Source organism: Drosophila grimshawi, unplaced genomic scaffold (genome assembly GCF_018153295.1).
Source record: "Drosophila grimshawi isolate 15287-2541.00 unplaced genomic scaffold, ASM1815329v1 contig_1369, whole genome shotgun sequence".
Classification (NCBI taxonomy): Eukaryota; Metazoa; Arthropoda; class Insecta; order Diptera; family Drosophilidae; genus Drosophila; species Drosophila grimshawi.
In genome coordinates, this window is record NW_025062891.1 from 3,481,332 (window position 1) to 3,745,025 (window position 263,694).

Below are 263,694 nucleotides of genomic sequence, written 5' to 3' on the forward strand. Positions count from 1 at the left end.
TTGTGTCCGACTTTTACCTAATAGAACACGTCTCGCCATGCACATTAAAGAAATAAACAAAAAAAATAAAAACTCTTTGTGATATCATCGCAAACAATTCACAATTCGTTTCATTTGCTTTTGATGACGATAGATCGCTGGAGTACAACACACACTAGCACACACACTAACACACACACTCCCACACACATTTTTCTACGGGTCTGGGATCTTTGGCGAGGTTGTCATTATCACGAAAGCAATTTGCAGTTTCGATTCTTTGCCGACAAGTTACGATCAATCATTATCAGCTGGCGGTAGCAAATGTCAAGGCACGTCCTTTTCCATTCATTCATTCATTAATCCCATGCAGTTACCTTTTACTTCATAGAATGCTACAATCTCATACATCATACACAGCATAATGATCTAGCAAATATTGAAAGTCCAAATTGTTGTCGTTTTAGACAAGCAAAAAACACACACTCAAAACACCAAAAAAAAAGTGCTGCTGGGCAATGTTTTGAGTTAAAAATGTGTGTTTATACGATCAGATAATGTTGTTGAGCTCGAGATCATAAACTGTTTGCATTTGTTCATTTTTTTTCTATCTATCACTTGAGGTACATTTTTTTAGACCAGATAATATATGCTAATGTTTTTTCGAATGTAGGAAATATTCATCGTTTCAACTCATATAAAATGTCTAAGCAATTAGCATTAAAATTCGGCTGTATAAACTTGAAAATGGAATAAAAATCTTGCATGAAAAATGTTCTCTTTCCTTGTTTGTTGCCGTATTGTGTGCTTTATTATGGCACAATAAGGATCTATTCCTATTCTGCCCCAATTCTTGCCTGCTCCACGAACCTATCTTTCAGCAAGCCTGTTCTGTTAACTGGCTTGGTTTGTATCTTCCGGACTACTTTTGCGTAGTAGCCTCATTTAAATTTAATATTTAAGTTTTTCTATTTCGTTGATGAAGTTAACTTAGATTAAAGTATATATTTTTCATCACCCATCCTGTATATCCTCAGCAATATCTCAACTGACACAGCAAATAAATTAAATATTCTTTAAATGACACATTTTCTCTATAATACATATCTTGTGCAAGCTTAATCTTTAAGTATTTCTTTTTATTTTGCATATTTAAATTTCGATTTAAGCATTTAATATATGATTTTCATTACCTATCCTGTACATCTTAAGCAATATGCCTTTCGCGCCGAGACTATAAAATAAAATAAGATAATCTAACAATAAAAATAACAAAAGATTTGTTGTAAATTTTGTGTCTGGTTGCTGGATTAACGCTCCTTGGTTCTTTATTACCTACTTCAGCATTACCAATTTAACAGTTTTGTCTACGCATAAACTCTTTTCAGATTGTTTGCAACTTGCTTTTCTTTTGTTTATTTTTGTGGTTTTTTGTTTTTATTGTTGTTTAGTGGAGCAATAAGATGAAGTCAATTTAAAACGAATTGTTTGCACCGTCGGAGATCGTTCGCCCTCATAACAATTCAGCACATTGATGGCAATTGTTGTCGAACGTCAAATTAATTGTTTGACCTTAAGAGTCAAGCGCCAACTTATTGGCAACTATTGGTACGGTCAAGTCAAATGTATCTGTCAGATACTTTAAACCGATTAGTTGTGGCTCTAATTTCATTTCATTTTCTCGCCAGCAATTCGCGATAACGGTTTACAGCTGCCGTTAACCTTGAAATCAGATTTGCATTTGCATTACCCAATAATGTTACTACTATGTAGTATTTGCTTGTAATATATTTTAATGTGCATTCCCTGGCTTTGCCAATAATGAAGGTCCAATTCGATATGTCATCACAAAATGACGATACCTTGCAGCCAGCTTAAGAGACCCGAAGAGAGTGACAGCATAATGAGTACAGCAATTTCATGTTACAGGCCAACTTCTTTAACTTGAACCAAAACACTAACTTCTCGTCAACGGTATTATATTAGATGCATGCCAATAAAACTGAACTGAACTACTTTTTCCCTTTGTTTTACCTTTATTTATTTCTTCTCTTTTCATTTTACTTTTTCATTTTTATTTTCAAATAATCCTGGCTATAAACTAGCTGTTCCCCTTTATTAAATTGAAACGTATTTTTGGCCATTTGCAATATATTTGAATCATGGCAACAAAATATTAATTTCTTCGAGATGCATACGCAAATTGAATACAGAGAAGTTCTACTGTATCTGGATGTGAAAATGCACAATTTGGTGCAGATATTTTATTTGGGATTTTTTATAATATTTCTTATCGAAAATGAGATAGACTTTTGTGCCATAAATCAAACACATGCTTCCTTGAAGATGTCTTGAAAAGTGGGAGTTTGGGATTAAATATGTTGTAACGCACTGTTTGTTGTTGTTTTTGTTGTTGTTGCTGTTTTAGCTTTTGTTGTTTGTTGTTGTTGGTGTTTTTGGTCGCATCACGATTCGCCAAATTTATGTTGTTTCTTCTGATGTAATAATAATCATGTGCTCAGGCTCTGGGTTTAGAGCTGCAAGAGGTGACAGGTGAAAAATTGTTACAATTTGATGGCAACGTTACTGCTGCAATGGCATGCAACGTGATGGCTACGGCGTTGCAGCAGTTGCAAGGTGGCTTGCTTGACTCTGTGGGCTGTCTTACGAGTTATTTTTATGTGACACTAAACTGTGTTTTATTATTGTTCGACTGTGCTCTTTTAGAATGTGTTTCTTCCAAATAATTATAGAGTATGCTCGCATTAGCTGAATGAAGCATGATTTACAATCGTGTTGTTGTTGCTCCGGACATTATTAGATTACATAGCTGTAAATCTAGTTCAAGGATTTCAATTAGGTTAGTTGGAGTTGGATGAGTTTAAAGTGTTTTTTAGCTCAATACGTTTTCTCGTTTCAAGATGAGAATGGCCAGACAGACTACATTGTAGTCAAATTTATTAAAATTGTGGTTTTCTTGCTGCTCCGCTTTTTTTCCCCCCATTTTATGTTAATTTTCATGAGTTATTCGTGAGCTTCGTGCAGTTATCTGTAACTAGAATTTGGATTTTAATACTGATATATATCTAAAATTAAACTTCCCTGGTGTTAAAAGAATTTGCTCCAGTTGAACTGTTGTAAGTGATTTAGGTTTATATCTTGGCTATAAGCTAAAAATTTGATGGTCAAATTAAATTCACATGACAAACAAGATGCTTCCAATTCCCCACAATATCCAATTCACTAAAGCAAATTAGAATAATAAATTTAAAATTAGAGTGTATTACCTCGATGCTTACACCCAGAAATCTTAAAAATATATCTTATTTATTTTATTTAAATTAAAATATTAAATTTTATTTTTAATTTATTATGTAATTTTTGTATTTTTTCAGTCAACATTAAATATAATAATGCGGACTGTAGATTATTCGATTTGTTTCTCAGATGTTGCTATATATGCAAATATGACAATCTGTTTGTGTATTATTTCTCTCGCCTCTCAACTGAAAGAGCTGCTACTACCGCAAATTCTAGAGTCGAGGTTCAGGTTCGATTACTGCTTTTGAAGGTTTCGCGTTTCTGGTGTGAAAAAGTCCATTAGAGCGGGACATTTAAACAGCATGTTTTGTATGCATGGCAAATGCAAATACAAATACCCATCAGCAACTATGACGACCCTCACGAAAGCCTTAACTTGAGACCCTAAACTTGTTAGCTACTGTGTGCGAATATCTAACAATATTAAACATTGTTTTGTCTGAGAGAGATATTGAATTCAAAAACGCGACTGGCAGAGCTCTCATTCTTGGCTAGCTGTTGGCCTCTGGACACCCCACTTCCCACTTCCCACTTCCACTCTATACAACCTCTCTGAGCTGCAGTAGTGCCAAAAATCATGTCCAAGTGTGTAGCCATAAGATGCCAAATGTAACCCAAATTTGTGGCATCTATTTTGTTGTTGCCTCAAAATACTTGCGACTCAGCCATTTGAAAGTATCTATCAAAAGGCACCAAAAATTGACTGCAACAGCAACAGCATCGGCTTTGGGCTTTGGGCTTTGTCTTGCAGTTCGCCTAGTAATCAAAAGGAGTGGGGTGGGCGGACGGGGAGACTCCACTTTAAATTGCTGCAACACGCAAAATACAACAAAAAAAAAAAAAAACATATATAAATAAAACGCCGAAGCAGATTAATTATGACTAGGAGTTTGAGTTTGAGTTTAAGTTTGAGGAGGAGGAAGCTTTGGAAGCCTAACATCTGAATGTGAACGTGTTGATGGCTTTTGGACTGAGTTGAAGTTTTTGTTTTATTGGAGGGGCGGTTGGCGGCGCCATTTATTTATTTTATTTTTATTTTTTTTCCTCAAGTGTTTGACATATGATTTTTCGGCTTAAAACAGTTTTCGCGTTGCCAGTTTGAGTTGTGCAGAATTTTCGTAATAATGAGCGCATTAAAATTATATGATTTTTGTTTTTCTCGACTAGAGTTGCGATTGCGAAAAACATTTTTGCGACTTAGTTATTTGCGAATTCTTTCACAACTGTGGCAACAAGTGGCAGCTTTGAAGTTTCTTCCACATATGTATTGCTGCCGTCAACAACAAAACTGACAATAAAAGCCGCAAAGCTCAATGAGCATAAATAAGATTAGTACCGATCTTCTAGTGGGATCTCGGTTAATATTCGACACTAAATAGCAGTTTAATTGGCACCCCTTCACCACCCGTCAAAGCCATGCCAACGTTTGCAACAATAGAAGAAGACAATTCTCTCAAATTGGCACATCGCATAATTGTGAAGGTGATGCGGCAAAATTGAGCAACTGCATCCAACTAACAAAGTGCTGGGTTTGTCTGATGTCTAACTAAATCTCGATGCAAGTCTCACTTGTCCCGCCATTAATTTAATTCGCACATAATACGAATAACAACGACTATATTCAATAATATTGCTTATCATGATTGGATTTTTATTTTTATTTTGTACATGATTTGATTTACTTTATTTTATTTATACTTTATTTATAAATTCATTTATTATTATTATTATTCAGGTGGACTAAAAATAGGTCACAAATTAAAAAAAAATATGGTTAACATAAATTTAAATTTAATTTAAAATAAAAAATGCGGTTATAATTTATGTAATATAAAATGAAAAGATAAAATAAAATAAAAGTTGTAATAAATCTGGATATATTAAAATTTAAAATGATTTAAAATAGTCAAATAATGTTTGACAATGTTTATTAAATTATACAAAATGAATGCTGAATCATTAAATTGAATTAAATTCAATAAAGAATATAATAAATCGGATTACAAGAATTTTGTAAGCCCAGAAGGGAGAGGGAATCAGTAAGATAAACAATTGAGAAAGGTTACAGAAATTAACTCAATTCGCACTTGTTTTTTCGCACCTTATTTTTTAATTAATGCGTCTAATGACGTCTAATTATACTGCCTCCGGCATGGGTACGTCAGTTAATCTTACTGTTGACATTTTAATCAGATAAATCCCATCAATGACAACCAACAATTATAGTACTCAAATAAAAACGCAACACACAACAATTGGGTATACTGAAATAGTTGTATTACATAACAGACACAGTTACTTAATTACACACATAATTAAAGTATCTAAGTCACTTGAGACTTGTTGTTGTTGTTGCTGTTTCTGTTGCTTTTCTGTTAGTGGGAGTCCAAAAGGGTCTTCGTCTTTTGCCGCCTTCGGATCTTCCAGTCATCCAGTCGAGTCTATTTATGACATCCGTCAGCCGTTGACTTTCTAACACAGTTTCAGTGTACTGTATTCGATTTTAGCTTTTTCAGTTGATTGTTTTTTATTTTTTTTTTCGTTTTCGTTTTCGATTTGGATTTATTTTCGATGCTCTCCCAGTTTGCTCGAGTACTTGCGCTGCGTAATCGGGGCCATCTGCCAGACCGAAGAGCGATGATATTTTTTTTTTTTGGGAATTTGGCTTGCCACAATGACTCGCAACTGAAGTATCATAAACATTCACTTTTATCTCTGTATATCGACTTACCCGAGTGTGTGTGTGTGTGTGTGTGTGTGTAAGTGTGTGAGTATCTACCAATGCAGTCGTCAACCAATTTCCTGCTACTTGATACAGTTTTTTTGTGTCAGTACCGCAAGGTCGTCGGATAGCTGCTTTCTGAGCTGGTCTTGTCTTGTAGCTTATGTGTCTATCTGCACTCCGAGAAATTTATATGACTTTCAAATTGGAAAATTGATCCCAAATAAAATAACCTTAACATGAATTGCTCTTTTACATTTACTCTTGCCTCGTGCAAAATAAATATCTCAAAAGTAGTTAGCTTCTTTAAATTGAAAAATCGATTTAAAACAAATGCCTAAAATAAAACGCCACTAAATAAAATCGCTCTTCAAATCAGAAGTAATTTTCGACTCTTGCTCAATGAATTTGTCAAAAGTATTAAATTGCTTCAAATAGAAACTTTTAAATTGCTTACAATCGTTGTTTAGCAAAACTAAATTCTGATAAATAAGTTACACAATAAGTGAAATCAAAATGATAGATATCAAAATCGACGACTTGTGTAGTTTTTTTGCTGAGTGTACATATTTGTTTTGCTTGTTTGTTTGCTGATTTATGCAATAAACAAATAAGTAACATGAAAATGGGCACAACGATGATTGAAGTTGTTCCCTCGTCTCGACATGTGCTCCCAGATGCCGAATCAATTGCCACTGCAACTCAGCTGCTGTTGGCAACCAGATGATTGCTTTGTGGATCAATGCAGCGTCTATTTGTGGGGGGCTGTCAACCTGAAGCCTGGACAAGTTATCAATATGTCTCACCTTCGCGTCGACACTTTTACATTTATTGTTTTGGCCAAGAAATATGACACGCAATGGTACCGTTGCAGATAAGCACTTCAAATGTGGCCACAACGCCTCAAGTTTTGTGTGTGTGTGTGTGTGTGTGTGAGTGGAACTCCACACACAGTGTGTAAATACTTACGATTAATTACATTGGAGCCCATTTTTGACAAGCTCAATGGCTTCGATGAGAAATTTCTATGGTCATTATATTATATATATATATACAAATATTTTTTTTTCTTACCTGTGCGGCCTTTGTGCGTGATAATCGAGCGTAAAATGGACCAGATACCACATCAAAGCAAACCACAGCAACAAAAACAACACCAACAACAACAACAGCAACAATTGAAGTACAATGGCCCAAAGGCAACAAAATGATGCGAATTTGTTGGCCGTGTTTTGATTTCTTTTACAAGTCGCCGCTTAGCCCACCAAACATAAATAAAACCGAAGATCACTTCAAGGGTTCGCTGGCGCTGAGGCGTCAATATGCAAATTTGGCTAAAATAAGTAAAGCCAAAAACAATAAGCTCAAAAGAAGAGAAAAAACACAGTAGAGTTGACCAAGTGTTACTTGTTGATTAATTGACTCTAATAAATAATTAAGTATTATAATTAATGCAAATTTAATGTGCGACTCTCATTTAATATTTACTAATGGGATAGCAAGGCGTATGCGTAACGTACACTTGTCAAAAATTATGCACTACAACTAAAACAAACAAGTGAACTAGAACAAATTTCTGTTTCCTAGAAATCATTTGGCAGTCTATGAAATGAATACAACAATGGGAAAGTGCCACTGCCTTAAGTAAATAAATACAATAAATATCTAATAGATAATTTAGTTTTTATAAAGTTTACTTACATATTTCTAACAATTTAAATGAATTATTTAAATTAAATTTTATAAAACTTTCCAGCAAATTAAATGCAAATATGGAAATAAAATATTAATGTCATATGACAAGCTTAGTGTGGTAAGGAAATAATTTGTTAGATTGCATTTCTTAATCTGCTGCTGCTATAATTTAGTAATTGAATTAAAACACAATATCTTAGAATAACAAGTAGAATAAGTTGTAGACCGCAACTATAAGTGAGAGCTATATGATATATGGATCTGTTGCTGATAATTTATTCCAAAATGTTAAGAGCATATTTGAAGAGTTTGGTTTATTAGGCGGAAAAGTTGCTCGTACAAGAATACATCTTTCGACCGATTTTCCCTATGGATATTTCTTAATAATCGAAAATATTAAAAAAGGAAAACTTTAATGGAAGTTTTGTCAAACTAAGTTACAAGAATTTATAAACTAGCTGAAATGTGTGATATCTTAAAATACTAATTTTTACTAAATAATAATAAGTAGCAATAAGTCTAATGTCAGCCAGTTTTTTGCGAGTGTATTGATGGTGATCAAGAATACACATACTTCATGGTAAAATTAAAATACATACGTGTTTTTTTTTTAATGTCATTTTAAAATAATAGCGGTCATCTATAAAATAAGCATAAATCACTTGTATTCTTTGCAGTACCCTCTTGAAGGGTATTAAAATACAGTTAGCTCCCGATATCGATTCAATTAAATTAGTTAACCTCTGCAATGCAAAACATTCACATTCCTTAAGTATTTAATTTTGATGAGTCTTTGAAGTTGACTGCAGGAATTCTTAACGGCTGCCTGGCTTATCGGCTCAAAGCGTGGCAGTTACTGCTGCCACAATCCAATTAACCTTTAGACATTTGCAACGGCTACTTTTGGCTAATGACTGCGCGTAAATCACACACACACACACACACACAGTCACAGATACAGTCATAAAATTATCTGTAAGATACAACCACTGAGCTTGTCATTTGGTCACTTGTAATGCACACTTGTTTGTTGTGTCTCGTTGCGGATGTGTCTCTCTAATGCGGATGCGGCTGTTATTAAAACACTCAACACAACTTAACTCAACTCAACTCACACAACCAACAACTGGTCGCATCTTGTTAAGCTTTTTTTTTCTGGGCGCCAGCAACGAAGTTTAATAAACTCATCATCAAAAAAAACATAAAAAAAAATGACTGTAACTGCAACTGCCACTGCTACAGCAGGCACAAGGTGCAACATGTGTCAGAGTTGTTAACATCGAATGTTCACTTAGTAGACTTCTTGCTTACATCTTGCTGACCATGTGCCTTTTACACCTGTCTGTCTTGCAAAACGGAACTGGTCCGAGAAAGCTATAAAATACTCACACCTATGAAATATTCACAGCATAAATATAACTTCAGTCTTAACACAGAATAACTGATACACATTGAAATCAAAGTTGTTTGAGAAACCAAAGAGTTGCTATAAAATTTTCAAATTGTTTTTGGGAAATAAATTAATATCGACAGACGGTATACAATTTGGTAATTTAGTAGTAAGAAATGTTTTACAATCAGAAAAAACCTTTACTATAAAAAATAGACAATATAATAATTTAAAAATACTCTATCAAATTCCACCTTTTGGACACAGAAAAGTGGATAACTCGGACCAAACAACTCTGATTAATTAAAAAAAAAAACAAAGCTGGAGGCATATATATATATATATATATAAATATTTATATATATATATTTTAAGAAAGGGTAAATAAAATTGATGTAGATTCCAAATTGTATGAAGTCAACTCATAAAGAGTTCTCAAAACGCATAAGTAATAACATAAAAAATCTTCTTAGTGAATAAAAAAATAAATAAATAAAAAAAAACAATCGCTGCTGCTACTTACAGCCAAAAACAGTGAATAAAAGACCTGTCTAAAATACACCCACCAGCTGAAATGAGTTTTCAATTAGGATTGTGTGCAAGAAGCACTCAGCCAAATTGGTTGCCCAATAAATTTAATTTCTACACGCTTCTAATCGTCGGAGCTAACTGTTAACAAGCTGGCAACAATGGACGTGGAGGTATTGGTAGTTGGATGGGGAGTGGGAGTGGGAGTGGGAGTGCATCTTACAAGCCAATAAGGGGAGGCGGATTTGACAACATGCCTCCGCGTTGCAAACACGTGCGCCGAGAGCAGCAGCAGCAGCAGCAGCAGCAACAGTTGTAGAAGCAGCAACAGTTTGTGGCGTGGGCGCTGCGTCGCCATAAATCTTCAGCACATGATTAATGTGGACGCGCTTGGCTAGAAAAAAGCTGAAGAAGCAACAGCTAAAGAAGAAGAAGCCAAAGAAGATGTTGCTGTTGTTGTAGTGGTGGCAAGGCTTTAATTGGAGCAGCAAATTGTTGCAAAGAATTTGCCGCCAGTTAAATGCAACCAAAATTGTTTTGCACACCAAAATTTAAATAAAAAGCACATTAACTGCTAACCGAATGCTAGATGGTCAGGCAGATGGTCAGCTCGGAAAGCTATGTAGAAACTCTGGAGAATTAATGGCACGCTGTGCTCACGAGCAATAGCATCATGTATATGTTTAACTGACGGATTGCTGGATTGCCACATGAATTAACAATTGCTTTTACCAGCGGATGTATGCATCAAAGAATTTTCACCAGCTCAACTCAACAAATGAAAGAAAGGGCATCGAAAATCATCATCAAATCATCATTTAAATACCTCAAATATTTAACATTACTGCGAAAAGAAAACAACTTATTTAAATTAGAGTATCCGCTAGCTAATCTGCTGACAGTTTGACATATTATTATATTATATTTGTACGTTTTAATGTCTGTTTGACGCTTTTGACTCGCTGATTTTTTATCTTTGGCATTTTATGAATAATCTTCAGTTAATCTGTGTATAAATCGATTTATTATCGCACAAGAATATATTTAAGAAGAATTAAGAATTATCGGATAACCATGTTAAAATATTCTCTACAACGGTATACAAATAATGTTCTCAATTTTAAATGCTGTAGTCATTTAAGAGAAGCAACCTTTTGAAAATCTATTTAGTGTTTAGTGGTGTGCAAAGTTTTAACATGAATAGCTGTATTAATCTAATGGTTACTAAAAAGCCAATCTCGTTTCGAAAATTATTTTAAATTATGAAGATGTTGAGACATTGAAAAGTTTTGACCCATTCTCAATTCGTCGCATAATTCCTTGGTTTTTATTTTATTTTCAGGAATGATACACTGCCTTGGCTAACTCTCCTGCTTCTTCTAGATACTCCACTGGATTCGCCAAATTCATTTATTAAATTTCATTGCTCCTAAATTCTTGTCACATTAAAATATCGACATCAAAACGTATTTTCAATCTTGATGATAGCACATAAACATAAATCGTAGCAGTTTTGACAAACTTACAGTTATAATCAATTTTAATTATATCAGCTGTTGCATAGAGCGATGTGCCTCGTTAATTACAACTAAATGCATATCTTGTTGCCCCATTTCTATAATAGACCTATTACTGGCATCCATCAGCTGCCTTAAGCCCAGCAACCCAAATCCAATCAACACTCTTAATGTCCGCCAAACACGCACAGCATTTTAAAAGCCTTCGCCGTGCAGATGACTTCATTTGGGAACCAGCTGACAGACAGCCTGGGAGTCGGAGTCGGAGTCGCACTCGGAGTCTGAATCGTCGCTTCATTCATGACCCGTGTGTGTATGTTTGGGTGTGTGTGTGTTTGCTTTGATTGATGACTGCGCCCACCAACAAAAAAAAAAAAAAAAACACGATGAAAAACAAAAGCAATAAAAACAAAATAATATATTTAACGGCAGCTTTACACATTCGACATTGATCTGGGATAGAAGACGCTTCGATATGCATTTGCTTTGAAGTTCAGCTGCTTCAAGTGACAGCAAAAATCTGAAGTTGTTGTTGTTGTTGGAATTGGAATTGGAATCCACCCATCTGCCCACCTAGCTGGTTACCTGCTTAGTTCTGAGTGCCTGCCTGCCTGCCTGCTTGAGTGCCAGCCTGCCTCTCTCCCAGCTCGCAAGTCGATTAAAATTCCGCCATAAAAGTTGAATGTTAATCGCTCATTGTTGTTTGAGGAGAAGCACAAATTAAATTGTTTGCTTTTTGGCAAATTTGACATATAATAGTGCTTGTTTGTCAACATTGTTGTTTTTGTAGTTGTTGTTATTGTTGCTTTCAAGCTGCCGCCATAAATATCGTAGTGCATTTTGCGTGTTTGCAGTTTCTTTTTTTTTTTGGTTTTTTTTTTTCCTTTTTGCTGCACTTTTAATTGCATTATTTTTTTTGTTTGGGCCTGCTGCTGATGGCAATCAACGCTGACAAGTTAATTAAAATATCGCACAAGCTTTTAACCAAAGATAAAGACATGTATATATATATATATATAAATGTGTGTGTGTGTGCGTGTGTATTATGCGGAAATTCTGAGTAGCATGACACAGTTATTTTGGGGCTTAGACGACAGGAATTCGAGATTGATTTCAAAAGTACATTTTTGAGGCATTAACATGTTATCCGCTCTTAGCCGGCATTAGCTGGCTTTGTTGGAGATATTGCCCAACTCATATCACAAATCCAAATATTTATGCAAATATGTTGGTAAATGTTGAAATTGATTTAAACTATTGCTTGATGCACAATATTATGTTATCTTATCCGGCTTTAGACCGATTTATTCAAGTTTTTTGTATAACTTATACAAAATGCAAAAATTTCACAACTTTATACAAGGGATTCAATCAAGTGTGTGTGTGTGTGTGTGTTATTTGTAATAGATGTATAAGACCATAACAGCTTATTAGAAAAAAACGTTGCACCAGTGTTTTGAGGAATGTTAGAAAAAATCCAATTGATAATTTTGATCGTTTTAGAGAGCGTATTCGCCGTTGCCATACTGTTTGATTTTCAGTAGATCGCAGGAGAACTGGAATAGCTGCTCGCACTTGGCCGGCTTCTTGGCATCGGGGTGGAAGGGACCTCTGCCGCCATTGCTCAGATATGTGCCACCCTGTCCCTCGATCGATGGATCGATGGCTGCAAAGACCACCGTGCGCGAGCCACGCTCTGGCGTCTTAAAGAAAAACTTCTTGAATATTGGAATCGATGTGGTTGCCGAGTGCTCGAACAGATCCGTGTCCACAATGCCGGGATGCACCACATTAACCTGCACATGAGCCTTCTCCGCATCGAGGAGTGATTGTAAATGACGAGTGCCCAGGATCTGTGCCAGTTTTGATTGACTGTATGCCGTGCCGGGATAATAGTTCTTACTAAAAAGACGAAAAAGCAAATAGCATGAGCAACCAGCTTCGATTGTGTATATTCAACACTCACAGTCCATTGATGTCCTTGTAATTGATGCGACCAATGAGATTCACACAGGAGCTCACATTCACGATACGAGCATTTTTCCCTGGCTTTCCAGCCGCCCGCAGCTGGGGCAGCAGCAGATGGGTGAGCAAAAAGTGGCCCAAATAGTTGATGGCAAAATGGGATTCGAATCCATCCGCTGTCTGTTTGAATGGAGCAAACATAATGCCTGCATTGTTGAGCAGCAAATCGATCTTTGCGTATTTCTCCGTTATGCTCTGCGCAAAGGCTCGCACCGACTTCATATCCCCTACATCGAGCTGCTTGCATATCAGTTTGCCCTTCGTCTGGCTCAGATCGACAATTTTGCCAACGGCGGTTTCGGCACTGCTCGGATCTCGAACGCCTTCAAAAATTGAAAGGAACACGTTAGTTTTTTGTTAAATTTCGGAGTCGGAGACTGGCAAATACCTTACTCAATGAAGTAAAATAAATTTATAATATATAGATAAATATATATATATATATATACATATACTAAATATATAAAATCATCTTCGAATGCGTATAGAAACTCATCAAATTGAGATATATTAGATTTTCAACTAAAGTCAAAATCATTTCATATTTGAAATTATTATATTAATTCTATTCTTAAAATGTATGAATTAAACATACACAGTATTTGGTTAAGCTATAAAAACAATTCGAGTTTTATATATATAAAGATACATTCTTAAAGTATAGAAGATAAGCATTCGATTCTGCAATTCAGATTCAGATTCTTTCAGAGTCAAGCTTTATGGGCATAAAATTATATTGGAATTTTATTCTACTTTTTATGGGCACAGGGTATTTAAATGTCTATTGTTATTTCCAGAAACTGGGCTGCTAATTCAGTTAACAGTCAATTTTTATTACCCATAAATGCACCCAAAGTGTTCCTCTTTTTGGCTCTTATTATTCCAAGCCTAAAGGTATGCAATGAATTTTGCCTCACTGGCAACAATGTTGATGCGCAACATGCTGCGCAACATGCTGCGCAACATGCTGCGCAACATGCTGGCAACATGCTGCATGTGCGCGCGGTTTTTAAATGTGAGTGTGATGAGTATTGTAATAAAAAATCAAATAATAAAAAACTACTTATAAATTTAACACATTCTCAATGTGAAAAATGGGTATAATGAAATTGCGAAAACAAAAAGAAGAAATTATCTGCAACCTCATAAAGTTAATACAGGTTTTGATTAGGGTAAACAGTCGATTACAGGTCGAAGCCATTTATATATTTCACAAACTGCTGAACCTAAAGTCTTACATTTTGTAACATAAGTTCTGGCATATGAAGTCTACATTTTATTTGATCGATGACTCACTCCGTTTCGCGATTATCGATATAAATCGCAATAATAACTTGACATATTATTGATTAACTATACAAATGTCAGCAACATCGTAGGATAAGAAACACACAAGATATGCTATGTTTTGGGTCATAACTTTTTTATGATTTATTTATTTATATATATATATATAATAAATAAATCATAAATCTCAATCTGCCTTTGGCTCCCTTAAAACTGGGTACAAATATGTATAAAAAATATAGTTTAAAGAAGTCCACTTAATAGTAGAAAAATAAGAAAAAAATAAATAAAAGTAATAACAATAAATTTGAATTTTTTCGTGTGTCCAAACTCATTGTTGATATGCATTTTAAATTCAGTCTTGTGATGAAAGAGATGTGCCCATTGCATAACTAACTATCCGCTTACATTTGAAAGGGCATAATTAGAATTTGGGTTTTAATCGATTCAGTATATTTAGGAGTAGGGGGAGTAGTGCTTTTGGGCCTTTGGACTCAGTTCAGTTGAGTTTGCTTTGAGCTAATTGCGCAGGCAATGCACGCCGCTAGTTTCTCGCGTACAATCGAGAAAAGTGTTGCTGTTCGAATAACAAATGGAAATCGCTTATTTATACTTTTTTGTAGATAGCAAACACTAATTGTTAAACTCTACACTTAGCACTTGTCACTCGACACTCGTCACTCGACACTGCACACTCTACACACGATACTCACCCATAATTACGGTCATGTCGCAAGCCAATAATTTCTCCACAATGCGCAGCCCTATTCCACGATTACCGCCCGTAATTACAGCAATGCGATCCGGTTGCTTGTAAAGAGCTTCAAAATGCAAAATAAAAAAAAAAAAGCAGCAACAAAGAAAATTAAGATAATCGAAATGATATAACGAGTTATTGAACTATATATTTAAAATTATATTATATATTTAAATGAGCTGAGCTTTATCGACATACCAACGCGGTCCCTTGACGCATACTTCGCATCGTGCACAAGTCCGATGATGCCCAAATACTGATAACGGAACTCCGTCTTCCATTCGAACCAGGATTTGGGCATTTCTTTGGTCGTCTTGCTGAATATGAAGCCGCATAGCATAAGCCCAAAGAGAAGCAGCCCCAGGAACAAAATCATTGTTAATGGATGTGTATATGTGGCTATGGGGTGGGTGTATGTTGTCTCTGTTGATACTGTGGAGAGATAAGGAAACAGTCATTCAACACGTTGGGTGCAAAGATCAAATTTTGATTAGCTAGCGTTCCACTAGCTAAATCGACTTGGCTAGACAAATACTTGAGTAATAAAAATAGGTAATGACATTAAAAATAAACATTAGGGAAACTCATTAAATTGTGAAATAATCAATTAAATTTTATAATTTAATTATATTATTTATTTACAATACCAATTTCGATTTTAAATATATATCTTTGTTTTTAGAAGAACTTTACTTTATTTTAAGTCGATTTAAATTCTATTTAAAACACTTTTAAGGCTTTGGCTTCAGCTTACACAAAATTCGAGTTAATTCGAGTACAGAACTTAATCTTTTCACAAGTATTTACTTGCTATTGTCTGATGCGATTCAGAGACTCAGCTGGCCATCAAAAGTTTGGCCTTAGTCAGCAACTCCCACAAATCAACTGTTAATTCGGCGGTGCACTTTGTGACTGCCTTTGTGGGACAGCTGCAGTTTACCATAATATAATCAAGGTGACGGCACTGAGAACTATGGCCCAGTTTAACAAAAACACTGAGTGGTTTTCTAAAAAGCAAACAAAGACGCTGGCGACACATAAAATGCAAATTAACCGAAACAGAAAAAAGAGCCAAGCATTGGGAATGAAAGTTCGAAGAGAAGTCAAAGAATGGGCCAAAAGCTAAACTCACACACACACACACACACACATAGAGAGTAGGCAAACATGTGTGTAGGAAAAGTAACTAATGGTAGCCAGCAGTCAAGTGCGAAGAGGGCTACCAAAATAACCCACCAAATAAATTCACATATGCTTGCCTGTGTGTGTGGTGTGTGTGTGTTTGATATTTCTGACTCTCGTAAAATGTTTTTTTTTTTTGGCCGTTGTCAACGTTTGCGGCGTCTTCCACTTCCGTCAACAAAAAAAAAAACTTTAAAAACTAACTGCCTTGCATTTTATAAACTTTCTATTTCTATTGTTGTTGCACATACGTGTAAATATATTCAATCATTTAACGTATTTACTTACTGCACAAAAAACACTTCAATCAAGGCTGATGCGTTTTCGATGTGCACTTTGGCGTGGCAAAGCGTTTTCTGTGTCTACGCTAATATTTAACAACCTTTTGTCAGTTCAAATAAAGGTAAATAGTTTTCAAATTCTGTGGCTGATTCGACTTTTACAGACGGCAGCACGTCACGTTTACACTTTGTCAAACCGGTTCCGCACACACATTCAGAAAACACAACCGCACGGCAACAAATTCAAAAGACAACTGAAGCGTTTAAGTTTCGCGCGCTCGTTTTTTTGCAGCTTAGAACCTGATTTTAATATACAATTAAGTTTTTTTGGTTGTTCAACAGGTGTCGAAACGCCGGCAAATGATTTACGACTATATAAACAACTCACCTTTTTACAAAAGCTCACAATTATGTTGTATTGTCAATGTTGGTGTATTTGCAAGTTAACAATATTATTGTGACATGGGAAAATATATAAATAAACAGTTGTTGAGTTGTTAATTTGAGCAAATATCTAATTTGCAATTAGAAACGTCGGCAAACAGCTGATTCGGTAGCCGGCTTTAAGTGTGACCGCGCGCCGCAAGACCAAAAATGCCAGCTACACAAATTGGAAAAAAAAAAACTATCGACAGCCCATTTTAAATGAAATACTAAATTAAATCAATTTTGCGTTGAATTTGAAATTCAACAATTTTTGTTCGTTACTCCATTTTTAAATAAAACTCCTTTTTAAGCTAGCTGATTTTGCATTTATTAAGTAAACAAAAGAAATTGTACGGTGCATATAATAAAATAATTATATCAACTAATGTTGTTCTTGCATAGTTTAAATTGATTATTATAAGTTGAAGAAATCGAAATGAGAGCCAAGCACAAATGAAGATCTAAATATATATTGCTCGTACAAACTCTTTGAATTAAGTTACGAAATTATACGAGGGATTTATAAGTGTATTTTGTGTATAAGTGTATTTGTTTTGTTGTGTTTATATAATGTTTGTATATAGAATTTGTTGTTTAATATGAGTAGGTTATATTACTAAATTGAAATATATTTGTTGTGAGTGCATGTATCTAGTTGCTATACAAATTAATAATTCATTTTTGTTTTGGAAAGGGAAAAGTGTGTGTTGTAAATTTGTTTAAAGTTATTTTGTTATTCATTTTTAACTTTCAAATGTCTAAGGTGCAGCTGCTTCGTTAGATTGCTCCTTGCTGTTGTCCTTGTTGGTGGTTGGCGGCGTTGCTGCAGCGGCATTCTTAGGCTGCTTTAACTGTCAATTCTCCATGGACATGACGTTGATGTCATCATTGATGGCCAACACCTGACCGATGAAATTCTGATCGGAGACAACTTCACACAGCGATTTGCACAGCTCCGTCAGCTCCAGCTGCGACATGTTCATCTGTGGCGCCAACTTCACCAGATGCTGCAACACATAGTCCGGCAATTGCTGCAAAACGAAGACCGATGGAATTAAAACTTATGGCCTCAACTCAATTCGAGTTCGATTTGATGGCTTACCTTGCCCTTTGCCACCTTGAAGACGCTAAACATTAGCTTGGCCTTCACACGCTGCTCGTTGGGCCCGTCATAGAAGAGCGTCAGATGCGCCTCCTGCACATTGGACACCAGCGGGAAATAGAGGCCGGCGTAGACGCGTCCCTTGGCATCGCGCGACAGCAACGATCGGAAATTGTACACCAGATTACGGCGCACAGTCACATCGACAGCCGTCATATATTCCTGCACAATATAAATTAAGGATGTCTTGAAGCTGGCCTCATCTCCACGTATTTCGCGCTCCTTCCACTCGACGAACTTGTCGCTCTGCTGGCTAAAACTGTAGCAGTAGTCACGCTGCAAATGTGGCTCCATCGATTGATTGAACCAGCCTGGCGAGAGAGAGAAAGATTAGCTTCTATATGCATATATATATATATATGTATATGATATTTACCTGTGTGTGGATAGCTCTGATCGTTCATGACGGTGACGGCACGTCCGACATGATAGCCGGGATCAAGTATCATGACACCGCGCCGTTCACCGATGGCGAAACGCATGGCGACCATCACGTGCTCCTTTTCGACGCCCGCATCGGCGGTTTTCATGCCATACTCCTCATCCATGAGCACATAGTCGTTGCAATCGCCCACCTGCTCCTCGCAGGACACCACATACAAATAGTTGCCCAGCTGTGGAAACATTTGCACCAAGCGCGCTATGATCTCAAAGGCGAGGGAGACGCACATGTGATGGCGTCGATTGATGGGCACATCGTAGAACTGGAAGAAGCTGCGCAGATCGGAGCGACGGGTGCGCTTGAAGCTGCGATAGAAATCCACGAACAGATTCACCGTATTATAGTGCGTCTCCTCGAGCATCCGCTGTAGTGCTGTCTCCACAATGCCGTTTAGCTCCTCATATTGCCACACATTCTCAAAGATGAGCACATCCTTGGCCGGCTCCACGGCGCTGTCCCAGTCGGGCAACGGCAGCGGATGACCCAACGGCCAGACGCCATTGATCTGATTGTAGGCGCTCAGATCGTAGCCATCGGCCATGGCCCAATTGCTGCTGCCAAGATCGAGGGAGGTGCGGCTGGTCTTCTGCCTGCTGAGCAGCTGGATGATGTCGGAGTAACGATCCGATGCGTTTGCCACCGATGTCAGATCGGCGATTGGCAACCACGAGTGCTGTTGCTCCTCTTGCTGCTGGTGCTGCTCCTCCTCTTCGTCCTCAGCATCTTCTTCGTCGTCGTCATCCTCACTGGATGTTGAGGGCGTGCGCCTGGACGTTGAGGGGACGCGTTGAGTGCAACTGTTGACTGGCTTCTCAGCATGCTCATGAGTTGTGTTCTTCGACTTGCTGGTTGTCGTTGTCGTCGTCGTAGTCAATCCCAATCCACGCATCGCATCCGCCAGCTGCTGCTGCTGGCCGGCGGCATCTCCTCCAGCAGCAATGCCGACGTCATCATCATCGTTGACGTCGTCGGCTGGCATTGCTGCCACATCGTGGCCGTGACCGGCACCGGCACCGTTGCCAGCGGCGAGTCAGCTTGGCCATTCGGCACCCCATCGGCCCACGGTGGGCACATAGCCACTTTCACAGTCATTGATTGTGGTGGCTTCTAGTTGAATGTTGGACTTGTTGCTTCGACTCAATGTTGCTTCCTGTGTGGTGGCTGCGGCCTCAATGGCTATCGCTGAGCAGGCACCAAGATTCTGCAGACTATTCCGGCTCTGCGCTCCGTTGAACACGAGATCCGGCTCGTCTCCAAATTTCGTCGTTAGTTTAGACTGATCTGTTAATAAACAGCAAGTACAAAATCAAAATTATTAAATAACCAAATTAATACGTGAGATTGTTGTATTTTTGCATTTTTGATACTCCAAATAAGAACGTAATAACTAACTCCAAGCGAGAACTTGTTCTGCGCATTAATGTTTATTTGTGTTAACTCAAAAATATTTAAATCAATCAACGTTCATTGAAATACAAATATATTGTGAAGACAAAAACAATCTTGACATTGACAATTTTTGTACTTGAAATTTAGTATAGAATTCTTAACTTTTGAGCTGAGTTTTGCGAATATTGCCTATCTATTTTCTGCTTTAGTTGCTAATATAAATATTATAGCTAGTATCAACATTTCTTGAATTTTTTAATGTTTACAGTACGTAAAGAGTACGTATAAGGCACAACATTCTGTACATTCTGTACATTCAACATTCGCAGGGTATGTTGCGAATTTTAGAAATTCGCCTCGAGTATTTTGCGTTGATTTATCGAATTTCCCATCGTAAAGTAAAGCAATGTCAAATACAAAATACAATCATAATTCAATGAGCGTAATTGATTTCTTATATTTTAATAAAATTGAGTTGTGATATCAAATTAGAAATGAAATGCTTTTTAATTTTGAAATTTATTTCTTTTTTGTGGAATTAATGAAAGAAAAATGTTAATCGCCAGTTTTATATTTTAACTATCTGCTTCATTATTAATTTTGCAAACTAAATTAATCCGATCAGCTGTTCTAAAGCAAGCAATTTTGCCGTTGACGACACTGAAGAATCACACTGGAATCGCGAAATGTTGATAATGTAAATGTAAGAAATGTTGGACATAGTAGAATTCTGTTATTAGTCTTATATTTTCTACTTTTTGCTCAGTAATTGTCTTCTTTATATTATGATTTAATCGATAATACCAAATACATTTTGTAAATATTTTTCCAATTCTCATTTTTTGTGATTTTAAATAGTATAGAGAAGGATTTCTATAAATTTCGAATTTTTAGTTAACATTTGCCTTAGAATTGATTACTTTTCTATTAGTATTTAGTTTTTCCAGTTCTAGCCCGAATCAACTCATGACATTCTTGGCCAGACAGTCAGCTGAAATTACAGTACCTAAGGTATACTTAAAGGTCATTAGCTGTAATTGCCCTTTGCCCTTAATCCTTAATAATGATTTTTGGCAACGGATTGTTTATATATTGTTTGTACCCTTTAATCAAAATATCTACTCCAAGTGTAATAAGAAATTGTTGTGACTGGTAGACAAACAAAAAAAAAACACTTATCAAGCTTAGCAGGAAAATACGTCAGTAAAGTATAGTCTGTTAAATATTATGATACTTATATATATATATACGAATTTAAGGCCCAAGCTGATTAGGAGTCTTGTTCATAACATACGCCACTTGAAGAATGTTGCGTAGAAGCTACACTTGAATGGGTGACAGATAAGGGGTAATAATAAATGAAATATAAAGAACAATTGTGTGTGGGTGGAAAGGGGATTAGAAGTCACGTGTTTAGCTCATGCCCCATAGAAACTCGCTCAGCCCATTTTTCTGTCCGCGATGTTTTTGAGGCGAATTCAACGGCATATTAATCATTCGAAGGCTTCTCAGGGCTTGGGGTTGAGTATTTGTTGTGCTTTTGATTAGAAACAACTTGCGTCAGCCTTGTTCGCCGTACTTTTTTATGACAGTTACACATTTTATTACAGTAGTGAATCATTGTTTTCCGACTAATTAACTGGTTGCTTATGCGTCTGCATAATATTTGTATATATATATATTAACTGGTTGCTTATGCGACTGCATAACAAATGCGACAAATATTATGCAGACGCATAAGCAACCAGTTATATATATATATATATATATATATATATATGCATTTTTGTGTGATTTTAAGAACTGTGCTAAGGTTCTGCGCCTCTAAAATAATTGTCTAAAAATAAGTGAAAATATTGGGTTCAGCTGTGTGCAGCTAAAATTAAAATTATTCAGCTCAACCTGTTGCTAGGCAAATTATTATTAAGTGCTAATCAGTGATTCATAATTAAACTTTTTTCCAGTATATATGAGGAAAAAAAGAATTCACAATCATTTATTTCATCGAATATTTCTTAAAATGTATATATCAGAAAAATGTCTTCACAATAATTTATTTCATTAAATTTATTCACAAAAATTGTAGTTTAATATTTAAATAAAAATATATTTAAAATAAATATATCGCTTTATTTTCAATTCTTATCCTATCTAAAGAACGCCTTAAAGATAAATGAAAATAAAAGTGAGATTTTACAAAGAATTTTTACACTTTCTGCCCCACTGTATGTACTACACTACAAGGTTTTTTTTTATAACCCTAATACAAGTATTAAATTATTGTAATCAACTTACCCATACAATGGCCTAAGCCCAATTAATAATGTTGCTTCTGTGGTGTGGTGTTTTTTTTTAGCTTTGTTTGATTTTCTTGTGAATATTCCAAACACGCGATTTGCTGCTTTGCGTTTCGTTGAAATTCACGAATAACAAAAATTGAGGGTTTACTTCGATTTACAGTTTGGGGCCAGCAATTGCTCTCAAACTGTTTTGCACTTTGTGTTTTTGTTTTGTATGAAAACCCAAAGAAATTAAAAAAATAACGTAACGTGAACTAAAAAGTAAACAACTTGATTGCTTGCCTGCCGCTCTTGAATGTTTTTCTTTGTTGTTGTATTTGTAAATGTTTTTTTTTTGCTATTTACGCTAGCAATTAATAAGATTTTCTTTGTTTCAATGGTTTTCTTTTGTTTTTTTTTTCTTTATTTGTAGACGCTTTTCCTGTTCAATGCAGGTCACAGTTTTTTAACAATATTGGCGAATTTATCGACATCGAAGTGGATTTTGTTTAACACTTCGTCAGCTTGATGATTTTCAATTACTACATATGGTAATACATATGTAAATAACTGTAAAAAAGATTACACTTGCACTTTGATACGCTTCCTCTTCTTTTCACACTGTTCCGCAATGCTGATCCGTTTCCAACAAGAGGCGAGATACTACTGAAAATTGAGCTCTTCTCTAGCAACGATTGTTTCGATTTCGATGTCGAATGCTGAATGCACACAGCTCGTTGATACGAGCTCGCTTATATACTCTAATAGCCGAGGGAGAGCAACGGGATCGCAATTGTATTGTCTTTGATATCGGCACAGTTTTTGTTGCTTTTGCTCTTTTACTTTTGTGTGTTGTTTTCGCTTTGCCTATTCGCCTCGCATACGCTGTGCGCACAAATATTTCAATTTATGACGCAAAAAAAAAAGCTTGAAAAATATTCCACGTAGGGCTTCACTTACAGAACGAGGGGGAAGCGAACGCGATGATTGCTGTTAACGCGACGTTTGTTTTGCTACGCACAATCGTTTCGATATTATTTTTGCCAGTTCCTTTTCGTTGTTGTTATTTTTGTTGATAACTGGAAATAGGATTTCAGGCAGTAGTTCCGTTATACTGTAAAGAAGGGAATGAAAAGGGATTCAGTCAAAAGATAAAAGTAAGTTAATGATTTATAAAATGGGGGAATTTGAAAACAAAAAAAAACTGAAAGGAATTAAGCATTTTATGCCGAAATCTGTCATATAAAATGACATGAATATTTGTATCACTTATTCAAATATTTGTCTACCGCTAAAGCGGTATATATTTTGCTTTCGCAAAATAATTTGCTGCACATGGTTTATGATAGTTTAGTTTACTTTTGCGATAAGTGAGTGGAAAATTAGTTATATACATTGTTGTTTTGGGCGATTATCTAATCAAAGGCTGACAAACAATGCCTTATGATCTTGTTTAGCTGTTTGTATAATTCCCAGACCCCCTCGTCTTGCCTCGTTTTTATTTCCTCTTTGCTTTTGGCGCTCTTTGTTTAGTTCATCTCTGCAATATATGTTTTTATTATATGGGTGACTTTTTGCGTCGTAGCAAATTGCATTTTGAGATACGTAGGCAAACATTTTGTGTGCAATTAAAAATGAAACAAGCGGCATAAACATAAATGAATGTCCACAGCACACCGTTAAACAACAATTGTGGCAGCAACAACAATTGCTGTAATATATATATATATATATAAATACATACATAAATCATGTATGCATTTTCAAGGTCAGGCATTTAGTATCTTTATACTGTTTGTATTTTTAAGTTATTTATACGGCGAGTGAAATCAAAATCAACATTTGAGGGCATATTTAGCATAGGCCAGACAAATATTGCATAAGCTAATAAATTCATTCAATTAATTAACTAATTAATGCGACGTTGAAATCTCAAGTTTCAGCCAAGATTTACATACAGTGTCTCGCAGTTCAACTGGAACACCGCCTAGCAAAAAAAGTTAATTGCCTGCCATAAACGAATTATTCAATATTTTTCAAAAATTCCAAAGACCGATGGCAGGTACATATATTGACTACCTAAATGACTATATGACCCCCATAAACTGGGGTTTTCCCACCGGCTAGGTCGGGTTATGTAAAAAAGTACCTTAATTTGTGGTCACATATTATGTGGAACAATGGCGTTATGGACACCTGGGTGCCATAAAACCCTGATTTTTTACGTTAGGTTGATTATTTTTGGTATAAATAGACCAATCCTTCGTAGTCAGATTAGTTATATCCTGCATCTCGGGTGCCACCAGCCAACAAGGACTATGGACAAACGGACTACCATTGAGCAACGGAATCTCATCCTGGAACACTTCAAGATTAGATATTCGCATCGTTAAATAGCTAAAATGGTAAATCTAGGCACCACAACTGTATTCAACATCATTCGGCGCTTCGTCGGCGAAAATCGGATAGAGGACAAGGGCAGAAAGGCACCAAACAAGATTTTCACCGAACAGGAGGAGCGGAGGATCATCAGGAAAATAAGGGAAAATGCCAAGCTATCGGCTCCAAAACTGACTCCACAGATGGAGGACGAAATGGGGCAAAAGTGCAGTGTGGAATCTGTGCGCCGGGTTCTGCGCAACCATGACTTTAATGCCCAAGTACCACGGAATAAGCCCTTTATAAGCGCCAAAAATAAAGGGACTAGGATGGCATTCGTCAAAACCCACTTGGACAAGGATTTGGAGTACTGGAACAAATTCATATTTGAAGATTAGCCCAAATTCAACATTTTTGGCTCAGACGGACAAAATTATGTGTGGCGACAGTCCAATACTGAGCTGAGTTCCAAAATCCTAAAGGCAACAGTCAAGCACGACGGAGGAAGTGTCATGGTATGGGCATGTATCTCGGCAGCCGGCGTCGGGAATTTGGTGTTTTTTGAAACAACAATGGACAAGAGTGTGTATTTCAATATATTAAAGGAAAATTTACTCCAAAGTGCCAAGAAGCTAGGAATCCGACGTACTTTCCGGTTCTACCACGACAACGACCAGGACAAAAGCCAAGCATAAGTCCGGATTAGTACAGTCCTGGCATATCTGGAACTGCCCCCACACGATAATTCCACAGGCCCAGTCTCCAGATTTAAATGTTATTTAAAATTTGTGGGCTCTGCTGGAAAATAACATCAGGAATCACAGATCCGATCTCAAAAATGCTCTGCTGGATGAGTGGAGCAAAGTCAGTCCAGAAACCACCCGGAAACTGGTACCTTCCATGAATAATAGGTTAAGGGAGGTTATTAAGGCTAAGGGGTATCATACTAAGTATGAAGATCCTTATTTAAGTTTTTATACGCCTAATAAGTTAATTTTCTAAGACTGTTCCAAAAAAACTTTGACATGTATTTTGGATAAGTTTTAAGTTTTGACTAATTTTAGTTAATTATTTAATATTTTAATAAAAACTGAAGCTTCCTTTTCAAACGTGATATAACATAAAACAAATTGGCATTTAAACATTTTGCGTTTATTGTTTTGTTTAAACCTTATAGCACTTTAAATATTTTGCTAGGCGTTGTTCCAGTTGAACTGCGAGACACTGTAGCTATCAATAATCAGTTATTTTTTTTTGTGTCTAACTAATATCGCAAATCAAAAAACAGTCGGAAGCCAAGTGGAAATTGAAGAACACTTCGATTTCAGGTTGTGGCTGGAGGTTTTTTCTTATTGTTATTTTTGTTGTGTAGGTGTCGGAATTGAATACCAAAAAAAACCTACGGCTTACGTCACGACGAAATACAAGCTTTCCTGAACATTCGTACATATGTATTTACGTGTTAGGTATTTACGTATTACATTTACATATTTACGTACATAGGCAATAAAGTAACTAGTTCAATGTCGCCAAACTAGGAACTTACCACCACTGACGTCATCAATTGATACTAAAGATTGAAGCCGGCCGGCAGCACTCCTTGCGTTAAAAGAGAGCCAACCAATTGCCACAATTCCCCACATACTTCCAATCTCCGTCTCGATGCGTGCCACGTGCCACGTGGCGAGTTATGCGAGCGTATTTGTAAACAATTGCAACCGCATGTTGTTGCCATAGAAAAGCTGTTTTGTATTCGTATTTGTATCCTGTTCCATTTTACTATCAAAACATTGCGTGTTTCCATGCTCTAAGCGCAGGCGCGTGAACTCTGTAGAATTTCCAGGTTGGAAACACTAGAGCGGAAAGCCAAAGAAAATGGAACGTTGACTGGGAGGGCAATGATTTCCATTTACAGTGGCGTTCGAAAAAGATGGTCTGCTTATTGCAATATGTGTTGAAATATTAACGATAAAATATAATTGTTTGTGTGTACCATTGAAATAAAGAAACTGATTAGCACCTTCTTGCAAATATATTTTATCCAACTGTGCACACTATTGTGTGCCATCAGTGTAGTCAAGCCCTCACAGATGCTGTTTTCTTGGGGCCTCTCTCTTTGTTGTCTACTTGTTATTGTCCGTCTTGCAGGTGGGGTGGGGTGGGGTATGGGTATGAGTATTGTTGCCAATGCGATTTTCATGGCAAAAATATAAAATCGATAGACAAATAGCAGTGGGAAATAAAGGTGGCATAATGGGATCATGTTAACTGCGAAACTTACCCGATGCCGTTATTCACACGCACACTATCACGATGCACACGGCACAGCGGTGGCATATGTCACACAAAAGCACACACACACGCGCACGCACGCACACGCACACACTCGCACACACACGCACACAGACAAATGCCGCCTGTGGTGGGTGGGTGGTTGGGTGGGGGGTGAGTCAATTGGGCAATTGGGAATTAGAACTTTTTACTCCAATTGTAGGAACCGTTATAGAAAAATAAAATCAATATAATTATTTTGGTGTGCATATTGGGAACAGTCATCGCACTCTCTCTTTCTATCCAGATTTATCTAAGGCACTAAACTATCGTTGTCGCTTATTATTACGATTGATAATGATTAATTAGTTTAAAGCTGTATTTCAGTTTTTATGCCTTTTGCGTTTGAGTGGCATTTAAAAAATTACGACACGCGAAAACGTCGATTTAACTCAAGGCCAAGTTATTGATTGGACACTAAGTCTAAACGTGGCACAATATAAATATTTTGATGTCTATATAAAAGTTTTGTGCATCGATTCTGTCACTTTTGTGTCCTTTGTCTGCTTCGCTTGAGCTTAAAACTTCGACTGAATGCTAAACAGTCTGCGACTGTCACTGAGTCACCTCAGTACAACGCCACCCCCCCACACCATACCTCTTCCAGGACACTTCCAGTGCGCTTCCAATGGACGGTAAGTTAGTTGGCTTAGCGCATGCAGTTGGCCAATATTTGCGTCATCATAACAAGGCCCTTGGCAATATGCGTGACACATTATGGCCAGTTAGTAATTGCATTTAATAGTTGTTGCCAGTTTCACAAATTACACAGTAAATTTTTACAACGAAAGTAAAACATTTAAAATTATAGTGTTCTGTTCTGTTTTTCACCATCTCAAATTATTATTATTATCTGTTATTAGTATTATCTGTGGATAGAGTAAGAAATAATCTACGTATTTAGCTAGAAAGATCGGAAAGGCAATTTTCTAAGTGATTTTTTAAATATTTGCTTAATTTTCGTAATTGGAATAAAAGGAGTACAAACAGAAACATTTTGTTTTTAGATATATTTTCTATCTGAAACGAAATGTTTTACAATTATGAAGGCTTTTTCTATTTTTCAGAAATTTATTTCATTAGAAAATATTGCTAAAAAGTACAAATGCAATTCTTTATTTTTGAAAATCGGAAAATTTCAGATTTTTAAAATAAAATAAATGATGTTCTAAACTATCCACAATTATTGAATAATAACAATCGAAAAATAGTAATGTTAGTATAATTAACATAAAAGCTAATGTAAAAGTTCTGCGTACACGGATTAAAAAAAAATCAATCTGGAAATTGGATATCTTTATTCTAAATTTTAGAAAAATGTTCAATGGAAATAAGAAAAGAAATCTCTGGTTTTCAATAAGACACAACGCTTCCTTTTAGAAATGTAATTTCTAAATAATTAGTTGAGTTGGCGATTTTGTAAAATCTAATATTCTAAAAAGTGTACAAAGTTATGGCAGTTTAAAGTCTTGTAGGAGCATTTTTAGGGACAAGAATTCTTGGAAATAGAGATAATTTTTTTTCCTCGAAGCTTTTCAGTTTCTGCACTTTCAACAGGAAAATCTTGAGTGAGTTTTGAGATCCAAATTTTTTTATTGTCAAAGTATTGTGAGTTTGAAAACAATGTCAAGTCGGAGGCACAACAACATCGGTATTGATACACTAATGGCAATCGTGGCAATGGTAACCGTGGCTCATCCATTGTCCGGCAGTGAATACAATTATAATTCCTATTCTGGAAAATATCAGACATCTGATCGTCGCAGCGACTACACTAACAAGTATCGCTTAGGTCTGCAAATACAGTCGAATAGATCATTCAATGCAGCTTCTCACAACGTGGACAATGATCCCAGCGAGCTGTTCAAGCAGCTGGACAGAAATATGTGGACTGGTGCCCAAAACAATTACAAACTGGACAAGGATGCCAGAAAGCCAAAGGAGAAACTCCTCAACTGGGTACACAGTACGTACGAACTGCAGAAAGAGTATCCACTTGAGGATCGGGAGCAGCAACTGCGACGCATGGAACATATTCAGAATGAGGCCGCCGATCGCGAATTTCAGCGCATGATGAAGATGAACGCGCAACGGGAACGAGTTGAGGCATCACCTCCACTGCAACGTAGGATAGCTAGTGAGAAAAAGAACCCCTTAGCCAAGATTATGACACTCTGCAAGAGACCCGAGTCCAAAAGAACCACATGTGCTCCCGATTACAGACCAACAGCAATAACAAAAACAACAACAACCTATTCTGCGCCTCATGCCAAGAAGGCCAAGAAACTGCAATTGAAGCCAAATGCCGTTAAGCGCGTACTCCAAATCTCGGCACGAATGAAGAAACGGGCTCTTGTCATCATCAAGAATCTCAACCAACTCGAAACGGAGATCGTCAAGAAATTGCCAGCGAACTGTGGCAAACCTACAACAACTTCCGCTAATCCCGAGCCAACTTGTACAGTTACGGAGCCATTGACAACGATGGTGGAACAAACGACAGCGATGCCCACAGAGCCAACTCCATTGGATAGGTCAAAGAATAAGACGCGTGAAAGATTGGACAAGCCCACATCGACAACATCGATGACGACAACAAAACGGGCTCCATCGAAGCACAATCATGGCTATTACTTTGGCTATGGAGCGCCTGATGAGCTGAATACCGACTCGGATGTGGCAGCAGCGCTGAAGGAGGAGCAGCGGCTGGAGCAGAAGGTGCGCGAGGAGCAGCATATGCAGCGTGAGTCGACGCGAAACGAACGCCAACAGGGGCTGGCAAAACGACGACGCAACTGGTTGCAAGACAAAAAGAAACGTGACCGCTACGAACGAAAATCATCGATTCGAGGGAATTTTATAAATAGGCAGGACCACGTTACGTTTAATCAAGAAAAGCGGGCTCCAATTTGTCTCAATCACAATAATTTGGGTAGATATAAATGAAAGCGAAACAAACAAACAAACAGAGTTGCAAGAGATAAGAGTTAGACATAAATTTCGTTTAAATAATCCCATTCAAGCTAATGTTAGTTTTATAATAATTATATTTTTATAATAAAAATTCAGCAATTTAAATATACGTTTTAATTTAAATATGATGGGCTGCTCACTTTTCGATAAGTTGGAATCACTTGCACAGGGTCTCTCAAAATTATATCGTATGGTAATACGATGTTTTCCTCACAAAAATATCGACTAGCTGGTGGCGGTTATCTGAGGAACTTTTGAAACCATCGATGTTCTCAAAAATGATGATATGAAATGTAAAGTTATAATTTTACATTTCAAAATGTTGTAGCAATCTCCCACTGAAAGCCTAGCTTTCAGATCTTGAAGGTTAAAACCATTTATCATTCATATTTTCTATTTCTATTTTGATGCTCTTGCCGCTTCTATATTGGTTTGCCGATAGCCGCCGTCAAAATATATCAAAGTTAATTATTTTGAAACCACTTGCTGTTTAAATTGTGGATTTAAGTTTTGAGTCCTCTAAACCGGCCGTCAAAACTCCGCCGCGAAATATTTCAGGACCTGTTTGACACCGTTTTGTTTATGAAGTTTTCATTATCGATAACTTTTCTTATCGTAAGCTGTGCTGCAGCGTAGCAATTAACTGTATCATCGATGGTATGTCGAAGTCTATCGATATTGTTACAGTTACTTTGACAGCTGTACGACCGAAAACGATAGGGAGAAAAGATTGCTTGACAATTGTTTGCCAAATTGATAGCTCTCACAATAAGAAAATCATTTTTCTCCATTTTGGAAGTATTCTCAATTTGCACTATTCGAATTATTTTATAGCGCTTCATAATCTTTTACTGGTTTCCAGCTTATTGCCATGTCATTGAAAGCGAAAGAAGAATATGATTATCTAAAGGATGTCACAATTGTGGTGCGCTCGCTAATAAATTCGCTCAAGCCGCCGGTTAGCTTGCAGATGATAGAGCGTGATTATTTTGCAGAGGAGCAAAAACCAATCCCATATTGTCTGTTGGGCTATAAGAATGCACTGGATTTGCTGGAGCATACAAATGAATTCAATTTCCAGAAAGTCGGCAAAGAAGTGAGTAAATGAGTGCGAGAGAGAGGTGACTACATTCTCACCCGCATTTCTTTTTCTTTCGCTATCTCCTCTCACTCTGATATACAGAGCTTTTGGGTGTCTTCATTTTGAGCTTTTACTAGCGCTTGCCCGCTTTTGTGCTCAGTAAGTTTCGGTACGTCAACGCGTGCGGTGCTGTTTCTTTCTCTCTCTATTTCGCTGGCTAGCTCTGTGTCGGTGTGTGCGTGTTGTGTGTTGTGTGTGCTGTGTGTGCTGTACGGGGCTGGGCTTGTCTGCCATCAAAGAGGCAACGTGTCAACTTACGCCGCGCGTTCGTCGCATCCTCATCAAAAGTGTAAACAATGTTTGTTATTTGCTTATTTTACGACCATATGCCGCCTCATATGACAGATATATGTGCTGATTAGCCATTTTAATAAATGCAACAGCAGCCAAAAAGAGAAAAGAAAAAAATTCATAGCGAAAAATGACTGCGCCAATTTAAACATTTTTTTTTTGGCTGTTCGACTTTGCTGCTCTCTTTCTGCGCTCTTCCTCGCCCTGTCTATGTGTGTGTGTGTGTATATATATATTTTCTGCATTTCGCTTTTGCATGCTGGTGAAAGTGAACGAATGTTTTTGTTGTCTGGCAAAGAGAGAGAGAGACGAATGCAGCGTCATATTGCATTTTAATGTTTGCTGTTGTTGCTCGTTCGCTGACTATTGTTTTAATTTATTTTTAAATGGCATGCACTTATGTGCTGTTTTGTGCTTTCTCATTGTATAAATGTCAAGCGTCAATCGTCCCATCCATTTTTGATGTTCTTATCAGAATGCCGCCGTGCATTACTGCATTTACTCTCGGCTTCCAGTTCGATTCTTGTTCTCTCAACTCCCACGCTCCAATTGGCCTCATTTGACATTTACATGCTATATCTCAGTAGTGGGTGGTGTGTTTTTATGTTTAGTCTGTCTGCCAGCCTGTGGGATGCTGGAAAAAATGCTGAGAATGCATTGCTAAATCAATAAATGCATGCATCTAGTACATGTGTATTTTATATATATATTTTTGATATTGAAATATATATATATAATTCCAAACAATGTTTCATTATTGTTATAATATTGTACGAAATTGTTTGGCGAGTATTTAAAAACAATTTCATTTTAAATTTGTTAGTTGCCTCACTTTATAAAGTCAGTTGACCATTTTGTTTATTGCTCTGATAATTGCAACTGTTTCCGCTTCCATTTATGTTGTGCAGCACAACACAAATACAAATATTGCGAATAGAGTGACTAATCAGTTAGTTGTTTATAACAACAGCAACAACAACAACAGTTTTCACAGCTTTCTCTGCAAAAAAGCTAATTACTTAATAACTTTGCAATTTCATTTGTGCGTTCCCCTTATCACGTTCACTGCTCGTCTTTGTAAGCTTGCCCATAAGTGATTAACGCCATACGTTTATCATATATAAATGTATATATTTATTTGTTCCACACCTCATAAAAAATGTCTTATATTTGCACGACCGACCCACATAATGTGAATCACTCTAGAAGCACATGAGAAATGTATTCAGTGCGACAATTGATCGATATTCTGTAACTCAAACAAAGCAGCCAATAAAAAGCTTAAACATTATTTTGTCAATTGGATGATGATGATATAAACAACTTTTTGCTCTGCAAAATGTCTTAAATAAACTCACCAATTTTAAATGAGACCCATCATCATTTTATGTGGAATAAAGGTTTTTTATTTGTGAAGTAAACCTTCTCAATAGAAATTCGTGTTATGTATACAAAGAGTCTAAACAATTGTATCTCTAACGATTTAATAGTCGAAAATGGTTGGTGTCAGTCAAAGAAAATTATAATTAAATGAGTTAGCTTTAGCTCAAGATTCTATTAAGTAAATTTATAAATAATGTCAACTTCAGGTCAAAATTAAATAAAATCATTAATAGGTTCCATTTTAGCTCAAAATTTCATTTAAGAAATTTTAAATAAGGTCTATGCAATTTATAAATAAGTTCAACTTTAGCTTACAATTAAATATAATTATAAATAAGATAAGCTTTAGGTCAAAATGAAAGAAAATCATAAATAGGTTAAATATTAGCTAAAAATTCTATTAAGTAAATTTATAAATATTTTCAACTTAAACTTAACATTTTTGAAAATAATAAATATGTTTAACATCAACTATAATATATATATGGTCAACTTTAGCTCAAAATGAAAAATAATTATAAATAAAAAATTCCATTAAATATATATATATATATAAGGTATATTAAAGATAATTATATAATGTAGAAATAAGGTCAACTTTAGCTGAACATTTAATGAAATAAAATTATAATTGGGGTCAACATTAGCTCAAAACTCTCGTGTGTCCCCCAATTCATTCAACAAAAGACTCTGACTTTCTTTTCAACTAATTAAATAGACCAAAGTTGAACTTAACTCACGTAGTTATTTTTATTGTTTACTCTTGCAGATCTTTGTTAGCGCCAAGCACAACCCCAAATCGGCGCACATTGCATCTATGGTGCTCGGTCAGAAGAGCAGCAGAAGCAAGTCCAAGTCGAAATTAGTGCGGTCACTAGCGGCACCAGTGCGTCACAGCGTGCGTCCAGTTGCCACTTACAACAACAAAAACGACGAAAATAATAACAACTGCTACAACCACAATTACGGACAACAGGAAGTGGAACGTTTACGCAAACAACTTGAGCAGCTGCGTCAGCAACAGGAGCAACAACAGCAACACGAATACAAGTTGCGTGAGCAGGGACGATTGCAGCAATTGCAGATCAGCCAGCTGCAGCAACAACTAAAGCAGACCTCTGAGGCAGCAGCAGCCAGGCAGCAGGAGCAGGAACAGCTAAAGCGTCGTCAGACCAAAGCGGAACTGCTCACCGACCCAGTGCTCAACGAACTAAGTGAGCGAACGAGCAAAGCAGATAAAGCAGTCAAAGCAATCAAAGCTGCCAACCTATCTTTGACACTAAAGCCACCAAGCTCAGCTCCTTCTGACCAGTTGCCAACTGAGATGAATGGGAACGCAGCTGCTGCTGCTGGAGCTGCTACTGCTTCCGCTGCAGCTGCCACACGCCACAAGCCTCAGCTGCGTCCCATATTGGGCAATAGTGCGCCACAGCAGCGTCCGGCAACGATGATGATAAAACCGCATCCGACGACAGATGCAACGACTGGAAATAAACGCCAGCCGCATGCACGTGCTCAATATTCTGGAGCACGTGGTGGCGGCAACGGTGGCGTCTCCGTCAACTATAGACTGAAACAGCAGCAACAGACGCCGGCAGCAGCAGGAGGAGCAGGAGCAATAGGAACAGGAGCAACAGCAGAAGAATCTTCCAATTTAATAACGCCACCCGATTCGCCAGAGGATGCCGTCAGCAACAAGACAACGTTCAAGGCACGAAAACAACAACAGGATGTCAAAGTGCGTCAGCCGACATCGTCTCCCATGCAGGTGAGTAACTTCTATGCCAGATCAGGACATCTGTTCAATATAAAGATATATAGCAGCGAACAAAAATAGCACCATTCTCAAAGGAAATGTCTCTATTACATTTGGAATCTTATGAATTCTTTTCTAGAACTCTTCCATTTGTGAAAATTTAAAATGAAATAAAACTTTCATTACTTCTAGCTAGTTGTGTATTAAAGTTTAGGTTATTTGGTCAATTTAGTATTGCATATATTGAGTAGCAAAGCATCAGAGAATCCAAAATAATAACTCAAAAGTGTTGGTGTCTTATGGCTTTGATCCAATACATCGAACCTAGTCCACAGAAGCTCCTAGCGTAATGCTTGATCCTCGGTGTTTAATCAGTTTTATTCTGAGCAATTTTTTTCTCATTCCTATATTATTGGACTGACCAGTTTTGAAGTTCCTTTGCGAACTTGACTGTATGTTATGCACAAGAGCTAATTATATTTTCTCCCACATATCCAATGTAAAACCTAAACTTAACTTTTTAATTTGTTCGAATCTTTCAGGCCATGAAGCAGCCGTTGCATCTGAGTGCCAAGTTTAAATTTGATCCAGCCTACGATGCGGTCTCCTCGCTGAACCAATACTGCGTCGCCTTCGGCTATGCGCCGCCAGAGTATGAGTTTCATCATGCGAACAAGAGCAACCGGCTGCACTGTAAGGTGCGCATCGGGAAGAGCGTCTACAGCAGCTACCCTGAGGAGCATGCGGACGAGGAGACGGCCAAGCAGCGCACGTCCGAGCTGGCCGTGGACCGGCTCCAGCTGCTCGAATCGCGTAAGCATCTCACGCTGCTCAGCGACAACGAATTTCTCGATGGACTCTATCGTGAGTTGGTCAAGCATCCGAATGGAATACTCAGTCACAAGCTGCCCGAGTGGTACGAGGCGACGGCGAAGCGTCAGGTGCCCAGCAACTGGTGGAGCCTTATCGATCTCTCGCCACAAATGCGAATCGAGAGCAGCGTAAATACGCATATTGTGTTTGCCAATAGCCCCGCGGCGAGTCCGACATTGATTGTGGCACCCACTGCGATGCCAGAGCTGCAGTTGCCCTGGGTGGATGGGCAGCAGGATTGGAGCATGTATATCACACACTGCGATAATACAACGCATGTCTGGGCACGCCTCATCGAGCAGAGTGCCCAATTCGAGAAGCTGACCGCACAGCTGAATGCGTACATGTCGCGACCGCAGAATCGACAACCACTGCAGCAGCAGCAGCATCCTGTCGTGCTGGATATCTATCTGGTGGAGGTCAGTGAGAATTGGAATCGGGTGCGTGTCATGTCCGTGGATGCGGAGCAGCGTCAGTGCAGCTGTCACTTTGTGGACTTTGGCGATGAGGTGATCATCCAGTATGACATTATCTATTTGTGCCCGCCACAATTTCTGGCGCTGCCCGCACAGGCTGTGTGCCTCAGCATGTATGCCTTGGACAAATTCGAGGAGCATCCGCATGCGTTGCCCGTGCTGGCCAAAGAGCTGGCCGCGCACAGCGTTGTCACCCGCATAATAACCAGCGAAACGCAGTTCCTTGCCGCTGGTGGCCTGGCACAGGGTGTGCTTCTACAGCCCGAGGAGCCGGGCGAGGAGCGTGGCAAGCGGCGTGCCTGCATCGTGGGCACGTTCTATGACACCTCGACGGCGGAGGATATACATCTCAATGATCTGGTGGCCAATCAGATAATACGTAACACTCCTTCGCCGATGCTCAAATTGGAACAGAAATCCAATCATGTCCTCGTGTCGCACGTGAACGATGTGGGCGATCTGATGGTGCTGATACCCAACGATGATCTGAGCTTCGTGCAGCGGAGCATAACCAAAATAATGAGCGATGCCAGCGAACAGCATCGTGTCACCTACTCGGATCTCTTGCACGATCAGCTGACCTGCGTCTGCGATGAGGCTGGCGATGGCCTCAAGAAATGGTATCGTGGCATGCTCACCTCGAAGCCCAAGTCACCCGAGGAGGAGGTCTTCGAGGTCTACTATGTGGACGATGGCCGTTTGCGCAAGACTCACATTTCCAACATCTATCGCCTGGAGGCCAACAATCTGGCACTCGCCTCATTTCCAGCTCAAGCGTTGCGCGTCCGTCTCCACGATGTGCCCCCCATCGATAACCAGATGGTTGGACGACTCCGTGGATTGCTCTCCCCACAGACGCCAGTGCTGGTAAGCAATGCACTCTAGTGTTGAATTTGTAGCGCCTACTTCAATTTTGTTGAAAAGTGCGAAGATTTCTGCTCCGAAAGAATGCAATTTAGTCTTGAATTTGGAGAGTTTAGTTTTGAATTGCATTGGAAAGTGTGAAAAAGATGAACAATTATTTATATAAGTATAATCTTGATCAGTCAAATCAATATATCCAAGTCCATCTCACTTTCCATGTCTCTTTTCAGTTCTTCATAATTCAATCTTCAATTTAGTGTTGAATTTGTGAAGCCTAGTTTTAAATTGTATCGAAATTTGTGAAGAAGGAAAAAATCATTTATACATATATATCATCTTGATCAGTCGAGTTGATTTAGTTGTTTTACTTATCAAGAGAGAACAATTAATTTGAATTTGTATAGTCTTATTTTGAATTGTGTAGGGAAGTGTGAAGAAGGAGATATCGACTGTGCATAGATATGATAATTTATATAGGTTCTTGATCAGCCGTGTCTTTGTAGCCAAATCCGTCTACCTTTGTCTCTATGTGTATTTTTAGTCCATCATAATTCCTTCTGCAATTTAGTGTTGAATCCGTAGTCTCCTTGGAGAATTGTGAAGAAGGAGATGTGTACAGCCCAAAGACCCTAGCACTTATAAATTATTTATTTTGGATCAGCCATCCCTCTATGTATATCTTCGTCTATCCTTCACATTTAGTGAGAGCTGATTTTTTGTATTAATATTAATTAGCATGCAATTTTCGGCTTATCGTAGCTAAATTATATTTCTTGTCAATACAAATGATGAGCATCTGTCTTATCTGCTCCCATCTCCCATATATCTCTTATCTGCTCCTCTTCTGTTGCAGCTCAAGATAATGGAGGGCGCCAATGACAAGCTGCCAATGGTGACGATTCATGCACGCGGCCAGGATAGCTTGTATTTGTGCCTGAACAGTGCCATTCGCATGGAGTATGAGGTGCAAAGGTAAGTTGACAACTTCTGTCGTCTGTCACTCACTCATACAGACACACACACACACACCACACACACATATACACTCATCTGCACATACACACACACACGCACATGAAATGTACAAAACAAAATACCCAAAAACATCTTTTGCTCTACTTGTGGTTTAATGATAGTCTCTAATTAGTGCTTTCAATAAACTGGAACTGACATGAAATTATCGCTACAAAATTATCTCAACATTCACGACTCCTTCAACTCACAACATTCTGTAAGCTAACCTTCGTTCGAAATAAGTGCTTAGCTCTAAGGATTCATTTTATCATCATTGTAAATAATACGACAAAGATATAAAAATAATAATAATAATAATATGGGAGTCAGAAATACATACATAAATTATTATTCTGCTAAAAGCCAAGGAAAAAGAAAAACAGTATTTTTGTTGTTGTTCTATCCAATGTGTAACCTGTACCCGATGTAACCTTCACTCCTACCATCCATCATTCACTGCCGTCCTCCTTTTAATTTGCCCACACACCTACACCTACCTTTTGCTGCACCCGCATGTGTGTCTCTAGTACGACGCGGCTGGAACCGTTTGACGACGGCGGCCTGCATTTCAGTGCCAGCGGTCAGTTGATACGACGCAGCAGCTTCAGCTCCACCATATCCAGTCAGAACCAGAGCAGCAGCAGCGATCTGACCCCGTCGATGACGGCAGCAACAACAACAAGCGTTGGCAACGTCGCCTCTCCTCCGAGCACACCAAATAAACCCAAACTCGCCACTCACTCGGTGCTGGCCATGCTCAAGGAGTACGAGGCCATTCCGGCGGTGGGTGTCTATTTTGAGGTGCGTGTCGCGCTCTCCATCAATCCCGGTCGCTTTGCGGTAAGCGTCATTCCCATATAGTTATGCCTATATCTTAATTGATCCCTCTTTCTTGTAGGTGCAACCCTACAAGTACTACAATCAGCTACAGCGTCTGATGAAGGACTTGCAGGCACATTGCAAAGGTCCAAGCGCTCAGCGTGTGGAGCCCAATCAACTGGCTATTGGTCAAGCCTACGCTGCGACAGACAACGATGGCGTCTATCATCGGTGAGTAATCTTACCACTCCCATCCTAAATACATTAAATTTATGTTATTTTTTTTTTAAAATTCATAGCGTAAATATTCGCAAGATTTACGATGAAATGATTCAGGTGCGCTTTGTGGATGCTGGAGACGAGGGCGTTGTGCGCTGCAACCAACTGCTGCAACTAACGCCAGAGTTTCGCGAGTTGCCCATGATGGCGCTGCCAGCCCAGCTACATGGTAATCCGGCCACAAACCAAATCCAATTTAATAGCCCATCACTTAACATGTTATCTTTTTCCAACAGGCATCAAGCTGGAGGGCATCGTTTGGACGCAGGAGAATTGTGTGCGCTTTCGCAAGCTGACGCTGGGCCAGAAATTCATTGGCATAGTGCGACGCGTGGACAAGCTGGAGGATGAGCGACGTGCGCTCAGCTTGGAGCTAATCGATACCTCAACGCCGAAAGATATTAAACTGCACGAGACTCTCATTGAGGAGAAGCATGCGCTGCCTGCTTGAGCCTCGAGCCTTGTGCCACAAGCAAAACGAGGATTACTAAACTAGAAACAACTCATTTTTATACGGCTTAACTTTTATTATTTGTTTTTTTTTTAACTTATGTGGCCTACGTAGCTATTACACGCAAGCATATACATATATACACACACACACACACGCATATTTATGAGCCCCCACATTCCGCGACTAGTACCTAAGATATTGATATTACCATATACATATATATTATATGTTATACACTACTATGTTACGAAACGATGTTGCAAGAGCAAGCGGCAAGCGCAACAATAAATTATGATTGTTTTTCTACCGAGAGAAGGGATGCACCTGATTCGCTGACTTTATGTTGGTCTTCACCGCCGACGGCGCTTTGCCCAACTGCTGTTGCACGTTGCCGGGACTCATAGACGGACCGCCCATCGGTGGTGTTTGTCCCCGTATCGATGGCGGCACCATCATGCCCGGTCCACCAGGGCCGGGACCATACGTCTTAAATTGCAGGCCCTTGCCCATGCCAACGGCAGCCACCAGCAGCTGTGTGTCCGTCATGCTGCTCGTTTGCTGAATGCCTGTGCGAGAGCTGGACTCAATTTCCCACTCTTCGCGGGCCTTGCTCACCATCTCGAGCACATGGGAGACGACCTTGTTGTACTGTGTCACCTGCTTCATAGCCGCATCGTTGGTGAGATTCGCCGCTTTCTGTTCGTTCTGTTGCATCTTCGTTTCCGTTATTGGATCGGGTCGGGTGCGCAGATAGTCGGGCACAATGTCGTGCGAGAAAACAGGCACACGTCCCTCAGTGATGTTGACCAACGTCTCGTCCCGATCCATGGCCACGAGCAGGGGCAGCACGGTGCGATTACGCAGCGGCGGACACTGCTCCTTCGCCAGGATTTTGGTCAAACCGGTTAAATGGCTGGAGATGATGGCAAAGTTATCGAGGAACGTTGGCCAATTGATATCCATGTATTCCATTTCCAGTTTCTGTATCATCGAAAGCACTGCCAATTTTAAATCATTTAGACGCTGCACAACCGCATCCAGCGTCATTTCAAAGTGCTTCTCCTCGCGCTGCATTTTTTTTTGGTAAATTTACTTTGTTTAAATCAGTTTTAACAAATGCCAACTGCATCTCCAGCTGTCTCTGAATAAATATATCGATATTTAAATACTAAATGTGCGATAGTTGTGCACTTTGGCATATCGATAGTTTTGTGCAATTCATTTGCGAGATTTATCCAAGTGAATGGATGATTTATATATTATCGAATTTAGTTTTGATTATTTATTTTTAAAAATTTATTTCTTTAAAAGTGTCGAATAGATTATTTCGAAGTGGCGAACTGATTTATATTTTATTTATTTTCATTTTTATTTTCCACAATTTGTTTAGTTTCGATTATTTAAAAACGCGAGCAGTGAATTATTTTATATATTGGAAATAACAATGCAATGCATATCACAGATTTATTGGAGTGACGGAGTGATTTATATACTGTATTGAAAACAATCTCTTTTGTTTTGATTATTTATTTAAAAAGTGTATTGCTTTAAATTGATTGACTGTTGTATTAGATTATATTTTGGAATAGAACGATTCGTGTACGACCATATTCGATTGAATATCCTTCAGTTTTTGACAGCCGATCAGCGCCATAGTTATTTCAAAATCTTTTCGCAACACACTCAATAGTTCCTCGACGCCTCGCTCTCCATTGTAGGCCAGGCCATAAACAGCCGGACGGCCAATGAAAACAGTTTTGGCGCCCAATGCTAAGGCTTTGAATATATCGTTGCCCTGCATGATGCCGCCATCTAACATGACCAGAAGATCCTTGCCCACTGCTTTGACCACCTCTGGGAGTGCCTCGATGGAGGCGGGCACTGTGTCAATTTGTCGAGCACCATGATTGGACACAATAATGCCAGCGCAGCCAAATTCACGGGCCAGGACAGCATCCTCGGCAGTCAGCACACCCTTCACGATGATCGGTAAGCTGGTTAGTTGCTTTAGCCAATTGATGTCCTTCCAGGTGATGCTAGGATCGAATTGATTGACAACATATTCATTAATGCCAGAGCCACCCATGGTGACCACTCCATTCGCCTGCTCCCCTTGAAAGTTGGCCAAACTCAAATGGGATGGCAAACTGAATTTGTTGCGCACATCCGAACGTCGATGTCCAAAAATGGGAGCATCAATAGTTAGCACCAATGCCTTGAAATTGGCCTTCTCAGCACGGTGAACTAACTTCTTGGTCAGTGAGCTACAAAACGATGAAATGAATACTTTACTTTAAGTTACGTAATTATGGATATTCAAAGTTACCGATCTTTGTATATATAAAGCTGAAACCACTTGTGGGTGTCTGGTGCGCCGGCAGCTAGGTCCTCTAGCGATGTTGTCGATAGCGTGCTCAAAATGAATATGGAGCCCGCTTTGCCAGCGGCGCGAGCGTTGCCAATTTCACCATCCGGATGCGCCATCTTCTGCATTGCTGTGGGTGCAATGCCCACCGGCCACTTTTGTTGCTGTCCCAGAATCTGGCAGCTGATATCTGGCTGGGAGACATCGCGGAGACAACGTGGACGCAGGCGCAATCTACCCAAACCATACAGAAAAGGTAGCAATTTATGAATGCTATTAAAGGTCATAGGTAGCAATCAGCTGCTCACCTTCTGAAGGCCTCTCGATTTAGTTTCAGCGAGAATTGTTCTCCAGCCCCGCTCTTATAATAGTCCAATGTACTTTTCTCCAGCTGACTGGATGCCTTCTCCTCAAAGTCCTCGACACAAACCAGAGCCATCTTCACTAAGACAAATTGAAAGTGTTTGTCGTTGTATGCTAACTTCAAGACTGCGTCTTAATTCGTAGAGGATTAAGTATATATATGTTTATTAACAGACTCACTGATAACCGTCTGGATCCGCAGCTGATAACTACAAATTCAAAATAGACGCAGAACTTACGTCGTGGAACACATCATTCGACTACTTTGACGACTATCTATCTTTGGCTACAAGTGGTGCACTGATAAGCAAATTACTTGCTACTATTCGGTAATAATTTGTTTGAATATCATTTGCTTTAATGGTGTACGATGTTATATGATATTTTTCTATACGATTTTTCTATAAAGATGGGATAATTATTTCAATTACAAGGAAAAACGTTGCAGTCGGGCGTAACCGACTGCGAAATACTTTGATACCATACGTAATAAAAGCTGATAACAGGTTGCAAAGAACAGTGCGGATATAGCCAAGAAATACTGTCCAAATTTTTCTTTCAAATTGCGATATATATAAGCTAGTAACGTTTCATCGAAGTTTGGTAACTGTAGCTCTTAAATTACGGGAGATATGAGATTTTGAAAATGGTACGGGAAAAATATCTTTCAAATTTGGTAACTCTAGCTTTCAAACTGTGTATCGATTTGTATCGATATCTTAGTCGAGTTACCAGTAACATACTTTTAGAATTTAGCGACTCTAGCTTACAAATTGTAGAAGATATGCGCATTTCAGATTTCTAGGGTTGAAGTTCCTGGGGGCGGCGGGTGTGGTCCGAAAATGTATATGCCGATCCTTGGAGATGATTGCCAGCAAGCGACCTTCCAAGCTTGGTCACTCTAACTTCATAATTGTGAGAGATATGCGGATTTATCGATTTACATATTCTGAAATATCGGCTTTGGCGATTATGAGCGCAGGTGTGGGCGTGGTTATACAAAATTTGTTATCGGTTTTTAAAGGCGGCTACCAGTAATATAAATACCAAATTTGACGGCTCGAACTGAAAAACTGAGAGAGACACAGCCATATAAAATTTGTAGGGCAGAGGGCCAGGGGGCGGCGAAGGTGGGCGTGGCATATGCCGATCTTTGAAGGACATCGCCAACAACCTACCAATCAAATTTGGTGACTGCCCTTCAAATTGTAGGATATATGTGGCTTTATCGTTTTGCGAATATCGATTTCTTAGCCCCCCGGTGGATGTAGCACTCCAATTTTTACAATTTTTCTGACGTGTGCACAGACCAGTATATGTTCCAAGTTTCATGTCCCTATCCTTAAGAGTGTCGACAAAAAGTTGCGGACAAACAGCATGACAGACATTCCAGAAAACCAATATACTATAACTCCTTCGGTATCAAAGTATGAAAAGAATGGAGTTAATTGGGTTTTCTTTTTGAACGAACGGACAATTTAAAGTATTATATCATACTTTTACGGATAATATTAAAATCTACAGTAACAAAAATTTCTTAAAATCCAGTTTTAAAGCATACTTTAGGGGTGAATCAAAAGCCACAAAAATGGCTTTCTTCTGAAAAATGTTAATGCAGCATTTCATATTGACTGAAACTACAAATAAAACTCACATTTATCAATAATTTGAATCAATTTATTCATATTTATTTAAAGTAGTTTTTCTTTTTTAATGTAAATGAATTTTAACTTTATTTTTTTCATCCCTTGGGCAAATGAAAAAATCTTATATTGATGTATCCTAAATATTGATGAATAAAAAATTGTTCAAAATGCATCGAAAAGGTTGTTGCAAAATTTAAATGAATTATTCAATACACACTTCAACACAACATAAAAATGCACTCTTCGACACTATTAAAAGCACTGTAAGCTTTTGCCCACAACCTACCTCAATTGAGCTATTTCCGATTCCTATACATATGTCTTTATACAAGTATGCAAGCACTTGTATGCTTATGTTTGTGTTTATATTAAAAGCTTTAAAGCACAAAACACAATTCTGCGACACTCTTCTCGGGCAAAGCACGGAATATATTGACAATGAGTCCCAACATACTATACAATGTTGTTAAATATCAGCGATTTTCAACGAGACCTCAGTCGTGAGCAGCAGCTAGCGCTGAGTGGTTGCAGAAAAAGTATTTGTTGAAAATGTTGTCGAAGAGCATAATTCCCAGCACAGTAAATGCTGATCTGCAAAAGGAACGCGAGGGGGCCAGTTTTAATAGCGAAGAGTTTGCTGCCTGGTGGGCGGGTGGCCCAGAGCAACTGAAGTTTAAGAGAAGCGTCAGTAAGTTAATTAAAATAAGAGTAATTTTCGCTTTTTATCTTCGTACACTGAACTTGTTTTGAACCGTGCAGGTAAAAATGTCATTGTACAAAATGTAATCTTGTTTCTATTATTATTCACAGATTGCAAACATTAAGCTATCTTTATAATTGCACTGATTAACAAATATAATCGCCATTTATAATTCTCATATATGGAGAAAATATGTGACAAATTGCGACTAATGCTGACTCGGCACTTTTCCCTTTTCTTTCTCTGTGTTTTATAGAAGAGTATATGTACAAGGACATCAATTTGGATGAACGCGCCAATTTCCATTATTTATCGCATGAGGATATTTGCGAATTCGCCGTGAAGAACAGCATCAATGTGGCGAAAAAGCTGCGCCAGCTTCAAGCTGAACGTAATCCCGGCGGCAGCGAATACTGGCCGTGAGTAAAAGTAAATATTGAAGAGAAGAGTAATTCTCTCTTACATAGTAATCTCTGTTGACGCCAGCACTCTCTACGAAGAGCCGGACCTAGCGGGCCTGCATTTGGCTGGCAATCCCTTTGGCGTGATGTATGTGATGGTGGTGAAAGCTCTCAAGGCCCAGTGCACAGCCGAGCAGTACGAGGAGTTTGGAAAGCGACTGGAACAATTCGAAGTGTGTGCCGCCTATGCGCAAACCGAACTGGGACATGGCACCTATCTGCGCGGCCTGGAGACCCGTGCCGATTTCGATCGTGACACGGATGAGTTTGTGCTGAATACACCAACCATTTCAGCCTACAAGTGGTGGCCCGGCGGCTGTAAGTAGCATTCATAGTATACACTCAGAGAAAAATCGCCCCAAAAATTGTAGTCAATCTCCATTTAGGCACTTGGCACTGGCTGGTCACCATAGAAAGTGAATTTCTATCTATTTTCTACAACTTCCACAAAATATATCTAATTTCCAGGATATTTCCTGTTTTCTATCTGTGTACTTTGATTAATTATTATATTCTTATATTAGCATTTTGCATTTTATCAATCATTTTATTCATTCAATATATAAGCTGAGCCAGTATACTTCCTTACTTGTTTCTGTATTTTCTAAAATTAACGTTTGCATTTCTACTTTTTAGAAATGTTTTTCTTAAGAACAGAAATTATTTGTAAGGAATCGAAAAGGATCGCGGTTTTTTTTATTGATTGTCGATTTAGAAATTTATTTTCATAATATTTAGAAATGATTTGTAAAACATATTGATATGATTATTGCAGTGGGTCACAGCGCCAACTATAGCCTGGTCATGGCGCAGCTGTACATCGATAACCAGTTGAAGGGACCGCACTTGTTCTACGTGCAGGTGCGCGAGGAGGGAACACACGAACCGAGGCCGGGGGTGCACATTGGCGAGATTGGCAAGAAGATGGGCTTCCTTGGCGTTAACAATGGCTTCCTGGGCATGAAGGATGTCCGCATTCCACGCAATCGCCTGCTGATGCGCCACGTGCAGGTGCATCGTGACGGGACCTACGTGAAGAGCCCGGTGGATGTTCTGACCTACTTTGCCATGGTTTCCACGCGCTGCATCATTGCCCGGATTGCATATGTGGCTCTGGCCGTAACTGCAACCATTGCCACTCGTTATTCCGCTGTGCGGCGTCAGAGTCCCATCGATCCCAAGTAATGCATTCCATAATTCATATGTTGTTCATTTTATATCTAATCTTTTGCGCAGATTACCGGAGGTACAGATCATAGATCATGTGACTCAGCAGCTGAAAGTGTTTCCCGAGATAGCCACCAGCATGGCCCATCGTCTGTGCTTCGACTACCTCTGGGATCTGTTCAATGTCACCTCCAAGGACATAGACCAAGGCAGATATGAGCGTCTGCCCGAGCTGCACGCGCTCTCGTGTGCCTTGAAGGTCATTTCTTCGACTGATGCCACCAGGGGAACCGAGCGGCTGCGTCTGGCATGTGGTGGTCATGGTTATCTCACCTCATCCAATCTGGGCAATATTTATGCCCATATGTCAGCCTCCTGTACCTATGAGGGTGAGAATACGGTGCTCCTGTTGCAGATTGGTCGTTTCCTGATCAAATCTTGGCGCGCTGCTCAAAAAGGAGATCCTCTGCCACCCACCGCCAGATATTTGGCTGAGGTGCAACGAAATCCCGAATTTGGAGCATGGACAGGCAGCTGGGAGAATATGACGAAGGCCATGCAGTTTGCCGCTGCCAAGTGAGTTGCCGAATAGTTTGCCTCTATCCTGAAGGATAACATGTAATGGATATCAATTCTATTTCACAGCAAGACGCGCCTGGCATTCCAGAGCCTTTCCAAGCGTCTGGACAAGGGCGAATCCGAGGAGGTTGCCGCAAGCCACACTGGAATTGAACTTACCCAGGCCGCTGAGGTACTCACCAATACCCAATTCTTAACATGCTCAATTGTTCTAAATATTTGTTCCTCTTATAGCTTCATGGACGTGCCTTTATATTCCACTGCTTCATCACTGAGATAACCGGACCAAAGTCCAAGACACGCTCGCCGTCGCTGAATCGTGTCTTGGAGCAGCTGCTGGAACTGTATCTGGTCAATATGACATTGAACAACATGAGCGACATTCTCCGGGTGAGTCTGCCATGGAATTCAATGCAACACTCTGAAAAACGTCGCCCTTCATTTTAGAAATTCACTCACCTTATTATTCAGAAAGTATATTTCCAAAATTGAATTTTGTATCTTTTGTTTGTGGTACTTAAGAGTATTCTTCTTAAATTACCCTTTTTATTAGATTAATTTCTTACGATTTTTAGAAATTAGAAGAAACACTTTCTAATTTCCATGGCGAATTTCTACATTTCAGAGCGATAATTTTTCTGAGTTTATATTCTGCTTATGTATTTGTATTACATTTTAAAACATTCCTCAGGTTGTCAGTTTGACGGACGGTGATCTGAGCAAGCTGCAGACACGTTTGGAGACTGCGCTGACCAAGCTCCGACCAGATGCGGTGGCGATCGTTGATGGCTTTGATTTCATCGACGGGCAATTGAATTCCACTTTGGGGTCCTTTGATGGCAATGCCCTCGAACGCATTTTCGATGCGGCTCTAAAGGCGCCCATGAACCAGAAATCGGTTCCAAAGAGTTTCCACGAGTACCTGGGACCATTTATGAAATCCAACCTCTGAAACGTACCCTGAACCGTAAATATCGTTGATGGTCATCAAAGTCTAATCTGTTAATTTTTTTATACTAGAGTATATATATATATATATATTGTTGTATATATATATATATATGTGTATGTAAAGTACTGGCAATTTCATAAATATATTCCCCTTTTATAATAAATCTTAAGAGTGATGTTGATCTTAATGTTACTTAAATTGTTATCTAAATTAATCTCGTAAGATAAGCGATTAATAAAAGCGAGAGTAAACCAAACCAGCTGTTAATATTTATGGTCTTTATTTAAAACTCTTCGATTGCTTTCTCTTTGACGTTCGCTCAGCATGGACAAAGAGAGTGAAACTTTATCAGCTTGTTTGGAGTGAGGCGAAAGAGCAATTCAGATGTTTTGCTCTTTGCACCGAAAGCTCTTTACTTCGTGGACGCTCTGTTCGAAATATGCTCAGTTGGTTTGCGTGACTCTGTGTTTTGCAATTATCAAAGTAATTAAAATGGCGGCGAGCAAAAATTGAAAACCAAACGCGAAATAGGTAAGTAAAGTGCGCTCTCTCTCTCTCTCTCTCAGTTTTTCTTGCTCTCAGTTGTTGAGCTACGAAAAGCTTAATACGTGACCGGCTCCCTTTGCTCGTTAAAGAGCTTATTAAGTTTATTAACAGTTTTGATTATCATGGCTTAAATGCCGGCAAAGTCCATTAGATATCAAATAATCTGTCTGTTGATTGCTATATTATTATTATTATTATTATTAGGGGGAAAGCTGCACCGTGACCTATTTGATCTATTGTGCCCCCTTCTGAGCTTATAGCTCTTCCATCAGCCCCAACTCCCGCACGAATGCGAGGATCTTTGTTGGGTTGAGGTCTTCTATGTCTTTGCACTTCAAAACGTGCGCCCCTAGGAGGCTGCTTCTTCTTCTAGCTAAGGCGACACACTCTGCCAGGATGTGCATCGAGGATTCCTCCTCTCTTTCACAAAACCTGCACAGGTCGCTACTATATATACCCAGTTTTGCTATGTGACTCCTTAGTCTACTGTGTCCTGTCAATAGACCGGTAAGTATCCTAAGGTTGTTCTTTCCCATGGTTATAATTTGTTTAAATCGTACAAGATTATAACCACCTAGGAGACATCTGGCTTGTCGGAGTCCCACTGCCTCCGACCAGCTCTCAATATATTACTATATATGCTATAATAACACCTTATAGATGTTTTTGGTTTATAAAAGCAAAAAGAGTCAAATTTTAATTTGTAACAGATATTAACTTAACCTTTGTGTTTATTTGATTTTTGATTAGAGCGCGCTCTGTTCGCCGATCTGGATGATGGCTATGCCATTAACCATGAGTACATGTCCCACGAGGATCTCTACAATTCCGCTGTGAAAAAGATTGCTGAGGCGACACCAAAGCTGAAGGCGCTGCAACACAAAATGAACCCTGGCAAGGACATTTGGCCGTAAGTTGCTTGTTTATTGTGCCGCTGCGTGATGCGGACACGCATATGCCACTGCCGGGCGTAGATGTTGGCGAGGTTGGCAAGAAACTGGCCATGGCCGTTGTCAATCAGGGCTTTCTTGGCCTGAAGAACGTTCGCATTCCACGCACCAACAAGCTGATAAAGTATGCCAAAGTGGATCGTGATGGCATATTCACCGCCAGTCCAGCCTCGAGGGTCAACTATCTGACCATGGTCTACACACGTTGCCTGATTGTCAATTTGAATTCGGCGTTGCTGCTGCAGGCAGCCACAATTGCCACACGCTACTCCGCCGTGCGTCGCCAGAGTCCCATTGAACCCAAGTGAGTATCCTTAAATATACACACACTTGGATCATCATCTCTAATTCTCTCTCTCTCTCTCTCTGAAGGTCCTCTGCACCACTGATGGCTGATGGCATTGAACAACTGCGTCTCTCCACTGGCGGCCATGGCAATCACATTGTCGCCAATCTGAGCAACATCTATGGCAATGCAGTAGCCGCCTACACCTACGAGAGTGAGAATTCGGTTCTTCTGCTCCAGATTGGACGCGCCCTGGTCAAAGCCTGGGCCAGCTACAAGCAAGCTGAAACGCTCTCCTCTTCGTATGCCTATTTTGAGACTTCGATGCGCCTCAAGGAGTTCCCCAAGTGGGACAACTCCTGGCAGTGCATTGTCAGGGCGTTGCAGTACACGGCTGCCCAGTAAGTGGATTGCCCAGATTGTCCAGTGAGAAACTGATTAACATTTGATTACTTTTGACTTTTGAATGCAGCAAGACCCGCATTGCCTTTGAGAATTTGTCGCAGCTCATTGCTGCTGGCCAGTCCCAAGCTGTGGCAGCCAACAACACGGGCATTGAGCTAACGCGGGACGCCGAGGTAAGTTCCAGTTGCAATTACTGCCTTCTGTAGAAAGGGTATAATGGTTTTGTGCAAATGTATGTAACAGGCGAGATGAAGCATCACCGAGCCCATAAAGTATATACAGTCGTGTCGATATAGCCATGTCCATCCGTCCGTCTGAATGAACACGCAGATCTGAGAGACTCAGAACTAGAGACTTCAAATTTGAAATATAGGTTCTCGTATACCAGGCGCAGATCAAGTTTGCTTTAGTTTTATCGATAACTTTTATTATAACTTGGGGTTTATATTTATTGAGAGCTTTGTATTTAATACAGAATACGAGTATATGTCCGCTTCATGCGACTTCTACTACGCGATTCAAGCGACCAAAAGCGACTGACTCTTACTGCATGAAAGTAGCTTAAACATACCATCGAAGAAGGTCTTGATCATAAGGAACTTACAATTACCGTTGCTCGCAGGCAACAACAGATTAAGACTACAAAACGGGAATGCAAGACAAGCTGCGGTGTACATAGGCAAATACAGTTATCTCCAACATTTTTTAATGTAAATGAATTTTAACTTTATTTTTTGCATCCCTAAGGCAAATGAAAAAAATCCTATATTGATGTATCCTAAATATTGATGAATAAAAAATTGTTCAAAATGCATCGAAAAGGTTGTTGCAATATTTAAATGAATTATTCAATACACACTTCAACACAACATTAAAATGCACTCTTCGACACTATTAAAAGCACTGTAAGCTTTTGCCCACAACCTACCTCAATTGAGCTTTTTCCGATTCCTATACATATGTCTTTATACAAGTATGCAAGCACTTGTATGCTTATGTTTGTGTTTATATTAAAAGCTTTAAAGCACAAAACACAATTCTGCGACACTCTTCTCGGGCAAAGCACGGAATATATTGACAATGAGTCCCAACATGCTATACAATGTTGTTAAATATCAGCGATTTTCAACGAGACCTCAGTCGTGAGCAGCAGCTAGCGCTGAGTGGTTGCAGAAAAAGTATCTGTTGAAAATGTTGTCGAAGAGCATAATTCCCAGCACAGTAAATGCTGATCTGCAAAAGGAACGCGATGGGGCCAGTTTTAATAGCGAAGAGTTTGCTGCCTGGTGGGCGGGTGGCCCAGAGCAACTGAAGTTTAAGAGAAGCGTCAGTAAGTTAATTAAAATAAGAGTAATTTTCGCTTTTTATCTTCGTACACTGAACTTGTTTTGAACCGTGCAGGTAAAAACATTGAAAAAAATTTAATCTTGTTTCTATTATTATTCACAGCTGATAACAATTAAGTATAAAACAGCTTAAAAATAATCACCAGGATTATATCAGATATTTGGGCAAAAATGCAAACAAATATTTATAATCGAAAGAAAATATGTGACATACCATTTTATTTCTCTGTGTTTTATAGAAGAGTATATGTACAAGGACATCAATTTGGATGAACGCGCCAATTTCCATTATTTATCGCATGAGGATATTTGCGAATTCGCCATGAAGAGCAGCATCAATGTGGCGAAAAAGCTGCGTCAGCTTCAAGCTGAACGTAATCCCGGCGGCAGCGAATACTGGCCGTGAGTAAAAGTAAATATTGAAGAGAAGAGTAATTCTCTCTTACATAGTAATCTCTGTTGACGCCAGCACTCTCTACGAAGAGCCGGAGCTAGCGGGTCTGCATTTGGCTGGCAATCCCTTTGGCGTGATGTGTTTAATGGTGGTGAAAGCTCTCAAGGCCCAGTGCACAGCCGAGCAGTACGAGGAGTTTGGAAAGCGACTGGAACAATTCGAAGTGTGTGCCGCCTATGCGCAAACCGAACTGGGACATGGCACCTATCTGCGCGGCCTGGAGACCCGTGCCGATTTCGATCGTGACACGGATGAGTTTGTGCTGAATACACCAACCATTTCAGCCTACAAGTGGTGGCCCGGCGGCTGTAAGTAGCAGTTAAATATTATATCATTCACAGTATACACTCAGAGAAAAATCGGCCCAAAAATTGTAGTCAATCACCATTTAGGGACTTGGCACTGGCTGGTCACCATAGAAAGTGAATTTCCAAATTTTTCTACAACTTCCACAAAATATGTATAATTTCCAGGATGTTTCCGGTTTTCTATCTATGTACTTTGATCAATTATTATATTAGCATTTTGCATTTTATCAATCATTTTATTCATTCAATATATAAGCTGAGCCAGTATATTTCCTTACTTGTTTCTGTATTTTCGAAAGTATATTTTCTAAAATTAACGTTTGCATTTCTCCTTTTTAGAAATGTTTTTCTTAAGAACGGAAAATATTTGTAAGGAATCGAAAAGGATCGCGGTTTTTTTCATTGACTGTAGATTTGTACATTTTAGAAATTTATTTTCATAATATTTTGAAATGATTTGTAAAACATATTGATTTGATTATTGCAGTGGGTCACAGCGCCAACTATAGCCTAGTCATGGCGCAGCTGTACATCGATAACCAGTTGAAGGGACCGCACTTGTTCTACGTGCAGGTGCGCGAGGAGGAAACACACGAACCGAGGCCGGGGGTGCACATTGGCGAGATTGGCAAGAAGATGGACTTCCTTGGCGTTAACAATGGCTTCCTGGGCATGAAGGATGTCCGCATTCCACGCAATCGCCTGCTGATGCGCCACGTGCAGGTGCATCGTGACGGGACTTACGTGAAGAGCCCGGTGGATGTTCTGACCTACTTTGCCATGGTCTCCTCGCGCTGTCTCATTGCCCGGATTGCATATGTGGCTCTGGCCGTAACTGCAACCATTGCCACTCGTTATTCCGCTGTGCGGCGTCAGAGTCCCATCGATCCCAAGTAATGCATTCCATAATTCATATGTTGTTCATTTTATATCTAATCTTTTGCGCAGATTACCGGAGGTACAGATCATAGATCATGTGACTCAGCAGCTGAAAGTGTTTCCCGAGATAGCCACCAGCATGGCCCATCGTCTGTGCTTCGACTACCTCTGGGATCTGTTCAATGTCACCTCCAAGGACATAGACCAAGGCAGATATGAGCGTCTGCCCGAGCTGCACGCGCTCTCGTGTGCCTTAAAGGTCCTTTCTTCGACTGATGCCACCAGGGGAACCGAGCGGCTGCGTCTGGCATGTGGCGGTCATGGTTATCTCACCTCATCCAATCTGGGCAATATTTATGCCAATATCTCAGCCTCCAGTACTTATGAGGGTGAGAATACGGTGCTCCTGTTGCAGATTGGTCGTTTCCTGATCAAATCTTGGCGCGCTGCTCAAAAAGGAGATCCTCTACCGCCCACCGCCAGATATTTGGCTGAGGTGCAACGAAATCCCGAATTTGGAGCATGGACAGGCAGTTGGGAGAATATGACGAAGGCCATGCAGTTTGCCGCTGCCAAGTGAGTTGCCGAATAGGTTGCCTCTATCCTAAAGGATAACATGTAATGGATATCAATTCTATTTCACAGCAAGACGCGCCTGGCATTCCAGAGCCTTTCCAAGCGTCTGGACAAGGGCGAATCCGAGGAGGTTGCCGCAAGCCACACTGGAATTGAACTTACCCAAGCCGCTGAGGTACCAACCAATACCCAATTCTTAACATGCTCAATTTTGCTGAATATTTGTTGCTCTTATAGCTTCATGGACGTGCCTTTATATTCCACTGCTTCATCACTGAGATAACCGGACCAAAGTCCAAGACACGCTCGCCGTCGCTGAATCGTGTCTTGGAGCAGCTGCTGGAACTGTATCTGGTCAATGTGACATTGAACAACATGAGCGACATTCTTCGGGTGAGTCTGCCATGGAATTCAATGCAACACTCTGAAAAACGTCGCCCTTCATTTTAGAAATTCACTCACCTTATTATTCAGAAAGTATATTTCCAAAATTGAATTTTGTGTCTTTTGTTTGTGGTACTTAGAAGAATTCTTCTTAAATTACCCTTTTTATTAGATTAATTTCTTACGATTTTTAGAAATTAGAAGAAACACTTTCTAATTTCCATGGCGAATTTCTACATTTCAGAGCGATAATTTTTCTGAGTTTATATTCTGCTTATGTATTTGTATTACATTTTAAAACATTCCTCAGGTTGTCAGTTTGACGGACGGTGATCTGAGCAAGCTGCAGACACGTTTGGAGACTGCGCTGACCAAGCTCCGACCAGATGCGGTGGCGATCGTTGATGGCTTTGATTTCATCGACGGGCAATTGAATTCCACTTTGGGGTCCTTTGATGGCAATGCCCTCGAACGCATTTTCGATGCTGCTCTAAAGGCGCCCATGAACCAGAAATCGGTTCCAAAGAGTTTCCACGAGTACCTGGGACCATTTATGAAATCCAACCTCTGAAACGTACCCTGAACCGTAAATATCGTTGATGGTCATCAAAGTCTAATCTGTTAATTTTTTTATACTAGAGTATATTATATATATATATACTGGGTTTTCATATGTAAAGTAAAGTACTGGCAATTTTATAAATATATTCCCCGTTTATTATAAATCTTAAGAGTGATGTTGATCTTAATGTTACTTCAATTGTTATCTAAATTAATCTCGTAAGTTAAGCGATTAATAAAAGCGAGAGTAAAACAAATCAGCTCTTAATATTTATGGTCTTTATTTAAAACTCTTCGCATGCTTTCTCATGATCTGCAGAAAGGTCGCTTAGCGTCCACTTTCGATGTGGAGGAGTTCGCTGCTTGGTGGCAGGGCGGCGAGCAAAATTGAAAACTAAGCGCGAAATAGGTAAATAAATTGCGCTCTCTCTCTCTCTCTCTCTCTCAGTTTTTCTTGCTCTCAGTTGTTGAGCTACGAAAAGCTTAATACGTGACCGGCTCCCTTTGCTCGTTAAAGAGCTTGTTAAATTTGTTAACAGTTTCGATTATCATGGCTGAAATGCCGGCAAATTCCATTAGATTGCCTACATTATCTAGAGAGAGATTGATTAACATTTGATTTTTTTTTTGTTTTGTGCAAATGTATGTAACAGGCGAGATGAAGCATCACCGAGACCATAAAATATATATATTCTTGATCAGGGTCAACAGCCGAGTCGATGAAAAAATCCTATATTGATGTATCCTAAATGTTGGAAATAACTGTATTTGCCTATGTACACCGCAGCTTGTCTTGCATTCCCGTTTTGTAGTCTTAATCTGTTGTTGCCTGCGAGCAACGGTAATTGTAAGTTCCTTATGATCAAGACCTTCTTCGATGGTATGTTTAAGCTACTTTCATGAAGTAAGAGTCAGTCGCTTTTGGTCGCTTGAATCGCGTAGTAGAAGTCGCATGAAGTGGACATATATTCTCTATTAAATAAAAAGCTCTGAATAAATATAAGTCCCAAGTTATAATAGGTTATGGGCCCAGAACACGGAAAATTCAGCTCGTAGAAAACACAGTGAATTGTTCTGAGGATTTCTTGTAGAAGGTGAATGAGAGCATTCTGGACTTTCTTGGACAAGTGTGACAAGTGTGTGGTTAAAGAAAATGAATACCTCGATGAGTTCGATCGAGAAGTTGGAGGACCAGAATTATAGTGCCTGGGTTGTTCAAATGAAAAGCGTACTCGTGTATTTAGAGCTATGGCAGTATGTGTGCTGAGCAGTGGCACTGCTGAGCAAAAGGCAATATTTGATGCAAGAGACGAAACGGCTTTGGCAAGCATAATGCTTTGCATAAAGGCATCCCAAATAAATAATGTGAAGAATTGCCAAAATCAGCAAGTGCCTGAAAGACCCTGAAAGAAATGCATATGCATATGGGACCTCCGCGTCGTGTAACTTTGCTAAAGCAGTTGTTGCAGCTAAGATTGGTAAAGTCGGGTAGTATGGCAGAGCACATACATAAGTTTGCAGACTTAGTGGAAAGACTAAGCGAGATCGACCATATAATGGTCGAAGAGTGTTTGTCTATATTGTTGTTGTCGAGTTTGTCGGATGGATACGGTAATTTCGTGATCGCCATGGAAACTTGTGACACGTTGCCGTCGCTAAGTGTGATAAAAATCAAGTTACTCGAAGAGAGTGAACGGCGTTGAGCAGACGGAAAGACAGAGTCAAACGGAGAGACAAAAATGTTCTCGACGCATATAGACAATCGAGCAAACAGGAATACAGACGAAAGTAACGGTAAAGTGAATCGTAGAAGTGCGCAGCAGAAAAAGGCACCACAGGCCGGCTGCTGGACATGTGGTCGTCGTGGGCACATTGCTGCGAATTGTCGCGCAAAAGACTGCTCCGAAAAAGAGCAAGGCAAGAAAAATAAGGATAGTAAGAAATCGTACTAAGTGTTTGCAGCGGCAAGAAACCCAAGTATTGGTGGTTTTGCAAAGAACACGTGGTGTCTAGACAGTGGGGCCACAGCGCATTTGATCGTGCTTTATAGAATTAAGAGAGCACAAAGAGAAAATTATTTTAGCTGGAAATAATTATATACAGGCATATGGCCGTGCACGCCTTAAGTGGAAAAATAACACTATTGATTTGACCGATACATTATATGTGAAAGAGCTTCAATGTAACATTGTGTCAGTATCGAAAGTAGTCCAAAAGGGATTCAGTGTTAAATTTGAAGTGCGATGTGATCTCAGTTGCTAAGGAGCAGCAAAACTTATATTTGTTCTACACAGATGAGCAAAAGGTTTTCAGCGCGCAAGCTAATTTAATAGAAATACTGAAGTGGCACAAGCGGCTTGGTCATTTAAATTTTTTCAGCCTGAATAAAATGATAAGTGGACAAACTGCGCTGAGAAGGAGTGTTGCAAATAACTGTATTTGCCTATGTACACCGCAGCTTGTCTTGCATTCCCGTTTTGTTGTTGCCTGCGAGCAACGGTAATTGTAAGTTCCTTATGATCAAGACCTTCTTCGATGGTATGTTTAAGCTACTTTCATGAAGTAAGAGTCAGTCGCTTTTGGTCGCTTGAATCGCGTAGTTGAAGTCGCATGAAGCGGACATATATTCTGTATTAAATACAAAGCTCTCAATAAATATAAGCCCCAAGTTAGAATACTAAATACTGATGCATAAAAAATTGTTCAAAATGCATCGAAAAGGTTGTTGCAAAATTGAAATGAATTATTCAATACACACTTCAACACAACGTTAAAATGCACTCTTTGACACTTTTAAAAGCACTGGGCTTTTGCTACATCTGTCTTTATAAAAAGCTTTAATGCACAAAACACAATTCTGTGACACTGTTCTCGGGCAAAGCACGGATTATATTGACAATGAGTCCCAGCTTACTATATAATATTGTTATATCAGCGATTTTCAACGAGACCTCAGTCGTGAGCAGCAGCTAGCGCTGAGTGGTTGCAGAAAAAGTATCTGTTGAAAATGTTGTCGAAGAGCATAATTCCCAGCACAGTAAATGCTGATCTGCAAAAGGAACGCGATGGGGCCAGTTTTAATAGCGAAGAATTTGCTGCCTGGTGGGCGGGTGGCCCAGAGCAACTGAAGTTTAAGAGAAGCGTCAGTAAGTTGATTAAAATAAGAGTAATTTTTGCTTTTTATCTTCGTACACTAAACTTGCTTTGAACCATGCAGGGAAAAATGTCATTGTAAAAAATGTAATTATTATTCACAGCTGATAGCAATTATGTATAAAACAGCTTACAAATAATCACCAGGATTGTATCAGATATTTTTGTGCAAAAATGCAAACAAATATTTAGCTATCTTTAATTTCTAATTGCACTGATTAACAATTATAATCGAAAGAAAATATATGACAAATTGCGACTAATGCTGACTCGGCACTTTTCCCTTTTCTTTCTCTGTGTTTTATAGAAGAGTATATGTACAAGGACATCAATTTGGATGAACGCGCCAATTTCCATTATTTATCGCATGAGGATATTTGCGAATTCGCCGTGAAGAACAGCATCAATGTGGCGAAAAAGCTGCGCCAGCTTCAAGCTGAACGTAATCCCGGCGGCAGCGAATACTGGCCGTGAGTAAAAGTAAATATTAAAGAGAAGAGTAATTCTCTCTTACATAGTAATCTCTGTTGACGCCAGCACTCTCTACGAAGAGCCGGAGCTAGCGGGTCTGCATTTGGCTGGCAATCCCTTTGGCGTGATGTATTTGGTGGTGGTGAAAGCTCTCAAGGCCCAGTGCACAGCCGAGCAGTACGAGGAGTTTGGAAAGCGACTGGAACAATTCGAAGTGTGTGCCGCCTATGCGCAAACCGAACTGGGACATGGCACCTATCTGCGCGGCCTGGAGACCCGTGCCGATTTCGATCGTGACACGGATGAGTTTGTGCTGAATACACCAACCATTTCAGCCTACAAGTGGTGGCCCGGCGGCTGTAAGTAGTATACACTCAGAGAAAAATCGGCCCAAAATTTGTAGTGAATCTCCATTTAGGCACCTGGCACTGGCTGGTCACCATAGAAAGTGAATTTCTATCTTTTTTCTACAACTTCCACAAAATATATCTAATTTCCAGGATGTTTCCTGTTTTCTATCTGTGTACTTTGATCAATTATTATATTAGCATTTTGCATTTTATCAATCATTTTATTCATTCAATATATAAGCTGAGCCAGCATATTTCCTTACTTGTTTCTGTATTTTCTAAAATTCACGTTTGCATTTCTACTTTTTAGAAATGTTTTTCTTAAGAACAGAAATTATTTGTAAGGAATCGAAAAGGATCGCGGTTTTTTTTATTGATTGTCGATTTATAAATTTATTTTCATAATATTTAGAAATGATTTGTAAAACATATTGATATGATTATTGCAGTGGGTCACAGCGCCAACTATAGCCTGGTCATGGCGCAGCTGTACATCGATAACCAGTTGAAGGGACCGCACTTGTTCTACGTGCAGGTGCGCGAGGAGGGAACACACGAACCGAGGCCGGGGGTGCACATTGGCGAGATTGGCAAGAAGATGGGCTTCCTTGGCGTTAACAATGGCTTCCTGGGCATGAAGGATGTCCGCATTCCACGCAATCGCCTGCTGATGCGTCACGTGCAGGTGCATCGTGACGGGACCTACGTGAAGAGTCCGGTGGATGTTCTGACCTACTTTGCCATGGTCTCCACGCGCTGCCTCATTGTCCGGATTATTTATGTGGCTCTGGCCGCAACTGCCACCATTGCCACTCGTTATTCCGCTGTGCGTCGCCAGAGTCCCATCGATCCCACGTAATGCATTCCATAATTCAAATGTTGTTCATTTTATATCTAATCTTTTGCGCAGATTACCGGAGGTACAGATCATAGATCATGTGACTCAGCAGCTGAAAGTGTTTCCCGAGATAGCCACCAGCATGGCCCATCGTCTGTGCTTCGACTACCTCTGGGATCTGTTCAATGTCACCTCCAAGGACATAGACCAAGGCAGATATGAGCGTCTGCCCGAGCTGCACGCGCTCTCGTGTGCCTTGAAGGTCATTTCTTCGACTGATGCCACCAGGGGAACCGAGCGGCTGCGTCTGGCATGTGGCGGTCATGGTTATCTCACCTCATCCAATCTGGGCAATATTTATGCCCATATGTCAGCCTCCTGTACCTATGAGGGTGAGAATACGGTGCTCCTGTTGCAGATTGGTCGTTTCCTGATCAAATCTTGGCGCGCTGCTCAAAAAGGAGATCCTCTACCGCCCACCGCCAGATATTTGGCTGAGGTGCAACGAAATCCCGAATTTGGAGCATGGACAGGCAGTTGGGAGAATATGACGAAGGCCATGCAGTTTGCCGCTGCCAAGTGAGTTGCCGAATAGGTTGCCTCTATCCTAAAGGATAACATGTAATGGATATCAATTCTATTTCACAGCAAGACGCGCCTGGCATTCCAGAGCCTCTCCAAGCGTCTGGACAAGGGCGAATCCGAGGAGGTTGCCGCAAGCCACACTGGAATTGAACTTACCCAGGCCGCTGAGGTACTAACCAATACCCAATTCTTAACATGCTCAATTGTTCTAAATATTTGTTCCTCTTATAGCTTCATGGACGTGCCTTTATATTCCACTGCTTCATCACTGAGATAACCGGACCAAAGTCCAAGACACGCTCGCCGTCGCTGAATCGTGTCTTGGAGCAGCTGCTGGAACTGTATCTGGTCAATATGACATTGAACAACATGAGCGACATTCTCCGGGTGAGTCTGGCATGGAATTCAATGCAACACTATGAAAAACGTCGCCCTTCATTTTAGAAATTCACTCACCTTATTATTCAGAAAGTATATTTATTTAATTTTGTGTATTTTGTTTGTGGTATTTAAGAGAATTCTTCTTAAATGTCCCTTTTTGTTAGATTAATTTCTTACGATTTTTAGAAATTAGTTCTAAAAAGAAGAAACACTTTCTAATTTCCATGGCGAATTTCTAAATTTCAGAGCGACAATTTTTCTGAGTTTATATTCTGCTTATGTATTTGTATTACATTTTAAAACATTCCTCAGGTTGTCAGTTTGACGGACGGTGATCTGAGCAAGCTGCAGACACGTTTGGAGACTGCGCTGACCAAGCTCCGACCAGATGCGGTGGCCATCGTTGATGGCTTTGATTTCATCGACGGGCAATTGAATTCCACTTTGGGGTCCTTTGATGGCAATGCCCCCGAGCGCATTTTCGATGCAGCCCTAAAGGCGCCCATGAACCAGAAATCGGTTCCAAAGAGTTTCCACGAGTACCTGGGACCATTTATGAAATCCAACCTCTGAAACGTACCCTGAACCGTAAATATCGTTGATAGCCATCAAAGTCTAATCTGTTAATTTTTTTATACTAAAGTATATTATATATATATATATATACTGGGTTTTCATATGTAAAGTAAAGTACTGGCAATTTCATAAATATATTCCCCGTTTATTATACATTTTAAGAGTGATGGTGATCTTAATGTTACTTCAATTATCTTAATCAATCTCGTAAGATAAGCGATTAATAAAAGCGAGAGTAAACCAAACCAGCTGTTAATATTTATGGTCTTTATTTAAAGCTCTTCGATTGCGTTCTCTTTGACGTTCGCTCAGCATGGACAAAGAGAGTGAAACTTTATCAGCTTGTTTGGAGTGAGGCGAGAGAGCAATTCAGATGTTTTGCACTTTGCACCGAAAGCTCTTTACTTCGTGGACGCTCTGTTCGAAATATGCTCAGTTGGCTTGCGTGACTCTGAGTGACAACGTCGATCGGCTTTCACCTGTGTTTTGCAATTATCGAAGTAATTGAAATGTCGATGACTAAGAGTTTTATACCTAAAACTATAAATCATGATCTGCAGAAAGAGCGCTTAGCTTCCACTTTTGATGTGGAGGAGTTTGCTGCTTGGTGGCAGGGCGGCGAGCAAAAATTGAAAACCAAACGCGAAATAGGTAAGTAAATTGCGCTCTCTCTCTCTCTCTCAGTTTTTCTTGCTCTCAGTTGTTGAGCTACGAAAAGCTTAATACGTGACCGGCTCCCTTTGCTGGTTAAAGAGCTTGTTAAGTTTGTTAACAGTTTCGATTATCATGGTTGAAATGCCGGCAAAGTCCATTAGATATCAAATAATCTGTCTGTTGATTGCTATAATAACACCTTATAAATGTCTTTGGTTTATAAAAGTAAAAATAGTCCAGTGCAGGTTGTTTTTTATTATCAGCGTGAATTGTGCTTACTCATTCAACACAATCCAAAGTGTAAAAGGCCAAACTAAATCAAACTTTGCATTATTATTATTTTCTCTTCCATTATTAAAAACAATATTAAATTTGTAACAGATATTAATTTATGTGCGTCTATTTGACTTTTGATTAGAGCGCGCTCTGTTCGCCGATCTGGATGATGGCTATGGCATTAACCATGAGTACATGTCCCACGAGGATCTCTACAATTCCGCTGTGAAAAAGGTTGCTGAGGCGACACCCAAGCTGAAGGCGCTGCAACAGAAAATGAACCCTGGTGGCAAGGACATTTGGCCGTAAGTTGCTCGAGACTTTTAAATACCCTATTCATATTAGAGTTATTGTTATATTCTGCTCTCATCCACAGTGGCGGCCTGCTCTCAGTGCATGCTCATGGCCTGTTTCCCGAGAACCATCCGCTTGCCACGCACATTTCCATGTTTGTGGACGTGGTCAAGGGTCAGGGCACTCCCGAGCAGGTGGAGAAGTGGGGCAAGCTGGCCGAGAACTGCAACATAATTGGCACCTATGCACAGACCGAACTGGCCCACGGCACCAATGTGCGAGGCATCGAAACGCGCGCCGACTACGACATTAGAGCTGGTGAATTTGTCCTCAACACGCCCAACCTGGAAGCCTACAAATGGTGGCCCGGCGGCAGTAAGTGGCTCAACAACAAATGCGTATATATATATATATATATATATTTATAGATAATCCATATTAATGTCACACCACTTTCCACTTTACAGTGGGTCACACGGCCAACCATGCAATGGTCGTCGCCCAGCTCTACATCTCCGGCAAGCACAAGGGCATCCAAATGTTTATTGTGCCGCTGCGTGATGCGGACACGCATATGCCGCTGCCGGGCGTAGATGTTGGCGAGGTTGGCAAGAAACTGGGCATGGCCGCTGTCAATCTGGGCTTTCTTGGCCTGAAGAACGTTCGCATTCCACGCACCAACATGCTGATGAAGTATGCCAAAGTGGATCGTGATGGCACATTCACCGCCAGTCCAGCCTCGAGGGTCAACTATCTGACCATGGTCTACACACGTTGCCTGATTGTCAATTTGAATTCGACGCTGCTGCTGCAGGCAGCCACAATTGCCACACGCTACTCCGCAGTGCGTCGCCAGAGTCCCATTGAACCCAAGTGAGTATCCTTAAATATACACACACTTGGATCATCATATCTAATTCTATCTCTCACTCTCTCGCTCTGTCTCTTATTGACTGCACACAGTGAGCCGGAGCCGCAGATCATTGATCATGTGACGCAGCGCTTGAAGCTGTTCCCGGAGATCGCCACTGGAATGGCCTATCATTTGGCAGCCGAGCACATGTGGGAGCTGTACAATCAGACCGTTCTGGATGCCAATAATGGTAAATTTGATCGGTTGCCCGACATGCATATCCTGTCTTGTGCCTTGAAGGTCCTCTGCACCACTGATGGCTGTGCGGGCATTGAACGACTGCGTCTCTCCACCGGCGGACATGGCTATCACATTGCCGCCAATCTGAGCAACATCTACGGCAATGCAGTCGCCGCCTACACCTACGAGGGTGAGAATACGGTTCTCCTGCTCCAGATTGGACGCGCCCTGGTCAAAGCCTGGGCCAGCTACAAGCAGGCTGAAACGCCCTCCTCTTCGTATGCCTATTTTGAGACTTCGATGCGCCTCAAGGAGTTCCCCAAGTGGGACAACTCCTGGCAGTGCATTGTCAGGGCGTTGCAGTACACGGCTGCCCAGTAAGTGGATTACCCAGATTGTCCAGTGAGAAACTGATTAACATTTGATTACTTTTGACTTTTGAATGCAGCAAGACCCGCATTGCCTTTGAGAATTTGTCGCAGCGCATTGCTGCTGGCCAGTCCCAAGCTGTGGCAGCCAACAACACGGGCATTGAGCTAACGCGGGCCGCCGAGGTAAGTTCCAGTTGCACTTACTGCCTTCTATTTATACCCTGAACCCATTAGAAATGAGCAGAAAGGGTATAATGGTTTTGTGCAAATGTATGTAACAGGCGAAATGAAGCATCACCGAGCCCATAAAGTATATATATTCTTGATCAGGGTCAACAGCCAAGTCGATATAGCCAAGTCCGTCCGTCCGTCTGAATGAACACGCAGATCTCAGAGACTATAAGAACTAGAGACTTCAAATTTTGAATATAGATTCTCGTACACCACGCGCAGATCAAGTTTGCTTTATTTTTTATCGATAACTGCCTCCGTTTCTCGATTATCGATACATCGATCGATACGTTTCTCGATTATACATACATATGTTTGTTGCCAGTCAGGTAGGATCAGTTCGGGCTTGTGAATAAAAACATGCGCTGCTCGTTCTTTTTTACTCTTCAGTGCCTGAGCTTGCTACAAGAAATGAGTGCACTTTGCAGACCTGCTCACATTTGGGCGCAAAACTTGCCAATAGTTTTAGAATATATTTAACAACTGTGTTCATGGTAAATCGTAGTCGAGCTCACTCGACTACAGCACTCTTATTTGTTTTTATCTAAACGTTGATTTACTAACGAGTACCAAGACTGAAGTTTTAATAGAACAAAATTACTACTCATTGTGGGATCATTACAAATGGAGCATATTATTCGAAATCGGGTATGGCTAGGACAGCTCATATTATATATATTTATATATATTTCATTTAGTCCTAATCGGAACTGCAAAACTAACTTGGCTGATTAAGAATAACAGAAATATAAGAAAGATTTATTTTAAAAAGTCAACTACGATAAGTAGATAAGCTTTTATTAGTATTCCAGCTGAAACCCAAAACGGCAGTTAAATATTCTATTTAATTTTCAATTGTAATTGGGATACCATTTACAAGATCCATATTCAGGAACAGAACTCATGTAAGTGGATGAAATCCAGGACACCAAATTAGTTTGCTCAATTGATGGCAGAAGGAATATTGCTTGTCAAACTTAAGCTTAGGATCTAAAAGTAGAATATAGTTTAATAAATAATTTACAACAATAATTCACATTTACCTCAATTAAGATATAAAAAATTACTCAAGATCAGTTTCAAAGCTTTGACCAGAAAGAGAGTTAGTCGACGACAGGCAAATGAGTGCATTAAATAAGTTTAATTCATATGAATCACATTTTCTAGCTGCATGGTCGCCAATTTGTGTGCCAAACGTTCGTGGAGCAAATCACTGGGCCCAAAGCACAACAGCGTTCGGCGGCTTTGAACAGCGCCTTGGAAAATGTGGTGGAACTGTTCTTGGTGCAGACGGTGCTCAATAATTTGAGTGACATCTTGAGAGTAAGGCTTACAAATCATCCCCAATGAAATTTCATTTAAAATGTCATGTTTTTTTTTTGCATTTTTAGTTCATCAATCTGACCGATGCTGATCTCAGATCTCTGCAGCAACGCTTGGAGCTGTCCCTGGAGAAATTCCGTCCAAATGCTGTCGCCATCTGTGATGGCTTCGATTTCCACGATCGTGTTCTCAACTCAGTGCTGGGCAGCTACGATGGCAATGTCTATCCACGACTATTCGATGCGGCCAAGCGCAGCACGATGAACCAGCGACCAGTGCAGAAGTCATTTGAAACCTATCTGAAGCCGCTGATGAAGGCTAGTTTGTAAGGTGTGCAATATTAAAATTTTTGTATACGAAACTGTAAAGTCTTTTTACCATTATTATGCATTGGAACCTGTACTTAATCAAAGTAATAAAAAAGAGCATTTTTTTCTGTATATTAGATTTGATATTGCGTAATTTATGAAAATGTTCCAGACTCGATGGATTATAGCTTCACCCGTTTAACAACGTTTAACAAAGGATTGTTTTTCTATTGCTTTGCCCAGAAATAATCACATTAATCGATTTGTTTAAATTAGTTTTATACCGTTTTTATTTAGCAAATCAAAACCAATTTCTCAGTACATTCAGCGCATTTAAAAAACTAACAAACTAAACGCTTACATAATAGCAATAAAAAAAAAAAACACATCATGTAAACTTTTTGAAAACGAAATGTACTCGATTGAGATAGGGAGTTAAACAAATTTAGTACATCTACGAGTACATACATATATATCAAAAAGTTGCAGTTGCGATTTTTACAGTGTAGAAAAAGTTGGTATTCGTATTCAGAATGCATTCAGTTGTTTGTTTTTGTTTTTCCTTGTTATTTGTTAAGTGTGTGAGTAAGTGCATGTGTGTGTGTGTATGTGTGTGTGTGTGAGTGTAGGTGTTGGTGTATGTGTGTGTGTGTGTGTGTGTGTACATTGATATTGCTTATGACAAGAGTTCGAATTTTTTTGTTGTTTTTGTTTAAACATTTCTATGCTGTGTCTGCTTGTATTATGCATGTATTTTTTTGTTATATATTTTAGTTACATATTAATTAATTATATTTGCATTATACTTTATAATTACACACACAATTGATTTAGTTGGCTTAATTTTATGCTATTATTATTATAATTATTATTATAACTTTCTTTTCATAATGAAAATATGGCATATGAGCGTTAAAAATGAAAGTTTTCTGGTTTTTGATTAACATTTAAACAAATATTGCAAGTAAACTGGTTGCGAATGTGTTTGTGTGTCTGCGTGTGTGTGTGTGTGGGTATTGGGTATAGGTTTTTAACAGTATCTTGTGTGTGTGTGTGTGTTTGATTTATTTCGAGGGTCTGTAAACTTAACAATATTAAACTTTTACTATTGCGTGTTGAGTTTTTAAATATTTGCCGCGGTTTTTGCTGTTGGTTTTGTGTTACTTGTACAAGTTATAAAAACGAGTTGGTCAAAGAGAGACAGAGCGCAATTTGAACGTAAAGCTAAATAAATGCACAATTGTTGCATGCGTTAATTTGCGTTGATTTTGATTCTTAGCCATGGAAGAGGAAGCAGTTAAAGTTACAGTTTAAGAGAAGCGCAATTAAACAATAAATTAATCGGTTAGCTGTTAGCGTAACGAAACTAAATTAAAATTATACAAATTGATTTTCTTTGTATTTCTCTGCTGTTTTAATATTAATAAATATTTCTCGTTACTGTTGTGGTTTGTTTTTATTTTATTTTGTTTTCTTTTTATTTTTGTAGAAAATAGTAGAAATTTCTCGTGGTTTTTGTCTAGTTGTTCTCAGTTTATATTTTCGTTTTGCCAGGAAAATGTTTTTACGCTTCGTTTTAGGTTTGTAGTTGTTTTTAATTTATTTTTTATTTTTTTTTTGCTTTTTTCTTTTTGTTTTTTTGAATTACACTAATAATTACATAGTTATGCTTATGTATAATATGTATATAAACTTAAAAACATTTATGCATCAATTCAAATTGTTCAGATGTGCCACACATTTTATTCGGTTTTTGCTTTTATTTCTTTTATTAACGTTTTTTGTTTTTTTAGTTAAGTTTTGATTGGGCTTTGTGGTAATTGGATCGCATTTCAAATTAACAAAATTTTAATGTGGTCTACAAATTGTCACCGGTTTATTTGCATTTTGTTTTTATTGAGTGACATCCAATTACATAATTGTGTTGTGTATTCAGCTAACATATGTTATAATAATATGCACTAAATATGCACGAAAAGTATTCATTCTCGTTTCTTGTTTTGTTTTGTTCTGTTTTTTTTTTCACATATATTTAGTTGTGTGTGTGTGTGTGTGTATGTATTTTATTGTTATTAATTGTTTCGCTCTACTCATTATATTCATAATTAATTTGCTTAATTTTGCCCGCCCTTATATTGGTTTTTGTTTTACTATTTATATATTTATATATATATATTTTTATATATACTATTAATTTTTGTTTTTGTTTTTTATGTTAAATTTCGCATGATTTACTTTGTTTTATATAGTATTTGATATTTTCTCGGTTTTTGTTTTTGTTTTTGTTTTGATGTTGTTGTTGTTGTTGTTGTATTACACAATTCGCTTAAAACTTACTTAATTAGAAAAGTTGGCACACACAAACACACACACAAACACATACAGTGTGTGTGTGTGTAAGTGTGTGGACACGTTTAACTTACAGGTAAGTTCGAATTTTTTCCCAATTTTTATTTTGTTTTTTTTTTTGTTTCTTTTTCTTTTTGTTTTTGTTTTTGTTTTTTTATTATTTTTGTTTGTTACCCCTCACGAATAAATTGTGTGTTTTCAAGAGTTGTTTGTTGCTGTAGCTGTTTGTGTGTTGTTAGTTGTTGTTGTAGATGTTGTTGTTGTTGTTGTTGTCGCTGTCTCCTACCACAACTGAGCAATTTCGCGCAGTGTATTTAGCTGAGTTTCTCTGTCTCCTCTTCCTTCAACCGAAATCAAACCAGTGCCAATTGCAATTGGCTGCCACGCCCATATTCTGGCTGCTACTCCCTCCCTCCCTGCTCCGGCTCAATATCAGCTTAATACCTGCGCGCTTGGCCATTATCTCAGGCGTAGAACTCACGGTTATTCGCATTTTTCGCATACGAGTTGTTGGCAGGCGAACGCTTCGGCTCGTCGAGCGCATAGGATCCTTCGTCCTTTTTCCGCATGCGATACACGATGAACATGACGACGAGTATGGCGCACAGCAGCCCAACAACGGCGCCACCGATGACAGCTATAAATTTGGGTTAAAACGAACGAATTAATTGTGGCATTTGGCTTGGGTTGGGTTGGCTTGGGTTGGCTATAGTTGCGGTCAAAATAAAATTAAAACTTTAAAATAAAATGTTCATAACTTTTCAAATATATTTTAACTAATTTATTTAACATTTTCCATTTGCTCTACTTTTATTTTGACCGCAGCAGCACATATAAAATAAGCTGATATAACTCAAATGATAAATTGCACAATTATGCCTATAAAGAAAAGTCGCCCAAAAAATTAGAAAATTTACTTATTAGTCAGAAAATAAATTTCTGCATAGGCAAGGCTGTGTTTTAGCTTGAGAAAATATATCTAAAAACCAGTGAAACTTGCTAGTTTTTAGGGCGATTTTTATTTGAAGGCGATTTTCTAAATTCAGGAATTTGATCTTGGTTCTTATTTTTGTGATTGTTGATTAATAAGTAACTCACCAGCCAATATGCCAGGCTGCGCAAAGAAACTTGTCGTGCGATCCTCCTCGCTCATGATGACCACCTCGCCGCTGTTGGCGGGCCTGTGCTCCACAATCTTTGTGTCTGTCGGCTGGCTATTGATATTGGTGTTGGGATCCAATTCGTGGACGTTACTGCTCGTGCCGCTGTTGCCACCCGCTGCAAGTAGTTAATTGTTCACATTTAATACACATACACAATTATATATGCAGGATTTGGTTGGTATCATTGTTATTGTTACGATTATGCGATGACGTGCAAGACACAAAGAGTTACGCAATACATATAACCAGTTTCCAGAGACTTCAGTCATGTGAGTGTGTGTGTGTTGGTTTGGTGTGTAAGTTTAGAGTGTTTAATGATTTGAGTGCGTGTGTGTGTGTGTGTGTGTGTGTGTGAATTATGTGTGTAGATGTGTATTAATTATATATATGCAATATGTACAAGGCTTGTTGTTGTTGCTACATTAGTTTGTTAGTTCAACTGCGCCTAGCTACGACTAAGATCCAATGGAATCAATAACAATAATAATTTCTTTTTGGCTAACTACAACTAGGTCTTGCCATTTGCTTGAATTTGTCAAATAGACAAATTTTGTGTGCCCCCCCTCTCTGAAAACAGACTAAACCTGATTTTTCACACACAACTGCAGCGCTTATGGCCACAATTTGTGGCGACCTGTTGACCCAGTTGGCAGCGTTTTAACTTGAATTTGCATATTTCAATGCAGGCAACGCAGGCCAACTTTCCAACTTTTGCACGCTCGTAAACACCTGACAAAAGAAATTTAATGGCACTTAGCAATGAAAACAAATGATTTTTAATTAATTTAATTGGCATTTGCATAACGGACGAAACAGGCACTATTTGTGTGTGTGTGTGTGTGTGTGTGTGTTTGTTTCCCTGTTGTTGTGCGCTCGTCGAGCAGCAGGTCAAAGTTTGACTGGAAATGAGCTTAAGACAAATACACAGACACACACAATACACACACATACAAACACACACGCACACAACACTCACAACACACACACACACAACACACACACACACACAACACACACACACACAGCAAACGACTAATAAATGTAAGCAAATATGTGTATATTGCTTGTTTATCCCTTGTATTGTGGATCCTTGTACTGCATTGTACACCTAACAACGCAAATACAAACAGAATGTGTATTTGTGTGCAAATATGCGAGGGTTGCCCATTGAGTTGTTTAGTTTGATTCATTGCAAGTCAGTTCAATTTATTCTAAGAAGTTAATGGAACTGCCCTAGTTGAGGTGTTGCGCGCTAATTAAATTATAATTCGCCATATTGTGAAGGATAATCTGGCATTTTCCGCATCTCAGCAGATGACAGAACTGAGTCTGAGCTTCTCTGAATATAAAACACTCTTTTCTTGTGTTGTGTACTTCACTTGAAACTAAGTAAAACTAAAGCTTTAAATATTTGATTTAGAATATGAACTGCAAGCAGCTGCTGCCTGCTGCTGCAGCTGCTGCTGCTGCTGCTGCCTGCCTGCTGTTTGTTATTTGCTGTCAACAGTGTCAATTGCAAGTCAAAGGAGTTTTGCAGGACTGTTTGGCTGTTTTTCTGATTGAAAAATGCACTTTGCACACACAGTGCACAGTGCTCAGTGCTCAGCTCCTCAGCGCATTTCTAGACATCCTTTCTTTCACAAGCTTCGATTTGAAATTGCTGCTATGACAGTTGTGCTGTGTGCTGAGCTGAGTGGGGCTGAGTACGCCAAGCTATATTGATGTGGGCGTGGTGCCCAGAGGCACTATAAAGCGTTGATTGTCAAAGGCAGGCTATAAACACAAACACACACAACGACTAAACGTCAGTGTGTCGTTTGAGCAACAGAACAACTGTGACAACTGCCTCACAACTAAGCGGGTCACACACAGCAGCCAAGGTGCCAGCCAAGGGCGTGGCACATTTTGGTTTGGGACTGTGGGCTGTGGATCGCTGGGTTGCCAGCGGCCCCAAAAAAATTCCTCAGTTTCTGTTTCAGACTCAGTTTGTGATTTTTTCATGTGAAGTGGCGCTGTGAAGTGTTTTCCACTTGATGCCGGCGCGCAGCTTTGTGAGTTGTTCCAGAAGCTCAGAGCTGCAGACTGTAAATCTAATGCTTTTCATTGTGTGTGTGTGTGAGTGGGTGTAGCTGCTGCGTGTGTGTGTGTGTGTGTGTGTGTTAATGGAAGTTTGCCACCTACAATTGCGAGCAGCAGAGTTGTGCGGCTTAAAAAGCCAGCCAAATGGCAGCCGTTGATTGAGTGGCTTTGCTGACTGCCAGACTGACAGACAGACAGACAGCGAGGCAGTCAGCCCTTTAGCCAAATCGATTGTTTGTTTGTTTTTCTTTGTGCCTCGAACTTATCAGCTCAAATGACATAGCTGTAGTCATTAATTAATCCCCAACTTTCAATTTAATGCCCAAGCCCAAAACCAAGCGAAAAGCCTTAACCCTAAAAGTGATTTGCTATACGATTTGAAAACTTAACCCGTGTCGAACACAATTAGAAAGTTTTTGCCCGTCAGCCTTAAGCAGGGATTAAAATTGAATGTTTTAGTTGAAATGAAATTGAGTTAGAAATGATGATTTGTATGATATGTTTTATGCAAATGACACACGGATATTTTGTGGGTATTTAGGGGGGGAAAGTTGTAGTTATGTTTTGAGATGAAGTTCACCCGAGACAAGGACAACGCGTGGATCGAAACGTAGATGGATAGCGAGAGAGAGAGACACACAAAGAGAGAGAGAGAGAGAGAAAGATTGGAGCAGCAGCCGTGAAGACGCCTAAACTAAAACTAAACTTAACTTATATTCGAAGAATAATTCAAACAATCAAATGAAGGCACCATAAATACATGACTTACAAACTGAGAGGTTAACATACAGATACATATATATATATATACATACATATATATATATATATATATATATATATATATATATAGATATTGAAATGTGCACAATAACCAAAAAGTGCCTAAAAAACAAATAAAAATAACGCCACAAAACATAATACAATAAATGAAAAAGGATGTTTAGTATCCAAAAGGAAGGAAAGGAAACGCCACGATAACAAAGCAAATGCAAAAAGCACAATAAACGTAAGACAAAGTACAAAAAATAACAGAATAGAATAGAATAGAATAGAATACAAAATGAATAAAAGAATAAAAAAACTGACGCAAGATGCGGCTGTGAATGTCGTCTTCGTTCTCGGCAATGATCTCCGTATATATCTCGTCCTCGTCCTCATCCTCGCCATGCGGATATTGAATGCCATTGTCCAGATTTGTGCGATTTGTCGGTTTGATTTCGCTCTCGGGATGCGGATCAACCGGATGGCTATCATCATCATCATCATCATTGTCATCATCATCATCATCGACATCATTGTCGTCGTTGTCGTCGTCGCCATCCTCATTATCGCCATCGCCGCTGCCTTGGAACGTATCTTCCGTATCGAAGGCATCGTCCTCATCCTCAGACTCGTGCTGTGGAATCGTGCGTGGTGTTGTGGCTGGATGAGAGGATTGTGGTGTTGAGGAGATTGTGCTGGTGTTGTTGGCATTCGGATTGGAGGCGGATTGAACGGGTGTGCCTGATGGGCTTGTTGATTCGCCTGTGGTGCTCGAGATGATGGTTGGGAGTGTGGCTGGGGTGGAGCTACTGGTGGCTGTTTGTGTTGTGGTTGTTGTTGTTGCTGCTGATGTTGATGTTGTTGTTGGTGTGTGAGCTGCTGGATATAAAGATGTTGTTGTTGTTGTGTGTAAGTTATAATTAATGCTATTTAGATGAAGATGCTTGTTGTTGTTGTTGTTGCTGTTGTTGTTCTCGTTGCTGTTGTTGCTATTGTTGCTATTGTTGCTATTGTTGTAATTGCTAATTATAATTGTTGTATTGATTGGGTCTAAAATGGGCGATATGGTAAATGTGTTTGAATTGGATGTAATGGTATTGGTATTGGTATTGATAGTGGCATTGGTATTGGTATTGGTATTGGTATTGGCAGTGGTTACTGTTGTTGTTGTTGTTGTTGTTTCTGTAGTGTTTGTGGAATTGTAATTGGAAGTGGAAGTTGAAGAAACGTTGGCATTGGCTATAGTAGTTGTAGTTAGTCTAGCTTGATCTTTACCGATTGTACTGATGTCACTACCACTGCTGATGATGCCGTTGTTGTTGTTGTTGTGGTTGTTCTGGTTGTTTTGGTTGTTGTTGGCGTTGGTGCTACTACCAATGATTGTGCCACTATTCGCTTGATGATTATTATTATTGTTATTATTGATGTTGAGATTGTTATTATTATTGTTGCTGTTGTTGATATCGATTTGATTATGATGGTTGACTCTACTCGAGATGAGATCGTTCTTGTTGTTCTTGTTGTTGTTGTTGTTGTTGTCGTTCGAGTTATGCTTACTATTTGTGTTGCCAATGCTCTGAATGCGCGTATTGTGCGAGCTCGAATGATGCTCGATTATGGCGTCCTCGTCATCGGGTCCAAAACCAGAGCCAGAATAGTCCGGATCCTTTTCTAGATCATCGTGTATCTACGGAGAGAGACAAAGAGTGCAATGAAATTTAAAATTCTGCGTAAAGTTGGCATTTAACAAAAAAACATTACTATGAAAAAGACATTTCTTAATCGCAATAAACTGGACCAAATCATACGACTTAAAACAGACCTTAAAATATATATTTTGGCTTGATCGACAAGAGACAGATGTTGATGCTTTGCAAAATCAATATGCATTTTGTATCTCTGAGGAAAAGAGTATAAAGACTTGAGTGCAGCCGCCAACTGTTTTTAAGGTAGGACAATAAAAGTTGCCTGCTTTTGTGCGCAACAAATGGCAACGATTTGCATTGAAAATTATGGCAGTGACAAGCAGCAGCAAAACACAATGGCCCAACTACAGCGAGAGGCGGTGTGGGAGTGGGAGTGGGGGAGGTGTGGCTGTTGGGGGGCGTGGCGCAATGGCCAACGTTGTGACTCGAGGGAGACATTTATATGGCTATTGTCTGACAGCCGTGCCTTAGTGGTTGTTTTGACTGTTGCGAGTGTGGTTATCATGCCTTCAGTGCGGCGCTTGTGCGGTTTATTTGGGTAACGTAACAAAAATACCAAAAACCAAAAACACAAATAGAGATACACAACACACACACACACACACAACACACACACATAAGCACAGCAGCAGCAAACTGTGACCAATGCCAATTGTCATGGGCACATCTGTAGCGAAGGCTGGTGCCCTCAACGCTTGTTTATTTACTTTAATTTTGTCGCCGTTTGCTTTTTGGCACATAAAAACAACAACAGCACAAGCAAAAGGACAAAAAGGACGAACGACGAGCAGCGAGACGAGAAGTCAGAGCAACGAGGCACAAGGCACAAGCAGCCATTGCCACAGGCAGCTTAATTGAATTTGTTCACGCGTTATGAAATGCCAAAATGTTTATGTTTATCTTTATAAGTATGTACAATTTTCGACTTGTTCGACCGACACTTGTTGCCACCAAAACGCCCCATCCACTCCAAGACTCCATGGCAGGTCCATGGCAAAAACAAAGCCAAGAATTAGAAGCAGCCTACACACTTTGACCATTAAGGAAGCCATTATATCAGGGCGTTAGTCGCAGCTGCTTAACCCAGAGATATACTGTAAAGAGGGAGCTCTTTCGCCGCCCAAACATTTAGCAAAGATGCCTTCCTATTCTACAATAAGATAGAGTGAGTCTAGGAGACGACCTTCAGCCCAAAACATTGTGATTATCGTGAACAATTTGCTCACAATTGTGCACAACTCCTCAAATACCTGTCTCTGCATTTCTTTTTGCTTGTTTTCGATATTTGAAAATAAATGTTCTCAGCGTTTCTACTTGATTTTGAAATAAATAAGACTACGTTTATGGTTATGCCTTAATGGCTAAAATAATTTTATAAAAAAGGTGCCCAAAAGCATTATAATTAATAAGGGTCATTTGGAGTATTTAGGTTATCAGCGTGAATATAAATCACTTAGGTGGCCGACTCTTTGGCGTTGATGCTAAGAAAAATATTTTCATTTTAAGGGATGCAAATTAATTTTATTTTTACAACTTTTACAACTAAATGTATAGTGTTAAATTCGTGTGATGGGGAGAGAACCAAGTAAGAATCTAGCTGTTGTAGTATTATTGCCAAATTTACCTTTAAACATTTTTTGCAGACTCAAAAGTAAGCATGCGTGGAAGTGTTCCGATTTCTTGTGGCTGGCACAGATCAATATGAAAATATATTTTCGATTTTAGCCATGTAGTTTGTTATGCGAACCTAATGAAATTTGTTAAGTTGATCAATAATATGTAAATGTATATTATACATCAACTAAAATCCTGTATTGCTATCGAAAATTGATTGGAATTGAAAACGAGGTCAGTTATCGATAAGGTGAAGAGAACTTGGTCTGATAGTCCTTATTTCAAGTCTTTGAGACTCGTCTGTTGATCCTGATCAAGAATATATACACCTTGTGGGATCGGAGATGATTCCTTCTGCGTGCTACACACTTTTGCACACAAAACCATTATATCCTTTTTATCAATTTTTAATGGGTTCAGGGTACAAGAACTTTGGGTAATAAATTCGACTGAAACACAAAAGTTGGCTGCGAATGTGGTCAACTTAATAAATCAGTAAAAAGAAAGACTTTCAAGGAGTGCGTGAGTGTTTTGTGAAGCTAAATTGGCACTGCGCATCTGTATCTCATTAATCAAACATTAGCACAAAGCTACAGCGAAGGCAGAGCAGCGTTTAATTAAATTTACTTTTATTTTTAGGCAGCCGACGAGCCTTTGAAGCTAAGCATGTACGAGTATGTATGTATTGGACACACACTCGAAATGAAGACTCTCACGATGAAGACACCCACACAAACACACGCACTTTTGGCTAAATTGAAAGTACACAAGCCGGCGGCTAAGCGAAAAAACGAAAACAAACAAAACACAAAACACAAAACACAATGCAAAATACAAAATACAAAATGATGATGAACATTTTGTATATCGTTTTTTATTTGTACGTATTTTCGCTGCTCTCATTTTGTTTTGCCCAATTTAATTAAAATATATATGGCGTTTTGCAAAATTTGTAGTATTGTGTATACGCAGTGCGGGCCGCATTTTTATGATGCTCATAAATTTATACACATGTACACACACACACACACACACGCACAGCACAGTTTTGCTGCACTCGCGTACACAAATTATTTGGTCAAAAGTGGCTCATAAAGTATAGCAAAATGTTAGCCACATTTGGTGTTTTGTCTCGTTTCAAATAAAATGCTTAAAAAGGGTCTAAGGAAATGGTGAATTACTAGGCAAGGCACCGAAAACTACACCTCCAATCCCGCGTTAGACGAGTCCAATTTGGAATGTAAATATATCAAGTGCACATTAAGTTAATTCATTTGTATCGATAACTACTACAGTTTCCGAGAGATATACGTGAAAATCGATTATCGATAACAATAAAATCACACAAGTCTTTTTGCATGTTGATCTGAATATCCAAACTGATTCTTAAATGTTTACAGTACATAAAATATGTTGTCTACAACTTGTCCATCTGCTCAAAATGTTGATGCGAATTTTAGACATTCTTGTATCGAATTTAGTATCGATAACTTAAAAAGTTTGGCACAGCAGGTATTCATTTTAAAATACAATAATAATTTAGTTAATAATTGAATACATTTTTATTCTGAAGGCAAATTTTAAAATGAAATCCTTTTTAATTTTAAGATTTGTTTCTCATTTATTGGATTGGTTATAGCCTGCCCATTCTATTATCAATCTAGATATAGGACATACGACTTGAATAACTCCGGGTAACTCCTAGTCGAGCACTCTTGACTGGAGCAATGTGACTTGCTTGCTTTGTGTGTTTTTGTATTTCGCCAACTGTCTGCCCCATTTACTTGGCGCTGGCTGCTTGCTGGTGGCACAGTTAATATAAAGCGTTATTCAAAGACCATTTTTAGCTCCCTTGCCACAGCCCGGCACAACTCGTTGTCGCTTTTGCCACTTGATTTATGCAGCAATTAGCAGAGGAGCGTTGCTTGTGGATGTGTCACGACCTTAGTTTAGCTTTTGGGTGGCTGTTGCAACTATAATTACCTTGTTGCCAGCCAGCCTGTGTTTTGGGCCACATCTGTAGCCTACTTTGCAGCGGCCTTGCCTCTCCTCTAAAATGAGCTCGATAAGCATGCGAGTTTTGCCCAAGTTCCTTCACTTTCATAGTTGTACCTTAAGCTAACTCAAGCGACTGGCTTAGGTCATGGCCCTGGGCTCTGGGCTAATTGCTGGCTTCTGGCCCAATTGTGAGTTTCATGCAATCGATAAAATTGTTGCAAGTGCGGCTGCAACTCGGAATTTTATGCAATAAATTGTTTTGTTAATAAAACATGAGCTGTGTGCTGCGGTGATACGATGTGGCGATGTGGCGATGGGGCAGCTGATGCTGCAATGTGGGTCATGCATGAATTTAAATGATGTCATTGAAACGTTTCATGTTACCAGCTGCTGCCACCTGCAACAGAAGAAGAAGAAGAAGCAGCAGCAGCAGCAGCAGCAGCTGCAGCAGCAGCAGCAGCAGCATCAGCAAAAAGCCATCAGCTGCTGCTGCTCTTAGTCCGCTTAATCGCGCCTGACTTTAATATTTGTCGCATTAAATTTGCATTTGTTGCAGCAGCGACTTCAACTGCAACGGAAACTGTCACAACTGCTGGTTGGGCATATGTGGCATATGCTTGACTTCATTCTACATATACTTCTACATATATATGAATTATGGAATATACTAACCAACCAACCATCCGGCACATATGAAATATGTAAACGCTCATTGCGAAGCATTTCACATAAAAAGTTCACATCAAGCTGAAGAAGTATTTAAGAGGTTTTTTGCCCCTTCGGCTTCATGACTTGGCCAAAAGTTTCATTTCAACTTGCAGGAACTTAAAGTTTTTCAACCCAAGTGCGAAAGTTTGCAAGAAAACAAATATTAATGCAAAAATACAATGTACAAAAAATATAATGAAATTCTTTGCTCAAATGAAAACAACGAAAAAAACAGAAAAACAACAAATAAAAAGTGTGCAAAGAAACCGGCAACAACCTTCAAGCATAATGAGCGCTAAAAAATTGTGTCAGCTCAGTTGAGATGAGGTTCAACTTTGGTGCACTGCGAATGGGGGTGGCTGGGTGGGTGGTGCGATGCTGCGATAGTGGGTTGTGGTGCAAGCCTTATGCATAAACAACAAGTCGCTGTGCAGCCAACAGAGAGAAAATCGAATAAAAAAGTGGTATCATAAAGTTGGGCCAAGGTTTGCTGCCACAGGCAGAAAAATACATTTACGACCCTATAAAAACTGATATATACTAGGCTGAACCCAGAAACTGTAAACTGAAAGAACCATTAGGTTTTCGACAGTCATCATAAAGGCAAGAGCAATAAAATGAAGTAAATATTTAACAAAAAAAAAGATGCAGAGAAATTCATCTTTGATTCTATAGTTTAGAATCTAGTATCAAGTTTAGTTGACAATTATTTACATTTTAATACAACACTCTATTCTCATATGGCATTACTTTTATCTTTAATGAAATTAAATTACATTTTTAACTCAACTTCTCTCAAGATTGTATAAATATCGGAGAAGAAACCACTCACAAATAAGATATAATTAATAAATCGAGAGCTCATTTGGAACTAGTAGAGCAAGTAAAAATAAATAATTCTATTAAGGTGTGTTGAGGTAATAAGATAAAAATGAATTGGCCTAAGCAAAGAAATTAAATAAATAATACAAAAATAATAATGCACTGCATAAAGTAGTATAGCTATATGCGTTGCTCATTTACATATCTAAATAAAGTCTCTGTTCATTCCTACTAGGGGAATACAGAATACAATCATAATTTATATGATAATCACATGAAATTTGGTGCACCTTTAATTAAGTATGCAATCTGTTTGCTGGAACTTAAAGCCAATTTAAAGAGAGTCGTCTTCGTAGTTTACTTCGCTGCCATTCCCTTAAAGAACGTAATTTTTCTTTAGCAAGTCACTTGTCACTTGTGCCCCACATCGCCTCCTCAGCATACCCATCGTCGTTGACTTAGGGGCAAGTTGTTCTCGTGCATAATTAATGCGTGCGAAATTCAATTTTGAGTGTGTGCTATTTTTATACGCAGAGCCCAAAGGGATCTCTTTATATATTTTTGTTTCCTTTTTGTTTCTCGAACTCGCACGGATACAGACACACAGAATAAATGGCCACCCGCCCTTGCTCAACCCTACCACATTTTACTTGCCAAATTCTGGGCCGAAGGCTCACAGAAAGATTTACAAAATAAATTGAGGCTAAGCACAAGGCGATTTCAATTGCGATGAGTTTGTTTCTGTTTCTGTTTCAGTTTCTGCTTCAGTTTCTGGTTTTCGTTTTGGTTCTGTTGTATTCTCTTGTCGAGTTGTTAGGGAAACGCATGAAAATGCTGTGCACAAGTTTTTGTGAAAAGTTTTGGTTGTCAGTTGACAGAGGCAAGTGGCTGGTTGCAAGTGGCCCGAGTTGGCCGAGTTAACAGTAATTTGTCGCTTTGTCCAGTTTTGTTGTTGTGCCAGCTCTTGCTTGCTGCAACAGCGGCCTCAGTTGGTTTGTGCAACACACATGCAACAGCAACTTCCACAATGGACAGCTGAAACAACATACAGAATTTTCACATTTTTTCCTTGCTACACATGGGCAACATTTTTTACTGTTTTTCTTTTTGTTTTTTTGTTTGTTTTTTTTTGTGCAGGAAATGCTTTTTGCAAAAGTTTTGTGCAGTTTTGCAAATGTGGCCCTTTGGCCGAGCAGCAGCAAACCACAAGTGAGCTATGCGTTTGGGCCTTTTGAATTTAGCATTTGCTGCATTTGGCCAGTTCAATTATAGCCAAAGTTCTGAGCCAGTCCAGTGGCCAGCTGCCAGTTGGCCATCAAATTCTAATTTATTTACATGCATTTTCCCAGAGCTCGATTGCTATTGCTACTGCTGCTGCTACTGCTGCTGCTACAGCTGCAACGCATTTTGTGGCAAGGATATCTGAAGGCTTATTTGCCATCTCTCTCTCTCTCTCTCTCTCTCTCTCTCTCTCTCTTTCGGTTTATTTCACCGTTCAGTTCAGTTCAGTGCAGTTGTTGGCCCAGTTGGCATTTGGTCTACTCTGCTGCTAACAGGGAATTGAGAATATTGGTCAGGCTATCTATTTGATACTCATCATTTATCCTTTCATGGGCATCAGAGCATTACGCAGTCGACCAACTTTAACAACTTTGCCTGCGATTTTAGCTTGATTCCATTTTGACCTCTTTATTTTATTTTTTGTTTTGATTCTCCTTTTCTATTTGCCATTTACATTTTGATTAGGGCCTAATGTAATCAAGTGACCAGCATATATGCTTAGATATGTGTATCTTTTGTAAGTATTGCAGCTAACCCATTTCTATTGGGTTTTTGGGTTGCCTCATTTTGCTTACATTCAATTTGCATTATGCGCTTCCCCCTCTCTCTCCCTCTCGCCATGCAAATAATTGCGTTTTCAAATGCGCCCAGTAAATTGAAAAACTTTTCGACAAGTTTTTGTAGTAAGAGATACACCCGAATATCAGTTGCATGTTGAAAGTTCGCGGAATTGTTGTTGCTATTATTTTTTTTTTTTTGGAGGCCAGCTATAGAAAAGTTTTACTGTTCCTGCTCCACTCGCGATAACAATGCATGTTTTGTTGTTGCAACAAGTGCTGTCGCGGCCTTGCAACTACAAAAGTTAGTGGCATAGTTTTAAGCTCACTCTTTGTTGCGTTATGCGCTGTACTTAATTTGAAAGCGGTTATGTGTATGAGAATATAAGTGCTGAATGTGCAGAGAAGTGATTACCATTTAGTAGTGGTTATGAATGATAAAATATATATTAATGGTTTAATTAAATAAATGAAAGAATGGCGAACTCAGGTATGCCTTGCAGATCAGTGTGAAATTGCCGATCTCCAAATTGCACAATAAATGTAAATTTAGAAAAGCGATAGATTGTTCCTATGAAAGATAGTGTATATAGTGGTCAATTGCAGATAGTTTTAACTAATCACTTTGTTAAACAAAAATGTTTTTCATACTAGGGAAATATCGTTTCAATGGCATTTATTTGATACGTCCGGCTCCGACATATATATACTGCCTGCTGCAAGAAGACGGATATATGCATAGATATATACATATACCGACAGATGTAACTGGCTATATTGAATCGATTACTGATGTTTGGCGAGATATCCTTTCGAACTTGAATGCTGCCAGGTATATTGCAGTCGAGTTGCGTTCGCAGTAGTTTCTCGCCATTTAGGCAAGCCATGGGCATCTAAGATCTTTTGTGTAGGTAGATGGTGCAACTGTTGCAGTTGGTTGCTGTTATTGCTAATGTTATTGGGGCCGCTGCTGTGGGTTGGCATAATTTGGCTGTTAATTGGCAGTTTGTTGCGTTGCTTTTGCTTTTCCTTTTGCCTTTGCCTTTCCGCTGGCTGCTTTCAGCCAATGTCAGCATCGCTGCACATTTATCAGGCTCAGGCTCAGGCCGGAGCTGTCAGCGACTCGCGGACAGAGTGGGGGGTTTGGGTGCTGCTGTTCACCCGTTTCGGAGGGGGTCTTCTGTTGTCGTGTTCTTTTATAGTATAATTCACTGTTGAATTTGTTGCTGTTGTGCATCTGTATTCTGCTGCTGTCGCTTTGCGTTCTTCTTTGTAATTTTAACACACACAAACAGACAATTGCATTAAATGTATGTATATATATAGATATGTATATTTGTTGTATATATGTATGTATTATTTGATGGCGTGCACGTCGACCGGAAAGGGGAAATACACAAATTTGCGCATTCAATGCGAGACTTTTATGTTTCTTCTGGTTCTACTTTAATTTCATCACGTGCCGCTTTTGGAAATGTCTTTGGCTTATTGCTGATGAGCTTGGCGCTGCGCAGTTGATTTATCTGATGGGTTGTGTTTTTTGTTTTTCTTCTTCTTCTTTTCTATGTCTGCTTGGTTGGTTGTCTGTTTGTTTGTCTGCTGTTCTTATGCTTATTGCCCAGACTTGAAATTTGCGGCTTTAATCGCTCGTTTTGAGCTTTTAATGCGCTTTTCGTGTTGTGCCACGCAATTTTCGTACAACGTGAGTTTCTAGGCACAGATTTGTTGCTGCCTCCTTGAGTCCACAAATTTTTGCCAACGCAGCATCTACATCATTACGAGGCGCATCATCATCATCATCGTTTGCTTTGCTTGCGATTTTGAGGGTTGGGCTGCGTTGGCCGCGTTGTTGCGCTCATCAGCGAACAGAAAATCAATAACCGCACCCAAGGCACGCGTCGACATTTTGTTTCATTTTATTTCATTTTTTTTTTTGTAATATTTTTTTCTTTCTTGCTTTTTTACTTTGCCCATTGCCCACTGCCCATTTTGTAGGTTGTCGCACCTCTCTAGCCAGCCATCTCTCTCTCTCTCTCTCTCTCTCTCTCTCTCACTCTCTCTCTCTTTCTAATTCCATCTCTCTGTCGCTCAGCAAATAATAAAAAGACTGTCAGTTATTCTTTAGATTCGTTTCTTTTTTATGCGTCACATTGGATTAGACTAGAATGAATCATGAGCAGAAAATAGCAAGCAAAAGATCTAAGGCAGAAAACAGGGGCAAAGGCAAACAAATTTGCCAACTTCCTGGAACCAGCCACAGTTGCCAGGCAAGTTTTAAAGGCGGCGCCCAAAAGTAGGCTACGCATTTAATTGCAAGCAGCGCAGCGCAGCGCAGCATTAAATGCAATTTATGTGGCGCATATTTTGAAAGCTTTCAACTTGTTAGCTCAGCGCTAATTGAGGCAGCAGATGATGATGGTGTTGCCGCTGCTCTGCTTGCAACTTAGGGCATAATTAATCCTTTTTATGGGCTAGCAGAGCCCAACCCTCAAAAACAGCCACAAAAACATTAAATACAGACCCCGACTTGGAGTTGGGCGCTTTCCCTTTTGCCCTTTTCCTGTTGCTGATCAAATATCATCAAAGGCCTAAGGCGCTAAGGTTTGAATCGATAAATGCTACAAGAGCTTAAATTATACTTGACTCCCTCTGCCCCTGCCCCATCCATCTGTCTAAATAGTAATTTGCATGCACTATCCAGGGAACTAGGAGTGGGTGTGTCTTTAACGCATAAGCTGCACACACTTTGCAGCTAATAAGACAACATTTTTAATACCCGCTTCTTCGCGACGCTTATGCTAATGCTGTTTTCATCCCATCCTCATCCTTCCACTGCTGCTGCTGCTGCTGCTGCTGCTGATGAGCTTAGCCAAGCAATAAACCTGACTGCATATGGGCGTGTTCTCAGCAAGATGTTAAAGTTGCTGCTGCATTTTAATTGCGTCACCAGAGACGCGACTTAATGTGTGCCTGTGCCTGTGCTTGTGCTGCTACAGCTACTGCTGCTGCTGCAAAAGTAAGTGAACTAAAAGCAGCAGCCAAGGGGAAAGGGAAAAAGGGAGACTCCCACACACGTTTACAGAGCAGAAGTAGAAGTAGAAGTAGAAGAAGAAGACTTGACTTGACTGCCATTGCACATCATTAAAATTGTAATGCACTCCCCCATTTTGCCATCGCACACAACGCCCCCGCTTCCACCTCGCTAACAATGCAACGGGGCGTGGCTTTTGCAAGCTGCTCAGTCAATTGCGAGCGCTTAGAAATGTTTCGTTGAGCAAAGGACATGACGGAGCAGCAAAGAAGCTTTTTCTCTCGCGGCTGATCGACTGTGAGATGAGCTGTAAATAATTGCATTTAAATGCTGTTTGCTCAGCAAAGAGTTGACAATAAATTATTTATGCCGACTCAGAGGTGAAATGAGCTGTAAAGCTTCTGGCCAGATAAGACCATATCCGACGGAATATTGCTTTTGACAGAGCGTTTAAAATGGCATATGTGGAGTAAGATTAAAATACATATGATTTCACAAGCATTTTCGCATTTAAATACGCACCCAGAAATCTTGTAAATATTTCATATCTTTTTCATATTATTTTACATTTTATTTGATTCAACTTTTTACTTTAGTTGACATTAAATACATAAATAGCTATAATAAATGGCATATGCACAGTAAATTTTATTTCATTTTGATTGTTAAAGAAACATTGTTGAACAAGTCGCTCTTTGGAAAAATATGTTGCATTTGCTTACAGGCAATTATTTAGTTTTACTCAGCTACCCAAACGTGACCTTGCCACTTGCTTCGTGCCTGCCCCACATATTTTCCTCTTACGTGGCAATCCTCTCGGAGCAAGTTTTGAATTGAAATGCTGAATGTTGATAGTTGGACAACATAGAAAGCAGGCAACAAGGACGCTCGTTGAATTCAACTCAGACTAAACATAATTAAAATATAAATTGCTATTGATGCATTTAACATTTGTGTATGTGTGGCATACAACACACATAAACACACACACACACACAGAGTCATACGCACAGTAATTCATTTATTTTGCATTCATCATTTATTGATGCAAATATTTTGACAGCGCATTGTTTGACTAATGAATGAGAACCGCATTGTTGTGGCTGCTGTGCGTGTGTGTGTGTGTATGTGTGTGATGTAGACAAACCAAAGTAAATGGTTCTGTGCTCATCTGTGTTGGCTGCCGTGCTCCGCTTTGCGGTTGCATTCAAATAGAAGGCCACACCGTTCACATGGGGTATACTGTCAGAGGCTGCTTCAGTTGCAGCCTCGGATTGCATGCCCCATGCAATCAACGCTCTCACTACACGTATGCAACAAATGTAATTAACTTGCAAGCCACAGCAACATTTTGTGGCATGTTGCTCCTGCACCAGCAGCAGCAGCAGCAGCAGCTGCTGGCTGAACACAGAGCTGAATTATTCATGGCATTAAGACGGGTTGCTTGACCTAGCAGCAGCAAACAGAGCCTTTAAGGAGATTGCGGCTCTCAGCTCCTAGCTGTTAGCTCTTAGTAAATGCCAGCAGCAAGTTCAACAAACTGCCGCACGTTGAACAGCCAGCCTAAAAGCATGCAACACACGAACATATACTTAAGTGTGTGGTTACCTGTCAAATTGCAACGTGGCAATGCCGTCTGAATGACAAATGGCCTTTTGAAAAAGTGCAAAGAAATAAGAAGAACTTTCCGCAGTCGGAGAAACACTCATCGCCCAGGGAGAGGGAAATTGTGTCCCAAAGGCTGCTCAAGTAGTAAGTGGAAAACTGAAGCACGACGATGAAGAAGGAGCACAGCGAGAGAACCTCCGCCCAAAGTGTATGCAGCAGAAGCATCTTAGAATGCTACCAGCTGACAATACACCAACGACTAACAGATACCCTCTATAATTTTCAATATATTTGAGCTATGTGAAACTTTGATAAGCTTAAAGTTATCTGGTAATCAACGTATAAAATCGGAGAATATTTTCTAAATATTATTTTGAAAAGTGATGTTCATTTCAGTATTATTTTATTAAAACTCTACAGTTGCAAATTCCTCAGCTGACAAAATAAAAGCAGGTCACCGAACAATAAGCAATATTTAAATAAAATTTAGTGTAAAGAACTTGGATGCCGCATAAAACTCACTTTAAAAAAAAAACTATTAAAATAGCTAGCTAAATGAGATATTTGTTGGCCGCAGGCATCGGTGGAATGTTGCACTATTATTGCTCAAATTTCAGCTATCAAACTGTACTCGCAGCACTTGTGGTAGAAATGAGACCACAGGCTTGAGTCTCCTCAGTGATGGGGAATAAAACTCTGGGGAAGTACCTGGACAGCACTCAAGTTAAGTCAAGTCCAGTTCAGTTCAGTCAAGTCGAAGTTGAAGTTGCCGAGCGAATCTTTCCCCCATGAGTTACCTGTTTGGCAGATTGACAAACTGATTGACCAACGACTGGCTGTCTGGTCGCTTTGGCATTTGCAATTTAGAACGTTGCCGGCCTTTGAAGTGCAGTCGAAATTGGAGTTTTGGGCATCAAGCGTTGCACTAATTGAAGTGGCTGTGGCAGCAATTGCAGCAATTGCAGCAATGGGGGAAACGCTAACAGTGCCACGCTTGATTTTAATTATAACTAAAGCACCGCCCAACGCCAAAATCAATTAGAATGCTAAGCAGCCACATCAAAGTGAGGAGAAATCAATTATTTAGGGCGCTTGGATCGCGATTCAACCAAAATCAAATTATAGCTGCTTATGGCTGTCTGCCTACGACTGGGTCTGGGTCTGGGTCTGGGTCTGTGCCTAGGGTTTCGCGAGTTGTGTGTTTGAAATTTTATGGCACACTTTGCAGCGACAAATTGTCGTAAAGTTAAGCGAATTTATTGCCATAAATTATGCAGCAGGAAAAGCCCCTAAAGGAATCCGACCAACCAAGAAAAGGGGACGCGACAAAACAATGCGCATAAAAAACACACACAAAATGGCGACAAGGAGGACGACAAAAAAAAATAAACAACAACTTTGACAATGACTTTTCGCTTGACTTCCAAAATGATATGCTCTGATGTTATACTTGTTGTAGCAATTGTTGTTGTTGTTGTTGTTCTTGTTGTAGCAATTGTTGTTGTTGTTGTTCTTGTTGTAGCAATTGTTGTTGTTCTTGTTGTAGCAATTGTTGTTACGCTTGTCGTTGCTGCTGCTGCTGTTGTTGTTGTTGTTGTATCGTTAATTCAATCTACATGCTTGTCGCAAACATCTCATTCTCAGACTGCCGTAGTTGTGGCTGTGGCTTAACGGGGCGTATGCGCAATGTGCCACAAGTAAGCACAGTGCCAGAGGACAGGAAAACACCAGCAACAACATGCAGCGCTTGCCAGGACACCACACAGACCCCAAAACAAAAATCCTGTTTGTTAATGTTATCTGTGTCCCTCTGCATGCAGCCTAATTTGGATTAGTCTCTGTATCTATGTGTATAGGAATTAAGCTTGTGATATAATGCCGCAAAAAAAGGAGAAAAAGCGGGAGAGCGAGAGAGAGAGAGAGAAAGAGAGAGAGAGATGGAGACAGGGGGGCAGACATTGAGTAATGAATACAGGAAGCCAAACAGCCAAACTGCTTCATGCCTAGCCTAGATCAGCATACAAAGTAAATAACAAAGCCCTAATTGTAGCCGAGCGACTTGCAAATACCCTGTATTCACAAGCATCTAGCAGATCTTTCATAAAAATGAAAAACTTGTCCGCCCATTTCCAAACATAATCAATTATTTGTATGGAAAGCATTGACCTTCCAACTCCATTGCATGGAAATTTATCTTTCGTCTATACAAACTTTGTCTCATATTTTACACTCAAAGAGTTTTGTATTTTCTGCCAGAAATGAGATACATTTTTCAATAAATCAATGATTGAGATATGTTTGATTAAATACTTTGTCTATAGAATGACACTGGGTATAAAAAGGACAACATTCACCCATACACCCATACACATGCAGAGGGATAACATATGTTTTAGGGGAAGTTCGGCGGGTTTGGGGGAAGGGCTCATTTCCATTCAGCTGTGTTGGTTGACATTACAATCACAATAAATTTCAATGTCTATCGAATGTAGAGCTTCTAAAAGCCCAACCCTACTGCACAGCCGCACACGCAAATCCCTACATAGCATATGGTGCGTAGGCATGTATGTGTGTGTGCGTGTGTGTGTGTGTGCCACATGCATTATGTATTATGTGCGCTGTCAACAATAAATTCCCATGTAAGCAAGTGATATTGACAGCACGACAGTCGAGTAGAAGTGCCAGCGACAACTCTGCAAATTATATGCACGTACTTAAAAGCAGCCACAACAGCAACAGCAGCAGCAGCAGCAGCAGCAGCCTCAGCTGGAACAGCAGGGCTAACAGCAACAACAACAACAAAGCATGATTCAGAAGATTCACAGCTTTTAGCTGGTTTCAGAGAGAGAGAGAGAGAGAGAGAGAGCAGAGCAGAACAGAGAACACGGCACAGGCAAGCAGCCATTCACACCGTCCATATAAAACAGATGCCCGCCGTCTACATAAACACATTGCGTGCTCACAGCGTGTGTGTGTGTGTGTGTGCTGGTGTGTGTGTGTGTGTGTGTGATTGAAAGAATGTGCTGCATACATTTTTGGGATGTTAAGCACACTGAGCGAAAACTGCTTACCTCAGCAAAGTTAATAAACTAAGCAATGTTTCCAATATACATGTATGTCTAACTCTCAACTAGTGAAAATTGCCAGCCCAAAGCAAGTTAATAAATGAAAAAATGTTCCCAATATATAACTGTCATATACAATTTATGTTCGCTATTAATCATCTTTTAAATCTTTGTATTTTACCTTGATTTTATGTCAAAGCATAGTTTATAGTATTGAGCGCTGTTTTTGATTTATCTACTCTGCCAATTCGACAGCAACAAAGTTCAACAAAAGTCAACAAACTTATGGTCGTTAACCCTTCATTGGCAGAAACACATTTAAACTCTTCAAGAAAGAACCCTATTCAAAAATGAGCCATATTTTAAGCAAGTAAAGAAAGCAGGTTGTTTGTCTCAAAAAGGACGTAGAAACCTCAGCAGGTATTTCATAAATAAATCATTTGAGTTGAAACATGTGCTACATTTTCAACAAAGGAAAAATACACTGAAATACACTGTAATAATGTCTTGTAATAATTATTAAATAAGTGAACTCTGTTAACCATATAAGCAATAAAATCAGTTCGATACAAAATGTCGACTTGCTGGTTTCTGCTTACTGTTCTTAATGTTCTAAGCAGAGCGCTTTAGATTAAACCCCTCAGGAAAATAATTAATTCAATTTCACGCCTTCACAGCTGGTTAAACCTCAACACCTCCTATTCAACTCATAGGTTCACTTATTCGAAGAAGACTTAAACGATTTTATACAGACCAACTTTGTCTTTCAAATTGAGGCTTATCCATTGAGTACCAGTAATTTGCAACCAAATTAAAGTTGTTACACATTGTAAATGGCCGCAATTATATTAAAATAAAATCATTATTTAAATATCTTTTGAGCTCAATTTTTTTGCATTTATTATTCCTTTTCGTATTGGTGCAATTCACACTTTGATTTCTTTTAGTGAATGGGCGCTCAGCTCGGATCTGTATGTATTTGCAGCTAATGCGTTTCCCGTGCGGCAACCATGTCAATCGAAGTTAATTTATTGTCCCATGCGCATTTACCGAATTTGCACACAGTGTGTGTGTGGCATGTGTAACACAAATACCAACAGCGCAGCCACTATGCGGCACGTACATACTGCGAATGTGTGTGTGTGTGTGCTTTGTGTGTGTATTTGAGTATTATAGTGTGTTATGCAAACAGTTGCTGCCTTTGGATGGTGCACGTGCAGGCATGTGCACGTTATTAATCAACTGGGAGATGCACATGCCACGTGCCATGTAGCAGCCTACTAAATCCAATGCAATGCGGCTTATTGCGTCGACAGCCCCAGCAACAAGCAAAACCAGCCTGGCACATTGCTGGCTGCAGCTGGACCATGCTGACCTGCCTCAATGTGCGGCATGTTGGCTTAAGGCCAAATATGCCGATCATTGCACATTTGCTGGGCTTTAACAAAATCTCATTATGTTGTTGACAGCCCTCAAAAATGGGCGCGGGTGGATGCTTTCAATACTCCCTCGACGATTGTCGCAAAAACACTTAAGATTGTGGAACATGTGTTAAATGGAGGCACAAACCGCACAACAGTGTCATAAATCATGTGGCATATGCGTTGATTAACTTGGCATCCTCTGATTAATCTAAAAACAACTGCAGCTTATGCGAAATGACACATTAGGCACATGCCCCAAATTCATCATAATTTATAAACGGACGCAGCGGCACCAGACAGCAAAAGGCAAAGGACAGCAGAAGCACGAGGCGAAAGCATTTCATTGTAAATCATTAATAATGTACGCTTAAAACTCAGATGACACCAGCTGAAATCCTATGAACTAGCTCTGACTCCTCTTCTCTTTCCTCGCTCTCTCTCTGTGAAAAGTATCTGAAAAGTTTTTAATGCTGCAAGCTTGACTTTGCTAGCTACAGTTTGGCGCTGTTCAACACTGCTGTCAAAAGTTCTTCTCGCTCCTGAGGCAAATGATATTAATCACATGACTCGCAGACAACCATTTTCAGCTAGTCTCATTTGCGTAACGAAATGAAGCCCAGCGGAGCAGCAAACAGTCAGCAGAGAGTTTGCTACTTGACACTTAAGTATTTCAATATTTGTTGCTGCAACATTTGAGTGGCAAGTTCAAAAATAGAAAACAGCAAATACCTTTCTGGCTGATGCTCCTACTTTAAAGTGAAGCGAAATAGTTGACAACTGTATTGCGCTAACCTCAAGGGGCCAACGGAGCGTATAACAAATTACATTTGCCTGCTGCCAACAAGTCAGGACGTGTGATGAGATGGAGATGTGAGATGGTGTTGGGCGGTGGGGGGGTTGGGGTGTATTCAACTCATATACACATGAGTAGCTACGTTGGCGTTTGTCAGTTGCATAAAAATGCCAGCTCATACGGAGCAGGACATACCAATTCAGACAGGCAGGCAGCAGCAGCAGGAGCAGCAGCAGCAAGAGCAACAGCAGCAGCAGGACATGCAGCAATGCCGCAACGGAAATGGCGCAGAAAGGAAAGCGTCCCGAGCAGAGGCCAAAAAGGGGAAATTAGAAAAATGCCACAGTGCGAAAATGTGCACGTACAACGAGAGAAAGAGACAGAGGCGGAGAGAGAGAGAGAGAGGGCAAGAGACAGTGAGAATGTGACAGGCATCAGCTGGACGGGCAAACGCTTTGGATGCGGACTTGGCTTTATATTTGGTCAACTCATCAACAGCAGCAGCAACCTTTTTTTGTTTTTATTTTTTTTTGCAAAAGTTTTGACTATTTATGTTGCATTTTCATATCTCAGCGATGAAACAAATAGCCAAATATGCCATCACACATATTCAACTCGTTTTTTGCTTATGCAAATTCGAGTGAAGCAGCCATTTCGGAAATTGTTCATGTTGATTTAGTAACAGGAGCGCGGCACGGCACGGCACGGCACAAAAAGAAAGGCCACAACGTGCAACAAGCAACGTGCCCCGCATCAATGAGAGATTGAATTACGCGACTGGCTTTAATTTTTATGCTTCCTGTTTATTATTCCTTATTTGTAGCAACTTTTATTTAGGTTTTTGTCTCTGCGCAAACACAAATGGCAAACAGCAAAGGACAGCAAAGGACAGCAGCAGCAGCAGCAGCAGCAGATTGGCAAAATATTTCATTAAATTCGAGAACGAGAAGCAATAGAAAGGAAATTGGCAACCGAAAAAGAATTTAATTAAACGATATTTTCTTTTATTTTTCATTTCTCCACATGCAGATGAAGGGAGTGACTGATGGGTGGATGGCATGCGAATGACAGCGCAACGCATTTTAATTAGTTTTCCTTTTTTTTTTTAATCCTCTTTTTTTTTATTTGTTGTTGTTGTTGTTGTTGTTGTATTACTGTTTTGTTTGAAGTCTGCGCGCGCTAAAAACAAATCAAAAAGTCTGTGCCAACAATTGACGATGTGTGTTTGTTGGTGTGTTTTCAATGTATGTCGAGCAGCGACTGTCAAAAAACTTTCAAACAAAATGTCGCTCACATGTCAAACACACACGCATAACACAAGTGGCAGGCTATCTGTATGTGTGCGTGTGTGTGTGTGTGTGTTGCATTAACATTTCATGCGCATAAACAATTTTCAACGCCAAGTTTTGATTATGTAAGCTACCATTTCCGTTGAAAACGTGTAAATTTTTCACCTTTTTGTTTTGTTTGTTTCACGTATAACTTGGCACACACACAGAACCTTTTGTCGACTCTTTAGGAAAGTTTATGACATGTACAGAGAGATAACACGTCGGATCATTGTGATTTTGGCATAAGGAACTTGGTTATTTATTTATTTCCCCATCTACTCCTTGCCGTGTGAACAACCAACTCTCTCTGTAACCTTTGTGCACCACTGTCAAGCTGTTGATACTTATTAAACTACATACAAACAAGTGGCATCTTCGCTTCATGACCCTAAACTGTTCAAGAGTTATGGCTTGGCAAGCGTTTTAATAAATTATTCACAATTCCCAGAATCTCTCCACTGAAAACAGTAGCCGCATAATTTGTTAAATGGCTTAAAGACTGTAGTGATTTCAAATTTGCTTCAGTTTACTTAAAATTACATTCTATTTGTTGCTAGGCTAATTTATAAAAGTTTGCGAATTCATATTTCAATATTTTACATAAATTATGGCTCTTTAATTCGCTGTGCTTTGCATGCACAGAGGCGGTTCTAATATGGAATAAAATATATAATAAAACAGTAACCCAACATTAAATACACACATCAAAAGTAAAAATAATTTTCTATGTTTTAGAAATAATTTATAAATATTCGAAAAAATCATTTCTTCATATTTGAAAAGCTTTTTTTGTATTTTTAATTAAAATCCTTTCTAAAATGCATAAAATAGTATTGCAATTTGCTTTCTTTGCTTTTTATAATCTATTGAAATGTTTGTATAAGTGAAATCTTAAAGTACCAATGTTTAATAATAATATAAGCAACAAAAGAGTTCTGTGTATACATATAAAAACAGACATTCGAAATTAGACATACTTTTTCTAATTTTAGAATTAAGAAATGAAAAAGCTTGGAAAGACATTGGGATCAATTTTAGAAATATACATTCTGAATAATAAGGAGAGTTATCCTTAGTGCCAAAACAAGGCAATTTTCTAAAATTCATGTCGATTTTGTCTGAGTGTATGAATAGAATACATATTCGCACTTGCAAAACAATAAGTTTTCCATAGACAGTGTACACATGGGAATTTATTATGCATATAACTCCACAAAATATATGCAAATGCAATAAAATGCAATAAACAAACTGAGAATAAGTTAAATAATAACAGACTGCTGGCAACTTTCATTAGCCTATCATGCGGAAAGCTGCTGATGAAGATGAAGATGCATAGCATGCTGAATCAGCACTTCAGCAAATTTGTTGACCCGGGTCCTGGACTCAATCTCGCACTCCCTGCTCATCGATGAGTCTCTCGATGAAATTAATTGAAATTCGGCATTCGTGATTGGAATGCGTTGAGGAGGAACTTACCCCGCCATGTCCGGAACCGTTATCGCCATCGATATCAATTTCCCCACTGTCCGCCGATGTAAGGGATGCGGATGAGAGCGCTGCTGCTGATGGTTTCACAAATTTCTGCAAGTAAGAAAAAAATAGCATAAAAAACGATAAGAAAACTCACATCAAACATGACGAAAACTTTTTAATTTGCACCAAATGCAAAGTTTTTCCTTCTATATATTTATAGATATGTATATATATATATATATATATATATATATATGCAAATATTTACATTTCAACAATTAGAGCAAGAAAATGGAAATAAATTTTGGAATTTATTTCGTTGAATTTATATATTTACTCTCACAAGCACTTCAAGGCCTTGAGCATGTTGAATACAAAATTTTATTATTTTTTTTTACAGCTTTTCAGCTTACTATTTTTTTTTTTTTGACCGCAATCAAATTTGCATGCTGCTGCATAAATAAATCGACTTAACAACAATGCGAATTGAATGAAACAATAAAATCAACAACATCATTAAATGCAACACGAACTGTAAAACAAATGCATTTTTAATGATGCAATTGCGAGAATCAATGAAAAATTTAAATTTCACGATGCGCGTAAAATATAATATCAAATAGTCTTTAAATTATACCCTATAAGAAATTCATTTGTGCTATTCAAATAACAAAAATCTACGACGCAAATATAAACATATTTTTATTTTATTATCTATATTTTTAATTTCGTACCTTCAGCTAAAGAATCTTTTACTTTTACCCCTTGTTAATTGTTACTGTGTAGTAAATACCCTAGACTCAATTTAGAGTTACGTGGCATTAAAAAACCCATTAACAACTGCTGTTTGCATAATTAAATTTGCCGAAAGCCAATAGCTGTTCCACCCAGAACCTGTACCTGTGCAGCTCTCATTAGGGTCGGGACTGGAGCGAAGTTTATGACTTAACGAGCCAAAAACTGGAAAAATAAGAATTATGCATTTATCCACCATAAACCAATTTTTATAATCCCCCTGGGACTGGTTTAAGCACACAACGCGCTGCATTTCAGATTAGCAAACGTCAAACTTTCAGCAAAGTTTCAGTGAAAACCACTGCGGATAACCTGTGCAAGGAGCTTAGCTCTCTCTCTGTCTCTCTCTCTCTCTCTCTCTGCCCCTGACGACATTGTAATTTAGTCAGAGTGTTTATTTTTTTTTATTTTTGCACAGACATAGGTGTGAATAACCGCATACTCGTTGCAACAAGAAAACGAAGAATTATATAATAAAAACCTCAGATAAACACTTCATCTTCAGCTGCAGCTTTGTGGCTGGGCTGGCCTGACTCGAGTTGGCCTCGGTTGCCAGCCAAGTTTCCCATTTGGCCTGGGACAGATGCCAGGCAGGCAAGACGGACGCTGGGACAGACATTTTTTGCATTAATGTCGGGCCTTGTAGCTCTGGCTTGGCGGCTTTTATGAAGTTTTGCAGAGTGTGCGAAGTTTTGTGTGTGTGTGTGTGTGTGTGTGTGTGTAGGCAAAAGTTGAATGCCTTATAAAATGCATTTACCGTGTCTTTGGCCCCATAACGAACTTCATTTTGCATTTACTCAATTATTTAGCTTACACCTAGAGTGCCTGAGTACAAAACGGAGTTTAGTTTTCCATATTGAATGCAAGATTTATGGGTGATCAGCCCGCAAGTTGGGAAATGTCTGTTTGACTTTAAAGCTTCCAGGGGAATAATATAATAATAATATGAAAACAAAGTAATATTTCATAATACTAAATAAATAAATAATGTTAACTGATAACTGTTCTGTGGCAATTTTCAACACAATTCTTCAACAATTTCAAGCGCCTATGAGAAATTTTGTGTTGGAATTCGCACAAAAGAAATGCCAAATGTTTCGCATATTTTTCAAATATTCTTCAATATGAATTTTAACTAGTGGCAATTTGTCGGATTGTAGATAGTAGGGGGAGGAATGGGAGAGGAAACGAAGCGGCAGAAATTGAAATGCAATTGTGCAACAGCAGCAGCAGCAGCAAAGTAAAGCGTTGCAATTTTATTTGCCACTTTTCGGCAGATATGAAAGCAAAAAACGAATAACAGTTTGAAGGCAATTTCTTTTTGTTGTTTTTACCGATGATAAAACTAAAAAACCGTGTCAGGCGCAGGTTGACAGTTTTACAGATACTAGATGCATGCCGCACAGGGGCGTGGCTGTATATATATACGTCTGTAAATAATATATATTCTTTACAAACGGGTTGACCAAACCAAATAGTAAAATTAATTTGCTTGCCTCAGAGCGATAAATTAATAATTGAAATTTTTATTTGCCATCAAATAACTGAAAATGTGGCAAGTTTCGTTTTTTTTCTTTTTTCTTTGGTTGCATTTAATGTATTTTCAGCTGCAGCTAATTAAGTATTTATCATTTTATTTAATTTTTTTAATGGGATTACATTTATTTTTTTGTGGTTTATTTGGAAATACTTTCCGTTTATGCAAATACGAGTGAAATAGCTATTTTTTAAAATATATTTTAGATATTATGTAATTGTATAAACATGGCCTGCTCATTCATTTCATAATATATGTTTTTCAATGTACAATTTCAATGAATTGAATGTGAATTTTAGTAAATACGATTAGCATTCATTTTAATTAAACCATAAAACCATTACGTTATAGTTGAGCAAACAAGTTGCAAATTAGGCAAACAAATAAAAGTTGCATTCAAATAATATAATAAATATAATGTAACCACATCAGAATAAATCGAAATAGATATTCTGTTGCGCACTTTGAAGTGTCTGTTGCACATTCCCCCCACTAAAAATGAGCAACAATGCGAGCAAGACAATCAATATGGATAGACAGAGGCGGGGAGGCGTTGCTACTAAGGAGGGGGGCTATCAGCTGTCAGTTGTGCAATTGAATTGAAAGCTCAATCCTTGGCAGGCACAGATAACTCAGTCAGTCATTCAGACAGGCCGTGAGTGAGATACGCCACAAAGTAGGCAATGGAATCGAATTGGTTGCAAATTGAATTTACAACGCCGCACTCAACACTCTTAGACCACTCTTCTGTAAGCCTATATTAAGATTGATATTTATTTTATCAAACAAAAAGCTATAGCTAGCTATTTTACATCTAAACAAATAAGATGTTGTCTAAATGCTTCTAAATTGAATATCTCACGTAAATTCACTGAGCAAAAGTAAGTTGAGCTTAACTTTTCATTTCGATGCTGAGTGTGTGTTGTTGTTGTTTGTGCTTTGTGCGAGATAAACTCAATAAGAATTGTGCTGCTGCTTCATGTTTCCTTGACATTTCCCTCTACTTATCTCTTGGCTGTCTCGTTAGGGCCTACAGATAGACAACCAGTCAAACAGTTGGCATATGCCAAGCCAGCAGCAAATATACGAAACTAATATACATATAAATACGTCAAGATTTTTGCTATTACGAGAAACTCGTTATACATTTTCATTAGACGTGCGACGGCTGATTGCCTTTCCCTCTCCCCCCTCCCCTCCACTCGCCCCCTGCCTCTTTCACTGCCAGAGTTACAGCTTGACTGTTTAGCCATGCGTGCGTCTTGGCCATTAAGGTGTCAAAGTTGTGCGTTGTGCGTAGTGTGTGTGAGTGTATGTGTGTGTGTGCTTGTTGTTGGGGGCAACTGCTTTTGGCCTCTGGGCTTAACCAATAAAACCAAATCAAAACTTATTATGCCATGCCACATGTGTGTGTGCCAAAATCTGCTGTGTTTGAGTTCGAGTGTGCAGCTGGGGTAAACTTTTATGTTTATAGTAGCTATAAAAACCGAAAAGAGAAAAGGAATGAATAACAAAAAGAAAAAATAATAAAATAAAATAACCTGATGGCCATTTTCCGCTCGAATTTCTACACAAAACTAATTGAACAGCAAAATTATTGCATAGCTTAAGTGGCATATAAACAGGCAACAACAACAACAACAGAAACAGGTAACACTTTGTTATGCTAAATAGCAAATTGAAATTATGCATTGCCTGCTAATGAGCGGCAAATATTGAATATTGAAAAGACAAACAGCTGCAATTAGCACGCAACATTTTTGGGGTAAAATTGTGGGCGAAATTGGACCACAATTGTTCTGCGAAGCGAGCAAGTTGTGAGGAGCACACTCTCCATACGCAAATATGGCTAATGTGTATGAGGAGCCATGACTTGACACATAGCCAAAGGCGGATTTGGCTGACACACGCACACGCACAAAGGAGCAGGGCAGAGACAACCACAATAAAAGCTGTATTGACAGTTGGCAGGTTAAACGACTGAAGAGGAGACTGGCACTGAAGGAACGACAACAGCAACAACAGCAGCAACAGCACAAGTCGAACAACAATGAAAAAAGGGCAAATATGACAAGGCTTAAAAAGTATGCCACAAACACACACACTCATACACACAGACACACACACTCACACACACACACAGACACACACACACATAAATACGGAGAGATAGCAGAGTGTAACACTGACCTACACAGAGCGTTTGTCAGGTGCGCAATTTGTCACAGCATACCAGGAGTAAGCAAATTCTCTCAATGCAAAAAAGAAAAGGGAAAAATACAACTTACATGTGTGCTGCGGCCCAGAAAATGAAATGAACACAAAAAAAAGGCGAGTGAAGGCGAGCCTACGACGAGTTGGCAACGCTTTACGATTGCTTTTTAGCGCCTTTACGTGAATTTAATGTTTCGACAGAGTCTGCGGCACTTTTATCACAACAATAAACGCCACACAGCACGTACACACGTACACACGTACACACACACACAGCACACACAGTCACACACTCGCACTCACAGTCACACACACTCGCACACACACACAGTCGACTTTAACTGTAGAGAGATGGAGAGAGAGTGAGAGACGCGCTGTTGGCGCTTGAGCTGGAGAACCGCACACTTCAGCCGAATGTTTCAAACTGACGGCATTTGCTATCTTTTGGCCGCCTGCTAGCGTCACGAGCCACACACAGCGAGAGAGAGAGAGAGAGAGAGACAGAGAGAGAGACAGAGACAGAGAGAGAGGAGAAAAAGAGAGCACCAAAATGTTGTGATAAAAAAAAAACAACAACACTCAAACACGCACAGAGAGATGCACAAAGGCACACAGGAGACGGGAGACAGGAGCTGGGGTGCCAAAAAATGTTTATGGTCCAGTGAAGGTTGAGCGGGCGTGTGAAACTGGGTCGGTTTCATTGCTGCTGCTTTTATTGTTGTTGTTCCTGTTGTTGTGGTTCTTGTTGTTGTTGTTCGGTTGCTGGGAGGCTGCAAAAATACGTGTGCGCTCACCGCGCATGCTGCGTAACAGTGCGAAACTTGGCCAAAAGCAAATGCAGTCAGCGCAGAAACCATGCAGATTATTGCTATAATAATCGAGCCTTGATAACAAGTTATGGCTGAGAATGGGAACAGTTCCAAGCGTTGACACAAACCCCACTGCTGCCTGCTTTGGACAACAGCAGCAATTTATAACAAGTTTCGCAGCGAAGACAACAACCAGTTAATATTTAAAACCTGTTAACTGACCAAAAGACTCTTTCTGCAACTGCTAATAAAATAATGTTTAGAAAACCCGTAAGATTTGTTAAAAGCGCAGCTGTTAACATATAATTTATAATAAAAACTTTCCTATATTCTTGAATCTGAAATAACAGCTTAAATGTGTTTAACATCACAGACAGTCACTTGGCAAAGGTGCTTTGTTAACAGCCTAAGCGAAGACAACCACCAAACGGTTGCGTTGCAACTTTTCAGACCTTTATTCCGAAAGCTGTTTTTAGTGATTAGCTCAGACAACAGACGAAGCATAAGTCCTGTAATTCTACTGTTCATTTACAGAATCTTATGCAGGAGCGTTGAGTTTTCCGCTCAATTCAACAGATGGCGCTTCGTAATAGCTAATAAGCGGAACTTTAAATTGTTGCATCTTTTATTTATTAGAAAGCTTATCCACTAATTACTGTTAAGCTTTATACGAATTGCAATTTGCTAATTCCAAATATTGATAGTTCTACTGTTCAGAGCCGAATTTTGAATAAGCTGACAGGTTTGGCCAACTGTTAGTCAATTATTTTTTTGAGCTAAAACACTTCTATTTATCCACAAAATATCATGCTAACTGCCAACTGCTGAGTTGCCAGCACAGAATAACAGATGTCGCTTTGGAAATGTTGTTAGTTAAAAAATACAGAAACAGAATGCTGGAGTGGAGAGTGTCCGACTTTGAGATATCCTGCACACAACTGAATTTCATAGCTATATGTGTACAAAAAACAAGAATTGGGCAGCAACTGCGCTTCCTCAATGCTAAGAGTCCTTATGCCATTTTTTATGGTGCACCGAAATCGCCAATAAAAGCAATTTATGAAGAAAATTAACACACGTCCCGTAAACTTTAGATGAAAGCAACGAATTTGAGAATGAAGAAAAATTATCATTGGCAGCATTGGCAATAATAACAGCCAAAACAACAGCAACGGCAACGGCAGCAACAATTGTGAGTAAAGAGAAAAAGTTGCCTCGTTGCTATCTCATTTCCGTTGATTCAGCGCCTGTCGCAGAACGCAGAATGAATTACAAGTGTCCATCTTCATAAAACAAGGCGGCGGAAGGTGCCTGTCAAAAGGACACGAGTCGCAAGACTCTGGACTACTGCTGCTGCTGCTCCTGTGACTTTGGCTTGACTTGGCGCTTGGCGTTTGGCGCTTGGCTTTTCCTATTAGTTTCGTTTAATTTGGGCCATAAATTACATTTTTCATCTACTTAATACTTTTTAATGATTTTCCGCCAGCTGCTGTTCTTTCTATTCCTTCTTATTTTGCCTGCCACTTTTTACCATTTTTAAACTTTGTCACTGGTCATTTATTAGAGAGATCAGAAGGCGGGGTCAGGGGTCGCGGAGAGTGGACAGGTGACATGAGAAACAGTTCAAGTTTAAACACTGCATTAGCAAGCTTTAAGTTCACTTAATTGTAATTAAAAACTAGGGCACAAAAAAAACAAAAAAAAATGAAAAAGAAAAAGTAAAACACACACGCACATTATTTTTGTGGTGGCTAAAACATTTGCGTTACGGCCAGGCAATAAAAATAAATTATTTTCATCTAATTAGCAGCTGGAGAGGCGCGCTGACAAACAGAAGACAGACGGAGCCGAGCTCTTTGATAAATGCATAACTCTCACGACGCATGGCGGACTTGACCAGACCACTAGAAAGTAACAGTAATCCTAGCAAATTATTAAATACCCTAACCGAAAGTTGCACAATAACATGCCCAACATTTATTACATTCACATCTCTTTACATTTCGCGACACCTTTGTTGTTGAAGTGTGAGTCGGAAAAACTTCCGGTTGATTTAGATTAATCACTTGTGATCGGCTTAATTTTATTTGAATTTATTTAATTTATATTTATTCCTTCCGAAATGGATAATAAAACAATTAATTAAAATATTTAAAAAGGAAAAAACCAAAAATTACAAAAATAATTGCAAAAACATGTAATTTATTTTATTATAATTGTATTTTAAAGTAATCGCATACCCTCCTTCAAATATCAGCTGTTTGTGGTGAATTTTGTGGTGAATTTCTAAAACTGGCAATATGCTTAGCGAATGGCGTATTTAAAAAATGTTTTCTCTTATGGGAAAATGTACAGGAAATGTGAAGAATGTAAGAAATGTTGTTAGTGGAATCAGGCTAGTTTTAATTCAAATGCGTTTCTTATAGAATTGAGTTATTATCAAGGTATTTGAAAGCGCTATACAAATTATAAACACTCTTAAAAAATAATTTATTCGAATAAGTGTTTGGCAAAGCGTTACACATATAGTGAAAAATGTATAATGTCCGCTGTAAGTTGGCAAAATCTAGAAAAGGAAAGTTGGAAGCAGCTATATGTATGAATATATATATATATATATATATATATATATGTATATGTATATAGACTTATACATATGTAAGTATATACATGGTGATACTCTTACTGAGATATATGACCATTCGCTGGCACAGTGCATTTAACTGTTCTGGTTCTGTCTCGACGGCATAAATCAATTTTAATTGCTTGTGCAATGTGCAAAGTGGGTAAAATAAAGCAGCCAAAAAGGGAGGGAGTCGGCAAAGGGCTATTGGCAAAAGGCAGCAGGCAGCAGGCAGCATGCAGGAAAGCAGCAAATGTTAAGGACGATAAAAGAGAGATATAAAATTACACTCCATAAAATTCGCATCTATATACCCCTCTCTCTCTCTCTCTCTCTCGACTTCTTTCTTTATTTCTCTTTCTCTCTCTCTCTCTCTCTCGCTCCATGTGTGTTTTCAGTTATCGAACAAAACCAAAATTAATTGGCCGAAATCGAATTGATGTTTTCGGCCTCAAATTCAATCAACGCGCATTTTCATAAATATTGCATTATTTGGATCCGAGGACCACCCACATGATTATTACATACGAAAATTGACTGAAAACTAATTTCCAATTGGTCAAAATACAGACGAAGCCGTATAAATAGTTAACTAACACTTTACACCCGACTACTACTGCCAAGCATCAGGTTGCTATTGTCTGTGTAGGTGTCTGTGGGATGTGTGTGTGGGGTGTGTGTGTGGGGTAAGTGTGTGTGTGGCCATGGTGCATGATAAATGTTTCGCTTGGGTAATCATTCAGCCTTATTTCAAGCAACAAAAAGAGTGTACGACTAGTATATACTCTTTATCTAATTTCCATCTTTAAATAGGAATTTTACTTATTAGAATCTTCAAAAATAAATAAATGTATCATCTTATTTTTAATTTAAATCTTTTGTAATTTGGAAGATAATGTTTATTTTATTTATTGTAGAGAGGGAAAGAGAGAGAGAGAGAGAGAGTCCAGCTATCAAATACCTCTTATTAATTGCTTTACAATTTGAAAAGACTCTCATTCTAATTTATTAACTTCAATTAATAAGTTTTATTTCAAAACAATTTTCACATCTCTCTCTTAAGTTTTTCTTGTTGTAATAAAAAATGCATAGCTTCGCAGGGTATTAAACTGAAGCAGATTTTACTCAGACTTATGTTTGCTGCTAAAATGGTTATCGCAAACTGCTAGTCGTAAACCAATATAAATACATGTCTGTATTTTCTCATATCCGGCCTCGGACGAGTTCTGCAACAGCAAACTGCTTGAGCTTTGTCTCAGGTGTCCTCTTAGCCAGTGCAGGAAGGGCAACTCCATAGAACTTGCTTCATTTGAATGTTGAATATTACATTTGTGTGTCTCATTACATATTGATAATCGTCTCGTGAATGGCCAAGGAGGCAGCTCAAGTTGCTTTAAAAATTAATTGTGGCGAACAATTAAGTGTTGCTTATAGACGTGTGAAAATTGAATGTTGTTTGGACTTATTCAAAAGCTTACTTTCAACTTCAAATTGCATTTCATATTCAGGCTTAAACAGGTGAACTGGCAATATTAAATTATCTGAGTTATCAATTCTTGGTTTAAAATAATTTAAAGTTTGTTTTATTTTTGTATATCAAATTTACTCCCCAGCTGCATAATCATATATTATTTATTAATATTAATTGTAACGGGGTGTCGCCTGGCTTATGTAAATTTAAATAGCAATTCGACAAAACAATTTAGCTGCCCAAGTGTCAGGGAACACAAATGAATTTCATTAAACAAGATAATATCTGAATTTTTAGATAGTCGACAACACATTTGCCTCGCATTTATTTTGCATATTATTTTAATGACCAGAAAACTACAAGATTTATTAACAATAATTATGAAATAATTGCAGGAATATATACCACGCTAAAATATATCATAAGCACAGATCAAAATCAATGCTTTTGCCACAGCATTTAAGAAAATTCGTATTGCTACACGCACAAGTTAAGTTGTGTAAGTTTACAGGGTATACGAATTGATTAAAATTAAAAATCTTTTGCAAGAACAAAAAATCCAATTAAGCGTTACGAAAACAAAAAATTAATGTTATTTAATTAAATTGATAGGCATAAATTGCGCTCTTTACGCTTTGGCCAATGCAGTGTAATTAAACCCGTAATTATTTTTGTGTTTTTGCTGCTGCAATTTATACGCCTTTTTAATTGATATTGTCTACCGAATATTGGATGCGTTTACTAACTATACCCACAGCTTCCCCTAGCCATTCCCCTATTTGCGGAATGCGCACATTTTAGCAACAAAAGCACGCAATGAACTAGTCCAAAATACGAGGAATAGTCCAAAGTTTTTTGGCCAAGCGTTCGAGTTAAGTGGCGCCGCATAAACATTAAGTAAATTGAACAATTTTACAATTTGCAACGCACTGCAAATATTTTCACGCTAAAATATGTGAAGCATTGAACCACACACACACACTCACACACACACACCCACATACGCACTCACACACACACATGCAGGCAGGCAGGCAGGCAGACATGTGTGGGCTGTGGACCACGCCTTTTTGCGTCTATGGTCTGCTGCCACGCGCTTAGAATGTCGTTTTTAATTAAGTTAAGCGCCTGTATTAGTATCCTGGTTTGAGTTCATTATTTGTTCCCTGCCTGCCTGCCAGTTCATGCACCAATTCTGTACCAGCTCCCCCCGCCTCGCCCCGCCTACCAACCACTACACCCGTCCTTTGTTTGACCGTGTGTGCAACGCCTGTGACGCGTAATGTGTATTTATAGCGACCAAAAACTCCCGACACGTAGACAGATCAGCAATTAATGCACGTGTGCCGCAAAACTGAGCTGGCAAAGGGCCCAAAACAAATTTGGGTAAACAGCATTTTAATGCAGAGCCCGGTTCTCATGGATGGTTCTCATGACATTGGCCAAATGAGCTTTGGGCCCAAATGAGCTTCATTGCGAAAATTACAAAAATTATTAAAGCGATACTTGAAAGTATACTAAATTGAAGAGAGGGTTTCAAGAGAACACATCGACTGCAAGTGTTATGGCTTTAATGTGCTTGCTTAAGCTATTGCCAACAGGTAACTATTTTCAATATTTAAAGAGAGTTTAAGGTTTTGGCAACCTGGCTATGCCCAACAAACCTTTAAGTAGGTCTTTCAGTGCAACTGAACAAATAAATACTTATGGATTTAAGCATAGAAAGACTTGTGTATGCCACTTGATTGATTTTATATAGAGTGCTGTGTAAGTGTTGGTGTTCTTGGCTTTGAGGCACATTCACATTCAACTTGGGCGCAAAATAGCCAAGAAAAATATGTCTATGGACATTTGTTAAGGTTAAGAGCTTTCACTTTTAATCGTGAATAACTGTCCGTTGTGTGAGCTTAGTTGTTCTTTTACATATTTTTGTGATAATGAAATGCTGCAAAGTGGCTCACACACACACACACACACACAGAGAGAGCCACACTCCAAGGCAACTTTGAGGGCCATACGGTTTGCCCAAGTTCAGAAGCCGAAAAACATGTGCCCAGCACTTTTTGTTGTGGCAGCGTTCGCATAAATTTATAAAACGATTATGGAAGATTTGGCAACTTAAAAGAGGCAACCAGAATGTGTGTATTTGTATGTGTGTGTGTGTGTGTGTCTGTGCGTGTTTAAAGGTATATATTACGAACGGAGTATGTACGGGTTTTGATAAGGCTTACGCATAAATAATGTTGCTGCTAAGCCTTTTGGGTATTTACGCTTGTGTTGTTAACAAAGTTTTATGCCAACGGAAACGGGAAAGGCAACAGCCAACATCCAACAGTCAACATTCGCTTACCTGTAATGAGAGGAAGAAAGAGAGAGAGAGAGAGAGTTAGAAAATGAGAATGAGTGGTTTAGAGTACAAATTAGTCTCAGTTGGTTATTTGGCAACAAGTTTTTATTTAAGGATTTGCTGTCATGGCAGTTCTCCGGCACTAGTTCTGCACTCGTAAAATAATATTTGGTCACAACAAAGCGCATTTAATTAAGCAAAGAAAGCAAAACAGGAAACCAAAAAAAACAACTTACAAACTAATTGCGAGAATGCGAGAATCAAGAATGCCCTGCACCAAAACATTTTTCGAAAAAGTTCTTGTCGTAGTGGCAGACATATTTGTATGTATTTAATGTATGTGTTCGCAAGTTTCCTTAAGCAGAAACAAAGTAAATCAAACATTTGCAACCAATAGTTGAACAATTTAAGTAACAAAAAATGTAAAAAGACAATGACAATTAAATAGGTATATAAACGATTCTCCACTGCATGAATACCTTCAATAAGTAAGTGCTTAAAGTTTTCGAGAGCTATAAGCATCAAGTTTAAATAAACTTTGTTTTGATCAACTTCCTTGCTTCTACCAACTTCCAACTGACAAACAACCCTTCAGCACCCTCTCGTCTCACAGGGTATAACTAGTAAATAAGACAATGATGTGGCAGGCTGAGAGAAAAGGAAGATTTTCCTGTCTTCCTGTTTCACTTGAAGGGCTGCTGCTGCTGTTCCTGCTGCCGCTGCCGCTGCTGTTGTTGCTGTTGGCTCATTATTTAGCAGTCTGATTAAATTAGAATGCGCACACACACACACACACAGACACACACACTGGCATTATTTGCATATAAATGCATTGCACACACACGCACACCCAACGTAAGAGTGAGCGACTGAGACGGCGATAGGCAATTGCAGAGCGAGAGAGAACACGAACTATGGCAAGGCTTGCTGACACAGTCCATGAAGACGAAGCCGTTTTAATGAGTTGGCAATTAGCATATCACAGCACATAGATATACACACTCACACACATACACTCAACGCGCACAGATATATAAGAATTGTGCTTTGCTTATTTGCTATTTCGCAACCTTTAACAGGTTTTGCTTTTTGTTTACTCATGTCTATTTGCCGTATACGTTTAAAGTTGTATATTTAAAAGTTCTTTGACAGCAGCAGCAGCAGCAAAAACAACAAAGCGGAAATCTGACATCTTGCAAAACTTTAATTTTGCTGGCGCCGAAATATATGCTATGAAAAATTTAACTTGACAGCAGCAGCAATTCTCTCTCTCTCTCTCTCTGGTGTGTGTGTGTGCTTGCATAGTATTTTCTGTTTAATGCGTATGTATGAGTATATTTACAGTTTTATTTTTGAAGCGTCTTAACCTCAAAAGTTGTGCACTTATGCATGTTTTGCACTGCGGCCTAAGTTTTCAACGGCCGTCAACATAACCGTTGTATGCAAGACATGTTATTGTTTACACACACGCAAACCCACAAACCAAACACACACCAGCAAATCAAACACACACCCACACATACCTATACACACACACACAGACCCACACACACAATCAACATGGAAACAAACACGCACGTTCCACGCTCGACATGATTAAAAAACGGTGCATTTTAACAGCATGAAAATTATAACTAGTCCACATTTGACCAGTAGCAACCCCCAGACCAGGTTCAGTATTACAAAACATAAGTGGGAGGGTAGTACACTTAGCAAATACCCTGCTAAATATATATGTGAAGTCGGCTTTAGCAAAATTCAAATTCTAATTCGCTACACAAAGTTTTAAATATTTTAAACTAAAATTTATATTTATTCACTGAGCTTAAGCTTATTTCTTTATTTGAGTAGAATTCCATTGAATTAAATCCATTTTGATTCGCTTTAAAGTATTCCATACCCGTTCCGCCTGGCAAAGAGTATTTTTAACCCAGGAATTTTGCTGTTGTCGCCCGGATGTTTTTAGCATTTTATTAGAAAAGTTTACACCTTTTTTTGCGCATTGTGAGGTTTTTGATAAAAACACATTTTAACGGGCTGGTATTAAAGTTTATATCCAACGTTTTTATCGAGCTCAAATTTGTAATTTCTTGTTTAAATAAAAAATCAAGTCTTTTGAGCATATCAAAGTTATTGAATTATTTAGATCCGCTGATTGATATTTTGTGTGTGTGCAATAACAATAGGAATTTCGAATATTGCGAGTGTCATAAATTTCTTTAAGAGCTTAGCTGGCTTTTACACACACACCCACACACACATAGGCAAACCACACACACGTACAACTTGACATCGTAATTTAGGCAAGCCTTAGTGTAACCAAATGTAGTTTACCTTTGATTATCGCGAGTGTCAATTTGTCTAAAGGTCATGAATTTGCCGTTTAGCTAATTAATAGTCCGACATTGTCAAAGTTAGTGTGTGGTTCAATTACTCCCAGATGAGTGTGTTTCCGAGTGCTTATGCCTCTGAATGTGTGTGTGTGTGTGCCAAGAGGTGTGTGGGGCGTGTTAAGACATCGAATGGAACATGCTCACACGTCTAGCACACATTTGTCTCCTCTGAGGTTGAGGGGTTGGGTTAACATTTTAATTAAAGAGCGAAGAGCGGCACGCGGTTAAAGTCGACAGTCAAAATTGATGTTTGACGACGTTTACACGTTGTTAGCCAAGTTATAATTGAGAGTGAAATGAATGTAAATGTAAATGATGCAAAAGAAAGCTTACAGATTGACAGCTTACTTATTAATAATGCACAATCTTAACTTTCTGTCAGACCATTAAGACATAATAACATAAACATAAATTTTAGCTGTCAATTAAATAGATTGACAGATAAACTGTCAACTTCATGCACTAATCATGTTAACAGTTGTCGTGTAAACTCTACATTTTGTCAGAGCTGTAGAGTAATGTTTGTCGACAGTTTCAGCTCGAGGCTTAGAACAACTGAATAAGCCCCAACTTGGTATTTAATTAAAAGTTTAAAGCATAGGTTTTTGCTTAAGGGTGGGATATTGTTTAGGGTGGTGTCAAAGGTCATAAATGTATGCAAATTATGACACTAAGTAATTAAAAGTTACGCGCTCAACTTCAGAGACTATATAATGTTGATTAAAGCCAACCCTAAGGCGTTCAAATCAACGGGATTTATATAGATACACACACATATATATTTATATAAAATGTATGTATATATATATTTAAAATGTATCTTGAAGTATTATTTGATGAATTCGCATTGCATTGTGTTCTCTTTGCCTTCGGCGCCTTTTGCTTTCTTTTGCTATTTATCGCATCATCAAACATTTTGATGTTGATTTATGGTAAATATATTTCTTGGCAGCATCGGCAGCCACAGCAACAAAAACTACGAAAAAGTGTCTGCAGCATAGCCGTGAAATGAGCTAACACCGAGGGCAAACAGAATCCCCAAATAAACACAAGTGAATTGTTCAGACCCGAACAGCCAAACAGCAAAAGCAACCACAATAAAAGAAACTCAAAGAATTGGAAAAAATGGTTGAGTGTACGATTGTTTTTTTTTTCGTTGTTTTTTTGTTTTTTTTTTTTATTCCATTTTTTCTTTTTCGTATTCTGTGTCATTCATTTCATTTTGGTTTTGGGAATTCTGCAAGCGATTTGCTTGCAAAATGAAATGCTCGAGTGGCCGTCATCATCTCAGCATCAGCATCCACATCCACATCCACATCATCATCATCATTCATCTTTATCATCATCTTTGGTTCACAGTTCCAATCGTAGTTTATATTACAAAAGTTTTCTATAATTTATTTTCATTGCGTTTCGCATTTTCTTTTAAGTATTTATTCATTTGAAATTTGATTTTTATTTGACATGTTGACAGGCTAAGGGAATTCGTATTCCAAACGGAATTCTGATTCGGAATGGATATGGAATCAGAATCAGAATCGGCCACGTCCAGAGTCAACTACGAAATGCGAGCTGAAAACTTTTGCTTCCAGCTTTTGCTCATTAAGCAAAATAGAACAACAAAAATCATCTTATACGACAAAAAAAAAAAAAATAATAATAATAATAAGGAAAAGAAAAACTAATTAATATGTTGAGCAGGTAAATTGAGTCGAGAACTGTTTAAGCGAAGGATGAGAAGTGTACTGGGAAATGAGCATCGAGCATACATAATTTTTGCATTAGTTATGCGAACATTTTCCGGGTCACATTCATGTGTGTATGCATGTAAGGAATTTTGTATACCCTGTAGAGAGTTTACTTTTTTTTTTTAATCATATATCAAATTTATAAAGCAATTCCAGAAATCAAATAAATATTAAAATGTTCATACAGAATGAGTAACAGAATGTTACTATATAAAATAAGCATCTATTTAGTCTATCATTTGAAGTTGATATACCCTAACTTATATGATTTTATAAATTCTGGATTTTATGTTCAGTTAGCGTTTATGCTTCACACACAACGAGTCCAGCCAAGTGTGCGCATTTGTGTGTATTTTGGGGTTTTATTGGATTTTATTAATTAAAATTGGATGCTGTTTGCTGTGCCAACGCGTCAAGGCGTATGTGAATTGTAATGAGTGTATGAGGGTTATGTGGGTGTGAATGTGTGTGTATTTGTGTGGGTTGGGTGAAGGTGTATTTGCCCATAAATTGCACATGTAATTAAATAGCAGTGTAAATTTCCAACTGACTGACTAAGCAAAATTCATCAAATTTAATGAGCTGTGTCTAGAAATAATTGCGCTGCCCAAAAATGTGCGCAATTTAGTTATTCTTGAAGAAAAGGCAGACCAGTTTCCACGACCAGCTCAACCGCACAATTTCTTGCTCGCTCTGTCGCACACACACACACACACACGCTCTTTCTCTCTCTATCTCTCTCTCTCTCTCTCTCTCTCACTCTCTGTCTGTCTGTCCTCTCCTTATCAGTATTTTCTCTCTCGGTTTGCGGTTGCTGATGGAACCACCAAAGCGTGCTGAAGGACATTTATCACAATCAATACACGACTGCATCAGCGTCATCCTGCCTTGCCGCCTTCTGCCTGTGAAGAGCTCAGAGCTCAGCTTTGCTCTTGCCACTGCCACTGCCACAGATAGAGCCACAGTCATTGGCAACGAACCACTCGCTGCCACTGGACAGCAGACAGCAGACAGAGAGAAGAGGGCGGCGTGGGTAACAAGAGTTTCGCATTTCTATATCTGTTTATCTCTGGTTTCCCGTGCAGTTTTCTGTGCTTACACGGATCATTGAGCAACGCGAAAGCGGAAAACGCGAGAGATGTGCACTTCACATAACTTTGAAACCCCACCCCCTCCCCCCTCGCCTAACTTGTTGCTGCTGCTGCGACTGCTGCAGCATGTGGCAACTCGAGCATAACGAACTTATGCGTGTATTGCAAGAAGAGCTTAGAAAAATTGTTATTGCCACGTCGAGCGATGTTATGAAAATGGCCACTGATTGGCTTTGTTCGCCATCCAATATCCTGTCTGCCGCCCGAGTAGCCAAGTTATGTTCAAATAGTTACTCAGATCCAGGTAATGCAATTAAATTCTCAACGCTTCTGAATATGAGAAGATTGTCTGGCATTTAAAGACGGGTTGCGTCTAAACACAACGAAAGAACACCTAAGTTTGGTAAATATTTTTGTTTTTGTTTATCATGAAATGACGCCAAATTGGATGTCAACATGCTGTGATTATTTCGTTTTCTAATCTCTTTCAATTTCAACTCTCTAACTTAATTAATAAAGTTCCTGTCTGAAGAGGTTTGCGAACAATACGCTTCCAATTTCTAGACTCTCTTTTAATTATGACAAAGTTTGCCCGTCGGTCTGAGTAGCATGATTGTCTCTCGCCTGTCTGGTTTGCAAAAATTGCATTAAAATGAGTCGATCAAAGGGTAAGTGAAGGTCAACGGATTGTTCAGCAGTAAAAAGTTACCAGAACCCAAACTTGACACTTTGTGACACAAGTCAGATGAAAATGTAAATGCAATTTATTTTCTTGATTTTGTTTCAATTCTTTTATGTTTTGCGACAAAAACGTTGTGAATGGCTTTTTGTGAGTGTGTTAAATTACATGTGCTCTTAGCCAATTGGAAATGGGGTCAGCTGCATAATTGAACACTGTTTCAGACAGTCAGGTCACTGCTCTCTCTCTCTCTATCTCTCTCCTCTACCCTCTCCCGCTGCCATCACCATCACCTTGGCTCTTGGGGGGTAAATTGCAATTGAATTGTGCTGCAGCTGACAGGAGGAGAGAGAGGAGGTCGTCAGGCGGCAAATAGTCTGAAGGCAGGTCGACAACAGTTTTTCAACTTGCCATTCATTTTCCGATGCGTTCACTGCTCGATTAATGGTAATTGTAATTGAATATTGATCGATTACGACGACGATGACGATGACGATGACGATGCTGACACTGAGCCATGACTGATGATCGGCAACCAGCTTGAGTGCAATTTGTACAGCCGGTTGCAATTTTCAATACACTCCGACACTCTGACATTCTGTTATATGCCATGCAGCAAGCACTCAAAGCACAAGTACAAGTACACACACACACACACACACACACAAGCGTCACTTTCTTGGATGCACATGTTGTGAAATTTACATATGAGAATGTATTTTTCTTCTCGGCTGCTACTACCACACAACAAACAAACGCACACACACACACACACGCACATGCAGCCCTAATTGCATCTGCTGTGCGTGTGTGTCTGCAACCACATAAACTATATATATTCTTGATTAGGATCAACAGCCATTCAAAACCAGCAAGCGAATCCCAGAGACTTTTGAGCTACAGATTTCAACTTTGGAATACAAGTTCCCTTATAATATGCACATATCAAATTAATTTCATTCCATCGATAACTCTCTGTCTCGCGAGTATCGATACATATCGATTTCAGTTAGCAATAAAAGACACATTTTTAAAGACAGAGCTTTCCAATTGATATTTAATATACTTTGATATATTCTTGACCAACTGCACAATCATCGAGATCGAATAATAAACACGTAAGTTTTCATCAAAAACGTATTTCAATATTGAACTTTAATTTATTTATTATAATTTGAACAGGTATTTTAATCAATTTTTTTAATTAAATTTGGGTTCACGGTATCTCCAAGTCGAGCTCTCTCGACTGGAACATTCTTATTTAATAATTTTAGCTTCTTACACAGGTCAATTGATTGTTTTCTATTGCTATAACTTCTGCAAAACTGAACAGATTTTCAAAAACGAAAACACTTTGGAACAATACTGTACTGTACAAAAGCGAGTAAAGGAGCGAGATGTAACTTGTGGTATGAACCTCAATTGAACACACTCTTTGCTAGTTGATAGTCTGCTCACAAAAGTATGCTGTGAAAATGTTGTTGCACTGACAACGAGAGGCAACGTGACAACAATGCTGAACAATTTTGTCCACACCGGGTGAATAATATTTGCCAACAAAAGACAAATGAGCGAAAGTGGTTGAAACTGCAACAACAACAACAACAAAAACAGCAGCTGCAAAAAGAATTTCTTCCAGATGCACTCAATTTAATGTGGCACACACACTTAATACTTGCTCTCCACATAGACGAATGCAATAGACAGCATATTCCGCGTTCTGTCACACTTAAGCTTCAGCTGAGCGATGTTGTCAATAAAATGTTTCTTATCATTTTATGTCAAGCTGCATTTGGAAAATTTAAAACTAATTGACATGGAAATGCCCGCTCTTACACAAAAACAAACTTTTCATATGCATTTGTGTATATTTTGCACATTTCCTGCTACATTCATCTTGCACTAGGCTACACACACACACACACACACACACACACACACACACACACACACACTTCCTTACATATATTTGTACATTGTATCTGCTTTGGCAAGATGTTAAAATATATGCAAATAAAATAAGAATTTCTTTTTGCTGTTTGTCAGGTCCTTAACGGGAGCGATGTAAGTGCTGCGCATGTTGCATGCTTCACAATGCTGCCTGCCACGCACAGGCAGTAAGAGCAACAGCAACTGCAACTGCAACTGCACCAGGACTTCACACTCCAGGACTTTATAAAGGCAGCAGCCTGAAAATGCTTGGGCCATTAGACAGACAAGTTGCCGCCTTTGTTAATTTTATACCCAATCAACTGGCAACTGGGGTAACTTGCTATCTAACTATGGCATAAATAAAAAGTAATTTCTATGTCGAGGCTCTCAATAATAGAGATTACCTAAACAGCTGGTCCTTAACAATATACAAATAGGCCACTTCGATTGGGCAAATTCTTTATAATCTCTGCAGATTAAGTATACAGAAGTATGAAATCATTGTGAATCGATTTGTGCTAGCCTTTTAAGAGTTTTAAGAAAAATATATTTGACGCTTGAGCAAAATCCTTTTATCAATAAAAAATGTCATCATTTATATGACATTTATTCGCTTTTATACAATTTCAATTCAATTCAAATATAATATTGTCTCATATCCTCTTACAGGATATGTTGCTGTCAGGAATTCTTTGGCTGCAGCATGCCAAGTTTCTCTATTTTATTGCTTTTGCTGTTACAACATACACACATATGTATATATATATGTGTGTTTTGTGACGTTGTTTGCATTTGATTTGTTTGAATCCCCCTGTGTGTAGATTTTAGACTCTTCTGTCCTCTGTCTTCTGTCTCTATCTCAATCTATCTGTCTAAAGTTGTTGCTTATTTGCCAGCGATACTGGCCATGTTTGTTTATTGAAAAAACAGCCAAAGCTGACTATTATATCGTTTTCATCCTGTTTAGCTGCTTACTTCAACGAATGTCAACAACTCCCCCTCAAACCTCAAACAAACCTCTTCAGGATTCAACAGTTCATTGCGCAAGGCTCAAATTAGTTGCCACAACACAGTTCATAGCCAATTAAATGGCAAAGTTAAAACAAATATCTAAGCCAAAATGGTCATTGTTTGCTCTTTCGAAATTCGCATTTTGCAGCAACTCGAGTGTATTTACATACGACAGGATGTAAGGCTTCTGGGCAGGAGAGGAGTATTGTAATAATTTCTCATTAATTTGTGCCGACTTAGCAGTGTATTGTGCAGACACACACATATATTTAATATGTATTTACTTTTTGCTTCAAGCTAGGAAAAAATAAAATAAGTAAACGTTGAAACGTTGCAGCGTTGCATGCGGCATGTAGCCGCACAAAGAATATAGCAATGCCCAAAAGGCAATTTGAGTTGTGGCAAAGCACGAACCGACTTTATATGTTACACAGCAACTACAGTCTACACGAAATATAATGAATTGTTAGCTTATCTTAATTGAAAAACACATTTTCAAATGCTTAAATCATGCAGAAGATTTGAGAAATGGGTTTAGAGCCATAATTGTGGTAATTTTATATAAAAGCAATTTAAATTTGTTTGGAATGATTGGTCAAAACTAACTTACCTAATTGTTGTTCTTTGCTTAAACCTTTTCGAGCACTCCGTCATGCTTACAATAGACTTTATAATGTAATCAATTCAGAGTCTTTCATTTCTATTGTTAGGAACTACATTTTAAACGTTTTTGTCTCGTGTATTTATGAGTTTAAATATTAAATTTTATTTGTAATATAATTTCGTATTTACTTTTCGTGTGTTTCAGTGTGGCCTGATATTAGTTGTTTATTTATAAATTAACTCTTACATTCAACTATGTGTTTATATACATTAATTTCTGGTTGACCCATTTTTACGTGTTCTTTAATACAACTTAGATTTAACTACAAAATATTTACCCTGCAGCTTGTTTGGCATATGAAACGAGTAAAAGAGAAACATGAAGTTATTTGTTGCACTTTGTGCATGGCTGGAGACCAATTGTAAGCCATTGCCTCAAGCTTATGTTGCTCATGAGGCATCTGAAAAAGTATGCAGCATTTACTTTGCAATGCACAAGCAGAGCAAAAGAAAGAGGGACCGGGAAACATGGGGGAATCTATGTTCTCACACACACACGCATGGAATATGTGCAATTTTGTGTACTTTCACTTGTGAGCGATTTTGTGTGTTTATAATTCTTCATTTTGACTAAGCACACATGTGAAACAAGGCAATTTTGTACTGCCAGGATAAAATTCTTTTTTAGGCAGGCAAAACAATCAACTCAAGCGGCGCACCCGTTGACCTAAATTTGTGGCAAGCTACTTGGCATCTTAAACATGCATAACGCAAGCCGGGCATACAGCTTGCTGCATAACTAAGTCCCATGGCGACGGCTAATGAGGTTTAAGTTCCCGACTCGCTGCCACACACAATTGACAGCCACTGACTTGCCACAGCGGTGCAGAGTGTGGGTGGGTTTGTGGCTGGTGAAAACAACTAAAGACAAGTGCCACAGCACATGCATTTACACCTTGAAAAGCTGCCAGCGGGGCGCGACACAAACGCGCCCAGGGGAGATAGCTGAAGCTGTAGTTGAGTGTCAGGTTGCAGTTGCTCCAGCAGCAGGTGGTTTTCTTGTTCTTGCAACAACTGAATTTCAATAGTGAATGGCCCAGAGTCCTTTTGAACACAGGTGGCAGGTAGCAGGTAGCAGGTAGCAGATACCAGGTAGGTTCATGCAGCATCATGCTTCATGCTATCTGCAATGTTGACAGCCAGCAAATTGCCTTAATTAAACATATATTCGAAGCATGTCCTGTTCGTCCCGTTGCCTGACTTAATGAAATTACATTACGCAAAATGGCGACGGCGCCATTCAATGAGCAAAGCGAAAAGGAAACAAAGAAATCTGCGAAATGACATAAAAATACACAGCGCAGGACTTTGGCCTCATCTGTGAACGGGCCCGTGGAATGCCACCGTTAATTGCGAAAGAGGGAGAGATATAGAGATATATACAGAGAGAGAGAAAGAGGGAACAACAGAGAAAAAGTGAATAAGAGACAGAGAGCGAGTCAGGCATAGCTAGTGAGTGAGAGAGAAAGGGAGTGTGTAGGCGCCACGACACATTCAAATTGAATTAAAATTCCATTTGGCGTTGTCATTTTGCTTAACAATTTCATTCGTTCTAGCTTTCTCTCTCCCTCTGCCCCTCTACCTCTATCTCCATCTCTTTCGCTCAATGTCTGATTGTGTCGCGTTCATTGCCTGCTTCGATTATTTTTACCAACTTATTTTGCAACGAATTCCTTTTGACTGATTGCATGGCAGCAACGGAGACAGTTCCAATTGAATGTTTCAATATAATTACAAACTGTGAAGTGGATGGCGGGCAGCAGACATAAATTATACATCATATTCTTAATTAAAGCCAGAAGTAAAGTCAAGCCAAAACTTTTGGGCCTCACAAACTAACGTGCACAACTTGCCAATTTCGTAAATTTCTTGGCAAAAACTTACACAATTTTCCTAGGTTCTTGTTTACGTTTTTCACTCGTTGTATTTATTCAAAAGTTGGTAACTTGGTCAAGGCAAAATGGTAATGGTAAGTTCCGGGCTCAAACTCTTCCTCCAATTTGTTGTCGCAGCTGACAGACACTAAGCGGCTTCTAAGAAGCGCACCAAGCGGAACTCATTAAAAGCAGACGCCAAAGCAAGATACTTGTAATAAACAACACACGAATTGTGTAAACCAATGAAGTTGTCGACTTTGAAGATACCCCGTAAAGTGCGGTCGATAAAGTTCTAAATGCATATATCTCTTAGGCAATACCTACTCATCGCAGCTCATCTCATAAAGCTGTTTAGATACATCAAATAAAATCAACATCTAAATTGAACCGATTGTTCTTATGAAAGTTAAATGATAGTCAAAAATTTGATAGTATTTTTTTTGCCAAACATGCACAATTGGTGAGTTTGGTTTGTATTACTTGGTAAAAAAAAAGAATAGTTGTTCATAAAAGAACTCATCCTTCGATAGTAATAATATTTAGTTCAAGTGTAAGGAGCATAATAACACGCATAAGCGATGAACTTGGTTTGTATACCTTGCTAACAAAAAAATAAAATAAACTCATCTTTCCAGCTATGGCTGTGCTATATAGGATATAGTGATCCGATCAGCTCGGTTGCTGAGGGTTTGCAATATAATCGACAGACAGAAGAACATGTCTATATTGACTGGGATCGGATAGTGATGCTGATCGGGAATATGTATACTATACATATATACTGTTTTCAAGGGTATACAAATAAAATTGTTATCAAAATGCCAAACTTAACAAGATTTGTGTTGAAAGCCATTTTTATTCTCGTTCAAGCCCTGGAGATTTGTGTTTGAAACAAAACCGTCAGCAAGAAGACTGCCCTTGACTACAATTTATTTAAGGACCTTTTTTTGTCAAAGAAAAAAATGAAGGCTTCGCTTCTTTCATTTAGTTTTTGTTTTTTTTTTTTTAGTCTTGTTCTGTGGCCGGTCGCGGAGTTGATAATTAAATCGCACAAAATGCCGTCGACGTCTTAACAAGACAAATACAGCTCGTGCGATGCCCGTGGGGCGTGGCAAACGAGTAACAAAACGTGTCAAAATAGACAGCAGCCAAGAATCCTGTCTCCTTCCCCCCCATCCCCAAACAACTCACAAACTTCCACAAAAATGCTGGTAAACTCCCCACTTCAAGTCAACACAAAAAAGAAAAACGAACTTTTGTTACTTGACAAATTGATGCTGATGAATTCTTGAGTTTCATTTTGTTTTTTGCTGCCTGTCTAATTAAGCGCAAAAGTGTTGCATAATTTTTCGGGGCTCTAGTCATGCAAATTGAAAGTGTTTTTTAACACTCTGCAGTCATTCTTAAATGGCAAAGGGGGCAATACAAAGTGGTTTGTTGCTGCTTTAAGACTAAAGTGTAATTTGTAGAGAAACCCTAATTACAGTCAAAATTTATTTAAGATACGCTCAAGCATTTGAAAATACCTTTAACATCGGTTTAAACGTAGTCAACATTGAATGAGACACATTTTTATAGTTTTCTTAGACAATAGCCAAGGTTAGCAAAGACAAATATAACTTTCGATGAGTTCCATTAGCACTTTAAGTGCAATTTTAAAACCAAATGCATAAAAGACTATTACATTTTTGAGATAAATCATCTTAAGTTTAGTTTCGTATAACAAAAGAGGGAGAGACACAGAGAGAGAGGAGAAAGAGAGATAAGCTCCTTAAATGAGTCCAACTAAAATCTCATCAAATGCCTTTCAATTAAACTAAATCGCTCAGTTTGCGCTGTGTTGCGTGTGCTGCGCTAAATAATGAAAGTAATGAAAGACTGTATCACACTCCTTCAATCCAGCAAATCAGCCCCCTAAAACACACCCCCGTCGCAATCCTGCCCATTCTCAATGAAGGAGCGTGCGCTTGGTTTAACCATTTAGATAAAGTTTTATGGCACGCCAACGGCAACAGTTCCAAGGATAAGTAGTATACGTGTATGTGTGTATTTAGGTGTGTTTGGGTGTGTGTGTATATGTGTGTGTGTGAGTGTGTGTGTGTGCTTTTTAACTGTCACATCAACATTGTTATCCTTTGCCGCTTTCGTTTGACAAAGTTTCACAACAAAAAGAAAAGCTTAGCGTGTGCGCAGCATATTGAAAAACCGAGCGTTGAAAATCGTCGCATTTTCACCTGATGGCTAATCGATAATAAGTACCGACTACCAAGCACTTACATAGCCCACACATTATAACAAGGAACTTCTCCCCAAAACCAAGCCAAGAAAGCCAAACCTGAACTAATACCCCAGGCGCTCATCGTGGCTGAAAAGTTTTGCGCACTGAAAATAATGAATGAAAATTTTTTTTGATAACATTGCCGTCGCACCACGTTCTGCACTGCAATTTGTGTCAGCTGAAGCGACTCTTAAGTGGGCGTAACTTTAGGCTAAAGACGACAACTTAACTGTTAAATGGCAGCTCACTTTGTACACCTACTCTCTTACTTAATGTCTAGCCACTTAGATGGGCCCGCCGAATGGACGACGACAAAGTTTTTCAACTTGAATGTTGTTTCGGCTTTTCCAAAAAAAAAAAAAAAAAAAACAAATTTCAATTTCATCTAATTTTTCTACTATCATATAAATCATGGCCAAAGTGCAGAAATCTTGTAAAAAAGGGATTGGGTTAAAATAAGTTAATATTTTTTGCCAAATTAATCAAATCTTTAATGTATTAAATAGATAATATAATAAAATAAATATTTCACATTTGCCGGAAATACCTGAGTAAATCTGATGGGTAGAATATAGATTAAGAAAGTTGCACATAAATGATATACGCAAAGTCGAGTTGCATTAGTTATTGCAATCTTTTGTACTGAGATGTTGTGCAACACACAATGTTGAACTTCACAGGTTGTTAAACGATTTCTTGGCTATCATAAATATTTTGTCTAAAAGTTAGACAGCTCTATAAAGGCACACACAACACCCACAACACACTCACACACACACAACTAACACACACATGTTTGGGTGTTCGTTAAATTGTAAAGTTTGTGCTTTTTTCGGTTGGGTGGATTTACGCATTTGTTGATAACAAAGTTTTAAGCTGCACAAATAACTGTGCAGTACGCAGACCTGTGCAAAATACCTATATACCTACAAATGCAACTGTAAATTCTAACGAAAGTGAGCAAATAACCAGAGAGAGAGAGAGACAGCGAGACAGCGAAATAGTGCGACAGAGAACGAGCGCGTGTGAGTTGAGTGTGGCTTAGTAAATTTGGAGTTCTAGTGTTGAAAAACAACTTTTGCAACATGACTGCAAAATGATGTCAAAAGTTATGCGAGCGGTTGACCAACTAATCAGAAAGTTGTTAATTGCATACTGCCAGCGGCAATAACCAGGCACAAACCAAGCAGAGGAAACTATAAGCGGAGTCGTGAAAAACTAGATCCACTTCAGCACCTGCACAGTGCCAGTAAATCTTAATGTGTGGAGGAGTTTTCTATGTGTATGTGTGTGTGTGTGTGTTGTGTTGTGCGGAACTTTTTATGCAAATGAGCAAACATCGCACAGACCTATTAAGAAGCGGCTCGGTATTTTAAATAGTTTCGCACTCATCAAAATGTGAGCCAAGTGCAGTTTATAACGCACCAGCTGCCGTTTATGACCCAGCCCAGCGACAGCCCCAACTCTGTATCGCTGTTATGCTGCCACTACCTCTCTCCCCCGTCTGTCTCGCTGTCTCGAGAGCCCACTCAAATTGTAATTTATGTCTGCCCGACACCTGAAATTGACTTCACGTGCGCTGCTGTCGCCATGTGGTTGTTGACGCTGACGCTCTTATCTCAACTTCCCTGACAACGGTCCGAAACCAGCTGCCAAACAAACGGCTGGATGTTTCCATTGAATTCATTGCTCTTCACCACACACACACACACACACACCCATTCACACACACACACACACACACCCATTCACACACTCACACACCCACTAAAAAATTTACAGCCAACAATTTGTTTTAGCTTACCCTAAAGGGACATTGGCATATTAACTGATGACGCTGGATCAGTCAATCAATATATGGAGTTATGTTCGAATTTATCGCTACTTAATTGCTTTAATCTTAAATCACGCCACATATTTTTAAAATGTGAATTGATGAGACAAAAGAATAGAAAATGAAGAAGAATGGGTAGCTTTGTTATGAATATATATTAAATAAATCTTAATTGCACTGCCCATTTATCAAAAACTATCGCGACAAAAAAAAAGAGGTGGTTCAACACCTGTTTTCCACAGCATTTGGGAGTATAAAAAGACAATTCTTTGGTTTTGACTTCCTTGTAGATACAACTGAACTCTCCTGTAGCCAACCAAGAAAATGATGTCGGATCTTTTTCAAATTTGAGGTATAGAGCAGGAGTGGGAAAATTCTCCCCTCCGATAACCTATGCTACTTTCTGTCATTACAAATGCCTACAAAATTGAATTGATCGCGATGCAAACAGCACATTAACAGTTTTTATATACCACAATATCCGCAGTTTAGTGTTCGTCGTATTTGTCTGGGAACGTCTAAAAATCGTTCGTCAAACTGTCAGAGAAATTGGATTGCCATCGCTGCTGCTTACACATATAAAAGGCTTTCCATCATGCTGTGATGCCCTGAAGTTGTTGTCGTATTTTCCGTGAATGACAAAATATTTGACATTTAGCAGCATCACGTAAATATCACATGCAGACGAGAAACGGATCCGGACCCGGACACCAACACACAACTTCTGCCGGCAGTCGTATCAATGGCACTATTGTTAGGAGTTGCCACCCCATAACATCTTTTTCGCTGTCTTTGGCAGGGTTCAGAGTTGTCGTCGTTGCCATTTCGATAAACGAGCTAAAAATCAGCGCGAAATAGTTGCGAACGCCAACGCTTTCGCACGTGAGCGACACAAAATGTGGCACCAAAATGGCGTCGCCTTGCTTGCTTGCTTGCGCATTTCCTGTCATCGAAGTCGTTCGTGTTGTGCTGCGTTGTACGTTGTGTGTTGGCTGCTGATTGTGGCCGGGAAGCTGCCGTAACTATGTGTAGATTTAGTTGCGACTTTTGGCCCCTAACTGACATCAATCATACAACGGTGAACCCCAAGCTATTGGGGTCATTTCGAAATTTCGTAATATTACCAACCACAAAAGAATTTTGCATGTGTTTATGTGTGTGTGTGTGTGTGTGTGTGTCTGTGTTTATGTTTTTGGTCACACGCGAACGCTTTAAATTGCATGCAGTATGCGACACAGGAACCGCAACTGGCGCCTGTTTATTGCCCATTTTTGGAGCTTCAGTTTGGTCAGCCACACGCATTGCACAGAATATGCCTGCGTGCATACTATGTGTGACTGTGTGTGTGTGTGTGTGTGTGTAATCATTGATTGGCCGCGTCAAAAGTTATCTGCGGTCGCGTGGCGCGCACAGCAAAAATACACAGCAAATTAACACGGCAAAAGGTCTCATTAATGTTCTACCGGCCAACCGCAAACCCAAACACAAAAAAATAAAATGCAAATTTTGTCGATTCTTGTTTAATTGCCGTTGAGCAAAGATCAACGACAGGCACACACAGCAACTGATGTGCACCGGTCTTTGTGTATTATAATTATGTGTACTTTATATTGCATACTTTTATGCGCTAAAAGTGGCTTTAAAACCCATCAATTGCAACTCAGCCTTGCAGAGCTTAAAAAATACGAATACACTCAAAATTAGAACAATTTTCTATTCCACAACATAAATACTGCACATGGGCTGTTAAATAGTACTGTCATCACATCTACGGTCAATTAATATTAAATAACTGATCAAATAACTATTGTTTAGATCAGAGTTGCTGTTGCTGTTTGCTGCTTTCATTAACAGCCACACACATGTATCTATCTTTAAGAACTTGCTATTCATAATCAGCATGAGCCACGCACTGCCAGACACACACACACACAAACACACACACACAATGCTTACATATATGTTCACATAAGACATAGTTATATTCAAAGTCATATCACTTTAGCTACTCATATGCTAGGGACTATTTCGTTAAACTGGTTTTAGCTATCCTTAGAATGGCGCAGCCTTTGCAAGTAATTCATATATCGTATTTTCTTAGGTTGAAGTTTACGGTTTCTTTCTGAACTCGTGACATATTAAAATCATGGAGCAAGCAGCCTGTACATGGGACAGAGTTTCACCAAAGTTCAATTTTGGTTCTTAATTTTGGGCCAAAAGTCCACACGGCCTTTCATTAAAAATATGACATGTGTGCATGTGTTTGTATGTATTGTAGGAGGCCTTATGAGCTGCCATTTATTTTGGCAACTCACGCACAAACGCACACACACACACACGCCTGTGCATACGCTCATCCATTTGCGTAAGTCAAATAAATGAGCATCGTCCTTTATCTTTTCGACCATCGAATGGACAACGCCACATTTTATGGGAGCGAATAAAGTAGACGTTGAAGCGGAGGTGAAGGGGTGAAGGGTGTGCAATGCGCCATAAAAGTGGTGTCAGAAATCGCATATTAAATATGATGCTATATACATATATGTTCGCTGGCATGCATGACAAATAATACATGCGTATGTATCAGCATGAGACTATGCTTATGCTGTGTGAGTGCTGCGTATGTGTGTGTGTGTGTGCTTCGTATGTGTGCGTGTGTTGTGGGTTGCTTGTAAGTTGCTTAATTACATTGGTCATTGTTCATGTTCCGGAGCTTGTTGAACGCTGTTGTAATGCATTACTCGTGGTCAAACTGAAGCCACAACAACAAAAAAGAACACTAAGAATTCCAAATACGCGTGCTCTAGTCGAGATAGTTCCCAACTATAAGATACCCAGTACCCAGTACGAGTTGAGCCCACATGTAATTAGATCTATGATTTCTAAATTAAATATCAGCATTTTAATCAAAAATAAATATTAATTTATGGTCCCTTAGACATCATCTTCTGCCTGTTACAAGCACAACTTGATGATAGCCATTATGGCCAAGTTTCACAAGTACAGGGTAGAAAGTGATGCAGCGAAAGCTTTGGAAACTTTGAGCTTTAACTCAATTTTAGTTTGCGATAGTTTTGGATGCCACAATTCGCAACCCTCTAATGCATTTTGCTTGTCCAGCGAGTGTGGCTTTTTTCCGTGAATACTCATTCATGTATTTACTTCCTTCTTGGGTTTCCCCCAGCTATTTCCAATTTGACGAAGTTTGTCAGTGCCAGTCTGCTTGTTAGCCAAACTGTTGCTGACAATTGGCGACCGCATTGCAATTGTGTCACAAAATTTCCGTGGTAATCAGAGCGCTGCCAAATTCATGACATTGCTTTTAAAAATGGTGGCAACAAAAATGTTATCGAAAGGTCAACTATATATTCACAAATTGAGCACATTTTGCTAATAGACACAAGGTGAGGGGACTGATGCAAAAAGAATAATATGCCGTTTTGTTGCTGTCGCTCCACCTTATAAATTTCAAATAGCTCAGTTCCTGGGGCATTTTATGCAAAAGAGTTTTGAGACCAATTTTAAAGCTTATAAAAATGACAAAAACAGCGAGAGAGAGACGCACATAAACACATGCACACACGCACACACACACACACACACACACACACATTTACCGTCATGAGAACAATGGCCAAAAGAGCTGCATAGTCATGTAAACTTTCGTAATAAAATGCGAAAAACACACACAGTGTGTAACTAGTTGGACTGGCTTTTTGTGGCAGGAAAAAAACAACAAATTATGCAAGTTGCTTGTTTTTTTGTTTTGTATATTCTTTATTGTTGTTTGTAAAATTGTTATTTTAGTTTTTTTTTTTCTATAGTTTTTGTACTGTAAAAGTGTCGTAGATTTTGTGCAAACAGTTTGACAACTTGTGCAGAATAAAACCCGACACCTTTTTTGTGAGTAGGTCAACAATTTGGAAGGCTTCGACCGTGTCATTTACAAAAATAATTGCTCTGGCTTATGCTTTGTGTGACTGTTCTGGCAAAAGAGAACATGGCTCAAAGGCTTCAGATGCAAATTAGACAGAAAACATGCAAGAGAAAGCAAACAAGCTCAATTTTAGTCACAGAACTCCACAATGAAGTTCAAACTTAAATGCAATATCAACTTGTTTAATAAATTTAAATAAATTATTAACTAAAATTGTCTATTCAAATTAGCTTATAACAATATAGTTCCAAGCACAAAAGCTGTACAATTCTTAAAATCACTCATTTAGTTGGCTCCACCATAAATTATTTATAATGCAATTATTTTAATTATGATGCCTTATTATGATACCCCCAAATAAGACCTTAAGATCACTGATGTTTATCAAATCAATTAATTTCAATAATTCAATTACGTTTCCACAATAATCCACGTGAAAATTCTGACCTTAATTTTATTTTCTTAATGAGTTCTCTCACATGTTAAATGGAATGCACATTTTTGGCTTTGTAGCTCGATAGTAATTTAAGGCTCAATTCATCAAACTCAATTTCGCATGCAATTTAAGGCCATATATTCAGACATTATCATATACATACGTATTCCATAATCCGGCTTCGAGTCAAAAGGATACACACAGATAGTTCAGAACATTTCCTTATGCAACCTACAGCCACGTACATGTACAAGAATTGCATCCATTGGTCACCGAAACACTGGTCCCAATAAAAGAACGAGAAGAGAACCCGGACGGCAGTCATCATCATCAACATCATCCTGGGAAGGATGCAGTTGATTGTGATTGAGGATGATGCCAACGACAATGACAACGACAGCCTCGGCTCGCAATCGATAGCAATGAGATAACCAGCGACCGACCAAATGCTATATGGATGCTGAACGCTGGATGCTGAATGCGATGGGCGCAATACTAAATGAAAATCACTTAAATTCTGTCATGTCGCTCTGTTATTGTTGTGTGCCTTTTGTCCAGCAAGCGACTGGAAAAGAAGTACCAGTTAAATTAAATGAGAAGCTCTTTAGTTATTGTTGTTGCTGCTGCTTCTGCTGCTGCCTTGGCACTGATTGAAATCCCCATAAGCAAACACAAACGAGCCACGTTGGGCGCCACATACATACACACACACAGCCCTACGTTAGGAGCCCTCGCGTTCTGATGACAATGCGCAAAAATCATCAAAAATGTTGTGTGTATGTTTTTAATTAAAAATGAAGAAGGAAAACCCGACAGGCGCCAACATAAATATTTGTTTCATTTATCCAACTTAATAGGCAAGCGCGCGCAAGCAATACGAGTGAAAAAAAAATCCAAAAATGAAACAAAAGCGAGTGATGGCGTTGGCCCCAAAAATACTGAAGGTCATTGAGCCACACAGAAAAAGGGTTTATGGGTTTCATTAAATATTTAATGCATTTAATTACAATTCATGTCCATTTCTATGATTTCAGAGATAATCTCTAAATTGGCAGCGCGCCATTGAAAATGTTCTTAGCATTTTCTACTTCATCAAACACATCAAAGCACTGATGAGTTGAGCACAACTCCCCCAACCACCCAGTTATAGCATTTTGTGAGCATTTGGCACTAGTTCGAGTTGTGAATGAATTATACTAAGCTGTTGCCATGGCTGTCAGTTATTGTTGAATTGCCATATTGAAAAATGTAAAAATAAAATCAATCACGAAGGAACCTCAGCAAATCGAAATGGAAAGCTTGCAAATGTTGCTCCGACTTTTGGCATTGTGAGTTGCTGAAGTGCGAACATCAAATACAAGTGGGAATTGCAAAAGTTTATTGTAATTTATTATCCGAAATGAAATGTGAAATGAACTGAACTGTTTGTACACACATGTATGGAAATTGTGCGCACCACAATGGAATCTTTTATATCCGTATATTGTTGAGTTGTATTGAGCAACAATTCAATTAAACAGTAAATCAATTTATATTTAATTAGTACAATCAATGTCACTATAAATGTGAGTGCAACTTTACAGTAACTACAAGAATGCAACAAAAAAAAAATGAATAGGTTTTCGTACTAGATTACGAAAATACCCTGTAAATAATTAATATCCTTTCGTTGTTAATAAATGACTAATGAGTACCGATGTTCAATTGATATTGAGTGCTGGCTAATAATGCTGAAAATTATTGTTTATATAGCAACATTTATTATTTAGCAGAACAACTAACTCAAATAAAGTGCAAGCAACTACTCGTTGAATACAGGGTTTAATTAAATTCTGCACATAGTACAAAAGCAGACTTTCTTATTGACATCATCGTTGTGGCAACTATGTTTTGATTTTTTGATATTATTCAAATTTTGTGAAATGTTGTAGTGGAATTTAAATTGAAATAGATTTTGTGTATAACCTAATTCGAGATACTGTTAAGTGTTGTCCTTCACACCACGTGTATGGAATGTGGCATGCAAGTGGTATGTTGCATGCTGCATGGTAAATTGCAATTGAAAATATCTTTATCAACTGGGTAAATGGAGCGTGTGTAATCCGTTTAAAAAAAGCAAACAATATTTTGTTTTACACTGAGCACATAACGAGGGAACACATCATGGAACAGGGGATTTGTTGACTATGTATGATAAGAAAACTTGACGGTTTTCAGTGGTGGGAATTCCACTTAGTTTAGATCAGCCCCTTCCGTGGCTCTTGTCATTTGTCGTGCAATTAATTATGCTCAAGTGTTAATTATTTTCCCATTTTGCTTTTACCCTAATTACATCTTCCGCTTTTCGCCATTGCATGGTCGAATAGCAACACTTCCTCTCTCCTTTTGTCGTTGCGCTGGGCTCCCTTGATAATTTCGTCTGCCAAGCACATTTCCGTATCCGGGAGCAGCTGCTATTTCTTCATCTTCCTTTCGGATTTTAGAATGCACAGCGAAAAGCGAAAAGCGCAAAGCAAAGCCTCAATGAGTTGAATGAATGTGCTGAATGCTAATTTGCAGCCTAGAAGCTGCTCCCTTTCTGCCTGATTGTGTGCAACTTTTTGTGGTCCACCATAATCCTAACTAAACTCAATTTCTATTCACCCGCACACACACACACACACACACACACACACATTCAGTTTTCAATCTAACCATAATAATATAGGGGCAGCAGTTTGTCTCTTCATCCAAGTTTTGATTATCAGCTGCCAAGAGTAGGCATCTGTTCAACTGTCTATCCGACATGTTAACCCCAAGAGCAGGGTGACGAGGCAACTACAATTTGTGTTGCAACAATTGGGGATAACCCAGCTGCAGCTGCACGGCCAACTTTTGGCAAGACGTTGGTCTCGGTTTTGGTCTTGCTCTTGGTTCTGCCTCTGGCCTGGCCGACAGACACTTGACACTTGACGGCAACTGAAAGATGAAAAGTTTTCAACGATGTTGACGACGACGACAACGGCGACGACCACCATCACCCACGTGGAGGACAAGTTTTCTCCAGTTAGTAATTAAAAATTTATGTCATTTACCTGCAAGTAGAAGAGAAGATAAAAAACTTTTTTAATACAAAACTTGCTTACACCAAAAATTCGCAAAAACTAAAAAATAAAATTGTTTGTAACTAACTCAAGCCAATACCACAGCACCAACACAGAATGAACCACAACAAAGCTATCAAAAAGTATATTATAAAAAGATAGAGGAACACCGAGAGAATGCCAACAATGGCAATAACCAAAGTATGCAACACAACGCGCACTCTTCTGCCAACTGCAATCACAAATTGTGCGTCGATTTCGCACATTCAACTTCAACAAGTTTCTTGCAACTCCATTTGCCCCTTCTCGACAACGCTGTTCCCTCATTTCTGAGTGCGAGTACGTGGGCGTATATAATTTCTCATTAATTTGTGCAACGTCTGCGTCCAGCTGTAAGTCTTTTCAAAATGTTCGCTTAATATATGCTAAACATAATTTTATTACACTACAGGGCACAGAGCGCCGCACACTCAAAATGGCTTCCGTTTCATTAAAATACAATTAAAATGTTTAAATAGTCAGCACAGCAGGTGTACAATAGAACCAAACCAGCCAACGGAGAGCCAACAATCCAGCGATAAATTATGGACAAACTTTTGAAAGCAACTTCGAGTAGCTGCGCGAAATCTAATCAGTTACAAAAGGCTTAAAGCACATAATCTGAAATAAGAAAAGGAACATAAGACCGAAACAGACCAAACTTTTGGTAGTCGAGGTTTCTGCTGGATGCTGGAAGTTTTACTTTAATGATGTGTAAAAGCTGCTATTTACACAGCGTAACGCTTATGAATGTCCCATAAAGAAGAAAGCAAGACAAACACAGATCCAGTTCATACAGTGCATATTCAGCATAAATTTCATATTGAACTATAATAAAAGGTACTTTCCTGAATATTATATACAATTGTGTAAAGACACTTCACGCAAAAGCTCACTCTGCGTAAAATGTGCTTAATAAGATAAAAATGTTACTTGTTTGAGTTGCACTTTTCAACCCAATAAATTTGCATTGCTTTAATGCAGCTTTATAATGTGGGTGGTGAGCAAACAGTAAGTCAGCTTAACTGTGGCAGCTTTAACGATGCGTTAATTTCAACCTCAATTGGACAAAGTAACAACAGGTGAGGCATTAAGGACCAAGCGAGTCTCTCATTCTCTCTCTCTCTCTCTCTCTCTCTCTCTTTATCTTCTTGTGTGTGCGTGCTTGTGTGTTTGAGTGTCAAAGACTATTTGAAGTACATTAGTCACGCTTGCACTAACCCAAGCATATACATACACACACACATACACTCACGCACACAGACACAAACACACATAAGTGGCAACAACTATGCTGACCAGCTTATTGAGTTTGCAATTTGGCCCAGGTTGAACTATGAAATTCATTTCATTTTCAGTCGTTAGCTACTCTTGAACCCACGTAGCGGTGCTGTGATTTATCAACTTCTTAATGAACAAAAGAATTATCGATTGGCGTGCCATGAAAAATGGCATCGGTTTGGGATGGGTCTCGGCCACATTGGGGTTGCATGAAGTTTACCTTGCGAACAATGCGGCGTATGAGCAATGTCTGCTTATTGCCTCTGCGGCGCGCACTTATTGTGATTTACGACCATGCAGATACATTAACATTACCCTCTCTGTCTCTGTTTATGGGTGTCTCTCTCTCCCTCTCTCTCTCTCTCTCTCTTACTCTTTATACATATGGCATACAGTTTGACATTTCTTTTATACAATTTGAACTTTTCAAATAACATTGAACTCAGCAAAAAAAAATACACATAAACTTTAAATGCTCATACATTAAATCAGGGACTCTACGTACTCTATACTCAGTATAGATACTCTATGCTCTGTGAATAAGTATAAACTTGAAATTTCTTGCGGTTGTAAATGTATATAAAATCTTTCGATGAAGCTAACAAGGAACATATATATTTATTAAATGGGTTGTCGTCCTTAGTGACTTTTCGTACATTTTCACATTTAAAAGAGATTTTTAACAAATTTTGTGCGAGCAAATCAAAATCAGAGAAAAAATAGTTTCCTGCTTTTTGGTCCTTGTCTCTCTGCATTTGTGATTGTATTTTTTATTATTTTTTTGGTCTGGTTGCGTTTTTATTGTATCTCATTTCATAAACCTCTTACCGCAATGACATGTTCATAATTAAATGTTAAAAATTCACTCGACATGCAGCAAGATGGAAGCGTCAAGCGCAGCCATGCAACAAATAATAAAGTTTGCCACAAAACGCAGCTATTTTTCATGCTTTTGTGGCAAACTACCGACGAGCAACATGCAACTGACACAAGTAAATCGCAGTAAAAGCTACTGAGGGTGGTGGTGGTGGTGGTGCTGCTGCTGCTGCTGCTGCGACTGCTGGTGCTGGACAAAAGCTGGCATTACTTTTTATTTTCTTGCAAGTCGTGATTGCACAAAAATGATTTCGTGCAATAGCAGTTAGTGCATATAGCAGCAGCCAAATGGAATAAGAACTTGCCACAGGCGCACACATATCTATCACATTTATGTGCATTTTTGTGGCACTCGAGGCACAGCTATTTGACCCCTTTTTTCCATTTTTCCATTTTTCTCTTTTTGATTTAGCCAGACTTTACTTTGGCTGCGGTTTGCTTCTGGCTCAAATAGCTTTACACTTTCATTATGCTTTATTGTTTGCTTAAGCGTTGCACAAAATGGCTGCATGAAAGCCCACTTACACTTACAGCATTTGCTAAAAACACACCAGATCAAATAGGAACAAGTAGCTAAGCTATACTTTAACATTTCTCATCTATGAAATACCCTGTTTACTAATATCTTTCACTGTGCACAGATGAAAAGTATGTTATGGATTTATGTGCACCAAGCTAAACAGAAAAGCTTGTAGCTCAATACAAAATAGTAAGATTTATTCCATTTTAAGACTTACGATTTACAAAACATCCATCACTTTACATCTTTAAAAGTTAATGTTCTCAACAACATGTGCCTTATGAAACTGTCATTTTACATGCAGAAGTGTAGGCGTTTAAATGTAGCTTAGCAAACCGCCTTTGCTGGCTAGCTCTAGCTCGTTCTTTAGAAGTCAACAGCGTTATACAGCTTATAATATTGCAGTTACAGGATATGACAACAAGAAAAAACGCACAGCACAAGTGTTCTTCTGTGTGAGTGTGTGTTGTGAAAAGCTAAGCTGCATTTTAGCTGTAGCTGGAGCAACCATAGAGCTGCTGAATTCGCTCCTCCTTCTACAGCTGGAACTGTCACTCGCTGCTGGAACTGACTGGTCATTTGAAAGGGCTTAACATAATACGCACAGCCATTGAATGTCCTTCAAGCACATACATGTGCCACATGCGGCCAAAGCGAGTGACACACACAAACAACACACACACAAACAACACACACACAGACACACACACACACACACACACACACACAGACCACACAAACACTTCAATACCACTGGCCCAGTCTCACTTCACTTAATTTTACCAGATGTTTTTATTGTTCTTTCGTTTCGCACTTTCGCTTTGTTTTTGCCAAGTGGTGTAAAAATCAAAGCCCTAAAAGCATTTCAAATGAATGAAAGTGACATTCAACATAGCTAGAAATATTCAGCCGCAGGAACTTGGCTTTAAGATTGTAGCAGATACAAAAACTCGACCAGCGGCTCAATTTTCATAGCTGCACAACATTTATATTTTCCCTTGGGAATTTTTTAATTAAGGCCTTTATTTTATCTAAAAAAAAATGGACTAAGTTCAAATCTGCAGCATGCATTTTTCCTGTGAATTTTTGTCATAAATCATTGAAGTTCATATTTATACATGACTTTTCTCTGGTTGATTTCAAAATGTTCATGTTTGTTCTGAATTTTACGTGCATTTCTTTTCGAGCAGTCAAATTGATTTATGCCGTCGACATAGCGACCCAAAAACAAAAATAAAACCAAATAACATTTCGAAGCATTTTTGCCAAATTATTTTTTTTTTTCGCTGGCTAATGTTGCACATGCCACTGCAACATGCGCATGTTGCAATCAAATTTATCATCATAACTTGCACACAAACAAAAAGTTGACTCAAGGTTGGTTGGTTGGTTGGTTGGTTGGTCTGCTCAAGATGTACACATATTACATTGGTCATAAAGTCAAAATAAAATTGGAGAAAATCCTGCACATGCAATTTTCTTGTTCGTGAATTTCACAACTGGAATCGAGTTTTGACTATATTTTAAATGCCCTTATTCAACCTAGTTTTGTTTTTATACACAAGACGCCTCCTTAATTTTCTAAGGAAACCGAATAAAACTTACCGAACAAAACAAAAAGCTATATCTGGTATACAATATCTAATAATAATACAAAAAAAAAAAAAAAAACTGTCAAGTTTGTCATTAATAATTGCTCTTAGTGCTCGCAGTATTCGTACTTTTACCAAGCGAGCAACTCGCACTTGGTTAGTGGCAGGCAGTAAGGACTCTGCGACACCTACATAAATAAGTAAAAGATTTTTGTTTGGTTGCTTTTAGTAGTTCTACTCCGTTTCTCTAGCTAACCAGGAGGCAGGCAGAGACAGCAAAACAAAGGCAAGGCAGGCAGTTGCTTGTGTGCCCTGAAACAATTTGTCATGTTATTGTTGAAATTATTGTTGTCTGCTTTATTGTTTGACTTCTGTCTGCCCCTGCTGCAGCTGTTGGCACTGCCGCCACCGCCGCCGCCACCGCCGCCCTTATTGTCAGAGAGACAGTCGCAAGTTGTTGCCCCAAGTAAAATGTTGTTTAAGGGTTTACGTTTTTAATTATAAATACCTCGCAGTGTTTTGCCGACTGCCTTTTGTCTGTCCGCTTGTCAGTTTGTCGGTGTCTCAGTTAGTCATTTTGTAAGTTTTGTTGCATAAGCATTTTCTTTAAGGTAAATTGCCGCTTGTCACTTTATTTCCATACACTCACCTGAAGAGTATATTTATATATTATATATATATATATATCGGGGGCCTTATAGCCATCTCTGTTTATATGTATTTATTATGGTAAAACTAGTATATGTACGGTAATGGAACTATGTGGGATCTATCCCTTATTATTTTCTATTTGTTCATATTCAGTCCCTGAGTATTTAAATATTAGTGTATTTAAGATAGGCGTCCTTATTTACTTTTATTTAGGATTTTTTTCTGAGAATGCCAGGCAGTTTATTAGCCCCGTCGTGCGCACAATTTTATAAACCCTTAGTCAGTGACTCCTACCAACTGCAGTAGCGTGAGGTGAACTGAAAAGCCTTATAAGCCGCTTTACGTAAACCCAAGCATTTGAAATATTTTCCTTTTCCAACCATATTTGCCCCTTCCTTTTATGTCGCATTTTGTTCAAACTTTGCTTTGCATTGCAAAGTATTCTCGTCCTGTCCCCCCAACTTTAGTTCTAAAAAGAAAAGGCTAAAAGAAAGGTTGGGATAATTGACAATTGCTAAGCGTACAGCCTGACAAGTGAGCGACCCTTTTCTTTATTTGGAAATGGGCTGGCAATTGTTTTATAATTTAAATTTTAACCAATATGTATGCCTTTTGACTAGGATACGATTTTACGTGAATTGTACTTCAAGTCACCCACCAGTTCAATGCACGTGCTCGATTCCGGGGTCAGGTATCGGTATTCGATATTGTCGAATGGTTCATTGTCTTTGCATTTCGACTAGCTTCATGCCACAGTCGCCCTCTCAACTGCGCAAACTCTCGAGCATCCTTGAAAGCATTACAACACAGTAAATACCTGACATTTGTAAAACCCTCTTCTAATATTAAGGGGTATACACATTTACAATACCCAAAATATTTGCTACATCTATATTTTACGTCGCATGTATCGCTTTACTGTAAATATATACTTTTGTAGCTGCGTGTGCTTATCGAAAAGTTTAAATTTTGTCTACAGGGTACTCTCTATTCGATCAGCACTTTAATATTTGCTTATTGTTACTGCCAGCAGCGACTGAGAAACTGACGAGCTGTCTGGCTGCCTCCTGACTAGACGAATATGCCATATGACAGCTGCTAACAGGGCGTATGCGTAATATTGCATCACGATGCTTGTTTAGAATACCATTCAAGAAAGGCACACAATAAAGCAGTAAGCAACTTGAATTTTCAACAAAGTCATATTATATTTTGCAGTCTTTTGTTGTGCTTACTAAAAACAATCAATACAAAAAACGGCCATTCTCGTAGAAATTTAGTTGATTTTGCAACGATTCTAACTTGTTTGTGTGTTAATAGCCTTAACAAAACTTTTTGTTTCAGGTATCTTCTACAAACACAAAAGAGTGAAATGCGATTAACTTGAAAAGTTTCCTTACTTACAGCCAGTATGTGCAGCAACACACAGTTTGATGTAATGGAGTAAGTTTATTATTACGCAGATGGCTTGTCAGTCCGTCCGTCCGTCCGTCCGTTCGACTGAATTGTTACATTTACTCAAAAGTGTTTCAATTACATAAAAAGCTTTTAGGCTGATTTACATGCTGCGTCCCAGTTGACCGAACCCTTGCCAACGTTTGCCTCTTTGCTGCGAACTGTTCTTTCAAGGAAATCAGAAAGTTCTTTTGCAAAAACAATTCAATTTGTGAAAACAAAGGGAACACGCACGAGCAAAAGGATATATGTATATAAAACATGTATGTGCACAAAAAAGGAAGTGCAAGGAATGTATGGAAACAAAAAAAAAATAGAAGAAAATTGAGCAATTCTATTTTGTACACATTGCTGTTGTGTTTGCTGATGTGCGGCAAGGTGGAAAAAGAAGCTGCAACTGCAGTCTCAAGCGGAAATAGAAAATGGAAAAGATCTGCAGCTGTTCGACTTTGTTTTGGTTGCAACGTAACTTAAATGACAGGAGGATGGATATCCATGCAGGTATAGAGAGTACGGCAGTGAGTCTTAAAAGCTACTTTGCAATGAACTGGAGAGTGTCCCAGTCAGCCTATTATCTTTTGTCCATATTCAGCCTGTTCATGGCAAACTGATGCTGTTACCATTTGAATTTTTTTTTTTTTGGATGTTGTCCAACGTAATCTCCACTTATTTTTTTATATTTTTTTTTGTTGCACTAATTGAAAAAGCAAGGGAATTTTCTAGTTGAAATGATTCCATTAGAAATAGTTTCTCTTTGCCGTTTTTAAGGCAGCTACTTACTTAGTTTAGTGCATATTGCTGTTGAATGGATCTCAAATTTACAACGTTGCATTTAGTCTGTAACTTTACTGAAACTTTCTTGATTGTTTTCTCATCATACATTAAAATAAGCTCATGTTAAACCAGCACAAGGAGTGCGTGCTGGGTTAAAATTAGTATGATTTGAAAACTTTGAATATGTAATGTTTTGCGAGTTTTCATTAACAGTAAAATTAATCAAGGAGGGCCAGCCGAATAATGTGCTGTACTACACGCTATAATTATGGACTCTAATTGTTGGGCCATGTTATTACGACTTTTGGGTCATAATGCGCAACTAGCTGTAAATTAGTTGCAGACAAACACAAACGTAAATCTCATTTACTGGATAGACTCTAGTTGGAATTATATAATACTCCATTATAAAGTACTCCACACACATTCTACAATCTCTCTTTCGCCCACACACACACACAGACAGAGACACCCAACCGCCCATAATGATGCAGAGCTGCAAAGTTTTTGCCAATGTTGAAAAACTCAAATCATAAAGTTAAAGTTTTTAATTGCGTGCGCGAAAATTGGGTGCTGCCAGCGGTTGCAATACGCCTGCCGTCCAGTAGTGGTGATGGTGGTGGTGCATTGGGTCAGTTGGTAATTAGAAAGCAGCAGCGCGTCAAACACCGCTGGCGCTGCTAATTTACATGATTCAAAAACACAAAACTATTCCTCGAATACCGTTATGTATATTAATTATGCAATTAACATTCCTCTATGATATGCACAAAAACAATCAAACACACACACACACGCACACACACTCACACACTTATTAAATAAAGCCACAAACATTAAAAATCCATTTGATTTGTTTGATTTTTTTAATCAACAACAAATGCATCAAATGTGCTTTTGCTGCAATAAAAACTAACCTCAAATGTATTAATAGAAAACACTCTAAATATTCTTAAGACTCTAGTCGATTGGCAAATACCCTAAAAAAGGTGACTGAAAATTGTATTGAGTAACACAAAAATCTAAGAGCGACTAGAGTTGAATATAAGCTGCTTAACAATCAAAATTTTTTCCCTTAACTAATCAAACCTTAAAAAACGTTATACTTATACATCAAACGTTAAAAATTGTAATTATTGATTGATATTATAAAAGCAAAGGGAAAATTCTATATAGAGTTTAGCTGCTCTTTAGCCATTGAACGGTAGCAGTGCAGTAAGGAATTTACATAATCAGTTTTGGCCCAATATTTGTGCAATTGGTTTGAAATCACAGACAATAACAACAAATCTCATTTTGCGTCAGTGTGTTGTGTGCTGTGTGTTATGTGGTGTCCTGTGTGACTAATCGAATCAACACATTAAGCACCGGTTGCAATTAACAACAAATCGATTTTAAATGACTGTCAATTTGTGCCTTTCACCCCCACATAATAATTTGACCCGGCTCGCATTAGCCAACTCAATTGGTTAGCGTATTTAATTGGTGCACCATTTGCATACGCATTTCATTCTCAATTTGTGAACATTTTCAATGTCAAAGTCAAACAGAGGCACAAACAAAAACTTACTTTTTACGTCGTCAATATTGAGACTATTGAAAAGTACCGAAAGCAATTTATATTTGTCAGCAGTGTGAATGCAATTAGATATTTAAGTGTCTCTACTAATGGTAAATTAGTGGAGAAAGCTGGTCAACCATAATTTTAGAATATTTAGTAAATTATTTACTAATTATATTTGCTTTTGCTAAGCGAAAACATTCAGGCAACACACACTCAGAAAAAATTAAGTCATTTTAGCAATAATTTCTAAATATGTGAGAACAAAAATTCTCTGAATTAGAAAGGATTTTTACTATTTTTAAGAAATATATTTTTTAATAATAAAAAATAGAGAATAAAATAAAATTTGCAAACCTTTTAAGAATAATACTTTCAGAAAATAGTAATGAAATATGTTTTCTCAACTGCTATTTTGGCGTTGGAGACCGAGTCGCTCGCCGATTACGATTTAATGACTTTTATGTAATTAAAGTATATGAATTCAAAAAATTCTAAATTGTGTATATAAATCTTACAATACTAATTTTAAATAATAATTTAAGTAACAAAAAATCCAGCGTAATTGGAAAAATCTGCTCTGAAATTAAGTAAAGGTAAACCTGATTTCTAAGAAGACGCAACATATCGTTTTATAAATATACTTTTTGAAAATAAGCTGATTTGCTCATGGCTATTTCCCAAAACTAATGTTTGTTATTTATATGCATAAGATAATCATGTTAAATAAAACTGAACTATGCCTAGTTGGCTTGCTGTACTCTAGTGTGCTACTCAAATGTCAATTGACAAAAACTTGTTTACGTTGTTCATCAAGATGTAAAAATCAACGTTGGTTTTCCGGGTGTTTTTGCTGATTTCCTGCAACAAATACAATCACAATCCATTTCCAGGAATTCATTTTTCTATGAAAAATAACTGACTTGTTTTTGTATGTTATTTATACCGAGGCATTTGCTTATTTTTGCTATTACTGCTTATTGAACTATGCACAAAGGCAACAGACACTGGAAATAGCTAAGTAAATCAAGCATTGCAAAAATATGTGTGGGTGAATGTGTGTGCTGTGCTGTGTGTGTGTGTGTTGCATATTTAGCAGTCCGCTTTTAATTAGAAGCTCAAATAGAAATCCAAATGGATATGCACAAATATTTGCATATTTGAGTGCGCACATCAAAAACATTTGTGCGGGCGACTGATGGAATGTTGGATATACACAGGATTGTGGAATGGAGAATGGGAAGTCAGTAAAATGGCCCAGTTGGGACAACGGTTACAACTGTACAGTTTCAACAATGCAGGCCGATAAGCGGAGACACATGTTAACAAAGCTAACAATTGCAGTACAGTATCGTGAAATGTGGAATCAGAGTGGAAATGGTTGCAACTAACTGCAACTAGCCAAACAAAGCGGAAACCGGGCGAGCCGCCATTTTTGTTATCGCACGCCATTTGCGATGGCTGCAACAAGCGCTGGCAAGTGCCAAGTGGGAAAATGCAGCTAAAAATGCGTTGCAGATGCAATTTGACGTATGTGTGTGTGTGTGTGTGTGTGTTTTTGTGCAACCAGCGGAAGTGATACATTTCAAAAATAAAAAAAGGGAATGAGCAGAAAAATCAACAACAAGAACAACTATAATGATTTCAGCACCGCCAGCTGAATAACCCAAAAAGCGGAAACGGAAACCAACATCGCGCTGCACACAAAAACAACAGCACGCACACGAATGCATCAGTTTCGACAAGCAAATTAAAAATGGCGTCTGTTGCATGTTTCATCCGCTTGCCACACAAATCCCTAAACACCTAACCACCCCCTCTATTCATATTGCTTACCAGGTTCGTTCACATGTGACAGCCGCATTTTTGGATTTTGGTTTTGACTTTTGACGAAACGCAGCTGCTAAACAGTCATCCATTCTCCCACACACACACACACACACACACACACATACATGGCACGTATAAAATGGCCGCCATTTTGCAAGACATTTGAGGCAGATGACACGTACGAGCCAGCTGGGCGTGCCCTTGCCTTCAAGCTTCATTTTGCAACAATACACGCACACATACACAACACAACACAACCCGAGACAAGACAAGACAAGACAAGATACACACACATACACACACACACAGACATTTACACACACTCACACATAAGTGCCAATATTGAAACTTACGTGCTATGGTTTTATGTCAAATATTTTGTTGTTCTTCGTTACCCGTTGCGTGATTTTGTGGCGAATGTGTGTGTGTATGTGTGTGTGTGTGTGTTCGAGTGTGGTGTTACAAGGCACATTTATCAATGTTCAAAGTTAAGCTTCAAATACAGCAGCAGCTAAAAGTTTTCAACAATCGCTGTTTACTTTTCAGCAATTGCATTACACTCAACTTGAGATATTCTTGAGAAGTTTAATAGAAGATTTTACTGAAAGTTAAGCGAACAAACTTAATGCTCTGCATTAAGCCAATAAAAAAGCAAATATAAATATATATATATTTCAATATATACATAGAGTGTATCTACGTGAAAAAGTGTCTTCACCTTAAATCCATTATGAATTTTAAATAAGAATTAATGCAGTTTCTTTAACATTCAAAATAAAAAACAATTGCAAATACTCAGCTTGTTCAACGTGGTGAATATCAATTCAATTACAAAAGCTATTTATTTATTTTGATTGCAGTTGTTTTTCGGGTGCGAACTTACACGCAGAGTTGCAACAGAGAAATCGGATTTATATATATATATGTAAGCCAAAAAATGAAAATAATAAAAGTGTAATAAAATGCAGCAGTTTAAATATGTGTGGCATAATATTGTTTTAAATCAGTGCGATGCGGGCGGCAACTTTTAGTTGTAGTACAATTGGAATTGTCTTGCTTTTTTTTTTGGCCAACGCATAAAAATATGCAATAAAAAGTGTTTCGATGCTATGTAAATATTGCGGCTGCCGCCGGACGTTGACTGAAATGTGTGTGAGGGTGTGTGTTTGTGTGTTTGTGTGTTTGTGTGTGTGTGTGTGTGTGGGTGTGTTTGACATGCAAACCAAAAGCCTCGAGTACTTGTGGCCTGTCCAAAGTGCAAAATTATGTGACACTGACAGCTGTAATAACAACAACAGCAGCTGCAGCTGCTGCAAAATTCTCGAGTGTTGTGCGTTGCCATTTAAGTCAAGGGCTCTCGTCCTTTACACTACAACACGAACAACAACCAACAACCAACAAAAGCAGAGCGCATTTATACACGCAAAACAAATTTAATTTTAATGAGCGCTCATTGCCATTGGCTCAACAGCCAACAACAACAACTCACCACAAATAATAACAACAACAGCATCCACCAGGCAGAGTCATTAATAGCGCACAATTAAATCCATAATAATTCACGCGCCGAAGCATTTAAACATTCATTATATGGCCAACAGGCAGCAGGCCAGTCGCACAGTTGCCCATTCAAGTCCCAATCGTGGGCGTGTCAGTCATAAGTAGCAATAGCAGTAGCAGCAATAGACTTGCCAATTGGGGATGCGACAACATGACAACGCTTAAGGTATTAGGCCATGTTGGATTTGCATTTTTGACATACGGTCAGCAGAGACCGCTGCTCTTCCACTAAAGTGTTTGAGAGAGATAGAGAGATGGAGAGAGAGATAAAGATAGATATAGACATGGAGATATATAGAGAAATAGGGGAAGCAAAGCAGTTAACACTTTCCGCAGCTGCAGCTGCAGCCGCATCTGAAATTCGCATTACTCGCATCCGCTTCCGGTTGATCAACTATTGATTCTCAATTATGCTGTTGGCGCAATGCTGCAAGCCAGAGTTCAGCTCAAGTCAATTGACCAGCAAATATCCAGAGGGACCACCCATCACGTGAATGATGACCAACGATTGCAACCGCAAATTGCAAATGTTGTTGTTTGTCTTATGTTAACCACTTTACCCCCCAAATATGGGTAATATGGGAATGTATATAGTCTATGCGCCACTAAAGCCAGAAGACATTCTCAAGCCCGAATTAAATATGTACAATTTCAAATAACATAATAAAAGAAAATATAAAATTAAAAATAAAAATATAAAATTAAATAAAAGATATAAATAAATCTTGGGATAATAAAATGCAAAATAGTCGCACATTTATTGCAAGGATCGAAATAACCGAGACAAAGTCAATCATAATAAGGAAAATAAACCGCGAAGTGGAATTTAGGCAATTTTTTAATACCAGTAGATTAAGCTAATTTGGCCACACTTAAACATTCAGAGGAATTGTCTGGATATATGTTAGTACTGAAGATTTGACTAGAGAAATAGAGAAATGCATGAAATACGAAACTCAAAAATTTACATATGACACGAACAGGATTTTGCAAAAGGGAATCAGTTGTGCATGGAGGCAGTATATAACTATAAATGTATGTTTTGAATTCCATTTGGACAACTCTATGCTCTTGTAATTACGACTTGACAGTTGTTGTTGTCCCTTTTCTACAATTATGAAAAAGGCCTACAAATTTACAAAAAAAAAAAAGGATGCACATTGCAACGCAATGCAAAACTAATTTCAAAACATCATATTTCATTATTCATTCAACACAACTTTTAAATAGGCAATGGGCGTTGCAGGGAAACTTACAATTTAATTAAAAAGTTTAATCCATAGATATTGCTCGCAAAAAGAAGCCGAAAATAAATACAGTACATATACACACACACACACACTCATACATCCCCACACCTCTCCACACAGCACAAACAAAGATAAGCAAACAAATTTCATAAATTTTGTTGCAGTGTGTTCATTAAAAGTTAGATTTAAACCAACAATTTGCGTTCAACGAAAAGCAGGTGGATTATATAGCAAAAATAAATAATTTAATACACTGAAAATGAGCTTGTATCTACTATGAAAAGCAACATTTACTAAATGAGGCTTTATTCATCCTTATATATACACAACTTATGCTACTGAATTTTCACAAGATTACTTTAGTAATTGAGTTTAATTCAAATAACAATCTGTGGTATTAGACTAGACAAAGCAAAATAGACGAGTGAAAAACACAACACATTAAAATACAAATACAGAAATAAGAAGAGATTAACTATTTCCAATTCGAGTATTGCGAATGGCATTCAATTACCAAGTCCAAGTTGTATAATAAGCTGGCCGAGAGCAATTCAATGATCATAGTATACATAGATGTGCAATAAATGTCATTTGTGTCTGTACTGTAATCACAGGATATGCTTCAAGGGCTTTTGCTTCATGCAGCAACATTCTGACAGACAAAATGCAAATTATTGCAAAATAAATGCAATTTATTATTGTGTTTGATTCAATTGCGCTTCTTCATTTGCAACATGCTCATTTTGACTGGCTTCCTCTTATCTGGCTAAGCTCACTGGCGTCAACATGGCCACAATTTGCCTGGCGGTGTGACAACGTTAAGCAGCCGCAAAGAGCCGTCGTTGATAGCGTTAGCGTTAACGTTAGCCTTGCCGTGCCTCAGTCCTCAGCCCTCAACTTTCACCCCTAGCCCCGGTTGCTGCCTCCAATCAAGCAGCAGCGCACTTAAAATATATATTTTTATAAAAATAAAAAAAATTCTGATCTGCCTCCGCTGATGCCGTTAAGGCGATGTGTGTGTGTAAGTGTGTGTGTGTGTGGGGCTGCGTCTAAATTTCCTTTGCACTTTTTACATTTTATGCTCAAAGCGACTTTTCTTTTGCCTCTGCAGCTAGTCCCCTTTATTTTTTTTGTTGACGTCTCAGCCATATAAAAAATGCAAATAATTTTGCTAGCGCTTTACAGCCAGGCCCAAAGCCTGCGTCAGAACTCGTGCCACAACCAGGTTCCGTCTATGGGTAACGGGGGGATGCTACTCTCTCTCTCTCTCTCTCTCTCTCGACTGGTTACTGCTCTTGCTGTTCTCGCCGTTCTTGCTGCGTGGCTAACCTCCGGGTGCTGCGCGTAAAGTCAAAACGTTTTAATATTTATGGCACATTATATGGCTTGTGGGCTTACTTCAAATACCCTGACCCCGACCCCGACAACACCACCCCCAGCCATCGAAAGCAACAAATGATGATATTCAGCAAAGATGTATGTATGTATGTATATTTAGTACATATATTTATATTTTTATGTGCATGTGTGTATGTGGGTGTCTGGGCAATTTGGCAATTCAGCTCTGCGTTTGATAAATGTATCTTAGACAAATATGTACAATTTTTCTTTTCATTTTTCTTCAACTTATTTTTTGCGCTATTTTTTATGTTATGCTAAACGCAAGAAATCTTTAGGAAATCAAATAAAAGTATCATAAATATAATTGCATATTGCAGACAATAAAAATAAAAAAGTTAAAATCAAATAAAAATAAAAATAAGGAAGTGCCAGCAGCAATACTGAGTGTTAAAGCTTCCGTTTTGCAAATGTTGCCCGTAAAAAGAGTTGTGAAATCTGCTGTCTGCCCGAATGTGCAAAGTGTGGTAAATACATATGTGTATATGTATAAGTATGTGTACATATGTATATATGAATATTGTTGCTGCCTCCGTTTTTACAACTTCTGTTATATGCTGCAGTGAAGTGTCATTAGCTGAACTCGCAAAGAAGGCTACGAGAAGGACTTGTGTAGTGTGCAAGAAGTGAGAAAGCTCCGCGAAAGCAATGCGCCAATTTAGACACCCTATCATTTTGCTAAAAATTAGCTAAAAACGTTAGTTACAAAGAGCTTATTAGTTGCCAACCGAAAGCCTAAATGAAATACAACTGCCTTAAAGCTGCGTTAGCTCTTATAGGTGTTCTCTATGTGAACAGCGACACTTCTGCCTATTGGCACTTATACAAATTACACCATTTAAGCATTTGCTACAGGTCTCGTTCTCAAGTATCTGCAGGGTATCTGCCAGTGAGGAATTCGAGCTTTGGCCGCACAGCAAACCGCCAAGTTGAAACACTTGAAAAGAAGACGGAGCGCTTTGAGCACAGGGACACAGTATCCCGTTGCTATAAAAAAAAAATCGGAGGTGAAGAAGTTGCATGAAAAAAAAAAACATTAAAAAAAATAGCTTAGTGCGATGGCTAAGTACCGTAATCAAAGTTTAATTACATGGCCATTGAGGCGATGGGGCATTAGGGGCGTCTGCCCTTTATCCCTCTGCCACTCTCTCTCTCTTTCTCTCTCTTCCTCACTCCCTTACCTTCGTTGTGTCGCTCACACCAAGAGCAGCTGCCTTCGTGCTTTATCTGTGAGCGCTTTTGACTAATTATGGGTTTAAAGTCTGGCCAATGCGTTCAACGGCTTAATTAAGCCCCAAACTGTGTGATATATAGATAGTGCACATATATATATATATATATATATATAGAGAGACAGAGATATTTTTTTTTATTATATTGATACAAGTAGGTTAGCAACACATTACAAAGATTTCTACTTGAATAAACTGTTATTTTTGATGGCATATTAATTGGACATTTTGTGAATAATTCGCTTATTTAAGTTGCACCTTATGCACGTACCCGAAATAAACAAGTCATAAAATTAAATTGCAAAGCAATTCGTGCAGAACAAAGAAGAAGAGCTCCAACAAACGTGTCATGCACATGTGCAATGCTCTCAGTGTATGTGTGTGCGCCTGAGTGTGTGTGAGTGTGTGTCTGTGTGTGTGCGAGTGTGTGTATATTGCCGGTTGTGTGTATTTCTTGTATGTCAGCCATTGTGTGCAACACAATATGTGGCATGGACGCATGTTACACATTGCAAGCTGACAATTTCATTTAAATTGCACACAAGACATGCGAACACCAAATAAGGAGACTGCACTGAACATACGGTTAGGACACAGGTATACCCTGTAATTGTAGACTGTTCAATAAAATAGGACACTAGCATTCTGAAGAAATGAGAAAAACGAAACATTTATTAAATGCCCAACACTCAGGAAAAACTGTTCTACAGTCTAAGAAAATCTAGAATGCCGTTGGTACACTTCAATATACTCTGTAAATTAGCCAGCCATTACGAATCAAGCTCAAAAAGAAAAAATATATAAATATTTGAACTGAATTAGTAAGCCTAAATACTTGAATATCAGATAATTCGTAATTAGTAAGTGGAATTAATCTGTTTTTAGTCAGTCTTGCATCTAATGTAATCTCTGTTAGATCGAAAATTGGAATTCTTCACAAGTATAGTTCCATCAGTCCTATATACACTAACCATCCTCAAACTAATTACAGCAGCTGCTAAACCAACAACTGCTTTTGGCCAAATTGCCAGCGTCTTGTCCTTAATGCCTGTCTGCCTGACCAGGCATTTCCATGGCTAACCAATTAAACATGACAGCATTTTGAAACATTACGTGATTTATTATGTAAAATGTACACAAACTGCACACACAGACACACACACAGACACATACAGACACAATGACAAATAGTTGTGAGACCACATCGCACATTGCCCACTGATTAGGGCTACTTGTAACACATTTGAGTTATATAATTGAAATGCAATTTAATGAACAACAAATATAGTTGATAATTTAGTACAAATTAATACTAGATTGACAGTCGAAAACTGTTGTAATAAATAAACGACAACAACAACAACACAAGCTGCATTAACAAGCCAACTGAGGTCAACTGAAAAACATTCGATGCAAACCACAAAGTTGTGAAATGTCAGAGTGTAAAAATTCAGTTAACTGAGAAGAAGACAAATCTGAAGAGAATGTTGTAATTTGTTATCAAGCCAATGGCAACCACACTTTATGTAGCAGTATCCACAAGGACAATCATCTATTGAAATAATTAATAAGTGAAAGGGTCAAATTCTTGAGGGAAAAAGGAGTTCAATTGATGGAATTAAATAAGGAATATCTTAAGCATTTCCAAAAGTATATAATTTATATAATTATATAATAATATAATAATATATATTATACTAATTTAATAATTCAAGCTAAAGTTAACTTATGTTTAATTAAAGTTTATAATGTTTATAATATATTGAGGGAGTTTTTTTTCATCATTTTTTCTGAATCTTCTAAAGCAATTTCAATGTTGCATCAATGAAATCTATTCAACAGTTTTTGCATAACTTGTACCTCTAGTTAGCTGCAGTGTTATATATATATATATGTCGCATATGAAACATTGTTCGCCCTTTGCTGAGCATTCGCATGAAATGCTGTCCACAATCAAAATCGATAAATAAATTGCACAACACTCATACGCCGAGTGGTGCACACCAGAGGCCAGTGTGGCCAATAGCTTTTGGTGCTGCAGCTTTCTGTTGAACACTACTGCTAGTTTGTAATGGCATGCTCGGCATTTGACTTTCGGTCGAGGTCCAGAAACTGTAATTGGCAGCTGTGCAGATCAAGCCAACCGCAATACCAGAAGCGCACCCCAAAGAGATGAAAGGCGGGGCGGTGGTGTGGTGGTTTTTACTAACTGCTGTTCAAAAAGTCCATTGGTAAGCGGCACAAAAGGTGACTGAGCAAAAATCGGGGGGGGCAAAGTGCAATCAAACATGATTCAATTGCCAATATGTATGTTTGTTACTATAAAATGTGTGTGTGTGTGTGTGTGTGTGTGAGTGTGTATGGTGTGTGTATGTGTTTGAATGTTTCTGGCCTTGCCAACTGTATGGTGTGTGCATGAGTGTTTGCAAGTGGTCCTGGGTACAGCTGTGAATGGTGAGTGGTCCAGTGGTTGGTAATCGAATATTGATTAAGTGCACACGGCATCAGCAGCAGCAACAGCGATTGCAGTCAGTTGCCACTGATATTGCAGTTAAACGTTGATAATGCACAAGATTTTTGTTGCCTCTTGCCACTTCCCCATTGCCACGGACCAGCAGCTTGACCGGGCGGAAAATTGAAGCACTTGCTTGGGTTGTCCCTTAAACCGTTTTTATTGATGCATTGCAAATTGTTAACCATCTCCCAAGCCTCTGGCCAATCAAAGTCCATACAACTGGTCAGTAAGGTTTTCAATTTTATTATACCCTGAATCCTTTGATAATTGACAAAAAGGGAAATAATAAAATAGTGGACCAGTATGTAACAGCCAACAGATGGAAGTATCTCCGACTCCATAAGGATAAATATATTCTTAATCAGCATCAACAGCCGAACCGATTTTGTCTGTCAATCCTTCTGCCTCTGACTTTCTCGGGCTGTAAAAAAAATTTTTAATTTTAACTCTTGTATACCAAGTTATATTTTATTCAAATGTCGCTATAAATCAATTGCCAATAGCAATAAAATTCACCATTTTGAAGGTTTAACTTGCTTACTAGATAGAAATAACTTTGATCAACTGTAAAATATTATACAGATCAGCTAAGAGAAATGTGAACGGAAATCGTACATTAATGTTTATGTTGATTTGAAAATCTAAGACCTGTACGACTGGGGTTTTGGGGATAACTCACAGTCGAGCTCTCTTAACTAGAGCATTCTTAAAAGTTGTTTTTTTTTTGTACATATTTTTTTTTACTTGTTTTGGCAATGAGTTTTGATTGCTTTTGCCTGGGCATTTGGGTGCACTGACCCCATTTCCGCTTGTTATCGATTTGACGCTACTCTCTGGACCACTCTTACACTCACGAGTTGCTGGCGAGCAAGGCTAACTGGCTTCCTGCCTGACTGCCTAGCTGCCAGCTTGGCTGCCAGGCAATTGCCGTGTCGCCTTTTTTATATGCCTGAGCTGCCGTCTGGCTGGCACTTGACAGCCAGCCCAAATTTCTTTTCTTTCCGCTTTGTTTGGGGCCACAGCATAAAGTTTACAGCATTTCATTTGTTCAAAAATCCCCTCCAACACAAAAAATAAATAAACAGTGAAAAGAAATATAAAGCCAACTGCTAAGCGCATACTTACACACGTACAATTCCCCAGCTTTGAATAAAAAGAAATATATATAAAAAGCGGTGTCCCACTGGCAATAATTGATATACGTGCATATATTTTGCTTTGTAAATGTATGAAATGTTTAAATTCAATTTGAGACTAAGTTCTAGTGCTTGCAAAATAAGTTCTAGTTGTATGCTGTATGCTGTATGCTTTTCGTAATTATGATTTCGATGTTTGCAGTTTGCAGCCCTGCTACGAACCAAATGTTAAATATTTGTGTGTTTGATTTGTGCTTAAATAGGCAGCAATCATTTCAAGCTTCGCTGATTTATCAGGCACTTAACTTTGAAATGCTCAAAGAAATTACTGGAATTTCATATAATTGTTGAACTTGTTTGGTTCATCAAATCGAAGCACGCATAAGCCTTGCCACAGTGAGCATCATTTGGTTTGCGTTGATTAGACAAAGCGAAATTTGCCGGAAAACGGGTGCAGGGGCCAAAAGTGGCATACCCGGCGCTAATTCAATTGATTAGTTGACTAGTGCTTTGCTTATTGCTGTTGCTTTTGCTGTTGCTGTTGCTGTTATTATTGCTGCTGTTTCTGTGGTTGCTGTTTATGTTTCTGTTGCGCAGCATTGAAACCCAAAAGCTTATTTCGCGGCACTTTAGCAATTTTCTAGTTTCAATTCAATTTATTTGCTCTGCATTTTGTTTGTATTTCACATCGCATTGCATTTTATGTACACATATATATTTCTGTTTTGGGCATTTTTCCTTACCCCTCCCTCACCCCACTAGATCAACCAATTGGACAATCTGCCACTTGAGCACGCAGTAAACGAAAATTGCAGCTTTAGAAAAAAAAATGTTGCTGCAGATTTTATGCAAAATTAATGAAATACGCAAGTATTGCTGGTGTGGGTGTTCTTGGTGGATGGTGGATGGTTCAGCTTGTTGGTGCTTGGCGACAAGCGAACTTCGACACAGCCACAGCTGTTGATGGCGTTGACATCACAAGTGGCTGTTGTCATTGTTGCCCCGCAGCTGCCATTCAGCCAGCCATCCAGCCAACCAGCTGAAGTTGACGCTGCAGCAGCACTTGTCGTTGTCGTTGCGGCTTTTAGATTTTCCAAGCCACTTTCGCTTAATATTCTGATTTTGCTTCAGCGTCAGCTTCATCTTTAGTTAATTCAAAACAACAAAGCACTTTTACTGGCAAAACTATTGAGAAGAAGTGGTTGTTGCTGCTGCTGCTGCTTCTACTTGTTATCATTGCATTTTAATGCATGCAACTGCAACAATGACAAGTGAGAGCAAATTACGCATTGAGCTAGGAGCGGCAAGGGAAGCAAAAGTGAATTGCGGAGGCTAGGTTAGCTACAAAGTGTCTGACAGCTAGCAGAGCCGCCATATGGTGTCAAGTGCCATTTGAAAATGCTTTTATTTCCATTTTGTTTATTTATGATATGCGAAAGAAACAATAACTCTTCCCCCGGTCTTGCAGCCGGTCTTCTTTCGAACTTTTCATTTCCATATGCAAAATACATTTATTCATTTATTTTGTGAGGGAAATTCAATGCAAAAGAAACTAGCTGAACTCATAATGACAAATTACAACTTTCAAAACTTTTGCGCTCAGCACACAATGTGGCAACTTTATTAAGATTCTGTGTGCGGGAATAAGGGTATAATGTTGCACAAATGCTAAAATGTGCTTAAACCGCTGCAGCGCTATAAGAAACCATACTTGATTTAAATGAATAACATAATTACAATCATAATTTGCAAAAGCAAATATATCCAAAAGCAGAACTGCATGCAAATGCAGTGCATAATCACCATCAAATTAAAATAATATATTTAAAAAAGAAAACTCGACTAGAATAATATTGCAGGCAAAATGATGCAATGAATATAAATGTGGCATGTCGACAACGACAACGACAACAGCAACAATAACAAAGACCACTGAAACGACAGCGACAACCAAAATGACACCAAAACTCGCTCAATTAAAATGAAATTTTCATAATAAAGTTTGCGCACGGCAAACAGCTGAAAGCTGAATGCTCAACGCTAAACCTGAGGGCTTCTCTTTACCGCAGACATGCACAGCAATTACACCAACACATTTTTAAAATACTTCCAGGCAGATGCAAATGTGGCTGGCAAAAAGGACTTGTTAAATTGGAGTCAGCGTTTGTGACAGGCGTAAATTGCTACAACAAACTTGCGCACATTTTTTTTTTTTTTTTTATATGTAATACAAAAAGGATCTCAAACCGCAACCGAAATTAATTCAGATTCCGATTCAGAAATTCCATCGGTAAAAATGTGATTGAATACAAATCAAGCTTATTTCGCATAAGACATATTTTAATCTATTTATTTTATGTATATACATATCTATATCAATAAATACCTTCTTTTTTTCTTTTTTACACAAAATGATTTGTTTTCCGGGGTAATTATTGATCAGGCATTTGAGCACAGTTTTGAATTGTTTGCTATTTGAGTCTAGCATGTGGTGAAGTGGCGTGTGGCATGTGGCATGTGGCTGTATTTCAGTTCAATGAGAGCTTAGTCAGTTCGTTCAATGAGAGCTTAGTCAGTTCGCATTTCTACATGTGCTGACATTTTAATACAATTTTAATTTGTTATTTATTGTTTTTTTTTTGTTTTAGCAGTTTTTAATTTGTTTATAACTTGAGACAACAAAGTTCAGTCGCATAAAGTTTCAAGCGTCGCTGATAATATCCAGCTAAAATGGTTTATGCCAAACCAATTTCAAGTACGAAAATCAAAATGCCACACACACACACACATACACACACAAGCAGATAGACAGTAAAACTTCAAACAGAAGTTTCAACTTTTTTATATATATACATATATATATATTTTTGTATTTTTTTCAAAACAAAATGTAACACAAATCCTGCAAAGTAGAAAATGGAATGAAAACTTTTGCGTTTTATCTGCAACGCCAGCTGTGTGTGTGTGTATGTGTGTGTGTGCGCGCTTTTGTATTTGTATGTGGGCAAACTCATCATCAAACAAGATTATTTGATCAGAGCTGCCTGCAGCTAAGACAGCGACCCATCATCCTCCCGCCCGCTTCCCGTTTATATCTACCCTGTGGGAACCACGGACGCAACAACAACAATGTAGCGTAAAGTTTTGGCCAACACACTCATTTGCTTTTAGCGGCCTAAACCGCAGCGAGCGGTGAACTTAATACAAATGAGCCAAGTTTCAAGTTAAATCAAGCGGCAATGCCCGAAATGAGCAAGAGCCGAAAGAAAAAAAAAAAGTTTACCAGAGCACTGCGATGAGGCGCCTGGCAATTTAGAGATAGGAATTTGACTTGATTTTTATTTTATGACGGTAGTGCCCCAAAGTTACACTTATATATATTTATATGCGAGGTGCGTTTCTAAAGTTGGCTACATGGAAGACAAAATTCGTTCACAATGCAGTTTTATAAGGGCTTAAGCTAACTGAGCTCAATAGGAAAAATATGACATTCTGCTGATTAGTATAAATAAATTAGTTTATAAATTATAAATTAGTTAGTTAGGCTACTAAAATTAATTCACGCATATGCATACATTTTCGTTTACAATTATTATTTTGTTAAGTTGAGTTAGCCTTAAATCCGTAAAAATAATTTGTTGTTTGAAATTTAATAAAACTATGCCAAACATTTTATTAAAATGCTTGACTTTTACCTGACCAGCAACTGGCTCGTTACCGAGCAAAGTTGGCTCCTTTGTGTACATATTTAGCTGGAGCATCATCTCATGTATTATTTGTGGCTAAAATACCCCTACAGAGAGGGGAGGAGCACTGTGGCATGGCTGCAGGGGCCATGTGGTTAGCTGATGTGAGCAGACGCTTGAAATTTGATTATGCCATAGCATACATTTTGGGGCATTAAAAATGCAGCCGTCCCAACCAGAGCAACATTCGGGGTTTTTGGCCGTGACCATGAGTCAAAGACAAAAGCATGCAGGAGCGTTTGTTAAACTTTATTAAATTTTAATTTATTGCCATTTACATAATTTATTCATCAATAGCACACACACACACACACACACACATGGACATCGCTCACCTTGCTCTTTCTCTCACACAAAAATACATACACACTGCACACAGTGGTTGTTCTTGGTGTGTATTAATGGACCGGCGGAGTGTGTGCGACAAGCGTCAAGGTTAAATCACTTTACGGTTCGTTAAATTTTCGCCCGTTTTGCCGACATATCGTGAACTAAACACAACCGCCAACAGCAGCAGCAGCAACAAAACAGTAACAGCAACAGCAGCAGCATCAACATCCACAAACAACAGTAATAACAATAACCCAGCGACGACTCGCTTGCCGACTTTCACTTTTGTTTTTCTCCTACCTTCCGTTTACGGATCGTCAGCATTAATTTTCATTACGCGTCGCCGTAACGATTCGGTTTGTTGACCATAGCTAGAGGATGTGCCAAGCAAATTGCTACATAGGACCCTTTTTTGCCTTTATGGCTTCAGCAGCCTCGGTCACAGTCTCAGCTGAAGCATTTGCTTTTGCTTTCGCCATTGCTATTGCTTTGCCTAGCCTTCATTTACTCGTGGCATTGGCCATTTTCAAAAGTGTTGTCGTAATGGACCATTCTCTTTAAGTAAATCTAACCCGCAAAAGGTTCCAATGTCTCGCCCTCTTTCTGTCATAAAAACGGTTTTGACTTTGAAGAGTTAATTGAACCACAGCTCAGTGGGCGCCGCTTCTTCAAAAACAAAATTACCATTCAGGGTGTGGCATTGAACGCTTAAAACCACTCCAATTTCATCATTTACATTTATTCCAAACTCCCAAGACCATATATGTATTTATGTATGTTATATTTTCAATAATTGCTTGCTTCTACTTACGAGCTTGAACAGAATACGAGTATATTAAAAATATTTTGAATTTACCTGCAAGTATAAGAAAAAAGCGTAAATATATTGATTAGTGTTTGCTCAATCTACAACTTTATATGGATATAGAAAAGTGGTTTATTTTTAAGTGGAAATCCATAAGAATAAATAAGAATTTGCAATGGTAACTCAAAAGTTGATCTCAAAATTGTAGAAAAATTATTATTAATACCTGTACTATAAATTTAAAAAACTATGAAAGCTATGAGTTTTGTTAGGATAACTAGGACAAACCCAAAAGTTTGTCATACAAGAGCTCATACTACGACCGATCGTTCCTATGCCAAAGTGATCCGATCCATATAACTCCAATGGCAAACATATAGATTTACAAATTTTCATCAAGACATATTTTAAGGGATCGAAGCCACCTCCTTGTTTCCGTCACATACTTCAAGTCAAAGTTAAATGGGTCTACAAAGTCAGAGTTAGGATCGTTTTTTCAACTGAACTCACTTCAAAAGAATAAACGAAATACCATCATAAATTAATATATCTGACAAGCTCAAGTCAAAGACATTTGGCGCAGGCCATAAAACATTTTTGATTTCTCAGATTTGCACATTAAAAAGCTCTCATAACTCATGTCTATCTGCATACGTGTCAATAACACAAAACAGAACTAAAAAAAAAAAAAAAAAAAAACTACAAATTCAAAAAGTGCCGAAATATAGAAAGAGAAAAAGGCAAACATTGCAGCATGCAATTTGCACATCATATATCATATTGAAATGTGCACGGAATCAGTAAAAGAAAATGCAAAGGAAAAACTATTTTTTAGCATTCTCGAAACGTGTCGGGCAGCAACGTGCAAAGTGCACCTGCAGCTCCCAACCAACACACACACATATATAGATATATGTATTATACATACACACAAACCAACTAACCCAATTTAGTTGAGTGTGAAAATTGGCTTTCACCGGTTTTGAAATTCTGAGCTGTATACGGACGCACACAAACTAAAATGAACTGTGCGCTACCATTTTGGATATAAAAGAGAGCCTTTACCGAGAGAAGAAAAGAAAAAAAGACATGAACCTAATCGTTATATACTCACACGCTTACCGACTTACTCACTCGCTCACTCACTCACTCATTCAGTCAGGCAGTCAATACAGAGCAGACGACAGGAGGGGGTTGGGTTGGGTTGGGTATTTTTTGCATGTAAACGCACGGATTAGATGAAAAATCAAACGGAAAAAGGAAAGCCGCATGTAGCACATGCAAATGGATTCTGCTTAGTTAGGATTTGACAAAAAGTGAGAATGCTCTAGTCGAGCGAACTCGACTAGGAAATTCCCTGAACCCAGCAGTTATACACGTTGGGAGTTATAACTTTTTATCCGATCTTGATGAAATTTTTACACTTGGTTAATAATAGGCCAAGGTATATTAAATATCAATTTGAAGACTCTGTCTTTATTCGCCATACGTGATAGGTATCAATAAAATTAAATAGATCGAAGGTCTGTGCTTCTACCTGTTACATACTCTTGCACAAAATCATTATTTAATGGGTTCAAGGTATAACTAAGTACTACAAAGCTGATCATCAAAGTGCCAAAATACTGGTTAAATAATCTTGTCGAACGGGTGATCATTCTTTTAGATGATATTTACTATATGATTTATTAGTAATATGTTTAAGACTAACAAGAAAAACAACACTCTCTTCCAGTTATCTTCTAATATAAAAAGTACACATAACTCTCAGTTTCGAAGTGGTGTCATAAATATCTCTTAAGACCTTCTGTTAGGGTATGCAAAAAAAACTAAAATGAGTAGGCAGATTGTAAAATCTACCAAACGCATGGCTCCCCATTTCCTTTGAGCCAATTCGCTTTTAGCAACTAAAACATAAACAAATCGCTTCAACATTTTACAATTACTTAAGCCCCGACAAGAACATTTCTGGCTTTTTGGGTTTTGGGACCGGTTCGTTGGTTTATTGATTAGTCGCCGGCTGCTTTATGTACTCAACCCTCAGATCGCTTTCGTTCGACAAGTAAAATTGGTCTATGCACTGAATACATTTGCATAAGAGATGCCACTCGGCGTGTATTTAAGCTGCGGTCGCATACAATCTAAATTTCGTCTTATTGAAATGTTCATCAATCTCAATCTGCACCCAAAAAAAAAAAGAAAAAAGAGAATGTAATAAGTGGGTCAACAAAAGACGCGTTCATTCAACCATTGCTTAATTGATTCGCAGTGAGATACTTGCGACAACGACACAAGCTGCATTGAAACACCAATTAAATTTATCATATGTCACATACAACAAATGGCAGGCGACGGCTTCTCGCCAAATGGAACGAAAAGAATACAAATGCGAATAAATATGAATAATAATCAAGCGCAAAAAAGTCAGCGCACTTAAAAATCAACCAAATAACACAAGATTGCTCTGCCCAACTAAGAGATACCCTGTTTCCAGCTCGGAACTGCAATATTTGAAAAATGCTCAACACAAGTTATTAACGACCAAAACTTCGTCAAATTTGAACCAATTTTGATTTATTCTATTCTATTCATGTTAGCAAAGGGTATCATTTTTGGGATTGATGTATCCTTGTTACATTCCATTTAAGAAATGCATGATACCCTTTTTAATTATTTTTTAATGGGTTTATGATAAAAGAAAAAATCCATAGCAAAATGTTGTTGCACTTAAATTGGCAAAAAGTCAATTAAATAGCTGCCGTTGTGCACATTTAATAACCTGTAATCCAAAACGAGTCGCGCTTTATAAAAAACAGGTCGACAGGGTGTGAAAAATATATAAAAAATATATACACAGACAATCAGGGACACGCATGATGTCATTATTAATGACTGCCAATAAAAACGATAGTTGATCGAATAACGTTTGCAGATACCCTGTATCCTGTGTAAGCGAAATAAAATTGCTGTCATTATGAATTCTTGGGATATAATAATAATAACAATCAGATATATAAAGCACATAAAAATTGATTTTATTGAAATGATTTTCAGTTACCAAAACTAGCACAATTTGGTATTGAACAGAAACACTATTCCCTTTAGCAATGGGGCTCGTGTGGCAACTATAAAATACCGTCTATCATTGTTGCAATTGTGCATGCAAAATGTTTGCTGCTGTCGATGCTGATATCCCATAATGCTGTATTGGGGTACTGTTCTTGTTGCTAATTTGTAACGCATTTTCTTATCAATTGTCGCAATGCATACGGATTCAGACCGTAGACTGCCATCCACAGCACAAATGTTTGCAAGTGCCAATGCACAGCTTGATACTCAGCAACAGACTTGGCTTTCTACCACAAGTTGTTGTTGTTACTTGCACACAGACAGCAGCAGCTAACGAGCAGCAGCAGCAACAGTAAGCCCAGAAGGCTATATGAGGATGAGTGGCTCTGAATCCTGCCTGTGTGGCTCTTGCTGTTGCTGCTGCTGCTGCTGCTGTCTGGTGTCGGCTTTTAAGTGTCATAAATGAGAATTTATTCGGCCAGGCATTGTCATTGTGTAGCAGACACTGTTGTTGCCTTTGCCGTTGCCGTTGCAACTGCTGTCGCTGTCGTAGTCGTTGGCTGTTCGCGCCGCTCAGGTGGCAAAAAATTTTCCAGGCTGTCAGGCAACATGGCTGCCAGGTTGGCAATTTTGCCATATTTCGGCCCCTAGAGCGAAGAATGCTGTAAAATTGTTGTTGCAGTCGGGGGGTTCATGAACTCTGTCCATAAATTTCATTAGCAGCTGTCCTGAATATGCTGACTGGGCGTTGTTGCTGTGTTTGTCACTGCGACAAATTAGACAGATTAGCTGACACTATAATAATATAAATAAAATTATAAATGCGTATACGCAATGTAGTATACAATTTGTTTGGGATAGGCGACTTCTATTGTGTGGTTTAGCTATTGTGATCGCTGATGTTCCTTGCAACACAATTTCCGTGGCACTGTTCGCTGTTGTCGTTGGCAATGGACAATACAAAATCCTTGAACCATGTACCACTCTTGCACTGGTTGCATGTTTTGGTCAGCCGAGCCCCCACCCCAAGCCCAATCCCAGTTCAGGTCAGTCTGACCCACTGACATTTGAGCACACAATGAAAATGACAACAACAACGAAAAGAACAACAACATCAACAATGCGGCTAAACAACTACTACAATAATAATGGCAACGCTTAACGCTTAACGATTTTCTAGTGCACAACAACGATAACAAAAGTAAGAACAACAACAACATTCAATTTCCAATAGAAAGTTAGTCTTTTCTACGATAAAAGCTTAAATAAATCCAATTAAATGTGTGAAAAGCAATTTATTTTAATGACGTTAATTAAGCCTTCAGGCGAAATTCGTTTTTAATCTCAAATCCAGCCAGTCTGCATTTATTCCTCTATAGCATACTTTTTACAGCAAGACCGAAACAAAAATAATATATATATATATTTATTTATTTATTAATATATCCAAGAGAAATTTACAATTTACGAAATTAAAATTTAAGCCATTTTTGCCAAACACTCGGTCAAAACTCAATTCAATTTGCAGCTTGATCCTGTTTTCCAATTTTCCTTATGCACATAAACAAACATAGCTGTTTTTGTTCATTTTTAAATCCCTTGAAAATTGGAGCAATTTAAGTTTGAATCACAGCATGAAAGTGCTGTCAATGACAACTTAGCCAGGACATTCGCAATTTATGCTTGAAATACGAAAAGCAGCCAAGCAACCAAACAACCACCTTGCGCCAACTTGCAACAATGACAATGAGCAACAACTGCAAAACACACAGACACGTCGTCGAACCAAGAAACAATTAAATTAAATATTTATATGCGGGCAAAGAACCAGCAGCCAAGAACTACGAAACTAACACAACGGATAAAGTGAAAGAGGGTAAGAGTAAATAAATGTGGCGCAAACACACAGGAAAAGCAAACTAAACCGATTTTCGTAACTAGTCCTGCTCTATATCCTTTGCCATTTGCTTCTTCCTCTGTCGCTGTCAAGTTGTAGATTTTTGCCTTTTGGCCGGCGAGCTGCAACTTGAAAAACTTTTGGGTAAATATCAGCACACGCTGGCAAAGCAGTAAGTAGAGAAACAAGGAAATCCTGTAAAGCCCGCTTCCTCCAAAAAACAAGCAGCTGACGAGCATAATGCGAGCATCCAATTTGTATATTGTTAGAAAAGCTTTAATGAAACATTTGATTTATGTTGTATACTTTTAGGGGCATTGACGCAACGCATCGCAATTGATGTCTATAATATTTATTTGAAAGTATCTGTTTTATTTCGACTTTCTAGGCAATTTTAGGCACAAGGCAACATTTGTTTTCGCTATTTATATATATATATATATATATCCGTTTACTGTTCTATAACAGTTGCTGGAAAATCAGATCACAGCAGCAAATAAGTTGGTGTGTTTTTGTTTATTTCAGAACTAACGCCAAAAACAAAACAAGAACATTAATTCAGCCTAATTTATTCAAGTAGCACGAGTCGTAGAGCATAAATGAGCTGATTACTTTGTGAACGACCCTCGTGAAATGCCTAATGCTGATGTCGAGTGGAACATTTTTGGGAACATTTGCCGAATTAAAAATGATTTTATGCCAGACGCGTTGCGGGCAAATACAAGGCCTATATGAGTTTGCGAGTGTACGAGTGAGTTTACACAAATATAAAACAGGAGGCCAAGTAAAACAATCAAATGCCAAATCGTTGATATTCCTTTACACACACACACACATACACAAATACGTATTGAACTTGTAGCAGAAAATCAATTTAGGCACAAACTTGAAATAGCATAAGTGCTGCTAGTAGATGCTGCTTGCCAGACGACGCACACACACACACACACACACAAAGCACAAACAGTCTCACACACATAGGATGAACGTGCCTGGCATGTTTTGGCATGGATGTATGTAAATGTAGGCTGAGAATATAAACAACGCGGCAAAGCGGAAAACTTGCTCCACAATACAATCAGAGACGACATGCCGATATGTCGGATGCAAAAACACTCGACTAAAATGAAATTTATTTGTTTCCTGCCCAACAATTTCAAGTTAAATTTGTTGGGGGGCGCCAGACATTGTATTTAACGCTCTCCCATTTCTCTCTTTCTCTCTCTCTTTCTCATTCCCTATCTCCATCTTCTTCTCCCACTGCCGCTTCTCCTTGACATCTGTTGTCTGTTATTGTTTAGCACGCTATTTATAAATCTTTTTGCAGTGAGAGGCTCAGAAACTTTCAACGCACAATTCACTCAAGCCCCCTAAGTTTTACCTACCAAATATGTCTCTGTCTCTGTCTCTGTCTCTGTCTCTCTTTCTCTCTCAATGTCACTTTCCGCTCTGTTGCGTATGTGAGTGAGTCTCCAAGTTTGTAAGCAGGGGATAAGCGCACTGAGCTAAAGCCAAATGTAAGCGCTGCCAAAGCTGCACTTAAACTTTTGATATCAATAAAGAAAAGGACGCCAAGCAAAAGTGTAAGCTCGAATGCAATCCGGCGCTGAACAACAGCAACAATAAAACACAACAACAACAACAACGAAACTTGCACGAAAGTGAATTGAAAGAGAAATGCAAAAAGGCAAACCAAAAAAAAAAAAGACAACAAAAAAAAATGTAAAAACTTAAACTTTTGGCAGTCGCTCGCCAAGTTTTGTTACGGCAAAAAAAAAGGAGAAAAAATCTAATGCAAAACTGTCATTTAGAGTCGCTTTTATTTATTTTGATGTCAGCTGCACGTGCGCCACACTCAATGTGTGTATGTCTGTGTGTGTGTGTGTGTGTGCCACGGAAATCATCAGAGCCCCAAAATAAAAAATGGCGACATGACAGGCGCACGTTTTGCCCACATTGAAAACGAGGGCAAGCAGCAGCACTGGCGACAGACAGACAGACAAACAGACAAACAGAGAGAGAGCGAGACCGAGAGCGAGAGAGAGACGGAAAGAGAAAGCAGCCAAAGAAGAAGAAACAGAAGAAGACAGCCGCTAACTGACTGAATGAATGAATGACTGAATGAATGAGTAGGGATGCAGCAGCAGCGGCTGGCAGCAGCTGAAGAAGCGGCTTAGGCAATTTATGACAGGCTGGCACGAATGTCGAGTGAACGCACTGCTTATTGTATGTGGGTGTGTGTATGGGTGAGTGTGTGTGGGTGAGTGTGTGTGGGTGAGTGTGTGGGTCTTAGTGTGTGTGTGTGCGTGGGAGAATCAGTAGAAATGTACCCAGAACTGCCTCCTAGAAGGATGATTGCTAAAGTCAAATGATATTACTGGTGCTTTTCAGTCATTCACTGCGATAATAACTCATATGTGTGTGTGTGTGTGTGTGTGCGTGTGTGTATGCGTGTGTGTATGCGTGTGTGTGCGTGTGTGGATTGCTTACAGCTAGTTGATGACATATTTATCAAATGGGATAAGTGGAAGGTGTATTTACAATCGCATTGAATGCCACTCTTGGATCAAATAATCATAGTCATCATGTAAGCTCTGTCTAATCTGTTCATTCCTGATGATTTTCTTTTCTTTTCGTTTCGTTTCTAAGTGCTCAAGTCGTTAAAGCAATTGAATTACAACTGGTTCGATGGTTCCAAGCAAAAACTATTACTCTTATGATTGATATTTACTGAGAAATGGCTAGACTTTAAAACATTTAAAGCAAATATCCTTTAGGACCAGTAACAATGGGGATTTTATGTTCAACAATAACAATGTTTAACAATAAGAAAAGTAGTAATACAAATAATTGTTAAAGTCAGCTAATTTTTTTGTAATAAAACTCTTTGGAATTTTGAAGAATGAGTTTTTCAAAAGTCAATCAAAATACGTCATCAGAGAAAGATTTACAGATGTCGTCCAGTCAGTTATGGAGGCAAAACATATCGCAGTAAATACAAAATTTAAGATATAAAGATAAAGAAAAACATAATTAAGTTATTCTTGATGCCTACTTTGCCCACATATATATCTATTGAGCATATTGTGCAAGGATTAAATTGTTCTAATTTTGTTTCAGCTTGTAACAAGAGCTAAATAAAATTAAATAGTTGACCTAGGACTAAAAAGTTACTGACAATTACCTTTTCCTTTGCCTATTAAAATATCAAAATCGCATATCAGAAAGTTCGGATTTTTCCATTTCAGTGGATTTGTCCATTTGTTGTCAACAAATGAACGTCAGCAGCTGTTGTCACTTTAACATAGGGCAAAAGTCAAGAATTGATTCTGCTGCTGCTGGGGGTTCATAATACGAATAGCAAATGCAAATATGGCACATGCTACGAATATGGAATATATATAGTGCATGAACCGAAAGGAATAGTTGTGAAATTGGACAACAGCTGTATCAGTTAAGACAGTTGGCAAACAAGCGCAAAAACAACGCCAACAATCAAGTACACGCCACTGGAGACACTTGGCAAACTGTTTTGCTTGATTGAATTGAATTATACAAGGCCTAAACTAAACGATAACAACAACAACAACAATAACTTGATATGGAAGCGTAGGCGAGGGGCATATAGGGAAGCACAGTCTCAGGCACAACTGCCACAAAATCAATAAAATGGCATAGAGGAAAAAACTTTTGGACTGGAGCAACAGCAAAAGCAAAAGCCAAGCGACCTACATATATAGTTGATAAGCAAAGCGAACTGAAACAACGACGAAGACATTGGTTGCACAAACTGACCGAAAGCGAGCGACAGTTGCGACCTCTGTAATTTCAAGACAACTCTCAACGGGCCCATTAGCAACATGTGTTGTCCCTGCAGCAACAGCAACAGCTACAGCTACAGCAACAGCAACAACATATAAGAAGGGCAACAGAAAGCAACAACAATTTGTAGCAAGCTAAACTTGGATAGTAGCATCGCATGTCCTCCCTTTTTTTGTTGCTACATAAAACAGATATAAATAGCTATATTATCCCCCACACACAGTCACACACCCATCTACACACACATCGGCTGTTGCTAGACGCCCACACGGTGACGTTTAGTCGAGTGGACGCCACAGACATTTGCGATAAATGTCAAGCGTATTTGAGATTTATGTGGGCAAGCTCTGCAAATAATTGGGTGTTGCCATCTAACGGATTTATAGTATCTTTGTCTGGGTCATGGTCTAATGCTGTATTTGATTCAGACTCTGATTACGCTCTCATATCACTTAAGTCAGTTGCCGTTTGTACATTCATCAACTCAAGCCAAATTTACATTTGGCCAAAAGCTAAACTTGTCTTCAGCAGCAGCAGCCGCAGCAGCAGCAGCAGTGAGTAGTTAAGCAAATTCCAACTAAAAGGATTAGATCTGCAATGTGGTTTCATTTTGTGGCATAAATCGCTGCCAACTCTGTCTAAATATTTGCCAAGAAAAGACGCTATTTGACAACATCGCAGCAGTCAAATTGTTGACTTTTCAACTTGAAGTTCTGCCGCGAGTCCACAGTGCGTATGCGCAATGCATTTTGGCCAACGAAATCAGTAACAAATTTAGCAATTCGCCAAAGCAAATAGCGCGACACAATACCAAAACGAACGAAGTGAAAAAGCTTCACAAAAAATAAGAGAGAAAACGAAGAACAAAAATTGAAAAGTGCAAAGTGTGCTTGATGAGCGGTTTGCCACTTGGAAGCGCAACAACTGCAGGGAAATGGAAATAAAAAAATGCAAGCCCGTTGAAGAATGACTTCTCGAAGTGGCAGACACGCTGTTGCTAGTTTTAGCTGGAACTGTTTAAACTTTCTCTATAAATAATAAATAATAAAATATTGAGCAGACTATTTGTAATAATCCAAATATTTCTCAGTTTATTTACTTAGGTCTTTTAGGTTTAATATGCATAATAATTTCAATAAACAATGCCCCTGTCATAATATTTATTCATGCAGATCCTAAACCATTTTCCTATAATAATATGTACTCGACCGGAAACAGAGGGGTTGATACTTAAAGGTGTAATTTTTGCTAAAACTCTTAGTTAAATTTTACTTATTTATTGTAAAGGTTCTTCCAATCTATTTTACTCAAGTAGATGCTCCAATTTTACCCTTATATCTGCAAGGATCTTAATCTTTAGGAGTTAGTTCCGTTGTTGTGTTAAAGTTTGAACATTATATGCCCTACACATAAATAGGTACAGAGCTTAAAAAGGCAGCAAGCGACAAAAAAAACTCAAAGGAATAATGTACGATAGAATCGAAGAAATTGAGAAAGAGAGAGAGAGAGAGAGAGAGGGAGAGAGGGAGAAAGAGAGAGAGAGAGAAAGAGAGATGGTGCCAGAGGGAGAGCATGCAAAGGAATTGCAAACAAAAGGGTTCATTAACAAAGTAAAAAATGGAAAAGTGCGCAAAGAGCATGGAAATAAAATGACAGCAACCAAGCAGCAGCCGCTCAACAATAAAAGTTAAGGGAAATTCTTGAGATGTTACGGCAAGGTGAGGCACAGCCAACCAACCGGAAGTTTATGACTGTAAAAAAAAAGCGTATGAAGAAGACACGACAAGTGCAACTCGGTTAAGCGGTGCTGCAGTACTCCCTGGCTCTCACACATCCGGTGAGGAAATAATAAAACGAGCGCCAAGTGCCGCCAATGTCGTTGGCAACTCAAGCAGCGACCTGGCAGTTGGCAGTGAGGTGTTTCTATGGCAAACCGGTTAACAAAGCAGCCTCTGGCTTATGTGTGCTGTACAACAGCGGCGAGTGTGTGTGTGTGTGTTTGGGAGAGCCAGTTAGTTTGCAAAGTCAAATGAAATTTAAGTTTGCATAATAAATGACTAAAACATATTCGCAATGCCATTACACACACACACACACACACAGTCACTCACACGCATTTATCACCTTGATGCGCCGCAGGCTATGCAACACAAAAGAGGAAAAACTGGTTAAATACTCGTTTTGCATTTGACATTAGATCTGCAGATATAAACACATGCACACGTAAGCGACAGCTCAAACACTCATAAACACACACACACATCAATCCATCTAAAGCGAGAGTAGCAGGACAAACAAAGAGAGAGATTGGGCAGAGAGGGGAGAGTGAGGCAGAGGTGTAGCCACAAAATGATTATCTAATGCTGGCACAGTAAAAACGAAATTATTTTTGCGGTCATAAAAACATCCATGCATATGTATCCCACATGCACATACGTGTATCCGGCTCACATTCATCAAACCGCTGTCTCTATATGTATTTGCATTTACATTGTAGTCACAATGCACAGTGGTTCATGGCAGCTTAGAAATCATACCAACAGAGTCAAAGTAGCATTAATCTATCGATCGATTGTTGCTATGGTAGCTATATACTACATTATTCCGACGTATACAGGTAGTTCTGCACATATAAGTATAAACAAAATGGGACAAAGGCACATGGCTATATTGAGTCAAATTCATTGTATTCCAGGTTAATCCATTTCATCAAAAGCATATTTCTTTAGATTTCCATGTCGCTTTTGACCACAGTGCCGCTTTGCAAATAAGCCTGCGAAGATTTATCTAGGCAACCACAATAAAAGTTGACCGTATTTTACGTATTTTCCATGCTGGTATTTTGCATTCATATGGTTGCCATAAAATTATGGCTCGTTGAGAACTTTTGACGAGACGTTGCATGAAGAGCGTACACATTTTTCATCTGGCTATTTTTGTAATTTCTGTTTTGCTTTTGTTTTTGTATTTTTGTGAACCAACCCCACACAGCCGACAACAGCCAACAACAGCCAAATTCAAATTTATTGGCCTTGAATTGTACGAGTAAATTTCATGCAATATCAATATATATTGACAGTGGAGCTTTATGCATTCCTCAAATTTAAATATTTGCCAACAATTAAAATGGATTACTTGTCCATGACTTACTCGTTATTTAAAAAATAAAAATATTATATTGCCCAGATGGTGGCACAAAATTACGTACCTGAAAATAAACAGAAAGAAAATTCATTTAATTTCGAGTATATAAAATATACAATATACAATTAGAAACAGGCAGAGAAACGTTTGAGGATATGAGAAAATATATATATATAATAACTAAATTAATCAAAATGCTCGCAACAAAGGCAAAGTATCCGATAAACTTTCAAGGTTCAGTATCAAATATTCGATGGCTAATCAAATACCGCTCGGTTTTAACCCATTTACCCCCCAGAAATTGCGTCAATATGTTAACCTTATGCTGTGGGCGCAGTTCTTTTATGCAAATAAAGGTGAGGCACAACCGGGCTGAAAGGCAGACAGACATTGTTTTAGACAAATTGATGTGGTAAAAGGGCATCAAAACAAAAGAACACCCACACCCACACACACATACTCAAAGCACAAACACACAAAATGTGTGTGTGTTTTTTGTGTCCATTGTTAACACATTTACCAAAGTTGATCCTTTTTGAACCCTAGAACAAAAGCAGCTCATTTGTCATTGTCCTTGGGTATTATTTAAATGATGCCTATGAACTTAGCCCCATTCAGCAGTGCTTCAAACTTGATTACAAGCAATTGTCAAATTGTTTTCATCCAACAGAAAAACAAAAACAAAACAAAAAGGCAAATATGCTTAAAGCAAATGCACAACACTTTAAATGTGGATTTGATTTGATTTCATTTCATTTTATGCATCGACTCTTCCCCTTATTGGCATATTTATGATGCGATTGGCATCTAAATTAAATTCTATGCTGTTTGGTGTGCATTGCAAACACTTATTATTATTGTTATTTTGCTGCATGCATAAAACGTGTAATTTGTTGCATAATAAATGCCACAATGTTTGATAATGCCACCACTTGCATCCTGTTATTGTTGCAACCTATGCATAATGGGCATTAAATGCATTGAAAGTTAATTTGTTTAGCTTCACATTTGACATGTGGTGCAACCGGAACAAATCCCCTTCAAAAATTCAGCAGCACTTTGATTTAGCTACATTTAAAAGCTAACGAGCATTAGTTTGCCTAAATAGATAAAACTGAAATTATTCCACCAAAATTACATTTTCATTTGTTGTCATTTTATTAAACCGATTTTCAAAAGCAAGTGATATTTAGTCATTATTTGATTATATCTAGATAAAACTGAATTAAAAGTTATAAACAAGATTACGACTCGAAATTCACGTTAAATTTTCTACAATTAAAACTAAACTGATTTTGAAAAACCAGTGTTTTTCAATCAATAATAATAAGGCATTTAAAGGTGGAAATTGTAGCTCAGAAATAACATTAAAATTATTAACTTGTTAGAAACGCATTAATATTTTATGACAACCAAGAATACTTTGTCAGTTAAATCGATTTTCAAAAATAAAAAACAACAGTTATTTTAGGCATACCAAATATTGCACACCGTCGCTTTAGTCGCTATATTTAACGAATAAATTTAATTAAGAACACAAATTTTTTTAAACAAATATTTCAATAATTCAGATCTGCCTTTTATCTAAATATTCCACATCTGTGCAGTTGCATTCTATCAGAAAATGTAACTTTTATACAATTTTATTAGTCATATTATAGGCTATTGATTAAAGTTGTATTTAATAATAATAACAATTTATCGCTGGAACTCATATCAAAAGAAAACAAATGTATACAGCAAAAAATACAGCATTTCATTATATTTGCAATGCATCATGCATGTTATCCACATGTTAACTCACAGTCGGCACTTATCAATTAGCAATTAATTGAAATGATTCAATAATATCTTACAATTCTGGTATGCAAACGATATGTGATTGCTCGACATGCTGTTGGCATCCCCATTCCTCCCTAGGCCTTTGAATGCCCCTTGGCCAACCGCAAGCAAAACAAAGCTGATGATTGTCTAAAAGTTTTCGTTCTCGCTCTTCCACTATAAATATATGTTGGTGACCAGGGTCTGGGCAACTGGGCAACTGGGCAACCCTTTCAAACTAATTGCAAGACAAAACAAACCATTTACAAAACGCTTAAGTGACACAACCGCAAACACGAGAATATGAGACGAGTGGGTTTCCCCACCTCCCTCTATAACCCCCAACACCCTACACCAGACAGCCGGTCCCCCGGCAAACAGTGCGACTTGTGTGTGTCTCGTACGAGGCTGTGGCCAACATGATGTCTGCTCGTATTATCTAAGCTTATTTCCTCATTAACTTGGGGGGAGAACGAGCGGAACGGTCGAGCATTCAAAACTCAAGAGTCATTCAGCAAATGTCTTTTGGGTTTTGTAATCTTATTCACAGTGTTCTTCTGTTGTCGCTTTTCTTCTTACTTAAATGCATTTTTCATGGTCAGCGCGTTTGCAGCAACGCAATGCAAAAAGCGTAAAAAAATAAATACATTCCGAGAAGTGGAAACACTTTTGAGATACACTTGAGATTTGTTTTTACATCAAAAATCGATTTGAATAAATATGGAATGTTTCTCATAGCAATTTGTTTTGAATAAGAAAATATTAGTACTCGATGGGTGACAAATATAAATATAAAAATAAAAATGACACTCAAATTATATCAAACAGACCATATATATCTTAAATAAACCACTTTAAAAATGATATCTGAGTTGCCTACAAACGAGTGTTGAGCATTTATTCATTGCACTCAAGTCACATCGAACAGCATATACACATATCTTAAATACACCTCCTTGTTAATCGCACATTACAGGGTATGTAATGAAAACATTATGACACGCGCGATAGTCGAGCAGCACAGTTAAAGCAAATCTCCGCTAACAAGCAGCTTAAAATGCATGAGCATAGTTTGTGCTTTGCTTTTTTACCGTGCAGCAAAAGCAGCAGGAACAGCACCAGTTGGGAATTATCTTCCAGACAAGTCGAATTCCGCAACATCAGAGTCACGGCTCCGCAGAGATGGAGGCAGCGAAAAAAAAAGAGTAAAAAGACACCCACACAGACAGGCAGGCAGTCAGTCAGTCAGTCAGTCAGTCAGTCATTCAGTCAAGCAGAGAGACAGTCAGTGAGACAGATACAGATGCAGAGAAAGAGAGGCGGAGGCGAAGGCTGAGGGGGAGAGAGCGACGCACAGGACTCATTAGCATATGCCACAAGTAAGTCTGGCGTCTCTAACTGACGCTCAGGGACGCCAACTCAGTGACTAACTGCCAAGCGCCACCCCTTGTTGGGCGGTTTTTTTTTTTTGCTGGTGCTGCCACGGCAACATTTTGTACATTTCTTTACACGTTTTTATTTCGCTATCTTTTTTTTTTTTTCATTTTTTCCCCAATGCAGTTGTTCGTTTTCATGTTTAATTTAGTCCGAGCCACGCGCAATTAAAATGTTTTGCTCATTATACGACGTGTTTAATTCGTTTACCTGTGAAATTTAAGTTTCGGTCTGAGCAGCAGCAGCAGGCAGTTGCTTTAAATTATCGACAATTAATTGAACTAACGTGATGTATAAAAAAATATACATATAAGTAAAACACAATTGTGTTAAATCAAATACGTAATGCAAACACAAATTTGTAAATCAAACAACACACGCCATGTTCGGTAAATGTTGATTTAAGCCCAATTGTTAACGCTAAAAAGTATGCAATTTTTTGAAACAGCAGCTGCAATAATTTCCAACTACTGGCAACAAGCTATGCAAGAAAAAACATGAGGGGACAAGGAGGTTTTACACTGATGTGCAATGTAAAATGTGATTAAATAAAAAATATACAAATATAGGAAAAAATATAAAATAAATAAGGTCGACTATTATGACAAACCTTTGGCCAAAAACTTTTAAAAGAGCTTATAAACCTGAAACGTCAGATGGAATATTTTCAATTCAATATCTATAGAACATTTACATCAATCATGAACACTTTTAACATCAAATACAAATCGCAAAACAGCTGCGATAAAAATTCGTTATATCAAAGTATATCAAAGAATATGGCATATCAAAGTGTTTCTATTTTTTTTTTTTGTTATGGTTTACACACGAAATCGACTATGTTGTTTCCAAAACGAATTGCGTCATTCAAATTGGAGAGGAAAAAGAAATTATTGCAAAAAATTGGGTCAGCTATTGATGACGTCCCCAGCCACAATTGTTAATTTTTATTGTATTGCACAATGTATAATTGCCTGATATGAAAACACCACAACGTTACAATATCCAATGCCAATATTCACACACCAAACCTCTCAGACCTACCCGTTCGTTTCTCATAGATTTTCCCCTTGAGAGCTACTAAATGGGCGCCACACACGATATGTCCTGGGAAAAGCCACCAACATCGATTTTCTGCACCTCATGAGCGGATTTTCCATTTACCTTTCACTGGGTTTTCCGTTGGCAGGTAAGTCAATTCGAATCAATGGGAAATTTACATGCCATATATAGCATATATATATATATATATGAGAAGCAGGCGAGTAACATTTTAAACCATTGTGGGCAAAGCCCCAAATGAATAATTCGGAATGCGTTGCTAAAAAAACATTTTGTAAGAACTTTCATGGGTTTTTACGAACTCAGCAGTAATTTAAATCAGACAAGTTAAGGTTTTTATTTTTAATTATTCTGTTGACTTCATATACCCTGCAGAATATTTAAGAACTGTGCTTTCTATACCCTTCCTGAAAGGAAAATATATTGCATACTCTTTTAAATAAAAAATGTTGACTATTGTCGCACTTAAATTATATAATACTTTTCCTAAAACAAGATTAGAATCAAATACCCTTAAGTTTTGGCTGCTGTCAAGAGTAAGAATCATTATTATAGAGTATCCCAATATAGAAATTGTTTTGATGTCACTTTTATTTAACATTTCACTCTTTCAATTTTGCAAATGCAGCGCCAACGAAATAATAAACCCAAATCCCCAGAAAAGCAAACAAACAATTTGCTTTATCAATATTCATGATTGCCACGGCTATTTCTGTCCCTGCCGCACTCTCCATGAATATGCAATAAATGTGAGCCGAATGTGATTTACAAGCGAGCGCAAATGCATTTGACCAAGTCAACATGCAGCTAATTTCGTATGCTTTTCGCCAACACGAATTTGTAATGGAATAAGTGCCAATAACAACAAGAAACAGTTAAATGCATAACGCTGCTGAAATCCGAGTTTTCTCATTTTTTTACACCATTTTTCTCACATTTTGTAAAAAAAAAAATATTAAACAAAAAACAAAAACAAAAGAGTAGAAGCAGAGAAATATGAAATAAAGAGACGCTGGCGCCAGTGCAGCTGATATGGCAAAACTGACAGTGCAACAACAACAACAACAACAAACAACTTATTCACACGCGACTGGGGCTCCGCCTTTGACTTCAACTCCTTTTTTGCCGCAGCTCGAGTTGCACATGCCAAGCTGCAAATGGATTTGTGGCACGAGCACGAGCCAAATGAAAAACTTCTGCTTGCACTATGACCGCATACAAATGTACAAAACAATGAGATCAGCATGTGTTTTATGATTAATCAAAGCCAATGAGATATTTGGCTGCAGCAAGGAGGAAGTCAAGTTGCGATATGAAATTACCCTTACAATTAACTGCCTGCTTTTATTATAAATATTTCTTACATTCTTGGTGGTCTACAGAAGCATCTCGGACCTCATAAATCATATAGTACACAAATTCTTGATCAGCATCAGTAGTCGCGTATATTTATCCATGTCCATCTGTCGATCTCAGAGACTATAAGAGCTAGATAAAATAAGTTCTCTTCTTTCATACAAAGTTTATTTCATTTTGTAGATTACTGCCATGGTTTTGCGAATATGGATATTAATCTCCAAGTTCAGCAGTCTCGACTATAGAACTTGTTTTTATAATATCCCTGTGATATTTATAATGAAATTTACTTTGTCCTTATGCACAAGGATGAACTGGAGCTTATATTCAAAAGTGAAGACAATGGGCAGATATAAAGCTGTGTCACATTCAAATCCGTGTTCGTTTTCATTCTTCTTGAATAGAAACGAATCCCTTTGAGCCAATAATAACCTAAGGTACATATCAAATAGACTTTGTTGTAAGAGCAACCTCACTTTTTGTACAGTGCTCTAAAAACTTGTCACATAAAAAGTTATGCTTTAATTTCCAAAGCAAAATAAATTCTTAAACTTACAAAAGTAGTGTTTGTATGTAGATGTTTGTGTGCAGGTAATGCAGGCCACATAAAAATAGTGAAAACAAAGTCTAATGTCGATAGTGAAAGGTAACGGGCACAAAGTGGCCAGAACTGCTGCTGTTGTCGCCGTACCTGTAGTTGCAAGTTGCAGCTGTAACTGTTGCCAAGAGGCAGTGCTGCCTGCTGACAGCATGCTATCGCTGCTGTGGCAGCTGCTGCAGAAAAGTTCTACGAACTCGATGACTGTTCTACATCTATCTTGACTTTCTATGGCCACTGTGGCAGCAACAACAACAAAGAGTCCGACGACGACGACGACGTTTGCTGTCAAAAAATCTTCAATTAAAGGCGCAAGCACAAAAGCTGTCGCAACAACAAAAAAGAAAACGTAAAAGGGCAAAAGCAGGGTGAAAAAATGTATAAAATGAAGAAAATGGGAACATTCAGGCAGGCAGCAGCACATGAAAGTGGGCAAAAAAAAAAAAGAAGGAGCTCACACACACACACGTGTACATTTGTATGTGTGGCAATGTGGCAATATGGGCGGACGGGCGTCAAAAAGAAGTGGGCGTGTGTAGTTATGCAGTTGTAGCCTCAAATGAGCGCATTGCAAGACAATGATGTCAGATGCAGACCGGACTTAAACAGACCAGAGAGACCATATATATATATATATATATATATATATATAGAAGGAGGCAACACGGCGAATAACGGAATAGCAGCAGGGCACAGGGTAACAACAGGGCGTAGGAATGCAGCAGCCAAAGCATTTACATTCGTATTCGCATCCGCCAGATATATATGTATCTATATACATATATTCACAGTCATCGCAAAGTTGTGGATGGATATTCATTGTACTCACTATTTGTGATTGTCATTGTGTGTGTGTGTGAGTCCGCGCGAGTGTGTGTGTGTGTGTGTCAGTCAATGCATGCAAAGTTTGCCAACTGCCGATAAGCAATGGGAATTAACTGCTGAGCGAGCTTTCCCTTCTCTCTCTCTCTCTCTCTTTGTCTTCCGGTGTCTTTTTTCTTCCTTATGTAGGATGTGGGCAGCTGCACACTCACACTCAAGCACACACGCACACACACGTGCACTTGCAACTGCCTCACTTTTCACCGTACAATTTTTGAGCTCTTCCCTTATGAACCGTCAAAGTTGCTGCGTATTTTCATTCTTTTTCTCTTTACACATTTTCCATTTTTTCCTGCACTTCTCAAAGAGAACCGCTGACTTTTAGCGAAACTTTGAAGTTCTGCTCGAAAGCACAATGTGCTAAAAGTCAAAGGATTTATGTCGCGCCCCTTTGACATGACGTGAGCTGCTGAAGGCATTTGCGCACTTGTTAAAGCATGAAACAAAAAAGCACACGTATCGTTTGCCATTGCAGCCAAAAAAAAACCCAAAAAGCAAAACAAAAGCTGGCCAAAGCGGTTTAGAGGAAGCGGAATGTCAATTTAAATGTGTGAGCAAAGCCGCTGAGGAAAAAGGATTTGGAAAAGATTTGATATTACAATTGAGAAAAGGGTCAGAGGAATATAACATAATGTTATAAGTCGAATTTAAGATCAACAAGTGTCCGCCGCTGGGTGTCAAACTGACTCCGATTCTAGTAGGTAAGTAATTCAAATTCCTGCAAAGATTGCGTTATTTTGACAAACTTTTTTACGGTCTTCGGTTACGTATTGGTACTTTAATTCTGGTATGTAAGGTATAAAAACACCGATAATGATTACGTTTTTTTTCCAAACTTTTTTACAGTATTCGGTTTCGATGAAAAAAATGCAACAATACATTTTTTTTACGACACAAAATACAACAATTCTAAGCTTCAACTTGGGAACTCTCATGCTCATGGTGCAAAGCCAGCTAATTACAGATAGGTTTCGTTTCCGATTTTGAAATATAATTGGTAAACGGTTCGAATTCCGTTCTTCGCTGTGAATTTTTTATCGGCTACGCTGCCAATTCTATCGAGTAATACGATTTTTCGGTCAATTAACAACTTTTATAAGCCAGTTTGGAACAGTTTGTAAATATTTAATAATAATTAATATTTACATATTTGAAGAGAATGAATATGAATCCAAAACCAATCGGCAAAGCAGCAATGCTAATAAAAAAAAATACAATTTTCGAAATTACGATAAACACATAAAAACATTCGATATGTACATAAGAATGACATCAGCCCAACATGCGTCAATTTATTTAATGCTAGTCTAGCTGAAATATTACATTTCACCCAAAGGGTAAATAAAAAATACACAACGCAATTTATGATACGCAACAAAAATACAAATAAAAATGGAGATCAATTTCGTTGAGAGTTGCCACACTGTGGAAAATTAGTCGTTCAGCAGAGTTATTCAAAGTTGAACAATTGGATAACTTTAATACTCTGATATATGATATCAGAATACAATCATTAATCATATTTAAATACACATATAATAGATAGTCCAAAACAATCGCTTCTTGCACATGAAGGAATATGGTCCTTGCTGAATTTACTTTCTTCATTTTGGAGAAATGGGCGTGACATGACACAATAAATACCCCATGTTGTCGTGTAGCATGAAGGCAACGCTTCTGCTGAACGCCTAAAGCCATGCAGTGGCATTTGTGAAATTGGTATTTTTGCATGGACACCAACAACAACTGGAACAACAATGATAAAAGTAAATAGCTCGACCAGGCGGCAAAAGTGGCACAGAACGTGCTAAAAGTGAAATATCCTCTAAATGCAATGTAGACATATTGCAAAAGAACATTCAACAGAGAAAGACATGGAATGCCAATATGGAAAACTATGCAATGGCCAAGCAACCCCCTCCAATCTCTCGCACGTCTATTGGCATGCACTGTGACAACACTGGCCAAGTGTTTTGAACATTGAACATTTACACAACATCGATTTGCCTACAATGGGGCACAAACAGTCGAGTCATCGTCGTCATCGTCGTTGTTGTCATCGTTGACATTGAATATCAAGTGTCAAATTTGCACATTTTTACGAGCCTTTACTGTACCTGTACCTGTACCTATATCTGTACCTTTACCTGTGCACTTCCGTTCCAACAACACAAACGCACACTCAATCAAACAACCACACACACAGTCTCACACACACACACATACAGCAATCCAGTCTTCAATGGGCATGGGTTATGTGACTTGCATGGAAATGGAATTTCAAAGGTTCGCTTTTGGAGGCGCACTCTGCACAGTAAGCCCTGGCATCAAAATACAAATTAGCCTGGCAACGAATGCCCTACAAAAGTTGTCTAAAATAATGAAATATAAATATCTTTCTGGCTTCTGTTTTTCCTGTCACCAAATGCACTTACTGATTGAAGTCATTCTGTGTGCTGAGCTTACAAAAACCCTAATAAAAGGAGTTGTACAAATATATAAAAGACCTATTCGTTTCTGACTGTCGTAATAAGTAATAAGAAATGCACTTATTCATTGTGCTTAATTTACAAGAAATAGGCCAAAATAATTTGATTTTTTTTTTGTATTGATCTTAAACGTTTTACAGACAGCATTCAATTTTAGTAAACATACTTGGCTTATTCTATACAAACTAACATATGTGCTTGTCTTCCTTTTCATGCTTGCAACAATTTGGATTCTATGTTGCTTGATGAATGACATAGTCGTTATGCCCGGCTTCCCTAAGGGTAGCTCCGGAATATAAAAATGCTCGTGTGCACATTAAGAATTAGCAACTAAGTACGTGGCACATAGCGCTATTCCCAAATGGGCATGGCCTATAACAGCGTTGGGATCTACGTAGTAAGTAGGCAAGCACATGATTAAAAATGCACACACACAAACAGAAAGAGACAGCAAGAGAGACTGAGAGAGAGAGAGAGATAGAGAGAGAGAAAGAGACAGTTGGACAAACGTAGACTGAGCAACATAGTTGCAATGGACTCTCGGTCTCTCTCTCTCTCCGTGTGTAATTGGTTTGCCATGTCGAACAACACGAATACGAAAACTTGGACCTGGTCATTAAACTCGAATCGAGCTAAACGAAAGAGGGGCAAGCCGAGAGTGGGGTTGGGGGGAAGCCATCGGAATGCAAAGCCAGCGAATAAGGCAATGACTTAGAGAAATTCCCCAATTCATTTTGCGTAGAACAACACACACAATCACACACACACGCACACACACACACACACGCCACCGTCCCATTAAACGTAATCTAAAGCCGCACAGCTGAACCGCGCCAAGTCGAAAGCGTTGCGAATTCAATAATCGTCGTCAAAAATATGCCATTAATCAGAAGTGTCAAATTCAATTCGATTCAGAAGTACACTCGGGAGGGTAGGGCGTTATCAATAACAATTTGAAATAAGGGCTGATATGGTTGTTTCTTCATAAATTGCAAATTGTACTGATTAATTCGCATATTTACAGCTAATTGAAAACAATATATATATATATATATATATATATATTGTATTGTATTGTAAGCGCTTAACATTTTTCAAAAATTTTATGGCTTTGACTTCAGCTATAAGAAAGAATATTGATACGATTGAGAGCATTGACTGCTTTTCAAAGTATTAAATATTAAATTTGATTTGCAGACTACCAAGTTTGATAAACATTCCCCAACTTTAAAGATTAAGTACTAAATTCATTACGATAAATAATAAATATATTACATCATTTACAAAGGCTTGTTGTTTTTATTTTTCTCTTATCCTCCAAGGATCGACAAACGTATCCAAATTACAGCAAAATGCGAAAACATTTGCTTTCTGTATTATTTTATTATTATTTTTGAGTCCTTTTTCTCTTTTCTTTTTGTATATTATAACTTGGCCTTCAGCGATGTTTTCCAAACATTTCATGTCGCACGCTTGAGTAACAAGGCTCAAACTATGCCTCAGAAACAACAACAACAACAGCAACAAACACGCAAATGCATAATGCTTATTATATATACTGTGCCAAAATGAAAAACTCCAACACATTTATGCTAATTTTGTTGTCGTTGTCGTCATCGTCAGCGTCGCCTCTTCTCGCTGCTTGCTTCTCGCTTCTCTTTTTTCTTTTTTTTGCCTCAACTTATGGGTCTCGCATGTTGTTTGGGCCCTGTTTCTGTGTTCTCGCCGTCCAGTCTGCAGTAATTTATGTAAATTTTTCATCAGCCTCTGTGGGTTGCCCAGAGGTGCGGCGGGTTGTTGGTGGGAGTTGGGTAGTTGGGTAGTTTTGCTTACTACCTCTGGACAGGCCACAAAGTATTCAAACATATGAGCGAAAGGTAAAGTGTAATAGAGAGAGTGCGAGCGAGAGCGAGAGTGAGAGTGAGAGCGAGAGCGAAAAGAGTCGGGTTCACATTTGTTATGCACTTTGAATAAACCAACCCGGACGATACCCATACATTTATCCCACAATCCCCACTCCCATTAGTTATCTGCGCTTGCATGTATTTAAATATGTAATTAGTTTTGGTTGGGGGATTCTATGGTTATATTCCCTTTTTTTTTTTTTTGTATGTATATATATGGAATACGTTTATACAGAGCTGAGATCAAAATCATTGCAATTGAGTCTCAACGGAATCCACTTCAAATTAAGCTTTAATATGCGACCCTGTCATCAATCAATGTGTGCTGCGTATTCAGTGATAAGAACGAGAAATTGAAAACAGTGTAATTCAATTTCGCAGCTGTTAAAACAAAGACCAAACAAAAATATTAATTTTGCTGTCAAAGTTTCTGTATAATTTCAGATTCTCATATCATCAACATGGTAACTTGGCCTAAATTTCAAAGGAAGTAAGGCAATTTGAAATACCAAATCACTTTAGCTTCACCAAACAGACAAAATACACAAGTGCTGTGTTGATTTCAGTCTGAAAATTCGTTTGAAATATCAAACGTTTCCGTTCTACTAAGAGTCCAAAAAGGAGACTTCGAGTTGTATGTAAAGCAATTAATAGTCAATGATTCAAAATGTTACGTTAGATAATATTTTTTGCGGTTTGCTATTGCTACAGCTATGAACTTCTAAAGAGCAATAGCAAAAACCCCCTTCTCTGCTCTGTTGTTTACAATAGCAATAGTTAGATATTATGATAAACTGTATTAATACCCATTAAGAAAGCTTTATATTTTAAAGGGGAGCTTTCTAAATCGACTTGACTGTTGCTAATCAAGAATATAAATACTTTATACTTTATACATTTTATCTTTTAACAACGAATTGAAGTCGCAAATTTTTTCATAAAGAAGAATACAACAACATTCTGTAATATTTGAGCATAAATTATAAGACTTCTAACTAATCCCACAAATTCTCATTCCTTCGGAAATTTAATCAAAATTCTTGCTAAGCCTCAAAAAAGAAAGAAGCAAAATATCCCTCATCATTTGAGCAAGATTTTTATAATAACTTCTCTTCTCATACACACATTTCTCAATTCTCAGCATGAAGACAATATACCCTTAATTAAATCACATTCAAATGGATTCAAATGAATTGAAACCCGTTGGGAATTGATTTTGTTTTTGTTTTTATTACTGTCTATATTTGTTTATTGGAGCGTTGCGTATCAGCATGTGTTGTTGCGAGATTTTTAGATTGTTGTGGCATGCTGGACTTCAAACTTTATCAAATCTAATTAGCTGCGGCATAGAACTGTCAACTGTCGGCGCTGCCAATTGGCAATTTCCATTAACCATATGCAAAAAGAAGAGAAAACCAAAATGAAGCAACAACCACGACAACAAAGAAACAACCAACAACGGAAGAAACCAAGAAGCCAAGTACTAAGAAACAGCTACAAAACAGCGAGGGGCAAACAAAAGTCCATTGGCCCATGGGTAATTTAGAATGCAAACAGTTGGATGCAAAGAGAGAGAAAGAGAGAGAGAGAAAGTGGGGGCTTCTGCGGATAGGGAGCGAGCGTCCGCCCAGCGAGGAGAACTTCCTTTTGGCAAGCACAGGGCCTCAACCTCAACTTCAACAGCAAAGTGAGAATTGTTAAGAAAAAAAAAACAGAATATATAAAAATATATATATATGTATATAAAATAAGATGAAAAAAAATATATATGTGTAATGAAAATGTAAGCAACATAAAGTCCCACTACATGTGTGTTTGCATGTGGGAGTGCATGTTTGAGTGGGTGTGTGTGTGTGGGTGTGTGGGTGTGTGAGTGTGTGTGTGTGTGTGTTAGTGTGTGCAGAGTATCATCAGCGACGACAACAAAGCAAACGTGGAAAATTGAAAAATGTGCAAAGGCAGGCACGCTGGCAAACATACAGCAAGTAAAGAAAAAAAAATTTGAAAAAAAAATTGTGTGCAACGCAAAAGCAAACATTTGAAAAATATTACGAGTATTTGCATATGATGCGCATAGAAGGTGGAATGGGGCGGGGCGCAGGCGGAAGGCGGAAGGGGTAGCGACCCTATGGAGCAGCCTGTGGCGCTAAAGGCGTTTGGCATCGGTGGGTGGCTTGGGTGGTGTCATGTAGTTGGTGTATGTATGTGTGTATGTGTAAATAATACAACATGGCAAATACCAAACCACTGGAAAGGTATCTACACACACACACATATCCACATACATCCACACACACCTACACACTACTGTAGGCAAATCTCGTTCTCATTTCAAGCGTAAATGAAAATGTAAATTCGCTTAAAGGCGTGTGGCCGACGCTATATAGTCGAGCGGAACGATGGGAGGGAGTGGGTGCAAATAGGCTAAAGACAGCCGCCAAAACTATTCATATTTTAATATTTCTTATGTATAAGCACACATATTTATATATATATATATATATATATATATGCACAAATTTGTTGCAAAAAATATAGAAGAAAAACTATGAAGCATCGGAAGTAAATTTCAAGATTTTGCAAACGCGCAAATTTGATAAACAGAAGCCAATTATTAAATGCAAAACCAAATACGCAAACAACATTCCAATTGCACAGTGTGGCAAGATCAATTAAAATTCATTTAGGAAGAAGAAGAAGAAGAAGAAGGAAACATTCCATAGCCAAAATATTTTGATTGAACTAAATGCAAATTGAAAATTGAATATTTTTAACAATTAAAACTGTTGTATCGTTACTTGCAATCAGCCAAAGTTTTTTTGAACCAAAACATAATACACATTTCAAAAACACATAACTCCACAACGAATAGAGATAACAATAGATTGATTTGTTATTTATAAAACAAGTTTGATAAGTAAAACTACGTACAGTTTCCAAGAATTGATATTGGTGTATGGATTAAGTATGACTAGTTGCTATCAATACACTGGCTCACAGCTCGTTTGACCCAACACAGGAGATGTCAACCGAATTGTTACTTAATATTAAAATAAACACGTATTGTAATTCTTAATAGATTAGATCATAAATAATTATACGAAAAACACAAAATAAAAAAATGTATGACGGCAATAAATTATGTCAAATTAAAAAATAATAATTTATATTCGGCTTGTGTAAGCCAGCTTTCAAAATAATAATTTCCACCAAATTAAAAAAAAAAACGCTGCCATTAATTTGTAGGTAGTTTCCTGAGCGATTTATGCGTATTCCTACCCAAGGACTAGGTTAAGTTAATCTTTATTAGTTTTTTTAGTTCTGTATTTTCCAATATTTACCAATATCGGATAACTTCAATTAAGTCAAGATTCGACTAATCAGAGCCGCTGCTTCGGATCGCTGAGATCAGCACTCACCTATTTGGAGTAAAGTGTTAATTGAGAATCTTAAGATAAGTGTGTTCGGCTTCGATGGTTTCGATGAATTCCAGTTTTTCGACCCCCGCTGCAAAACAAGTATCATAATTGCAGCTGATCAACACCATCTCTGAGCACTTAATACACGTTTTTCAAGTGTATAATTATTATGTGTTGGGTCAAAAATGGTGTCAGCCACTGTAGCTCAAGTTGTGATTGATTCTTCTTCTTTGGCTTTAAAGAAGTGAATTGAAAAATGCGTAGTTTTATGTAAGTAGGAAACAATAATAAAATTTAGCGTTACGTTAAATGCTCATTTAACAATCCTAATAATTTCAAAATATACGGGTCACAGACCTCGGAGACGCATAATAATTTTATGATTAAAACATCGTTATTGAACAATATTTTAATGTTTTCAAAACAAGAATCAATATAATTTAATGACATTTCCACATAATAAAAACAATGTTACTCCATGCTTGGCTCATGGCCAAACTACAAATTTACGAGCACAAAATTCGATGCGCAATCCAAATTGACATTTTTAAGTCGATCCGAATTCGTAATTCTCTGTTGCACTTATAAGTAGAGAATGTTTGGAGTCTGTTTGGTTTTGAGTCATATTTCCGTTTACATATTGATAGAGATTCGAATATCTGCAGTGACTAATAAGAAAGAGTCGATGGCAAATAACAAGCTATAATATCAAAGTTAACTCTCGTCACTCTTCGTGGCAGTCTCCGTCACCGTCTCGGTCTCGGTCTCCGTCTCGCTCATCGTCTCGATCTATGTCTCGGCCTCCGTCTCTGTGTCAGTTGTTTGAGTCAGCAGACGGAAACAAGAAACCGTTGAAAGCTGAATACGTGACATATTCAAAGCTCGGCGCAGACAGAGATAGCGCATCGAAGAGAGACAGAAAGTGCGAAGAAGAGAGCGATGTCAAAAAGTTATTTAATGTGATATGGATATAAGCATTATTTTATGCAAATATTTACATAAACGGCAGAAATGTTGCGTTATATTTATTATTTTTTTTTCTCTTTTTTTTTGGTTTTGTTGCTAACAATTAATGCCTCAATGTCGAGGGCGATAAACAACAATAACAACAACAACGTTCGCAACAGCAAGAAATGCAGAAGCAGCAACAACAATGACAGCCCAGTCACAAAGTGGAAAAAGACGAATTATGCATAAATTGTAGCGGATTTGCAGAAACAAATTTTTATGATGATGGCCCACTCAGAGGCGTGGCCAAAAGCAACAGCAATAAAAACAACAACAATTCAAGCAAAAGCAACAGCAAAATTTCAAACAAAACACAAGCAAGAGCGCAGCAGTCGGGCGTTACCTACAGAGGAATGCTCTACTTATACTTATTCAGACTTGAGACTCATTAATAAACCTCTTAAATTTTCCGACTCTATACTCTAGACTCTAAAACTATTTAAACTGAAGCTTGAAGCCTGGATAAATATATTTATATGTTCACTTCAGCCTCACCGAATACTTTTTAGCCAAGTTTAGCTCTTGCTTTTTTTTTGTGGCCAAGAAAATTCAAATTGTGGGAATTCAAAGCGTATTCATTTATAGATCTTATCGATTTCCTGGTAACCGTATTTTAAAACTTTATCTGTCTCGTGCATAGTCTAATATATCCGACAAGTATCAAGTTTTGTATTTAAGTGCACCCAAAAATCTTAAAATTATTTTATATTTGCTTAATCTAAATTTTAAATTTCAATTTTGCTATCAAGTTAATTATTTGTCACGACAGGAAATAAATAGTCTTTGGTTACGGACGGAAAAACAGCATGCACAGAACCAATATACTCTTCTTTCTTCGGTAGCAGTGTATAAAAATGATGACACACTCGTACACTCACACACACACGAGCAGTTAATGTTGAAATATGCGACATTTGAAATATTTAATACGTGCGTTCAGCGCCACAGAGATCAAAGATAAAACATACATAAATCCTAATAAGACTAAGGTATATATGTTAATATTATCATACATTTTAATATATATATGTATATATATATATATATATAAATTATATATATTTATATATATATGTATATATATTTATAGTTATATATTCTTCTGAATGCATGCTAATTTTTGCAAGCAATTATTTTAATGTATCTTTTATTTGAATATTTTGTGACATTTGCCTTTCAATTTGATATAGCTTTGAAAATCTTATTGCTATTCTGCGAATTTTGAGCAGATTAACAACTATTTTTTCTGAGAATTAATTCTTTTTAAAAAATGTAATTAAAAACAAATATATAAATTTTCTCTATAACCAAATTGTTAAATATTAAAGTACAAAATAAGATGACGAGAGATACCCTTTACCTAGTTTTATCAAAACTGTTGCAGTTTTCATAAGCAATTCCTTTTTTATATTAAAGTTCTTAGCATTTTGTAATAATTCAATTGTCCGAAATGGAAGCTAATCAAACATGAAACTTGAGTCAAGTTTTAAGTTGCGAGTCAAATGTTGCATGTCAATAACCTGTCGTCCAACGAAAATGAGCAACAGCATCAAGTGATGAAGAAGAACAAGAAACGGAAGAAGAAGCAATGCAGCAAGGCAGCAACACAGCAGCTGTCACGCATGCAACGAAGGCCACCGAAGAGCAAGCAGACTGCAACACTGCCAACACAACAAAAACCAAAAGTTTGGTTTTTTGGGGCAGCTGCAATCTGTTGCAGACTGTGTTTGTTTGGACCCACGACACTGCCCCGCCACGCCCTCGCTGCCACACTGCATGGTAATTGTTTTTGCGCCTCTGCCCATACCCCATAAACAGCCAAAAGTTATGTGGGTATAACAAATTGGCAAAACTGATTTAACGACTGATTTAATCCCAAAATATTTGTTTAGAAAGAAAAATTTAGCATGTTTATATGTTTTTTTTTATTTAATTGTACCATGCTAATTTTCCAGTTTCCTTTTTATTTTAATTTGCTGTTTGTTTATTAAATTTCTGTTAATGCCAACCGATTAAATGGATATATATCAATATATAAATGTAAGGAGGATAGCTTGTTGAAGAGGAGAGTTTTTCATACACGAACCCAGTTTTACTTATTACTTAACTAGGTATATACCGTGTGATATCTGACTAATATAACATACAGCTTCCTTAGGAACATTCGGTCAAAAGATGAGCCCTTTGTTTACGATGATAACAGAAGTGAACTTAACCAAAATCAATGAGATTGGATCACTACATAATATGGCACCCATAGATCGCTTTTTAATATTTTTATTAAAAATTAGACGCCGGCAAGGGTATGTAATATTCGGCATGCCCAAATAAAGCCGTTATTCCATGTTTGTCTTTGGCTTTTGTTTGAGCGTAATGAGTATTCGGTTTCTCTGGATGTGTTTGCTGCCAAAAGAGCAGCAAGCAGGAACCAAGATGACTGTGATGATGACGAGGACAACGTCATACACGACGACATCATCGTCATTCGCAACATCATCATCACCATCGTCATTGTCACACACACAATATGCCAAAGTAGAGGAATGACAAGAACATTCTACTCCATATGCAAACATGCTAAGGCATCTGCTTGGCTAGCAACAGCTGCCCCCACCCCTCCATATGCACCCCTCACCATCCGGCGTGTAACATTGCTGGCCTTTTTGCTATTGCCCAGCAGCAGCAGCCACATGGTATCCACATGCGAAGCGACCTGAACGCGTTTTGTGGGCGTTTTCAGTCGCGCGCGATATTGAAACAGCGAAAACTGCAATTTCAATTGGAGTGTGTGCATGTGTGTGTGTGTGTGAATGTATGTGTGAGTGTGTGTGTGTGTGTGAATGTATGTGTGAGTGTGTGTGTGTGTGTGTGTGTGAATGAGCGTGTAATCGGAAGTTGGAAGTGAATCGGAAATGGCAAACAAGCAATTGCAACAGCTGTGAAGCGCTTTGGTTGCAAATCAGTTAACGGGTGCTAAAAATCAATTTTAAAGATAGAACAGAAATATATATATAGTATATAGTTAAATATTCCCCTTCAAATTAAAGTAATTACTGCTTCTGGAATTATTTTCATTTTATATACATTTTGTTATTTTCTTCATTTAAAGAGAAAAGTGCTCGTTTATTTGGTGCTATTATTTTATTTTCGTAATTTTGCTGATGTGAATAATGAACGTAATAATTAAATTGTACAATTTGTAAACACAAAGTTAGCTAATAATCCATTTCTATCATCTATCAACAAGCGACATCAGAGAACAGATTACTTGAAAAAGAAATGATCTCATTAAATTTGAAAAATAGCAAATTAATCACTCTATATAATCACTCTATGTATTTGTATATTTGTATTTTTTTTAAATTTTTCTGTTTGCAATTAAATAAATCACTTTCTGATTTCTGCTGATTTGAGATGTGACCTTAAAATATTTTAGTTATTAAACAATTACGTATTATGTTTATATGCGTTGTCATTTCTTTGAAATACACAGAACGCGGGTTGAGAGGCTGGGGGAGGTGAGAGAGAAAAACAACCCAAAGCTATGAAAACAGGAATTTCAAAGGTATTTGCTAAGGGCAAATTAATATGAAATATGTATTTGTATTTTTTTTTTCTCGATAATCTGTCGTCCCAAATCAAAGCTATCCAACAGCAAATTCCTAAGATATTACTTGATATTTATTATTATTATGTTGTACAAACATTGAAGCCGTAAATTAAAATTCACCAAATAAAACGATTGTTTAAAATTTTTAAATTATGAGCCGCTGGCATCTCTTCTCGCAAGAAAAACCTCAATATTGGAATGCTTCTTATTTTCTTTCTTTTTTTTTTTTTTGTTAACAATATAATCTATAAATTTTGAATGTGTAAACAAATTGCAAGGGGTGTGGAGAAGAGGAGAAGGGTGGGGGGATGTTTATATGTGAGTCGAAAAATTTGCGTGGGCGTTTGCGTGGGTAAAAAAAGCACACAAACACAACACACACACACTCGCACATGAAGAGCGAGTGAGAAAATAAATGCCATAAAATGTGCAGCAAACAACAAACTGAATTGAGAAAAAAAACAACGAATAACAGACAAAACCACACACAAAATGAGCAGCAGCTGAAAATGTGTGAAAAGTTGATTGAAAAAGCATCGAAAACATCAAACAAGAATAGTGAAAACAAAAATACCACAAAAAATGCTGCATACATAATTATGAAAGTATGCAAGTGCGTGGGGATGTGTGTGTGTGAGTGAGTAACAAATGCAGCTACATACAGTCCAATACTGAGCTGAGTCCCAAAATCCTAAAGGCAACAGTCAAGCACGACGGAGGAAGTGTCATGGTATGGGCATGTATCTCGGCAGCCGGCGTCGGGAATTTGGTGTTTTTTGAAACAACAATGGACAAGAGTGTGTATTTCAATATATTAAAGGAAAATTTACTCCAAAGTGCCGAGAAGCTAGGAATCCGACGTACTTTCCGGTTCTACCACGACAACGACCAGGACAAAAGCCAAGCATAAGTCCGGATTAGTACACTCCTGGCATATCTGGAACTGCCCCCACACGATAATTCCACAGGCCCAGTCTCCAGATTTAAATGCTATTTAAAATTTGTGGGCTCTGCTGGAAAATAACATCAGGAATCACAGATCCGATCTCAAAAATGCTCTGCTGGATGAGTGGAGCAAAATCAGTCCAGAAACGACCCGGAAGCTGGTATCTTCCATGAACAATAGGTTAAGGGGAGTTATTAAGGCTAAAGGATATCATACTAAGTATTAACATCCTTATTTAAGTTTTTATACGCCAAATATGTTACTTTTCTCTAGACTGTTGAAATAAGCTTTGACCTGTATTTTGGATAAGTTTTCAGTTTTTGACTAATTTTAGTTAATTAATTAATATTTTAATGAAAACTGAAGTTTCCTTTTCAAACGTGATATAACATAAAACAAATTGACATTTAAACATTTTGCGTTTGTTTCTTTGTTTAAACTTTATAGCACTTTAAAATTTTTGCTAGATACTGCCGTAATAAGCTGCGAGACACTGTATATCAGCTGCTGCTGCTGCGTGGGCTGTTAACTCCTTTTTTGTGCGCGCTGTTGCTGCTGTTGTTGTTGTTGTGCTTGCGGCTTACGTTTTCCATGTTAATGATATGCAAACACAAATGCAAACACACACACACAGATGCCGAGAAGTCAAAAGAGAGCGAGAAAAGAACAACAACAACAAAACATAGACAACGGCACATGCACAGGAAATACGCGTCATGTACGAGAACCTAAAAAAAAGGCAAGCTAGCAGAGAGAGAGCGAGCGAGAGAGGAAGTAACTGAAATCAAAAACAAAAATTTGCGCGCAATTTGCGTCAATGAATAAGGCCACACATTGACATGGAGCAGAAGAGGGGGGAGCGATGAGTAAATGTGTGTGTGCTGCTGCCATTTTTTGCAATTAAAACACAAAAATAAACTTGAATGCGCAGTAAACAATTCAAGTGTAAATTATAAAGAAGTGGAAAAAAGTAAGAATAAACATTCACACACACATGTACATATGCCATATGCCTCATCCTGTGAACAAAGAAAATTGCAGTTAATATTAAAACTAAAAATACGCACACCAAAGATATACAGGAAGAGAGAGAGAGAGAGAGCGAGAGAGCGAGAGAGTGCGAATAAAATCCGCAGTGGGACAACGAAAACAAAAATTGTAAAAACCAATAAGGCAGCAGTAAAAAGCAAGCACACCACGCACGCAAGAAAGAGCGTAAAGGAGAGAGAGAGAGAGAGAGGGGGAGGGAGATACAACTTGTCGTAAACAAACCGCAAAATGAAACAAGCTTAAGTCGAACATATGAAACACAGCCAAAGCAACAACGACAATGAAGAGCGGCAACAACGCATGATTATTGACATTGCGTTACCCTTCTTGCAGGCAGGCGGCAGGCAGGCAGCGACGTCGGCAGTTCAGTTCAATCTGCTTGTTTGGCTCTCGTCTTGAAACTGCCGGCCTGGCCTGGCCTGGGTCTGGTCTCTGCATGTTGTTTACCTCAGCAGAAACTCAAATTCAAGCAAAGCAAACGGCAGCAGCAGCAGCAGCAGCAGCAACAAACAACAACAACAGCCAGCAGCAGCCCTCAACTTTGCTGCTAGCAGCGCTGCCTCTGCCTCTGTTGCCTACTCAACTTCATGCCGCGTCGCGACGCGTCGCTTATCGCTGTCTTCTTTTCTTCAATTTTGTCTGCTGCCTACCCAACACTGATACGCACACATACATACACATTTTATGCTCGTTGGCTGCTGTTGTTGTTATTCTTATTTCACCGCCTGCACACAACACACACACACACGTATTATTATGCTATGCTCGCTCACTCGCTCTCTTACAACGTGCTCTTTCGCTCTGTGGCTGCAGCAAATGTTTTTGCTTTTGGTTTATTTGGCGGCAACCCTTTGGGTTTTGTTACAATTGCCTTTGCATTATGTTGTCTTGGCATGTAAAAATGCACTAATTGGATTTTCCTTTTATATGCTACATGTATAATTGATCCACAGACTCTCTCTCATTCTATCGCTCTCACTCACTCTTTTATTTACTCTCTCTCTCTCTTAAGCTCGCTCTCTTTGACTGACAGTTGCAGCGTGATCTTGTTTATGTACATGCACATCTACACACATACACATACACATGTGCATGTACTTGCGCATGTGTGTGTGTGTGTGCAATTAAGCTTTTTGTAATTAGCTCGTGTGTGTTTATAAAACGATTCCATTATTGCAATTTGTGCTGATTATTTATTGGTGATGATTTTCAATTGAACTTAGATTAGAGCGCGATTCAAGCTGTAAAATTACAGTACATGTGAGTTTATATATAGGTTTGTGTGTGTGTTGAGCAAAAGCGTTGACATTTGTAAGCCATTAAGAAAAAAAGCGCTGTTGATAACATTTTGACATTAACACCAACGACGACGTTGACAGCGACGCCTTCTGTTGCGTCGTTGACGATTTCGGCGTCAATGAGCGCGACACCAGCCAGCGAAGGTGAGAAGAGGATAGCAAGAGCAAGAACACGAGCAAGTAGCAAAGTGCAAGCAGCAACAACTGCTTATTAAGTAGTAAATGCAAGGCGAGTGTGAATGCGAACAGACAAATGTGCATTCGAACACACGCATGCACATACACACATGCACGCATATCGATACATATATGCGATCGTGCGACAGAGATAGCTGCATGCAGTAACTGGAAAAGGTGTGTGTGGAATGAGAACGAATTTGTGTCGAGCTGTAGTTAAAAAAAAAAAAAATTTTTTTTTGTTTTTAATTCTAGACGTATTTTTCTATTATGCTCATCTTTCTAATTGCTTTTTATGAAGAATTTTTGATTTTCAAGGTTGTGGAATTGAAACAATTGATGATTCTAATTTTAAGTCAACAGAAGCACAAAGACTAAAATGAATGAGTGACGTCATGGCACGTTTAACAGCTGACCAAATGAGATACTCCCAAAATAAAATGAAAACCCAAAATATTGACAATATCTTGTCGTCTTTGTCGATATGCGTTTCGGAATTGGCCAAAAAAGAAAAGCCTTCCCGGAAATCTATAAATAAAGAGATATTTAAGTGTATGTGTGTGTGTGTGTGTTAACAGCCCATTTAACGCAGCACGTGAAGATGAGCCAAAGATGAGCTGAGACCGCATTTAATGCGCCTGGTCACCTTTAACTAATAAACACACTCTCAACTCTCGCTCTCTCTCTCTCTCTGTCAATGTCACGCACACATGCCAATAATGTTAATGAGCGCAAAATGCGTAAACGAGCCAAAAACAAAACTAGAGCCAAGTGCGTTTGTGTGTGTGTTTCTGTGTGTGTGTGTGGAAAGCAGCAGGCGGCAATTGCTCAGCAACAGCATCTCCCCACCTCAAAATGTGTATGTGTTTTTTTGTTTGCTTGCACTGTCTGTCCACTTACACACAAACTCACACACAAACACACACACAAACACACACACAAACACACACACAAACACACACACAAACACACACAAACATACACACACAGAAATCATTATATTATCCTGCACACTCCAAAAAAGCTCTCGCTCTCTCGCTCACTCCTTTGGACACTCAGTCAAGCTCTTCATCAGTTTACTGGGCACGTTCTTAAAATGTGTTTTTTTTTATTTGGTGAGGACAACAACAACAGCAACAAAAAGAAGAAGAGGAAGATGGAGCAGAGCCATAACCACAACTAAGCCAATTTTGGCAAAAACAAGTGACAAACAGTCGGACAGACAGATACGCAGGAGGAGGGGAACGGAACGGAATGGGGTGAGACTGGACCGGAACGAGATAAACAAGACAACAGACAACTAGTGGTAAATTCGCAACGAAAGAGGCCAATGCATTATTTATGCGTTGCGTGTGTGTGTGTGTGTGTGTGCTTGCACACATTTTGGGCCAATAAGTCACATAAAGTGTGTTGTACAGCAAACAGCAAACAGCAAACAGCAAACAGCAACAGCAAACAGCAATTGGCAAGAACTGCATTTTCCATCACACTTTGGCAAACGATCAACAGAAGCAGATAAAGAAGAACATCGAACAGAAGCAGCAGAAGATTAGTTGCTTATGGGCAATGGCATTCATCACACACACACATGCAGAGACAGACGTTTTTAATGTCTTTTTACAGCAGCAGCTTGTTTCGCTCTTCATTTTCATCGTTTCATCAACGACAACAACAGCAAAGACGGAATACAAATTGCAAGCGTTGCCAGACACAAATGTTTTCATTTCATTCGCACACACACACTATGTATTTGTATGTGTGTGCGTATTGATTAGTTTGCAATAAAGTTGAGCAGACATTTCTCGTCTTACTTTGAATTTTAAGCTGCAAATTCTAACAGTGAGTGACAGAGAGAGTGTGAGATAGAAAAACAATGTGGAAAAACCTCAAGCCGCAAATAACAACAAATGAATCGACTGCAATTGCCTGGTGCGAAATAGGTGGACCACTTTTGAGGTTAGAACATTATCTTTTGCAAAATGTGATAAAAGTTTTAAACCAACAATCTAAATTGAGCATTAAGTATTTTGAAATCTATTATTTTAATTTAATTCGATTATTTTCAGTGCTTCACATCCAACACTTAATATTCAAAATGAATAACGACCAAAATTGAAATGGAAATTGTTCGCTTCAGTTTCAATTTAAATACTTAAAAAATCGTTTAAATATGTGCAAAGAAAAACAAAACAGCAGACGATCAATGCAAAAAATAAAAATCAAAGTAAAAGGAAATTATTTAACGGTAATTGATCAAGATCAGCAATTTGAGCAATTTCGTTCCACACCCATTTTATTCCCATTGTTTGCTTATAGATGATATGTTCCATTTCCACTTAAATCCCATTCCATTTATCACTTACCTCATCAGCTGCTTGGGTGGCGGCCACCAGCAGAATTAACAGCAACGCTGACACCAACATCCATTTACCGTTGCTAGACGATGACGTCGACGCCAGTAGCGCAGTTTTCAGCTTTGATTTCATTTTCGTTGCGTGGGCGTTGCGAAGAAGAAGCAGTAGTTATTGATGTTTTTGTTTGGTTGAACAGAAAAATGAACAACTGAATCCAAATTTCTTGTTGTTTATTGATCGACGAATGGTGGCAGCATAAAGAGCTCAGCTTCTTAATATTTTCTTTTTTTGTAAATTTTTATTTTTATTTTGTAAATGCAATACAAAATTGGGTTACACTAAAAATGCGCTGCGGAAATAAACAAATACGATTTAATTGACACACGTGATTAAACTGCTTAAACAGACACTCAAACACTTTATTAACATTAATAATTTTTTTTCATTTTTTCGCAATCGCGATTTATCAATTTAATTTCAAACAATACGCGTACAAAAACAAATCAATTGCGATCGGCTTGTGTGTGTGTATGCGAGAGCGAGATAGAGATAAATAACAGACATTTTACATTTACATTTAATTTTTGATAATGAACAGAAATTTTTAGTTGCGCGCGCGGCTAAAATCAAAGCAACTATCGATGATGATAGAGGCGTGAGGGAGGGAGTGGGACAGACAGAGAATGAGTGAGGTGAGGTGAGCCGTGAGCAGTGAGCAAAGCAGAGTGCAAAAGAGAATAAACAACAAGATTACAGAGCAGAGCAGCTGAGAGACAAGCAGCAAAACAAAAATGATAAAATGAGATAGTGGAGCGACAAGAGAAGAGCGCAACCAAAAAGGTGCTTGTGTAAATGTCTCTCAGTGTGAGTGTGTGTATGAAAATGAGTTTGTGTTGGTCTGACACGCTCTGCATGCGTGTGTGTGTGGTGTGTGGGCTGACAGTGTTGGTGAGCGTAGCACAAAATTACATTTACAAACAGCATCAATAAAAATAAAATTATTATTTATTAGTTTTGCATTAGAAAAATGTGTAAAATGAAAATGAATTTTACACTCGCATTTGCCTCAACTTGATTTTCCGCCCACAACTAACTACACACTAACACACACACACTCAAGCACATCTACTCTCATCACACACACACACACAAAACGGTGGCGGCTTCTTTATGTTTTTCTATTTTTTTTTTTTACGTTTGGGTTTTGCGTCAGCACACGAATTTTGTTGTATTTTCGCCGCTATTTGTACACGCTGCGCTTGAGAGCACCTTATTTATTTAATTGCACGTCGATTGGCGCATTATTTATTGCAATTACAACAAATTCGTTGTAATAAATTGTTAAATTTCTTTACACTTGAACTGGCAACGCGCGCTACTCCCGCGTCCGATAGCTTCGACGGTTTAATTTCGACTAATGTTAAGCAGCTATGTTAACTAACAGCGACTGTAGCTGCCAGGCTGACCATATGCTATACTCTTGGCTCTCACAAAGTGACACAAAAAAATACCAAAATTTGATATGAGCGCTCAGACCACTCACATATTTGGTATTTATGCGGTATGTGCAATACAGTCACATTCAGCTCCACTCATTTCGAACATATTTTGCAAAAGGAGAATTTGTACAAAAAGAATTGGATAAATAAGGTAATTCTGTTAATTTACGACCGAAAACGGTAGGGCAGGGTAAACGCTGATAAGGCAATTGACTGACAGTTCAGCTGCCCAACGCCTTTCAATAAGCCAATGAATCATTATTTGCTTTGTTGTCTTACTTTTTGCGTCGCTTGTGAAACGTTCGTTCTCCCTCTGCCCATCCCTCCCACCGTAGCCCCCTCTACGCCTCTACCAACCCATGACAGCCTCTGCACACACACACACAGTGAAAATATTTTTTTTTCGGGTAAAGAAAGCAAGCTGCTCTTCTCAATTCGCTTGTTACGTGTTTCGTTGCAGGCTTAAATGCAAGCCGCTTAGTCAAAATGGATCTGGTGGACATCGATCAGGTCCTGGACAATCTGGAAGCAGAGCTAAAAGGTGCGAGCAACAGCATACAACTAACGGTATATTTAACAGTTGTTTTTTTTTCTCCTCTTTTTTCTTAATTTTCTTTTTAGCGGATGAGCAACAGAGCCGCAATGCAGCCGCAACAGCAGCAGCAGCAGTTGCAGTCGCAGCAGCAGCCGCGAGTGTTGCAGCTGTGAATGTGGGCGCTGGGGAGACACGCCCACTGGGCGATGGCAGCGCTGGCGCAGCCAAAAATTTTGTTGCCGTCTCTCAGGTGTTCAACAGCCTCAACGATTATCGCAACAATGTAAAATCACTCGAAACGGAGCTGGAAACCAGGGAAAGCTACGACTGGAAGCAGACAGCTGATGAGCAGCAGCAGCAGCATTCCAGGCAGCTGGAAGTTGTCGACGATAATGATGATGAAGAAGATGATGAAGTGGTCGATGACGATGATGATGTTGATGTTGATGATGATGATGATGATGATGCGCACGAGGACATTAAAAAGTACAGCGAAGCGCAGGCAAAGCAAACGAGCAACAATAACAAATCTGGCGAGGAGCTAACGGTATCCTCCTCCGAATCATTAACCACCTCCTCGTGCTCCACCTTCTCCTCGGGTCCCTCTCCGGGCAACATAACCAACTCCGAGGAGGAGGAGGAGGAGCAGCAACAACAGCAGCAGCAGCTGCCCAAAGCAAATAATGGGGGAGAGCAGCAGGCGCAGGAGCAGGAGCCGCTAGTGGAATCGATTGCTGTGGAGGATTTGGCATTGGGTCTATCCTCCATATCGATAACCACAACGACAACAACAACATCAGCCTCACCATCCATTTTGCCAGGCGAAGTCACAGCCAGCTCAGCTCTGGGCAAGGTGCTCAACGAGCTCTCAGCGGAGACGAGCACCGAACTGGACATGCCCAGTCAACAGGCAGCCAAAAAGAATCATCTCCATGATGCAGATGATGATCTGGATACGAATAATTCACCAGTGGTGAGCTAAGCAATTATTTATTTTAATATAAAAAATACAAAAAGTAAAAGTAAAAAAGAAGAATCTTTGAATCTGCATGGATTACAGATCATCCATATATATATATATTTATTTATTTATTTATATATCAATCGGGATAAGTTTGGTTAATCTTTCTGCTCATTTCAGGAGCCGGCGCCAACGTTGGATGCAGCTTTGGGGCAACAACAACAGCAGCAGTTGCAGCCGCAGTTGCAGCAGCAGCAGCAGCGGGCGGGCGAGGAGGAGGAGTCACAGGATGTGGCGCCAAAGCGCAGTCAACCTTTAACCTTCTGCTCGACCATGGACGAAATCTCGGACACGGAACTGGACAGCATGCTGCAGGAAGTGGAGGCGGACATTGAAGAGGAGCAGCACATGGAGCAGCCAGCTGTGGCAACAACTCCAGCTGCTGCAACCAGCTCGAACACGAACTACATCCACCAGGACATGATTAAAATTGAGAATGTTGATGAGCCTGATGTCGACGATGAGCATGCTGTGCTTGAGGATGAGGATGAGGATGCTGACACTGGTGCCACGGCATCGCCCGCAACGGAGGAGGAATCGGTGCGCATCTTGTCCGAGCAGGAGACCACATCAGCGGATCCTATGAATGTGGACAACTTCTCGCAGGCATCCACTGTGGAATTTGCCGAGCTGCGAGCACACGAAACGGCGGCGCCGGAGGAGGAGCAGGAAGGATTGGCCTCACCGTTCAGTAGCAGTGCCAGCGATACTGATTCGCTATCTGGGCGCAAACTGGAGGAGGAGGAGGTGGAGGTGGAGGAGGGAGTGGTGCAGCTGGAGGAGCAGGAGATCATTGGTCCCGATACCGAGCAGCGACCACAGCGTCCACAGACCCTAGATCTGAATGGCGGCGGCTTTCAAACGAATGCGGGACAAACACCTCCGCCACCAACGGCGGATCAGGATCAAGATCAGTCACAGCAGCTGCAACAGCAGCAGCAGCAGCTGGCGGCAGGCGGAGAGGGTGCAGAGGTGGGTGCAGCGGAGGAGAATGGCGACGACGGCGAGGCCGATGAGAGTCCCATCTATGAGGCGGTTGGCTACAGCGATCCGCATGCCAATCTGGGCAAGGTGCCACCGATCTGGGTGCCCGACAACATGGCCACGCAGTGCATGCAGTGCCAGCAGAAGTTCACCATGATCAAGCGGCGCCACCATTGTCGCGCCTGCGGCAAAGTGCTCTGCTCCGTCTGCTGCTCGCAGCGATTCCATCTGGAGTTCGCCAACGAGCCCGAGTCGCGCGTCTGTGTCCAATGCTTCATGATACTCAGCGTACGCCAGACGGCCGCCAATGGCATCGGCGCTGGCAGTGGCGCTGGCAGCGGCGCTGGCGGCGATGCTTGCATCTCGGACATCTATGCCGGTGCCCAGCCAGCTGTGTTGCCGCCGACGCCGATGCGCACTCCAAATCCGAACAATCCGATGGAGTATTGCTCAACGATACCGCCACATCGTCAGGTGGCGGATGCCGCAGCTGCTCCGACGCCGAGCGTCATTGTGCCCGTCGGTGTGCTGAAGAAGACGGATGGCAGCTCCTCGAACTCGTCCAGCTCCGATGGCAAGAAGGGTCGCAAGCGCAAGAGTGTCATGTTCAGCGATGGCATCGCACCCGGCAGCGAACTGGCCAGCACCATGGAGCAGCAGTGGGGCGAGGCCAAGCAGCCGCGTCGCGGTGTCCAGCGCAGCAGCAACAGCAGCGGCTCCTCCCAGAAGCCGCCCACTCCCGGCGCCTCCTCCAGTGGCAGTGGCAGTGGCAGTGGCAATGGAGGCGCCAGCAGCGGCAGCAGTATTGATACCAACACCACCTTGGGCCTGGTCGCCCAGCTGTTCCGTGGCTCCATACCGCCCACGGCAGCGGCAGCAACGCTCCAGGCAGCCACAGCGGGCAGCCAAGAGTCAAGCGGTAAGCCAAGGAAATCATTTCGAATTTTTTATGCTAGAATGACACTTGCTTAAAGTGGGGAATGAAAAGAAAACTTCAATTTCAATTTCAACTTTAATTTATTTTAATTTAATTTTCCATTTTTTCATATAGACAGATTTAAGATATTTATAAAAGCTTCAGCTTGATAAATTAATTCGTTTACAAAAGTTGAATAGATGATTTTTAATAATATATTAATATTTATTACAAAATAAATAATGAATTAATAATTAAATGTTGATTAGAATTTCAGTTTAATTGCATTACTTTTTCTATGCCTTAATTTATATTAGACTGAATAAGATATTTATTTAATTTGTTTTATGTGTTTAAAATGTCATCAAATTTTAATCAGCGAATTGGTTCGCATCAGTTTAAAGATAAATTCCAAAAATTTTAATTTAAATTTATAAATTTTGTGATTTTTATTAACAATTATCAATTATTTGGCATTTAAAGAATTATCTCTAGAAAATGATTGAAAGAAAATTGAATATCAAGCAAATATCAACTTCGAGTATTTATTAAAATATATAATTAATTTAGTTGACCAATAATATATATATAACATATTAAAACTCTTTAATTTATATAAAATATGTTTAGATTTAAGTTGAATCCTTTGAAAATATCATATTTATTTATTTAAATATTTAATTAATTTCCTTTCAATTATAAGTCATATATCATTAGATTAAAATATAACTATATTCTTTAAGGTATCAGGTCTCATACAAATATCCTTCTGTCATAAGATTTAATTATATATTTACTTGATTTCCTTTTCCATTATCCTTTTACTGATCCCATTCCCTTTGCAATACCAAAAAGTGTTTGTAAATTGACTCAATTTTCAACTCTTTACTTAATTTAATTGATTTCCCTTTCAAATAGTAAATTAGATTTAAAAATACCTTTGGATTATAGTTTCTCGACAATCTGAAGATCTTCTAAGCTAAATTCCATTCAAATATTATTCTAGCGAATCAATTGTATATTTAATCGATGTCCTTTTCCGACTTAACTCTTTTTAGCGCAATTGATTTGCTTTTCCAATAATAAATTATTATTTAAAGTATATCAAATATATTTTAAATATGCTTGAAATAAAGTTCTTGCAAATAACATTCTGGAAAATATTAAATATATATTTACTTGATTTTAGTTACTAAAATACTATTTTAAATTGACTCAACTTAATTATTTTTTAGTCAAATTGAGTTGCTATTCACAACTTAATTTAAACCAATTAATTTATTTAACATATTTTTATAATGCACTTGAAATTGTTCTCTAAAAACTTTAAAGTCAAAATTCATTTAAAGTATATTAAATATAAGATATTTTTAGATTATTTAAAATATGAAATCTGTTTAAATTGAAGTTTTCTACATTCTCCTGACTTTTAAGCTAAATTTAATTTAATTTAATTATATATTTAATTGTAAATTGACTCAGTTAACAATTCTACTTAATTTTTTATTGTAGCTGGTCGCAACACAGCGCAGAGTTCGCCGCGCCACAAAGTGGAGGTGCAACGGTCGCGCAAGTTGCCACCGAGCGATGCACAGGGCTGCTGCATACCCAGCGAGGAGAACTCGCTGCCACCGATCTGTGTCGGCAGTCGCGAGGGCAGTAATCTTAACTGTGATGTGGAGTACAAGGAGGTGCGCAACGATGCGGATCTCATCGAGCGTTTGCAACGCGAAACGCTCAAGTTCATTCTGAAGAACAATTTCTATGTGCTCGTCAAGGTGGTCAACAGTGAGTAGTCAATCACATTTACCATGTCACCTGTCCGACTTTGTTGTTAATCCTCTCATGAAATCACAATTTCAGTGAGTTGCTGCATGAATCGCTGGGTGCTGAACTTCACCACGTCCGGGCTGCATCATGTGGGCAACGATGAGTTGATCATCTTGCTGGAAATCAAGCCACCGCCGGCAGCGGCTGGTGCATCGGTGCCGCGTGATATATTCCAGCATCTGTTCGAGATCTATGTGGAGGCGGAGTGTGCACGCAGCAGCACACAGGAGCTGGCGTTCACCAGTCCGCGGAATGCCAACTTTTTGGGCTCACGGGAGCATGGCGGCTTCATTTACATCCGACCGACGTATCAGTGTCTGCAGGGCGTGATTGTGCCCGAGAATCCGTATCTGGTTGGGGTGCTCATCCATCGGCACGAAGTGCCCTGGGCCAAGGTGTTGCCGTTGCGCCTTATCCTGCGCCTGGGCGCCCAATATCGCTACTATCCATGTCCGCTGATCTCGGTGCGCAATCGTGAGTCCGTCTACGGTGAGATTGCCCAAACGATCATCAATTTCCTGGTCGATTTTCGCAACTATTCGTATTCACTGCCCGCGATACGCGGCCTCTACATCCACATGGAGGAGCGACAGACGACGGTGATAATACCGCGATATCGCCAGAACGATGTCATCAAGGCGATCAACAATGCCACCGATCACATCCTCGCCTTTGCTGGCAACTTCTCCAAAGTGGCCGATGGCCATTTGGTGTGCATGCAGAACACCAACGATGATCGGTCCGAGATGTATGCCTATTCCACGCAGGCAATCAATATACAAGGACAGCCCCGTAAAATAACCGGCGCCAGTTTCTTTGTGCTCAACGAGGCATTGAAGAGCAGCAGCGGCCTATCGGGCAAGTGCAGCATTGTTGAGGACGGCCTCATGGTCCAAATTATGCCCGCCAAAATGGAGGAAGTGCGTCAGGCGTTGCGCAATCAAACCGATATCGAAATTGTCTGCGGTCCCATTGCGGCCAGCGACGAACAGAGCGAAATTGTCAGCATCAAATGGGTGGATACTGATCGGGAAATCAATGTGGGGTAAGCACTGCAACACTTTCCATATTACTCTTAACTTGGCTAACACAACTCTTCCACAAAACAGCGTCAAGTCGCCCATCGATGACAAGCCCATGGATGGTATTGCCAACATGCGTGTGCATGCCAGCTTCAACTATTCCAATACCAATTATGCAATACGCCTCAGCGATATATTCATTGTCAAAGTGAGTAGGATTTGTAGCCACATTCAGGCTGTCAACGATCTAAACGAGTTGGCTTAAAGCTCACAGTTTGTATTAATTATGTGGCAATTGTTTTAAGTGCTGACAAGGCTTGAAGCAGTTTTAGAGAACTTCATTTTATACAACAAATGCTTCCGTTAAACTTAAAGACATTTGTGATAAGTATTGTTTGCTCTTTTTAAGAAGCACACAGCTACTAATTCTTAAACTAATATATATATTATTAAGTTATTACTTAGTAGATTAACTAAATAATCAAGATCACTTAACTTAGATAAGTTTGTCAAATGGGAAAGAGTGCTGCAGGTGCTTGAGATTATTTTAGAGCTTCAAGATAGTTTTGATAATGTAATTGTTTTATTACTTTGTAGTCTAACTAAACAATCAACTTGTGTTATCTGAGCCTTAAGCCATGTTTGTCACATGGCACAAAGTGCTAAAGAGACTTTAATTTGTTTTTGAGAACCTAATTTCATACAACGAAATTAATTTAATTTACTTTAATGAAACCAATTTCTCGCTCTTGTTTATAAAAACCTTGAAAGTTCTTAATTTTTATATTACTTAGTTGATTAAATTTAATTATTGTGCAGAATTAAGCTCACTTGTGTCATCTTCAAGCAAAGTTTGTCAGTTTGAGGCTGGAATTGGTTTTAGAGAACTTAATTTTAAGCAAAGCCAGTTTCTGTTAAGCTTCCAAATAGTTTTGCTGTAAGCATTAATTAATTGAATTTAAATTTGTTATTAATCGTTGATACTTTTCTCATTATTTGTTGTTGTAGTGCGAAGATTGGTATGCCACAAATGGCAACAACTATGCGGATATCACGCGCATCGCAGAGCAGCTGGCGAGAAGTGCTTCGATGGCGCTGCTACCATTTCTCGATCTGCTCGCCGCGGCGGGCACCAACAAGCTGGCACTGCGCGCCACACTCGACCAGGAGAACGTAAGTGCAACGAAACTGACTCAACTCTTCTCAACTGTCAACTGTCAACAATTTTCGCACAATTTCAGGTGTGCTACGAGGCCGGTGCAAGGGGCAGCAAACTGCCGCCGCTTTATATGAATGCACTCGATAATCATCTGATTGCCACGCTGCACGGCGAATCGTCTGGCATTCAGGATCCTATTATATTGGAACTGGTTTTCTACATACTAAACGCCTAAAAGCCTTTGTGCAATTACTGCTGCTGGATCTTTATGGAGCCACTCTCCCCACTCCCCACTATCCCCTACGATCGTAAATTTCTAACCACGCCTAGCTCTGTAAGCCTTCCCCTCTCCACCCCTCTCCTTTACTCCTCAATTAATCGTTATACGTATTCTCCGCTGGCTGGTTTGCAATGGGAGCGGATGATGCTGCAGTTACTGTATATAATTAATTAGTACATGATAAATATATTATCGGTGTTTTTCTATTGTTTGTTTTATCTCATCTCGTTTCTACGCCTCATTCCGCTCCCCTTCACAATGCCGTCGTCGTAAACATTTTGTAATTTTCAATGTTTTTTTTTCTATATAATAATCTCTGACGGCGTTTGGCAGCCCCTGCAATTTTTAAATGTTTATCAATTTGTTTACGATTAGCGAAAAAAGAAAAACTAAAATGCAAACAAAAAAACTTATTTGTAAATGATGTTCTTTATTATATCCGTGTATATTTTCGATTTGAATATAAATAACGACTATATAACTGTTAAAAATCTATACGCATTCATTGGGAAACGAAATTCCAGAAACATTTTTCATTTTTGGGGATAATCAAAAATATTTTAGAAACACTTTTTGCTTTTCTACAAATTGTTGCTTGGACTGAAAACAGAAATTATAACTAAATATATTTAGCAGCTTTTAATAAACTATTTTATCTAGTAATTCCTATTTTGGATAGCAACTGATTCTGTTATTAATCTTATCTTACCCAGTTATTCCGATCATCAAAACACATTTGTTAAATTATTGTGAAAATTGTTTATTAATTTTACTTTTCCACTTGTACACAACTTAAAGAAAATGTTTCAGTTGGCAGACGACACAACACAAATAAGTTACAAACTTTAATATAACAACCTATAAATGTATATAAAAAAGATATAACGCATCCATTGAGCATTCCCAGCATATACAAAAAACTGGGACAATTGAATCGAAGTGGAAGAGAGTTGTTACAAAAATTGCTTAACATCCTATTTATAAATACATATATGTGTATGGGTAATATGTATATACAGATATGAATGATATTGCCAAAAATGATATATTCCACTAATAGCGCCCCCAAAGTGGAGAGGGGGGAGTGAGTTGTAAAGGGGGGCGTCAGTCCACTCGTTCTTTCCAATTTCGGAATATGTGTGTATTTTCTTGTCGTTGTTGTCTGTTAATGTGTCGCATATTGTTGGTTTTTAGATTTGTTTTTGCTTTTGTTTTTTTTCTTCTCTTTTGTATTTATACATAGATAGTTATAGATAGATATAACTTAAGCACTTGTCCTAGTCGAGGCTCTACAGCTCGTCATGCTTCGGACCGGAGAATTCAGCGTGCGAGATGAAACCGTTCTTGTCCTTATCCTCGTGCTGGAAAATCTCCTCGACCAGCTTATCGTTCTCCTGCAGCATGTTCTTCAGCTCATCGGAATCCTGACCCTCCACAGCCGTCATTTGCTTCTTCAGATATTCACTGACCTAAGCCGTTCACAAGCAAAGAGAGGTAAATCGGTTAGGAATATGCATTTTGATGTTGCAAATATGAAGAATATGAGGTGGTTAGTAGCCAAACCGATACCCACGGATATATCACATATATAGAGTGTACAACTAAAACAATACTGATAAATGTGCGATCCATACATAGACGATTACCTCTTCGCGGCTCAGCTGCTTGTCGGCATTCTCATCGATCTCCTTGAACACATTCGTGGTGGGTGGCGCATTGCCAATGTTGATCAGCTCCACGTCGAAGAGCAGCGTTGCCTTGCCCGGAATCACATTGCCAGCACCCTGGTCGCCATAGCCCAAATGGGGCGGAATTGTCAGCTTACGTTTCTCGCCTGCAAACAATAAATTCTATTTAAAAGGCGCTTTTATGGACTCGGAATCATTCTAAACTTACCAACACACATGTCGAGCAGACCCTGGTCCCAGCCTTTGATGACCTGTGAATGCAAAAAATGACGAATTAAATCGAATTTTAATCTAGACTAAATGTAGAAAATGAGAATTGCCTACTTTCTACAAGTTTGCCACTTTTAATCAGATTGTAAAACATTTTATTCTATAAAAGTTTCTATGATTCATAGCTGATAACAATTTTTGTAGCAATTAATTTAACATTTTATTGACTTTAATCTGCTATCGAAATCTGATTAGATGAAATCTGAATTTAGTTTCTCAACTGGACAGTTTAACTCACCTGGCCAGCGCCCAATTGGAATGTGAAGGGTTGGTCCCGGTCGAAGCTGTAAAAAACGCAGAGAGAGAAGAAAGATAAGCGTGAGTTGAGCGATAAAAAAGAGTTGCAGACAAATTGTTGGACGCTTGTTAGTCGCCAAGTTTGAAGTGCAGCTTGTTTTTGGAGAGGTGTGGCATGCAAAGACAGCTAGAGTGTTGTTCACACACACACAACACACACACACACTCAAACAGACTACACATTTATCACACACACACACACACATAGACATTGTCAACGGGCTGCAGTTCGCACATAATCAAGAGTCAAGCCACAAAAAAAAAAAGAAACAAAAAACACATTTTAAAACAATACATCATTTTTTATGTCTGCTTGGGGCTGGGGTTGGGTTTGTTGTTGTTGTTGTTGTTTTTGGCTGCTGTGTTGGGTTTTAAAATGCGCTCAACAAACGCGAAATTATTTGTTTGATGGCCCTGCTTCCGACGCTGCTTAAGTTGAGCGAATTACTTTAATTTGTAACGCACAAATAAAAGACGACATCCCTTAGACTTACATCCCGGCACACCTTATCATAATCAGCTGTTCAGGTATGCATGAAAACAGCCCCGCACCCCGCCAGATATCGGGGAGACTTGAGTATGATGTATGATGTATGATGTGTGGCACAGTTGCAATGAAATACAGTCATTATAATTTGATGATTATTATATGCTGTTTACGAGCACACATTCCATATATGAATAGACTTTAAAATATCACATTAAAATAACCACAAAGTTGGACACTTACAGAAGATAATGTCAACTTCCATGGGAAGTCTCTAAAAAGTACGAGTAAAGAATCAGAATATGGAATCAGTCAGATTTTACAAGCTGAATTCGTATTTTGATTAAAGTTTGCCTTGCTAGCGGCAAATACACTTGAATTTTGATATCAATATTCGATGCGAGAAATCTGTCAATTGTATTTTTTGCATATTTTCCAACTACAACTTGGATTTTTCAGCTTGAACTTGAATAATAAATGTGTGCATTTTTCGGGGATTCCCCTGGTGAAATGAACTTGCAATTGGAAATGTGTCACTTGGGCATGCCTAGAAAGAAAACTTTCGAGTCTGTTCCTGTTCCCGTTGTTGTTGTTGTTGTTTGTATTTGGAAAACTTTGCGACTTTGTCTGTTGTGTAAAACTTGTGTGGCTCCCTCCTCCCTCCCCTCGCCTTACCCGAAGACCTATCCCCAGTTGACGATCATTTTTTAATGAGCCAAAGAGCTGCAAGCGCCTTACAGATTATTGCAACAAGCCCAACAAATGATTAACAAAGACACACGACACAGCACGCAGCACGCAGCACGCAGGACGCAGGACACCCACATGAAGCGTTGCTGACGACACTTTGGGGCTGGCAAAAAGTTCTCAACAAAATTCTATTGCCTCATTCCCCCTGCCGCCACCCCCTCCTCCACCAGCTATCTCCCTTTTTTCCGCGGTGTCTGTTAAATATTTTATGTACATCTCTTGGGCATTTTGCAAACATTTTTACATGCTGTTTGCTGCTGGTTTGCTGCTGGTTTGCTGCCTGTTTGCCGCTTATTTTTTGTTGCGCGGAATCACAAGTTGTGCCAGCTCATGATGATGGCATGCGAATTGGCATTGCCCGTGGAATAATCCAACCAACCGAAAAAGTGCTACCTACTCAAGTGCTCCAAGCTCCAAGGAGTTGGAGCGTAACCAAAGTGTCGTCCGCATGCTCGCGACCAGCCTCGTCGTCCTTGTGGCTTTCGCTGCTCAAGTGCTGCAAATCTCTTGATGAAATAAAAAACCCCACAACATTTGTCTGCCAACAAAAACAAAAATAAATACAAATAAAACAAGCAGCGAAAGGTGTTTGTCTATTTGCACTTTGAATACTCTTGCGAATAACTGAAATATGGAAATCTGTTTTTATTTTTTATCAGCACCCATCTTGCAGGAGATCGTCGCTATATATATTTTAAATATATCTTTCTCTTTACTTTATTCACTGATTCAGGAAGAGATTTATTTGTGAATCTCTGACGAAAAGTCGCAGTATAAAATATAAAAAAACATTTGACCAGCAACCAGAGAAAGACTTTTTTTACATACAACATAAAGAGAGAATAATAAACAATAGCTTTATATAATATTTTAATATCGTCATAACATGTAACTCGATTTCTGATTGAGCAATGCAAAAAATTAAACTAAAAAAAGACTAGCTGGACTTGTTTTAAAGCCACTTAACTTATGCTTTATGTATTATACTAAATTATAGTATTATCATAGCATATAGAATCCCAAGAATTTGTTCAACTGATCAGTTCTATATACAACTACTTAACTACATATAACACATATATACTTTAACATACGTAAGCAAAATAAGAAGCAGAAAAATAACCCATGCAAAAATTGTTGTAACCCTTGCGGCAAGTGTATCCAAAAATGGCAAGCAAATGTCAAGCAGCAGCCACAAATACACAACACGCGGGGCGCTCTTCAGTTGTGCATGTTTGTCGGGGATTACGGCCTTTAAGACACACACACACACACACACACACTCACACACAGACCCACAACAACCCCACCCACTTGAGACCCAGCCTCCACCTCCTCCACTTGCTCCCCCCCTTGTACCAATCGCAGACGCTACTCGACGCTTGGCTGTGAATTTTTATTGCATTATTTTCCATGAATTTCTAGTAATATGTGAAAATTTTATAGCGCCTCGCATATGTGTCTGTCTTTATATCTGTCTGACGGTTTGTCTCTTCGGGTTACTCTGACTCAGCACGCACAGGTGATTGGGGGATTGTGGGATTTCGAGAGGGAGGAGCGGGGAGCGGGGAGCGGGGAGCAGACTTACATGAATCCTGCTAATTTATTCGATTCACAGCAATAAATGTGAGCTAAAGAAAGCCGCTTGTCACGGCTTATATCACTGATCAATGTTAATTGTTATGAGTGGGCGCAAGAAAAGACAATATACTGTTTTTTTTTTTGGAGTGTAGAGAGGCGAGAGAAGCTCTCCCAACTCAGGTAAATAGAGTAGACTTCAAGCTGTATAACAGGGACTGCTGCAGAAGCTGCAAGGAGAAGGAAGTAAAAAGATCTCCAGAACAGTTCTCGGAACTAGCCAAGAAGCGATAAGCCACCCTGGGAAGCCCCCTTATTAGCCAACTCAGTTAGTAAATTTAGGAACAAGTTAAGCAAGAAGATGTTGTTGCCTAGACACACATGGAAGCACTCAATCCAAAGAAATATTACAAAATATGTTAGACTTTTACAAGAACTGACTTAAATAAAAATAAATAATTAAATACACAACTAATTAGCCTTATTTAAAATGTATTTACAGCATTAATTTTGTTAACTGAAATATCCGAAAATGTTTTTGGTGCCTTACATCTGTAAAAATGTAAATTTAAAAACGCTTTAAATGCCGCTTTGTACAAATGATTAAGCCACAATTAAAGCGTTTAAGGGCGCACAATGCGCTGAATAAATTAATAAAAATCGTTTAAATGTGTTGATTGTTTCAGTCAACCAACTACATGTCCAATAGCCATGTATCCGTCGCCAGCCTCGCCTCGCCGGCACAACTGGTCGCCAAGCATGCAAAATTGATGAAGCTGCACGGCTGACGCAACGGCAAATAAACTGCCAGCTTGGAGAGCCAACTGGAGAGGGTGGCTCTGGGTGGGCTGGCCTGAGCTGGTGGGTCACTCAATTGCACAGGTGTTTTTTTTGTTTTTGAAAACTGGACACGGCAGCAGCTGAAGCAGCTTGAGCAACAAATGTTGTTTGTGCGAATTGCGTGCGTTTGCTGCGCGTTTTGCGTCGATTTGGAGGAAAGGTTTGCTTTTCATGAGCCGCGCATTATCATCAAGTCAAACAGCAAATGTAAACTCATTTTTTGTTGCTGTGCCGTTGCTGTGCTGGCATCACTAAATATTTAATAAGTTTCGATTTCATTCGGCTTGGGAGAGACCAGCCCAGCAATGCCATTGGAATTTTTATGCATTCGAACGCATTTAAAATGCAGCTCAATGGCCAAAAAGAGCGAGAGGCGCAGAGAGATGGGCAACATCCGTTTAAGCCATTACGTGATTCGCAATCCGAGAGAAAGGGCAGAGGAAGTGAAGCGAGTGTGAGTTAGGCTGCTAAATCATACCATGCCACTAGCTACACACACACACACAGAGACACACACACAGTCGCCTTTCAATCCAATCAAATTGAATCCTTTTGCCTGGGCGCCCATTGATGACCTCGTTTTATGTGCGTCGTTGTCCGAAGTTATAAAATCAAATATGCGTCCACAAAACCTCAACGGTACCTCGAAGCGACAAGTTGCCACCGAAATAAAGAGGCATAAATAAAAAGAGAAGAAAAAAAAACAAAAAAAAACACAAGAAACGCCAGCGATTAAGCCTTGCAACACAGCACAAGGCGCAGTTTTGTCTGTTTTGCCTCGGACTCGAAACTTTGCTCGATGTGCGAACAATTCGCAGCTGGCTCAAGTTTTGAGGGCCGCACACAATTTATGCAACCGCTGTGCGGCAGCATCACGTGCCACCTATACGAATTGTTGCAGACCTCTTCTCTTTATTTATTTTTTTGTTATTTTTTTTTGAAACAGTCAAGAAATGCGAGGAAAAGAGCATATTTTGCAGCAAGCACATTAATTATTTAAGCTATCTACGAATGTGCGCAGCAACTGAAGACGTTTTCCATTTTTTGGCAATTTTTTTTGTAAAAAAAGAAAAGAAAAAGAAATCGAAACGCCAGACGCTGCTGGTAGGGGTAGACTTGGGTGTCTACCACTGTGGTCGTCTATATTAGTAATGAATGTAAATTAAATGTAAGCTTTCTTATTATTACATAATCATTTCGATTCAATTTTAATTTGAAATACAAATTTATTTCATTTGGTTTTTAATTTAAAATTTAATTTATTATTTATTTAATTGATGTATCAGAAATCACCAAGGAATAATGCTAACTGAAAGCTGGTCTATATTAGTGATGAATGTAAATTAAATGTAAGCTTTATTATTATTAATTAATCACTTCGAAATGTATTCAATTTTAATTTGAAATACAAATTTATTTCATTTGGTTATTAATTTAAAATTTAGTTTATTATTTATTTAATTGATGTATAAGAAAACACCAAGGAATAATGCTAAATGAAAGCTAGGAGCTTGTTCAACTTGGAATTGATAATCTTGCACAGAAAACGCATTTTGCGCCATTGTATTGCGAGTGTGGCAGCAACATTAACTGATTGCCGCATATGGTAATGAGCTTGTCGTTGCAAGCGTCGCTCGTACTTTTCCTCCTTCCGACTGCAAAACTGAACTGATCATTAAGTACTCATAAGTGTTTCCTCAGCAGCAAGAGCGAAATTGTGCCAAGGTGCCGATATCAGATCAGAGATCCACTCAAGCCTGACGCCCATTGCCTGCCTGCCAGCAAGCCAGAAAAAAATACAGCAAACTTGTCATGGCCAACGCATTTTGTTGCGTTGTTGCTTTGTTGCCTGCCTGCCTGCCTGTCGCATCTTTCCTGCTTTTTGGCCACACTAATTGTGTGTGTGGAGTGCAAAAACTAAACTGAAGTTGAACTGAAACTGGTGACAGTCAAGGTTGTCTGCCTTGGCTAATGGTTATGTGGCTAAGAAAAACTTTCACTTTGTAGCAGTTGTGTGTTTACGACTGTTGTTTGCCTTATTTTTACGCGCTCCGCTTTTGGGCATTAAATTGCACTTGACGCAGTCAACGTTGGTGCCACATACAAATCATGCAAACACAACGACGACGACGACGACGACGACAGCGCGTAAGATATGACTCGAAGAGATTGGGTGTGGGTCTAAAGTGGAACTTGCAACTGGACTGCCAGTCTGCCTCTTGTCAAAAATTGTGTTCGTGCAATATGCTGCAAGTTGCAGTTGTGCCGCGTATACCCTGCTGCCTGCTGCCTGCCACTTGCCAGTTGCAAATTGCAATTTTAATAGTCTACAAGATGCAATGCGCTTCGCAAAAGTTCAAGTTGCCTTTCCCTTCTCTCTATAAATATATATATCTCTCTCTCTCTCTTTTGAGTTGCCACGTGGCGTATGCGTAATAAATTGCAAGTGCAGTTCATTTCTTTCTTTAGTCTGGCATTTGAATTATCTGCCTTCATTTATTTCATTTACTTTTCAACGAAAAACTCATATTTTATTAGACCAATTTGGTATATTAAATTTATCGGCCGTCTTCTCCTAAATTCCTCTTATTTTAAGCTTTTCACACTTGAAGAAAACTAACTCGAATTAATTGTAATATTATACTACTATTTCAATTATAAAATAAAACTTATTTCATCAATTAATCATTTAGGATGAATGCTTAGAGTTTTAATAATTAGGAAATCAGTTTGATATCAATTTTTTTTCTGTTTTGTCTTTTATAACATTTTATATTTAACATCTTAAATAATTTCATGGGTTTTACAAAATAAAATTTAAAAAATTTTTTTGTCATATGTATAAAAGTTTTTAGTTAAGAAAAAGGTTATTAAATACCAAATTTTGTAGAATAAAAAAATAAAACTGGGAGTTTTATGGCTTCTGGTTTTTCTTATCCTTCAATTTTAAATATAATAATATATATAATTATTAATTTAATATCATATATAATTTAATATCATATTGAAATGCTTTTGTGTATTTGAAGCTATAGCAAATAACAGCTAATTATTTGGAATATATTTTTCTAGTTGCACTTTTGAAGGCGCATCTCCATTTTCAACTGGGTATCCTTTCCACGCACACAATTTCTTAAAGAAAGTATCAAATTCAGCAGCCGGCAAGCAGATAACAAATTAATTTTTCGTGCACAATGACAACAGTCTCTCGAGTCTCTGCGACAGAGGTGTGGGCGTGGCAAGAGACATAAGCACATATATCATATGAGGTGAAACGGGGTAGAAGAAGGAGAAGGAGAAGGAGAAGAAGTTGCTCATGTTACGCGTCAGGCTGATTAGAATATAGCGGAACGACTGCATTATTTATGCCAGTCAAATTAAGGTCTGCGGGTCAAAGGCTGGTCGCATGTACCTGTCTACTCTGCTACTGCTACTGCTACTGTAGCTGGCAGGCTGGCTGCCTGGCTGGCAGAGGAGCGACAGCATCAACTAGAGCAGCCAGAGAAACTCCATTGACAAAGTGTGGGCGCACGTGACGAGGCAGTGCCAATGACAGGTGGATGAGTATAGTTGCTGTGGCTCCTTTCTGGCCAGCCAGCCAGCCAGCCAGCCAGCCAGCCAGCCTGAATGTCAGGCCACAACAATGAAAATAAAAGGAGCCAGGCACGTGACAGGACTCGCTCCACGCTCATTATTGCATAAGTTATCGACTAGCCGAAGGGCCCCCTCTTCAATGTCAATTTAACTGTAGAAGCTCGCGAAATGAAATTAGTTGGCCAGCTGTAGTAGTAGTAGTAGTAGTAGTCGAAGCAAGTCTTGTAATCCTTTTAATGTCCAGTGAGGCACGTATGCAATAAGGCAGCAAACTGCATGCAACAATTATTTTTCCATACCGAAACCTATTCTAATTGAATATATATTTGCAATCATTCAATCCATCTCAGCGTGTGTTTAACAATGTTTTCTTTTACTTAATTGAAGTTGACAGCCAAATCAATTAAAAACTGGTCGCTGAAATGATTCACAATTCACAAGGGGTTCTCAAATCCTTCGTTGAGATATGTTTTAGAAAATATGTGTGTGGTCGACTGAGAGAGTCGATCTCCTTTCACCTGCTTATGCTTGCCCGATTATCCTTGCTGTAAAGAAGCATTCGGCATGCTGCCTGCAAATGGCATCTTCAATAGGCAATCGAGCTGCCATTGAAAGGCGAAAGGCTTGTCAAATGCACAAAGAGGCCGTTTCTCTGTTTCGCCCTCATCTGCACTTAAGCCTTTCAGTTTGGTATCTGCAGCTTTTTAATTAGCTGGCGGCAGGCAGTGAAAAAATACATATATATAGACTGTAGCAAGGTAGCTAATTTCCGGCGTTCTTGGCTTAACCAAAACAGAAAAAAAATACAAAAATTCGCACAAAATAAAAGAAAGAAACACTTTAAAGTTAAGCAGCGTATTCAACGCTTCAGGCTGAGTGTGCTTCCAAAGAATTTTGCATACGAAGAACTGGAAGCTGTCCTCTTTTCATACCGGCAAAGCATCCTTCGCTGCCTGCACTGGGAAGCCTGGCAAAGTGCCTGCCTGTCGCTTTGGTTAAGTGCGGCGAGGCATTTAAGCCAATGCTGCTCAGAGAATGGGTGCATTTAGCAAATGTTGACTTCAGCAACAAGTGGCTGGCTGGCAGAGAAGTGGGAGGCAGAGAAGGGGGGAGGGATGGGCTGGCAATGCTGGCAACGAAGGACATCTTTTTGGGACGACGCACTGATTGAGTTAGAGTTCGGGTCGAGACCTGAGTTGGCAGCACGCTAAATTAAACAGCAATTGCAAACTTTCAACACAAACTTTCAGATAATTTGTGAATCATTCTCTCTCTCTCTCTCTCTCTATCTATCTCTATCTTATCAGGTGTGTGTGTGTGTGTGTGTGTGTTGACAGGTATAGACAGAGCTAGACAGTGTGTGTGTGTTTGTGTGTGTGTGTCTTGTGTTTTGTTTAGCATATGTGCCAAATCGTATTAGAAAAACGATTTCCTGCACAAAAGACTCAATTTTGGAACCGCTTTAGTCCCTGTTATGCAATCAAAATATAAAAAACATTGTCACATAAATCAAATCAAATGTATTAAATAGAAATATAACTAAATATTCCACATTGAAAGAAACAAGAAAGAACGGCTTGATGACTTGGTGACTCTTGTAGACTGGACTGGACTTAAATTAAACGACATCTAAACTTCTAAAAACCGACTGATTGTTGCTACGAAAGTTATATGATATATATAGTATTGATTGTTGTCGAAATGAGAGGTTGGTTTCTTGAAAAACTCTTCTTATGGGAGCTAAACGATATATTAGAACGATCTCAATGATTTAAGGATCATATTAATATTAATCATATCAATAATAATAATTCAACAAAAAAGATGTGTGAACAAAAACTCCACTTTCAGCCGGTTGTTCCTATGGGAGCTATAAGATGTACTAGTTCGATCTGGATAATTTTTAGTCCAAGTGTGAGAAGCATTATTAAAATATGCGTATTTTAAATTTGGTTTAGATATCTTGTTAAACTAAAAAGTATTTTATACTGCAACTCATTTTTCGACCGACTCTTCCTATGACGGCTATATGATATAATGTCCGGCTACTGCCTGTTCCAACATATATGTTTTGCCTGCAACAAAAAGTCGGTCATATGCCAAGTCTGCTTGAGATAACTTCAGAGCTGAGGAACTCATTTCCCTAGAAACATACGAATATTGTTATATATCCCGTACTTTATGTGCTCGAAGACGTTACAAACTTATCGACGAAATTATAAATGATAGAAATCATAGATAAATGAATAAAATAATAAGACAAAACTTTCTTTTTACTTTATAAATGTTGAAATTAACGAATTTTCTAAAAATAGCGTGGTTCATTATAAGTTACCAATGAATAGATGAATACGGAAACAGAAGTGATGTCACCCATTCCACGTCTATTGTAAATCATATTGGAGACCGCCCCATGCTAAAATCATAGTTTTTATTTCATATTCAGCAGCAATCTGGTATATTAGGTTCTCTACACTATTTAAGCTTATCTATGCCTACAAATACATATTCACATAAATGTAGCACATATTGTGCTTTTACCAGATTTAATTGTAGTTTGTTTCGCCAGTTTATTCATATGTATGAAGATAAGGACAAAATTGATAATGATGGGAATGCAGCGCCCGTCAAATTGATTACATTCTTAATATAGAATTTCAGCGGAGTTTTGGGTAATTTGGTGGCCAAGAGGGAGAGGAGGGGGGGGGGGGGGTTGTAGTGAGCAACATGTGTGTAAAAGTGACCCAACGACAGACAACAGAAATTTAATATTTTTAACAAAGATTTGGGCTTTAATTGACTTGGCCTGCGGCGCATGGAGTGTACACAAAATTACCCAAATTGAAAATACATTTTTAAGCCGCTGATAAGAAAAGAAATATATATACAAATTGAGAAAAATCATTTAAGTTCTTTCACTCTCTCTTCTGAGGGGAAAAACAAAGACTTTTCATAAGTTTTTCACCCCATGCATAATGTATACTTAATATAAATTCGGGCAAAAGTGAAGCAACTGCAACAAATGTGGCATAGCAGCGATTGACGTGGCCGCCAAAATGCATTGTCAACAACAACAACAACAGCAGCAACAACAACAACAACAATAAACAACAGCAACAAACAAAAAGCGTATGGAAAATGCTGGCCAACAATTGAGATCGCTTATCAGTTGGCGTCTAATTTACGACAATGAGCCGCCATCGAAGCCTATGCGGCACACGCTTAATCCCCAATGTGCGTGTGTGTGTGTGTGTTCGAGTATGTGTGCGAGTGTGTGTATATACACATATGACTCTATGCAGAATAAGTACGCGGTTCAGCTTTAATGCGTTGAACTCGTGACATTATAAAAGTGTGTGTTGCAACTTACCTCGAATCGAATTTCTTGCCATCGGCTTGCAGTGTGCCCGTATAGTGCATGGTCAGCGAATCTCCGTTCTTTGTTTTCTGGTCACACAACTCGGGTTTGCTGATCACATCCACTTTGAGATCGCTGCAGTGAACGCCGCTGAACGCCACCAGAAGGCAGGAGAAAACGATTGATTTCAACATGGCTGCAAATGGAAATTGTTCAATTGTTTTTCATTAGATAGCTGTGAGAAAACTCATTAAACGTGGCACGGAGCTTTTACTCAGCCATAAAAATGCTTGACGTGTATACAAATTTAATAGCTTTTAAAACTGATTAAAGTTTACGACTACTAACCGAACTTATTTAGCACATTTAAGACTTAAATGATTGAAAGCGCACTTAAGCTACTTTTAATTACAGGATTTAAGGCTTTGCAGATGATTCGAAAAGTCATATTTCAATTAGATCAAGTAATGGAAAATGTACTTGAAAGCTTATAAAAAATCATTCAATTAGTAGTACATTTAAACAAATACTTGTGATCTAATTATAAACATACACTATTCAAAATTACCCAACAAAAACGAAATACAAATTAAAGAAGAGCAGCAAAAATAAGAAAAAAAAAAAAACGCAATGCGTAAAGAGTGAAAAATTGGTCATTATGCAAATCTACAATTCATTTACGGAGCCCGCTCGCTTCAGGTTTTTAGCCAACTGCAGAGGATTATGCAATGCCAAAATTACAAATTATTGCAGGTGTGTACGTGTCTGTGTGTGTGTCACTGTGTGTGTGTGTTAACGGTACGTATGCGTAATGTCCGCAAATCGCAAAAGGTGACGATGTCCATTATGGGTTAGGAAGCTCAATTTGGATTTCGAAAACTCTTCACTTAAAATTGCTTTAATTTTAAATTTATTTGTTTTTTTTTTTTTCTTTCTGTGTAGGTGTTTTTTGAATTGCAAATGAAAGCGGGGAATTGGACATCTTGGGCATTGTCAATGGCCCATTTGTAAGATTAATGCGTTGTTGAAGAAAGCGTTTCAAGAAAATGATTTGCAATATATAAACTCGACTATTATGAATGGCAATAAGATGTAAAAAAAACACATAATCACAAAACTTTCACTAATGTATGAAAGGCAGCCCCGCATATGGGCAAAGACCTGGCCACCTTACAATTGGTAACGGCACAATTGCGTGAAAAAGGCATTAACATCTTGACTCAGCTGCTTCTTCGTTTAACTTTTGTAATCATCTCATCCGATCTTTACCCATCGAGTAACCAAACTGAGTTACATAAATCAGTTATGATGTGAATGCCACGGCTAATTAAATCGACTTTTTTAATTAGATATTATATTATTTGAGATTGCTCTTTGATATTTGGATTGCTTATTAATGCAGTTATTTCGAAACAGAAAAAGTACGCATCATGCAGAGGTTATAGCTAGGAAAACTCTCTTTTTCTTGAGAAACTATCACTCTTAATTAAGAAATTAGGCAAGTTCTTCTAAGACAGCATTTCTATATTTATGTAAACTGCTAGAACCTGATATGAGAGCTTTTTTTTAATAGCTGCTAATAGATAAGGTTGTTATCATGAAATTAATCTCAAGCTTTTGGAGGCCAAGTCTTTGCAGAGAATTAAATCTTCGGCTAATGGAAGTCTGCCTTACTTTCTTGCTTTCTGGTTGTTGCTTCTTTTTGTCTTTTCTTTTTGGTGTGGCAAAACCAGTTGTGTTGTGCTGCTTTGCTCTTGTATCTTTTATTTAGTATTGTTGTTGGTGCTGCCTGACTTGAGAGGTTCACTTAAGGCCTGGTTCATTGAACTATCGCCCAAACCGTTAGGTTTTTACCAACTGGCCCAATGCAATGAGTTGCCTGCATAATTCGCAGCTGAACGCTAATAGCATAAATATTTTACATCTGTCAAAGAGGCACACGTCATGAGTTTTTCCATAGACAAAAGCAATAAAAGAGACAACAACTAACTGAAACAACAAACAAACAGCGATTAACGGAACACGACAACACTACTACTGTAGGCCGGCCGGGCAGATAAGCAAGGTCTGCTGGAATCGTTTTCGTTTTGTGAGTTTCGTTAAGTTTTCTTCGGCTGGAACGTCCCCTTATTTAATGCGCTCTCTTTCTTTTCCGCTGTGTGCGACATTCGCTGATGTGTAAAACACGATGTGCATATGAATGAAAAAGACACGCCAGCTAATCAAAGTACGCGCTTTCATTTTGTATAATTTTCATTTATAATTTTTTTTTTGTGATGTGTCTACCAATTAACAGCAGCTTTGTATGCGCACTTTGTTTACTATGTAAATATACCTTTTGTTTAGTTTTATTTATGTTTAAAACACGGATATAAACACGGCGACCAAAAAGAGCAAAACGGCGCAAGCACAACGAGAAACAACAACTGCTACGATCGACGTGCGCAAGGCAACTGATGGAATTTCGTTCGTCGCGTCGGCGTTTACTATGCTGCTTGGGAGCTTTGGACCGTTGAGCGTCAACACCAATACAACTGCACAAACACACAACGATCGACGGAGAGAGATAGAGAGAGAGAGAGAGTGATAGGCGCGAAAGAGTGCCAAAGCAAACACTTGTCCACGTAATCCAAACGAGCGGTTTAAGGCAAACGGTTAAGTTGGGCGCTGTTTATTGTGGGGCAGCAATTTAAATACATTTTTGTCTTTTAAAAACTATTAGGCAATTGAGTAAGATTCGTCATTCGATCAATTTAATAATACACTGAAAAACAAGCTCGTCTATCTGATTGAAAATATTTTAATTGTTACAAATAATTTCAACTTACATTTACTATTATTATTTTTTCACAGCCGAGTAAGAATTATTGAAATAAAATATGTGATTTAGTTTCAAACAAACCGGAAACAAAAATTATAATTTTTGAAATGAGGATAGAGCTGAGACACACACAACCTGCTCGCGCTTTGATACAATTTTAACTGGAGCAATATCGAAGCAAGGATGTTGCTGCATGTGGCAAGTTGCTGGCAACACAAGTTCATGTTGCTAAGCTTTCGCAGAAGCCACGCCCCAAAACGCATGCGCTCGAGCCACTTGGGTGGAGCTTAAATCAGCATTGTTTATTTTATTTATCAGATACAAATGAATCAATTATCTGCTACTTTATGGCTAAAATAATGAACAACTATTTATCCAATTTACTTATAGCTCAAACTAATTCAATTGCCTAAATGTTGCCAGAATGTGTTTACACAATAATTATATAAGTAAAAACAAACGACGCACCCACAAATTTCGTATAAAAACAAAATAAAACCGATTACCCCCGGGGCCCATTTTACGCCCCACTGAATGCGATTTCTAATGCAAATCAATTTGATTCAGCGAGCTCAATTTAATTAGGCATCAGGCACCAGTTGTTAACCAAATCGCAACGCGTTCGTTTTATTCGACTTAACAAATTTTGATAAATCCAGAATCATGTTGCAACAGCTACAGAGCCGACCGCAGGCATATGTCCTCAAAAGACGAGATCACAAATTTGTGGTCGAGTGCATCGATGGCATTACGAATCCTGCCTATGAACCTGATTTGGATGGGGATGCCAAATCGCCGGCTGCAGCAGCAGCCAATCAACGCAATGGCCAATCAGCATGGCGAGTATATAACTTGACACACACACACACAAAATCACATAATGCAAAGTATTTTAAAAATCTAGAAAAAACACACTCTTCTCAAGCATTTTCAAGTTCAAGTTTTTTTTTTTAAATATGTCCAAGCACGTGAAAACTTAAAATAATATTAAAAGCAAAGGCGGCGCTGATTTCATTAATAATTAAAATTTGCCAGGCTTTTTTTCTGAATTATAATATTAATTTAAGTATAACATGCACTTCATATCAGTCGAGTTGTTCCGACTCGAATCTAATTTTAAGCTTCAATATTTGACATATTTTTTAAAGCATAATTTTCAAGTTTTTCGGATTTCTTAAAACGAGAAATCTTAATTTGATTTTTAATTTAATTATAGAACTTACCATTATTAATGTAATAGTCTGAGCAGGGCAGCGATGTGTTTTCATGCACAACCCGATCACAAATACCCTGTTTTATCTCAGTTTCATTGGGTTGCTTGGTTGAGCAATGCTTGAGCAAATTTCAATATTTGGCTGGACAACGTTTGGTGCTTCCAGAATTGATTTGCATGGATTTTCTCTATTGGATCCTCAGCCAGAATTTCAGCGATTTCAATGCGATTGGCGAATTGAGATCATTAAGATCAACCCGACTGGCGACACCCTGTGGCACAGCATGGAAAATATTTAAATGCTCATTTTTAAGCTGATAAGTTGAAGGTTTAGGAATTGATTGAATGGATTATAATATAGTTCTAGATTAGCTTAGCTAATGTTTATTCAAGACTTGATTTGTATGGATTTCCTCTGAAAATTGATTGGATTATAATATAATAGCTGGACTACCTTGCCTGATGATATTTCTTGCTCTGATTTATTCCAACCTTGATTTCCTCTATAGGAATTTCAGCTATTTCACTATCTTTTATTGAGTCTTATGATTCTCAAGAATTTATAAAGTTGAAGGTATATTTTCAACATGAAAAAGAAAAACCAAATTGTTTATTGAGTGGTCAAAATGGTTTGTGGGGTTTGATTCTTAAAATTAAAATCCCATTGTATATTTGGTCTTGCGTCGTTTGGCAGGCGTCGGATTCGTCTCACGACCCGTTTCAATGATCGCGAATTCACTCGGACGCAGTGTGGAATGCGGCTGTCTGGTGAAGTTGAGGCTGTCGTTGAACGAGGCATCTTCCGTCTTGATGACTGTCGTGGTATCGATGCGGACAGACTCATTGATCACTTCTTTATAGTCGGCATATTGTGCCTCGAAATGTGTCGGCAGATTTGTGCCGGGCACAAAATGCTTGCGTTCATCCTCCTGCAGACTGGCAGCCAACTGCTCCTCCGGCTGGGGCATTTGCTGCAACCAGGCAGCTGTGCGCTCTTCGGCGGCTGCTTCTTTCTTCTCGCTCTCCAGCTTCTCATCGATCATATCGATGTGGACGTCGCGCGTCAAATCGAACTCATCAATATCCCAAATGTTGAGCAGACAGGTGCTCAGCATGTCCGTGAAGCGACTCAGTTGATGGGCCGACTTTTGCCAGGGACCACGATTCACAGCTTTCTTCTTTACTACTTGGGTGTTGGGTGCTGGCGACGTCTTCTCAGGAGGAGGAGGAGGAGGAGGAGGAGTTGGTAATTGTAAAGCATTTTGACTGGTTGTTGGCTGCTGCTGCTGCTCCTCCTGCTTCTCCTCCTGCTTCTTCTCCTGCTCCACCTCCTTCTCCACTTCCTTCGGCACCTCCTCTGCCTCTTCCGCATCAGCTTCATCGGCTTCTTCGCTGTCATCATCGGAATCATCGAAACCATAATCGATGGTTACATCCTTGATAATCAAAGGTTTCTCCTGCTCCACATTGCGTTCCTCATCCGATTTCATAATGTCGCGCAGCACAGACATATTCCCGACCTGGGTGCATTTCAGTTGCCTCCTCGCATGCACTTTCACCAGACTCGCATAGTAGGAGATCGCCTCGTTGGCGTGCAAGCCGGTGCGCCGTTCCTCATGCTCCTCCGCATCATCGCGCTGCGTCATCCGCTGGCACATGACGTCCCCGATGCTGTTCGCCGTGAGGAGCTGGGCGAAGGCGCCATCGCTGGCCTGCTCTAAACGATCGAATTTGAGGCCAGTGATGCAGCACTTGACGCGCTCATTCAGATCCGCATAGACATCGACGCCGGCGCCGTGCTGGCAGCCATCGACGAGCGCCTCCATCAGCTGGGGCGGCGCATAGGGCAGCGCCGGTGAACTCATCTCGGTCCAGCTCTGCGCCAGTGCGCCCTTCAGCTCACAGATCCGCTGTTCACTGGGATAGGCACAACCCATGGCCACATATTCGCTGCCATCGTGCGCAATGGCATCCATAAATGTGGGCGGATAGCTCATCTGATGTGTCCACGTGACGACGGCACGATCCGCCAGCTTCTTGCCCAGACACCTCACGTCCAGGCAGTGCAACTTATGATTGCTGGCCAAGTACAAATGATTCGGATTCTGGCTGCGAGCCAAACACGAGAAGCTCTCGCATTGCGGCGAATAAGCGCTGCTGGCAAAGCACGGATTCAGTGCCTCATTCGTGCAACGCATATCGATGGTGAGCAGCGCCGATTGGCAGGCATAGTGGAAACAGTGTTCCTGACTGGCGCGCAACTGGGCCCAGGTGCTCGCCTTGTGGATGCCCATCAAAATGCTCACTTCATGCTTTGAGATATCCGCTTCTGTCACAATATCCTTGAAGCGCACACTGCGATCCTGACAAGCAATCGCCAAGATTTGGGGCTGGTTAATAGCTTGTGCAACGCTTATGAATGGTCCCTCCTGGGTGCTATATTTGACCTGGCAGTTCAGCTCATATTTAGATGACTTGTCATCGTCCTCATCCGCATCGTCGTCCAGCTTCAGCTCATAGATGGCAATGTCGTTGAGCAGGCGGGCGAGCAGCATATTGCCATGATTCACACGAAAACTGTTGACGGGCATCAGCTCAAAGATTTCGCTGGACATGCCCGCCAGCGATTCAGTGTGCAGCGGACGCCACAGTTCCGCCTCCAAGCCCACCTCGGATAAATGCAGCTGCTGCAACCGTTCGCCTGCCACATGCATGGCCAGCGTTTTGGCTGCATTACCAGCAGTCGAATACTGTAACAGATTGAGATTGCCGCCGGTGTAGTAATAGTCATAGCTATCCCGGAAATAGGCGTTATCCTGTGTCGCTATCTGCTCGGCCGCATCGAACAGATGCGTGTTGTAGACTTGATTCTTATGCTTAAGTTCGCGCTGCTTCTGTTTGCCCGTCTCCCTCAGGTATCTGCACTTGTGGCTGAGCAGTTGTTTCATCCAGTCGTCGTGTGCAGTTGGTCGCTGATAGCACGGCTCCACAATGCTTGTCGTCTGGCTGGAGACGTATAGCGCCAGTGGCACTGTCAAAGAGCAGCTGGGGAAAACACTCAGCTTTCGTTCGGGATCGTAGCGTTGACACAGACCCTCATTTAGCGCCGGATGCGTGTAATGTGGCGTCATTTCGAGCACATAGCGCGGCGGCGCAAACTCCTGCTTCTCATCATCATCCAGTGACCCATCCTGATCCCCCTCTGCATCCGCCTCCTCCTCTGGCTCTGAATCGCAGCCTGAATTCGACACCCGTTTGGATTTGTTCGACTCAATGGTTTGATTTAGCTTTGCCAGCTTCAAGCGTGTTGTATATCTTCGCACCATTCTCTTTTCAGTGTCGCTTAACTTTTATCTACAACTGTGTTCAAGTTGAATATTTTGTTGTTGTTTTGTATTGTTTCTGCAAACCTTTTTGCCTTGTTTTTTGCTTTTCCAACTTTTGGTTTCCTTCGCTTATTTTACGATTGTGTTACAGTCGCTAGTTATTCATTAAATTTTACACATCCGGTCTATTTCTGCACGGCTTTCATTTAGAAAGTAAACAAATTTATCTTTGATAAAATAAGCAACAACTAAAAGCATGCTTTTAGGTTAGAGATGAGCAATTTATTAGCGACTGCAAGATCGTTACGATGAATGATAGTCAATATGTCTGAATTGCCTGAGCAATTTTCCGCTTTTATTTTTCAATACTATTTTTTTTCATTGAGTTTTATATTTTCCGTTTATTGCCGCATGGCTTTCATTCAGGAACTAAACAAATTTCTGTTTGTTAAGTTAAGCAGCAGCTGAAAGCATATCGTCAGTTTAGAGATGAGCAATTTATTAGTGACAGCAGAAACGTAACGATGAATGACAGACACGTAAATAACAAATTAAATAAAGAAATAAACAACTCAAATATAAGTCAAGCAACTATCATAAAACTTACGTTTAGCTCACATTTTCTCATAAAAATATTGATTTTTTACTTGATAAGTATTATAATAGAACAACTTGTGTGACTCGGCTGTAGTCGACCAACCACCACAATTTATCGATTAGCAAGAGTAAAATCGAACAATTCTTCGCTTACTCATTGTGGTCACACTGTCGCGTTCATCATAATCGAGTTGAGTTGCACCGAGTTTAGTCCTAAGGAATTGAAGTTAATTCTTTTTGTGACAAACAACAACGAATTAGTGTTCAACAAACAGTTGTAAGTGAAACTAATGCTGCATAGTGAGTGTGTCTGTGGCAGGGCGTGCGCGAAACCGAATCAAATTACACAAGTGTAAAACGTGAAAAATTTTCGAAGACCCAAACAAATATTGATTTTTTCATAGAAAAGAGTACCGCGAGCTAACTCTTCTTCTTATTGTTGTTGTTGTTTTGTGCGTATTAATTTTAGTAAAAAATCAACGACGAAGGAAAACTGCCATTATAAAAAAAAAACCAAAAAAACGAAATCCAAACAGCAACCGACAACAATCGCGCAACTTGCAGTAAATTTCCACAAATTTACAACTAAACGACTGCCCACTACTCACACACACAGCGTACTCCTCCCTCCCCCGCCCGTTAACCCCGCCGAGGCACTTGATTTGTGTTACTGTTGCTGTTCTTGTTCTTATTGTCGTTGTTGTTATTGTTGTTGGCGGAAAGTGCGTCAAAGAAGAAAGCACGAGCACAACGAGCGTCAGGTGAGTTTTGGTGTTCAGCACACACACACACAAACACAAACATACACAGCGACACATGCAAATAAGAGACAATGTGATAATATCAAAAATAAGAACAACAACAACACAATGCAAAATTGCGGCATGCAGAGGCATAAGTTAAACGCACAAACACTAACACACACGCACACGTAATCTCACACACATGTAATCTCTCTCCTCTGCCACTGCCACTATCAGTTTTGCCTTGCTGGTGTTCCTGCTGCTGTTGTTGTTGTTGTTATTGCATTCACTCCAATTACTTCTATTACTATGCCCCTCTCCCAAACTACGTTTCTCTTTCTAAGCTCATCCCAACTAAAAAAGAATAAAAAAACAAACACACACACGCGCCCTGCATCATTTTATCATTTGCATACATTTGTTTTAAATTTTCCTTCTGTTTTTTTTTTTAATTAGCACACTCGGCTCTCTCACAGCTGAACTTTGAGCTTTTAGCAGTAGTTAACAGTTGTCTGTTAGACGATTGCACTGCATGTTAAATGTTGTTGTTGTTGTTGTTGTTTGTCTTCTTCCTGCCTGCTTGCTTGCCACACATTTATCTGCTAATACATCTCATATACATATATATATTTCTTTTATTATTTTCTTTTAATTTGCTTCACGCTGTTAATTTTGACTAGCCCCGATTGACTCTGACGTAACGCAGACAGACCAACAAAAAGCTCCACACTAACACTAACGCACACAGGCACACAGACACACACACTAACATACTTCTTCTACTAACGACCTCCGTTGTTTGCTTAAATTTTATTGCTCCTGCGGCTCCATTGGGAAGGCGTTTGTTCTGTTAACATTACGGCGCCAGCTTGGCAAACAATCGCTTACTTTTTTAGCCTGCTTCTTTTGTTTGACATTGTTGTTTAACTTGTCTGCATATTTGATGTGTAAGTATGTGTGTATATTTGGCGCGTAGGTCAGTTAACCTAACTTTTTCGAGTTTATTACAAATTGCTAAATTACTTTTTGCCAGGTGCTCTCCATCGCCCCGTTTCTCCCTCTCTCTCTCTCTCGCTCTGTCTTTCTGCCGCCGCTTTGCTCTTTCTGCTTTGAGGTCCTTTGCTGCTGATTTGCTGCTTTGTTTTTATGTAACTCTCAAATCGATTGCAAACACGTAACAGTAAAATCCTGCCAAACTACAAATATGGCCAGGAAACTACTACATTGTTGATGTTCTCGTCTCTCTCTCTCTCTCTCTCCCTCTCCCTCTCTCTTTCTCTGTTGCTTGTGACGTTCGCTTTGAATTGAGCGTATCCGCTCCTACCCCGCCCCCGCAGCGGCTTCTGGGCATATAGCGTGACATTTCCTTTATTTGATTGTGTCGCCCTACACCTGTTTTATCCCCACATCCCCGCTCCGACACGCTCCTTGCCAACATATTTGAATAATTTCACATGTGTGCCGCTTTTGATAGATAGATAGATAGATCCTTGAATTTATTGATAAATTATGCTAAAATTGAGTACTCTTCAGTTGGCCCTTTTTTTGTTGGCCAAGTTGCGATTGCAATTGCAAAAATTGCCAACAAATATCGTTTCTCGTTTGGGTCAGGCCGGAATCTCCACACTTATTACAATTTGCTGGGTTTGTTGTTGCCGTTTTTGGTTGACCTGCCAACGGTTGCCATGGGCGACCTGCCAAATTATCGATATTTGCGCCAAATACACGGCGAGAAAATGTCGAGCACAAATTGACATCAATTAAGTGCAGTCAACCATAAATTGAACTCAAGGCAACAGTCGACAGCTGTTTTTCCATGTAGGGAATGTGGCACAAGCATCTCAAATACTAATCACATATTTATTTATATTTATTTTGGGAATGTACAAATATTGACACAGTACAAAAGTAGACAAATATTTTCCACTCAGTGTAGAGACGCCTCACACCTCCGTGTCTTCTAGCGACTCCTTCTACTGCAATCTTAGCAATTTGTCATATTCCACATGCCGCTGTAATTATGAATAATTTCTACCCATTGCTGCTGCTGGGGCAATTATTGGAATTGGCATTGTGGCTAACCCACAGGCTTGGCCTGGTTGCCCAGTTATACAAGGCATCATATACATATAGCTGCGACAGCAAATTGAGCACCAAAATAGCATTATGGCTTTATTAGAACATTTCTTATTTTCTTTATGTTTCAATCGTTGAGCATGATAATTAAAAAATATAATCATTGACCTTTTAAAATTACAAAGCCTGTTTTATATTTTTGGGTTTTCAAAATTCAGAATTGAAAATTTCATATTTTTCTTAAATTCATTTTGTGTTTTTTAATGATGTTTTTGACTATTGTTGGAAATTGTAGCAATAGTTTATTAAACCTTTTTTAGTCCAATTTCTTTTATTATTTGATTTTTTTGTTGTATAAATTTAACTCAACAATTCTGTGTTATTCACGGATTTTGTATCAGCGTCTGCTTTTTTCAAGTTAGTCCATATATATTCTTGTTGGGGCTTTATCCGACGGATATTTATGGAATTCCATGACGATAAACGAATGCTGCTCAAACCATTTGCGAGCATTCTGGTTGATATGCATGGACTCATTTCACTGTTTGACCAACAATGAAAGCACTTCATTATCTGCGTAAGACAATATCATATATCATACAATGTTTGAACAAATATGTGCTGTTTATATGACTATTTTTATCCAATGTATCGGACCCACTACAAAATAACAAAATTCTTTTATCGTTTGCTAAGAGTTCTGTGGAGATTCGCCTTACATAAGCCGGACAAACTTTTCCAACAGAGAACAGACGTCATCTTGTCAGCCCTGCAATTGATAATAGTGCTATTTTGTATATATATATATATATATATATGCATATATACAATCTACAATTATATGCCAATGGTTTTAACATCGCCTTGCAAGTCATTCGTTATGACTTTTGACTTGAGAGTGCCATAAAATCACTCAAAGTCAGCTTGCGCCTGTTATTTAGGCCAGGCTAAAAGGTCAACAGTAAGTGGCTGTTACTGCAGATAAAGTCAGGCAATGGCTGAATGTTGATTTATAAAACAAAAAAAGAAACGCTGTTAACAACGGCTGATAACTTAAATCAAAGCTTTAATTACCTGTGGGGCAATTACTTTTTTCTTTTTACTGACCCCAAAAAAAAAGTTGATAAGCCAAAATACTGTATAAAATCTTGGCATACCAAAATGCGGCATATAATTGTCTAGCAAACAGTAGCAACTTGCAGACTAAGTTGTGAAACACTTTATAGCAATATATATAATACATTTATTTTTTGTTTTGTGCTATTTATTTGTCTATAGCTGTGTGCATAGATAATTAGCACGAAATCAATATTCAGCAATACTAAAATCACAAGATCAACTGTACGATCAGAGAGATAACAAGAGGCTCTACTCAATTAACGCAATTATATATATTTATATATATATATAGTATAGGGTATTTTCGGATTGAGCAATAAAAATATTATTTTATTTGATACGTCGTACGTCGTCGGACATTTATCAAGCAGGCAGAAGGTAGCATGACTCGCTGTGCTCGAGTGGCCGAGATCCAATCAACGTTTTGTGCGCATTTTATTTGCTTTGCTTTAATCTGCGTTTCATTTTGACTTTTATGGAAAAAGTTTACTCTTTTCTCTTTATTGCTATTATTACAAATTTATGCAGCAACAAAAAAAATAAGAGGAAAAATGTATCATTTATTTTGCATAATAAATAGATTGCGAATTGTAAGTTCAAAGTTTTCACACTTGAGCCCGCCCATACATTTAACATTTTACGGTTCTATGTTGGCCAAAAGTTGCCGAATTTGCCTTTTTCTGTCGTTTCCTATTGCTTTTTAATAGCTAAGACGCAAAAGAATCGTAACGAGTGTGTTTTTTTTTCTTATATATATATTTTGTATACCCTTATCTTATATGAGCTTACGTCACCGTTGAGGTTTCTCATTTGCTATCATATCTCTTTTTTTTTATTTCGTTAGTTTTTTTTTATTTTGATTTTTTTTATAAATGTGTTAAATTTATTTGGTGACGCACTTAATCAGCTTCCCGCTGAAGTGCAAACTGCTGTGTGTGAAATTCCATGCGGTTGGCCAGAGAGCTTTTTCAAACGAGAAACCCTTGGATAAGCCGCACACACACACACACACACTCGCACACACACAGAACTGAAACTGGTACTTTTACTGGAAGTGGAACTGGGTTAATGTAATGCACATTGTGTATGCAAGAGCGAGAGAGAGAGAGAGAGAGGGTTGCGTCGAGAGCTGCTTGCCTGCAACATTAAATGTGTATGTGTGTGTGTGTGTGTGTGTGGCGGGGGAGTGTGTGTGTCTGTGTGTGTGTGTGTGGCCTGCATATCTTGTTTCAAGTATGAACTTTGACGCCACACAACAATTTGTATACCCCATGTTATTCTCGTTGTAGTTGTTGCTGTTACTGCTGCCGCTGCTGCTGCCGCTGCTTCTGCTGCTGCTGCTGCTGTTGCACTTACTAACCAAAAATAATGAGGTGAATGCTTGTGGTTATTCATAATGTACTCATTATGCTCTTCACACATGGCGACGAGTATTATATAATTTGTCACTTGATATAATCTCTTGGACTCAACTGAGCAAGAAAATAACATTTGTACCTTTTAATAAGAGCAAAACTTAACTTAAATTAATTAATGGTTTTTGGCCAAATAACACTGTCTTATTAACCAGTACTAACCTAGGCCATTGAGTCAAATTTTTGTGTGTGAAGGACATTAAAGGAAATTGATGTAGCGTTATCAGCATTAACATGATTTGGGCTTAATACTTTCTTTGTGATTGTTGTGCTGATTGTCATTTTTGATTATAATTTATTACTCTTTTTTTTCTTCTTCGTTTATTCAATTTATGTTTATTGTGCCTGCTGCTGCTACTGACGAATGGAATACATTTTGATATGCGCATACCACACACTATATATGTATATATAATTGTGTTTTTAACTGCTGGCTGCTGATGAATCACACGATATATTAAACACACAACAAAAAAACGAAAAACGAACGCATTGTTATTTTAATTTGACACCGAACACAAAACACAACACGCGAATCAAAAAACATACGCACTCACACATGCACAAATCGCATGCATTTACTCACTCACACGAACACACATCTACACACACACACACACAATCACACGCACACAGGCAACGCACTGAGAGTTTTAACTGCTGAGCAGGCCAAGTATTGTGGGAGTCAGAGAGTGTGACAGGTCTCCATACACATGTAAATAAAAATATATATATATAGATATATATATATATATATACACAAATATATAAAGAGAGAGAGCACCCAAAACGCAACTGAAAGAAAGTAAGCCAAAAAGAAATACAATTACAAAAACAAAATGCCACAGTCAGAGGGCGGCTATGTGTCGCTGCCAGCGACGAATGGGAATGGCAGCGCCATCTATCAGTCCACCACAGAACCACAGGCAGCATCGCCCACCTCCGTTTTTGAGAGCGTGAAGCGTGCCATTGGTCAGGCGATCAAATCCTCGCCAGGCGATAGCGACGAGCTCGTGCGCACGGATCGACCGGCTGTCATTATTGGTGGTGGTGCCAGGTAAGTGAAAGAACCAGAACCAGTATAATTAGTAAGAAGAAGAAGTAAAAGACGAAGCACAAAAAACTTTCTTATACTACTCCATCATATCTTATATATTTAATTGCTGTTGTTGATTGCTGTTGTCCTTGTTTTTCATACACCGCCGCAATGCATAACTTTTCATTTTGTCCCACCTACTCTACACCAACGTTAACGTTCACGTTTTGTGCATGTGTTCGTGAGAGCTTTTTGTGTTTCTGTTTTGGAGCATTTGCATTCGCCTATATTTTTTGCCCAAAAGTAAACAGTATTTTATATATATATATTATTATATTGTGAATATCTGTATATTTCTTTCACATTTGCTCACATTTCGCTCTCTCAATTACATCACCCAATCGACATAAATATACGGGGTAAACTTTCTTTATATCCATATATATATATATATTTGCCCATTTTTATTGCTGAGTTAGCCCCGGCTCAAGGTCAGCAGCCCGCCTGCAGTTTTGTCAATATAAAGTGCAATGTAATCCAAACCCACACGGGGACCTGACTAGACAATCTGACGACGAACGACAAGCGACAAACGACAACGCAATTTAGTCAGCCATTAACTGTGTTCCATTTTTGTTCTACTTGTGGCGGCGAGAGTTCGACTTGAGTACACGTTCTTTACAATTATTAGTATTTATGTTGATTAGTCGCTCATCAGCAAGTGCTTTAATTAACATATCCGTTAGAACACACACACACGAACAGACACTGATTTGTTTGTTTGACACAATTAATGGATATGTATGTGTGTAGATCTGTCAGTGTGTGTGTGTGTGTGTGCGAGTGAAGCTCATCACAAATTAAAGCTCTGTTTACACTGTTACTTCAGTCATTGCACTTTTCGCTGTGCTCAAGTTCTGTTTGGGTTTCACCGGTCCTAACCGGTTAGTTGTTGACCGCTTCAGCCCGTTCGCAATAACAAACGCAAATAATACGCGAGTGCAAACAGAAGCAGAAGCAGAAGCAGATGTAGCAAGAACAACTGCTGATTAACGGTATATGTGTGTGTGTTTTTGTTTTTTGGCTGAGTGCCTGCCCACCCACACACACACATCGCTTTCACTTTGCCTGCTGCTGTGGGATTAGCTCGGAAAGTGAAGGGAATTTTAAAAGCTTTAAACAGTGTTGTATCTGGCCTTCCATTTATAAAACCACTTAAAATACCTTCTCCGTATTTTGCGTAGATTATTCCCATGTCTCAAAAATAAATTCCCTGGCAAGACTTCAATTTCGGCACGGCTGCTCTTATGAGGCCCAACTGAATTACAGTCTTTCGCTCAAGGCAGGGCAACATCTAATTGGATTTGGAGCGCTAGACAGGCACCAAAAATTATGTATATGCTCATATAAGTATCTGTGTATGTGCCGCATAATAATTAAGCATGGCCAAAAGCTGTGAGCCAAATTAGTAGTTTGGTACCTAGACGCAGGCTCTGTTCGCTTCAGCATTAACAGAGTAAACTAATTTTGTGGCGGCACAAGAGAGGAGGGGACAGTCGGACTGGGTGGAAGCTCATATTTCTGGCGCCAGTTGTTTGTTGTTTTTTTCTTTTTTTTTTTTTTTTTGTTATTGTCGACATTTACCCCGAATGACATTGCGTGACTCATGTATTTAGGTTTATGTAACGTATTGTCGTTGTACGTAGCGAGGAGCACTCGTGTAGAGCAATTCTCATTCCCATTCTCATCCTCATCTATATACATCGACAACGAAATCATCTACTTCCAACTCCCAATCATCATTGGCATTTTATTCATTATGGGGCCAATATTCCCTTAACTTGACTCTTTCTCTCTCTCTCTCTCTATCTTTCTGTCTCTCTCTCTCTCTCTCTTGAAAATCTATTACTCAATTCTCAATACACATTTAAAGAAAGAAATCGCAATCGTACATACACATATTATAAACATACATACTTAGTGTGTATTTAGTTGATTACAATAATAAAAATAAAAAATAAAAATAAATAAAGTAATTATGAAATTTATGAAAATCTTCGATTTTCTTGTTGGTTAACGAAAGAAAATCGGAGATGAAATGGAAAGAGTTTTGAGTTGTTGATTTGTATTTAAAGTAAATTAAGCAAATTGCCTCTCTCGATTTTTGTGTTTTCGGTTCTTTGCTTGCATGCTCATAGTATTTATTTCAGAGACCGCGACAAAACTGGTAAGACACTGAACACCAAGATGCCATCAGCACCAACACACACTGCCGAGGAGGCACATCTGCTGGGGTAAGCCACAACCACAAACAGATCAAATCGTTAACGATCCAAAACTGTTCTAAAAAAAAAGAAACGAAAATTAAAAAAACCCAAAAGCTCTCCTCCCCCACCCCCCGTCATGTGTAAGATATATATATGTATTATAAGTCGCGTAATACTGAACCCGCCCACAAAAAACACCCACTCAACCAACACACACACAAAAATCAAGTTACACAAATTGTTTTATTCTTTAGTTGTTTGATTTGATATATACATATATAGTCTGTACTCACTATAGAATGTTTGCCATACTTTTGTTTGTACGTATTTTGTGCATAGCGAGAATATTTTTCAGTTTGACAATCCTAACAAAAAACAATACAATTTATACAATAATATTAATATTAATATTAATAATAATACTATTACGAAACCAAAAAACGCATCTGCCCGTCTGTCTCTCAAATCGCATCTCGTACATAAAATGAATGTTAAGCAAAATATTTATATACAATACTATAATCAATATATTCATTTACAAATCTTGAGTTTTCTTCTTAATGCAACTTGTAATTTAGTTACTTAGCCGCCTTTAGACGCGTAACGAGACAAAAACAAAACAAATCAAACAAAAAAAAAAAACACTCACACATTTATGTAGCCTTAGAGCCCGAATCGACTACAACTCATAAGAAATAGAACAACATTTATGATGATCAACCAGCACACTGAATCAGCAGCCCGCCGGATGCAAAATTTATGAGAGTGACCCACTAAAAAAAGAGAAAATAAAAATCACACACACAAATATATAAATCATAGTTTAAATTTGAACAACCCCTTGAGCCATTAATTAAACTGCTTATCATTCTATATATATATATATATATATATATATATGCGTATATAGCACTATGCCCGTTGATCCCATGGATGACATCGAACTGCGCTCGGTGCAGCTGCAATTCCCCAATGCACGCGGCTCCATACTGGAGGCATGCGAACAGCGACGTGTGCCCACAGACAAGGGTGACATACATGTCGCCATACAGGGCGACACCTCAAAGCCGGCCATAGTGACCTACCACGATCTGGGACTCAACTGTAAGTTCAATCATTTCTACTATTTTTGAAATCATCATCAACAATGCAACAATGCATTCTTCACTCTGATCAGATGCCACCAGTTTTGCTGGCTTCTTCAACTTTCCGGTTATGCGCGGCCTGTTGGAGAACTTCTGTGTGTATCATGTAACTGCACCCGGTCAGGAGGAGGGCGCGCCTACATTGCCAGAGGAGTAAGTAGAACAAAGTGGCTATAAAATAATATAAATTTTTTTAAAATATATATATATTAAAATATTTTTTTTAAGTTTTAAAAAAAAAATTATATTTTTTATATATTTTTTTTTATTGAATATATTTTTTTTATATAATGTCAACTTATTCAACACAGAAAAAGCCAAAAATTATTTAAATTAAATAACATTACAAGTGAAATATTAATATTTGCAAAGTAAATATCAACTTTTGAGTGTATTAATTCCATTTAATTTACTTGAAAATATTTTTAATAATTATTTACTTTTTTGACACAAGGGTCTTTAATTAATTTTATAATTAAATATTTGTTTTACTTTACTTTCAAGCTTTGAGAATCTTAATAACATTGATTTGATTGGAAAAGCGCATTAAAGATTCAGCTAATAATGTTTTAATAAAAATACAGAAAAGAGTATTAAAGCTTAAGATAATTTTAAGTGCCTTGTTTGGCACAAGTTGTTTTAAAACATTTATGAATCTTAATTGCATGGATTTGATTTAACAAGATAATAATTGCAATTTTGTTTGGCAAAAAGTACTTTAAAAGTACTTCAAATAATTGCGTAAAAGCGCATTAAAACTTTAGTTAATTCGCATTATTTGTAACATTGATTTAAGTTCAAATTGTAACATTAAAATGTAGTGAGATATTTGTTGTCGTTCTCATATTTAGCTGCCACTTGCAACCCATTTCATTTAAGACTAACAATAATAAACGTTCTTTGTGTATTTTAGCTATGTGTATCCAACGATGGATGATCTGGCCGCACAGCTGCTGTTTGTGTTGTCGCATTTTGGTTTGAAGTCGGTGATTGGCTTTGGAGTTGGTGCTGGTGCGAATATTCTGGCACGTTTCGCCCACGGGCATCCGGATAAGGTGGGCGCCCTGTGCCTGATCAACTGTGTGTCGACACAATCTGGCTGGATTGAGTGGGGCTATCAGAGTTTCAATGCGCGATTCTTGCGCACCAAGGGGATGACACAGGGCGTCATCGATTATCTGATGTGGCATCATTTCGGACGCAATCCGGAGGAGCGCAATCATGATCTGGTGCAGATGTACAAGCAGCACTTTGAGCGCGGCGTCAATCCCACTAATCTGGCCATGCTCATCAATGCCTATATTCATCGCAATGATTTGCATTTGGCGCGCACACCGCCAGGAACACCCGGTGCTGAGACGGCAGCCACTACGCTTAAGATGCCCGTTATCAATATAACGGGTTCGCTGTCGCCGCACGTTGATGATACGGTGACATTCAATGGTCGCTTGGATCCAACAAACTCATCCTGGATGAAGGTTCATTCGAATACTTTAATCTTTTAATACTTAATACTTAAATCATTTTTGTTTTCTTTCTGTTTGTTGTGTTGCAGATCTCTGATTGCGCTATGGTGCTAGAGGAGCAACCGGCCAAGTTGGCCGAGGCCTTTCGGCTGTTCTTGCAGGGCGAGGGCTATGGTAAGTGTTAGAAAACACCGCACACACTGAACAACTGAACCTCAACCAACCTATAAATATATCTGCTACAACAAAAATCTACAAAATATCTAATACTAAAAACAATCTACTTACCACCTATTACAACCTACCTGCTACTACTACTACTACTACTACTACTTCTTCTACTATAGTCCAACTTCAGATACCACCCCTCAATTGGTATACATTCGAATGAGCAAAACAGTTAACTATAAGTTAGTACCCATTACTACTACTACTACTACTACTCTACTACTATTACTACTACAACTACTACTCAGTTCAGTTCAAATCAATGCAGTATTTCCGATCAATCAAGACTGTGTCTCGAGACAACCAATCCCAACAGATTGTTGTTGTCTCAACTGCCCTCCCCCCTCAAGCAATGGACTCGATTCATTACAATCAAAAATGCCGCTGCAGCCTGCACGTGTGTTATCTACATAGATCTTATAGCATAGATCTTATATAGAGTTACATTCAAGTCGCCTTTCTTCCCACTACTTTAACTAAACTTAGCCTAAAGACGCCTCATGTTTGCATATTGAAAATCAAATTAGTTACGAAAAAAGCTTTTCAAGCGCTTTCAACAAGCAATCGAAATTTCTAAAACTAACCAAAAATAACATAAATATTGTTCAAAATTTGATATAAGTATTATGAATTGGCAAAAAAAGAAAAAATGAAAGAAAAAAAATAAAAACCAAAGAAAAATTCTATTTATGTTGTTAGCCAAAATATTTGTACGCATTAACAAAAAAAAAAAACGAAAAATGGAAAATGGAAAAACGAAAATTATGATTAAAATAAATAAAATTGAAATCTTTAAAACAAAAAGTTGTTGAAACTCAAGCGTTTACTTCTTTCAATACACCCCAATCCCAAAATTTTTTTTAGTTAGAGTGTTAGCCAGGTCGTGTAGGTCCCCAAAAATACACACGAATACAGCAAAATTCTAAAACAAAATTCAAATCCCTCCCCCCCCTTAAAAAAAAAAAACCTACCAAACGCATTTTCGTATCGAAAAACATGAAAAAAAAATATTTCAATATGTTCATTACTTTGTTTTTCATTTCTTTTTTCTTTCTCCAAACTGCTTGTTTTTTGCTAAACAACATACAACAACAAAAACAAAAACAACAAAATAAAAATCCACCCTCCCACAACTACCTCCCCCATCTCTCTTAAAACACGACACGCAACACACACACACACACACCTAAAAAAAAATACACATGCGAAATATCTTGTAACGCCTGGCCGACCATCCTCGCCTGCCTCTCTCGTCATGCATCCATCCAACAAAAAAATAAATAATAAACCATATATGCACACGACCTTGGGCGCCGAAACTAACCTTAAAAAATAAATTTACAAAAAAAAAAAATAATCCAAAACTGTATATCAAATCGAAATTCATTTAATTTCATGACCCTACAACGTTGTCGAATTTGCTGCATCAAATAAAAATTCGATTTCTGAATTATTCTTTTTGTTTTCTCAAATTATCAATTCTCTTATCAATAATGTAATGCGACAATTAACGCAATCTATGCGCAACAACAATTATAAACTATATTTATATATGGTATGTATATTTGTACACACATACATACACACACAAACACATACAATTAACATTTATGCCAATAAATAATACACCAACAACAAAAATAGTCTCCGAAAAACCTCAGTAGAAAAATGACAGCAAGAAAATCAAAACATAGTTGAAATGCATTTAGCTAATTAAATGAATACAATAATAATGCAAATAAAACAAATAGAACAAGTAGTAAATGCTATAAAAGAAAAAACACACACACAAACACACACATAAACCCGAAAGTTGTTTGCCATTTGCATGCACAAGTATTGGTGAGCTTTTGGAAGAAATTGAGTACAATGCGTATGCGTATGCGATGCGTGCATGTGTTTGTGTCTGAGAGCTTTCGGCTGCAGGTGACAAACAATGGCACACGTGCATACATCTGTAGTTTGCTTATAGGTTTACAGTTTTAAATACCCTTTCCAAGCAAATGCAGCTGCTCGCTAGTCGCTCTCTCTGTTTCTATAACTATCCGCTAGAAGCACTTGACTCTTTATTTTGCTTTGTAGTATATCGTTTATTTCCCGCACTTATTTAATTCCATATATTAATATATATATATAAATATAATTTATTTGATGATTTATTTGTTTTGTTTATTTACACGCCAAATAATTGAAATGAATTAAACCGTTAAATTGCAAATGCGTAGCTGTTGGCTCCCTGCAAAAGCTGGCACGCAAAATGTCAATGGCCAGTCGGAGTAGTTCCACGCAAATTGAGCTTTGCGTGCAATGAGCTCAGTGAGCGCCGCTCAAAATTGGAGTTGCAATGGGCGTGGGCGTGAGCCAGAGCGCAGACAAACGAGTGAAAGATTGAAATTGGAAGAGACACAGTAACAGAGATGAAAGCACAGCACGCTGAGAACAACACACACACACACACACAACCGAGACACATCTTCAAACACACGCATATAGAGAGGACAGCAACAAGTTGTCTTTTATTGGTATGCATTTTTCTTTTGTTTTTCGTTTTCTGTGATTTTCTGTTATCTTTTGTTTCTGTATTGTGTATTACGCTATACATTTTTCTATTATGATTAGTTCTTACGTATTACGTATGTGTATTAGTTTGAGACATTTAACTGTAAGTTGAAAGTTGTTATATTAAATCGACAGCAAATGCAGTTGTTAAAACGAATAAAAAAAAAAACATTACTTACACATATTATTTTGTATTTCTGATTATTGTGCTGTACTTGGGCGCTCGTTGCTTAGATCCACACTCACACACACACACACACACACATACATTTATATACAAAGCAACACACAGGCAATGCGTAAATGTGTTAAAGCAATAAGTTTATATATATATACATAAACCTACAAATATACATACATACAGGACAGTGCTATACACAAAAAAAAAAAAGAAGAAAAACGTATATAAAAAAAACGATAAAAAAAATACTTATATAAAAAGATATATATACTATATATATATATATATATATATATATATATATATATATATATTATCTTATATGAAGCTATGCAAAAACAAATGTCACAAATTGTAAGCTTTTGTTGTATATTTGAATTCTAAATAAATGAACAAAGTCAACGAACGATTCAAAAAATTCCAAATCATTTGAGCTGAACAAAAAGCACAATTTCGCTTACTTTCTCTCTCTCTCTCTGTCTCCCACTGTTAAATATGTTTTTTTTTCTTGTGGTTTCCGAGTCTCTGTCTCTTCACAGCAGCCGACAGAAGGTGGCGCCCTCCTCTCACCAATCAATTAAGTGCATTCAGAGCGCTCTCTCTCTCTCTCTCTCCCTCACTCTCTTAATCTGTCTGCCTCAATCGCATCGCATCATCAAGAACATTATTCATAAACGCCTCGACATCATGAATCAAAAGCTCATCAGCATCAACAGCGCTAGAACAACAAGAACAGCAAATACCAACTACAACAACAACAACAACAACAACAGCTACAAATCGCAGCAACATCAAGTGAAAAAAAAACAAAAACAATGGCTAAAGCAACAATCATCAATGCACGCACACAGCAACAAACACACACACACCAACACATACACACACATTCATACTCAATACGAATACACATTGAAAACAAACCAAAAACAGCAGCAAATCCTTATAGAAAGTGTATAAAGAACACCCATCAAAAATAAAAAATATGAACAACAATAACAAAAAGAACTTTTAATACTCTACAAACTAACATGCTCAAAAGTAACGTAACGTAAATAACAAAAGCCAAACTACTACTACCTTCCCCCCTCCACAATATATATGTAAATATACAACTACAACTACAACTACAACTCCAACAACAACAACAATGACAACGACAACAACAACTACAACAACACAACAACAACAGCAACGCCGCTGTCAACGCCAGCCAGCTCACCCTGCGGCACCAAATATCACACGTACTCATCGATATTCTTTGCCAACTTTCGCGAGGAACAATTGCTGGCCGCCCAGGAGCGAGAGCGAGAGCGCCAGCGTCAGCTGAGCCTGCGCGTCGGCAATCGACTGCGCGAGACGGCCATCAATTGCAGCGGCAGCGGCGAGAACAATAATGCAAGCGAATTGACAAGCGATGCGGATCCGGATGCGGCGGACAATGGCAATGGGAATGGCAATCGAGCATATGTCACCACCACTGACACATCCGGCACTCTCTACTTTGGCACACACAGCAACAAGATACGCATCACTGAGAATCCACTGCCCGAGCCAATAAGCTCTTAGATTGTTAAACAAAAAAACAAAAAACAAATACAAAAGTATTCTTATACACAACACAAACGACACACACACACACACACACATAACAAACACACACTGTTATTGTTGTTATAAACTACGCATAAAAATACCAAAAACACAAAAAAAAAACAGACAGCAAGCAGCAGCAGCAGCAGCAAACGCGCAGCAGCAGCAGCAACAGACGCCAACTCAAGCAAAGCTTTTGCCGCCAGCCCGCCAGCAACAGCAACAGCGACAGCGACAGTGTGACCAGAGCAGCCAAGCGCCGCCTGAAAGTAGACTTTAGCCCGAGCCGTGCTCTAAGAGACAAATTGACAAGCGATAAAAAATAACTTACATAGATAAATAACAAAAAAAGAATACACCAATTGAGATTAAACGAAAACACCGCTACCTAAAACGAGATATGTATTTATGTTTCTTAAACAATATACAAATGAATTAAATACTACTTAGTACTCGAAAATGCCGTTCGATTTTGTCTAGTTTATGTTTAAAATCATATGATAGTTAAACAAAAAACAAAAAAAAAAAACGATAAAATATTGCAGAGTAATATTGAAATATTTGTAATTTACACTTTGTGCCTGAGCGTAACATATGCAAATACACATAGATACTTACATATTACATATGTATATCAGCAGCATATTATTAGTTGTCGGTTTTTAGTTAAACCATTTAATTGACAAACATAAATATGTATACAAAATTAGACAAAGCAAGAAAATACGTATGTTAAATGCCAGATTCATTTTTATTAGACAATTGCGCAATAAAAATACTTGTATTTTTTGGATGGCACACATTTTATGATGAGCTTGCTTAGTTGTTGTGAGTAAAATACATATGTATACATAACTAAATGAATAACAATGAACACAAACCAAACAAATTACAAGCTTAATGTTAAAAGGAAAACCAAAAACTAAATACAACATTAACTTAATCCCAAGAGCAAAGCAAAACAAAAAAAAAAAGAGAATAAAAATATAAAAAAAACCATGTAGCATATCAAAACCAAAGCTCTCAAAATTACATATACATTATAAATATTTGAATAGTTATTAAATAAAGAAAATTAAAAAATTAAAATGAAATTCATAATGAATTGCATGAAAACAAGAAACGCATCAAGGCAACTAAGGTAAAAAAAAAAACAAACACAAAAAACTAGAACACAACCGATTCACACAGATAAATAATGACTCAACTTTTGCAAATAACTTCAAATTCAATTTAATAAAAGTTTTAGAAGCTTGAAATGAGTTTTCGAATCTGTGTTCGTTCAGTGCTTAATATAATTAATTAAAAGCGAACTTCATTTAATTCAGGCCCAGTCACTTGGGCTGTATCAGTTCCCTCAGCATACGGAATGTTGCCTCACGCTCCTGCCGCATTATATTTGAAATTTGCTGCAGGAATTGTTGTTGCATATCGCGCTGTTGCCGCAGGAATCTCTCGTGGGAATCGGTTAGGGTTGCCAGCAGCTGCTTCTGACCCTCACTGATGCTGGTGAGGAGCTCCAGTGGCGTTGGCTCCGCTGCCAACTCGAATGTATCCTTAAAGTCCTCACTCTCCCCAGCCGCACGCAACAGATCGCAACTGAAGCCGGAGCTGCTCGCATCGCTGTCACTTTCGAGCTCGGCTTGCTCAGATTTTGTAGGCGTTTGAGGCGTTTTCAGCAGGGATTTGTGGCCATCTGGTTTTGCTTTGGCTGTGGTGCGCTTCTTCTGCATCAGATCGTCGAACATGTCAAAGTGGCGCGGCAGCATTCGCACATTCTTCAGCCCATCCTTTTTGACCTCCCGATAGCGACGGAGCAACAGGCGCAACTTGTTGCGCAACTGATGCGGCGTCCTTTGATACGATTGCTTGGCCAGCAGGCTGGAGATGTAGGCCAGCGTCTTGAAGTTGCGCTTCTTGGAGCCATCGAGGGCACGGAATAGATTCTGCTGCTTGATGATAGCCAGGAATGCGTCCACTTCGTCATCTGTCCAGTAATACGTGTCCGGGTGGCCTAAAATTAAAGTGTTTCTTGAGGTGAGTAACAAGATGAAATTGTTTCGTGCATTTCAACCAACGATTGCGTTGAGCTGCCTCCGCCTCATCCTCGTCGCTGTAGATGCAGTCGCTCTCGGTGCCAGTGCTAAAGTTTAGCTCGGCATCAGCGTTTGATTTCTTGGCGGGATTCAGCAGCTGGTGCATGGCCTCAAAGTGCTCAAAGGTTTCGCCGCCAGCTTTGGCCTTGTTGTATTGCCGTCTCAGATGCTGGAATTTGATGCGCAGCTTTTCGGGCGCCTTGTCAAAGGATCTCTTTGACATTTCCTTGGAGAGCAGCTTGAAGATTTTGGCATTGCGCTTGCGCAACAGCGCCGCCTGCAGTCCCATGCTCCTTATGATGTCCAGGAAGACATCCACCTCGCCCTCTGCCCACTTTACCCGCACATTCGAGGGTATTGCTGCACTGATCAGGGCACCTGCAAATGGATTAGTTGTGGAATGGGATGTGTGGCATTGGGAATAAGCTAATATACTTTCAGATTCGCTGTCCAAGCCGCCCGCAGCAGCGGCATCGCCCTCCTCCTCGCCGCTCTCATTTGAATCGCTCTCCAGCTCGGCGCCGCTGCTCTCCGCCTGCTGCAGCGTTCCATTGAGCAGGGCGTGCATCTCCTCAAAGTGCTCGAAACTGTCGCCGCCATTGCGCGCCTTGGCATATTGGCGGCGCAGCTGGTGATATTTGACACGCAGCTGATCGGGTCGCTTGGCAAAGTGACGCTTGGCCATCTCCCTGGAGAGCAGCTTGAACACCTTCGCATTCCGCTTGCGCAGCAGCGGCGTCTGCAGCTTCAGCGTCGTAATCATGCCGAGAAATGCCTCCACCTCGCCCTCGGCCCACTTGCAGCGCAACTGTGCCTTGCCAGCTGAATCCAAGCAGCGATTTGTGGGTTCCCCGTTATCTAAGAGAAGTTATATGTATACATTAGCATGTAATGGGTGACAAATTCTCTCCCAGTTTACACTCCAGCGTATGCGCATATTTCTGCTCCTGCTCTTCTGCCTCAAAGTCATCCTCCTCCTCCTGCTCGTCAGCCTGTTCCTGTTGCCACAATTCATCCGCCAGCAGATCGTTCAGGTAGTTATAGTACTGACAGGTGCTATCGCAAACATTTGCCTCCCGGTAATCCATTCGTAGTTGTTTGAATCTTTCGCGCAGCTCCAAAATGCTGCGATTGACGCCGTTTTGGGCCATTTGGTTGGCCACCTGCAACCAGTCGAATTTGCACATTTTGCCGGCTCCATTCGACTCTTTCAGTGATTTCAATATGCCGATTAGCGTTATTGTTTCCTCCACTTGCCAGCCGTCGCTCTCAAGCGTGCTCATTATTACAAAAACTATTTGTTTATATTATCTTTATTATTATCGCTGTCAATTTTTTGCCAATAGCGAAAATAGTTCAGTTCACGCTCGCTCAGCTGTTTTGCATTTGGAACTAGAGTAAAGTTCACGCTGTTAACAGTGTACATAACAGTGGCCAGCACTTAACAGTTGACGAAAAGTTAACATTGGTTTTTTAAGGCATTTTGATGTCATATTTTATATGGCTAGGCTTTGCAACATAATTGATTAGCCATATTCTAGTTGGCCATAGGAACTGCTATATTAATATTATTAGTAATTGCCTTAATAAACATCAGCATTTATACGGTCGAAACAAAAATAACAGTCTTTTTAATTTTCTCTAAAATAACATTACAGCTGCTCATATTTAAATACACAAATAAAATGCGCCATATTCAATCGATATGCCGCTGTTATCGATCAAATCAAGAGGGAGATTTTGAGCGTTGCTCGGAAACGGTCACACCGCACTCAACTGAATCTTATTATTGACGGTCGTTTGGCGCTGACGTTACGTCGGAATTGGAGTTCGGTGTTTTGCTTGGTCAACAAGTTGAAAGCCATACGAAAATCAAGCAAAGTCAAAAGTTATTTTGTGTTTAACGAGAAGAAAGCAAAAGAAAAGAAATAAAGAATACAAATACGCGAATACTCGAATACTCGATTACCGTGGCAGTTGTTCGCGTGCGTAGTTAACTATCATTACAACGAACACGGCCAGTGCGATTAAAGTGGTTTTTGTTGTTTGTTGTTGATTTTGTTGTTATTATTGTTGTTGTTGCTTTTGGCCCATAACACAATATTTACTCCAACACCCCCTCGGCGCCGGGGTGATCGTTGACCGTTCGGTTCGCTTCGGTTTCGGCCCTGTTAACGCGATCGCCGCCTGTATTTTTCTCGTATATTGTATTACTTATTTTTTTATGATATTATTCCCGTGAATTGGTCGCGACGCTTATATTTATTGTTCGTTATTATTCTGTTGAAAACAAAATAACAGAACAAAAAAAAAAACGCAAATTTAGCAAAAATCAAGTCAATCTCAGATTTCTCGGATTTGGCTCGTGGAAGCTCCGCTTTCAAGATGGAGTTTGGATACGCTTGAATAGACCCACAAATCGCTCGATACACTCCCATTACACATTTGCTTTTCTGCAGTTTCTAAACTCGCAAAAAGGGAAAACTAATAATCAACAACAGCAACAACAACGAGTCTCGTTTGTACAAATAATCAAATGTTGCATATCCATCGCGTTGTCATCCTTATGCGGTCTATGAATTAAACACAAATAATCAAATCGCGTGTTGGATACGTCCCCAATCCCGAGAGAGAGAGAGTGAGAGAGGGAGTGAGTGAGAGAGAGAGAGGAGCAAGATGTATTTGCTACGAATGTTATATGTTGGCGCTGGCATATTGCTGATCTGCGGCATTAACTTGGTCGACGCCTCGGCAACGGCCAATGCCGGCTATGTTGATCATGGCGATACGAAAGGTAAGCAATTTCACAATATCAACCAAAAAACAATACATGCACACACATATAAAAATAAGTACATATATATATATAAGTATATATAACTGTGCCAATTCTGCGTAACACTCATTGTCACAATACAATGAAATAACTTCCAGCGTGTAGAAGATAATAATAATAATAATAAAAGTGACGTTAACGCAAACGTCTTGTTTAATACCCTGTAATTGTTTAAGGCCAAATCTATTCGAAATTTGTCGTAATGGATCTTAATGGATTGTGAGTTAAAGATAACTCAACTTGAGAGATTAACCCATATATCAAATTTCATTGCTCAATGAGAATAATTATTATCTCAGCACACATTAAATTTCATAGTTCGAGTTATTATAGTCGCTAATGGTATAGATAGATATAGATACAGATAGATTGTGATATAGTCACATGAAATCAATCATAAATTTCATAGCTTAGGCAATTATAATCTCTGATTCGTATTGCTATCACTGCTGTAACAGAAAAGTGACGCCATTTTAGACACTGAGACATCAAATCAACCAAATTTGCTAGCTGTAAAATGAATAGTGCCCCAGTTCGTTGAGGTTTCCACAGGGTATATCATCAAAGAACGTCAGAGTAACAAAGATTATAATGCTAGAGCAGAGATTACAGAGAAACAGACAGACGGCTAGAGAGAGAAAGAGAGAGGAGCACCCAAAAGACAATCGTCGCATATCCATCAACATTTTTTGATAAAAGAGATTCAATTCATTCATTGCTTCAAGATGGAGGAGAATGAGAAAGAGGAGGAGGAGGAGGAGGAAGTGTATCTCCATAAGAATCATCGTACATCTGTTCATTCTTACTGCTGTTCTTTCAGTTCTTTCAGTTTTGGTTCAGTTCGGTTTGCCCTTTGTGGAACAACAGGTTTCCAGCCGCTACAGATTTCCCATGGCTAACAAGGAGCAGAACTGTTTCTACCTGTTGTCTGTCTGTGTCTCTGGCTCTGGCTCTGGCTCTGTCTCTGTTTGTGTTTGTATTTCTGTGTTTGTCTTTACTTTTACCTTTTGCCTATGCATTTACCTGTCTTTCGCCCAGGTAGCTGCTGGCCCATAAAGCATCTCTTGCTAGTCCCGTCTCTCTCTCTCTCTCTCTCTCTCTCTCTCTTGTTTGTCTCGTTGTTTGTTTGAAATGTATGAATGAAGTACAGATACGACTACTCAGTTATCGCTCGCCTTTGCTCTTTGCGCTGCTCTCCTCTCCTCTTCCGCTCTACTCTGCTGCCATTCGCCACTCTCTGCAGGATTGTTGTTGTTTCTTTTTTCCGCTGTTTTGTTTTTGTTTTTTTTTTGGCAAATGTTTAGCATTTTCTATGCCATTTGCATGTCAGTTTTTCGGCTACGCAAAAGGGCAACGCTAGCCGTGCCACCTCTTGCACCCTGCCCACCCCTTCAACCACCCGCTAGTGTGCAAAAAAAAACAAGAAGAAGAAGAGGTAGAAGAAAGAATAACCTGTTTCTGCGTGTGCATGTGTATGTTTGTGTGTGTGTGTCTGACTCTGGCTGGCTCTTTACCTTTTTGCTGAATGTCTTTTCTTGCAAAAATAAACCCACATGCAGCGTCTCACTTTTCGCTACCCGTCTCGCTCGCACTGCCGTTGCGCCTGCGCAACGTATTTCGTATCTCTTTACAACTACTGCTGCTGCTGCTGCTGCTGTTGTTGTTGCTGCTGTTGTTGTTGTTGTTGTTGTTGTTGCTGTTGTTATCGCTGTTTGTTGAGACTTCCTACCAGCTGCCTCCCCGCCCGCTCGCTCGCTCGCCTTGCCACGTCTCGTCTCGTTTCGTCTCGCTCTTTGTCTTTGCCAACTTTTATACGCATCTGAACCGTGAGATTTTATTTCATGCAAAAAAAGTAGAAGTACTTGGCCTCTTGTTGTTGCTGCTGTTGTTGTTGCTGGCAGCAAGTTGCAGGTGTTTTGCACACACATTGCACATGCTTTGCAGACCCATAAGAAACGACAGCAACAACAACAACAGCAACAACAACAAAAACTGCAGCAGCAACAAGGAAACCAGCTTATAAATTATAAGGTTCGCTCAGTTTTTTTTCGGTACTCGTTTTTTTTGCGCATTTATTTCGAGTATTTATGGCCAAAACAAGGCCAGGGCATTTTTTGTACAATCCTGATTTTTGGTTCCTGTGCATAATGTAAAATATTATGGCCAAGCAAACATTTACATAATTAATGTGAGCTTGCTAAAAATTGACGCTAGCCTAAATAAATATAAAATATTGTTGCTTTTGAAGTAGTTAGTTTATTTATAATATATTAATGATAATGGAGGGTATTCCCTATAAGTAGCTGAGTAGCTGAGTAGAGATCTGCTAAACGCCAACACTTTTAATTAATAGCAATTGGAGCACTGGCAACTGATGCTCGTATCTAGCACTAGTTTAAGAACCTACTTAAAATAAATACATAAATAATAATGGCCATCTAAGTTAATCATGGGTTAATTGTCTGTGCACTTTATACACCTGATACACCTCATATCAGCGGTCCCCCTCTAAACGTGCTTAGGCCGATGAAATGCATTTTAGAACCTTGATCTTAAAGTCTCTAAACTGCGATATGGAAATTGAGGGTGACATCAGTCATGAATCAGCCTGCTACAAATACAATATCCATAATAAGCAAAGTGAACCTGAAACTTTTGCCGCTTATCAGGCGCATTGATAAGCGACACAAACAAAAATGAAGAACTTTTCCCAAAATAATTGCCACTGCAGAACACCAAAAAGTACAAATTTGATATGGCGATTAGTAAGAAATCACTGAAAGTGGAAATTGAAATAGAAATTGTCGACTCAGGAGCACTCAGCTGACGCATATTTCCAACTTAAGACCCTTAAACAGAACAAAGACAAAGTATAAAGTATAAAGTTAAGTGCTGACCGGGCACTTCCAGTGAAGAGCTGCTCAAGCGAAAAGACAGGCAGACAGAGACAGAGACAGAGAGGACCAAGTGGCGACAGTGGCCAGGATCAAATCACGTGACTACTACTAGCTCAAAGGAGCAGACGCAGCAGAGTTGCCACAATTCTCATCACATGACTGACTTCTGAGTGGCAGGTAAGAATATGATGGACGCCCACGTTTTTCAGGTCCGCTTTCTTTTTTCCCGTTGCCTAAAACAATACAAAAGTATCAAATTTCATAAGGATATTCACTGGCGGATGCACACAAAAAAAAAAAAAAAAAAAAAAACACAACAACAACGAAGAATAAAGTTCCCATATGCAAGTCCTCGAAACACACATTTAGCTGGAAAACCAACAAGAATTATGATTGAGCCAGAAACAAAGAGATGGGAAAAACACTTGAGAAATATGCACGGCATGTATCTAATTATTGAAGAGGGCGCGCGCCCACTTAAGACACTCTACGGTTCTTTTGTATACCCTCCTCCACTCCACCACACCGCCACTTCCAGTCTCTGGTATCTGTATCTGTATGCACTTGAGGGTTTCCAGTTCATGTCATATGTTACATTATCTTTAGGACCAGGGTCAGAGAATCTGTTCAGACGCCGACGCCGACGCCGACTATTGTTTGCAGCTCGCCGATTCTCTTTTCTCACGTTTGTTTTTAGGTATTATTTTATATTACTATGTACAAATATAGTATGCAAAGCGAGGGCTATCTCCCTCTCTCTCTCTGTCTCTCTGTCTCTCTCAAGCTGCTGTAATCATAAATAATAATCAATTTCCTGCACTGTAGCAGATGATGAAGAATAAGTTGTTGCAACGAAAATTCGTTTCCCATCGCATCGCACTTATCCAGTGCCATATGCGAGTGCAAGTTTTTCTTTTATTTCTTTATTTTTTTTTTTGTCAGATTTGTTTTCGGTGAGAAAATGCGATATGAAAATTGACAGGCAACACAATAACAACATTTAGAGATATACAGATATGAAAATGAAAAGTGAGCAAAGCAGCTGTAACTTAAATTGAGAGGAAGTGCTGAGGGGGCAAGTACAGTGAACACTCAGCTTAATAAGCTGGCTTTGTCTTTGACGGTGCGGCATTTTATTTATTATTATCGGGGGGGAATTGCACCGCGATGTGTTAGATACATTGAATCCCCCTCGTAGCCTATAGTTCTTCCATCATTCCGATCTCATACGAATGCTAGAATCGTTGTTGGGTTGAGGTCTTCTATGTCTCTAAAATTCAAGATATGCTTGCCTAGGAAGCTACACCTTCTTCTAGCTGGTGCGACACATTCTGCTAGGATGTGTATCGAGGATTCCTCCTCTCTTTCACAGAACCTGCAGAGATCGTTACTATATATACCTATTCTAGTTAGGTGACTTCTTAGTCTACAGTGTCCCGTCATTAGACCGGTAAGTATTCTAAGATTGTTCTATCCCATGGTTATAACTTGCTTAAATCGTTTAAGATTATAACCACCTTGGAGACATCTGGCTTGTGGGAGTCCTACTGCCTCCGACCAGCTCTGCTGCCGCATCTGTTTCTCTTCATTTCTGAGTACGGTTCTGGTCCTATCAGGGGCCTATCGGATAGGATGGATATATCTGCATTCTGATAGTTCCGTTTTAGGTTGAAGTCCGTACATCTTCCACTTTATTTACAAAATTATCACTTCAACATAATGTCGAATTGTTTATTTAATTTGATTTTGGACAAAGTTTAAATTGTTTCACTTGCTCAATTTTGTTATATGTCTGCTTTAGCGAGCGTTTACTGTACTTTGCTGAAATTGTGTAAAATTGATTGTTTGTTTGTTATTTATTTATTTGTTATTTATTTGGCTTGTTGCAACATTCGTGCACATTTGGCTGTCTGCTTAGCATTTATTGTTTACAGTTTGACAGGCACTGTCGGCTAGCCAGAATGGCCAGCCATGATGCACCAATCAGAAGCGCCTCGCGTGCTCATTTGATTGCTCTGCAGCTGTAGCTGTAGCTGAGCGAGGTTAAACGTTGGCCCAATCAACGTGCCCCCATTTGTTGATGCTACTGCTACTGCTGCTGGCCCCCATGACGCATGCGTTCTTCGCGCCTTTCAGTTTGTCGGCTCGTTGTTCGTTTTTATTCGTTTTTTGTTTGGCTTTGGTTCGTTTTTGGTTCGCTCTTTGTTCGTCGTTGCACGCTGCTCGCTGCTCGGGCTGCTCTTCTGCAGTTTTGTTTGGTTTATGAGTTGGCCAAATAATAATAATAATAATAATAAAGCGCCAGCAGCGTGCAGCTGTCGCCTCGCAATCTCAACGAGTTGTGCCCCCGCCTTACCTCGCCCACCCTCAACCCTCGCATTTCTACTTGCCCCTGCATTTCTCACTTTAATTTTTGTTTTCTTTTCTTTTTTTTTTTTTTGGTTTGGTTTGGTTTGTGTGTGTTTTTGTTAAACATTAAAACGTCTGTCGCCACATTGCTGGCTGACGATCATGCGCAGATAAACACATTGTAATTAGTGAAGGGCTGCGACTGTTGCAACCATTTGTCATCATATCATCCCCCAGCATCATCATCGTCATCATTGTGATCATCATTGTGATCGTGATCGTGATCCTCATCTTGCAGCGTGGGTGTTTTAGCCTCTGGCCATATGTCGCATGGGCTGCTGCTGTTGTTGCTGTAAGCTGAGACTGTGGAACGCATCGAATTACCATTAAGCCAACTACTGATCCCCCATTAATTAATGGCCATCTTACAAATCGGCCATGCAGCTACAATTTATGGTTAACTGCGAGCATATGGCTCCCTGATTTACATCATCTATATATATATATATATATATATATATATATATAAAGAAGCCCTTTTATTAAATCTGAATCTTACTTTAAAAGCCTAATAATTTTTATATACATTTATTATTTTAATTGAATTGAAAAAATGATTTATGAACTTGATTTTTTTGTGAATTAATTAATTAAAAAAACACAGTTAAGTTGTGAACATAAAATCTTTTGCATATTTATGCTTTTACTCACAGCGCAATTAGCAATAAAATAAATGCTGCTGTTGTTGTGATCATTGTTGTTGTTGCTGTTGTTGTTGCTGTTGTTGTTTCTGTCAAGCCGGACGAACGAGCTGAGAAGAAAGGTTTTTGGTTATTGTTATTTGCTGGCTTTTGGGCCGGAAAACGTTTAGGCACATAATAAGGCAGACGAAGAAAGAAGAACATGAAGAAGAAGAGGAGGCGGTTGTTGTTGTTGCCAAAGGTCAACGTCGTCTGGCAATGATCTTGCATAATTACAAAGAGACGCGTCCGAGCGGCAGCAGCTCTTTGACACTGGCAAAGAAAATAAAACCAAATGAAACAGAAACAGCAACAGCAAAGAAAAGAAAAGCAAAGCCAAGCAAAGGTTTGCTTGCGTTGGACAAAAGCTCTGCCTTTCAAACTGTTCAACTGTATACGTATCTATGTATGTGTGTGTGTGTGTGTGTGTGTTTGCTTGCTTGCTTAACCCTATGTTGACTGCGGGTCAGATCGGACCAATAACGGCAGCAACGAGAACAATGTGAATCATTGACAGTTTTTATGAAGCGCCGCGACCATCACTCAGCAGCGCTCAAGAACTAAGTACTTACATACATATGCATGTGTTTTTATGTGTATGTATGTTTATGTATGCTTATGTATGTGTGTGTGTGTGTGTATTTATGATCAGACCGCACCCCACTTTGTGCCTGTAGCTTTCAAAATCATTTCAAATTCAATACAAAAAGTCAAACGATGACGAAAGAAGATCTCCGACAGCGAGCGCAAAGCGCAAAGCGGGCAGGGGGGTTGGCCAGGGTGCGTCGCAAGCACACATATTGAAAAATTGGAATGTGGCGACGAGTCAAAGGCAAAGGCAAAGGCAAAGCGTTTGCGTTTGCGTTAATTAAAAACAATTAAGGCGTAAGGAGAGCGGCAAAAGAGAGATGGAAGAGGGGGAGGGGGGAGTCAGGGTGGCGGCATTCAGCAGCACCAAACAGTGTTCGAAAGCCTCTCACGCACAGCCAGCAAAAGGTTTCGACTTCGAATGTGGGTCGTGTGAAGCCAGAACGAGAGAGAGCGACAGAGAGAGAGAGAGAGAGAGAGAGAGTGTAGGGCTTATATTAAAATTGTATAATATTAATTGCGGTTAATTGGGATTAACAGCTGCGCCAAAATGCCGACGACGACGCGTTTAACGGCAAATTGAATGGTTTGGGAGAGCTTTTTTCCACTGCAATTGCAGGCAGGCGCAGCGAAAAAATAATCAAAAGGCAAGCAGCTTCAAGTAACAGCAGCATCAGCATAATATAACATAACAGCAGCTTTGAATGACAACAGCAGCAGCCGAAATGCTGAGCAGGCGCTTCAATTAACAGAAGTCGCTTAAAGGCGACTTCAAGTAACAGAAAGCCTGGAAAGCAGTGAGAAGGCTTGCAATATTAACACTGACAATGTTGTTGTTGCTGTTGTGGCGTGTTTTTCAGAGTCTATGCTCTTTTTATGCACCCTACGCTTTCTTCCTTTAGCACTTGCGCAGCCGGTTCGATTTCCTGTTATATTCTTTGACTGCCGGCTTGCTCCCAAAGTGTTAGCAAAACTGTATGTTTTTTTGTTGTATTTTTTAATTCATGTTGTGAATTGGCGACAAAGTAGATAAAGCGCTCTTAGTGGGCAAAATGGCCAGCCCACCAGAGGCCGTTCGATCTCCATCCGGTGTGCATCATCCGGTGTTTGGTAACTGGTTCTTCTGCTGCTTCTAGTGTTGCTGCTGCTATTGCAGGATTGCCAGCGAAGCGGTAATTAAGCTGAAAAATCAAATTGTTATGGTCTGGGGACTGGGGACGGGGACTGGCGACTGGAACCTGAGGCGGAGAGGGGCTGGCATTATATTTTCCTGCCTGGAATTTCCGCTGTAAGCTCGCGCGCCTTAATTACACCTGTTGATGGAATAGTGGAATAGAGCGACAGGCGTGGCACACACACACACACACACATATGCAAGTACAGATTGGTTACATAGATTACACACACACACACATACACATATGTGTTTTATGTGTGTTGCTGAGTAATTGTTTTAGCTGTGTGTGCTGCATGCGTTGCAACAGAATCGGAATCATGCAGCGGAAGTAATTTGAGGTTAGATCTGTGATCTGTGATCTGCGTGATGCTGCCGTTGCACACACACACACACAGAAAGAGAGAGAGAGAGAGACTGAGTAGTTAATAGGCTGCGCGGCACACAAGGGTTAATAGCTAATAGCTAATGCAGGTTTGGGTCAGCCAGACAAGTGTTAAAAGTCGACCGATTCGGCCTTTCTTAGAAGTGATTAGTTAACTTAACAAACACACTCAATTGGATGACTTTTTCCACATGCACTTTTTAACTTTACTTTGGCGTCCAAGTCGGACTTTTGGGCTCTGCTGCACCCATAAAGACAATGTTGAAACAACGTCAAAGCGTACGACTTGCGCATACGTAAGCCACATCATGAAACAAAAACAACAACAACAACAACAACAAAAACAAAAACAACAAACAGGCAACTACAAACAAGCAACGCGCATTAGCTCCATGGTAACAGCAACAGCAACAACAACAGCAACAGCAACAACAACAAGAGCAACAAAAGGTTGACAGCCACAATTCAAATTGTATACAAATGTGTTTTCAATTTCAAAATGCCGCTGCTTAGATCGCCACACTGCGATAAATAGTCGTGTAGCTCCACACAAAAGCACACAGATATATTTTCATGGCGCTTTTGTGGCTTTAGCGTTTAGTTTTTGGGGTTTTTTTTTGTGGCTTTAGCACTTTATCTAACTAAACTCGTTTGATGTTCAAGTATTTAATATCTAATAAATTTTAACTGCGTGCTAAATTTGATTAAAACTGTTTTTTATTAAAATATGTTTAGAAAGAGCTGAGAAAGTTGGAAAATAATAATTTATTTTTATGATTTAAGTCAATTGTTTTTTAAGTTTGAAATGTAAAATAATTAAAAAGTTTTTTGTAATATCTAATTAATTTTAATTGGATGTTAAACATGATTACATTTATTTTAATTTATATATGTTAATAGATGCTGGAAGAAAGAGTTAAGAAAGTTGGGAAATATTAATTTAGTTCAGTGATTTAAGTTGAAGATGTTCTAGTTTGTGATAGGGAAAAGGAAAAGTGAGGAAAATTATTTAAAAGAAAAATGTTTTAATATTTACAATCTAATAAGTATTAATTGGATGTCAAAAATTACTGCTCGAAAGATCTAACAAAGTTGGGAAATATTAATTTACTTCTATGATTTACGTCACATAGATGTTTTCGCTTTGGATTTTCCCACAGGTTGACAACTCTAAAAAAAAATAACTACAAATTAGTAGACAGACTTTTAACAAGCCGTCAGATGACATTTCAAGACTAACGAACGCGGGAGATACAACAGATTGAACTTTCCCACACTCGGAGAGGAAATCAATATAGGGCCAAAAATGGAATAATTAAAATAAACCTTAGCTCAGTGATTCAATTAGAAAGGAACGAGTTCATTATTATAATTAGTGTGTGTGCAGCAACTGTACGGCTATTCCGATTCATATTCCAAATCGAAAATGCCCAAAAATAAATCGTCGATAAAAATGATCAGAAATCAGTTTGGAATAGCAAGCAATTGTCTTTCGTAATGTGACAATTATTTTACATGCGACATGAGACAAATAGCAACAAGCAAAACCAAAATTTCAGGGAGTGTCCGACGAGGCGACGCGCTCTTCCAATGAAAATTCTACACACACACACACAGGCACACACACGATCAGACGCTTGAATGCCAACCAATATTTTACTCAATAAAAATACAATTGAGAAATTGCCATGGTGATCACGTAGCAATACAAAACAACTACAACAACCACAGCAACAACTGGGCGCCCAACGTTTCTTGGAAGGCGCTGCTGGAAGCAGAACATATTTTGAATGGGGTCGCTAGTTGCAGTTGCAGTTGTTGCTCGCACCTTGTCATCGAGCTTGTTCAAATCTCTGCTTACAAGCTGAACATAATTGCAAGTACAGCTACAGCTACAGCTACAGCTACAAGCTAAAGTCAATTGCCCAAAAAAATATATATATATGTATATATAAATATAGCTCAGAGTTTCCCCGCTCCCAAAAGATCCATGCAGGCAGCTTAGGGCGACCTTTGTGTTGACTTGTGCTGATTGCTGATTGCAGCGTTAAAAATCACCTCAAAAACTAGATGACAACGACAAAAACATTTGTACAACGTGTACACATGTAGGCACATATCATCATAACCCAAAAAAAAAAAAAAATGAAAATAAATACGTAGAAAAATACCAAAAAAACAAAAAAAAATGGAAAGCAATGGCGAGTAGTCAGCAGCTTTACAATACCATAAATAATATTGTTAGGCTCAGCACGATTTTGTTTCTTCTGTTATGAGGTGCTCAAAGAACTTGACGAAATAATAACGAAAAGTTGAATTTTATGCTGGGCTCAGCAAAAGTGTCTGCGATGTCGATTTTAAAGTCGTCGAACCAACATATGAATTTAATGCCCATACAGGCATTCATTTTCACATTATATGCTAAAAAGAAGAAAAAATAAAAAAATGAAAAAGATTAATAATAAAGAAGGTTCCAATACAATAAATGAAACTGATTGCCAAAGCTCGTTGCTGCTGTGTCTGTGGCTCATTGAATTTTGATGAACACCCGCCGTGCGGCCCAAAAAAGTATAAAAACAAAATAAGGTTGAGAAAACCCATTGCTATTATGGAGATCTCTCTGGCGGGTTTCGAGTAGAACCGGTATCTGGAGCCGCAGACTCTCGGCCACATCCACATCCACAGCGTCAGCCTCAGTCTCAACTTTGGCGCTTTTTTTGTTTGCTCCGGAAGTAATTAATGCCTGCCTCTTTTTTTTTTTCTTTTTTATCTGTTGTCCGCTAAAACATAAAACAGAATCTATGCATTAGAGTCGAGTGCTTTGGCCAAGTTAAAGTTGAAGTTTTTTCTTAGCTGTTATTGTCGTTGGTGCTCAACTTTCACCATTGCGGTGGCAAACATCATTCCCAGCTTGGCCATTCGATTGACCGCAAAACGTTTGTCAACGCCAACAGCAGAATGTGATGTGCCAATGCGGGCGGGCATGCCTCAAATATGGCAATTGCAATTGCAACTGCAACTGCAACTGCAGCAGCAGCAGCAGCAGCAGCAGCAGTGACTGCAACAAAAGGCAACATCAACATGCTGCTTGCATCCAGAAATGGTCAATGCGACATAATTGATCAATTGGCGGCAGCTCAGCGCATCCTATCCAAGCCAGTTTGGAGGCCATAGTTGGTCATGCGCCTTAATCGGCAAGACAACTAACGAGTGACGAGCAGCCGTGACGAGCAGCGAGTTGTGAGACGCTGTCCATGCTGTTGCATGCTGGTGCATGGTGCATGGTGCATTGTGCGTTGTGCGTTGTGCGTTGGCTACCCTTCGAATGAGTCTGCTTTTTAATTAAGCCAAGCTTGTAGCTAGCAATTGCCCATAAGTGGAGCCTGTAGCCATAACCATATATCGAACTCTGATGTGTGCCATCAGCTGCATGTCAGTCAGTCCTGTTATCTGAGAGTTCCAGCCAGCTGTGCGCAATTTACAGCCAATGGCAATAAGAGACTTATGTGGTGGTCTTGGAGTATACAACAAACTATAAGCAGCTTAGTATAACAACAAGCAAATAACGAGTACACACTGTATAAATGAGTATAGTGAGGAGAGTAACGAGTGGAGATCTAAGAGAATAGAGTGGCGAGTAAATAGTAGATAATTTATAAACTAGTCGAAAATATCGAGTATCGCGACAGTAGCGAGCTCAAAACATCAAGTGATGAGTAAAATATAAAATGAAAAGTAACGACTAGACACAGTATTAAAGTGGCTAGTAAAGATTATATTAGATTAAGTGGCAAGTATAAAGCAGCGAAAAACGAGTAGAGAGTAGCCAACAAGTAGCGAGTGAAGGGTAAGGTGTTTAAAGTAGCGAGTTACGAGTAGCAATTTAGGAGTTGAGATTAAAGCTCAATTAGGAATACATCACGAGTGGTGATTAGTAAAACGAAGATATGCTACAAAGTGAGTGATGTCTTGCGAACCAACGAGTAGCGTGTAGCAAGCGACGAGTGCCAAATCTGAAGAAAATCGCGACGAATGAGTAACGAGAAACAATATGAAAGAGTTACCATAGAATTGCTAGTAGTGAGTAATGAGTAACGATTTATCTGAATATAAAGTTTGACAGATTGCACAAGTGGCAGCTGCAGCTGCAGCACGACAATAGGCTCCTCTATAGTCACTTAGCCACACAGCTCACAAAACTGTGCCACGAGCTGCATTCGCGACTCACTCCCAAGCCAACGATACGCCCTGTAAGTTTTGATTAATTTCTCCCTGGCTGGCCTGTTGGCTGCTGGTTGGGTCAATGTGCGACTGCCTCGGCGTTCTCGGTTCCACTCAGTCAGTCAGTTAGGCAGTTAGGCAGTTAGGCAGTCAGTTAGACAGTCAGTTTGTCAGTTTAGTTAGCTAGCTCAGTGAGCCATGCCCGCCCTGTCCAGTGGTCATTGGAACGAGTCAACCCCAACCCCAACCCCAATTCCATTTCCAATCCCAACTGTGGCTCGCATATTGGGGCGCACTGTCTGCTCTTCATATATACACAGATAGTAATAATTATTATTATTATTTTTTTTCATTTAATTGCCAACGTTTCATATATATTTTATTTGAGCATTATTTTTTGCTGCTCGTTTTTTTTATTGTTGTTGTTTTTTGTGTGTTTAATTTGTTTTTCAATTATTTTTGTGGCTGGTTTTCTCATTGGAATCGGGCACGCTTGTTGTCGCCATGTTTTTTAGCTGAATTACGAGTACGCTGTCGCCGGCTACGTCTCCCGTCTCCCGTCTCCCGTCCCCCCTCACCCTTCCACAGTATCACAGTCTCTGTGCCCCTTCTCCCTTGGCCGCGTCTTTTTTTTCTACGGCTGAACACGAGCTTGAGCTGTAGCCAAGTTTCGACTGCTTCTTCAGCATATTTGTTGTGGTTGTTTGTATTATTGAATGTTGTTTTGGTTTTTTCGTTTCGCAGCGCGTGATAACTTTTGACACGGAGTGCAGCTAAAGCGTCAACACAAATCTGTGGCTTTGATAACAGCAGCCACACGATGCGTGCTTATCGCTCAATGCAACACGGACTTTGGCGTGCCACACTTGTCAACTCGTAACGGGTGCTATCAATTTTGATTTGGTTCGATTTTAAACTATATGTGTTCCAATTAACATTTATTCTATTCTTTCTTTCTATTCTTCGGAAATGGCGTCAAATTGTCTGTTCGATTAACTACAAATAGCAAAAAAAAAGAAGAAAAAACACAACTCAAATGATTAATCTAACAAGCAGATTCTAAGCTATAGAATTTTAATTCATAATAAACATTTGTGTATACCTAGAAATTCAGCAATTTAAAAACAACTTTGTCAGTCTGTGCTTGTTCGGATTTTCCAACAGATATTTTTTCTTGGAAATTCAAGTAAACAACATACTGCTTATCAATCATTCTCATCTTAAATTTTTGCAAAAACAAATGCAAAATAATTTGAATATTTTTTGGCAATTATTCAAGCCACCCTCGCAGCAGATTCTTCTGTGCATTGTCAGTTATTGTTGAAAAATGGCATCATTAAATGCGAATACGATTACAACAAATTTCTGCATAGTCGCAGAATTTGGAATGGATCTGTGCAGCTTTGTATACAGAGCAGAACACACACACACATAGACACACACACAGACACATGTACGTACATCCCGTATATGCCACATTGATGAAAACAATATGCCATTGCTGCAACAGGCACAACAACAATAATAATCAAGCACAAAGAGCTGAAATATATTTAATGGCAACATCAAATCAAATTTCATCCGACACATCCGCCTATAACTCATAGATACGAATTTATTACATATTTTATTATATGTATTTGTGTACAAATTAGATACGCAGACAATTATTTATAGCCCAATTAAAACTGAAAACTGAAGCTGCGATTTTTTGAATATTCTTCAGTTAAAACTTGATGTTTGTTTAATGATGGATTAATGATTTCTTTGATTTCGCGAGTTGCACAATTTCAAGTAAAGTTTTTGCTTTTAAAATCTTCTTTAAACTTTTAGATGGACTCAAATGAAATTATTTCAAATATCGCATCAGTTTTGAGAAAGTTTTGAGAGTAGAAAATTTAGAAGCCAATTATCTTAAAGGGATTCCAAGGTAATCTTAATTTTCCATAACCAAAAAACCTGCTCACATTTGAGATGGAAATACTATATATAACTCGCATAGGGACAATCGGTCTCGGATTTCTTGTATGAAAAACATTTTTGTTTGCGAAGTTAATCTAACCAAACTCACCAGATATTCCACCAGTTTATAATGCTCCCATCGTTTGGTCTAATAAATCTTCCATATCGGTCCACTATATCACAAGGCACAATTGTTTCGATTTTTTAAATTTATAAATAATATAATAGTGATATAATATATATTAAATATATTATTTATTGTTTGGTTTGACCTATTTGTATAATTAAAATGTGTTTTTATTTCTGACTCCAGGTCAAGTTTTGAATAGACCAATATTAAAATATTTGAAATTTTTGATACAGTCAGGCATTATTTGTTTAAGAATCATAAGAAGAGGAAGAGCTTACAATTATGAAAAGTGGCACAAACTGGGAATTTCCAAGAATGGATGACATGCTCCATATAATAATAGTATAGATTGTAATTGTGTATCACCATCTGAGTCATATTCAAAATAATTTGGATCTTTCGATTGTGTCGCATTGACCTCTGGCTAAGTGGCACAGAAAGTGAGCGGGCATTGCATAAATGTGGCACACTAAAAGCCCTGTCTCAAGTGCAGCAGCTGCCGCATCATGGAAATGCTAACCCACAATTAGCCAAAGGCCGACACATGTGGCTGCTACATGTGTCACAATTGCAGCTTGCAACGCGGCTCTTGTCAGTCAAAAAAAAAAAAGAAAAAAAAGTGAGTGAATGAGAGAAAGAGCGATGGCAAAAAAAAGCGTCCGCTTGCTGCATGTGGCATCATTTTGAAGCGGCTGTCTTAGTGTTGATGTTGCTGTTGCTGTTGCTGTTGCTTTTGCTGTTGTTGTTGTTGTTTAAGTTGTTGCTGTTGCTTCAGTGTCGTGAGAATTTTTCGCGTTTGGTCGCACAGCGTGTGAATTGAAAAGTGGCAGCGCCCGTTTGCTCGAGTGCCTGCCACACCCAAAATGAGCGCCACTCACGCCTCTCTCTTTCGCTGGGCTGTGCCCCGTGCATTAAATGTAGCGAAAGTGTTGCAAGCTAAGCTCGCCGATAACGGCAATCATCAACTGTAAACTGTTGCAATGCTGCCTGCACATGCACACACACATACATACATATTTACATATTTACATAACTCAGTAGTTGCTTTGCTATGCAAAAGGGATTTTAAGAGGGAAAATACCTTACCAAAACAAAGAAGAAGAGTAGTGAAACTGTTAGAATAACATGCATACATATACGCAAATATACACACATACATACATATGTAAGTGCATTTGGCGTAAGTCTGACTCAAAGCTCATTTAACAAAGCTCATTTGCAAAAGGGATTTTAAGAGGGAAATACCTTTCCAAAAGAAAAAAGAAGAGTAGTGAAATTGTTAGAATAACATACATACATATGTATACATACATATGTATACGCACTTTGCCTAAGTCTGATTCAAAGCTCATTTGCAGAAGGAATTTTAAGAGGGAAAATACCTGACCAAAAGAAAGAAGAAGAGTAGCGCAATAGTTGGAATAATAGTTTGAAGGCACAATTGTACACACACACACACACACACACACACACATACACATGTGCACTTAGCGTAAGTCCAACTCAAAGCTGATTTAACCAATAACAATTAACATTTTGTTCTCTCTCTTTCTGTGCCTTGCAGGTGAGTCTGCCTTCTGCGCTGCAGTGCAGCTGGCGTGTAATTCTAAGTTCGATAATTAAAGGTAAGCACGAGTGTATATCCGTCCGTATATTAGCTGCAATTAGGCAGCTGTGCCCCACATTGCGGCATTATGTTTAACGTTTCCACTTGACTAAAAAAAAAATGTAATTGAAAATAAAACTCAACACGCGCCAATTTAATTAAAGTACCAAACCAAACAAAAAGAAACAGAAAAAAAACTGGGCATCTCAAACAATGGGAAATTTATTAAAAGCCCAATAAAACACCAAGTTGCATTCAACTTTCAACTGCAGCTGAGCTGCTGCCGCCGCAAAGCGTAACGCCAGTTGTTGTTGTTGTTGTTGTTATTGTTGAAGTTATGCTTCAAGTGTTTTATGGCAAAAAAAGTGCCTGAAGCAAGAACTTCTATGCAACAGATACGCGCTGGCACTCAGCCTGCAACCAATTGTTGCACACACACTCACTCACACACACCCGCTATCTGAAACCACCCCAGCTGACACACTAAGAAAAATTAATATGATCCGTAACTTGTTTTTTCTAGTTTTAAATTCATTGGGGGTAATTTTTTTCCTTTTTTTAATATATAAAAAAACGAATATATAAATACAACTCATCATTTGGCACTATGTTTTTTCTTCGAGTGTAGCTGCTCTTGTTGCATTTATTATTGTTGCCGTTTGGTGGCGACACCGACACGCATGCGTTTTAATTTCTGCCCTGAGTGTGTGTGTGTGTGTGAATGTGTGAGTGTGTTTGTCTCTGATAAAACCTTACCCACTCCACGCACCTCCCTCTGCTCCATACGAATAGAAAAAAAAGAAACAAAATAAAACAAAGCACAGCCCAAAATGAAGTTGGAAACTTCACGCTGTCTGATCTCGCATCGGGTGTTCTTTTCCAGCGGATACAATCGACTGCGCATGCGCCAACACACACACACAGACAAACAGACACACACACATTAATAGTTTGGCATATGACCTGTGCAACAGCAGCACACTAAGCACACTAAGGGTTAATGCTAATGGTAATACATTTGCCATTATTTCTCACACACACACACACGCACGCATTTCAGCACAATGCTTTGAACTTGTTTTAACTGCGTTCGCTTAGCGCTTAGTTATATTATCATCTTTTTGGACAATGGAAATTCCACATGGCCAAAACAATAGACATGCTCTGTGCGGTGACCGTTATAACGACTACAACTCAATTTGAACCAAACTACTTATCATCTCGTGTTGAGCTCAGAAATATGGCTTTGGAATTTGCCCTTTTCAGCCCTATTCTTGTGTCTATTTTGGCAATTTTAATGGGAATTCTGTACGCATTGCAGGTGCTTGTCTTTGCTACTATTTTTGCTGTAATGCAAATCCTTACCTATATTTCTTTGCTACTATTGTCTATAGCCTTGCTATCCCTGCTTTGGTCAGTAAATAGTAAAACGTTGCTATATTACTATTATATTGTTACAAGTCATTGGATTTGCTGTGATTGTTACTTAATTTTAGCTCATGGGAAATTTCTGTTCTTAGTCGACGTTTTTTCTTAATGAATCGCTATTGTGTTGCTCATTTCTTTGCTGTTTATTTTCCACTAAGGTGTGCGACGTTACTATAATATTTGCCGTAGTTCAAATCTTTGCTAATTTCCATATTTCTGTTCTACTGTGGCATGTTTGCTTTCGCATTTGCAAGATCACTCTATAACACTAGTCGTTGGATTTGCTGTGATCGTTTCTTAGCTTATGGGAAATTCCTGTTAGTTATTTCCCAGTAAGGTATGAGACTTAACTGTAATACTTTGTGTGGTGCATATATTTGCTAATTTACATATTTCTGTACTACTGCAGCAAGTCTGAATTTCCCTGCATTCGCATTAAGAAGTGAAACTTTGCTACATTACTCCATTATATTAGCACAATTATTTGTTTTTGCTGTGACCGTCACTTAATATTTCCTTAATTCTTTATAATAATCGCTTGCTAATTTCCCTCTTAGCTGCTTTTTCTCCACTAAGGTGTATGTCCTTACTATTAAATTTCCTTTATCTTTTATATTTTCTGTACTACCGGTATACACGTCATGTCTTTCCTATTTCCCAGCTTTCGAAATTATGAGTGAAACTTTACTATTGTCAGTAAAGTCACAAACCGGATCACACTTAACGAAAGTCACAAACTAAACTTATCGCACATAGCTAAGACACACACACCCTGGTAGCATAGGCAGCCTTGAGTTGAGAGACTTTTGTGTGGATGCTGAGCGAACAAACAACTTCTGCGGAAATACTCACACACAAACACAAACACACACATAAACACACTCGCACACACACTTGCATTCTATAAGTTCAGCTTGTTATTTCCAGCATCTCTTAATGTGTTCGTTGTGTGTGTGTGTGTGTGTGTGTTGGCTGCTCTTTATCGAAATCTTTTGGGAAGTTTCTCTTAAGGCAATTATTTTTGATGGGAAATGTCTGGCAGACATAAAAGTTTCTTCTATTTGTGTGCAGGATCTTATAATTAATTGGCAACAAGTTTGCAAAAAAAAGAAAACAAAATAATCAGGATTAATTTATCTTTGCCCCTTTGCCATTTGGTGCCCCTTTCGCTCGACTGTGGATGCTGAGCGATCCGTTTTCATAGGAAATTTACACACACACACATGCGATAAGTCTGTGATAGTGTGTGTGTGTGTGTGTGTTGCGCTCTCTCTCGCTCTCACTCTCTATTTAGCTGGGAGCTTTGGTAACGGCCATTGTTGTTTTTGTTGTTGTTGTTGTTGTTGCTATTTTGAGCGCCGAACCGGTTTCAGTTCGAATCTTGACTCTAAAGAAACAACAACAACAACACGACAAATAAAACACCAAAGCAAACAACAAATGAAATCCGTAAAGCAACAACAACAACAATAACAGCAACAACAGCAGAGACCCCAAATTAATACAGCTATTGGCATTTTTATAATTTTCATTTAAAAACAAAGAAAGATCAAAAAAATGTGAAGATCATTGGAGGAATGCTTAAAATTAATAATGGCTCTTTTTTTGTTTTTTATTGTCAACTTAATAAGCATGTACACTTTCTAAGCCAGCCATCGATACGCTCAAATATCTACATATATATATATATATATATATATATATATATGAATATCTGTATACATATGCAAATAGATTCCATATTAATTATAAATAACAAAATGATTGCTGCGAAACTTGAATCATCATTTGCAATGCATTCAATTTAATAACTTAAATATATATTTATATATAATATACAGATACATAAGTATCTAGCTATATTCGATTAGCTGAACTAGCAGTCAGCATATCGGGGCTGGCATCTGTGACCTTAGCTGGCAATGTATTGACCTTGCCACAACTGCAACACGGCAAGCGATGCTGCTGCTGCTGCTGCTGCTGTTCTCAATTGGGTGGCTGCATGCAGCAGAATCCTTACATATTGGAATGCGGCTGCGGTTCGAGTGTTGTTTTTGTTGCTGCTGCTGCTGCTGCTGCCAGTTGTGTCAACAGCAACAGCAACAACAACAACATCTCACGTTTGCTTCAATCTTGGTGGCTGTCGCCGCACGTACGCGGCTTTAACAACCATCTTACATAGTCGCCGATTAGCCAAGGCAGACGCTCAACGCTCAACGCTGTGGCGACTCGGCGACTCGACGCGACTTGGCGACTCGGAGACCTTCTTGCTCGGAACAGGCTTAAATCCAAAATGAGCTATCTCACTGTGCAAATCTTGCACTTCACTTGGTCCGCTGAGTTGGCTTTTAAGGGCCTTTAGTCCCAGTCCCAGTCCCAGTCGCCTTTGGAGTTGAAGTTGAAGTTGGTTGCAGTCGCAGTTGCAGCCTCTTTTCTTTTGTGGCAAGCAGTTCTTTGCTTCGTCTTTTGTTTCATGCTTCACGGCCTAATGGGCGGTGGCTCCACAGGTTGCTGTCGAGTGTTGTTGCAACATCTTGTAGCTGGGCGCCCTGGACATGCCACTCTACCCAACTCGACCCTATGCCCCCCTCTTCTGCCCCGCATCCCTACCTCCACCATACCCCATCGCTTGGACACGTGTGCGTTGCTAAAACGTCCGTTTTCAGCCTTGCCTTGGCTCTCATTTGGTTTTTTTTTATATTGTGGCTTTTGTTCTACTTGGTAGTCATCAGAAATGATTTGCAAAGGGGTATAATAAAGTATAATATATAATTCCACAAAGTCCTCATATTATTCATTGCACAGCACATCTTTTAGCCATCACAATTTTGCCAGATATCATCTTAATTTTTGGTTAGCTGCACTTTCGTATGCCCAGCGAATGCCATGGAAATGTTATAAATAATCAGTAAAAAGGGTGTTGCAGTGTACAGGGTATCTGCAAGTCGATTATGCACTTGACTTTGCATTTCTTTGCCATTTTCAATCTGCGTGCTTTTTTTTTTATTCTCGTGCTTTATGCTTGGATTAAATTTAGCAAATCGAAGCGGGCCAACAACGAATGCGCTAATTGAACTTGCTGCTGCTGCTGCTTCTTCTGCTGCTGCTGCTGCTGCTGCCGCTGCTTCTTCTTCTTCTGCTTGCCCACTTAGCTGTTGACAAAATGGACGACGACAACAACAACTATGAAGAAGAAGCAAGTTTGTTGCTTTTCCATATTTTATATTAAGTCGCCTCGCAAATATTTATGCACAACAAAATGTGCCAAAAAACAAAAAAAAACTCACATCGATGCTTGATGCTTGCGTGTATTTTTAAACCGAAAATTAATATCTCACACACATACATGTATATATATAAGTGTATATATATAGATATATATATATATATATATATGATTGTATGCGCTACATCTGACGAGTGACCCTGCCCCACCCCCTCCAGCAGCATACCATAGTGGGCACAACAATAAAAAGCATCCAAATCGCCTTTTCGGCAAAATGTAAAAAGCTCCACAGAGAATTCGCCCCGCCTCGCCTCGCCCTGCCTTCGCCCTGCCTTCGCCTTCGCGTTCGTCAGGCCTCGACTCGTCTTCGTCTTCGCCTCAACTCGCCTTCGCCTTCGCCTTCGCCATCGCTTGTGCTTGCTTCGGCTCGAGTCGAAGGCGGACTCGCCTCGGCTCGACTCGGGTCTGCTTGGGTTGGCTAGCAGCGGTCGCGCATATTTCACACTTCACGACAAACAATCTGTTATTGGAGTTGTTGCAATTATGTTTACAAAGACATTAACGAAAAGGCACAAGCAACAACAGCAACAAGAACAACAACAACAGCAGCAGCAATGCCAAAAAAAAAATCATACAGACTCAAAGCTTAAACTCGAATCGAATACGACAACAGCAACAAAAACAACAACAACAAAAGAGACGCAGACGTTTTTGAGTGTTGAACTGAAACGTGAGTCGTGCGACGAAATAAATATAAGCAACAAAATCAGGAATGCTAATATTACACTCATTAGGAATACGACTGCGGGAATGCCCTGTAGCCCTGTAGACCTTTAGACCAGCCTGTTGATAATCAACAAGTCAATCTCTGAAGGCAAATATAATTAAAAGCTTAAATACTAAACAAATTGTTTTATTTTTTTACATAATGACAATTGTGTATTTTTGCTGAACCTGTTTGTCTGTGAGACACATTTCTTAGTATTCTGTCTAAACTATTAGCTATTTACAACTGCAAGTATTTTTATTGGTTTTTCGTAATAAATTGCTGCATTGATTGATGACAACAATTTTAATTATAGATCGAAAGTCATTTTGATTTGAGCTAAAGAAACACAGTCTGCTCAGCTACCCTTTGACCCACCCCCCCTGGTTGTACAGGGTAGCAAAACACAGTACTTTCTGCTGGCTGGCGACAACCAATAAAATACAATTCCAAATGGAAAAAAAAAAACAGAAACAGAAATAACAAGAAAAATACTTATGCCAACTGGCAGTTAAATGTGAATTTGAAGTCGCTGTCCAAAATCGGCGACTCATCAGCGTCCACAAATGAAGCGTGATATTTGCATGCTTATTTTGTGGGGTTAAAGGCAAACAGCGCAGCGACGTCGACGACGACGACGACGTCATTGTAAAATGTGGCCAAATAGAAGAAGAAGAAGATGACGACGCAGTCGAAGAAGGTTAACAAGAAGAAGAAGAAGACGTTGAGAAGCAAGTGAAATGTGCCGCATCATGATTGAAAGCTGTGGCAATTAGCTTTAATTCTAAGCGGATTCCACTGCTGCGAAATATTTGTGACAGCTGATGTTGAAGCTGATGCTGATGCTGAAGCTGAAGCTGATGTTGCTGCTGATGTAGCAAAATTGTGTATTTGATCGATCTATCTTGGACTGCTTGTACTGGTCGCTGTTGGCTGTTGGCTGTTGGAGACGCCAACAAAGGGTCTGACAATCCAATCAGTGTGCGGTTGAAGCTTAGTACTAAGCACCTTTTGGGCAGCTGTGTGCAGCACGTGCTTAAATTAAATGTTTACTTGTGGCAAAAACTATTTGTAAACTGAAACTGGAACTGAGTGTTGGTTAGCAGCGGCGCCACACGACTAACAACTGACTGTACTCCGTTTCTCTGAGTGTGTGTGTGTGTTTTGGCCCTATTCAGCTGTCAAATGTGCAAAACGCCTCACACTTTACATTTCGTTACGGACACTTGAGTAACGGCGCTTGCAACAGCAACAGCAGACTTAGGATCAGCGCTGCACTTGAGCGCAACTGAGCTGAACTGAACTGATGCTGGCATCTTTTGTTACCATTAATCCTGACAGCGTTTTAGCCGCAGTCAGGCGCAAAGTCATCTACTTCAACGACAACAACAACAACGATCATTATGATGATGATGATGATTATGAGAAGGAGCAGTCGCAGCAGCAGCAGCAGGAGTCTTCATCTTCATCCTCGTCTCAAGGGTCGTCGTCAGAGGCTTTCTTTTCTTTTAGTATCAATTTTTTTTCTCTCCTCTCTTTTGTGTGTGTGTGTGTGTGAGAAGAGGGTGCGGAACGATTTTCATATGCATTTTGTACGCTTCACGGAAAATGTTTTGTAACCAATTTCTTACACCTTCGTTTACCTGTTTGCTGTTTGCTGTTTGGAGTGTGGGGCTGATGCCGAATGCCGATGCTGAATGCTGATGTTGACTTGAAGTGGTTTTCACTGGAGCT

The 263,694-nt window shown here is 38.8% G+C and overlaps 16 protein-coding genes and 1 long non-coding RNA gene across 37 annotated transcripts; 9 read left to right on the plus strand and 8 right to left on the minus strand.

Annotated features, from left to right (window-relative positions):
- Window positions 1-12,426: 12,426 nt before the first annotated feature.
- On the minus strand, window positions 12,427-17,281 carry LOC6560698 (dehydrogenase/reductase SDR family member on chromosome X). Of its 2 annotated transcripts, none has more exons than XM_032734813.1 (5): window positions 17,073-17,281; window positions 15,420-15,653; window positions 15,178-15,285; window positions 13,119-13,500; window positions 12,427-13,054 (listed from the first exon to the last, which is right to left on the minus strand). In XM_032734813.1, the coding sequence occupies exons 2-5, from the start codon at window positions 15,595-15,597 to the stop codon at window positions 12,652-12,654; spliced, it is 1,071 nt and encodes a 356-aa protein (XP_032590704.1). In that variant the 5' UTR covers window positions 15,598-15,653; window positions 17,073-17,281; the 3' UTR covers window positions 12,427-12,651. The 2 variants fall into 2 exon arrangements, with proteins under 2 accessions (XP_032590704.1, XP_001987269.1); XM_001987233.2 differs by having other exon boundaries at window positions 16,692-17,224.
- Window positions 17,282-17,413: 132 nt separating this feature from the next.
- LOC6560699 lies at window positions 17,414-23,226 on the minus strand. Its single transcript, XM_043216422.1, has 4 exons — window positions 22,399-23,226; window positions 18,649-19,995; window positions 18,213-18,583; window positions 17,414-18,141 (listed from the first exon to the last, which is right to left on the minus strand). The coding sequence occupies exons 2-4, from the start codon at window positions 19,691-19,693 to the stop codon at window positions 17,965-17,967; spliced, it is 1,593 nt and encodes a 530-aa protein (XP_043072357.1). The 5' UTR covers window positions 19,694-19,995; window positions 22,399-23,226; the 3' UTR covers window positions 17,414-17,964.
- A 7,614-nt stretch (window positions 23,227-30,840) lies between these two features.
- On the plus strand, window positions 30,841-39,743 carry LOC6560700. Of its 4 annotated transcripts, XM_032735519.2 has the most exons (9): window positions 30,841-30,863; window positions 30,928-31,161; window positions 33,650-34,648; window positions 35,179-36,852; window positions 37,703-37,821; window positions 38,391-38,703; window positions 38,762-38,913; window positions 38,982-39,130; window positions 39,198-39,743. In XM_032735519.2, exons 2-9 carry the CDS (start codon window positions 30,937-30,939, stop codon window positions 39,410-39,412), a joined length of 3,846 nt encoding a protein of 1,281 aa, XP_032591410.1. In that variant the 5' UTR covers window positions 30,841-30,863; window positions 30,928-30,936; the 3' UTR covers window positions 39,413-39,743. The 4 variants fall into 4 exon arrangements, with proteins under 4 accessions (XP_032591410.1, XP_032591412.1, XP_001987271.2 ...); XM_032735520.2 differs by lacking the exons at window positions 30,841-30,863; window positions 30,928-31,161 and adding an exon at window positions 31,310-31,495; XM_032735521.2 differs by lacking the exons at window positions 30,841-30,863; window positions 38,391-38,703; window positions 38,762-38,913; window positions 38,982-39,130; window positions 39,198-39,743 and adding an exon at window positions 37,986-38,180 and having other exon boundaries at window positions 30,921-31,161.
- On the minus strand, window positions 39,719-40,556 carry LOC6559973 (mediator of RNA polymerase II transcription subunit 8). The gene has a single exon (XM_001987237.3). It carries the CDS (start codon window positions 40,487-40,489, stop codon window positions 39,719-39,721), a length of 771 nt encoding a protein of 256 aa, XP_001987273.1. The 5' UTR covers window positions 40,490-40,556.
- A 370-nt stretch (window positions 40,557-40,926) lies between these two features.
- Window positions 40,927-42,268, minus strand: LOC6559974 (peroxisomal (S)-2-hydroxy-acid oxidase GLO5). The gene is made up of 3 exons (XM_001987238.3): window positions 42,089-42,268; window positions 41,742-42,014; window positions 40,927-41,679 (listed from the first exon to the last, which is right to left on the minus strand). The coding sequence occupies exons 1-3, from the start codon at window positions 42,217-42,219 to the stop codon at window positions 40,989-40,991; spliced, it is 1,095 nt and encodes a 364-aa protein (XP_001987274.1). The 5' UTR covers window positions 42,220-42,268; the 3' UTR covers window positions 40,927-40,988.
- A 2,038-nt stretch (window positions 42,269-44,306) lies between these two features.
- On the plus strand, window positions 44,307-47,734 carry LOC6559975 (probable peroxisomal acyl-coenzyme A oxidase 1). The gene is made up of 8 exons (XM_001987239.2): window positions 44,307-44,477; window positions 44,746-44,908; window positions 44,976-45,268; window positions 45,726-46,131; window positions 46,187-46,693; window positions 46,763-46,868; window positions 46,931-47,086; window positions 47,388-47,734. The coding sequence occupies exons 1-8, from the start codon at window positions 44,339-44,341 to the stop codon at window positions 47,646-47,648; spliced, it is 2,031 nt and encodes a 676-aa protein (XP_001987275.1). The 5' UTR covers window positions 44,307-44,338; the 3' UTR covers window positions 47,649-47,734.
- A 1,415-nt stretch (window positions 47,735-49,149) lies between these two features.
- Window positions 49,150-50,050, plus strand: LOC6559235 (probable peroxisomal acyl-coenzyme A oxidase 1). The gene is made up of 3 exons (XM_001987241.2): window positions 49,150-49,448; window positions 49,517-49,831; window positions 49,903-50,050. Exons 1-3 carry the CDS (start codon window positions 49,150-49,152, stop codon window positions 50,039-50,041), a joined length of 753 nt encoding a protein of 250 aa, XP_001987277.1. The 3' UTR covers window positions 50,042-50,050.
- Window positions 50,051-50,996: 946 nt separating this feature from the next.
- On the plus strand, window positions 50,997-54,493 carry LOC6559236 (probable peroxisomal acyl-coenzyme A oxidase 1). The gene is made up of 8 exons (XM_001987242.2): window positions 50,997-51,165; window positions 51,421-51,583; window positions 51,651-51,943; window positions 52,431-52,836; window positions 52,892-53,398; window positions 53,468-53,573; window positions 53,636-53,791; window positions 54,093-54,493. The coding sequence occupies exons 1-8, from the start codon at window positions 51,027-51,029 to the stop codon at window positions 54,351-54,353; spliced, it is 2,031 nt and encodes a 676-aa protein (XP_001987278.1). The 5' UTR covers window positions 50,997-51,026; the 3' UTR covers window positions 54,354-54,493.
- A 2,834-nt stretch (window positions 54,494-57,327) lies between these two features.
- On the plus strand, window positions 57,328-60,937 carry LOC6559386 (probable peroxisomal acyl-coenzyme A oxidase 1). Its single transcript, XM_001987243.3, has 8 exons — window positions 57,328-57,489; window positions 57,804-57,966; window positions 58,034-58,326; window positions 58,767-59,172; window positions 59,228-59,734; window positions 59,804-59,909; window positions 59,972-60,127; window positions 60,434-60,937. Exons 1-8 carry the CDS (start codon window positions 57,351-57,353, stop codon window positions 60,692-60,694), a joined length of 2,031 nt encoding a protein of 676 aa, XP_001987279.1. The 5' UTR covers window positions 57,328-57,350; the 3' UTR covers window positions 60,695-60,937.
- A 199-nt stretch (window positions 60,938-61,136) lies between these two features.
- On the plus strand, window positions 61,137-65,386 carry LOC6559387 (probable peroxisomal acyl-coenzyme A oxidase 1). Its single transcript, XM_001987244.2, has 8 exons — window positions 61,137-61,348; window positions 61,770-61,932; window positions 62,004-62,296; window positions 62,389-62,794; window positions 62,885-63,391; window positions 63,463-63,568; window positions 64,784-64,939; window positions 65,008-65,386. Exons 1-8 carry the CDS (start codon window positions 61,207-61,209, stop codon window positions 65,266-65,268), a joined length of 2,034 nt encoding a protein of 677 aa, XP_001987280.1. The 5' UTR covers window positions 61,137-61,206; the 3' UTR covers window positions 65,269-65,386.
- A 2,101-nt stretch (window positions 65,387-67,487) lies between these two features.
- LOC6559388 (syndecan) lies at window positions 67,488-191,082 on the minus strand. 5 transcript variants are annotated; one of them, XM_043216428.1, is made up of 7 exons: window positions 190,862-191,082; window positions 189,676-190,015; window positions 93,021-93,125; window positions 73,161-73,290; window positions 71,928-72,479; window positions 68,695-68,874; window positions 67,490-68,233 (listed from the first exon to the last, which is right to left on the minus strand). In XM_043216428.1, exons 2-7 carry the CDS (start codon window positions 189,796-189,798, stop codon window positions 68,061-68,063), a joined length of 1,263 nt encoding a protein of 420 aa, XP_043072363.1. In that variant the 5' UTR covers window positions 189,799-190,015; window positions 190,862-191,082; the 3' UTR covers window positions 67,490-68,060. The 5 variants fall into 5 exon arrangements, with proteins under 5 accessions (XP_043072366.1, XP_043072365.1, XP_043072363.1 ...); XM_043216427.1 differs by having other exon boundaries at window positions 71,928-72,482; XM_043216430.1 differs by lacking the exon at window positions 71,928-72,479 and having other exon boundaries at window positions 67,489-68,233; window positions 190,862-191,005.
- Window positions 127,478-128,647, plus strand: LOC116804978. The gene is made up of 3 exons (XR_004364965.1): window positions 127,478-127,737; window positions 127,881-128,167; window positions 128,227-128,647. It is a non-coding gene; the product is annotated as an uncharacterized LOC116804978 (long non-coding RNA).
- A 187-nt stretch (window positions 191,083-191,269) lies between the features above and the next one.
- On the plus strand, window positions 191,270-199,116 carry LOC6559938. The gene is made up of 9 exons (XM_001987246.2): window positions 191,270-191,316; window positions 191,626-191,706; window positions 191,787-192,673; window positions 192,842-194,624; window positions 196,134-196,409; window positions 196,485-197,496; window positions 197,561-197,681; window positions 198,482-198,646; window positions 198,715-199,116. Exons 2-9 carry the CDS (start codon window positions 191,652-191,654, stop codon window positions 198,865-198,867), a joined length of 4,452 nt encoding a protein of 1,483 aa, XP_001987282.1. The 5' UTR covers window positions 191,270-191,316; window positions 191,626-191,651; the 3' UTR covers window positions 198,868-199,116.
- Window positions 199,117-199,656: 540 nt separating this feature from the next.
- LOC6559939 (FK506-binding protein 2) lies at window positions 199,657-214,224 on the minus strand. The gene is made up of 6 exons (XM_001987247.3): window positions 214,110-214,224; window positions 211,787-211,970; window positions 201,109-201,154; window positions 200,809-200,851; window positions 200,559-200,746; window positions 199,657-200,381 (listed from the first exon to the last, which is right to left on the minus strand). The coding sequence occupies exons 2-6, from the start codon at window positions 211,966-211,968 to the stop codon at window positions 200,202-200,204; spliced, it is 639 nt and encodes a 212-aa protein (XP_001987283.1). The 5' UTR covers window positions 211,969-211,970; window positions 214,110-214,224; the 3' UTR covers window positions 199,657-200,201.
- Window positions 214,225-216,184: 1,960 nt separating this feature from the next.
- On the minus strand, window positions 216,185-219,365 carry LOC6559940. Of its 2 annotated transcripts, none has more exons than XM_001987248.3 (2): window positions 219,219-219,365; window positions 216,185-219,162 (listed from the first exon to the last, which is right to left on the minus strand). In XM_001987248.3, exon 2 carries the CDS (start codon window positions 219,132-219,134, stop codon window positions 216,462-216,464), a length of 2,673 nt encoding a protein of 890 aa, XP_001987284.1. In that variant the 5' UTR covers window positions 219,135-219,162; window positions 219,219-219,365; the 3' UTR covers window positions 216,185-216,461. The 2 variants fall into 2 exon arrangements, with proteins under 2 accessions (XP_001987284.1, XP_032591011.1); XM_032735120.2 differs by having other exon boundaries at window positions 216,185-219,168.
- Window positions 219,366-219,951: 586 nt separating this feature from the next.
- Window positions 219,952-235,550, plus strand: LOC6560564 (protein NDRG3). Of its 12 annotated transcripts, none has more exons than XM_032733958.1 (8): window positions 219,953-220,492; window positions 225,721-226,141; window positions 228,319-228,414; window positions 229,298-229,491; window positions 229,565-229,685; window positions 230,446-231,010; window positions 231,088-231,172; window positions 235,156-235,547. In XM_032733958.1, the coding sequence occupies exons 2-8, from the start codon at window positions 225,924-225,926 to the stop codon at window positions 235,530-235,532; spliced, it is 1,656 nt and encodes a 551-aa protein (XP_032589849.1). In that variant the 5' UTR covers window positions 219,953-220,492; window positions 225,721-225,923; the 3' UTR covers window positions 235,533-235,547. The 12 variants fall into 12 exon arrangements, with proteins under 12 accessions (XP_032589852.1, XP_032589849.1, XP_032589851.1 ...); XM_032733960.1 differs by having other exon boundaries at window positions 219,954-220,492; window positions 228,331-228,414; XM_032733964.2 differs by lacking the exon at window positions 235,156-235,547 and adding an exon at window positions 233,452-233,965 and having other exon boundaries at window positions 219,956-220,492.
- A 1,223-nt stretch (window positions 235,551-236,773) lies between these two features.
- On the minus strand, window positions 236,774-238,981 carry LOC6560566. The gene is made up of 4 exons (XM_001987251.3): window positions 238,572-238,981; window positions 238,088-238,510; window positions 237,635-238,030; window positions 236,774-237,570 (listed from the first exon to the last, which is right to left on the minus strand). Exons 1-4 carry the CDS (start codon window positions 238,933-238,935, stop codon window positions 236,891-236,893), a joined length of 1,863 nt encoding a protein of 620 aa, XP_001987287.1. The 5' UTR covers window positions 238,936-238,981; the 3' UTR covers window positions 236,774-236,890.
- Between the last annotated feature and the right edge of the window lie 24,713 nt (window positions 238,982-263,694).

What these genes read in the sequence shown, in the direction of transcription:
- LOC6560698 (XM_032734813.1), bottom strand. Translation starts at nt 15,597, where the DNA reads ATGATTTTGTTCCTGGGGCTGCTTCTCTTTGGGCTTATGCTATGCGGC. An exon ending in TGCGTCAAGGGACCGCGTTG is followed by an intron (nt 15,286 to 15,419) that starts GTATGTCGATAA and finishes TGCATTTTGAAG; the next exon opens with CTCTTTACAAGCAACCGGAT. An exon ending in TACAAGGACATCAATGGACT is followed by an intron (nt 13,055 to 13,118) that starts GTGAGTGTTGAA and finishes TCGTCTTTTTAG; the next exon opens with TAAGAACTATTATCCCGGCA.
- LOC6560699 (XM_043216422.1), bottom strand. Translation starts at nt 19,693, where the DNA reads ATGCCAGCCGACGACGTCAACGATGATGATGACGTCGGCATTGCTGCT. An exon ending in TCAGAGCTATCCACACACAG is followed by an intron (nt 18,584 to 18,648) that starts GTAAATATCATA and finishes CTCTCTCGCCAG; the next exon opens with GCTGGTTCAATCAATCGATG. An exon ending in TCAAGGTGGCAAAGGGCAAG is followed by an intron (nt 18,142 to 18,212) that starts GTAAGCCATCAA and finishes TTCGTTTTGCAG; the next exon opens with CAATTGCCGGACTATGTGTT.
- LOC6560700 (XM_032735519.2), top strand. Translation starts at nt 30,937, where the DNA reads ATGTCATTGAAAGCGAAAGAAGAATATGATTATCTAAAGGATGTCACA. An exon ending in CCCCACAGACGCCAGTGCTG is followed by an intron (nt 36,853 to 37,702) that starts GTAAGCAATGCA and finishes CTTCTGTTGCAG; the next exon opens with CTCAAGATAATGGAGGGCGC. An exon ending in AACGATGGCGTCTATCATCG is followed by an intron (nt 38,914 to 38,981) that starts GTGAGTAATCTT and finishes TAAAATTCATAG; the next exon opens with CGTAAATATTCGCAAGATTT.
- LOC6559973 (XM_001987237.3), bottom strand. Translation starts at nt 40,489, where the DNA reads ATGCAGCGCGAGGAGAAGCACTTTGAAATGACGCTGGATGCGGTTGTG.
- LOC6559974 (XM_001987238.3), bottom strand. Translation starts at nt 42,219, where the DNA reads ATGGCTCTGGTTTGTGTCGAGGACTTTGAGGAGAAGGCATCCAGTCAG. An exon ending in AATCGAGAGGCCTTCAGAAG is followed by an intron (nt 42,015 to 42,088) that starts GTGAGCAGCTGA and finishes TGGTTTGGGTAG; the next exon opens with ATTGCGCCTGCGTCCACGTT. An exon ending in CTTTATATATACAAAGATCG is followed by an intron (nt 41,680 to 41,741) that starts GTAACTTTGAAT and finishes ATCGTTTTGTAG; the next exon opens with CTCACTGACCAAGAAGTTAG.
- LOC6559975 (XM_001987239.2), top strand. Translation starts at nt 44,339, where the DNA reads ATGTTGTCGAAGAGCATAATTCCCAGCACAGTAAATGCTGATCTGCAA. An exon ending in GGCGGCAGCGAATACTGGCC is followed by an intron (nt 44,909 to 44,975) that starts GTGAGTAAAAGT and finishes TGTTGACGCCAG; the next exon opens with CACTCTCTACGAAGAGCCGG. An exon ending in ACATGAGCGACATTCTCCGG is followed by an intron (nt 47,087 to 47,387) that starts GTGAGTCTGCCA and finishes AACATTCCTCAG; the next exon opens with GTTGTCAGTTTGACGGACGG.
- LOC6559235 (XM_001987241.2), top strand. Translation starts at nt 49,150, where the DNA reads ATGCCACTGCCGGGCGTAGATGTTGGCGAGGTTGGCAAGAAACTGGCC. An exon ending in CAGAGTCCCATTGAACCCAA is followed by an intron (nt 49,449 to 49,516) that starts GTGAGTATCCTT and finishes CTCTCTCTGAAG; the next exon opens with GTCCTCTGCACCACTGATGG. An exon ending in TTGCAGTACACGGCTGCCCA is followed by an intron (nt 49,832 to 49,902) that starts GTAAGTGGATTG and finishes TTTTGAATGCAG; the next exon opens with CAAGACCCGCATTGCCTTTG.
- LOC6559236 (XM_001987242.2), top strand. Translation starts at nt 51,027, where the DNA reads ATGTTGTCGAAGAGCATAATTCCCAGCACAGTAAATGCTGATCTGCAA. An exon ending in ATGCAGTTTGCCGCTGCCAA is followed by an intron (nt 53,399 to 53,467) that starts GTGAGTTGCCGA and finishes TCTATTTCACAG; the next exon opens with CAAGACGCGCCTGGCATTCC. An exon ending in ACATGAGCGACATTCTTCGG is followed by an intron (nt 53,792 to 54,092) that starts GTGAGTCTGCCA and finishes AACATTCCTCAG; the next exon opens with GTTGTCAGTTTGACGGACGG.
- LOC6559386 (XM_001987243.3), top strand. Translation starts at nt 57,351, where the DNA reads ATGTTGTCGAAGAGCATAATTCCCAGCACAGTAAATGCTGATCTGCAA. An exon ending in ATGCAGTTTGCCGCTGCCAA is followed by an intron (nt 59,735 to 59,803) that starts GTGAGTTGCCGA and finishes TCTATTTCACAG; the next exon opens with CAAGACGCGCCTGGCATTCC. An exon ending in ACATGAGCGACATTCTCCGG is followed by an intron (nt 60,128 to 60,433) that starts GTGAGTCTGGCA and finishes AACATTCCTCAG; the next exon opens with GTTGTCAGTTTGACGGACGG.
- LOC6559387 (XM_001987244.2), top strand. Translation starts at nt 61,207, where the DNA reads ATGTCGATGACTAAGAGTTTTATACCTAAAACTATAAATCATGATCTG. An exon ending in CAAATGGTGGCCCGGCGGCA is followed by an intron (nt 62,297 to 62,388) that starts GTAAGTGGCTCA and finishes TCCACTTTACAG; the next exon opens with TGGGTCACACGGCCAACCAT. An exon ending in CAGAGTCCCATTGAACCCAA is followed by an intron (nt 62,795 to 62,884) that starts GTGAGTATCCTT and finishes GACTGCACACAG; the next exon opens with TGAGCCGGAGCCGCAGATCA.
- LOC6559388 (XM_043216427.1), bottom strand. Translation starts at nt 189,798, where the DNA reads ATGAAATCAAAGCTGAAAACTGCGCTACTGGCGTCGACGTCATCGTCT. An exon ending in CATTCACAGCCGCATCTTGC is followed by an intron (nt 68,875 to 71,927) that starts GTCAGTTTTTTT and finishes AACTACTTGCAG; the next exon opens with CGGGTGGCAACAGCGGCACG. An exon ending in GCAGCCTGGCATATTGGCTG is followed by an intron (nt 68,234 to 68,694) that starts GTGAGTTACTTA and finishes CCAAATTTATAG; the next exon opens with CTGTCATCGGTGGCGCCGTT.
- LOC6559938 (XM_001987246.2), top strand. Translation starts at nt 191,652, where the DNA reads ATGGATCTGGTGGACATCGATCAGGTCCTGGACAATCTGGAAGCAGAG. An exon ending in ATACGAATAATTCACCAGTG is followed by an intron (nt 192,674 to 192,841) that starts GTGAGCTAAGCA and finishes TGCTCATTTCAG; the next exon opens with GAGCCGGCGCCAACGTTGGA. An exon ending in GCGATATATTCATTGTCAAA is followed by an intron (nt 197,682 to 198,481) that starts GTGAGTAGGATT and finishes TTGTTGTTGTAG; the next exon opens with TGCGAAGATTGGTATGCCAC.
- LOC6559939 (XM_001987247.3), bottom strand. Translation starts at nt 211,968, where the DNA reads ATGTTGAAATCAATCGTTTTCTCCTGCCTTCTGGTGGCGTTCAGCGGC. An exon ending in TCCAATTGGGCGCTGGCCAG is followed by an intron (nt 200,852 to 201,108) that starts GTGAGTTAAACT and finishes TTGCATTCACAG; the next exon opens with GTCATCAAAGGCTGGGACCA. An exon ending in TCTGCTCGACATGTGTGTTG is followed by an intron (nt 200,747 to 200,808) that starts GTAAGTTTAGAA and finishes TATTGTTTGCAG; the next exon opens with GCGAGAAACGTAAGCTGACA.
- LOC6559940 (XM_001987248.3), bottom strand. Translation starts at nt 219,134, where the DNA reads ATGGTGCGAAGATATACAACACGCTTGAAGCTGGCAAAGCTAAATCAA.
- LOC6560564 (XM_032733958.1), top strand. Translation starts at nt 225,924, where the DNA reads ATGCCACAGTCAGAGGGCGGCTATGTGTCGCTGCCAGCGACGAATGGG. An exon ending in GCGCCTACATTGCCAGAGGA is followed by an intron (nt 229,686 to 230,445) that starts GTAAGTAGAACA and finishes TGTGTATTTTAG; the next exon opens with CTATGTGTATCCAACGATGG. An exon ending in CAAACTCATCCTGGATGAAG is followed by an intron (nt 231,011 to 231,087) that starts GTTCATTCGAAT and finishes GTTGTGTTGCAG; the next exon opens with ATCTCTGATTGCGCTATGGT.
- LOC6560566 (XM_001987251.3), bottom strand. Translation starts at nt 238,935, where the DNA reads ATGAGCACGCTTGAGAGCGACGGCTGGCAAGTGGAGGAAACAATAACG. An exon ending in CTTGGACAGCGAATCTGAAA is followed by an intron (nt 238,031 to 238,087) that starts GTATATTAGCTT and finishes ATCCATTTGCAG; the next exon opens with GTGCCCTGATCAGTGCAGCA. An exon ending in GGAGGCAGCTCAACGCAATC is followed by an intron (nt 237,571 to 237,634) that starts GTTGGTTGAAAT and finishes CTTTAATTTTAG; the next exon opens with GCCACCCGGACACGTATTAC.